The sequence below is a fragment of the Wyeomyia smithii genome, chromosome 1 (genome assembly GCF_029784165.1).
Source record: "Wyeomyia smithii strain HCP4-BCI-WySm-NY-G18 chromosome 1, ASM2978416v1, whole genome shotgun sequence".
Classification (NCBI taxonomy): Eukaryota; Metazoa; Arthropoda; class Insecta; order Diptera; family Culicidae; genus Wyeomyia; species Wyeomyia smithii.
In genome coordinates this window covers 181,562,801-181,851,158 of record NC_073694.1, presented here as the reverse complement: position 1 = coordinate 181,851,158, position 288,358 = coordinate 181,562,801, and the positions used below count along the sequence as shown (strand labels likewise).

Here is a 288,358-nt window from a genome sequence, read left to right as displayed (position 1 = left end):
TCACTTATTCGAGACAAAATCAAATAAACAAAAATACATCAAACAAAATACATCGAGCAGCCGGCAGTCAACAGCAATTCAGCAATTCTTGGCCCCTTCAGAAAGGTTTCAAATACAAAAAGCTGTTACGATCACAAATCTTTTCGTGTAAGGTATATTGACCAGTGGTGGACCCTTCTAATGTTATGGACACTAACATACTAATTTGTCGGAAATTCCCTCAAACAGCGTATTTCTGATGATCTTTAACTAATATGCTAATATATTTATCTAATATATTTAACTTATATATTTAACTAAAATGCAGTTAAACATTACACAACTTTCTTGAACAAAAAGTCGTTCAAACTTGTATTAAAACTTGTTTAAGCATGAGTGTCCTTAATACGATCATCAATTATAAAACTGGCACCTGTAATAAACCCTCTCCGTATAAAGTACAGAACGTACGTACAAAAATCCAATAAAATTCCAGATAAAAATAATCAATTATAAATCCTTTTCTGCGAGATATAGATAATATTGTGGTTTAGCATACGGAATAATAGTTTAGCCACCTAAAACACATTTTACCCACGATAGTCCAATCCTTTGGATAATAAGTATTCTCAATCAAGAATAATTGGTCAAGGAGTCGTAAAAAACGAAGTGTCCACTACCAGGTAATATACCTTATTTATGCTTATACGAGTAGTGTGTGTGTGTGTGGTTCTTGATCATACGGTATCATACAATCTAAACATATAAAAATGCAACTCTGTCAGTCTGTCTGTCTATTTGTCTGTATGATCCATATAGGCTTGGAAACTACTGAACCAATCGGCGTGAAATTTTGTATATAGAGATTTCAGGGGCCGAGAAAGGCGACTAAGATACATCGAGACCCCTCCCTCTTCTGGTGGGGAGGAGTCCTTTATAAATGGAATAAAAATTTCTTAACATCTCGAGAACTAACCAAGTTTATGCAACCAAATTTGGCAGGTGAATGTTTTTAGGGGTAACAAATATGTTCACAATATTTTGACACCCCTCCCTCTTCTTGAAAGCAGGGGGCCCATACAAATGAAACACAGATTTCGCACAACTCGAGAACTGATCAAGTAAATACAACCAAATTTGGCATGTGAATGTTTTTAGGGGTAACAAATATGTCCATAATAGTTCGACACTCCTCCCACTTCTGGATAGGAAGGCTCTTATACAAATCAAACACAAATTTAAACAGTGGTTTGACACTCCTCCGTACTCTGGAAGGGGGGCTGGTCTCCCATACAAATTGAAGAGATATTTCAATCAGTTTTCCGGAAAACAGCTAAAAATGATCGGATCGATGCACAGGAGTCAAAAATCGACTCGAGACGCCATTTTTAAATTTGAAATTAAAACTTCCGGTTGCCAATATGAGTGTAAGATGGCGACTTCCTAAGATGGCGACTTCCGGTTTTTGGAAAATAGCGGGAAGTGACCAAATACAATCCAATATGGGTATTTCCGGAATCTTAATGTTGCACTGAGACCGGAATCGACCTTAGACACCATTTGAATTGTAGAATGGCAACTTGACCGAATTCTACGCAATGTGGATATTTCCGTAATCGAGATGATGCTTAGAAGCCAAGCATTGACCCTGGACACCATTTTACATTTAAAGATGACCACTTTAAGTTTTTGGAAAACAGCCAAAATAACTGAATAACCACCCAATATGGGTATTTTCGGAATCAGATTGATGCCAGAGAAACAGCTGAAAATGACCGAATACCACCCAATATTTTCTGAATCAAGGTGATGTACAGAAGCCAGAAGGCGAGGATGTTATCATTTCGATAAAACCAATCATTTGAAACATTTTGTTTTTTGACTTTGATCATATCCTATGGTCGCTCCGTCGTATATTTGCAGACTATAAACAAATCGCAAGGGATCAATCATTTTGAAATGTTTGAAATTATTTAATTAAATACAAAAATGGGCGGGACGAAGTTTGCCGGGTCAGCTAGTTATAATGTATTTATTGGCTGTGTAATTTAGTGTTTACTGAAGTTTCAAAGATGTGAAACAGTTTTTGGATAGCGTGTTATATTTTTTCCTATTCTAAAGGTTTGTGAAAATATATCTGTAGAGTAGCTGGAACAATTTGTGAAAGTTCAGTGTTTTAAACATTACATTAATAAGACAGTTCTCGATATTTTTTTCAAATAGATGTGAGTGCGAACATGTTCAAACCTAGTGATTTGCTTACTTTGTCCAGCTTTGAACAGCTAATTTTCCCTTTTTTTACGATTGCTATTATATCCATTCATTAAAAAAAATTAGCAATATGTTAAAACAGAGACAAAAAGAACTATTTTTTACGAGCGTTTGACATAATATTACTGTTTCGATTTTCAAATTCGCAAATTAAAATTGTAGAATCTTGGTGAAAACACTTAGGTAATTATAATTCTTTTTACTCTTTTAATTCTTACAGCTCAAAAAATTGATGATATTTCCTTGGTGCTTCTGAAAGACAACGATTTGAGAGATATCGGTATAAACGAGAAAGGACCTCGGGTGGTCATTTTGCAGATTATAGAAAATCTGAACAGTTCTCATGATAACGTTAATGATAAGGAGAATACGACGATTGTGATAATACCTCCATCAAAACAAGTAAGTTGAACTGGAAGCAAAAAGAAGTTGATTAGATTCAGCTCATAAGTGACATTGATCAGTGGCTTACAGGAGGCTTCAACTACATGGTTTTATTCAAGATTAACCCGTTATATGGCAGTGCAAACAATATTGCCACCAACAAAATACATTTTTTTCGCTGCACAAAGAATATTGTTTTGAAATTTCGCTTAACCAAAAACTTCTAAAGGTGTCTTAAAACACCTTAGTTTTTTCTAGAACTGCTAGAAGTGTGCAATATTTATTTTGGCTTCATTTTTATGTTAACAAAGCATGATTTTAGAACGTCGTTCGGAAATTTCTTCTTAATTTGGTAAAAATCCAGCAAACCGGTAAGTTCTTCACTAGAAACTTTCTGTTTAGCACCTACTGTGTTAGATTATGCAGTTGTTTTGTTAAAATACATGGTGTATATGACGACAAATTTCAAATTTCTTCCCAAAATTTTGTTCAGAATACCACTTGAATAATTCTTCACTTTGATCTTTACCATGCAAGATAAATGAAGTGCTACTGTTATAATCTAATTACCATGATGTTTCATGTTTTATCATTACAAAAAAAGGAATCTTACAATGCAGCTGCAAAAAAAATGTTTCCACCGTTTTGGGGGTTAACGGGCAGTGGCAAGTATATTGCCACCAACGTTTGTACGGTTAACGGCCAGTGGCAACTATATTGCCTCCAATTTTTTCAATTGATTCAATAGTGAATTGTTGAACAAAGGTACAGATTTGTTGTTCCTCCTGTAAGGAATACGTTTTACTTAAGTTTATGTCAATTCCTTGCGTAGTTTCCACGGCCTTATAAAGGGTTAAGCATGCCAACCGTGCGATTTTTTTTGGACGGTCCGGTTTTCTGGGGGCGGTGTCCGGTTTAAGGCCCGAATACACACAAGGCGTAATGACGCCTTCTCCCTGCTAATTAGAAGCAGTAATCGCGCCTTCCGATGGGACGCCTTCCAGCCAGAACCTTTCAGCTTTGCCTTCTAGCGAAGAAGGTAGTCGTTCGCCGCCTTCGGCTGCGTACTTGGCTGCCTTCCGTGTAGACACATCGCGCCTTCCACACGGTCTTGTGTCCCCTTCTTTTGGCGAAGGCGCTGGCAGCGCCGTGTTGTATGATTTTCCACCTGCTGGTGATTTTAGAAGTGTGTTGTTTTATTTTTTCTTACAACAAACATAAATAAACATAACTTGGGTGGCATAACGACATAAAGGTTAGCACACGGCGGAGCTCGAGACGGCGTGATTGCGCCTTCCGTGTAGACAAGTGGAAGGTGGTAGATGCTAGAAGGCACATTAGAAGGTTTCAAGAAGGTATTGACAATTTTCGTCAGAAAGGCGTTATCACGCCGTCTGTGTATTCGGGCCCTTAGATTTTTATCATTATTTGCAAACTGTTCTGAAAACACTCATGTTTGTGAAAAGTAATTTCACCTATACTTGCACAGGGCTTCTTTATCTAGGTAATAAGTTCCAACCGGTCTTACCAAAGAAAATTGCACCTCAAGAAAAGTATACAGTCAGGTTTTTTTTTCACGCTCTTTTCACGCGGATTGTTTTACGACGTCTTTCCAAATAACGCGGTTTTTTATGTCGTTTTCAGAATAACGCGGTATCCATCGTGCAAGAAAAATACTTTGCTGTACTGGTTTTCAAATTTGGATGTGCGAAGAAATGGTGCATAGATAATTTCAGGCGCGAAGTTATTTCTGACGAATATAAATAACTTTGCTGCTTGTTAAATAAACAAATACATATTCTTCAATCGAAAGGTGGCTAAATTTTATAATATAACAACAAGACAACAAATGTAATAACAATCGCGTGGTACGATGGACATCAAATTCAATTTTCCAATTACAATGTCAATCGATGAAACATTTATTTAAATACAATGGTGAACACTTACATTTTCAATGCGACTTGAACACACATACATACACAGATGGACTTATATGCACATACACATATATACACTCACATGCACACACGCATATACACACAAACATTTACTCAACTACCAAAACTAAGTCGATAGGTATATACAAAACCGTTTTTTCCGAAAAATTCAACGCGCGTATCATATATTTTACATTCAGCTTTTAATTTTTAATCTGATGATATATAATGAATGTCTAATATCACTTTGATCAAGACAGACCTAGAAATAATATGTACCTAACATAATAAGAAAATAAAAAAAACTGATAAGTAAAACATCTTTCTGTATATAATCTAGATTTCGTTATGTTCATGCTTGTTTTTGTACCTTATTAAATACTTATTAACCACATGTTGTAAAATATTATTGTTCCAATCTTTTCAGATACTCCGAGAAACGCTCGTTTCAGATAATAGTTTCCGACTAAAAGTATTGCAGCCGGTACTGGATCGAGGTAACATACCAGATAAAAATGGTATCAGTTTCCTTACTAGAGTAGCTTGTCAACCATTCGAAAAACGGATTGAAAATGGTCACGTGTAAGTAAAGATTCTGTTTTCTTTCAGACTATATATTATAGGTATTTATATCGAGCTCGTTTACAAATACCCAGCCATAAAAATACTCACCTCCATTGACGAGTAATGGCAGATACACTGTTTATGACTGGTATTTGTATACGAGCTCGACCTGAAGACCGTTATGTGTTTGGTAAAGTAGTAAAATTTTCGACTCGAAGATGTTTCAGGGTTGTCGTCCGGCATTCTTACGACGTGACCGGCCTACCGCAACTCATTGACTTTCGCCAGGTATGCAATGGGGTTCTCTCCAAGCAGCGCGTGCAGCTCATGGTTCATGCACTGTCGACATTATCCGTCGTCCATCTGTACTCCACCGTAGATAGTCCACAGCATTTTCCGTTCGAAAATTCCAAGAATGTTAAGGCCTTCTTTCATAAGCGTCGTTGTATCGGTTTCGTAGAGGACTACCGGCCGTATCAGGTACATCGTCAACTTTTTGCACTAGACTCGATCGAAAAGGTCATGTGCGAACCAATATCCGCACCGCAATTGGTGCGTACGTTCGTATGTCTGAGAAGAACGGGCTGTCAATGAGACCATGGTCGATTTGATTTATTGTACGTTGGTCAGGTGATCTCTAAATAGTTTTGTGGATGTCCTTTTGGGGGAAGAAGTTACTTCGGAATACCAATCTGTGGGAAGTTGCGAAGTTGCCGTACGCTGGCCGTTGTGGTTCGCCACGGTGTGCAGGCTGTGCGGGCCGACCACCGCCTTATATCCCTTCCCTACCGATCTGAGTGTTCATCTCCCATGATTGTGCATCTAGTAGCCTCTTTTCAGCGAGAATTACTCACTTAATGATGAACATTATGTTAATACTTTTTTTTTACAGATATCCCTCTACAGAAGAACAGCAGAAATTAGCGAATGATATCGTTGAATTGTTTCCGCAGCTTCAGTGTAATAATGACAGACCTGAAGGGGCTCCAGATTCGGTAATGTGACCAAAATTATTTGTATTTGACACAAATTTTCATATTTTTTTTCCAGTGGCTTTTTTTTGGCGAAACAGTGGAATGGAACAGGGTAAACACAGTGGTATGATTTACCATCGAATTCGAAATATCATTAAGAAGCTTCCACCGGAAATGCGTAAATACCAGCGATCAAAAAGCGTGAACAAAACTACATCCATACCAACAGAACTTTTGAGTAAAGCCGAAGTTCTACGCACGTTGGACGCAACGAAAAATGATAAAAAAAGGATTTGTCAGGAAATGGAGGCATGTTTCCCTTTGTTAAAATTTTTGCTCAATGCAAAGAAAAGTGCAACCGAAATTCACCAAATGTTTCCACATCTAAGTGCATACAACGGATATATGGTAACGTACATACACACAATCAAAATTAAATAAAAACAAAATCATAAAATGAATCCTAAGTTACCAACGCTTCTTCAGAATTCAAAAATAAACTCTAAATAGTATGCTGTAGAGTTTATTTTTGAATTCTGAAGAAGCGGTTTATAAAACTCACAGTAACAACGATACGCATTAGTGACGATTGCTATTCTAATCAGCAGCAACAGTCTTGATATTGATTTATTTTCATAATAATTTATAGTTGTTGAACATTACGCAAATTCAGTTACAAAAAAGGATAAAAAAACTTCGTCGACCACACTGATGATTCACTTTTGAAAACATTAATAAATATAAAACTTCATCCTAACACTAGAATAGGCGGTCTTACTTACCTCGCTTTTGCTATAAGTTTTTTACTTTCTCTCCCTTGAAAATGCCTATTAGTTATATTTACCAATAAATTAGTCCCAATAATTAAAAGAAATGACAGTTGAAAAATAGGTAGTGTTTTCTTGATTGACAAAACTAATAACTGGAACTTCAACCATGAAAAATTATTAGTAATGTTTTTAGTATTTTTTTTTCATTGGCATTCTTGTTGACAAAAAAATCGAACATTTTATTGAATCTGTTGTATGACTTCTAATTAAAGTATTATATGGAGACTTAGTCTTTGTTAATCACAACTTGTATTATTTAATGTTTGTTTTGAAAACTAAAAAGTATTATTTTTTTCAGATCCGTAAATCGTTTACTCAACTCTTTCCGTGTTGTGAACCTGAGCCGGATTTCAAGGGAGTTCTATCGAAGTGTCTTCTATACTCATCCAGTAAATTCATGCAAGTTGAGGATGGTAAATAATCATATGTATTTGTTTATTTTAATTAAATAATCTATCGCAAATTCGTTTTCTCTAGAATACATTAAAGGATTCCTGCGCATGTTTTCGAGTATGCCAATGCGTGGACTCCGCCGGAGAATTGACGGTACATTATCAATTTCCGAAGAACAATTGGCGTCGCCTTTTATTCGTTGGTTAGCAGTAAGTATCTAATTTGTCATCAAATCAATAATTTCTTAATCAATACAATTATATTCCGTAATAATTCCAGCCCAACATCAGTATTGCAGAGGATTTAAAAACATATAAAGAATCTCTTCAAAATGAACAACCGCATGTTGTATGCTCTGCGATGCCGTTTAAAGCCGGGCCTTTATTCGTGATAATAAACAGAAATATTTGTATTGATGTACAGTGCTCAATACATGCAATCGATACACTATTTAAATCCTTCGCAGTGTTTGGCATAGAAATTCCCGTACACATGCGTATGATGATGGATTTTCTGGCGTGCGTATTGTACAAAAATATGAGCCACAGTTCACGGGCAACTGTGAACCGCTTGGTTGCCGCATTCTACGAAGCCACTAAGGCAGAAGACACGGAAATGATTTAAAACATTTATAATATTTCGATGGAAAATAAATCTGTTTTTGATTGTTCTGAATTTATTCCATTTATTGAATCGTATTTATAAAAAACCAGAAACCATCAAATTTCAAAATTTACGCATACTGGGTAACTTGTACTCATTTTCGTTAATTTCTGGTTTTCATAAACAGAGTAGATTCTACTCAGTTTTTGACGTATGACGCCCTTACTCAGAAGTGAGTAACCGTAAAAGTACTCTAATTAGGGTACCTCCACTTTTATCAAAAATGAGTGATATCTTACTCACTTTAGAGTAACAAAAACTGAGCGTGTATGCGTTTTGACATACCGTTACACCATGTATCCTAAGACAAGACGCGACAGCTGGTCACCGTTACATGCAACCAATTTGAACCGGCTGCTGATTGGCTGAATCCGATACCGCAATCGTCACGTAGAAAATACAACGAGGTTACTTTTCACTGTAAAGCAGTGATGCTGGAGAGTCATAATTTAGCTATTATAATTGTTCATAAATAATGATGCAAAAGTATGCAAGGTACATGATATTACCGAGTAATGTATTTCACTGTTATAACTTTAAAAATGCATTGATTAATCGTTTTTTACTATTTCGGTTGAAGTCCAAGAAACTTAGGAAGAAAAAATTTGGGTACCAAGAAACTTTGGAAGAAAAAATATGATGGTAGAAGCACAGACTAACAAAAAAAATTTCGACGGGGATGACGGCCGTTACTAAAAAAATAATAAGAAGCCAGCTGTCGCGTCTTGTCTTAGCATGTATCTAGGTATACATCATGATCGTAACTGTCTCGTGGATTACCTAATTGTATTTACGCTCAACTGTGTAAACATAAATACCCCATTTTGATGTCGACCAATTTTTGCGCATTCCACACACTTAATATATCTCGGCAAACATCCCAACAGCCGATGGAGCTCGGCGAAATTTTTAACAATTGTCAGCAATATATTTCGACGAACAATCAGCAAATATATCGATCAACTGTAAACCAGCAGGTAATAAATTTCGTTTGCCGAAGTTCTTGAAAATTCTGCCGAAAACTTGTAGGACATTTCGCTGAATTTATCAGCTGTTGACTGCCGTGATATGACATTGTGACGTAGATCCAGGTGATCAGTTTTTCAGTACGGCCCAAAAACGAATGAATTTCTCGCCACTTTTGTATTTAAATGGGTGCCTACGTCACTTTTTTTAATTTTATACAACGTACGAATAAGTAACAACGAGACGGAAGATACCAAAAGATAGGTCTTCGAATAATGAATAAATTGGAATGAAAAACCCATATTCGAGAAAATGGTCTTCAAGTCACTTTGTCATCTCACGGCAGTTGAGTTCTCGGCAACAAAATCTAAGTGTGCAGACTTTAGGCGAAAGGGAATTGGACTAGATTGGGGGCATGGATGAGTTTCAGATAAACGTATATAAAAAATATGTAGAGAAGGTCAATGCTCGCTAAGACATCACGAAAGCTAGGGTAAAGAAGGTATTTTGGCCAGCTTAAGGAATTCGTTGCAAAATTTATTAAATACAAACACAATTTTTCAACATAAATATTTACCTTATACATAATACCATTGTTAAGAGCTAAGTGTCTATTTCAACTTACATCGTTCAACATTGCAATATATTAAAAAATATCATATTAAAAAATATCAAAATTTCTACGAAGTACTAAAACATATTTTGGTCCAGAACCGTGTATGGAAATATTTTGTACTAATTATATAAAACATCATCATCGGTTTTTTTTTTGAGCAGAAATAGTGGATTTAAGTAGGACATCCTTCTGCTGCGAACTTCTGGAAATTTTAGACATCTAAAAATGAAAAGATTGTGCTTATAGCGGTTCGACAGGCTTCTCAGTCGATTTCATATCGTTATACAGTCAAACCAGTTTTTGTGCGAGGGAAAGGGACCGCACAAAATAAATCGCACAAATAGTAGGAGGGTGGTATTCAAGACACGACCGCATGACGTTGACTACCGTATTCTTATATTCCATTGAAGCAAATAGTAGAGGAAATTGCAACGCTTCTTTACAAAACTTCTGTAACAAAATTTCGAGGCACCAAAAGATACCAGTTACCGATTATTCTCGTTTACTGGTTAGTCCGTCCAGAATTCCAGCCATTTTAGTATTTTGCAGTAGCCATTTATTAGTAACAGCCACCAGCATAACGGGTGAAACCGGCACGAGATGACCGGTACTATTTTGTCTTTCCTCCTTTCAGCTGCTTACACCTAGCGCTGTCGTGAAATTAACATCAACACAAACATGCATTTTTGCAAGGTTTTTTCCGCTAGCAGCAGCATTTTGTAAAACAGAAAATTCAACTAACCGCTTCTATTATAAAACTGCGAAACACCAAAAGGTACCAGTTGTCGATTATTCTCGTTTACTGGTAGTCCGTCCAGAATTCCAGCCATTTTAGTATTTTGCAGTAGCTATTTATTACTAACAGCCACCAGCATAACAGGTGAAACCGGCAAGAGATGACCGGTACTATTTTGTTTTTCCTCCGTTAAGCTGCTAACACCTAGCGTCCGTATGTAACCGGTACGACTTAGTAATGAAACTGATGGGGTGAAATGTTCGAACGATACGTTTTATACCACACAAAACAAACACAAACATGCATTTTTGCAAGGTTTTTTTCCGCTAGCACCACCATTTGGTAAAACAGAAAATTCAATTAGCCGCTTCTGTACCAAAATTTCGAGGCACCAAAAGGTGCCAGTTGCCGATTATATTGTTGTTTTTTGGTTAGTCCGTCAAGAATTCCAGCCATTTAAGTGTTTTGCAGTAGCCATTTACTACCAAAAGTCACCAGCATAACGGGTGAAACCGGCACGAGATGACCGGTACTATTTTGTCTTTCCTCCTTTCAGCTGCTAACACCTAGCGCTGTCGTGAAATTAACATCAACACAAACATGCATTTTTGCAAGGTTTTTTTCCGCTAGCAGCAGCAATTGTAAAACATAAAATTCAACTAACCGCTTCTATTATAAAACTGCGAGGCACCAAAAGGTGCCAGTTGCCGATTTCTTGTTTACTGGTTTCCGTCCAGAATTCCAGCCATTTTAGTATTTTGCAGTAGCCACCAGCATTACGGGTGAAACCGGCACGAGATGACCGGTACTATTTTGTTGTTCCTCCTTTTAGCTGCTAACACCAAAAGGTGCCAGTTGCCGATTATAGTTTCCTGGTTAGTCCGTCCAGAATTCCAGCCATTGAAGTGTTTTGCAGTAGCCATTTACTACTAAAGCCACCAGCATTACGGGTGAAACCGGCACGAGATGAGCGGTACTCTTTTGTATTTCCTCCTTTCAGCTGCTATCACCTAGCGTCCGCATGTCACTGGTGCGGTTTTGGATTCAGAATGATGGGGCGCCGGCAGCTGTCGTAAAATTAACACCAACAAAAAGATGCATATTTGCAAGGTTTTTTCCGCTAACAGCAGCATAAACATCGGAAACAGAAAGTGACAACAACAATAACAACAAAGTCAGATCGATTGTATCCGTTAGTGTCGACTGTGCTTGGGAAGAGAGGTAGTGATTGGCTGCGCGGTATGATTTAGACAATCGATATTAATTACCAATTTTCCAATAGTGAATCTTAAACAATAGTTTGTTTTTGTTACATAAATTTAACCGTAAAAGAATTTCTGATCGATTGATGCCAAAACCTCGAAAACCTGATTATAGATGACTGCAAAATAAGCGCTCAAAACCTGACCACTTTTCTCTGGTTTTCCCTGGTTGAATTACTAGATTTTCAAATTCAGGGGCCTAACTTCGATATAGACGTTAGTCAACGTCAAAAAAATCATTTAAAACTTCACGTGCAGCTTCAAAACAATATTACCACAACACTATTGAAAAAAAAACTTTTTTATGTGGTGGATAGGGACCGCCCTAAAAAAAAATTTTCAGTTAAAAATAACTCCAAAGTTGTTGATTCTGATTTAGAATACCTATGAGAACAATTTTAAAACATCGGATTGATAAACGTAACTTTTTTAAACATACTAATCCTCTCAACCGCTTTTCTTCGTAGGCTAGCAATTCGTGACATTTCCTACGTAAAACTACGTAAATTACGTAAATTTTTTGACGCAACACGTATGTAATGCGTTGGAATTCATTCCAAGAATCGGAAAAACTAAATAGCTGAAAATGTTGTCGGAAGTGGTCCTTTTTCATATACCGCACAAAAACACTCCCAAAAAAAAAAATCGCACAAAAAATGTCGCACAAAATAAATTTCGCACCAAAACAGGTATGACTGTATGTGATAAATTAAGAAGTAATTCCTACCTGTAAATTGTCCCAAGCTGCTTCTTTGTTCAACGAGGAACGGCCGAATGGTAAACAAAAAACTGGCAAAACTTGACATGGCCAAAATATATTCGTTTTAGGAAGAGACATTTTTCAGCCATGCCTTAAACTACTATTTTAACTTCTTCCAACTTGTTAGAGTACTGTTTCTATATTATTTTATTGATGCTACTACAACAACGAATTGTTTCTTAAAGGTACAAATTTCTTACAATAGATTCCGAACGTTGACTTGTATATTACCTCTTCCTTTTGACTTTGGGTTGACTCAGCCATTACTTTGAATATCTATAAACTAATTCCAAAATAATGCTTCCTAGAGTCAGTTTTTTACAGCAAATCATACCTCGTTACAGTTTTATCCCTGGCGTTATGGCGTTACGTACATGACCAAATAACATACTCTATGTCGTGATAACCTTCGCCACAGGCACAGATACCACTTTTCCCGAGCCCAATACGACGGAGACGCGTGTCAAATCTATAATGGTTGGACATAAACCGAAACATGACGCAAAATGAATTTCGACCTACATCCAAATCCCTGAACCACGGGTTCGTCAACACCATGGGTATAATGGAATGTAGCCACCTTCCAGTTTCCCTTTGGTCCAAAAATTTTGTCAACTGGTGATCGTACTTCGACGTACAAATGCGAAAAATTTATTAAAGGCAATTGATCACTGTTTATTGGGTGTGCGATTTAGTTCTCGCTGTTTTTTTTTTAAATAAAAACTGCAACTTTTTTTTAAAAAATATTTGGTTTAGATATTCCTCAATTCCAGCCCATGGCTAGCTACAACTTTGCCCCACCTTTCTGGCAGAGCTCGAATACCGTAACGATAGAAGTGTTTGTCGTTTGAGGTTATCGCCATTGAACGGAACAAGTGATAATCGAACGGCGTAATATCTGGGAAATATGGCGGGTGAGGTAGGATTTACCATTCAATGACTTTGACAGTGTGAGGCCGAGCGTTGTCTTGCAGTAAAATCATTTTCTCTCCTCGTATTGTGGCCGTTTTGAGCGCATAATCACATGATTTTAAGTCGACTCCGTTCCCCACTGATGATTTCGTCCGGTTTCAATAGCTCATAATAAATAACACCGACCTGGTCTCACCAAATACACAGCATATCGGTTAGTCAGTCAGAGCAGTCCTGATGATTTTCTTTTCTTTGGATTGCAGTAATGAATTCATTTCCAACACCTGTCATAATACGATGAACGAAATCCTTCAATTTTGCCGCTGGAGCAGTTGCTTACAGGCGAAAAAACGACGCTCAACGTGCTGTAGCAGAAAAGAGAGAAAATAATCATTAGATGTCATAGAACAAAATGTAAATATTAAATATAATTGTTATACTGCCGTGAGATGACAATGTGACGTAGATCCAAGTGATCAGTTTTCAGTACGGCCCAAAAACGAATGAATTTCTGGTCACTTTTGTATTAAAATGGGTACCTACGTCACTTTTTTTTGATTTTATGCAACGTACGAATAAGTAACAACGAAAAGGAAGATACCAAAAAATAGGTCTCCGACTAATGAACAAATTGGCATGAAAACATGAAGGGTTTTGGCCTTTCTCCACGGAGGGACAGTCACCAACATCGAAATTACTGTCTTTAAAGCGACGGACGTTGTTTCCAAGTACGTTTTGTCACTTAGAGTAGTATTTCCGTAATCTTTTTTTAACTCTAGATGCGATTCAGCCGCTGTTTTCTTTGAATGGAATGAAAAAAGCTGGACTTTCCATAAACAACGATTATTTGTCACAAATTCGGACATTTTCCACATAAACGTAAATGACAATAAAATCCCTAGCGTGTCAAAGCGGTTTGTCCACTATTTTAAATTTCCGTCGTGTTTGTGATTTATGTCATTTGTGTCTTTTTCATACCTTACTCATTGTTATTGTTGAACATTTTTTTATCAATTTTTAATTTTTGTACCATTTTCTGTCGTTTTGCTATTATTATATTTTTTATTTCCACCATTTTTGTTGTTTTATTGTATAAAGGCAGTTCGAATTCAAATCTCAAAAGCCATTTTGAAAGCCAAGATGGCGATTTCTAGGGACGTTGCGATACCATTAAACATCGATACTTAGGATCGATACCTGTATCGAGAGCAGGTACTGATATTCCGATAGTATCGAGGCTAACGTATCGATACCTAAATGTATCGTTGTGCGATACCAGTTCATTCAAAATATAAGTCATAATTTTTTTATTATTTATTCCTCAAGATAAAACGTTTCATTCAATTAAACCATTTATATAGACCATTTTACGAGACGTTTCTGAACTCAATCTATGAATGAAATTTTGACAGAAAGCTCGGAACCGCTTACATAACGCACGTAAAAGCAACATCATCAACAGCAGAATACGTGACACCTGTCAGTTCGTAAAATGATCTATAAATTTACTGAATCTAGAAACACCAGCTTCTGCAGAAACTTAGTCAAAAGTCGATTACGCTTTTCCTTAATAATTGATCCTGTTTTCGAAAAGAGCCGCTTGCATGGCTCTGTAGATTTTACCTTCGGATCTACATGACCGTAGAACAGGATCGTTCCCGTAGGTTAATCTACAGAAATTTCTGTTAAATTGGCATTGCCGATGAGATGGCATGCATGCATACGATGTATCAAAATGGCACAGGAAACAGCAAGTTTTCTGCTTCGTTCGTTCTTCTTTACAGGGTTGTTTTGAGTCTTTTCGATACTGAGAGGTGTGTATCGATTTTGATGAAGTATCGCTGGTAAAACATCGATACCAAATATCCGAGTATCGGAAGCAGAAGGATCGATTCTGTATTAGTATCGGTGGTATCGCAACGTCCCTAGCGATTTCCGGTATCTGGAACACAGCCAAAAATAGCCAACTAACACCTTATAGGACTTTTTTCGGAGCCTGATGATATTTATAGCCCGTGAATCGTCCTCAGGTGCCATTTTGAATATTTTTAGAGCCACCCCATGATTTCTAGAGACCTGTTTTGTAAGCGACAGTCTATCGTAGTTTTAGCATCTATTATTCAAACAATTAGTGAAAAGAAGAACTTTGCCTCGAACCTAATTTCCACATATAAGAACGACATCTCTGAACAGAGTGCATGCCGATTAAAATAACATTTCATTTCTATTCTAGCGCAAAACGAAAAAATAATAAATCTTCGATCGTCTATTTTTGTCCTTAAAACGACAATTGTTGTTCAATTTAAAATCGAATATAATACTGACCGAATCTCTGTGCTACTCCGACACAAAGAATTGAAGCACCCTGACAATATAGTGGAAAGCTGTTTTCACTCAACTAGACACAGCCGTCAGATTTTAATATATAAAATCTTGTCCTGTTTTTATGGTTTGGACCATCTTGCAGTTCACGTTTTACCACCTCTGCTGATATGAAATTTAAGTAGTTAAGCTGTGATGCCTTCCCAATCATTTTCGTACATCAACTGGGACAGTATGGCCCAATACGACTCGTTTGGGAGATTTTGTTCCTCACGTATTTTATCACTTATATGCTTGTTTACGTACGGTGCAGTAATCGGCATTTTCCCGGGATTGCCTGCAGCTGCTTCTCCGTGTTCGATTGTAACGTTTCACGTCTTCCACCTTCAGGATTTTGACTACCGTGCCCAGCGACATGTTGAATTTTTTGGCCAGCTTCCTGATGCTAACGCCAATTTGGTTCTTAGCTGCAGCTTTCAATTTCGTCCGCTAGGCGGTGCTTATTTGTCTCCGTTGCCTCGGTTTTTAATTGTTGGCCCTCCATCGTAGAACCAAGCGATCATATTGTTAACTGTGGATTTATTTTAGCCCTCCGTTAAAAAGTGCTTCACCACTTCCGATTTCGGATGTTGTCCAAGCATTCGGCCGTTGCGACCGCCCTTCTCACCATCAACTAGTAAAATGATTGGCTCGAGTGGAAGCGGGCCCTCATATAGCAGGAATAGTCTTTTTCTGGTTAACTAGGTTTAATGTTCTGTCAACCGTCTTATTAAAATTTTCCGCGTTTGGGGGAATGCATTGATTTTCTAATTGAGAACGAGGGAAATTCGATTTAGGGGTTTCATTTTACAACTTTCAAATAGTTTAAATAATTGATTTCAACAAAGATAAATTGCTGCGATCAAGGAAGAATTCTATGGTAAAGCAACGCATGCCGGTAATAATTGGACATAATTGACCTGAAAAACTATTCTTTTCAAACTCTTCTTGAAACTCTCCACATCAATCTTGTTGCTGCCGTCATCGCTTAATTCTGATATGAATCAATAAAAAGGCGTACGCCAGAAATGTACACAAATCGGCGGAGAGTTTGTGTTTTCTTATGCTTCTACGGAGTGTGAAAGCAGAAAAAAAGTCGCCTACTTGATTGTCTTGCATCCGCGAGATAATGCCCCTTTGAAGATTCCCACCAGAAATGACTTGTTCGGCTTAACTCTGCGCGTCTGTTTATAAATAACACCGTTCATAGCGGTGTCACCAATTCGCGTTGACGGTGTGGCTGATATTTGTTTGGTTTCTGCGTGCGAAAAAGAAAGAAGGAAATATTTTTGCTTTTGTCTTCACGAACATTTTGACTATTACATACGAGAGTTCACGTAGGTGCGAACAGCCTTCGAAATCTCTTTCAACGCGAATAAACCGAATACTGTTGGCGTTCATCTTGGACGATACGTACAGTGAACTCTTGTTTTAGACATTTTTATTTTCTATAGCGTTTTTCATCATAGTACGCTTTTCGTTCGGACCCACGCGTACCGTGTAAACAGAAACTTGACTGTACGTAATCTAAGCAATATAATAGTCTAACCCCGGTTTCTCTCACAATCACAAGACAGTTGATAACGTTCTCCCTCCGATAGCAGACGCAAACGTGTTTTTTTCGCAGAAAGAACGTCCATTGGTGAATTCGCTAGCTTCCGAAATGTACTCGACGAATCACACGGCAGGCAGTGAAACAAGCAACGTGCGCGTTGTGGACTTCCGGTCGGATACTGTAAGTCTTCCGACTGCCAACATGCGTAAAGCGATCTTCGAGGCGTCCGTCGGGGACGATGTGTACGGTGAGGATCCTACCGTTAAAGAGCTCGAACGTCGCTCGGCTGAGCTGTTTGGCAAGGAGGCCGCTTTGTTCGTTCCGACAGGCACGATGGCGAATTTGCTGGCCAGTAAGTGGTGCTTTGTGTTGTAGATGGAGGATGAAAAGGATCTAAAATTGTTACTGTAATTTTGCAGTTATGGTTCATTGCAGTAAACGAGGTGCGGAGGCGATCGCTGGTGATCTCGCGCACGCATTTCTCTACGAACAGGGCGGTGCGGCTCAGATAGCGGGCGTTCAACTGAGTACCATAAAAAATGCGCCGGACGGAACGTTCTGTTTGGATGAACTGCGAACCAGATTTCGGGGATTTGACGTCCACGAACCGAAAACCTCGCTGGTTATGGTTGAGAATACCCACAACATCTGTGGCGGTAAAGTTGTTCCTCTGCAGTGGCTGGAAGATTTGGCGAAAATATGCAAGCAGCATTCGAGCAAATTGCACATGGATGGAGCGCGTATTTTCAATGCCGCCGAATATTTGGGGGTTTCTGTAGCGCGGATTGTGCGCGATGTGGATTCCGTGTGCTACTGTCTCAGCAAAGGGCTGGCATGTCCGGCGGGATCGGTTTTGATTGGTTCTGCAGATTTTATCCAAGAGTAGGTTATTGCGTCTAATTTTATTTTCAAAGCTTATAGATATATTTTTGTCATTGTTGCAGAGCTCATCGTTTGCGCAAGGCTCTCGGAGGTGGAATGCGTCAGGTTGGGTTTCTGGCGGCCGCTGGCCTATGCGCGCTTGACGAGATTGTGCCGAAGCTGGGGGATGACCACAAACGTACGAGGAAAATAGCACAAGCAATTAACGATATGAACAGCTCAATAATTTCGGTTGATTTGGAAAACCTCCACACAAATATTCTTTTATTAAAGATATTATCGAAAAAAATAACTTCAAGTGACATATCGACCCGGTTCGCTCAAGTCTTTTCGAAGGAAATTGAGAGTGAAATAACCGACACACAAGGGAGAGGAATTTGTGTGAAAGTTAGTGCACGTGATTGGGCTTTCACCCGGATAGTCATGTACACGAATATTACAGACGAAGAGGTTGATTTGGCCATTAAGAAAATAAAATACGTAATCAAGGAATATGAACAGAACATAGTTTAACAAATGACTACAGTAAAACCTTTTATGTTCTCAGTCAAATCTGTTTGAATTCGAAACAGTGAATAAAAATATGGTGCTGCCAAGTTTGATTGCTCTTCATATTTCAGATAATCTATGATCTATTCGAACTAAGGATGTTGGGGTTATTGTAACGTCACTTTTCCTACACGAAAAGTTGGAGTGTGCGTAACCAGATCATTTATGAGCGAAATTAGCGCATTTACTGATTAAAATTGGAACCAGTACCAGTGCGTTGGGCATAACACATTTAGTGCTCTAGCGTATTTTGAATGTATTGCGCAGCTCCAAATCACTACACTTATAAAGCATCAGCCGATATTCAGAAGGTTGGAATCGTTAAAACAGTGCAACCAGCAATCAATACTGATAAGTTGGGTACTGACTCCATTGAAGAAATTATTGTCTGATAGATTCACTTTCATGAATCAGGTCATTTGAAAACATCATTCAATCATTAACAATAATCAAAAACATGAGATTAGTCCAAAACATTTTGCATTTAATTATTACTCTGGTTTCATTCACATGCATTCGGTTCTGCGTTACTGGCACCAGCGTCAATAACTTTCGCGGCAACAAGGCTCGCCATTGGCTGTTTCGGTTGCTGGCGATTTTTAGGGATGCACGAGCCGTTGATACGCACCGGCTCGCGAAAGTAAAGAACGGTTTTTTGAGCGCCTTGAAACTGATCGTTCGCCCGAAGCCAAAGTTTACCGAGACATTACGATTTTTGTGTTTATGACACATATTCTGATTTTGATCTCTGTCAATGTATTCCTTGTACAACTTTTGCGTTATGCGTATCACGCATTGGTTGTGCGAAGTCAGAGCAAATTCTGTGCGAATTGAAAGGACACATTGGATGATTAAAGCTTGAACTTTTGCGTGTACCCTGTTCCTGATTCCACGTAAAGTGAAATGAGAAAAATTACTGAGATTTCTGGTGAAGTGTGTTTCGTAATATCCTTTCGGAAGTCAAAGCCTAATTTCAGGCGCATCATTACTCACAGAAGAGCTGTCAGTTTCGATTGCAGTTGATTCTCTAATTCGGTTTATTCCAGGGGTCTGACGTTTAATGAGTATCCCGTATCCAAAATCTTAATGCAATATGGCGTCATTTATTCAGTAAATAACTTTAAAACCATGATTTTTCTCAACCACAGTGCAGTTCTAACATTAAGATATATTACCGTGTAAATGGTGTTATCAGAATTATCACAATAATTATTGTCATTACTAGCGAATTTTGTCGTGTCTTGCGGTGTCAGTGGTACCGCAACGTCAGTGGTACCACAATGTCAGTGGTACCGCTATAAAATTTGGTAACGCGACTTTTATATCGGATTTGACGTTTATAGCATAGCCCTGGTTTATTCCGTTTATTCGCGTTGAAAGAGATTTTGAAGGCTGTTCGCACCTACGGAACTCTCATATGTAATTGTCGAAATATGCGTGATGACAAAAGCAAAAATGTTTCCTTCCTTCTTTTTTGCACGCAAAAACCAAACAAATATCAGCAAAAAAAAAAAATTGGAATAAAAACTACCGTAAAAATAATGGCTCACTTCACTTCAATCTTTACCGTGAAGTGACTCACGTTACAAGTACCTACCATTGATAAGAAACTAATTGTTCTGACAAGCAAAGCAAACAGCTGCTGATGGTTTCTCTGGGATGTGATTTGTTGATTTCTGATCAACAGCACACAGCACTTATCTTTGCCCATTCCACCGCCCAAAGAACAATTTTGTTGATTTATGGCTTGTGAAACTGCTATTCGGTGGATTTCTGCTGTTCCATTTGTTTGTTGGGCGTACTTCTAATTGACCGGAGACAATCACTTCACTTGCTTGAGCATTACAATTTTACTGAATCAGAAGTTCTGTAGCCCTTCTTAGTTCTAGTGCTTTTGAAAAAGAGTAAAGAAGAGACAGACAGACAGACAGACAGACAGACAGACAGACAGACAGACAGACAGACAGACAGACAGACAGACAGACAGACAGACAGACAGACAGACAGACAGACAGACAGACAGACAGACAGACAGACAGACAGACAGACAGACAGACAGACAGACAGACAGACAGACAGACAGACAGACAGACAGACAGACAGACAGACAGACAGACAGACAGACAGACAGACAGACAGACAGACAGACAGACAGACAGACAGACAGACAGACAGACAGACAGACAGACAGACAGACAGACAGACAGACAGACAGACAGACAGACAGACAGACAGACAGACAGACAGACAGACAGACAGACAGACAGACAGACAGACAGACAGACAGACAGACAGACAGACAGACAGACAGACAGACAGACAGACAGACAGACAGACAGACAGACAGACAGACAGACAGACAGACAGACAGACAGACAGACAGACAGACAGACAGACAGACAGACAGACAGACAGACAGACAGACAGACAGACAGACAGACAGACAGACAGACAGACAGACAGACAGACAGACAGACAGACAGACAGACAGACAGACAGACAGACAGACAGACAGACAGACAGACAGACAGACAGACAGACAGACAGACAGACAGACAGACAGACAGACAGACAGACAGACAGACAGACAGACAGACAGACAGACAGACAGACAGACAGACAGACAGACAGACAGACAGACAGACAGACAGACAGACAGACAGACAGACAGACAGACAGACAGACAGACAGACAGACAGACAGACAGACAGACAGACAGACAGACAGACAGACAGACAGACAGACAGACAGACAGACAGACAGACAGACAGACAGACAGACAGACAGACAGACAGACAGACAGACAGACAGACAGACAGACAGACAGACAGACAGACAGACAGACAGACAGACAGACAGACAGACAGACAGACAGACAGACAGACAGACAGACAGACAGACAGACAGACAGACGGGCTTTCGTCGATTACTTCCTGCAGAATTTCAAGGAACTTCACCATTGTCTGCTAATTGGAGCAAACGAAACTCTTCCCGAAGTGCGGAGCAGCGTTGTCATGTCGATTTCGTCGATATCTGGAAAGAGTAATAAAAATATGGCAGTCATTTCGTGGAACAGAAGGTTATGTTTTCCGATAAAATTCTTGAGGTACGCAACATTTGAAATGATAACTTCAAATATGCATGTTCGGAAACCTGGAAAATCCAGATAAAACTGGATACCTGGCTACAGTGGCACGGAGTGACAATCCCGAATCGCGTCCATGGAATCGTTCAAGCCAATCGTTTTTTTGTGAAATCATTCGGGAAAACATTTTTTCACTGCTAGCTAAAAGGTATAGCGTCTAACGAACAAGCAATTCAAATTTCTATAAAATCATCGTTCGTATAATAACAGTACTTTACGTTAGTAAAGGCTGTAGTACACTCTTTGACCAATCGTCAAATAGTTGTTACTTTTTGACAGATAAAAAACGGGTAGAGAGCGAAAACTACTCTGTTCGAATCGTGGAAGTCACGTAATCCGGATATTTCGAAACTTCGACTGTTCGGGTGCCGAGTGTTCACTCACATCCCAACAAAAACTGCGAAAGAAATTGGATCCGAAGTCGTGGTAAGGCATTTTCGTGGACTATTCTCCGAATGGCTATCGCGTATGGGATCCGAAAAAGAAAGTAATTGCTGTGGCTTGTGACGTGGTATTTGTAGAAACCGAAGCGCCAGAGAAGCTGGTCGGTAGGAAGAATCCTGAGAACCAGTTCTTGCTCGGTACCCCGAGCTACCGATAATCTGGAAGATAGAAGCACTGAACCAGATGAGGATGAATCGGTTGACAAATTTGGAAGCATTTTGAAAGATTCGACTGGAACATACAGCAGAGCCAGTGGAGGAATCGGAACTTTCTGGCGAAGTTCGGTTGTCACGAAATCGAAAACCACCAGAATGACTGAAGGCCGAACGGGGATTTCCCGCAAATGGGTTTTTACCTGTTTAGCATGGTAGCGGCGTAGCTGGTGACTGGTTCAAAGCGAGACTTGTGGCAACGGTTTAGAGCCAGAAGAGAGGATTCGACTATTCCGTTCCGATACCCTTCGCACTGTTTTGGCTTTGGCGAATAAGAAGTGCATGCATCTACACCAAATGGATGTAAAGACCGCGTTCTTAAACGGAGAACTCAATGAAGAGATATATCTGGCTCAACCAGATGGGTTTGAGCAGGGGAACCGCCTCGTGTGCCGTCTAAATCGTTTCTTGTATGGCTTGAAACAGGCGTCTCACGCGTGTAATGAACGATTCCAAAACACAATCGTGAAATTCGGTTTCGTGCGCAGCGAGAACGACCAATGCTTGTATGTGCGAGGCGAAGGAAAGAACAAAGTCATCGTTGTGCTCTATGTTGATGACATCTTGTTGGCTAGCTCGTCTTCGAATGCTAAGGGAACTGTGGAGCGGAGTTTTTCAAAGGAATTTGAGTAACTGTGGAACGAGATGTACCGAACGGAATCATGCGGATGCACTAACAAAGTTGATTGATTGCAAGCCAATCGGGGAATCGAGGAGCAGAGGATGTCGAAGCCATATCACAAGCTTGTTGGATGCTTCATGTACACATGGTTGACTATGAGACCGATAACTGTTCCAGTCCTGTCCGAACGAGAACCATTGGACTCATCTCAAGCTAAGGTGTGTCAAGGAGATTTTGGAAGTTGCACTGAACCTCCGGAACTTTCGGAACTGGTGTTGGAATCATATTCAGACGCAGAACGGGTTAACGATTTGAGGGATCATCGTTCTGTAACTGGATGCATTTTTAAGCTTTTCGGCTGCACGTTGAGCTGGAAAACACGAATGCAGCAGACATTGTTTTTATCATCGACCGAGACTGAATTATCGGCTTTATGTGCAGCTTGCCATACGTTGAGGACGATACGCTTGCTCCGATAGTGGCGAATGAGGACAATCAGTCTACTAATCGGATTGCACACGAGGATTACAGATTGCGTTGACACCAAGTATCATTTTTTGAAAGCGCTACTACAGAATGGTGTGCTGAAGATTGAGTTTGTTGGAACATCGGAGCAGCAGGCTGACATCACGACGAAAGGTTTCCCACTATCACCATTCAAGCATCTACGATCGTTGCTGGTACTTGGACGATGATACTGTGTTTGAGCAGAGATGTTGAGGAACTCATCGTGATCGATAACTCCCTAAAGTTGAGCAAGGCATCGGGATCGGATGGAATCCCAAACCTGGCAATCAAGATGGCTTTTAAAGTGGCCCTGGAGAGGTGGAAGCAGCAGTCATGCAGAGGTGCCTGCATGACTATCCTATTTCCGGAGAGGTGGAAGCGGCAGTAAATGGTCTTACTGGTGAAGGCTGCTGTCTGCTGGACACTGCGGGAAAGGTGCTTGAGAGGATTATCCTCAACAGACTGGTGAAGTACACGGAGGATGTAAACGGTTTGACAAGTAACCAGTTCGGCTTTCGGAAGGACAGATCCACGCACGATGCTATTCTCTCCGTTACCAAAACAGCGGTTGTAGCACTCCAGCGCAAGAGAATGCGTATTCGGTTTTGCGTAATCATCATCGTAATCATCCAAGTACTGGTGTCGTTGTGCAAGATTCTGGAAAATTACTTCCAGAATCGAGTACTAGTTCACAACATGGAAGAGAGTCAGTAGTGCGTTTCAATCACCGCAGGAACTCCGCAAGTTTCTATCCTGGACTCGGTGTTGTGGAATGTCATGCATGACGGTGTGTTGAAACTCAAGTTTTTTGTAGAAGTTGTGAACGTTGGCTTTGTGAACGGCATAACGCTAGAGGTCTTCGCCCATACTTAGGCTATAGCGGGCCAGTGTGGTTCAAAGCGCTGGACATTATCAGTTACCGTGGTGAACTGGAAAGTACCTGCAGGCTCATGTGCTTGAGGGTTGCGAATGACACAAGGGTCATATGAGAAACCAGAAGGTCAATATCTACACAGGATCGGACACGCGGGGTCCCCTATGTATCCCAAATGGGTGGATACAGAAGAGTCTTATTCGTATGCCCTCGTTCTGTACGTGCTAGGAGCGACATTATCATGTCGTGTAGTGAGCGGGCACTACTCCATACAATTTAGTCCAAAAGATGTGCGAAGAATTGGTCAACTGGAGCGTGGTCAGTGCGGCATCCTAGAAGATTGTTCTGGAGCTACAACGTGTGTGGCGGGTCAACCATAAACACGCCAGTGGCCAACTAACTGCCTGGGAGATTACAAGAGTAACGAAGGTGCATCAAGCACACCTCGACTTAATACTATTTCATCCCCACACCCAGAGTGTCTGTTTGTAGATTTCCCCGCCACCCTTAATAAAAAATAAATGAAAGACCGGAGTGATGCCCGCAATACGAGGGGCGAGTGAATGATGACGGCGTGTGGTGTTTTTGTAACACATTCTCGACTGTTCAGTTTTCAATAAATACCCGGTCAACATTGAATGTAACACAATGTTGCTGTTCTGTAACACAGCAGTAACATTGTTACGTTACAAAGTTATCTAATTGCAACATAACTGTTACTAAAAAAAAGGTAACATTGTTATGTAACAGTATTTAACGGAACTGCAATGTAACAAAAATGATTTACTTGTAATGTAACGAAATATCCTTTTGGTAATGTAATTGTTACGTTGCGATTGTTACTAATTATGAACATTTCAAGGTTATCAAAATGTAACGTAACATTTATCTAAATCAAAAGTAACATTGTAATGTTGGTGTTCCATTTCAAGCGCATCAAAATTGTATTTGAAATTTAAAGTATAGTAAGCACAGTCAGGTTTCTTTACGCGGGGATACGTTCCAAATCTGTATAGAACCGCGTAAAAAAAAAGAGAAAAGAGTTAAAAAAAACGTAGCAAACCGTCCCAAAACGTGCGAACTTTGATTGAATATGTTGGAGGTCAGTCAGGGATTGTGATTTTATTATTGAAATCTTTGTCCTAAAACGGAAAACGTGATTAGAACGAAGTCGATATCTTATACCATTTTTGAGTTTTTGAAGAAAGCAACCGCGTAAAAAACCTGACTGTATAATAAAAACATTCGAAGCTGCCGAATACCGCTGGTTACCTAACCATACACACATTTTATTTGGCGGTTATACCGTGCTGGATCGAAACCCGTACAGTATCGAAATCCGTACACCTTGATGTTTTTCTTCAGTTTTAAGCATTACAAAAATGAAAACTCATATAAAAGTAACATGTACATGTCCGTTGAACTATTGGCTTTCTGTTAAATTGAACTATGCGCCAGTAGGCCATGAAATCAAAATATTAAAAATAAAAAATCAATCGTGTATCGGTTTCAGTTGTCATTTCGTCGCATCGTTAGAGATTTCACTAAGGAAACGTTCTTCAGATAAAAACGTTTTTCAAGTGGGATATAAGTGTTTTACTCTGAGAATCTTTTTGAAATCGATTGAAAAGGTAAGTCTTTGTCATTTTCGAGCTGTGTATTGTCTGGTAAATAGTGCAAATTGTATTTATTCATCAAAAACTGTGCCGTACGGATTTTGATCCTTGTTAATCGCTTGAATCTAAATCCGTACAGCGTGTGTATCATGCATATTTTGTTGAACTTTCATCCTTGTTTACAGCATTTTATGGAAGAATACAAGCATAAATATACGGCAAACAATCCCGAAAGAGCTGTGACAGAAGTGCGCGAGGGAAAGTCGTACCGGGAAGCTTCGAGAGGTTCCGGCGTTCTAGTGACTACGATAAAAGAGCCGTAACTTATGGCTACGAATCTCAATCAAAAGGAGTTCCAGCAACCTTCACTGCTGGAGAGGAAGATTTGGATCATGAAGTGGGGTAGAGCAATCGGGGGGCCCGGGGCATTTGCCCCCTCCTTAAATCTGGGCCTGGAAGAAGGCGTCTTGCAGCTGGTAGTTGGGAAAAAATTTATGTTTTTTATGTCGAATCATTCAATTGGGACCTAAAGCTATTCCAGTTCTTAAATATCATTAAAAGAAAGCCGTATTTTCTGAGCAAAACTTGATTTTCAAAAAAAGTTTATCGTTTTCCTTCGATTTTAAGACGAAAAATAAAAAATTGCTCGAAATTTAGGGCATTTCGAGCAGTTTTTTATTCTTCATTCAAAATTTGAAGGACAACGATAAACATTTTTTAAAAACATGTTTTGCACAGAAAGCTGCACTATTTCAGCTGATATAAAAATTAGAAAATCGTGTAAAACTTTAGGAACCAATTGACCGCCACATTTTTTTTGCTTAGTGTAGAATTTTATAAGAAGTAATTCTTACTCTACATCCTCAAATAAACAAATAATAAATCAATATAATATATTTATTCGTAAATTTAAAGATAAATTGAAAAATAAAATTCGTTGACGTACTTCTAAATCTATACGGATTTTGATTCACTGCTGTACGGTCTTTAATCCAGTCTATATCGCGTGCGTGCGGATTTCGATTCAAAAGTGTACGGACTTCGATTCAGACGAAAAACTGCGTACGGATTTCGATTCAAAACATGTTCTATTCAAACATGATTTTTTCGAGTTTCAGAGTAGTTTAAATCATTTCGCTTGAAAATAGTGATAAAATATAAGTAGACCTATAAGTTAACATGTCAGTTTAAAGCAATATGTAATTTCTTGATTTTATATTGACCGTTGAAGATTATCATGTGCTCAAGTGTACGGATTTCGATCCAGCACGGTAGACGTAATATAATTTAATTTTTCAAAGAGACACAACAATGAGTTGACTGATACGAAAAAAAATGTAACATTCGTTAGTTTTATTTTGTTGAAACTGCGGGAAATTTCAAAAGCGTGCGGGATACTTTTGATGAACGTAGAACATTTCGCGGGACGTATTTCTAGGCGGCATAATTTGTACAAACGCGGAACTGTTCCGCGAAACGAGGGACTTCTGGTCACTTTAAATTATGAGCAATTTTCCTCATGGTCTGAGATTTCGAAATGTGAACGTGTAAACGACAAACCGGAAGATGTTTGACTTCCGCTGAAACGCTATAGAATAGTGTTATATATATATATATATATATATATATATATATATATATATATATATATATATATATATATATATATATATATATATATATATATATATATATATATATATATATATATATATATATATATATATATATATAAATATATATATATATATATATATATATATATATATATATATATATATATATATATATATATACTTTTCTTTTTTCGACTCTAAGCAAAGTCATGCTATTTTTTAATTTTAATTTAAGGAGTAAATGTAGTAATGAAGATAGAAAATTAAACTAACTGAAAATATGATCGTAGAAACTACGAAAAATATAGTTCAGCAGGTGGGAGTAAAAATGTTTGTGACGCAAGTCGATGTTGCTGCTGGTAGAGATGGCAACTTACTGGCACGTTTCTATCTCTCACACTGAGAAGTCATTCCAACTTCCACTGAGGGTGTTGAAACAATAGCCAGCTATAAATAATAGTCTCTACTGAGTAAATGTATGAAGTGCGAGAATTGGATAAGCGATACAAAACTCGATTCTAGAACTACGTCTTTAACGTTCTGCGGTGGTGTAACGGGAACACATCTGACCGGAGATTGGAAGTTGTGGGTCCCACCTGCTGAACTATATTTTTCGTAGTTTCTACGATCATATTTTCAGTTAGTTTAATTTTCTATCTTCATTACTACATTTACTCCTTAAATTAAAATATATATATATATATATATATATATATATATATATATATATATATATATATATATATATATATATATATATATATATATATATACATATATATATATATATATATATGTATATATATATATATATATATATATATATATATATATATATATATATATATATATATATATATATATATATATATATATATATATATATATATATATATATATATATATATATATATATATATATATATATATATATATATATATATATATTGCTTGTATAATTTTTTTCTTTTAAATACATAATTCATTAGAAAAAATAAAAAAAAATGCTAAGCTCCTTTCCGCACCTTGGGAAGAAGTTTAAAATGGATATACCGCTTTGATTCAATCTTCGAACACTTCAGAATAAAAATCGAACTGTTATAGTTTGTGTAATCAAAAATATGATTATTATATACCATTTTGTTCCTTTAATGTTTTTTACCCAATGATGTGTAACCATAGGCGCCTACTTTGGGGGAGCAAGGCACTTTTTGCCCCTCAAAGTCGGCGCTCATGTGTATAGCTCTTTACAGTAGGACCACTTCCAGGGAATCAACAGGCTTTGAAAAAAGTGACAGTCAGTGTTGAGACGGTTTAACTTTCTGTTTCTTAGTGATTAGTGTTCGGAATTTGAATACAAACCGCTTTCTGATTCTCGTTATTTTCATATACAAAACATGTTTAAATCTATATAAATAGCACTTAATTGCAACAAAAATAAAATAACCAACATGATAAACATTAAAAGGCCCAAATACACACACGGCGTAATGACGCCTTTTCCATACAAAATGGAAGGCGGGATAGCGATCACGCCTCCTATTTTGTATGGACAAAGTGTCATTGCGCCGTGTGTGTATTTGGGCCTTAAGATCGATGAGAAAATTCATTTGTCGTTGATTTTTTAGTGCAAGAAGTTACATTATAGCTTATTTGCTTAAAACTTGATGCAATACGGTATATTGAATACCGTATAACCATTCTATGGAAAATTCTTGAGGGCTAAAAAATTCATTGTGTGAAATGGGAGCGCTTTTTGCGACATTTGAAAGCTCTTGTATCTGAAAGCGAAATAAAACAATTTATGGCGATGATTTAATGTTATTAAAATATGCAATACAGCAATGGACTAAAAACACTTTGTTTTGCTTTGCTGAAAGAGGTTTGCGTTGAGGGAAGATTTTCAACACATTAGTTCGGAGCAGGTATGCCACATATAGATTTTTCTGTGTTTTACAGATTTTTGAACAGATAAAGCAATACAGAATCTGTATTACAGAATATTGCCTAAAATACAGATTTTTTTTTGTTATACCGACGAACTGAAATCAATTTCAAAGGTAGAATTCGATTCAAAGTTTTGTAAAAAAACACATCAGGATTATGTAGGTATCGATAAAGAAGAAATGGAATGTGACTTGAACCACAGAACGGAAGGTCAACTTCAGGTATATGATCGAACAGAAAGTGCACACAAAAAGGACTGAAAAATGACAATTGAATTTTCTGTGCTCTCGGGCAATATTTATTTGTCGTGTACGTTTATGCCGCTTTGCCAGTGGTATAATGTGGCATAATTTATTCGATGTTTTGAATTGACGGTTATTTCAACAGTTTAACCCGTTTAATACAATCTATTACGTTCGATGCAAAAACGTTTTGGGTAAAATTCGCAATTATTCACATTTGTGGAGTTTGTCATATTACAATAGTGTAACGAAGGTATCGTAATCGACAAATGTTGATTTGAAACACGAACAACAATCAATGTTATTGAAAAATCGTGCATTTTAAAACGTTAATGTTGCAATTCTTCCATTTACAATTGTACCATGTGTCATAGACGGCTATTTTTGAAAATTGTTAAAATTTAAAATGCAGCTCGTGAGTTTTTTTTTTTTTTTTCAATTAAAGAAAGTACTTTGAGTTTTTAAAAATCATGGCACAGATGGATTTTTAACGCAAATTTTCCGAATATTTATAATAAATGAATCACATTTTTATTCGAAAATGAAATTTATAAACTATTTTCATCCTCTTATAAGATTATATTAAATGTTTTGCCGATTGACTCTAGTCCATTCTGGAGAATATAGATTTTCTACTCATTGATGTGACATGCGACATGCCATTTAAATAAAAATAAGCTGAATAAGGTTAATTAAAATCAGGTTAGCTTCTAGAGCAACGAATAATGCGATTGTAAGAGGTACCGGTTTCATTGTGCAGTCTTTTTTGTTAAATCTGATAAAAATCTAATCGTGATTCGAAAAAATGCGCTCGAGCAGGCAGAAATCAGTAAAAATCTGCACACATTTTGAGAAAGTCATAGGGAACAAAATGAAGTTAACCTTCCCGCATAATCAATAACCATAAAACGTGCCTAACAACTAGTTCGGGATATAGTTTCGACTGTATGGGGTATCGTTAAACCATATGGATTATCATCCGTTTATGGTTATTGATTATGCGGGATGGAGATTGAAAAATACCGCACATACCTGCTATTCAAAACAAATCATCGTATTGCTGACAAAGCTGGTATCTTTGCTGACAACCAAAAGTGACAACCTTACAGAACACTAAAAAAGGATCGAAATGCGTCGTAACCTGAGAATACTCCGAAGTAATCAATGTCATTTTTTTCGAGTAATCAAAGGTAACCATCAACAATCAATGACAAATAAACTCAAGTACGAGTAGTAAAAATTTATTTTATCATTTATCCACTTTTCGGGTTTCTTGCATGCATTTGAATGTCGTTCCATTTTGACATAAGAGCGCTTTTTAGATGGATGAGGGCCCAACTAACAAACCCCCGACTAAGGAGCAACTGGTAAGCGAATCACCATTGTATATCAATAGTGCCTTACCTCTAGCGTTCGTTCATATATGGAAACATTCGTATAATACATAACGCGCTCAGGGGAGAGGTGGAGGAAAGGTATCCAGCGAAGTGTTACACTGCATAAGACCACCTTGCAAATTTGCGTTACTTAGTTGATGGGTGTTTTGAAAATTGCCAAATTTCACGTTACGTAATATACGAATATTCTTTAAGAGGACTCTAAACGAGATGGTAATTAGAGACTTGAAACAAAAGATGCGACTCTCACTTTATGTAACTCGTGTTAATAATCTGATTATTTTCACAGTTAAAAGGAGTAGATTACTGAAAAACAATAAAGGAACAGTTCTACAATCATCTATGCCAGTATCTGAGTCAGCTGTTTTGAAGAATGCTACACGGAAACAAATCGACACGTCATGTTAAAGTGTTTTACACTTAAATTTGCACTACTGGATGAAGCACGTAAGATTCATGTGCAAAACACTGCAGATTCATCTGTCGCCTATCGCCGCATTTGAAACAGAAAAACACTTTCGATTCATTTGCTATCACATTGCAATACAATGATTGTATCTTGAATCTGAAATAAACTTCTGTTTCATTTGAAAAGGATTTTCTTTCGGTTTTTGAATGATAATAATGTGAAATGCGAATAATTTTATGGAATGTTTGTTTATTGATTAGATAGAAAATCAAATTTATTATAACCAAACTTTTCAGAAACGCATAATTACAAGATGTTAACAGTCAAAAAAACAGAAAGAGTGAGTTATTTAACAGTAGTACAAGATAAGAACTTTACTTTCACTCGTTATATTTGCATCTTGCAGTTAGGCCTCTTGAAAAGTGCGTGGTACAAGTATAGGTTTTATAATTGTTAAATATAATTCTATAACCTAAAATGGATCTATGAACCTTATGCATATAAATTTCACGACAAATCAAACTAGATTGTAACAATTGATGATAGACTAGTTTAGCGTAGGTTACATGTATAAATATATTGCACTGAAAACACGAAGTTGCACAAGTTAATTCATTATTACTGTGGTTGTTCACAATTTGCAGTGGCACGATTGAGTGGATTAGGCATGATAGACAATCGGCTAGAAACGTACACCTACATTAATGAATGCGAAGTAGTTTCGGCTTTCGATCGAACGCAACGGTATCCTTGAGTACGTCATCAAAATCAAACTCCATCGAATCTGACTCGATTGAAAGTTTGATTTGAAGTAAATGTTCCACATATAGAACATATAAAAAAATATTACTCACGTAGATCACAGATATATTTCCGGTAGAATTGCTTCGATTTTGCCTTGACACAACGTTATCTCTAACAGGCTGAGCATCAGGTACCAACAACTCCTAAAATATCACAAAATATTAATTAAATCAATGTTTGAATTTCTGAAATTAAATTTTACCTCTTGCGTAAATTCCCAATCCTGCAGAATTGAGCTCGCACAGGCTGGTGAATCCAAAGTGGAATTGTCCCTGTCCAAATTTTCTCGCGAAGCCAGAGGTAAATCCTCATCGGGCTGTAAACAAAACATATTATTAGCAATATTTTTGTTTTTAAACTTTAGGTATACCTTTATCGAAATTATCGTTTCGTTGCCCTCTTGCTGAACAAGCGTCACCAAGTTAGATTTGATTAGAAGTTGTAAAATTGCCGTTGGATCGCTTTCATTTACTTCCGAATCTAAAAAAACGATTTGATTCAATTATAATAAAAAAAAAAAACATTTAGGTATGTACTTACTTTGTAAAAACTTTCGTATATAATCCGGGAATCCAGCAACATCTACAATAGAACGCGACCCGCTGCTGTGTTTACTCGCCATTTTTTTTTCGTTCAATACAGCTGCCACTTGACTTACAAAAACCAAACAGATGACTCGAATGTGTTTGGCACATGAAAATCACTACAATGAAACCTTAGGGCATATTCAAGTGTATTCCACTTGAAAGAGATGTGCAAATATTACGTAATTCATGAGTGCTTCAAAAATTTTAGAGCATGTGCAGCATCACTTTAATTGATAGTGATTTTCTATTTATTTTCATAAAATAACTTTATCCAATCCGTGCGCAGCGCTATTTTGAAATCTATGTGTCGAATCTCTTGGATAAATCGTGCCGATTCATATCAGTGTAGGGGCAAGACACTGCGTAACCCAATAGGTGATTAGTATTGTGAGTTTCACTGAAACTTGTTCGCCGCGCTATAAACCGCAACTCTGAAACCAAATGCCCTTCTTGGTTGCAGAGTCGATTTTATTTTCTTTGGACACTAAACAACAGCCAAAATTAAATCTACCTGCTTTGGCAACCCTTTCCAAAATCAAAACAAACTTCGATTCTGGCAGCACACTGAAGGCGGCAGCAGGGGTGCCAGGTTTACAGATTAATCTAACATAAATTGATATCATAATGCTTGAAACAGAAACCACAAAGTGAGTATATGATTCGATAGATTTTCCTCTGGTGATTAGTAATCCTTTTTAGTCTCCACTGTCTCCAGCAGTGATTTCTTCAAAGATTTTCCCGATACTTTAACAATGAAGGTTGATGCAAATTAAAACAGCATACATCTGGCAACTCAGCGCGGCCTTTGATTCAAACGCGGTGTTTGGATTAGACCGCGTTCAGTTTTGGGCAAATCTCTTAATAATCCTAACAAAAAGAAACAACCGGTGTCATCTTGCAACCTGGATAGCTCAACCCAACGCGTGAAAGTCCTTCACTAGTTGGACTACGAATTTAGTGCAACGAGCAAAATTCGATTGTATTCATTGTTACTAAGTGTTTATCGTTGCATTTTCAGACACTCCTCTAGTTACATCAAAACTCTTTGAAGTCATATTATCGTTGTTGTGATGTTGGTGTATAGAAACATAGTAAAACGGTATGTCAAAAGTACAACCGGCTATATTGCAAAAAAAAAATGCCAAAGACTAAAGTTGTTCATTAAAACAACCGATGACCAAAATTCATCGCATCTTATAATATACTATTTCGATGCATTCAAATTATAAATCCGGTAAAGCTACATACCTTGCTACTGATATTCATTCATTTTAGAAGCAATTCACAACTTGAAACACATGAATTTGCGATTTTCATTTGCTTAGTTAGTAAGAATCTATTAACAAGTAGAAAAAGTTATTTGCTGTCGCTTGGTGATGCCTCGTCTTCAACCGTACAAAATAAAAAAACGCTTCCCCGCTCGTGCCTACTTGTTGATCAAACCGTTTCACCATGTCCTATACGCTATGGTTGGGAAGTTAATGTGATTAATAAATGATAGATATTAATATCTATATCAACCATTACCGAAATATTTTTCATGAAATAAAGTTGTCAAGCCCCTAGAAATAATGTGTTTTCCTTCTTACAGATGCTTAGCAGGGTTAACCTGTAGTGTTTTCGCCGAAAGATTTATACCAGTGTGTTTGATTGATTTCGATAAAAGTAGTATAAATTTTGTTTATTTTCCGTGTAAAAAGCGTTCTTTCCACCCCTAGGGAGCGCTGCAAAATTCACTGAGCACTTAGCAGTTTTCGTATCACAGATGACCTTCCGTTCTGTGCTTGAACGAAGCGTGAAAATGAACGTGTCAGGATTTCTATTCGAAATTCGTGAAACAAATTGCAAAGAGGTGCGATTTCACCGATACTGTTGTAAAAATGGCAACGAATTTCGCACGCTTGAAAAAAAAAACTTTTTGACCGGAAGATTCTTTGAAACAAATGACTTAACTTGGTCTGAGCTGTTGAACACAATTAGGCGGGATGGTAATTTCAAGTTTCCATTACAGATCAATTGTGAGAATTTTTAAAAAAAATCCACACTCTTCTGCTTGTTTAGAACGCATACTTTCAATATATAGTTAAAACGAGAAAAAGCTAATGATCTCAATTTTAAAAGCTGAAAGCTACGTTGCAGACCAAGGAGGAGATACTAATATTAAATTAACGAAAACTTTAAAAAATGAATTTAACAAAAACCTGTATGAACGTAGAGAATCACGTGTGCATCACGTAGAGAAGAATGAATTTGTTTAAATATGTTCTGCAAGTAAATTTTTTTCCATCCAACATTCTGAGTTTGCTCGATAGATTTTTAATATGTACAGATTATTTGGCCCGAGATACAGATATACAGATATTTTCAAAGAAAAATACAGATATAAATGTGGCAACCCTGCTCGCCACCTCAACGTTTGACCCAATCCAATAGAATCGGTAAATTAATACAATATGCAATACAGCAAAAACAGCAACGAATACTACAAAAATTAAACCTTAAAGAACAAAGCCTGAAAAACTAGATGTTAAATCACTTAAAAATTTTAAAAATGTAAGAAAACGCAAATCAATTGTATAAAGATATTATTTAACGAAAAAAAAAACGCCATCTCAACGCCGTTTCTTGCCACTGCACGTCAATGACGCCAGGTAGCTAGACGAGAGCTCGATCGGATTGGCCTCCTCTTGCAGTCTAATACGGTCCAGTGCTTCCCTGCGATTTGAGTAGTTGAACAGCTTCATCCAGATACGCAAGCCCCACTCCATAATAAGCGTTGATGTGAAAAATTCAGTGTACTATAAAATTACAGTTAAAAAAATCTTCTATCAGATGTACACCTTGGGTGCGGTTTTTTAACGTAATTTTACCATGCCAGACTTCTCCGGCGGCACGAACTCTGTCTCAAGTCGTTTCAACATGGCGTACTTCTGATCTTCTTCCAGGACGCTCGTCACTTCGGTGAAGTAACACAATTCCTCTGCCAGCTGCCATTGGCGTTCCGATTGGTCCTTGTAGCGCTTGAAGATTTTCCGTAGCTCATGCTCGTATTCTCGGAATGTGTCTTGAATATCTGCAACTGATAGCTTGAAGCAGTTTCTGAAAATATTGATTTAGGTTAGACAAAAGCAAATGTAGATTAGAGCACATTACAGTATTGGAACATCCAGCTGGCTTTTATCCTCCGGGAGCATTTTATCCAGCTTGTCAAGATTGGCCAATGTCTTGCGCATATTTTCCTCTTCGACACGCAGTTTTTCTCTGTCCACTGGCTGTCTTAAGACGGGAGCTACAAATTCCTTTTTGGGTTTTTTAATGTCAGCATTCTTTTTGTTTTTAGACGATTGTTTGGACGTGGTTTTTTCGATTTCAAGTTTGCAGGAAGACGGACTGGCCGGTTGTTTCACGAGCCAACCTTCCAGTTTCGTGCACTTCTGTTCGGACTCCCTTCGACGGCGTTTCAAATTTGGCGGAGTTTTAGTGGATGCTTTGCTGATATGATTATTTCCCTCGGATTGATTTTGTAATTTTGTCTTCCTCGGCAGTTGCATTCGTTTTCCGTCGTCCAACTTTGGAATTTCATCGCTGCTGCTTCCAAATAGATCGACAGCTTTCGACGGAGATTCCTGGCCGAAAATGTCGTCCACACTTTTGTTCGCCTCTTCATTCACTTTTCCCTCGCTTCTACCTGGAGTGCCGTAGATCGATGGAATATATGTTGCATGGCGGGTGTTCGGTTCCTGGCTGGAACTGGGGGTGTACGGATCTGGTTCTATCTTACAGGCATCGGCAATCTTGGTTGGTTTGTAATGGGATTTGTGCGGTGAAGGGGAGCTTCCATTGAGCGCTATCGGAACGTACTCCGGGTGACTATCATGTAATGATCCTGTGGATAGATTTTGCTTGACAGAAATGGGAGACGGCGTATACTCCTGACTAGACTCTGGTAAAGTCTTGAGCTTTACGTTTTCCTTCCGAAGCCGGTCGATTGTTGCTTTTTGCTCATCTAACTGACGGTATATTTCTCTTGTATCGTCCAAGATCAGGATACTGAAACAGTCTTTGTGTAGCTTTCGTTCGCTTTCATGAAATATAAAGTTCAAATTGTCTCGTTCATTTTGGCCTTTAACCTCATATCGAATCAAAATATTCGGCCTTTCCTTTAACCGAAGCTCGTATTCTTTATCGATGACACACTGATCTGTTGGCTTTTTGCCGCTATCTCCAAAATGATTTTTGAAAATCGTTTCCAAGTGGCAGTATATGAGCTTCCATTCATCCCTCTGAAGGAACTTGTTTTCTGGACCGGACGATTGCCAAAGTTCTTCGCAGTCAGGCTTGACCACCAAATCGAGCAGTACAAAGCGTTTCCCGACCTTAAATTGCAAAGATAAGAGTGATGATAGCAACAGGCTGTTTCGTACATGCAGTGCAAACATACCTTGAATTTTTCTATCAAATGTGAATAGGTCATTTTTTGCTATCAGATTTGTGGCTACGAAAACTATATACGAACAAAAAACGAAAATATAACAAGAATGCGTATGCATCTGAGAACTTAGATTTTTTTAAAAGAAAAATGCTAGCAGCTATGGTTTATGTTTTGATTTTGCATCGCGAATGATGTTCGTTGTCGTCGTTCTCAGTTTTAATGCGCGTTGACGGTGTTGCTGATATTTGTTTGGTTTTTGCATGCGAAAAAGAAGGAAGGAAATATTTTTGCTTTTGTCATCACGCACATTTTGACAATTGCATATGAGAGTTCACGTAGGTGCGAACAGCCTTCAAAATCTCTTTCAACGCGAATAACCCGAAATTCGGATAGGATAGACGAATCGACGAAAATTAAGAAATCGTTCAAATCCTTTTGAAAAATTAAAGCTCTGTTTGACACATAGCTGGCGCTGACATAAGAATCGATGAGTTATAATAATACAGTAGTCGTTCGATAACTGCAACATGTTTACATTGCAGTCACACACATAAGACATACGTAACACTGGCGTTTTTTTCTGGTACATGTTGCCCCATAGTACTCCGTACCTCGCCCTGTCAAACTGCTCGATAAATAATGAACAAAATGAATTTTCTTTTTCTTGGCCTTATCGAGCCCCAAAGAAAATCCCATAAGGAACTGTCAAAAAGTTTTTTTAAAAAAACAATGCAGCATTTTTCGAGTAGGAACGAGACAAATGCAGGGCTGCGCAGGTACACTGCCTTCAAAAACAACTCAAACAGAGGTTTTTTTTACAGAGGTTGGTACTTTCGAGTAGTTAATTTTATACCAACTTTTTTGGAAGATTTCTTCCTGAGTGTTACGTGTGTCTTATGTATGTGTTGCAGTCATCGAATGCCATTCGATAGCTGCAATGCTTGACACTTGCCTAAATTTTAAGAGGGGTCCATCAGTAACATATTAATTTTAAACAAATTTAAAATTATTGTCGATTGCGGGAGAATTTATCTCGCAAGTTGCATGAAAAACGCCGTAGAAGTGCGCGGGTATAACCAATCATGTTGGTGTCTCTACAAAAAGTGCGCCAATCCAATTTCCGCACTTTTTGTAGAAGATATTACCGCGATTGGACGTACCCGCACACTTCTACAAGAATTTTTCGCGAGAAAATTTGTCGCAATCAACAATACATACTTTCGCATCATAACCTATTGCACAACGTTTAAGCACAGATAACAGACATCCGAGCTAGTTTCGCTTCATGTGTAAAGAGATGCAATGGTTTTTCAGTAGATAAAAGTACTGAATAATCTTCAACATTTCTGAATATCCGGTATAATTCAGAAAAATCAGGACAAATGCTAAAATGTGAAAAATAAATCAGGACGCTCAAAACGGGTCTCAATGTCAGGACATGTCCTGCTAAATCAGGACGGATGGTATCCCTAAGCTGAGGGGATTAACTGCTGGCAAATTTCACATATCTTGGCTACATCCCTGTCACGAACGTCATCCTCATACATTTTGCTTGAAGCCATTTTTCTCTTAGCGAATTTCTTTATTCCAATGTGTGCGGGCAAAACTGCCGAGGAATAATAAAACGTCATCGCCATTTAAGATGCAAGTAAGAAAGAGATGCCAGATAATTGTTTACGAACTTAGCACGTGCGGTGGTGGGTTGAAGCTGACAAACTTTACAGTGCGCTTCGGGCAGCACGGCAGGTCAAAATCGAGCGAATAAAGAAGGGTTTTGACAGCAGTTAGTGCGCTTCCAGGTCAAAACGAGGTGAGCTGGTGGAATAAAGAAATTCGCTATCTGGCTCGATTATACGTCAAAAGGCTGTCAATGCTTGCGAAACAGCCGAATAAGCTCCGTCCATGCGAGATCAACTGTTGCTGTAAGTGGTGTGTAGAAATGTAAAAAGCGAAGAACGACTGTTTCGTTTTGAACGTGTTATGGATTTTATGCAGGACATAAATGGTCACGTTGAAACATGCTTCAACCAGGCCTAGACATCTTCCAATGAAGCACCAAAAGAAGAACACGCAACCCCTTCGTCTCACTCACTGCTACTGAAACTTCGTAAATTCAGTTCGGCTGGTACTTGCCGAAGAGAAGATGGACACCCTCCATATTCCACATGCATGTGTAATCTTTTGCGTTCTCCTTTGACTTCCGCCTTTCGGTTGAAGTTAACAACAGCTTCAACTGACGGAAATATTGCTTAGAATAAATTTCTACAATCGTCGTCGTCATCGTCGTCTTCATTATCGAACTGAAGCGATTATAATCAGCTTCAATGAAATCGTCACTTGGATCTTGGATGGATGAGGGTGAATTTCTTCGGACAAACGAAGCGTTGATGCTGCTGTTGCGTCCTATAGGCCGTGGACAAACTTGCGCGGCTTGCGTTGCAAAGACGATTCGCCTTGCCGTGGGTAATGTACAGCCCTAAGTAGAGTTGTATACGTTTGCGTTAACCAGCGACAGGGCGAGTCACCTTCACAGCGCAGACCGCGCCAGTATGTCCATGGCCTTAGACATATAGGAGCAGGAATAAGGGCCAGGAAAATTAAACTTTAAAGCTGATTTATGCGTTTTGTAACATATTACATATGATATAAAAGTAAAATAACAGGAGGGTTGTGTGCAAAGCCACGACCGCAAAGTTGAAGTAGAATACTTTTACAAGTATGATAACCCGGCTGCTTGCGTGTCAGTCATTTTTTCTAGTAAATAAACGTTGACTAAGCAGATTAATCGAATTTTGCGCTTCAACAAGAATTGACCATTTTCAATAACATAGTAAGTTGCTTGTCATGGTTGGGGCTTGACAATTTATAAATTTTGAAATGAATTTTTTTTGGATGTCGTGCTCATGACTAAAGGAAAAGATAATTCAGTACGTTTTGAGACACGGAGATGAAGTAAAATTTCTAACTTTTACAAATTTAAAAATGTGAATTAACTCATTAGAAAATATTAACTCTTCAATCAAGTTTTTATTTCACCTGAAAAGGACAATTTGTTGTTCATTTCAGTATCGGATAAGATGCCGATCACATCTTTGCGTAATCACTGACAGGGCGAATAAAGTATTCCTTGTGATAAAATAAACAGTGAAGAGCTGATTTAACACTCAAAACTAGACGGCTGACGGGTTGTCAAAATGAGTCAACATTTCATTGAATGCATTTACTAGTGCTCACTATCGCACAGAGACTATCGATACTGAGATCCGCTGCAACTAGTTCGCTATCCATAGCCATGCCACAGTTGTAGCCGCTATACGCTGCCATTAGTATCCACTGTCCCTGCATCAGCTGGCCTAGCTGCTATCGTTGCTGGAATCCGCAGCAACTAGTGCGCTATCTATTGCTACGCCACAGCTCTGGCCGCTTTCCGCCATCGCTGGTATCCACTGCACTGCTAGTGCTGCTGCTAAGGGAGGACGACTGCTGTTGTCGCTGTCTAGAAATATTATGAGCGGCTTCGGATGAAACAGGCTCTCATATAGGCCAAATAGCATGTTTTCAATTGCAAGGTATATGATTCTGTCGACCGTGTTTGGGAAGCAATCATATAACGACCAATCAGAGGTCGAGTTTTTCGTTTCGACAAGGCTTGACTATTTTCAATAGTACAATAGTGTGAATAATAAAATTACAATTATCTTCTTTTGGGAAGAATCTTAGAAGATTTTCCAACCTATTGCTGCAAGAACAAAAGAAATCCATCGAATACTAACCGATTTATTAGCATTTCAAAGTGGACATATTTTTCACTTTTTTCGGTTTAGATTTCCTTTCACATCCCTATGTAGCCGTACTTCCTGAGGGAAGTACTCTACTTCAAAATAACACGTGCAATGTGACATGTAATACGTAACGTGTAACATATAATGTATAACATGTAATGAGTAACATGTAATGTGAAACATGTAATGTGTAACATGTAGCGTGTAACATGTTCCACGCAACGATTTTCCTGCCTGCAACCAGATAGATTAATCACAGCACCCAACATGCTTGTCCAGTTCTAGCAGTTCAATTTGAACCGACGATACGAATACAATGAAAATGAAACGACGAAACAAAAGGTACCGAGTGAAAGACGATTTTTTTGTGTTCATTGAGAGGGAGAGCGAAACAAAACGAAGTTGATATCAAGTCGGGTTAAAGACGAAGTTGAGTTGCGTCATCGTCGCCTGACAATGTACTCATGAAGGTGAAGATTAAAAGTCCTGGTTTCAACACGTTCTGGAGAGCCCTACATTCAAAATAGTTAGAAGAACGCAAAAAAATCGTACAGTAACACATGCGGCACAATGAACGGAGCTTATGATCATATTTTCAACACTAGCGCCATCATCATCGGCGGCGGCTTCAGGAAACAGTTGTCATGACATCGGTCTGCAGCTCACATCGCAGCGGATCCACAATCTGTGGGCCCCACTGACAGACAGCATAACATATACACGCTCGGAAATAATAACTCTCAAATGAGTAACTTTTGACGCATTTTTGTAAAAATTGGAACAACTCTTAAAATGAGTAACTCCACAAGTACTCGAAACTAGGGATGGGCGATACTTGTAGCTATACCAACGGTATCGATACATGGAGCCGAAGTATCGAGTATTTCGACATCGATACTCGTTGCTAGCGATGAGTAGCGGTATCGATACTTTGCCAACGATACTTCGAAACGATACCGATACCACCGATGCCTTCTATTGGGGATAGGCGATACAAGTATAAATACCAACGGTATCGATACTTTGGCCAAAAGCATCGAGTATTTTGGCATCGATACTTTCTATACCGATATCACGATACTTGATATCGTTTTGTGCAAAAGTATTTGAGTACTCAGGTATCGATACTTCAGACAGTATCGCCCATCCCTACGCGAAACTGAGTTACACTAGGCGTCTTTGAAAATGAGTGATTATTACTCAAAATTTGAGTACGATATTACTTATTTTTTGGGTAAAGTTCAGTTTCAGTACTGGATATAATCCGCCTTGGCCAATGAACGACACAAAATAATCATCAATAATTATACCTGGTGATAAAAGTTACCAATTATAATGCCTTCTGTGGTGTACACAATCAAAAAAAGAAATGTTATAAACTGAAGCACATCAGAATCACATCCAAAATGGGCGTCGTTATATGCGATGTTAAGCCCTATTTAGAGTTCCAAGCGAAGTGAAAATCTCATACAAAATGTTCATTTTTTTCACGCTCGTGAAAAATGCAACCTGCAAAAATTTCACTTCGCTTGGAACTGTAAACAAATTCGATCCAGCGAAATCGAAGGTTGTGGATCTCATCTTTTTCACTTGGGTTTACTTTTTTCACGCATGCAAACAATAGTGGAAAAACAGCAGCAAGCGAAAAGTTGCGTGCGTTTATATTCTGTCAGTTGCAGCCAATTTTCACTTCGCTCGGAGTGTAAACTCGTGAATTCCGCCTCACTCAAACTGTATACTGAAGGCTGGTGAAATACCTGCCGGTTCCACAAACGGGTTTTCACGACAGATTTCGCAAGCGAAAATTTACGCTTTTTCACTTGTCAAGTTTTTCACTTCGCTTGAAATTGTTAACTTTGCTTTACTCAGAAAGAAATTATATGAAGGGAACCCAAAAAGAGAGTCAAAGTTACTCAAAATCTAAAAGGACTTCTACTCATTTTTTGACGTCTACAAACATCGTTCTAAACTGAGTCAGAGTTGCTCAAGTCATGAGTTGTTATTTATGAGCGTGTAGCGTATGAAAAGTGGCGGTGATATTCACACAAAGAAAATATTACCAAGTGAACACGTAAAAACAACGTAAATTTACGTAAACCTGAATGTTTTCACTGGTTTTGGTAAATAATACGCATAAAAATTGGTGAAAACAACGCAATAGCTTGATAAAATGCAATTACTTAATTTTGGGTAAAAATTTGTATAGAGTTTTTGATATTGATATTGATGATACAAGGTATTCAATTTTACCTAAATGATGACTTCCGTGCAGGTATTAAAAAGTAGGTAAATCACATTTACCTAAAAGTACCTTCCCGCACAGAAGGGCTGATTTGCGTCAAAAATACGCATATTTGGGTATTTTTATTTTTCTGTGTGCTATCTCGTTGACACACTGAGAACTAGGGATCGATACTTTGGTATCGCGATACTTCAATAGACCTTTTTACGTACGGGTGTATTAGTGCAACTAGTTGAGGAAAATATTTACCAATAGCTGTTTTGTTTGCAATGCTATGTTTTTAGCAGCTGGACAAATATTCAGTTGAACACTCATTATATGTTTTAAACTTGTTTCTGAGTAACTTCTTTTCATTCGGGATCAGAAATCGGAAGAAGCTACTGGACATAATCGACCAAAATTGGTAAAAAGTGATAAAAGTCGAAGCAACGAGATGCGATGATTTTCAGTTTGGAGGAAACAAAAGCAACTTTACACGGGTCTACACGTTTACTAGTGTGCGTAAATGAAAAGTCACTTATATCTATGAACTTCGATGCCAGGTATCGAAGTATCGGCTGTAGGAGTATCGATTATCAATGTTTCGATAGTATCGGTATCAGATAGTATAGTAGTATTTAGTATTTTAAGTCATCATTTAGAAAGTATCTACTCATCTCTCGCGGTAAGTTCCGTATTCCTAAATTCGTTGTTTGTGGTTGAAGAAAGGTTTCGGTATGCTACCTTACCAGGGTCGCGATACCTACATCTCGCTGATGGGGCTGCCATCTTAGGTGTAGCTGGCGAGGATACAGCATTCCATAATTCAGCCCCCCGCTCCTCGTCAGACGCTGTTGTACGCCGCCCCTATGGGGATACAGCCGCGTGTGAGTATCAATCTCGCGGTGAGTATCGATGCCAAAATACTCGATGCCAAAATACTCGATGCCGCGACTCCTAGTATCGATACCGTTGGTATCGATGCCAGTATCGCCCATCCCTGCTGAGAACCCTTAAAACATCCCGACCAACCACTCTTTAAGTTTCTTCATGAAACGAGAACGATCGCTATCGATTAGTTTTGAACCTATATCGATTGATTTCAGTTGTTGTCGTTTCATAAAGGTGCATAAAGAGTGGTTGATCGGAATGGCGCGATGTCAGCTAGCTGCCAGCTAGCCAGCTAGTAGCTGGTGCGTTATCGCAGACAAACTCTGGTCCATAGTGTTTGTAACTATGAACAATAGGAAATAGAATGAAGAATGAGCCCTTTTTGCTGTTTACGTTAGTGAAAAGCGAAACTTGACTTCATCTTGATGAATGGACGAAATCAAAGTTGTCAACAAAATAAACATCAAAGGCAAAGGGCGTACTCCGATACAATAACTTAAACGCGGCGTATAGTAAAGAGCGATACTGTCGAGCAAATAAAAACAAGGCGTATAGTAAAGGGCGATATTGTTGAGCAAATTAAAATAAGGCGCTTAGTAAAGGGCGATACTGTCGGGCAGATCAAAATGCGGCGCAAAGTATAGAGCGAGATCGAAAAAGGAGCATAGTAAAGGGCGAAACAATCAATTCTTGAATATTCCATGTAAAGCGACTGAAATTCAAGTTTTTGGTTTACCATGTACAAAGCTAGAGCAATTTTGCTTTTTCATACAGTATATGAAGTAGAGAGAACGAAAATTAAGCGAACTGGAAATATGATACAGATTTGGAAAAATATACGGCATCCCGACGGGACCAAATCTGTATCATATTTCCAGTTCGCTTAATTTTCGTTTTCTCTACTTCATATACTGTCTGCTTTTATTAGAATATTTGGATGACAAACATAATGTTCAATAGTTATTTAGGATTTGAATTAGTGATTGAAAACTTTGTTTGCCTTTTTTGAGTTTTGTTGTCATTGTAAGAAGAAGTCCCGAAGTCACGAAGTAGTCCGGAATATTTCACGTCGATCAATTTCATGACCAAAAAGAACAAAAACCAAATTTATCATTGTTTTCGCTAGATTTCGTCAGGTGGCGTGTGGAAACATGCCTGAAAAATATTCATGCCACATTTGATGATTTGTTTATTTAGGTTTTGTTTTCTTCATCAGCTGTTGCGCGTTACAAATTCAAGACTAATCTGCGACGGTTTCGGTTAAAACTTTGGTGAAACAACAAACTTTTAAGTGAATGCAAAATCAAATACACATGAGACTCCGTGATGACAGCGGTGATACAGGATTTACCAGAGGAGGTAGGAATTAATTTCGGGTAATTGTATTTCAAACAACACACAAATCTTACATTGACAGATGCTGGTTCATATTTTCTCCTATTTGGATTTCGATGACCGAAAAGTGGCAGCCACGGTTTGCCGACATTGGTCCGGGTTGGCTCTCCGTTGGGGCGATATTCAACTGGAGGTAGACTTTCGCCGGTCAGGTGTGGAGAGTACATACCATCAGGTGCTGATGGCAAGTCAACGACCCTATCGGCATGTGACACTCTTCTTCGGCCACGATTATGCTAAGTGCGCTTTACTGCTGGACATTTTATCCCAATTTGCCAGTACGTTGGACACGCTGACAATACTGCCGAACAGTTTCATCCCCGTCGAGTTGGTCTTTCTAGCTCAGGTTGCAGGTCTTTGCCCTACGTTGAAGCGGCTACATGTCGATGTTTGCACTTTTCAAAATAAACCGTATACGGAAATACGTTTTCCACCATTGAACAATTTGTTCGATTTATATGTGGAGAACAATTTATTGGATCTACGAGAGATCGATATACGGGAAACGATGCCAAACGTGACTGGACTGCATGTGCAGATCAGTTATTACTCGAAAAGACCGCAAGCTGTCCTACAGCACTTCGGAAATCGTTTGCAGGAACTGGAGGTTTGGTTTCTCACTGAAGACCATTTTCCAAGTGTTTGTGAAATGAACTTTCCCCTGCTAAAGAAAGTGAATTTCTATTGCGTTGACTGCAATTTCGATGATTTTCGTATGATCGGTCAATTCGCAACATTTTTCCAGCATTGCCCTGAACTGGTGGAAGCCACCCTGCGTTGCAACATCAACGCTCCTGTATTAAACACTATCACTCAAATTTGCACAAATCTTCAAAGTCTATGTCTGAGTATCGAAGATCATTCAGCGGAGTGCTTCCGGTCTCTAAGTGAATTGCACAACCTGAAGGTAGATTCATTATTTGCTTTCAATTATATAAATCGATCACTTACAATTTCTAATCGTAGCGACTGCGTATTGAGGACGCTAGCATAAGTGTTCCGGAGATGGAATATTATGTGGTATTCAAAAATCTGCACACCCTTACACTGTATTCGGTACAGATTGTACACTCGAGTAAATTCAACAGTTTTATGTGTAGTTGCTTCCCGAAATTAGCTACCCTGGAGCTGCTGAACATCTGCTGCGGAATGAATCAGGCGGAAATGTTCAAACTTCATAGTTCCATTTGTAGTAATCTGAATACTCTCGAACGTCTAGTCCTTTGCGAATCGGTACTAAGTTTTCGCTTGTATATCTGTATTTTTCAGTTTTCTAATTTTAATTCATTTCAGGAGAGGCTGTTGGATTTGGATTTGTTCTTTTATTTCGCTTCACTGGTGCGACTACGTGAGCTGAGGCTTGAATTCCGCAGCTTAACCGATTACATCTGTCCCTACGATACCAATCTACTTTACGTTCGGACGTTGATTCTCCACGTGCCACAAATGCACGACGAAAGTCTGCGCAAATTGATCCAACTGCTGCCTAAGATAAGACTGATAATGTTGTCCAAAAACAACGGCTTCTCGGTGGACGGCATCCGGGCTATCAGTGACCAACTGCCGGAGTGTGATATTAGAGTTAAGCGCAGGGTGCGTATAGCGGATTACTGGTCTTGAAGATAAGCGATTGGTTTTTTGTTTTTAGCTTTGCTGTTAGTGTTTTTTTTTTATCGTGAGATTTACTGTATCGTTCGTACATAAAATTGTTCCGTTTTTCTAGCTGACTTTTCAGCTTTTTGAATTTTCCCGTGTTTTTGATTGCTCTTTTAATCCTTCGATCCATCTGACACGGAAATAAGTACAAGTTTACAATTATTACAAATTAAAACTGATTTACCGTTGAAGAGTTGTTTCAAACAAGTTCGGAAGCACACCTAGGTTTTACAATTTGTTTTTTATTGTAAAAGTTATTAGAATGAAAATGTTAGAAATAATACAATAATTGAATTGCTTCAAAATTGGTCAGGGTCTGGTAAACCCTATATAAGTGGCAAAATTGTGGCATATATTTTTGTTTCGACTGTCTCTGATTTGCTACCACCGTGATTTTTTTGTAATGATTTACAAAAGAGCTTATTGTTGATAGGAAAAATTAAAACTTGAGCTCTGCAAATTTGATCAACATGACGTCAAAGGTCGATGTTGTAGATACTTGTTATCATAGAAGATCTTAACTAAAACTAAAACAGAAAAATTTAGCAGCTTTCAATTTAAAATTGGTTTTTCAGAAAAAAAAGGAATTTTCTGTAAGGCATATCATGAATGTTTCAATAGAACTATTTAGAAAATCGACATTTTTATGCATAATCGAATAGCAAATATTTAAAACAAACTGTTATCAAATAGGGTACCTATCATCGTCAGGGGGGTAAATGATGTCCAAGATTGTCTGGAAAATATTAGTTCTCTATGACTTCATTAATTCCCCGCACGATAATAGGTAAAACCTAACGATAATAGAGCCGACACCCTACATGATTGGTCCATAATCTTCAGCAGCCATATTCAATTATCGTGAACATTATAACTGAACTTCATTTAAAAACATTAAAAAGGCATTGTGTAAATGGCCGAGCTCGATTATCATAATCATATCCAAGCTAAACTAGATCAACGTCATGTTTCGGGCTACGCACACCATCAGCGAAACTCACAAGGAAGGTAACTGTTACGTATCTTGTGCTGACCTTTGAATGTTCTAGGTTCAGGTCTCATGGACGAATTTGGGCTCTGCAGCGATCCGTTTTCGTCGCTCTGTAAGCTGGTAGTGAATAGTTCAGGATCAGCAAGTAATCGACCTGAAAGCCAAATTTTCCCGATGTATTCACCAATCGCATAAGGCTCCCTCTACTCGAAAACTCATATACATCTCACCCTCAAGCCGGACGCGCAGTCAGCGTTCAGACTCCCCTTCTCCACTCCCGGAGGACATATTAAACCAGATGGCAAGCTGCATGATTGCACGGTCTTTGTCGGTGGTTGAATCGCCGAGGAGCACGATGCAGCGTCTCCAAGAGTACGTGTTACGTTCTTACTTAGGTGAGATGAATTACTATGGGAAATACATTCGGGAAAAGCGCACCTTCCGCCAACCATCGGCGAGCTGTTAAAAGAGAGCCGTTTGACCGCTTCAAGGAAATTCTCTTATCGCCGCTTATACTGACGTACAATAATCCTAGCTTTCAAATAGTTGTGAACGCAGACGCGTTGAACGTGGGTATTGGTACTCACATCACACATCGGCTCCCTGATGGACCAAAGAAAGCTATCTTACTGTTAGATACGTAGGGTTTCAAACCATGGAAAGATGCTGTTACCGGGGCTGTATCCTGGGTAGAATCAATACCACCGGAACTGGAAGGCTTTGATGTTGTCAAACTATATTATTCGGCACCGGAAGGCTCAAAATGTAAAAGTATGATAGCTTTCCTCTCGAGTCTGTGACCTGGCGAAAGGCGAAAAAGAAAATTGCATTCGTTTGTATACTCATTCTCATGGTACGTTTCGATGAAACTAGACGCAGAAGAGTACGTTCCCTTTGTTACAGCGTTTCACGCGAAACTTGAACAGTCCTCGATTAATTTGGTGCTTTTTGTCCTGGTAACCTTCTAACCTGTCCGGGAGCGATGACCTACGTTCTACAGGTTATGGGCCCAGAACAAAATTGTTGGCTAGAGTGCGCATAGAGTGAGGCCATTTTGTTCTTAAGGCGTGACTGATTAGTGGCAGCAGCAAAGTTGGGAACGCTGTCGGTGTATTGGCGCGGCACCAGTTTCCGGTTGCACATATAACCGTTCTTGTCTCGGGCATCAATTCGGTAAACAGCAACCAGAAATCCGGAAAACGACCTGAAAGTCGCGAGCGTCTTTACTCAAGAAAATGTGCAACCTGAATCTGACTGAAGGTGACGATTTGTAAAAACATCTGTTCGATTTAGATGCATTTAGAGCATTTTTTTCATTTCAGGTAGAGGGAAAATGGAGATTTCGGATCGCCAGGTACACGTTTCGAATGGTTAAGAAAAAGAAAAAAATCAGAGAGGTGACGTTTGTACTCTACGCAGTGTCGTACATCAGAAGGGGCAAACCGAGCAGTGGTTGCCATCTCAACACCCCCGCTCAACCACAGGTCCAATTCCTAGCGCTGATCGTTGCTTCTTGAACGCAGCCGATGATAGACCCTTCGTCATTATGTCCGCCTGCTGGTTGGACGAGCAAACGAACTCCAACGCAATAACTTTTTGCTGGATCAGCTCTCTCAAAAAGCAATATTTAGTATCGACATGTTTTAGACGTCCATGATATCTTGTATCCTCAGCTATTCTGATTGTAGACTGATTATCTTCTGAGATTGTGATGTTCAAGATCTAAAAGAACCCGTTTCATCCACAACGTGTGACACGCAGCTGTCACCAACGCCGTAAGCTCCGCTTCAGTGGATGACAAGGACACCGTATGCTGTTTTTTTGTTGTCCAGCTGACTGTGCACCCATAAACTTTAAAAACACCACCCGTAACTGATCGCCGGTCGACGACATCATTTGCCCAGTCAGAATCCGAGTACACGTGCAACAACTGAACTTTCGGCTCCATTTTGTATACTATTCCGAAATCTAGCGTTCCCTTTACATACCGAAGAACTCGTTTCAGATGTACCCAATGTTCTTCATTCGGGCATGCCTGAAACTGACTATAGTAGTTCATTGCAGCAGACAAATCAGGCCTAACAGTGAGCGATGCGTAAATTAAACAGCCCACCAGCTCTTAATCGACTCTCCATAGGGGTGGAAATGGCCTTGCGTTTCATCATCTCGAACCGTCTGAGTAAGCTCTCAAGATATCCTCTTTGATTGATCATCATTACGCCAGCTTCGATATCCCGCTTGATGCTCATCCCAAGGAACTGTTTTACTTCCCCGGCATCTGTCATGTCAAACTCTTCACTAAATTTTCGTTTATACAAATTAACAACCTGTAATGACGCTCCAACAATCAAGATGTCGTCTACATAGACTATCACGATGGTTCGGTGCTCTCCTTCACCGCTAATATACAGACACTGATCATTGACGCTTTGTTTCAATCTCAGCTTCTCAGTAAACTCATGGAACCTCTAATTCCATGCACGGGACGCTTGCTTTAGCCCGTAAATCGAACGATTCAAACGGCAGACTAAGTTTTTCCCGTGCTCGAAACCATCCGGCTGAGTCATGTAGATTTCTTCACTGAGCATTCCGTTTAAAAATGCAGTACGAACTAGCAATGGGCGATCTTTGAATAAAAATCGATTCTCCTGCATCGATTAATTAAAATAAATAAAATCGTTTCATAAGAAAATCGAGGCTGGAAAATCGATTCAACAAAAAAACGATTTTTGTTCGGTAAAAGCTTTTTACGACCTTTTTTGGTTATATTTATGGAGATTTTGTTTTGTTTGCGTTTTCTGGTGTATCAATCATGTTCAACGAGTTTTCGTTCACAACATCTACTAACGATACGGCTTTTTTAGTTTATTGCCATCTTCTTTTACCGCGTGTACTCTTTTGGCGTTTTTTTTCTTCTAAGAATTTTCGTTGTCGCTCATCCCATAGACCATTTCACGAGACGTTTGTGAACTTGATTCATGAACGAAATTTTGACAGAAAGTTTGGAACCGCTGACATAATGCACGTGAAAGCATCATCAACGTCAGCAGGATCCGTGACACCTGTGAGTTCGTGAAATGGTCTTTTGTTTCGGATGCACTAAGAGCAATCCAAACCTGTATAATTGGGTTGTTTAGCTATTCACGGATTTCCGATTTTTTTATATCATCCAAAAGAGTGTAACTTTCTAAGTAAAACGTGATTTTTCAAAACTTTAATCATTTTCCTTCGGTTTTTAAGAAAAAAACAAAAGCTCTAAATCGCTACAATGACAGTTGGTAGTTGGGCGATCTGTCATTGTAGCGGTTTCGAGCAAATTTCAAGCAGTTTCAAATCGTGATTTAAAAAGCGAAGGACAATTATATATTTTTTTTAAATCACGTTTTACTTAGAAAATTCAGATCTTCCAGATGAGAGAAAAAACTGATATAGCTGAACAACCCAATTCATAAAAAAATCGGAACATCCGCAGCACAAACTCAAATAAACAAAAATGGCGAGCGTGACACCATGCAGAACGAACATTTAATTCAACTTTTGCAATATTTGAGTTAACGAGTACCCCGCTACTCATAGTTGAAAAATAAGCGCATATGCCTTTTCTACCGAAATCAAAAAATTGGTGGTTGATAGTAAACACCCACAACGATAGTAAACAACATCACTACGGAAGCCAATTTTCAAAAAGTGCACTTGCAGAGGTAGCAAATATGAAATAATGTTGGCTAATGTCCAAAATGGTAAATTCAATATCCAATGCAATGCAAAATTTCAGCTCAATCGGAATTTAGGAGTATTTGGTCTAAATTTCACTTTCTCGACTTCTGAATAAAAGCACAGTTTGTAATAGTTTTTTTTTGTGCCAAATGTCTTATGCCTTGTTCACACTATTGCAGATATCACGTGATATCGCGTATCTTGAAACATACATACATCTAGTTTTACGGAAAATTTGGAGTATGGGATCTGAAATCAAGATGAGCAATATTACATCATGTGAACGGGTTATTAGAAATACATAAAACGTCAAGGTCGGGTGTTATCCAAAAAATCGAAATTTTGCTAACTGTGAACATTGAACACTACTTCTAAATAAAACTGTCAAAGTCCATTGCCACCCCAATCTACACCAATCAGTTAGTAATGATTGTATACAATATATGTCAAACTTTCGAGGCGGTCTTGTGGTCGGTAATTTATATTCAGTTCGAGGTGCAAACTTATCACGAGCCGTTCATATGAACCGGTTCTTAGAAAAGAACGAAAGAACGAACAGCTCACGAAAAAGAACCACGGTTCTTTAAGCGCAGCAGAACTGTTTGGTTCGCGTGAACCCGAAGTTTACCGAGACAACACGAACTGTCAACGCTCGTAAATCATTGTGAACCATGAGTCAGTTCAGAGCCGCTCTTGCAAAAGAGCCGTTTCACCCACCCCTAATCCTTGATATATTTCACAACGCATGCGTATTAGCCAAATTTCATACGGGTTTGTCTATTGATGTCGCGTTTACAAAGGCAAAAAAATGGTTACTGCGTTAAAAATACTGGAGGGACTTAATTTGGCTGCGGATTGTTCTTTTTCAGCTCGACGACAAGGTTATCCAGCTTCCCTGACCTACAGAAAACGTCAAAATGGGCAGCGTGCCCTATCCGCCATTACCGTTCGTGGAAAGCTGGATATTCTGGAACCTTGTGGGGGTGGTGACATACTCATGAAAAAAGTTGTCATGGACGTAGACAATTTTTTTAACCAGCAAAAACATTTGAAATACGTTTTCCTCGGTTTCATGTCTATTGAACTTTAGCCCATTCTTCAACTATGGTCATCCCGGTAAAATATTGACACATTTTTCAGATCAGTGTCCGAGTTCCGAGCACACACTTCTTCCGAGAAGAAAAAAATTTTGTATACTATCAATGAAGAAACTTTCTTCTCTTCAAAAAAAAGTGTTCTCGGAATTCGGCCGCAGATTACGTTAGCAACTATAAATGCAATCACTATTGTCTTCAATCCGTTTTGCACACATTTATTTTTCAGGCGAAAAAAAAAAACGATCTTGCCATCCAAAGGATCGATTCAGTAGAAGATCGCGCGCAGAGAAATCGATTCAAAAAATCGATGGATCGGCCCGAAAAGATCGGTTTTGCAAAAATCGGATCGATTTTGCCCATTGCTAGTACGAACATCCATTTGATGAACGTGTAAATGATCACGATTAGCCAATGCCAAAACTATGCGAAGGGTATCTAACCTCGCCACCGGAGAATAAGTATCAGTATAATCAAAATCTTGTCTCTGGCTAAAGCCTCTTGCTACTAGCCTCGCCATCACCGTGTTTAATGCGAAATACCCATTTGCAGGACACAGCCTTCCTACCTGGAGGAAGCTTCGTTAAAGTCCATGTATTATTTCGCCGTAATGAATCCATTTCATCCTCAATGGCAATTTTCCATTTGTCCCAATCATCACGCCGTTTCAACGTATCAATGGAACCCGGAATGTTGTCGACATAACTCATATTCAATCTTAAAATCTCTATGCCAGGCCGGTGGAACACGATCTCGCCGCGGTCTCACTCTTATTCCTTCCTCCTCGGGCACATTGGTCTCCCCGGGAGATTCTGAGTGCTTTCGTAATCGTCGTCTGCAGACGATGACGTATCATTCACATAATCAGGAGGTTCTTCCTCACATACCGGAACAGGAATGGATAAAATTTTGATATAATCATCCACATTAACGAGTTTTGATTGCTCTTCTTCTTGCATTTCTGTTTCTAAGAAAAACACATCTCGAGCGATTACGATACGACGTATTGTTGGATTCCAGATTCTATAGCCGTTTGGAGAATAACCAATGAAAATTCCTCGCCACGATTTAGAGTCCATCTTCTTTCTCAGTTGCGACGGTACGTGCACAAATGCGGGACATCCAAACACTCTTAATTTTGCAATATCTGGTTTCTTAGATTTCCACAATTCATAAGGTGTCTTTGCCAAAGGCACAGCATTGGTCGGGCTCCTGTTCAACAAAAAGGCAGCCGTCTGTACGGCCTGACCCCAAAACACCTTATCAACACCTGAATCCAATAGCATCGCCCTTGCTTTTTCAACAAGTGTGCGGTTCATCCGCTCGCTAACGCCATTTTGCTCTGGCGTATATGGCACTGTCAGCTCCAGTCGTATGACTTTATTCGCGCAGACTCTCTTGAAATGTTTTCCGGTGTACTCGCCTCCGTTGTCACATCTCAACCGAGAAATTTTTAGGTTGAACTTAGCCGTTACGATCGCTTCATACTGCTCAAAACATCTCAAAGCTTCACTCTTCGATGCTATCAGGAATACCATTGTAAAATGCGTCCAATCATCGATGAAGGTTACGAAAAACTTTGAGCCGAACAATCCTGTGGGCGTAACGGGACCACACACATCTGAGTGTATCAACTCGAGCACTCGCGACGAACGTCTCTTTTCACTCGGCGTAAACGGCTTACACACTTAATTTATCTCGGTAAACTTCCCAACAGCTGATCGAGCTCGGCGAAATTTTTAACAAATGTCAGCAATATATTTCGACGACCGTTCAGCAAATATATCGATCTACCGTAAAGCAGCATGTATTGTGTTTGCCGATGTTCTTGAATATTCTGCCGAAAAATTGCAGAACATTTCGCTGAATTTGTCAGCTGTTGAGTTCTCGGCAATAAAATCCAAGTGTGTACGTGTTAACTTTCCGGCAATACACGGTTCACATGTAGTCGTCACATTCTAGGGGTCTTCACATCGAGCTCGTATACGAATACCCAGCCGTAAACTGTGTATCTTCCATTACTCGTCAATGGAGGTGAGTATTTTTACGGCTGGGTATTTGTTTACGAGCTCGACATGAATACCCATTCTGTGTCTTGTCAGCGGTAATTTTCAATCCTGAATCCTGATACCATGTCTTTTCGCACAAGCAATTCTAAACTCTTCCCGGATATGTGGCCGAAACGACGATGTTGCAATTCAACATTCTTTTGGACACTACCGCACGACAGTAACGACTTCTTTTTTACACTTCTACCGATTGGTTGAAAATTCAATTCATATAGCGAATCTCGACGTGTTCCACTGGCTACAATCTTGGAATTACTATAAATCAACGCCTTTCCATGATCAAATACGACGCGCATGCCAGCTTTTTCAACTCGAAACACCGAAAATAAATTGTAGCGTAATTCCGGTATGAACAGCACATTTACTACAGTACACTCGATGCTCCTGCCATCAACAATTGAAAACACCTTCACCGTGCCACTGTGCTTAGCAATAATTGATTCTCCGTTCTTGGCAACGGCAATCTCGATCGGCTTTTCTAGTCGATGAAGTTCCACGAAAAGTTCTTCATCACGAACAGAGTTGCCAATGAAATTTTCGATTTAACTGGAAAAAGGCTGAAGAAAAAACTGAAAAAAACTAGATTCCAAATAAATTGAAAAAAGCAAAAAAATGTTTGTGAGAGTGCTTTTCTGTTATGGGGACTGAATCCAGTGACAGTTTTTTATACAGCAACTAAAAAGATAACTCTTCGCAAAAAATTTCTCATTTTAATCAGAACTGTTTTGTTTCGGGCTTACATTTTGGTTAAATTATGGATTGAACAAAATTTCTCTAATAGTAGCAAAATTTAAAAATTACGCAATCAATCTATCTCAAAATTAAGGAAACAGAGCAACATTTTCTTCCGTTACATCAGTGAAGTTTAAACAGACCGATGTCATGACAACTATTTCCTGAATTCCTGATATTTGCGTGCTTCTAAGTATATTGAATGTAGGGCTCTCCAGAACGTGTTAAAACATGTTTGAACGTGACCATTTATGTCCTACACAAAATCCATAAAACGTTCAAAACGAAACAGTCGTTCTTCGCTTTTTGCATTTCTACACACCACTTGCAACAACAGTTGATCTCACATGGACAGAGCTTATTCGGCTGTTTCGCAAGTATTGACAGCCTTTTGACGTATAATCGAGCCAGAGAGCCAGAGAAAAACGGCTTCTAGCAAAATGTATGGGGATGACGTTCGTGACAGGGATGTGAGTTAAAATTTCAATTATTTCTGACTTCGCTATCTTTTGGTTCTTCTAACAATTTTTCAACTGCTACTTAAATAGAAATTTTTTTCATGGCCTGGTAAATTCTATTTGTTTGGTTTTTTCTCAACCATGTCATGCAGTCTTTAATTTGACCGTGTTTCGTGCGAAAAGATAGAATACTGAAAATGGTGTTAAGAATTGTCAAAATAACTCATCAATCTGCAAAAATTACGTTTTAAAAATATTTCCGAAAATCAATCGCAGCTTCAGTGAATAAAAAACTGGATAAAACTGGCAAATATCTGAAAAAACTGGAAGATTTTGGGAATAAACTGTTTGACTGGATCACTTGAAAAAAACTGGAGAAATCCAGTTTAAACTGGAACATTGGTAACCCTGATCACGAACCAGGTGATCAGATGCTCCAGAATCGATGAACCATTTCGTACAACGTGCCTGCTGCGACGCACAGCTACCGTAAACTGGGGTGACTTTGATCACCGGGGTGACTTTGATCACTGTACCTCTTTTTTGAAAATGTGGTAAAAAGCGCTCGTAGTGCTTGGGATTTGTCGTAATCTTCACTGATTGTGTGGATATAATCCAGATTACTACTATTCATGCATTTCCTGCTATTTAAAGAGTGTTTTTCATGCTAAAATATCAATTGAAAATAAAGTGTATTTTTGGCGATTTTTGTTGCATACAAACAATCGGTTCAAGCAGATTCAAAACAACAAGTTGCAATACGTAAAGTTTTTTTTATTCTGTTCCCAGAAAAGTTCTTAAGATGAACAAATATTATAACAATACATTTTATTGTTATTTTTGCAAGTTTTTCCTCGAAGGCAATGTTGAGTCCCAATATTCTCCACAGCGTATTACATATTTCTTCTTAACAAAAACCCAAGATGTGAAGTAACATGCAAATTTGGACAATTTCATTAGTCATATTCCTCGTGGACTAGTTTTTGATGATTTTGGACCACCTTCCCTCTCAGCAGAGCTTGATTGTAGCTCTACCTTCATAACCCACACGCATTCAGGCTAGGTGCTTTGGTTTTCAGCTTGGCGCGCAACAAATTAAGAAGAGCATCACACAACAAATGTGGTCCCCGTGGCTCTGTGGTTAGCGATGTCGGTCGGCTAGCTCTCCCACACGGTTGCGATATCGGGTTCAATTCCCGAACGAGTCGAGGATCTTTTCGAGCTGGAAATTTTCTCGACTCAGCACTGGGGCACGGTGTATCGTTGTACTTATCCTACACATACAAAATGTGCCAAAAACAATATCGGTAACGAATTCTCTCAACTAATCTAGTTGATCGAGACCGCTATTAGCCTCAAGGCTAAGCGTGCGATATTGTTTTTTTTTGTTTGTCACACAGCAAATATCTCCTCACGGATCAAAACAAAACGAAAAAGAAAAAAACGCTCAACGTGCCTCTCGGTGACAAACACAAGGTTACCGCACTGCATTCGTAGCTTCTTTAGCTCTTGCGCCGAGCTGGTGCTTGCTACGAATGTCGCATAAGAAGATAATACGCTCGTGGTGCTGGGTGTTTGTAATTTGGCGATGTCACCGAGCGGCTCGGAGCGGTGCTTTTACCAAATCTGGAAAACGTTGTCTATTTGTGTTGCTGTGTGGCTAACTTGAAAACATGAAACAGAGTGAGGGAAATAATCTGCGTTCGCGCGTGACTATATGTACCTGAAAACAGTTGGCTCTAGGTTGAAGTTGCTCAAGTTTCTCTAAATTAAAGTTGATCAAGAACTATTTCAGGTCGACGATGAGTAACTTGAGATTAACAAACTTTGCTATTTTATCAATCGAACGGAAATCACTGATTCCATTGATTTTAAATCTGTAATTTTTGATTTTCTAACCAGAATGCACGGAATATGAGTATCTAAATTTACCTAATTTTTGATTTTGCGGAAAACGGAATAAATAAATAGAAAAATATAATTTTTTTGTTTGTCTCAATTCCTTTAATGAAAGAAAAAACTTCCGTCATTTTTATTGGGGGCCCACATTTTTGTACTGCACCAGGCCCACCAAGCCATAGCTACGCCACTGGATCAAAGTCACCCCAGTTTACGGTACTAACACTCACGAAACATACACCACTCCGTCCAATCGAGTCAGCAACATTTGCTCTCGAACTACGATATCCCTTTTGATCGTATTGTTTCTTTTTCTCTGGGCAGCTGGCCAATTTATAACCTTCTTTCTTGCACCAAAAACACCGGATTTTCTTCGGTTGCTTTACTCCGGAAAATGCGGTAGTCTCACTGTTTGATAAAATCTTCTCTGGATCAACACACTTTTGTTTCGTTTCTTCATCGAGCAATCGACATTTGACAAATTCCATTGTCAAATTTTCCTCTGGCATCGTCTCAATAGCGGTGACAACTGTAGAATACGACGGACCAAGAGTCAGCAACAAATGATATACTGCACTCAGCTCTTCCATTTGTGCACCGGTTCTACGATATTCACGGAGCAATTTATCGAAACGTAACGTTCGTGCAGTTGTCCGCTTTCGAAACGCATGCTCAACATTTTTCGCAACAAATGCATCCGGCTGGCGATGCTTTTCCTTTCGAAAATGCGTTTTAATGCATCCCATACTTGCTTCGGTGTAGCTTTATCTTGGACATATTACAGCTGAGAGTCGTGAATTCGCGCAATCAGAAATGACTTGCAGTTTCGCTCCTTTTTAATCCATTGTTCGCACTTCTGTTTCCTCACCTGACGCTGTGGAACAGTTTCGCCTTCATGCTCTAAAAGCTCGACTAAATCACCAATTTTCGACTGGACACATTCCCACAGCTCGTGCTCTTCCAAAAGCACCTGTATACGGAATTTCCACGCGGCGTAATTTGTTCCATCGAATAAAGCAACAAGAAAACGATCACTTTTCACTTCTTCCATTTCCGCGACAACTGTACTATTTTACGCATCAAAACGTCCCGGGCCGATAACCTAATGAGATTTAGGATCGCCAGGAGAAGAAAAACGAACTTTCTTTAATTTAGGTTAATAGTTAAAGAAAACACGTTGCATTCCAGTTTAGGTACACGTTTCGAATGAAAAGAAAAAGAAAAAAAAATCAGAGAGGTGACGTTTGTACTCTACGCAGTGTCGTACATCAGAAGGGGCAAACCGAGCAGTGGTTGCAATCTCAACAAAATTTGCTACCACACACCTTAGAGAGCAACCTGTGGGGGTTTACCCACTAAATACCTTCCAGTCTTCAGCCCATAATACTCCCCTAGACAACCGCAAAGTATTGCTTCATGGAGCGGCATTTATACAAGTCTTTTAGCTAATTAGCTAACTAACCTGGAGACTGGCAGTTAGCTAACACTGGCGTGTCGGTGGTCAACCTGTCGCCTGCTTGACTATTTAAGGGGCGGCTGCACAAACTGCCCTCCAGATGTTCGGGTCATCACACATCCTCTGAACTAGGTTGTCCGGAGTAATGTCTGACCCGCTCACTACCATCATGTCTCGCCGCGCACGTGCCAAACGAGGACATCGGGGAATCCACATGCCCGAATCTGTGTAGGTACTGCCTGAAGCAACCATGACCTGACACGATCTGTGTCAAGTGGAAGTTAACTTCTTCATGGCGCCTCCCGACCTAACCGGATACCACCGGAATAAGTCGGTGCTTCCATCTACCTTTCGTGGAATTGGACCATTCCTGCTGCCATCTAATTATCGAAGATGATATTCTGGTACCTTGTATGCCCCTTGTGTCACGTTGGTCGCATTCTACGTCGTGACACTGTACGAAACGCATTCGCAACCCTCGGACACATGAGCCTGTAGGTACTTTCCAGTTTACCACGATAACTGGTAGTACCTAACGCCTTGGAGCACACTGGGCCCTCATACCTAAGTATGGACGAAACCACGCTGGAAAGAAGTTTACGCTTGTTGCTATTCACCGCTTGGCTATTCGACATCATTCAAGATAGGGCTGCAATAGCCGTTGAAGTACTCTTGTCCTGGTGCAGTCTCCGACTCTGATCACCGCCTGTTGCTCTGATTTGCGGTTATTCACAACCGTGACCTCCGTCTTATGGTGCGCTACCTCCAGTTTCCTGGAGTGCATCCAGTCTTCGACCTTGCGTATGGAGTGCGCGGCCGTCAACTCGACTCGCCGTAGACCTCTAGCGTTATGTCGTCTGCAAAGCCAACGATCACAACTTCTACAGGAAACTTAAGTTTCAACACTTCGTCGTACATGACATTCCATAACACCGGTCTCAGGATAGAACCTTGCGCAACTCATGCGGGAATGTGGACGCACTTCTGACCCTCCTCTGTGTTGTTAACAAGCACTCGATTCTGGAAGTAGTTTGCCAGAATCTTGTACATGCTCCTGAGCGCGAGCGCTATGGTGTCCCAACTGGTGCTATTGAACGCATTCTTCACGTCAAGCGAGACGATTGCGTAATAGCGTATGCCCCTTCTCTTACGCTGGAGTGCTATCTCCGCCGTCTTGGTAACGGATAGGATAGCATCCAGCGAGGACTTGCCCTTCCGGAAACCGAACTGATTACTTGCCAGACCGTTTACACCCTCCGTGTACCTCACCAGTTTGTTGAGGATAATCCTCTTAAGCACCTCGCCCGCAGTGTCCAAGAGGCAGATAGGTCTATATGCCGATGGGTCCCCAGGTGGTTTCCCGCCCTTCGGCAGTAAGACCAATCTCTGCCGCTTCCACCTCTCCGGGATGAGGCAGACATCCAGGCACCTCTGCATGACTGCTCGAAACAGCCACCGCTAGCCTGATTGTCAGTTTGGGGATTCCAATCGGTCCGGTGCCTTGCTCACCTTTAGGGAGTTGGCGATGACGATGGGTTCCTCATTCGTAACGCTAAACTCTCCCTCGATCTCGACACGGCTGTCGTTGCTCACGAGTTGGATGGTCGGCAGGTTGGCCAACCACCTCTGGTCAGTGTCTGAAATACTGGAACGTCGGACGTGAGACTCGACTGCCGGAGGCCAAGGACTGAGCTCGTGACGTAGAAAGAGTTCCCCAATGATACCCTCCAGCATTGCTGGGCCGCGAATAAAGGTTTAGTTGCGCTGCCCTTTACGTCCGTGCAGCTGGAACCTCCCATAAAGTAGTTGGCGTCCCGTTTTCCGAAACATACCACACACTTGTGAGACTCCCCGCAGTTTTTTTTTTATTCTCACTTATTTTCCGTCGGTCTAGTTCCGCCACTGTTGTGGCCAATCACCGACGCCCAGGGAGGCGACTCCACACCCAGGACCCTAACTCACGACCCGTTTATTAACGGACCGGCGCCAACGGCTTTACTTCCTCATACGATGGAAGGCGTGATCTCAGAGATTTTTCGCCTCAGAAAATCACCCGGTGTCGGCTAGGATTGAATCTAGACCAGTTGGGTTGGTTGTGAGTGGATCACGCCACCTCACAACCATCGACACCTATGTCGGCGGTGGGATTCGAACCCAGGCGTCGAGCGGGGTTGGCGGAGACGTTACCAACCACACTAGGCCCCCGCTCAACTCCCCGCAGTCGTTCGTTCGGGCCCCTTGCAGGTCCAGGACTTATGTCCTCCCTCGAAGCACCGAAAGCAAATGTCCGATTGCTGTAGTATGTTCAAGAGGCATACAGACCAGCCGACCTTCAGTTCACCTTTCTTCAGTGCCGCTGACGCTAGCAACCTGCGTCTCCGCAGGACCTTTTTGGAGGTGGATTGACTCGGTAGACATCTCCATCCACCCAGCTCTTCGCTTTGGAGGCTTGTGCAATGTCGCACCCCTCGGTGATTTTGTCCAGGTTTTCAAGCTGGAGTCATTTCTGAAGTGAGTGTACGAACTTACACATCCATCCCAAGGACCTTCTCGGCTATCGTCTTGTAGGTAGCTTCCTTATTCTTGGCGTCCTTACGGAGCTCAAGTATCATCTCGCTAGTGCGAAATTGGCGGATACTCCGCATGTCCACCTCAAGTCCTTGAGCGATGTTTCGCTACTGATCTTTTTCAAGACTTCTGAGTACTTAGACCCATCTGTCCCCCCTTCTCCGCGCCTTCTTGACCTTTTTTTTTGGTCTTCAGCAGCAGCTCTGCCATCTTGGCGCGTCGCACCTTCCTGACGCTTCCTACCCTGTAGGGAGTAATCCAAGGGTCGCCCGCAGCCTCCACCTCGGCCGATTTCCCGGCAGACCTTTTTTTCTGTGTGGACTCATCATTGCGACCAGAGCTTAGATCTATTGTGATATTGCCCTGGTGTTTTCTATACTCCGCACTTCATACATAAGACATGCGTAACACTGGCGTTTTTTTGGTACACGTTGCTCCATAGTACTCCGTACCACGTCCTGTCCAACTGCTCGACAATTAATGAACAAAATGAATTTTCTTTTTCTCGGCTTTATGGAGCCCCAAAGAATTCGAGTAGTTTATTTTGTACCAACTTTTTTGGAAGATTTCTTCCTGGGTGTTTCGTATGTCTTATGTATGTGGTAACACTATTGAAGTAAGTGATACGCTTATCATTCATATCAGTGCTTGTGTGTTTTTTTCCTTTCCAAGCTTACTGCTCTGCTATACCGAGCCTCTGTCCATCATAACAATATCGCCTAATTAAAATTCCGCGGAGAGAACTTTCATATGTCACTCACCCCAGTTTTAATCTAATAGGGACTTATTTTTGTTAGGAGGAGAGTCAACAGGGGTACAGTAGAATCCAGATTGCAGGGAGGGAACGTGGTGGGAAGCCTGAGAATAAACTCATGCTAAAAGTCCTTTGACAACAAAATGGCCTGATTCTACTAAGATTCGAACCCATGACCACCGGCTTACCAAAGCGGACTCTGTAACTTTGCGGCTACGGAGCTCCCTCGGTGGACCTTAAATCGGTTGCACAATGGGGCGACTCCATACAAAGGCTGGCCAAGCAAAAAAAGTGTCGATAAATGCGACAAAAACTTGGTGTTTACATAATTTTGGGACGCTGAACACGAATTTGACATCCATTTTTTGTTTGGGGCCGTCCATAAAGCACGAAACTCAATTTAAAATTTCATTAATTGAGTGACACACCCGTGAGGCGGGAATTAAACTACAGAAGAATCGATTTTGAAGCTTTTAATGCTTTTATTTCAAACATTGACTGGCCAGCACTGTTGAACAGTAACGATGTGGACTTGATGGCAGCAAACTTCTGCTCAGTTGTTGGTTCGTGGCTTAGAGAAAATTTACCATTTGTGAAACAGCCTTCCACTCCAGCTTGGAGTAATCACAGATTAAGAGTTTTAAAGCATAAACGAAACGCATGCCTGCGCAGGCTTCGCCGTTTGCGGTCTTACAAATCTAAACAAAATTTTAAACGCTCAAGTGAAGAATATTGGCGGTTAAACTCTAGTCTTTACAAATCATATGTTCTGGGAGTTCAAACAGACTTGCGCAGAAATCCGAAAAAATTTTGGAATTTCGTTAATTCAAAACGGAAAAGTCGCTCAACTCCTTCGGACGTCTATTTGGAGGAAATGGTATCCTGCTCGGACTCTGATTCTTGTGAGCTTTTTGCGAAGTTTTTCTCTTCAGTATTTGCCACGGATTGTGCTTCAAATGACGATGCTCGGCGTGCTGCGGCTAATGTGCCAGCCGACCTTGTTGATCTTGACATTTTTGAAATCACACATGACATGATTACTACCGCCGCTAAGAAACTTAAATGTTCGTACACTGTTGGTCCCGACGGAATACCGGCCGTTCTTTTGTGCCGTTGTATTGATATTCTGGCTGCTCCACTTTACACAATTTTCACCCAATCTTTGGCTCAAGGGAAGTTTCCTGAGGTATGGAAGCACTCCTATATGTTTCCGGTTTTTAAAAGTGGTGATCGACGAAATGTCAAAAACTACCGTGGAATAACTAATCTGTCAGCTGCGTCTAAATTGTTCGAGATCATTGTAAGCTCTATTGTATTGAATTGCAAACGCAACTACATTTCTTCGGACCAGCATGGTTTTGTTCCTGGGCGATCTGTAACAACAAATCTGATGGATTTCACGTCGAATTGTATTTCTGAACTCGAACGAAACGTACAGGTTGACGTTATTTACACTGACCTCAAAGCTGCCTTCGACCGAATTGATCATCGAATACTGCTGAACAAAATTTCCCGTCTTGGTGCTTCATCACGGTTCGTTAAATGGCTTGAATCATTCCTGTGTAATAGAATTTTGCAAGTTAAGCTTGGATCAGGTGTATCGTCTGCGTTCACGAACAAGTCTGGCGTACCACAGGGTAGTAACCTAGGACCGCTTCTTTTCATTATATTCTTCAATGACGTTGCTGATTCACTTGGGATTGGTTGCAGATTAGTTTACGCCGATGATCTAAAAATTTACTTGACGATTCGCACCATCGAGGATTGTTATCATCTACAATCACTTTTAAATACCTTTGTGACGTGATGTAAACTAAACTCGCTAATTCTAAGTACTGCTAAATGTGCAGTGATAACCTTTCACCGCATTGAACGGCCAATACTTTTTGATTATGCTGTCGACGGAGAAGTGCTGCGCAGAGTAGATTACGTCAACGACCTTGGAGTTATACTTGACAGAAAGCTGACCTTCGATAGTCACCGTACTGCAATTGTTTCGAAAGCAAGTCGGCAGTTAGGATTCATCGCAAAAATTGGACGTGACTTCAAGGATCCCCATTGTCTAAAAGCTTTATACTGCTCACTTGTACGACCCCTAGTAGAAAACGTAAGTGTGGTTTGGAGTCCGCACCAGCTTTCATGGAACCTGCGCCTCGAGCGTATACAGAGACGTTTCGTCCGATTGGCCCTGAAAGAACTACCTTGGCGTGATCCTACGAATCTGCCTTTTTACCAAAATTTTTTATGTAGTCACAACCGTGGCAAACTGCGGCAACTTATTTTTTAAGCTACTTTTCTAAAAAAAATCACGTTTTTTAACTTTTTTTAGTGTCAGGCATACTATAACCAAATTTTACAATATCTAATGAAATGGGTTTGTTTTGCACAATATTTACAACAACTTTTCCTTTGACGTCAAAAAAATCCAAGCTATCATTGAAGCTACAGAGCGTTTCAAAGTAATGTACTTTTTTTCAAAAAAAAAAAGACAAAAAACGTCAGTTCGCCAAGCTTTGAAAAGTCATATTGCGCCCAAATTTTGGATTTAGACACTTGAATGTTATAGCAAAAAAGGAAAAATATTATGAAACAGCTAACGAAAAAAATTTTTTTTTGGCTGATGGCCAGCGATTCCCCACTGTGGGTTGGTGTGCTATCCCGCGGGAATAGCACAACCAACCGTTTATTAGTGTTCCTGGGGACTTCCTCATTCGCAAAGCGACCTGCCCCATGGAGCAGACCACCGTAAACGAGGGGGTGTCTGTCTGCACCTATTTGGACTCAGTCACCCTCCTGGTCCTGGTCACTTTCTCAGCAGCCTCCACTCGAACAACGGGTTCATTGTGCTCTTTCCTGGCTTCATCGATGGTACTCCGAAGCAGGAGGAGACTCTGCTTTAAGTCATAAGCGATATTTCACCTATTCGCCAAGAACTCAATTATGGCGTCGAGTTGCTCGGACAGCGCCGCCACTCCTGGCCTTTTCGACGGCCTTTACTAGCAAGTCCGCCGATATGTCCGCTGTAGACACGGACGTGTTCATCGTTTTTCCACCTCCAGACTTCGCCGCATCCGTCTCCGCCTTCTTCCGCAGAGACCGCTGAAGGCCGCCTCGCGCGAAGGGATTTGGTAGTCCCTCCGCACGCGTCACTAGTTTTTTAGTAGGATTCATCTTTTGTTAATTTGGTCCCCCTTCCAACCACTTTCCTTGTTCATGGTGAAGATGATCCAAGTCCAACACCGGAAATTTATTCCAGTATTTCTATCCATATATAATGCCGAATACATTGCCCTGTCGGAGGTGTGTAAAAAAATCTTGTAGCTGCAGAAGCGACCCTGGTGACTCTGTCACTGCGACTATCATCCGAACGGATACTATCGCGGTTTGGTACCATCACATATTGAGACGAGAAAAATTCCATTGGTTATGTAGCAGCCGGTTAAAGGTACGTTTAAACTATTATACATGTCGGTCTGATTTTGACCACTGCGGTATTCACATTGCTTGCACAAGTCGAAAAGAAGAACTGTCAAATGAATGCCAAATGAATTCCATTTCAATATTTGCCAGCACAGAAAAAATGAAAATGATGTTTGTTATGAAAAGCAAAAACAAAAAACTGAAAAAATCAAAGGTTGCTATGTCCTTGGAGTCGAACGAAAAATAGAAACGTTCCTATTCCATTCGACATATCGAATCACAATATCGAATAGGAGTAAACGTAAACCAACATTGCATTCAATATATTTTCAACCAATCAGCTCGAATCAGATGAAAAAGATATATTTAATAATTATTATTCTACAAAATTATTTGTTATAACCTGTTCACACTACTGTGACCCTCTAAGGGGTGACACCCGTGAAGAAAATTTTCATACGAGTCACCTTCAAAAGGGTGATATCCGTGAGATTAACTATCAATTAGGTGGAAGTCACGGTGAAACTGTCGAAAATTATATAAATTTGCTCCTAAGAGTATAATCTCAACCAATTTTTCAAAAATGGGTAGATTAAGTGCAATTGAAAACGAACGAGCTAACTTTCACAACTTTTGATAACAAAATGATTTCACTGCAACCTGGCACCACGAAAATTCCCGTTCTTCTACTCCCTTACTATTGAAAAGTTCGAATTGCTCGTCAGTTGCACATTCAAGAGTATCGACAAAGGTATCGACACATTCACACTTGCGATAGAAAAATTCGAAATTTTATTTTCCTGCCCAAGATTATGACGTGTGTGAATGTGTGTGTGTGGAACGCCGTGGGACGTCTAGTCTAATGCCTTGCACGACGATTGTAGCAACATTGACACGAAGCGTTTTGTTTTAGTTACAGTATATTTGTCATACTATTTTGTATTCCTTACAAAAAATAAAGAAATCACATTAGAGTTTTTTCCTTTGTTTTTTTTTTTCTCTCTTTTGTTCACTTAATCCTAGCTTGCACTGTCTCTCCAGCTAGCGCCATTTTTTTTGTTTGTTTATGTGTATATTCTGAACTATTGTTTACATTCTCCTGCTCCTGATTAGTATATATATATGTATATATGTATGTGTGTGTTTGTTCTCACTGCGTTGAGAGATGATGGTGGGAAAGACAGTAAAACCACAGCGCGCTCCTGAAAATCAAAGTTGAAACGCGCAAAACAATAGATAGACTACCAACAACAATAAAAAAAACTTGTCCGAGTAATGTTTTTGAATATCAACCAGCCTTTGAATGCAAAAAGTACGTACACTAGATAGCGTTTACAAAATAGCAATAGATCACGATGCAGCTAGTGTTGCTGTTTTCGTTTCTATCTTTGTATTTTTTTCTTCTTTCTTTTCCTTAGTAGAGTCTTCCCCATTATCCTCAGTGTTTACTTTGAATCTTGAATCTTACGGTCTAGGATCTTTAGGTTAGCTAAACTATGTACAAGAATATCTACCAATCGCTCACTCTCAGCCATATTTCTCACTCATACTACACTCAATGAACATAAAAAAACACTATTTAAGCTGCTGCTGCTGTCTGTCTGTTTATCTAGATTCCACACACGTTACTAACTTTATTTAAAATATAAATAAAGGTAACATTTTCCTTCCACTGCTAGAAAAATCAATGTTTTTGTTTAGGCTTGCGCTCGATTTGGTTTTCCATTGCCGCTACACGATTGTGTGATTTTTCTTTGATTGTTTTAAGCTTATATTCTCTTTTGTTTTAACGTCCAAAACAGTACAAGTTTAACAACGTGTAACATACTTTTTGTTGGTATGATTATTGCCGAATTTTGTGTTCTTGATGATTCTTACTTGCCTTTTACTCTCTCTCAAAATCACTCACTAATTCACATTCACCCTTAGCTCTAGCGCCTAAGAAGAATAATTTCTCATCTTTCTCCTATTAAATATATTTCTATGGAAAAAGGAGAACAGTTTTTGCCTCAGTGCCACCAATCGTTGTGTTAATGTGTGTGTGTGTATGTGTGCTTGATTGATGATTGTGTAAAACGGTTTGTTCGTTGATCGGAGGGAGAAAACTTTGTTTTGATTGGTCATTAGTAGTTGTTGTTGTTGATTTCGAGTGAACTTTCGAGAAAAAAGCATCGATGAGTAGAATGTGGAAAAGCGTCGAGAACACAAAACAGAATAATGCTCCTGGGTGATATTATAGAAGTTGTATAATAAATTAAATAATAATAACAATAGCAACTGCTAAACAGGTGCGTGGAAGGGTAGTAGCGGCGTGTGTTGGTGGCTGGGGAGGGGGAAGTCGAAAAATAAACAGATTTTTTTTCACTGTGGAAGAATGTAGATGTGTTTGTGTTTGTGTGTGTTGGTTGGAAGTTATATTCGCTATTATTGGGCCGGATTGCGGCTGCTGGGTTGTCGCTGCGTGATTTCAATTTCTGCCGGTAGATCGCCCCGCATGTAGTAATCGGTAGCGGGTTTGGTTTGGGCACCGTTCGATAGCAACGATCCGTTGGTGGTGCCGTTGCTGTGATGATGAACAACGGTGCCATTCTTCCCGTGGTGATGCCCGTTGGCCATCGGTACGGCACTGCCGTTCGACGAGAGACTTCCATTGGCAGCACCGTTGCCGTTCGCCAGCAGGGCTGCTGCCTCCTTGTCCTTCAGTGCTTTAGCAGCTGTGGCTGCTGCGGCCGCACGCTCTCTTCGCTCCTGTGGGGAACAAGAATTTGAGGTTAATATGGTGCTGAAATAGTATTTTAATGAAATTTGTAAAGACGACCAGAGAGCTCGGCTATACCTAGAAAGCAATCACAAATCTTAAAGATATTTCTTAAACTCTTTGCAACTTACAATAAACAGTTTTGTTTATTGTAATCCGCGCATGCGCACGAAGAATTTTATGTAACATAGCGCTCATTGTTTGTTGAAGTTGCTATGCTACGTTACGACGTTGTTATATTTTCTACACTGTTACTGCGATTGAAAATTACCTGACCTACGGAAGACGTCAAAATGGGCTGCGTGCACATTCACGATCTCGAGACAGCACAAAAGTAGTAAGGGGCCATCCACATACCACGTGGACAGATTTTTAACGATTTTGACCCCCCCCCCCCCCCCCCTGGACAAATGGCCATATAATTTCTTTTTTTTTGTAAGGAACGTGGACATTACACAACCCCCCCTCCCCAAGTTGTCCACGTGGTATGTGGATGGCCCCTAAAGAAAAAGTTTGCTTCAAACTTTTTTTTTCTCGAATGCAACAACACAAGTAATGAAACAAACAGCTTTAATTCTACATGAACCTTACTGTCCTGGCTTTGCACACATTTTTCTTCTAATTTTCTTTCTTTTCCTGTCGAATGGGAGCAGATATCACAGTGGTTCCCAACCGGAAAGGCAAGGCCTAGATACCTCTGTGAAAGCAGATTTTCAACCAAAGTTGAATTAGTAAGCGGAAATGGTAGCCAACATAGTTCTGTACGGGTTTTAGAGTAACTTCTTCAGGAAGCGTCTCCGGCTCTTCTGCTTTCTTTGGCTTTGGAATTTGTTAGAGGACCACTTCCACCTTCGGTGTTTTTTTTCCAACGGGCGTTGTTTACCTTTAGGCCATTCCTTTGTATCTTTTTCGGGTGCTGGCGGTTCCTGTTTTATTGCCACGACGCCATGGTGTTGGTTTAGGTTTTTCTTCCGACGATTCTAAGGGGCCAATTTCGAATGGTTTCCACTCTACTGGCTCAGATTGTTTTAATTCTTCATTTTTTTCTTTCATTCCTTTCGCAAACAATGTTTGTAGAGGGGTCCATCAATATGAAATAACAAATGTGGTTTTCTCACTTTTCCACTACTTTCAATTTATAAGACATAAAAATATCCTTCATTGAAGACCTCGTGTCACTAGTGAGATGATTGTAGACTGTTGTTTTTGCAGCTTCAGGCTGTTTTCAACACTGGCAACACCTCATATGCAGGGTTGATATTTGTTGACACTCTTGAGTGAAAGTGAAAAAAAGCATCCATAAACGTTATTTTTTTTCAATCCTTTCAGAGTTCTCCTTTCCCGCTTTTTGCATGAAAGTGAAATGTCAAAACACCTCCTTATATTTCATGCGATGAAAGCAAGACAACAAAATCAGTTTATCAGTTAACGAAGATTGTCGAGGCATCGGTCAGTGTCACTGAAAAAGTGTTTCGGCGAGGTTTATTTTGGTTGAGTGGACTGTTTGTTTTTCTTTTTCGCTTTGAAGTGAAGATCATTTGGTTGGATTTGTCGTCAAATTGCGCGCGATCTATTTCATCTGAGTATAACAGCACGTTACTAGGACGAAAATCTAGTGTATCTGAAAGAGTGCTGCGATCATTGGAAGTGAAAATTGAAAATGATTGGCTGTAATTTTCGAAGAATTTTGCTGGTGAAAATGACTTTTATCAGCACTGCTCATATGTCATATTTTGCGTACTTCGCATGGTTTATCGAGAAGTTCTTCGAACTCCTCTTCTGCGTCATCGGATTTGATGCTTGTCGGTGCCCATACATATTGATCAGGCTGTAATTGAAGAATCTGCCCTCTATTCTCAACACCGGTAGGCGGTCACTGTTGGTTTCCCTTGCATGTCGAAACCGTCGTCTCGTTCACCTTTGTTGACGTCACTGTAGTAAATGTGGTATTTGAAAGTCGTCCCCGGAACGGTTGGACAACGCAATAGTAGTGGATTTAGTGACTAAGTTATCAGAAACCGTGATTGGTTCCAGTAATACGCAATCTTTAAATTCTCACTATCCCGCATTTTGCATTGCTAGTTCATTTAACACATGTTTACAGGCTGGCGCAGTTTGAGATGCTCAAAACATTACAGAAAAGCATTCCCATTGAAGCAAGTCGAAGTCTTACACAAAAAGTCACGTTTCCAGAGCGACAATACATTTCTAAACAATCTTTTTTTATCCAGCATGTAAAAATTTTGTGCACACAAGAAATGCCTTAATCCTACCGCCACTGATCCAATTCAGCAAATCAATATAAACAGGTGTCAAAAAGTAATTGACAACATTCTTGCAGCCCCGCCGCGCATTCTGGCTAGGTGCCACTTAACTCAGAATGAATTGTCAAAATATCAACTGAAAATCATTACATAAACAAACAAACATCCACGTCGCTGTGGCAACCAGGGGGGATCGATCTGTCAAACATCGTGTAACCAACATATTCGGCAACATGGTGTTTGTTTTGGTTTTTGTTCTTTTTGGTTATGAAATTGATCGATGTGAAATATTATAGAATTGGAACGTTTTTTTTTATCAAAACTCGAGAAACCGCGGAAAACTTTTATGAATGTGTTGTGTAGTGATTTTTTCCTCATTATCGTTCATAGTTACAAACGTCTAGGATTGGTCGATCTTGGAACGATCTAAAGAGAATCGATCTTTTCAGCTCCGATCTTCGATTTTTTTGATCGATTTTTCAGCCCTGCAAAAATCGATAAGATCGTTTACTTTTCGATTTGATCTTTTCGATCTTTTAAAAATTTAATTCATGTTTCAGCATGCAGCAATTTTTTTAGATCCAATTTTGAGTCATTGTCAGTGATCGTGTTTCGTTGTTTTATCGGGTTTTGAATGGTTGCGTGCGATTATGACATTATTATGCCTCCTTATAGTCCATTCCATTCCTGCAAAAAATGCAACTGGTGACGAACTAGCAAATATGATATGATCGGCGTGCATTCAAATCGAACCAAGCTCCAAAAACATTTTTTCGAGTAATCGGCGCTCAAAGTTCTAGGAAATTTTTGTTATACAGTCGAATTTCGCTAGTTGCACTGAACCCGCAGCTCATCTAGTGAAAAACTTTCAGTCGTCGGGCTGAGCTGTCAAAGTTGCAAATCGATCAAAGAGCACACCGATTGTTTCTTGTTGTTAGGACTACAACTGGGAACGCAGAAAAGTTCTATAAAACCGTTGAGTTGGTTGACAAACCGCAAAAGTTCAAAACCCTTCGTTGAGAATGATGTTGCTTGTACTAATTTCTCTCCTACTTTTTTGGATTTTCTTCAATGTTTTCCATATTAATAGAGCTTCGTTTGATGCCATGCACAAGGTCAAATTTGCAAAGAAATACGAAAAGTGCATTATAGGGCCAAATTCGAAATTGGCTCATTTAAGCCACACATCACACATTTGAAGCCAAAAATGAGTGCTCAATAATAACGTGTTCTCAAATACTTTCAAAAATACGCATAGCTCTACGTTGCATTATTACGCCAGAAAACTTATATTGTTTTTCTAACAATTGATTAAAATATTGTTTGTTTACATTTATACTCAGCTTCATTTGTTTTTATTTGAATAAATTCTACTTTCTGCGTTAAAATGCATCCACAAACCCCTCAAACGAAAATCAACGTTATCAGAAATGATGTTTGGCTTCGATTCAGTTGGGCTATAGCCCAACGAGCGGGAGCCCAACGAGCGGGAGCCCAACTAAAACGTAGCTCAACTAAACATAACCCAACGAGCGAAATTCGACTTTTTTCTGGCGTATCACAGAAAACGAGGCGAGCGGCGAGTTACTCGCCTGACCAATTTTGGTATTACAGATGGCGAGTCGGCTGGGTTTTGGACAAATAGCTCGCCTGCGAAACTGTTCGACTCAGTTGTCAGCAGCCAAGTTTCACTTGCGATCCCTAATACAACATTTTACCCGCCTCGTCAGTGACTTAATTTTCGAAAAAAATGGGGCTTGGTTCGGACTGGTCACACACCGACCATCTCATAATCATTGCTATCCTGTATCACATTCCACACACAATAGAAAAAAAGTGTGATATTTTGACGTATAATTCTGCAATGTATTTTGAATGATGTTCCGACACGCTAACAAACATAAAACATGATAAAACAATCTATTCTATCTCCTGTGCATTATAACCACGGACGGTGCTATAACATTATAAACTTTAGTTCCAATCAGTTAGTATGAATTGCACAGCGCCGCAAAAAAGTGCTATAAAAGATCGATCCAGTTGAGATCGATTCCGCAGCTCCGATCTTTTGGGTGTATCGATCCAAGGACCGTTTGAATGAATCGATTCTCAAGATCGATCTTTCCCCGAAGATCGCCCAATCCTACAAACGTCACGAACCAACAAACGTCATGGACCAGAGCTGATCTGCGATAACGCACACATATATGAAATTTGACAGCAGTGAATCCCCTCTGGTGGCAACCACAGCGTTTGACAGCGGTTAGTTGCCGAGCTCGCTAATAGTTTCTCTGGTCGCTAGAAAATTGTTTGGTGGGTATTAAACATACCTTGTTCGCTTTGTACGTGCTCTGGTAGAACTCGTTGAACAGGAAGAAGAACATGACGGCGTGCATTCCGATCCACCAAACGAAGGCTCTCGGGTAGTTGCAGTCGATGAAAAGCAGCTGGAAGGCGTGCACCATAATCGCAACGAATTGGACCTGAAAGACGATATTCAAAATTGAGAAAAACTCGTCGCTTTCGATGAGAACCGGAAGGTAGAACTTACCATTTGCAGGCTAGTTAGATACTTCTTCCACCAGAGGTACTTCTGGAAGTGGGGTCCTAGGGCAGAGAACAGGTAGTACGTGTACATAACGATATGTACGAAGGTGTTGAGCAGTCCGAAGAAAGTGCTGTGGCCACCTGACGGAATTGTAAAAAAAAAACATACAATCAGATGACATTGGAATACGGACGGAATACCACGGTACTTACCCGGAGTGAATTTAACGCCGAACCACACGGACATGGGCATGCATCCGTGGTGGATCACGTGCAGCGTTGACACTTGACTAGTTTTTTTGCGCATCACAAAGAAGAACTGGCGGGCGTTGGTCCAATCAGGCAGGCAGGTATGCAAATAACAGAACGAACGGAAATCGATTAGCGGTTTAGATTGATGGAAGTGCTCGTTAGGAATGTAAATTTTCTTTCAGCCGAAGCCTTGGTCTGCCGGTGATTAGATGCGTGAAACGCAATAGATCGAACAAAGCGCTGCGGGTGTGGCAATTCCGGGGGGTGACGTATGAATTTTTTTTTTGTTGGAAAATGAATCTGATTTTACCGTTGAAATGATAGAAATCAATAGAAAGACGCTTCCGGTAAAATATCAACCACAAAATATGCTAACAGTGTTTGTTTGTCGCACAATTTACCTTAGTCGTTTAATACTAAAACGTGTTTACTTTGTAAAGTTGACAAACGTTTGTTGCAGCTAACGTGTCGACACAAAAAATTATCAGTTTTATTTTATCGTGTAGCCATTGCTTTTTGCAACACGTCACATAAATGGCAGAAAAGTATTGGTATTCATCAACAAATTTCACTGACATAAAAATTGAAGTTTGTTTCTAATTTCTAGAATGACGTCAAACAATTGTAGGTCAAATTTAAAAATCCGGAAGCGTTTTTTGTCATTTTGGGAATTATTCTGTATTCTTATAAGCTATGGGTTAAATATGTGATTTTTCTATCATCGTAAAAGGAAAATGATTCCAAGTTTTACCGAAAATAACTGTTTCTGAAACGATAAGCGGCGAATGATTAAAATGGTCCAAAATTTGCTCCAATCATCGCCAAAAGTAAACACGCTAATGACCCCAGATTAACCCCAAAATCGCCATATAAAGTTATTTCAACGATCGGAGAGGCGGAAAGGAGCATTTTAGTTATTCATTTATAATTATAATTATTCCAAACCTTCGGAGCCTTTTCAGTGGTTTGGGGTGAAAATAGAATTATGTTCGTTTTCCGATTTCTGGTCCTCAAAACGTTTTCTAATTTTGGATTTATTCTGGGGTCATTTAAGAATGTTTTGTCTAACGATTGAGGATTAAATTTGGGTTAATTTTTATGTTACGCCTTTTCTGACCACTCGAAGTGATTATGGTGTTTTCAGGCTTTATTGAGAAATATTTAAAGTTGATTTTTTCTAGTATTTTTTGACGTAAAACTACTAAAACTACTTTAATTAGGTAACATGCTGTGAAAAGTGTAACGATAACATGCCCACTTCTAATGCATATTATGTTACTACCACTGGAAGGATTTTGACCACCAATGTCTTGATCGAAAGGTGAAGGTTGCCTCCAACTTGTGATATAGTAACATTGGTCGATAAAAGCAAAAAGAAATAGCCCAAGAGCTCAAACCAAAGCCAAACATTATAGATTTTTAACCATTCCTGTGAAGTTTGGTGACCCTAGCAAGTCTTTAGAGACTTAAATGAAGTTTCCCGTATACAAACGTGAAAGCGGCGAACCCGGCGAGCAATTATTGTGTGGCCTTTTGATGCACGTCCAAGGCGGCTTGGAGCACCAAAAATTCACAGGAATTGTTAGAAAGTTATAATCTTTCATATTTCTCCAGTTTGAGTCCAAATGCAAAACCTGTGTTGACCAGTGTAATCAGCATATTTTTACAATGGCAAATTAGTGAAAAGACTGAAAATCACTATTCCCAGTTTAGTTTCGTGTAGCTTTCAACCAGTCACGAGCTTGATTTCTCTTCGCTCGCTTTCGTCTGCTTGTTGGCTTACTGTAAGTAGAGAATGTGCGAAAATCAATCGCTCGTTTCGTACTGGTTGCCGTGACGCACAGACAGAGAGTTGCGATTTTTAATTCATTTGCCACTTCTAGCCTTTGGAAGCCAATTCAGTGATTTTTAATATAGTTTGGGATAATTTTAGTTTTTTACTTTATTAGGATTTCAGATCAAATATGGGAAATATCGAATCGTTTTAGGTCAACTTTAGTCAATTTTTGGAGGCATTGAAAGCATTTTCAGGGGTTCTAAGCCGTTTGCTGATATCTATAAATGCTTTTCAACGATTTTCAGTGAAATTTGGACCATATTTGCTTTCCTACCAAGAGAAGCATTTTTTAGTAATTTTCTTTTTTCGACTTTTTGGAAATTCAATACCAAATTTAATTAAATACGTTTGTTACCTGCTTACGGTCTTTATAATTGGTATATTGCAAGATACAAATAAAGTCAGAACGATGGCTCTTTAGTGTTTTCTAACATTTTGAAAGTGTTTTCAACGATACTACTTTGTAATGTTGTGACGTCATGTAACGTTTGTATTAAAACAATGGACTTTTTTTTCGTATGGTAATAAAAAAACCATGATAAATTTCCCATCGAATGACATATGGATATTAGCTCACTTGCTAATAAATTCCCCGTGGTTCTGTGGTTAGCGATGTCGGACGGCTAGCTCTCCCACACGGTTGTGATATCGGGTTCGATTCCCGATTGAGTCGAGTCGAGTTTTCGAGCTGGAAATTTTCTCGACTCAGCACTGGGGCACGGTGTATCGTTGTACTTATCCTACACATGCAAAACGTGCCAAAAACAATATCGATAACGAATTCTCTCAACTAATCTAGTTGATCGCGACCGCCATTGGCCCCAAGGCTAAGCGTGCGATATTGTTGTAAATAAATTCTACGTCGTCGCGAGCGGCCTTCCGGCAGTTAACTGGAACATTCGCCATTGCGGACAAGAACGAGTTCTATATTTGTTTTGCTCCAGGTTTGCTCAGAAATTTTCGATGGTACGCAGCTGGTGAACGTTGGGCGGGTTTGCCGATTTGGGTTTTGATGAACGACGACTTCGTACTATGAATTTTCCCGTTTACGGCCAGTTCTGAGCGAATTAAGAGTAGCTTTGACATCCCCTTCTAGCTGATTGGAACTTGGTGTGTGAAATAAACTTCACCTCGGAGCTCAATTCTTTTGCTGGGGGGAGGGGGGGAGGTAATAAAATAAGAAGTGCCCTATCAGTCGTTGCCATCCAAAGTGTGATAGGTTACGTCGTCCATCATCACCACCACGTCGCAATTCACCGGGAAAATCAATTTGACCATCTTATCAGCCGATTTTTGTGATCATTTTCGGTTTTGGTTTTATTAGATCAAGAGAGTCAATGGCCGGTTTGTCTGGAAGTGAACGATGCGACAATGGCTCAGGTCTACTCGGTAGTTCTGATAGTCTGCAACTTTCGCATGATGTAACTCAGCTGGAGACCTGACAATCCATTCCTGGTTCTAGTGGTGCATAGGTTTCATGATAATCGAGACCAGGTTTCTGAAGAAACCTATAAGCACGGTTGGCGGAGACGTTACCAACTACGCTGAAAAACCACCTTCATTGGGTGATGATGGATCTGTAAAAGCAAAAGTTACAGCAGCAGAGGTTTCTCTAAGTCTGGTTTGGAAATTTAGCAACTTATCTGGGGGCTGCGCTCCCGTACGATGTGCATTGCGTTAACATCGGACAATCTCAACTTGTTTATTGCGAAGGTAGCGCTCCAGGGTTTGTTTCTTACGAGGCTCCTTCCTCCGATACTTCGTGGGAAATTCCACCATCGGATTCTTTAGTCGTGACTTCAGGTGGCATATTATTATCGGAGTTGTTCGATACCTCCCCCTCTCTGGATTATGAAAGATGTGGATCACCAAAGGAAGTAAGCATGCCTTTTGAATTCGCTCAATGTAAAGGACTTAAGCTTAATGGTATAGATTAGAACAAAGTGATCCATCGCTTGCCGAAGATTTGAGTGAATACTCTACGACGGACGTATGATACGGTCTCTAACACCATCAAACGGCTCCCTAGTCTGTGCAAAACTTTCGGTTTCAGACTTTTTCTGGTCCCTATTTACTCGAGAACCGTCACCAGGGGGATCATAGCTATCGCGTAAGCACAAGAGTAGTTTAGCTACCAAGTCACCTCCTTTCATTTTCACTCCTGCCATCTTGAATTGCCGTACAAGATCATCAAATGCAACGAAATGAGCTCGCACGGAGATTCCTTCTTCCGTAATCGAGCCAACTGCTTCCTTAGCAACGTTTGGATTGAAACGAATGATTCTCGCGAAGCTTTCCATTAGAGCCTCCCACATCTCAGCTACCATTTGCTTCTGCCAAACAGACTCAAGAATTTCAACCGTTGTCCTTTGAATCGCCCATTACGGCCAACGACGAGCTCAGACAAACGTTAACGACTAAGGAACAGTTGATTGAAAAACGTCTTTGCATCTCCTCCATGAGCGCTTATCAACTTCTCAAGGACTACTTGACAGTGCCTACTTCAACTTAAAAATGATGAACGGGAGGCGCCAAATCAGTTTTCGCCTGCTACTCAATTCACCAGTAAACCAATTATAAAGCGTACATATAACAAACATTTTTTTTTTCGTCAAAGAAAACCTTGTTTCGTTACCTCTTCGAAATATGTTCTAGTTTACCTCAGTCGCCTATGTGATACTTTCCGATGATGACGCACATTCTTCATCACCGTTTTTTTCACACTCAGTGCCAGGAACGTATTCAGGCACCACTAATAGCTATACTTAGCTTATGACAGTTTGGGATCATTTTTTAGCTTTCCTGACCATAAAAACCATTTTTTCAGTGATTCTTAGTATGGTTTGAAGTAGTTTTTGGCTTTTATACCTTTTACCGGCTACAAAAATCAGTTATTTTGTTCTACGTCTTTTTTTCTACTCTTTTCTTTTTTTTCTCGCGAAAAAGTAACAATTCCACACAAATGTCTACCTCGTGTGAAGATTTAAATCGTAGTCGTCACTTCCAAAGGAAAACTTTTTGTATAATTTATTTTATATAATCAATACGTGCTAGGTGGCTTGAAAAGTAAGCTGGGTGCACGGACAGCGCCGGCTGACAGGAAGAGGTAAGAACAAGGGAGAATAATAAAGACTGAATCAGAGTACCGTGCTGGATCGAAATCCGTACACCTAAGCACATGATAATCTTCGACGGTCAATATAAAATCAAGAAATCACATATTGCTTTAAACTGACATGTTTAGTTATAGGTCCACTAATATTTTATCACTATTTTCCAGCAAAATGATTAAAATCACTCCGAAACTCGAAAAAATCATCTTTAAATAGAACATGTTTTGAATCGAAATCCGTACACAGTTTTTAGTCTGAATCAAAACCCGTACACTTTTGAATCGAAATTCGCACACACGCGATATAGACTGGATCAAAGTCCATTCAACAATACATCAAACTCCGTATAGATATAGAAGTACAAAAATGAACATCTTCTATTTATAATTTATCTTTAAATTACCGAATAAGTATATTTTGAGGATCAACTGGCTCCTAATGTTTCACACGGTTTTCTAATTTTTGATATCAGCTGAAAAAGTGCAATTTTCGTAGCGTTTCGTAGTAACCGGAACGCCGGAGCCTCTCGAAGCTTCCCGGTACGACTTTCCCTTGCGCACCTTAGTCACAGCTCGTTTAAAATTGTTTGCCGTATATTTATACTTGTTTTCTTCCATTATATGCTGAAAACAAGAAGAAAGTTCAACAATATATGCATGATACACACGCTGTACGGATTTCGATTCAAGCAAATAACAAGAATCAAAATCCGTACGGCACAGTTTTTGTTGAATAAATACAACTTACACTATTTATTAGACAATATACAGCTCGAAAATGACAAAGAATTACCTTTTCCATCAATTTTAAAAAGATTCACAGAGTAAAACACTTATATCCCACTTGAAAATCGTTTTTATCTGAAGAACGTTTCCTTATTAAATTCTCTAAAGATACAACGGAATGACAACTGAAACCGATACACGATTGATTTTCAATTTTTAATATTTTTATTTCATGGCCTACTGGCGCATAGTTTAATTTAACAGAAGGCCAACAACTCAACGGATATGTACATGTAACTATCACATGAATTTTCACTTTTGTAATGCTTAAAACTGAAGAACAACATCAAGGTGTACGGGTTTCGATCCAGCACGGTAGTCACATGTTGATTCAATTCTATTCCGAAAATCCATTGGATGTAACATTTGACGACGAAGGATGGTGTAAACATCATTATTAGTGGATTTTGAAGTCTTTCAATACGGTGTTTAAAGTGAGAAACGAAGGAGAATCCACCTAGGAAATAGTGCGCTGGGCGGAAAAAGTAAACAAACTCACTCGTGCGAAACGAGGAAAACCTGAACGGAAGAGATTATGGATAACCCAGGTGTTAATTTGCCCAGTTTCAATTCAACCGACACATCTGCAGCATCATACTGTTGGACGTCAACAATATTACGGTTCCTTCAAGAGAACGATCCTTCCTGTTGTAAAGGGTGCACACGAAATTATTGCAACACCTTCAATTGGTTGTAACTTTTTTCCCATATGAAGGAAATTACCAAAATTTCGAACTTTTTGTCTTCAGAATGTATTGTTTACATGCTGTGAACTTGACAGTTGTTTGTTCCGTTGCGGCCTACATGAAAGCTATTCAAGTGAAAGGGCGAGAAAGCATTTCGTACGCACAAATGGCGAGTCCGGAGCTTTCCTATCAAGCGTTGGGAAAAATGCTTCACATCTGTAGTTCGCTGCCAAGTACCTGATTTGGAAGGCTATCTGCAACTGTGGAAAGCGAAGCCAAGTTTCCGTCACAAAAGAAACCATCAACAGTGAAATTTACAAGTCTGAATGCCTCAAAAACGTCTTCTGTCACTTCTGAGACAGCATAAAGAAAGCACACCGTTTTGGTAAGAGTAGTCTTTCATTACTATTTGAAAACTGTGTAAGAATGGCATGAGGCGAAGTCGCTCAAGTTTGTTCCTAAAGACGTGAATCTGCAAACTGCCCGAAGATGGCCTATCGAAACGTATTGGGCTATGATTAAACAGGAACTCAGAAAGACCAAGGAGAATGTGGACAATGCAAGTGACATGCTCAAAAAATAGAAGAAAAATGATAAGAAGGAACCGGATACAACTGTACAGACTCTTATGGATGGCGTGAAGCGAAAAGGTCGAGCGTTCCATCAAGAAACCTCAAAAAATTGATCCAATATATACAAATTAAGGTTTATAAACGCATAAAACTACTCTTCAAATTTGAATTACACTTGTCAACACAGATGCACTCGAAAAGCTCAAACTAGAAAAAAAAATGAAAGATTATAGCTATTCAACTATTCCTGTGAATTTTGGTGTGTGGACATTCGTGATTCTACAACACTATTCTCTTCTAACCTTCGACGACATTATTCCGCATCTGCAAGATGTTCTTGAAAATTGACTGGATTAAAGCGAGTTGTCAGAGGAATCTCGCGCAATAACGATGTGTGGGACCGGCGATGGATAATATCGGTACAAGCGTCTCATCTTCAAGTAAACTGTGCCTCAGAGGTGTTTCAAAGTATCATCGGGAGTGTGCTGTCTGGTATCAAGGGAATCATGTTATTTATTGATGATATTTTGGCGCTGGAAGCTCTTATGGATCGTTTGAAGGAATGGGGAATCACCATTTATGCTGCGAAGTGTGAATTCCGGAAGACTGAAGTTGACGTTCATGGACCATCTATAAAGCAGCGAAGGGATCAGTCTTAAGCAGGTATTAGACGACGCAAATATTTGCTATTTTTGGTACGATTTTTATTTGCACAAAATAAAATCTGTATTAAAAAATCGCAAATATTTGCTTCGTCTAATACCTGCTTTATGGACGGCAATTCGACAGCCGGGCACAGTAGAATCCTGGAGCTTTTTCGGGTTAGTAAACTTCCTGGATAAGTTTATTCCGAACCTTTTAACTATGACTTCAACCTTGCAAGACATTTTGAAGAAAGATACTCAACTCAAATGGGAGAAAAGACGGAGTCGAGCGCTAACCTTTGTGTGAGCAACGGAAAGATTGGAATCATATTTGAGGTGATTGCAGTTCAACCTACAAGTAAACGCCCTGCAGAAAAGAAAACATATGATCAGAACGTGAATCAAGCAAACGAATATCAACGGAATTGAGTGATCAGAACCTCCTGATCAGACGATGATGAGAGTGCGCTATCAGAATCTGACCGGAGGGCCTTCAGACTCCACTGAAAATTTGGAACTCAGTGAAAATATAGCACCTGAGTTAAACGAAGAGCTGGAAGTTGAGGCTGAGCCAGTGAAGCGGTAGAAGAGAATACCAATGACTCAGGTGAAAAGCCCGTAGAGACTTAGAGCCGATAGCAAGCCTAATGAAAATATATCGACTTTAAATAAGCCAGATTTCGACCCACTTCTGCAGCAACAGAGTGAACAATTGGGTTCGGGTGAAGAAGCTATATGAGCCGGTATTGGACGAGGTATCCAATGAGTGAGCAATCCGAGGAAAGCTCCAAGGAGTCCGCGAAAGAATCGGAGCTCCCAAAAGGTGAACTGTCGGTCAATAGTGCAGACCAGTTGGAGCAAGAGGAAGAGCAATCGTTAGAGAAGGATTCTAATGCGGCAGTCGTGGATGAGTATGTGTAACACTCTGCATCTGTTGAGAAAGATGTTGCTGGTAATGAGAGTAGTAGTGTGAAATCCGATATAGTTGAGGAAGCTCCTGTCGAGGCACAAGAGGATAAAGTTAACAGTTCGGCTGAAAAGCTGGAGGACGCTGTAGAGTCCCAAGAGGAAGTGATAGAGGAGCCGTGCATACAACGCGAAGTTTCATCGTCTGAATCTAGGCCCGGAAGTAAGACTCACATTTGCTGAGCTCGAAGTGATCAAGAAGGTAGATTTGGCCGCTTTTGACAAGAACTCTGCCGAGGCTTTTTACTATTCTCTGAAGAAAACAGCACTGGAAAACAGAAAGTCCGCAAATAAGCTCCATCCAACAATTGGAAAGTGTAGAAAAGGACGACGATGTAACGATGGATTTTTAGAATCCGGTTCTAGTGGTGGGGTAAGCAAAACAAAGCTTTTTGTGCTACATTCCGATTCGGAACTCGACCTTCTGTTTCTGACGTAGAACTACGTCTTTGTTTTCTACGCTAGATTACATTTTGTAAAATTGCAAATGAAACTGACAAATGTTGCCTCAGATTTCGAACGATTATAGCAAGCGAACGACTTATTGCATCTTAAGCAGGTATTAGACGAAGCAAATATTTGCTATTGTTGGTACGATTTTTATTTGCACAAAATTAAATCTGTATTGAAAAACAGCAAATATTTGCTTCGTCTAATACCTGCTTTAGTAAATTATGTGTCGGTGGATAGATAAAATGTGTGACAATTGTTTGATAAAATGTTTAACACTGTTGCTTTACTGCTTAATGATGAAAATAGGTGAAAAATTCCACGGTCAAGCCTTCCCATACAAATCCCTCGCTATTGCCTTGCTTCCCGCGCACGGATAACAATAACATGGACGGAATAAATTACACTGCCTACATATTCTGACTTAACAAAGTGTTTTGATTCGTTTCTCTTCCTCGTGACTGCGTGGTCACGCCTTCAACGCAGAAATCTACGTTCAACTCGATACAAACGACTGCGTGTAGAAAATTCAGCTTCATTCTTGTTTGTCACACGGTAGTGAGTGGAGTATAGCTGTTATATGTACGCGACATCATGAAACGAGAGCTACATATGAGTCAACTTTTAGGCACTGCGGAACACCTTACCTTCATTTTGCATACGACAGCAACTGGCAGCATCGTATGATGCAAGATATTTTGCTGGCACAGCTACCGGAGGACAGAACGGAAAGCAAATTTATTATGCGCGGCTAAGCAAAATATTCGATATTACCGGTGGTGCGATCATCAGCGTTCTGTAGCACACATTTCTAGTTGGAAAATATGGAATTAGTTCTTTTCAGAGCTATGAATGCTTGAAGATAAGAGTTATGAACGAACGTGTTGCCAATGAACGCAGCAAGTATAACCCTCATTTTAAGAAATTTTACTGCTGAATTGGGTGATTTTCCGGTTCAATTGTTCATTTAGACCCAGTCGAACACCGTTATCGGTCCAATATCGATGACACAAATTAGTTATTCTAAAACCAGGGTAAATTTCGCATCAGAAAAGCACAAATTTTCTTTTGGTGCTCATGACAATAACTCAGTAGTATCGAAGGTGTTTTGTTTCGTTTGTCTTTCTCGAATCTGCGTCGCTCTGCCTTTATTGCAAAAATCTACGCTCAACTCGATGCAAAAGACTGCGTGTAGAAAACTCAATTTCATTCTTGTTCTTAACCCGATAGTAAGTGGAGCCCTTATACCTGTGTGAGATACACGGTGTTCAACAGGCGTAGTGAAATATGTTAAACATCAGTAAAAATCAATATGTCCTACGTCACCATTTCATACAATCCCTAGGGCTGTATACCTTGTAGTATTTATTCACAGACTACGCAGCCAAATGTTTAGTGTACAGGGAATTGTGAGGCTAGCGCTACGATTCTACTGACACTAACATTCTCTCCCGAGCCGAGACTCTAACCTACGACAACTGGCTTGTTAGGCCAGCATCGTACTTGAGGTACCAGCTGAGAGATTCTAGCGGTGGGGTAAACGACGCAAATGTTGACATATTTAATCCGAGTTAATACGAGTCGTAGCCAGCAACTATTAGATCAGATCAGTGCGTCTTGAGCTGCCCGACAGATTAGACGTATTTTCGGTTGTTTGTGGACTGGTCTTTGACTGCCTATAGCTTCAAAGCTTGTGTTTTGTCAGTGTGTCTTTTAAAGATTACCTGGAAGTTAACTTACATCAGCCTTTCTCAAGACTACCTATTTCTTTCTTTCTCAATACTTGCAATTTGATATTATTTTTGAACTTTTTTCGTATAACCTGAAATGGCAGGATGAAATAAGAAACCACGCATCGCTACGGGGAGGAAAAGAGAGGCATCTCTTTCTGAAACTAGCTTATGCAGTGAAAATTTATATGATATTCTGCCTGAGCAAGAAGCCAGCAAAATTGAAATGTTCGAAAGTAAAACTATTCAAAGTGAAATTTCCGTAAAAAAGGAGAAAGTTCCACCTATTGTGGTAACTATTGCTGCTGAATTTAATATTTTTAAAAGAGAACTTTCTACGTTTCTCTCCGACGTCAAAGTTACTTATCAAATTGGCCGAAGAGGCGAATGCCGTTTACTGGCCCAAACATTGAAAGATTGGAATCGTCTTATTCAGTATTTAACTGAAAAGATGTATAAATTTTTTACATATGATACGAAGAGCGCCAAGCCGTTCAAGGTCGTATTGAAAGGTCTCACCAACGATCAAACCGTTGATGAGATCAAAATTACTTTGACAGAATTACTTGGTATAGCCCCTACCCAAGTAATTCTGATGAAACAAAAATCACGAGGCGAAAACAGTCAGCGAACTGGAATTTCCCTTGTAAATTATTGAATTCATTTTAACCGCAGTGAGGTTAATAACTTAAAATTTTTTGAAAAAGCACATGCTTTATAAAACGTGCGTGTAAAATGGGAATTATATCGAAAGTTTGGCGGAGGTGAAAAGCATATCACCCAATGCCGTGTTTGCCAACGTTATGGCCATGGTTCAAAGTTTTGTAACATGGACCAAAAATGCCTCATTTGTGGAGACTCTTCTCACAAAAAGGACACATGTCCTGTGAAAGAGAGTAAAAATTCTCGCTGTGCGAATTGTAACGGCAACCATATGTCGAATTTTTATCAATGCTCAACCCGTTTAGCAATTGTTAAGGCAAGGCAAGGTAAACAAAATTTAAAACAAACTTCAAAACAAAATTCTCCAAGCGTACCAGAGACGCATAGTTTACCTACTCCTTTGCATACCCGTTTAACTTATGCACAGGTTACAGGTAGTTCGAACATTATACCGCCTAGTGTTGGTAGTTCGAAAATGACCGTTAATATGGGTAGGCAAAACACGTTAGAAAATAATTGTACACCTATTACTCCAGCTAATATTGCTGCCGAAAATATTTTTTCTAATGTCAACTGCCTGGGGCCTATTACGGCAGGTAAACTTTCTTTTTTGCAACAGGCAATGTTCGATCTTATGAACGCCATGTTGCAGGCAAAATCAATGTTTGAAGCCATTCAAATAGGCACAAATTTTACTATTAAAATTGTTTCTAATTTTAAATTTAGCAATGATTTTAAATAAAACAATTAAAATATTAAATTGGAATGCTCGCTCATTGAAGGCCAATGAGAATGAGCTTTTTAATTTTTTAACAGTAAATAATGTGCATATTGCAATTATTATTGAAACATTTTTGAAACCTAACATAAAATTAAAATATGATCCCAATTACGTGGTTCATAGATATGATAGGATTCAGGGTTCCGGCGGTGGAGTTGCAATTGTTATTCATCTCCGAATCAAACATCGTGTTCTTCCCCATCTTGAGACGAAAGTTATTAAAACTTTGGGAATTGAAGTTCAAACTGAACTTGGGATTTTATTTATTGCCGCAGCATATTTACCATTTCAATGCACACGCGAGCACAAAAATTATTTTAAAGGTGATTTACAAAAACTCACCAGAAATCGTTAGAAATTTTTCATAATCGGCGATTTTGACGCTAAACATCGTTCATGGAATAATTCTCAAAGTAATTCCAATGGCAAAATTTTATTCAATGATTGTTCTTCAGGATACTAATCTATTTTGTCTCCGAATAGTCCTACATGCTTTTCTTCTGTAAGAAACCCTTCAACAATTGATTTGGTGCTGACAGATCAAAGTCATGTATGTAGTGATTTGATCACACATGCTGACTTTGATTCTGACCATCTTCCAATAACTTTTTCTTTATCCCATGAATCAGTTTTAAACCCTATGAGCTCTGTTTTTAATTATAACAAGGCTAATTGGGAAAGATACAAAACTCATATTGAGAGAAATTTCAAAAATGAGCTTGATTTGCAAAACGAAGTGAATATTGATTCCGCTTTGGAAGCATTAAAATGTGCAATTGTTGATGCCAGGAATTATTCTGTTCCAAAGGCTCAAGTGAAATTTGATTCACCAATAAAATCTTCAACTTCTAATTCGTTTGAAAAATGTCCGCAGACGTCAATATCAACGTTCTCGTGACCCTGTTTTTAAAACTATTTATAAAGATTTACAGAAAGAGATTGAACATAGATTTACTCTTCTGAGAAATCAAAATTTTGAGACTAAAGTTGAAAAATTGAAACCATATTCAAAACCTTTTTGGAAGCTGTCGAAGATTCTTAAGAAACCTTCAAAGCCTATTCCAGTTTTAAAAGATGGTGAACGTTTTCTTGTATCCAATGAACAAAAGGCTCAAAGACTTGCTCAGCAGTTTGAGAGTGTTCATAACTCAAATTTGAATTTTGTGAGTCCAATTGAAAATGAAGTCACTCGTCAATTTGATTTAATTTCTTCCCAGAATTTTTTACCTGCAGAAATAATTGAAACTAACTTGAATGAGATTAAATCAATTATTAAAAATTTCAAAAATATGAAAGCACCTGGTGACGATGGAATCTTTAACATATTAATCAAACATCTCCCTGAGAGCACAATGGAATTTTTAGTGAAAATTTTCAATTGCTGCTTCAAAATTGCATATTTTCCCAAATTATGGAAAAATGCAAAAACTACTCTAATTTAAAAACCGGATAAGAACTCAGCTGAAGTTTCAAGTTATCGACCAATCAGTTTGCTTTCTTCAATAAGTAAACTGTTTGAGAGAATTATTCTTAACAGAATGATGTCACACATCAACGAAAATTCAATTTTTGCAAATGAACAGTTTTGATTTCGCCATGGGCATTCCACAACTCATCAATTGCTCAGAGTTACTAATATGATACGGACTAACAAATCTGAAGGTTATTCCACTGGAGCTGCTCTTTTAGACATAGAAAAAGCATTCGACAGTGTTTGGCATAAAGGTTTGATTGCGAAATTGCAAACTTTTAATTTTCCAATTTTCCTAATCAAAATTTTAAAAAATTATCTTACTGATCGAACTCTGCAGGTTGTCTATCAGAATTCAAAATCTGATAGATTTCCTGTCAAAGCAGGTGTACCTCAAGGTTCAGTCTTGGGTCCAGTCCTGTACAACATATTCACTTCAGATCTTCCTGATTTGCCTCCAGGATGCACAAAGTCATTGATCTGCGATGACACAAGCATTTCCGCAAAAGGAAAAAGTCGTCGTGTCATATGCAGTCGATTGCAGAAAAGTTTAGATATTTTTTCTTTCTACTTGCAAAAGTGGAAAATCTCTCCCAATGCTTCTAAAACTCAAATGATAATTTTTCCGCATAAGCCTAGGGCTTCTTTCCTCAAGCCAAACAATAATCACGTTGTCAAGATTTTTTTTTTTATTCTCGCTTATTTTCCGTCGGTCTATTTCCGCCACTCTTGTGGCCAACATCCGACGCCCAGGGAGGCGACTCCACACCCAGTCCCTAACTCACGACCCGTTTATTAACGGACCGGCACCAACGGCTTTACTTCATCATGCGATGGAAGGCGTGATCCCAGAGATTTTTCGCCTCAGAAAATCTGCCGGGTGTCGGCTAGGATTGAATCTAGACCAGTTGGGTTGGTTGTGAGTGGATCACGCCACCTCACGACTACGACACCTATGTCGGCGGGGGGATTCGAACTCAGGCGTCGAGCGTGGTTGGCGGAGACGTTACCAACCACACTAGGCCCCCGCTCCACGTTGTCAAGATGAATGGGGTTATTTTAAGTTGGTCCGACAAGGTTAAGTACTTGGGACTAATTTATGATAAAAAACTTATTTTCAAAGAGCACATTGAGAGTATACAAGCCAAGTGCATCAAATATACGAGATGTTTATATCCTCTCATTAACAGGAATTCTAAACTTTGTTTTAAGAACAAACTTTTGATTTACAAACAAATTTTTAGACCAGCAATGCTTTATGCTGTACCGATCTGGTCAAGTTGCTGTTCAACAAGGAAGAAAACGCTCCAAAGGATTCAGAATAAAATTCTGAAAATGATTTTGAAACGTCCTCCTTGGTTTGGTACACTCGAATTACATAGACTTACTGGTGTTGAACCATTAGAAGTTATGTCAAATAAAATTATTAACAATTTTCGACAAAAATCGTTGCAATCCTCAATTGCTACGATAAGTTCTCTTTATAGCCAATAAGTTAGCAATTAAGTTAGTTGAAAGTTTACTTCCCCTTTTCTGACAAGTAGGTTTAAATCCCTACGAATGATAAGTCCTAATTGCGAAAGCAAACAAATCCTAACAATTAAAATTACAAATTTCTAACAGTGTTGAGAAGTCACCATTTGTGATTGGACACACATACTCATTATTTACTAATATTTATCATAAATACTTAAGCTACTAACAAATCCCCCCTTTAAAAAAAAAAATAAAAAAAATATTAGATCAGATGCATCCCATTAGAGATGATTCAAGTCTACCGGCGAATCACCGACAAAAGATTACAATACGGCGGAGTGTGACCGAAAATGTGGATCTATCCAGGCAGGATTCCAACTATGTGGACCTGCGAAAGTACGACCCAGATTATGTGGAAGGCGGAGATCAGTTTGATGGTTATTTTATTGGGAATATGAGGCAGCATCCACAATACAAAGATCTTATCGACAGTTCAGATCGAACAAACGAAAGTTGCTACGAGACTACCACAGTACAATGCGTACCTTCACCGAGGATCACTCGACGGAAAGTTTGGAAGATTATTCGGGTGTAATTTAGGTGAAAATAGATTAGAAAAATCCCGAGAGTCTTTTGAACATAGACGAAACCGATACGGTATCCACGGAGAAAGGAGCTTTCAGTGAGCTGACATCAAGCACAAAGAAAAGTCAACTATCGTCCAGCGATCTGTCAGCGGACAAAAAACCAAACGATCAGTGTCGCTAAGTTTGCAATCATACCGGTACAGGATCGTCATGGATCTGAAAATGTGAACACTGCAGATCGACTATCTAGGCTACCGAATTTCTAGAAATGTTCAACAACTAAAAAAATGAAATGTGACAACTGTCATTTCCCATGAAGATACATACGGCCTTCACGTCGGCTTTTCGAATGCATTGATTCTACCAATCATTGGGTTGCAGTTCGTTGATCTCCAGTTATTTTTGTACCGTAAAACGGGGTAACATTGATCATTTTTTTCGCTTTTTCGTGAGTATTTATATATTTTACAACTGAAATTACAGGCTTCATATTTTGAAAACCAGTACTGGCATCCTTAGAACTTGAGAAGTTAGTTTTCAAAGCCCTTCGAAAATCCTGAACATTGAAAACATTTATTTTTCGTTGTTGTTTCAATTTTCCTTGTTTGGGGTAACTTTGATCAGTTTCAATTTTGAATAGTTTTGAAACCTTTTTGAACTAAAAATGTTAGATAATGCTTTGATAACATGTTTAGAGACGCTTCACGTTCTCCTTGACTGCTTTTACTGCGGAGGATAGTCCTGTTCTTGCATTTAGCCGCGGTATGTACTGCGAGGCATTTTTATGCCATATGTAATTTTACCTTTCGATGATGAAGAACGTAAACGTTGGTCGCGAAAGTTGCTGGAAGTATTTTGTAAGTCAACAATCGTTGTAAAATTTTTGTGTTCAGAAAACGTATGTTGATCTTATATACAAGGCCTTTTCAACAAAGGAAGTATCAATAGGCCAGCTCTAGCCTCTTACATTCTATGTTCTAGCCAAGACAACACCCTGGCGTAGGGCAGGACAGAAACTCCTTTTCTGTACACCACTCTGGCCAGTCTTTCACTACATTCCTGGCGGATTATTGTCGAGGTTTGAAACAAATATAATTTCCACAGTCGAAACCGGAAGATTTTCACTCTCAAAATGATTCATCGTGAACTTTCATTCGAAGTAAGGTATGGTGGCCACACATCGATAGAGATGCTGAACGACTGGTGAAATCTTGTTCGGATTGTCAACTGGTGAGCAAAACTGTTCGGAAAGAACCAACGTCAATGAGGGAGTAACCAAGTCAACCATGGCATACTTGGATATGCTACGTTTTTTGCCTCGAATAAATCTATTGGTGGTAATCGATTTGTACAATCAATATCGTGTAACTGAGGTAATGCAGAGTACAATTTTCTAGGAGTTGGAATCCTTGAGGTTCTTGTTTACGACAATGCTAAGAACTTCTCTGGCTCTGAGATGCAAGATTTTTGTAAACGGCTTTGCATTGAACTGAAGCACACAACTCCCTACTGGTCGCAGGCCAATGGCGATGTAGAACGTCAAAACAGCGCAATTTTGAAGATCCTGTGGTTTGCAGAGATCATCAAGTCGGACTGCAAATTGGTTATAGAAAATATCAGCGAACGGAACTGGGGTCAAGACAACATTTTTAAAACAAAAAACGATGTCGCTTGATATATTTCGATATTTATCGTTTATCTGTCATCATCACACCGGCGACATCAATGTCAATGTGCCAAATAATCCAGCGATAAACATTTAGTAATACTAATTATAACTGTGTCTCATCTCTAGGATTGTAATCGCTTGGTCAGTTGGTCTGAGGTCTCAGCTGATCTCTTGCCCGAGGGGCGGCGCACTTTTTACCGAGAAGTTTGATCATCCGCTCCCGCCATGACGATGATGACGGTAATCATGACGGAGTGACAATAAACTCACATGCAAATGCTAATTGCGGCAAGTGTTCACAGTTGTTATGTGCACACAGAGGAGAGAAAAAAAAATAGATACAGTGATCGTGTAGAGACAGATGATAAATAAACGCCTGCGCTAGAGATTGGACGGCGGATGGGCGTCTACGCGCAATATTATTAGAGCAGAGGTTAGGCAGATGCCTACCACCGTATTGGTGAAAATGTTGCATGCTTCCTATATATACATGCCCAGCATAATTTTCGATCAAAGCGCTCGGGGATTTTACGTCACAAAGTTTGTTTTGAAAATTGAAGTGCGTTCATTTCTTTTAAGTTGCAAATTGTAATTCGTTTATTTCTGTGAAGTTGAGTGCATAAGTTTTGAAATGCCGTTTCGTTCAGTTAAATCGTGTGATATTTCATCATACAAGATACGGAAAGAAAAACTGACAGTGAGTATGCATAGTTTTCCGCGGCATGAGCCAATCCGAAAGAAGTGGGCTCAGTTTTGTGGGTTGCCGTTGTCAACTGATGCGAAGTTTGTGTGTTCCCAGCACTTCAAACCAGAAGACTTCGAATGCCGGTATCTTGTCGGTCAACGACCGTGTCTAGTTAAAAACGGTAAAGTAATAATCACTTAAATACGTACTCTGGTCTAACAGTCAACATAAAATTTTCAGCCGTTCCAACTATCCGTACGCTAGCTGATGGAGATCCGTCTGATAGAAGTCTGCGAGGTAAACGTAAGGCATAGGCGGAACTGATAGCCGAGTTATTATATTCAGAATCTTATATTCAGAAACACTGACTTCACATTCACCAGTATTGGACAACCGCAGCGATAAAAAACCAACAAATTGGTAGTTAACATTGTAGAAGTTCTGTAGTACCAATGGATAAAATCGTTCACTGCGCCCAGCGTGTGAGTCAAGTTTTGGACATCGCTTCACAACAACCTACAGTACTTCAGGAAACCGAAGATGCAATAAACTGTGTTCAGTGGATTCAAAATAACAGTTTCGTCGAAGAAACTAATGATGTATTAAAACTTGATTGCCAGTTTTATGGGAAATGTGGCCTGGATGTTTTAGCGGACGCAATTGAATTGTCAGAAAGATCCGTCATACCCAGCACTATAATTGAAAACAGCGCGAATCCGCTTGGTGAGAAGAAGCCTATTTACGAAGCACCCCAAACAATTAAACAGCTAAAATCCACCATTTTTGATCTGAGAAATACCATCCGAAATTTACAATTGAAGGTTTGAAATATTTTTGAATTTCTACCGGAATTATTTTCGCCTATAACAGTTCCTCTTCATCGTATGTTTATAAATTGATTTTTGAAATAACAGAAAAAAACCTCAAAAGTTGTTTTAATTGCTTAAAATTCTGTTTTATCAATATCTACCAGTGCGTTGTGATGAAACCTTCGACGTTGTGACGTAGAAGCTTCAGCATCAGGTTTGTTTACTATGTTTTCGTTACCAAGACAATCAAACTCGTTGTTTCTCCTAACCTGTCAATTTATTATCGTTGGTCTACGCGGTGGTGTAAATTACGTAGATTTCACACCCATTGCGATAATACCCCAATCCGCACGAGAGTCACAAATGAAATAAGGCTTTGGTCTCAATATTGTCCCCTAAACGTTTTAGAAAAAATGGGGCAACAGTTTTTGTAATTGAGTAACTATTACTTTTTATAGAAAAACTCGGGTGAATGTTCTCACAAAAGTCACTAAAGTTTTCATTAAAAACAATTTTTTTTTAAATTTTTGTCTCTGTGACAATTGAATTAGAATTTACAAGTTTTTCTCTAAAGAATCACAGACCAAATTACTTTACTTTGGAAGCAAGGGTATTTTTTTCATTTAGTAGTCACGGTGATAATTTGAAAAACAAAAGACATGTTGTCCAGAGAAATAGTTTTTCCTGTTAGTCACTGTGACTTTCGAGAGGAAATATACAACAACAGTTTTGTTTGAAAGAAGGTGTGACCTTTTGAAAAACTTATAAGTTATTAGCATTGTCACAGTGATTTTGGTAATCATCTCTTTTGGTTTGAGCTGAATATCAGGAAAAGTAAACATCAAGCTTTGACCGACAAAAATATCACTGTTTGATCACCGTGACTTTTGTCAGGAAATATATGTCAAACGTTGTTTTAGAATATGTGGTCTCTAAAAAAAATATATCTTATCAACATTGTAACATGAATTTATGTAATTATCTATTTTCAATCAAATAACAATGAAAACATTACTTCAATACTACATATTTCCTCCATCCAACGTTCGATTAGTATTGGTTCACAAGAGTCTCCGTATTAATTGATCTTTGTTAAATAAGCTATGATCATTATCGAAAAGAATCAATCTTTTTTTTTCAACGGCCACCAAAAATAATTGGTGACGAATTCCTATAGTTTTTTAATTCATCAAGATGGAGGTGTTAATTACTAAAAGCGGTAAAAATATATATAATAAAAATATAGCATAATATAATTTATACATTTTCCTCGTAAACTTCATATATTTTGTAACAATATTATAACAAGGGTTGCATTAGAACAGACATATGATTATAAGAGGAATGAATATAACTTTTTTGTGTTTCTGAAATATTTAAAATTTTCCGAATATTATTCAAAATTAATTAATTTTTCTGAGGGCGCATGAAAATTTTAAGGGGTAGGCGATATACTTTCACCATAAAAATGGAATTGTATTTGGAAAACACTTTTGGCATTTATCGCAATTCCAACTTCTTGTGTGTTATCACTTTATATGTACACATTCAGTCATTTCTAATTTCCATCAGCGAAATGAAAAGAACCTTAAATAGTAATGGGAGTTGGTCACGAATGAAATAGTTTATTCTGGAACTTTGTCACGAAAAATCTTCATGAATGTATTGATGAACATACGACTCGCGGTGACAATTTCCAACAAAGGAAACGTTTCTGGTTTCTCCTATAAACATCACCAAGTTGTTAATACGAAAAAGCAGAACATTCTAACAAACCACTTCGTGACAATTACCAAAAGTTTGTATAAGGCTGTAACACCGCCTTTTCGACGCTTTTTCAGCATTCCTGACCATTTACAGAAAATATTCTTCGCACGAATATGAATTTTCTTTTAAAGGTCACCAACATGCCATTTGTGCGGACTGGGCCCCCTCTCCCGCGCACCGAGGCGCAGTGATAGCGGCCTCCGTTTGGGGTTTTCTTGTTTATCATTCTTGTTTATCACAAATTAAATCTTGTTCTAAGCCCCAGCTGGACGGCGGTTTTATAACCTATCAAATCAAAGCAACAAGCTCCAAGATCAAACATGATTATTCGGTCAATAAATCGACGAACTCGACCGTAAAAGGTCATTTCGGTAAGGTGAAGTGCGCCACCAAGCGTGTGATGGGGCAAAATGCTACCTCTGCTTCAAGGATGCTTCCTCGCCAAAAGGTAAGTGCACTTAAAACTAGCAACATTCTGTTTTGTGCGATTCGCGAAACAATAACACAGCTAATATCGGTGATAATTACCAACCGAAGTCCAGCACTCTACCTCCGAATGAACATTTTCAAAGTCAAGAGCAGTTCGGTACATTAAACACAAACGGGGGGTACTTCATGCTTCGTCGGTCAGTCAAATGATAGAGACAGTTGTAAGCCAGCTGGCTACTGCTAGGGGGATGGAATTCACAGTAAGCAACCCCTCGAATGCGATCTTGCGAAGCCCGTTGATATGGCTCTTCACGAGATCGTTAAATTATTAACAAGAATGTGAATATTCATAGAGCCCCACTTCGTGTATCGCCATTAAATCGCGGCCGGGCGGATCTTTGAAACTTCTATCAAAGTGTGCGCGCTCATATGTGTGCGTGTGTGATTGTGGAAGTTTATCAAATCGAGGTAAATAATTGCCTATTCGCTGCGTCATGGGGGCCCAGCAAAGGGGACTTGCGCACAGGTAGTTAAATTAGCGTAATAAATATTTGGGTTTTATTGATGAGCTGTGTTTGCTATTCTCACATGCGGCTGTTAAAAGGACTCGGTGTCTTCTTCGCTGCGGTTAACACGACTTAGAATGGATTCCATTTTTTTCTCGTTACCCCGCCCTGATTGGCTGATTAAACTGCGCAGCAGTGGTAGTATCAGAGATGAATCTAGGAGTCATCGAACAATCTCATTCGGTAGGCAGTTCGTCTATTGAACTTGAACTTGGCGGACAGTTTTAAATAGCTTACTGCGACCGTGCTAACCGATGCCGGTAAATAAATCAATTCAATTAATGAGTAATTTATTCTTCGGCGGTGATCGTAAAGCAAGAGTCCCCATGTGCTGATGACAACGGCTGTGAATGTCTTGGTACTGTGTAAATATTTTACCTTTTGCTCTTGGGGAACGGACGTAAACAATCGAGTTAACACAAGCCCGGAATTGACCATCCGGCAGACCAAACAAATTAAATCACAATTTAATTGCACACACTTACCGTATCGAAGAACTCGGTGAACTTCGAAAAATAGTACCACCAGCAGGCGTGCACCATCTGCGAGGGGTTGCGGGCCGAGGCAGGATCCAGGAATGGGGTTGTGATATTATTATTTTTGTTTTAGGTTACGGTTTAATGCACCGTTGTTTGATTTACAGCAAACGAGGAAGAGAAAAGGCAGAAAATTTTTATTAGTAGTGTAATTGGGGCAAAAGGGGCACAGGGCTACTAGGATGGAGCCTACTATTGTCACGCACACGCACGAAACTAAATGGGGACCTAAACTAAGCTAAGGAAGGGTTGTCTTTATTTTATATTTTTTTCTGATTGATAATGACATCTGTAACTTTGAGGAGAAAGATTTAACAGGTAGACAACTGACAGAATATAATTACATGACTAGCTATTATTGTGTTTGTTTTTAAAATTGAGGGAAAAATCCGTAGCTAATAGCAGAAAAATGAGTAACAGGATGGGTAGGAAAATGATTAAAGTACATTAAACATATATAGATAGCGGTACATCAAGAACTAAATTTCAGGGCTGTGTTCTCTCATTTGTTTCTATGGTATAGAAGTAGGGTTAGTCTACAAACCTTGTGTTAGTCGTAGTTTGTATTTACAATGTTAGTATTGACACGCTACTGGAAATATTTATTTATTTATTGTACACACATATATATACGGGTAAACCTTAAAACTGAAATTAATGAAAGATGATGTGAGTGAAGCTGGGCCGAAACAATGTGCGATAAAAAGTTTTGTTGTTTTTATTAAAAACAACCCCACTTTTGAATAAAACAACATAATGAACAAAAAAGTTAAATCAACTGGAAATAGATTTGATTAGCCATGCTAAAACTGTTTTTCTCGGGTAATAAGCAAGTAGGTTGTAAGCAGATTTTTTCCCACACATATACACACAGAACGAGCATTTTTACTAGTCTGGAACACGAACACAGTCAGACACAATTTAGTGGCGTTCATACAAAACAAGGGACACGTGCAGTTTTTGGAATACTTAACCTACCCTTAACGTTTTAGGGTGGTTACTATAGTCGACCGGCTGACATCGGAAGTTATAATGTCCCGTTAGCCAACCCGAAACACCAATCTGTGGAAGGCAATAGAAAAAGAATACAGTTCCTAGTTAGTGGCCGTCCGGAAGATTTTGCTCGTGGTTGTTTCGTGTGGAGTTCGGCCGCTTGAAATGGTTCGGTTTCTGCCTTAACTATTTACCCGCAATAGGTTACGGGAAACGGAACCTCTTCAAGCTAGCAACAAACAAAAGAAAAAAAAACAAGATAGAAATCATAATAGAGATACGACAGAAAGTGTACTGAAAACGTCGACCGAAAAGTTGTCACTGTTGTGTTTTTTCGAGCAAGTCGAACCGCAAAAACGTTTGAAAATTTGAGTCTTGGCTAGATGTGCAGGAGCTGAATGTCAAACAGAAAGCAAGGGTGCTTTGATTACCGAGTGCAGTCACGCTTCAAACCAAAAAAACAATTCGCACTGTACTGATTTCGGTCAGTTTTCAATTTCACACTGAAATTTTTGGCGAGAAAAAAAGCACCTAAATTACACATATTTTTACAATTAAACTATACAAGCGAGATCTACTGATGTTGTGAGTAACTCCCGAATGCTTCACGAAGTTTTTGTTAAGTGTTTGGTAGTGTATCGTGTCTCTCACTTTTACGTAAATTCTACAATCGCTTTTGGCGCAAATAAACTACGAAAACTTTTATAATTGAATCGAAAAGTAACACAACAAAAATTATAACCTTTTAATAACAACAAAAATAGTTTAGAAGCAAGTTTTTTAAATCACAAAATATATCATCAAGACACCTGAAATAAACCTTACTCAGCAAGGCTTCAGTACAAAATCGAAACTTTCGCAAATAGTGATCAAAAGCATGTTAAAATCGCCAAAATATTGAACATAGAATTGTTCAAAAATGTCATAAACGCTAGGGGCAAGACACTATTGATATATTGATAAATATTTCCAATATAACAAAGTATTTATCGTTGCCTTTTAGGGCACCTTTCTATCTATAGCTCATTGACGTTACGTTATCGTTGGACGAATGTCATTTGACAGATAAGCGACAAATATCAAAATAACTCAACTAATAGCAAAGCAAAGCCTTGGTGTTACATTCCGATTCGGAACTTGACCTTCTATTTATTTATACACAGACTTCGCAGCCGACTATTTAGTGTACAGGACAATTGCGGGGCTAGCGCTACGATCCTACTGACACTAACAGTCTCTCCCGAGACGAGACTCGAACCTACGACGACTGGCTTGTTAGGTCAGCATCGTACCTCGAGACCATCTGGGAGAATCAACTAATATCGTGTAATATTATCGAAATATTTTTCAGGAAAATAAAAGTGTCTAGCCCTAGCACAAATGTCAAAAATATTAGAAAAGTCAACAGCAAAAAAAAATCCAAGTGTCAAAATAAATTTCATTAGAAATGCTACTCTCAAAACCGTCAAATTTCCAAAATAAAGAAAGTTAAAAATTCCAAAAATGAAACAATCTCGCGTAACTTTTCAAAAGAACCTAAGCATTAATGAGAAATTTTCTCCTCACTCACTCTGTTTCGTTGTTTACTGCGTCGTTATAGAAGTTTTCAACGATTTCCAACTATGTAAGATTTTTCAATGCTTCTACAAAATTGTGTGATTTTCAAACACTCATATTTTTGCTGAATATTGTCAAACGCTATCTTCAAAAATAACAAAGTTAGTTGAAAAAGTACGAATTTTCATACGATCTTTCTCCTCTATTAGACCAATAATTTTATGATATTTTGGAAGTAGAATAGATGTCCTTTCAGAATATTAATGAGTTATCTACGTGTTTTTGTATACTAATGAGTAATTTGAAGTTCAATTAGGCCTTGAAAACTCGATAATGGTTGAATACCTTTTTTTTTTTGTTTTCAACTATAGCGAGGTGAAATATTCGACAAAAGTATATATTGCTGTACATCTAATATGTAACTTTTCAAAAGATATAGAATATGTATAAAATCTTAGGAAAAAGACATGTTGAAAAGTATGTTTTAAGTGAACTTTCCATTCAAAAATTTTAATATCTTTTTAGATATGAGAGCCTGTAATTTTCCATTTTCGGCAATGTTGCTAAAAAAGCATCTGCTACAACTTTCTCGAAGACTCTGGCTGTCTATCACATTGCCCTAGTAACAAAAATTGAGGATTAACCACTGAATCGTCCTTTCTATAAGAAGCACAATAAAATATACAGAAGTTTTTCCTAATAAAGTATATCACTCAAATCAAATGTAAGGACGCTATTAATTTGAAGCACAAAATCAGCAACATAAAACACTGTGGATGGTATAGTTTGAGAGTGGACGGAAACATTTACACCAACTTCACGGAGCTTTCAACCAATCACGAGCTCGCTGCTCGGCAGCTCGTCATAGCTGCTAGAACGAAACGAGCGATTGATTTTCGCACATTCTCTACATATAGTGAGCCATCTAGCAGCCGAAAGTGAGTTTGTGATTGGTTGAAAACTGCGAAATTGAACAGAAAATAAAGCTTTTCAACTCAACTTTTCACTAGTTTACTGTCGCAACCGATCAAGACATTGGTGGTCAAAATCCGTTCAGTTGTAGTAACATTATGATTTTGAGGGAGGCACAATTCCGTTACACTTTTCACAGCATTCAATTGTCGAACTTGAAATCAAAATATACCTATTGGCCGAAAAATACAATTAAATTTTCCAACTGTAACAATAACATATCTGACAACACTGCCGGTCAAAATGATTTTTTTTATTTCTTGAATAATTTCCTTTTAAATTGCATTATTCAGAATGTCCATAATCAAGTCAGTTTCAGAGATACAATATTAGCAGAATAATAATAAGAAATGCTGAAACTCGAGTTTTGCTCATAATACATCGGGGTGATATGTTGTTTTTGTGTAAAATTTTCTCAGGAACACGATGGAATTTTTGAATTTGCAATCAAAATATACTCATTTGCCGAAAAATGCAATCTCATTTTTCAAATGCAAAAAAAAATCTGGCAACACTGTCGCTCGAAGTTGATTTTTTTTTTGAATCCTCAACCAATTTTGTCCAATTTCTTTCTTGACATCATGCTTTTGAAGCTATAATTGAAAAAAGCAAGACTTTTGACGCAAAATTGCTCTTTTTACAAAAAAGGGGAAGGTCTCACGGGGCGAGAAGTGGACCGATCATCACCAAAACTGGGATTTTTGCATAATGTTCTTGAATCAATCATTCCACGAAATTTGAGCCAAATCTGAGGAGATCGGTGACTCGTTTGTTTCTTTTTTTGCACACTTGAGATGAAATGACCCTTCATCTTATCTAAAAAGTGTTAGAAAGAGGTTAAATAACCTTCTGAAAGCTGTCTAATGCTTCTGACAATATAAAAATTAACGAATAAGAAGTTGGAAGAAGAGGTAAAAAAGCAAAAACTAGATATCATAACACCACTAAACGATCGTCGGAATGCACTAAAAAAGTGTCAGAAATTTAAAAAATGGCAATAAGATGAAATAGTTAAACTTAAGAAATGTTAAACGTACAAAAATTGCAACGTAACAAAAAAGAGAATAGTACATTTTACTAATTTTTGGAGAGGTTTCAGCGTTCATATGAGTTTTTTTTTGCAGAATATAATTTCCCAATCCAGATGCAGCACTCAAAAGAACTGAGTTTTTTAGAACAACATTTATGAAAATGATCGTTCACGGATAGGGAATAACTGTGAGCAGTTTTTTTTTCTGAGAAATTCTCATCAAAAATTCGTACTCTGTAACTTCAGCATTGAGTGGAAAAAACGCTTCGGCCACAATTTTCAAAACTCATATACAATCAAACTATTGTATATTACATACGTCCGACCAATTCTGGAATATTGTAGCATTGTATGGAATCCATATATTGTCACACACAAAGAACGCATTGAATCTGTCCAAAAACAATTTCTTTTGTACGCGCTTCGTAAGCTAAATTGGACAGCATTTCCCTTACCATCATATGAAGCACGCTGCATGCTTATAGACATACAAGCACTTAAAGAACGCCGCGAACTTTCAATGCTTTATTTTATCAATGACATTATTTCTCAACGCGTGCAATCTACTAAATTATTATCACAACAGAATTTTTAATGCACCCAGTTGTCAATTAAGAAATCGTAAAATATTTTCGGAAAACTCTCACAGAGCTAACTACTCAAAAAATGGCCCAGTAAATCGCATGATGCGTAACTATAATCAGCACTGCGAAAATATCGACATCACCATGGGCAGAAATCAAATAAAAAAACGACTAACTACTGGAAATAAAGTATAGAATATAAGAAAACATTGTATTATTATAGCTGTAGTCTACATTTGCTTGACGAAATAAATAAATAAATAAATAAATTATCCTGATTTCGGGTACTGCTGTAAGACCGTGTACCCAACATGACAACTGCTGACTTGAAAGTTAAGTTATTCCAACGCGGGTTGTGTGATTTGTTTACGGATAGTATCTTACAAAATGAATATTTTTGATTTGCAGTACCGAGCAACTGAAAAAAGACTATCTTTTTCGATTTGCTTAACCCCGGTAGAGGCAAACAACCCGCGTACGTGACTGAGCTGTCAGAAAGCTTTATACCGTTCACATAAATGAATTTAAATTCGTTCGTTTTTTCTTTTGTAAACGACATTGTCGCGTTAGTTAGGTTCGATAATATTTTTGTCATATTTGTTGGATAAACTTTCAGTGCTAGATAGGTCGCGATTTTTTTTCTAGATGTTAAAAAATTGTGCTGGTTTCAACACCTCGGCGATTTGTTTTGCTCGACAGCGAAAGAGCGTTCCATAAATGGAAGATAGTAATAAAACTATTCATATTTTATACCTTTTTGGAATGGCAAAAAGTTTTTTATCAGCTCTTTTTACTATAGAAAGTTTTTGATCGAAGCATGCCATTACCTGGAATCGGACGTAAACTTTTTATACAAGTTGGACAAAAAGTTCGGTTTTCTTGTGCAAAAAGTTTGGAGTAGTATTTTGTTTGCTTTGAAATATTCAAAAATTCTTTATCAATTATCGATTAATCGAGCATCTTTCCGGAAGCAAAATTGCCTGCGGGGACACCGAACCGAAGAACGAACTCTACTTCCAGATGGTCGCTGTTGGTGTGCGTTAGAGTGGCACGGGACGGATTTTGGCCTTCCGGAAGTACTTTGGAGAGCGCTCATCAGGGCTCTACATTTTCGAAACAAAACAATGAAACTGATATACTCGCGCTGTCATTTCGATTCATACAGTTTCATTTTCACTTGATTCCTTTCGGCTACTGTCAACGAATCACTTCTTTCTCTCTTTCGCTCTTTCTTCTTTCGGATCATTTCAAATGAAACTAATGACTATTGAAATTAGTACCGCATCGCGTCGTTTGATGGTATTAGTATGAGTTTTCTAATACCGCAAGCCGTAGTTAAAACGGCAATTGCATCCAATAAATACGTTACGCAAGTTCCGATCGATATTTTCTCCCTCTTTCCTATAGAAGTGCAGTATGGAAGCCTTCTGTCTCCGTCAGTGCTCATTGTCATTTTCAATTGAGAATCGTCATTTGAGAGTGAAAGTGATAATCTCCGCTTTCAATTGAAAAGCGTTTGTATCAATTTCAAGCCCTTCAGTTGTCAGAATCACAGCAAGAGCTTTCGACTGGGTGACATGTGACTCTCGAAGTGCTCGAAAATGATACAAAAGCTTTTCAATTGAAAGCGCCGGGTCAAAGCGTCACTATAACCTGATAATTGTCAATTGAAAATGACTTTGTCAGGCTCTGGCGCTCATAGCGTAGAAGATCTCACCGAGAAAACCGGAATCGATTGTGTGATAAGCAACTTTCGGTGGTTGAAGGGAAAATAAACAATGTTATTTTGGTATTTTGATTTTTACTCATGAAAAAACCGAAATTTTTGCTGCAGAAACTTTTAATGTTTGATTTTGGTAGTTTGAGCTTGATTTTGGGTAGTTTTTGCTCGAAGCTGTGAATTTGTCGTTGAGTACTTTTTACCTAATTTGTAGTTCATACCGAGGGGCAAGACAGCTTTCATCTAAGTTACTTTTTTGCTTGGAAGTAACACTAATTTACTTAATATTATTCCGAAGTTCTCAGATGATTCACATCTTTGATTACTTTGGGAACAAGCAAAATATATGAACGGTGGGACCGCGCAATGATGTTAATAAATATTTTTATTGAATTTGGCATTTGTTTTCAAGTGTTCCGAGAAGGGAATCAGCCAAGTATAAATGACAGTTCTACAAGGTATGCTATTCACGTCGATGCATTAGTATTAGGTAGCGTTATGAACTTTTTCCAATTTTGTATGAAATAAATATATAAATAAATATATATATATATATATATATATATATATATATATATATATATATATATATATATATATATATATATATATATATATATATATATATATATATATATATATATATATATATATATATATATATATATATATATATATATATATATATATATATATATATATATATATATATATATATATATATATATATATATATATATATATATATTGTATTAAATAAATAATAAATAAACTTATAAAACATTCTTTCCTGAAAAGTTATAGAATTGATGTTGAAACATACATAAACATGCTAGGATATAGGTAAAATATGCTATTTTTCATCATTTTGTAACCTTTTTGCACTTTTCGTTTTTTTCTTGTACTCTAATAGAGCTTCTTAATAGAGTCGCTTATGTTTCATACAGTAACAAAAGTCATGAGCTATGACAATGACTAAGATTATGCTCCAACTATTAGAAATATAGCATTTTTATATATTTTATTTCGACATATTGTCGCAATCTTTCACACTGAATCTAAATTAATATCAATTTCTAGTGTGTTTCAACTGGAGATACACTTTCCAACCAAAAAAATCAAATATAAAACAACATAAAACGAGAAATTTCGATATTAATAACGATATTTGTTTGTGTGCGTGGATAGACAAAAATGTAGCATACTTCGTAGAACTGTCATCTATACTTGGGGGAATCAGGACAACAGCTACGTTTGCATCGAAACACGGGTTGGCCCTTTGAACTTTTTTTCATTTCAAGTGTAAATAGCAAAAAAATATCAGTTTTTATTATGGACCTATTAAAAAATCTGTACCCGTCTGTACCTTTTGACAAAAATCTGTAATCTGTACAAGCCAAAAACGAAATTATCTGTACCTTTTCAGATAAACCTGTACCTGTGGCAACATCGCTCATGTGTTCGACGTAGGCCTATGAAAAGACGCCACCTTTTTATGACCGAAAAATAACAAGCAACATTATGGAACCACGGTGGGTTCGCAATGGAAATGGAGCCAAAAAAACGTCACATACAACCCAGTGCAGAAGCATAGGCACGTCTAAGGTCTGGTTTGACGTTTCACGTTTTGAATAAGGCAATCCACGGGTGACGTTTCACTGCTTGTACGTTTGTTATTCTTGCTGTTTTACAAGCTGCAAAACCAAAACACGACCAAAACCGAAATCTTTCAATGTCGGCAATAATATCAAAAACGATTTTTTATTGTTGCATTTAGGATTGGCACTCGCGATACTAGAGCTACCGATCGATAACATTTGTGTTTCACGCTTCTGGATCCAGATTGCATCCAAGTTGCGACCGATCGAACATACATAAAGCTGTCATAAGTTGAAAACAGAACGAAATCAGCTGATCGCAACTGTCATAAGGTGGGCTAACTTGGTGGGAACAAGCCAACATATTTTATAAAAGATATATGTACATTAGAGATACTCAGAGAGAGATAAGCGATGAAAAAACCGCTGATTTGGCAACTAGGTTTCACATACCAGAGGTGCCAGATCTCTTCTCAAAGCGCAATGTTGACTAACTTTTTTTTTCGATTCGTAACGCTGATGGTGTCGGTGGAAGTCCTGGGGAATAATAAAGTGCATCACAAAAACCGTGAAGGTGTTAAGTTTTATGTTTATGTTTAATTTTATTTTGTAGTCCATACAAATAGTTTGTGAAACACCAGTTGAAATCACTATGATGAAGCAACTTTGGAGCATTCTCAATTCATCGTTCAGTAATAGAACATGAAAAACGTGTAAAAATGTATTCTTTATTGAACCTTATTGCAATACCTCTCAATGTGTCATCTTTCTTGTTCGTTTGGCTCGGATTTTGACATGTTCGTTTGGCTCACAACACTCTCTTCGCATATCTCTCCCTCTGAGTATCTCTAACGTACATCTGTATCAATGAAATACATAAAGGTACGGAGATGATTTGTATTTCGGGCTTAAAGGGATTATTTTATGTTAACAGTGATGACGTAGAACGTAGAACAATATACGGTAGATTTTTTCACAGGTTTTAAAAGTTTTAGGCTAAAAATGCCTTCCTGTACCATTGATCGATGCGGAATCTTTTTGCCCAGAGTCTATGTTTATAATATAGAGTCGCGCGAAGATGAAACCAAAGGAACCAAATCAGTGTTAAACGAGGGTACCAATCGAGCAATGTAAATAAACAAGGTGATAATGTTAGGAGTGGATGAAAAGTGTTGTAATTGTACCTTGTGAAGAATTTCAAAAAATTATATTCGCTTATGCATTGGGAAAAACAGAACTTTATAGTTCTTAACAACAAACGGCACAAAAACTGTGTTGCCGAAACGATAGATTTTCTCTTTGCGCGACTCTATATACACATAGACTCTGTTTTTGCCTATTTTTTTGCCGTAATACAGACATATGTATTCTTTTTCCGCACCTGTATATACCTCATTGCATTTGTATGCTACAATCGAAAAATTATTCACGTTATATCTTTCTTATTTTTAATGACTATAATGCAAGTCAAGCTGTTTTCATTTCTATTACAAGCTGTAAATGTGGAGCTGACGATTGAAAAATGTACTAACTGGGGAAATAGCTAATTAGAAATTTGCGAAAAATATAGTCCAGCAGGTGGGACTCGAACTCGATCTCTTACTGATGCAGTAAACCCCACTGTGACGTGAGAGATACGAAACAAAAGCCAGCCACCAAACAATACTCTCTACTGAGTAAATGATGACGTGCGATAAAGTGTGCAAGCGATACAAAATAGCTATTTAGCGAGGTCGTCTTATACGTCTTGCGGTGGTGTAATCGGAAACGCATCTGACCGGAGATTAGAAGTTATGGGTTCGAGTCCCATCTGCTGGACTATATTTTTCGTAAATTTCTAATTACCTATTTCCCCAGTTAGTACATTTTTCAATCGTCAGCTCCACATTTACTGCTTGAAATAGAAATAATTCACGTTATAATTACCGGAAAAGTTATGTGAACATTTTCCACTGTCATTTTCACATAGATTTCACGTGATTGTCATTTGAGTTCATCCAGATCATGATGAGATGATTTATCCTGTGAATCTTATTATATTTTAGAATTCAACTACCGGTAAAGTGGAAAGCATTTGACTGACTGATAGCTACTGCGTTTTACACAACGTATAATTTTCAGTTGTGGTTTCTGAAATTCTTAAGATACAGGAAATAGTTTTCAGAGTAAACAAATATTCTATAAATAAAATATTTGATAAATTGCACGGGCATACAAAATCGCCAATTCGAAAATGGATTAGACGACATTTAAACTGACAAATATTAAGACAATCATCAGCGATAATTACTGTTAGCTGCAACTGTTTATGTTCAGGTAGCTCCTGAACCTTTGAACTGAATCTGTGTAAAACCTGTAAGCTTAAGACTCAATGTCGAATTCTTATGGTTTTTCTAAATCTCACCTATTGACAAGCCATCCAGAAAAATTTTATGTTCAGAAACTGAATTAGACAACAGCTTCACCATTTTGATTTCTGTATATTTTCGCACAGAGATTTCACGCGATACTTCATTCTGTTTGACGTTGCCAAGTTCACGTAGATACTACGTGACAAAATTAAGTATGCATGTAATTTTCACGTAGATGTTATGTTTGTCACATAAATCACATCAATAATGTGAAAAATATTTTTAGTGTAGTTGGTGAAAATATTTCATTGCTCGAAGGCGTTTCACGATCCCAGTTCCGGTTTATTTTAAATGATAAATTCATTGAGGAATTTATGTAGGTTTGGAAGGAATCACGAATTTCTTTGGATTTTGTTTTTTAAATCCGATGCCATGTGAATTTATCTTTTAGTAAAGTATCATGTGGATGATAAGCCAAGATGTATATTGCGGTGGGAAACAAGTTAAGGAATAGATATTCAGAGACACGACCGTTAATCAGATTGGCTCTTTATTTTGCAGGTTTTCTCAGAAAAACTCGGAAAAATTGATACCAGATTACCTAGTTTTGGATACTCAATACTATCGAGTTGAGTGAAAAGAACTTCATTTTGGGTTAAAATTACTTATTTTTATAGAAATACGTCAGTAGAAGCTGCTTAGTTTCGGGTGAAATTTACTCATATATTAAAACTACCTAATTTGTATTAACATTGATCTGTATAACAAACTAGTTGTGGGTTAAATTGACGAACTTAATCGTTAAAACAACCAAATTTTCTTGATAATCATGAACTGAAACATTCTAATAAGCGTTGAAACTAGTCATTTATGCATCATGCATCTCTTTTACCTCATAAACTAACAACAATTTTTTTTTTATATTTTGTTATACGATTTATAGGTATGATCATATAACTTAAAAGTAGCCACTGCCTTTCTACTCCGATTTCTTGAGTACTTTGTGATAAGGTCATATGCCACAAATGCTACGTCATTTATGAATGTTCCCAAACGTAAACAAAACTATTGAGAGTTATATTCCTAGTACTTCACAAGCACAAATCATCTCTCACTCGTTTTGTTTACGTTCAGGCATACGACCTTGTCACAAAGTACTCCAGATCTTGCGTATGTGCGCTTTAAGGAAATTTTGGGTAGTTTCTACCTATGCATAGGTTGATCCCGGTAAGCGTGTGTAGTGCTTAGTGTGAAATCAAGTGTTGTTCGATGGTCGATATAAATTTAACAGGAGGACAATAACTGTGGTTCTGTTTAAGTAGAAAACAGGTCACGTCGCTACAGTTGAACCCCTTCATGTTGTATAATGATCGGTTATTTGGAAAGTGCATAGTTGTAACATTTTGTACAAAAATTCTAAGTTATTTCAACTAACAAAAATCTCCTTTCTGTGACCTCTGTGGAGATGCAGAGAATAACACGGTCCCTTCGCTTTTTCAATCTAATTACACGGAAGTGGCCCTTATTGATCCTCCACAACGTTGCTGAGTCACTCAATTTTGTAAGAAAGTCGGTCACATCCGTCCCCATTTAGTTGATTCATTGTGCAATTTTACTGATTCTGATTAATCACGGAGTAGCTAAGCTAAGCTAAGCTTTGTTTATTTTAGAAACATAACTTTTTTAACCGAAAATTAAAAGTGCTCATTGCAATGTTAAAATGAATTTGTTTTTGTGGTAACGAACACTTCACTGAAAAATTGGAGCTGTTATCATACATTTAACTAACTACGATTGATCGAATGTGAAAAACCGTTGGTCTACTACACGTGAAGCCGATCCGTTCCTGCGGTACTAACCAGAGGGTCTGCCTTGGTCTTAACGCTAAGTTTGCGTACGAGGAGGGAGGGGGGGCTTAATGGATTAGTAAAACTGTACCGGTGTGTTGGTGGTGGTTGTATCAGTAGTCGATATAGTGCGAGTGGTAGTAGTAGTAGTAGTAGTAATAATTATAATAATTATAGCAGCATCGCCAACCTACGGTCCCGTTTCTACTGCGGGGGTTCTTCGTAGCCGTATGCACACATACAAAAACACGCACACACAGCAGACGTATCTGTGATTCTGCGTTTCCAGGATTGTCCTCTTGGCCTGGACGCCGTACGCTTCGCTACAACAATAGTGAATACAAAACCCAGTGTTATTATTGTGAAACCGGTGTATGCTGCCGGGCCCCGTAGGTCATAGTTCTGGGGGTGCCTGGGGGTGTTGCTAAATCCGGTCTGGCCAGGCCGTTGTTAAACTACCGTCTGCCAAAATGGTACTCTAGAGCATTCTAGAGTCTGCAACCGCTATCGGAGGGGGGAGAGTGAGAGAACAACATTCCTTGAATCCTGCTTCTGAGTAATTTTCTTCTTCTGCTAGATGCCGGAGAACGTTTCGAAGGACGATAGGAATGGATGAAGCTAGCACTTACTCTCATCGGTCGGCCGGTAGTGCCGTGGTCCACTGGTTGACATCGGAAGCTGTACTCGCCCCACCAACCGCCCATCAAACACTGGGGGCACACAAACGGTCACAAAAGTGAAGGGAAAAATCGCGAGTGCACCGATACAAACCATTATAAAAAGAAAAGAGAAAAATAAATGCAAAAAAGGGTTTTAATATTGACAGGTTCAAAGTTCCAGGTTGGCGGCAGCGCACTGCTCTCTGTGCAGGACGGACATCTTCGAGTTCAACGGTCAGAACCAGGAACAAATACCGAGAGAGAAAATAAAATAAAAAACAAATGGAAGGCCGTCTGTTGATCCTCAAGAACTAAGAACGTCACCGACTGCAGTCATCAGCAACAGTCGCACAGCAAACGAATCTGGCCGAAAAGTGAAAGGAAGGTCGCGGTCCGCAACCCGTGCTCTTGGAGGCCAAAGGAAGGGTGTATTGATCTCTCGCGCTCTCGGTCGGGACACGTTGCGGATTTGCCCGGAAGCAGTGAAAGGATGCGATTGTGCGGGGCTCTGAACGGGTTCAAGATCGGAATCAAACTATACTACAGCAGTAATGAGCAGCCAATTAGCTTACACCAAGAGTAACTATAATAAACTGGAGTTGCAACAAAACAGCAAATCAGCAGCATGCAGCAAAATTCATTCGGATGCACAAACGCGCGGGCGGGGCGGGTTTTTAGTATTTGGTTTGTTTTTGTTTGGGTGCACGTGAACAAAAATAAAAAAAAAACAACGAGATTCTGGTTTCGTAACTGCTTGCTGCGGGTGTTTTTGTTTTCTTTTCGGTTTTCGTACCAGTTTTGGGTGAAAAGTCACCGTCTTCGGTCAAACGAACAAGTTGAGGTCTTTGTCAGTTATCATAAGTGGAAATACGAGAGGAAAATTAAGTTTACAATTAATTAGAAATTAGGGTTCTATCCTGTATGGAACGTAGCCAACTTACCTCGTAAAACAACCAGGCACTGAACACGACTTGTATGAAGTTGTATGCTATGAGGGTGTGTCTGAGCTGGAATGGTTTGCGGTTTTCCATGAGCCTTGGGCCTAGGACCTGGAGGAGAGAATGAGAAAGTTAAGTATAATTAAAATTTTTCGATAAAAAACTAACTAGTTTATTCGTCACAGATGATTAATTTTTCAGAAGTATCAGATTGCTGAAACGTCAAAGCTATAAAGATTAGAGATGCAAGCCGATATTTGATAGTAAATCAACTCAAGAACAGAAATGAAACAAATGTTTTAATATTTCCTGCTTGTATTCAGAAACTTATAGACTGTTCAGAATGTGTAGATGCAGTCAGCAGAAAGTTCCAGGGCTTAGTCTGTAGTCTCACTAGAAGGCCGGTCAGAAGTATGTTTTCTACATGTTTTCTACAGCGACAACACCATAAATAGAGAAATTGCGAATCAGGTTTTCCAATAGAATCAAGTCCAGAGTTTAGTCCCAGTTTTAGTGTTGATTCTAATCCAGAGTCTACCCCATTTCGAAGCATAGAACCTAGTCCGAGTCTAACCCAGAGTTCAACGCGAAATTCAGATTAAAGTTTAATATAGAATCAAGCCTGAAAGGCTTTCCCGTATTCAGTCTAGAGTACTGTGATATTTTTTTTATCTATAAATAGTTACCGCAAACTGGGTTGACTTCGATCGGTTCACCCCTTTTTTGGACTTGTGAGCTTTTCATGCTAAGAATTGAGTCTTTTTACGCTAAAATATTCCTCAAAAGTAAATTTAAGTCTCATAAAGCTAAATAGCATATTTCTTACTTTCTTTTCAACGACAACCCACGACGTCTATGCAGCGTTAGACTACAAAGCAACCCGTGAATTATCTTCCCACCTGTCAGTCAACGGTTTTCTTTGTTTGTGTTTTGTGTAGTTTATCGGGAGCGAATCAGGAATCATTTTATACACTCTTATTGTGCTGCAAATGCGTCGAAATTTTGAGAAAAAGGTAGTTGCACGGACGTATACACAGTACACACTTGAAACTGTGGCGAAAGCTATCGCTGATGTGAGAAGAAAACAGATTCCGCTTCACGAGGCAACTTGGTTTTACAGTATAACATACAGAACCTTACAGAGAATGGGGTTATCCTCTAGTTTCAGCATCAATCTTGTAGCTTGTCAACGGCTCTCTGAATTTCAATAATATCAAGTCCAAATTCATCGGCAACATTCCAGGAAAAGACTGGCTGCATTTCTTTTTGAAACGTCCCTCAGATCTCGAAATATCAAACGTTCCAGAGTCACAAAACCGTCACTATATATTTTGACAACCTAGCCTGCCCAGCTGGTCTCGAGGTACGATGCTGGCCTAACAAGCCATTCGTCGTAGGTTCGAGTCTTGACTCGGGAGAGGCTGTTAGTGTTAGTAGGATCGTAGCGCTAGCCCCGCAATTGTCCTGTACACTTAACGGTTGGCTGCGAAGTCTTTGATACTAGAAACGATTTTCGACTCCTAGATATTGAAAACATTTTTGTTCAGGATGGTTTGACGGTGTCGTCTTCGACGATAGGTTCTTCTCTGTTGTTGTCCAACGCTACCCATCTCTGTCAGCCTTTAAATGTCGCTTACTTTCGACTCTCAAAAGTGTTTGAAAGTCACACTGGAGGAGGAAAGATTTGAAGGAACCAGTGAGCGAAATATTCCAAAATGACGCCGGTTGATAGATGTTGAACCCGGTGCAAGTGTTAGCGAGAAACAAGTACAAAACCATGGCAAACCGAATCGTGGCAACTTAAAAGGAAACACCCCGGAATCGATAAACCATCAGCCAGTAAGAAGATTACAAGAAAGGACATCGGTGGATAACCAAAGTCCATCGAAGTCCGCATTCGACTTTTGCATATCAGCGATATAAATATAGAAATTTATGAATTACTTTGTAGAGAATTGTCTAACGTATGATTTTCCACGGAGGAGGACAATCTTTTTAACCGTGTACCTTTGACCCCCCTTAACCTGGTGAACGATAGTTTAAGAGCTTATTAGAACCGTAGACATTGGCCAACCACTTTCCTCCTAAACTGTCCACGTGGACTATGTAGGACCAATAAGGGGCCATTCACATTCCACGTGGACAAGGTCTAGGCCAGCGGTTCTCAACCTGGGGTACGCGTACCCCTGGGGGTACTCTAAAGCCTTCAGGGGGTACGCGAAAGAAAATTCAGTAATGGCGGACTAAGCCATTTTTCTTTATAATACTTCATGTGTTTTTCAAGCTTGCTCTTGAAACATGACTGTAGTAGCAATCAAACAAACCATAGTTCAATTTGAAACCTGACTAGACTGCCATAACATAATCTATCTCTACTCTCTCTCACTCTACGAAAACATTCCAAGCCAGGGGGTACAATCGGTATAGAAAATATCGCTGAGGGGTACGCGGACAAAAAAAGGTTGAGAACCGCTGGTCTAGGCGATTGTGAATATCATTATCCATCCATGGACAACCGTCCATATATGTTCTGAAAATTTGAAATAATGATGGCTCTTAGATTGCTTCTCATATTTATCAACTTATTTAAGACAGGACTATTTGATGAAAACTTCAAATTTCACTTTAAATTCATCAACTAATTATATGATCAAAGTCCACCTTCGAACAATAATTAATGTTAAAACATTTGAATAATGTAAAGTTGATTTTTGCTCGTTGGGCTCTGCTATAGCCCAACTAAATCGAAGCCAAACAACATTTCTGACAACGTTGATCATCGTTTGAGGGGTTTTTGGATTAATTTTCAACACAGAAAGTAGAATTTGTTTAAATTAAAAAAAATAAAACTGAGTATACATGTATACAAACATTATTTTAATCAACTGTTTGAGAAAGACAATGAAGAAAATTTAGAAAAAGTAGGAGAGAAATTAGTACAAGCGTATCATTCTTGAAGAAAGATTTTAAGCTTTTCCGGTTTGTCAATCAACTAAACCGATTTTATAAAACTTTCCTGCGTTCCTAGTGGTAGCTCTAACAACAAGAAACAATCGGTGTGATCTTTGATCGATTTGCAATTTTGACAGCTCAGCCCAACGACTGAAAGGTTTTCACTAGATGGGCTATGGTTTAGTGCAACGAGCGAAATTCGACTGTACCATGATTCTAGTAACAAACATGATAAATATTCGATAACCATTGAAACCAAGTTTGCCATGAGGTAGTGCTCAAGACACGACCGCATGTTTGTCATTCAAATTTCAGTTCAATAAATTTGTAGGTAAAACAATATAACTTTTAGACAAAAAAGAACCCCTGAATAGTTTCTCAAAAGATTACAATTTTCAGAAGCACATTCTTCTCCCAGACACCAGTTTCCTGCAAATCCTAAAAGCAAATCATCACTGTAATTATGAGTAAAATATCCGCTCTTCATTTTTAAGTAAATTTTGATTTACATTTTGAGTCCTTTTGAGTTATATTGTTTTGCGTGTACTTCAGTAGAGCGTCGGCGAATAAAAAGACTATGTGTTATTATTTGGCATCGGATGCAATATCCATTTTTTTTCAATTTTCGCGATCTATGACCGATATATCGAGTAAGAAAATTCGTCGTGAAAATGCGGTGGTGCGAAAATTCTCTAACCACACAGCGCTGGAGGAAGATTGTCGGCATTAGCACCGTTTGGGTAGTGAAAATTGAGATTATTTAGACTCGAATTACATAGACTTAGTGGTGTTGAAACAGAAGCTATGTCAAATAAAATTATCAACAATTTTCGACAAAAATCGTTGCAATCCTCAATTGTTACGATAAGCTCTCTTTATAGCCAATAAGTTAGCAATTAAGTTAGTTGTAAGTTTACTTCCCCTTTTTTGACAAGTAGGTTTAAAACCCTACGAATGATAGGTCCTAATTGCGAAAGCAAACAAATCCCAACAAATAAAACTACAAATTTCCAACAGTGTTGAGAAGTCACCATTTGTGATTGGACACACATACTCATTATTTACTAACTAGTTGGCCCGTAGTGGCTAGGCACTTTCAAATTCATTTTGAACTATCAAAAGTTGGTATTTGATATAAAATGAAATTTTTTTCTGAAATATCGAGTTAAAGTTCAAGATGTAACTATGACACTATCGAAAAATTCGATGCAGATGGCCGGCGCTGGTTTAAAACTTAATTAATTATCTAAACTGCGATAAATTCTTCGTTCAGTAGATCGTGGATCTGCATCTCGCTTCTTTTACGGATCCACTGCACAGCTGTTTTCTCCAATATTTAAAGACTTTTTTCTCCATTATTTGATTATTTTCGAAAAATTGTTTTCTAACGATTTAATTTCTTTTTAAATTTCATAGCTTGAATAATAGTTCATTTTCTCAATTGTTTGATGTTACATATGTTATATTCAAACTAAACTTACAAAATAACTAAAAATGAATGTGATTGAAAAAAAAAAACCAATTTACAAAAACCATTGCTCATGGAAAAATACTGGATTGCTCAAAAAAATATTCACACATGCAAAAGTTTGTCTCTGTAATTTGTTATAAACAATAGCAAAGCTTGGAATAACGAAGTACTGTCCTCTTTTAATCATTGATGGGTAGTTCAAATTCCTCTCTAATACTCCGATATAACTTCACACATGATAAATGACGCGCATGAAACATCTGTCATCTGCGTTCCATCACAGAAACCTTTTATAGTGTTGCGTAACAACATAACAATCCTCATCCCATCACCACCACCTTTGTCTACTTCTTTGTTTTCGTCTTCTTCTACATAAGCAAACAAATATTATTTGATGAAAAATTAAAAAAAGGTGGCTTACTGTAGCGCATTTGCAGGATAGTAGATGAACCTATGTTTAATTTTTAAAAGTTTGAAAATCATATGTCGTTATATCAAAATATCTTAAATCAAAACTGTTGATCAGATTTTACATAATGTTCAAAAATAATGGCCAATAGCTTAACCCGATCCCGGCGGAGAGGAATCAGTTTTTTCCTCAAAAAATGAACTTCTTAGTACTCATCAACTAGAAACATAATTAACACAAACTGTATTGCAAATTAAAGATCAATAATAATTCCATCGTGAAAATTTTCAAGTATAATTGTTGAACTTGAATCAAAGTTTGAATGTCACCTGTCGGGAATGGGTTTATCTTATGCTCTAAGTTTTTTTGAAACAGCTAAAATTTTCACGTATCAGCAAAATAATTATCCCTTTCTCCGTACATCTTGAACGTCGTAGTATACTTAAAGAATTAATTTGGGGTACAATATGTGCAGCATGTCTTGTGTAGGTTAAATGTCGTTTCTATTTCTAAAAATATCGAAAAAAATTATATTGCTTTATCTTTGAGTACAACTTCTTGAGAACATTTTTGTAAATTTTGTTAGAGCTTTGGGTAATAGGGAGAAAGTTGGATAGATTTCAAGTGCGGCTTTTCACGCGCCATAAGCTAAACTTGAAACTCGATATGATGTTTTGCATAAAATGGCTTTGGCGAGTTGCAGCCGGTTTTCTTCAATTTTTTATTAATGTTCGTTATTAACGTCTTCGGTTGTAATTGATACAACTTTTTGCTATCGAATAACTGTACTATTGAAAAATTACAAATTCAATGCATATGAAAATTGCTACACACTTTAAATAAACCAAACTGCTTATTTTCTCGAGCAAAAAGGTTTATAATCGCCATTATTCTCTTGACTTTTTCATAGCCTATCCTCAATGAACTACAACAGGTACTGCCTTATTCCATCACTTGACAACCTAATTGTTATGGTAATGCCATGACATTACAAAACGTATTGGATATGTAACTATAAAATAACGTTCATAATCAACCGACAGTGGTTTGGCTAACTTTAGATTTCATTTACATGCTTGATATCTTTGGTACTTACTTTCTTACATCTTAAAATTGCCTTCCGCCCTTTATTACGTTTTTGGCGGTTTTTGTCGATGCACCTGCATCAAAACCTATAGCCATGTGCTAATTTAACACGTGTGCCAAATATTAGTTAAGACGCAGTTAGCTTTGATTTCCTTACGACTGGCTTCATACCAGGCGAGAGGAGGTGAGTGGAGGACTAAAAGCAAAGGTAACCTGTAGTCAGAACAGGAGTGTTTGCGTTGCTACCCACAAAAAAATATCAAACTTTAGTGTACCTCAGCTTCAGAGTTTGCTTGGGAAAAGGCAATTCGAGTAACTTTCGTTTGTCGTGCGCGTGACTGCAAGACAAGCAAACTATATATATTCCGATATTAATCATAAATACTTAAAGTACTAATAAGCCCCTTTATTTAAAAAAAGGTTATTTAGACGATGAATATTTCTGGTGGGTCAGTTCCAGTGGATCCCGGACTTGGTGTAATGAGACAAAGACCAGTGCGAAGTGAACTGTCCAGTAAGATTCCGCCATGAATGGGAATACAAGAAAAGGGCAGACAGTCGAAGAAAAGTGTGACGATAGCGATGAGACGGATTATATCACCAGCGTTGAAGAAGTAAGCGTAGTCGAGAAGAATATTACGGCGGAGGATTGGTTTCACCGTGCAGAGAGGTGAAACGCCGAAGAAGTTTCGTTGCCAAGTCGACATGGGAGCTTCCTATAATGTCGTCGATCGGAAGAATCTGGAAGAACTGATGTAAGAAATAAAGATCGATGGTTCGAAGATGTTTCAGGTGATCGATCTGGAGCAGGGCGTGCTCATGATGCCACTGCTGGGGTATAAACCCGGTTTGGCGTTGAAGATTGTAAAGTGATGAAGACGTTAAAAGCGGAGAAGATAGTGAAGAGATATGAAGAAGTGTATCATGGAGATGGCAAAAATGGCCGGGAAAGTGAACATTGAGTTAGAGCAAGGCGTACCAAAACAACAAGGAGTATTTCGATGACAGTGCGAGATCAGCTGAACAGCGAGCTGGACGATTTAGAATCGAGAGGCACGAATCCAAATGATATGACTCGTAAGTATTTCCGACTCTGGACATTCGGAATGGGTTCTGGCATGCCAAACTTACGGACTAAACTGCGGAACTAGAAACAACGATTCTATGCGAAGCCAGTAGTTACGCGGTCGGCGCGGTACTAGTGCAGAAAGGACAGCCCATTATGTTCGTTTAGAGGACGTTAATAACGACGGAACATTAAACGTGCTGATCGAGAAAGAAACACTTGTGAAACTCTTCTCTTGCAAGCGTTTCGATCAATACATCTTTGGACAGAAACATGTGACGGTGCAGTTCTACCATCAGCCACTGCAAACCATATTTAAGAAGCCTATCGGAAGTCCCGGAGCGGATGATCCAGATCTGCAAGGACAGTATGTAAAAAAAACTGACTAGATTGTGGCAGATACTCTATCACGGAATATCGACGACAGTAAGCCAGCAACGACCGAAGATTACGACCAGTTGTGGAGGTCTATCGAGGAAGTAAACGAACTGGAAGGCATCAACATGGTGGATCTGGTGGAAGAAGTCAACGTGATAGAGTGCGTGAAGTCTTTTTATGCGCTCAGAGCGAAATTGGTGATACAAGATGGTGTGATTCTAAGAGGAAATTGAGAACCGCCAGGATGTTCTTTTGCACTACAGTTATCAAGAAGCGAACAGAGAAAGTTTGAAGATACCAGAACTTCTGGAGTTCACTTCATTTTGCCTTCGTGGCATGGAGCCACTTTTGATCGTGTGGATCATAGGCTACTATGTACCAAATGCTACAAACTTAGAGTTGCTGCTGGGTTGGTTGAATGGTTTACACCTTATCGAAGCACTAGAGGATTGTAACAGGCTTCAAGCGCTTATCGATTTGTTCAATGACTGGTGGTATCGCAACTCCATGTTGATAAGCGTTCCAAAGTGTACCGTGATCAGCTTCCAGCGCAAAAAACAGCCCTTGTTATGTAATTATTCCATTGATGGAACAACTCTACGTCGAATCGAAGTTGTCACAGACCTAGGAATCTTATTAGACACTCAAATGACTAGGTATAAAAACTCAAACACTCAAAAAACTCTATTTTGTCGTGTCCAACGTACAGATAGGACATCACAACATTCAGCAATTGTTTTGAAGTAGAATACTTCTCTCAGGAAGTTCGGCTACATAGGGATGTAAAATGAAAATCTAAAACCGAAAAAAGTTAAAAATATGTCCAATTTCAAATGCTAATCAATCGGTTAGTATTCGATGGATTTCCTTCGTTCTTGCAGCAGTAGATTGGAAAATCTTCTAAGATTCATCCCAAATGAAGATGATTGTAATTTTATTATTCAAACTATTGTACTATTGAAAATAGTCAAGCCTTGTCAAAACGCAAAATTCGACCTCTGATTGGTCGTTACATGATTGCTTCTCAAGCACGGTCGACAGAATCATATACCTTGCAATTGAAAATATGCTGTTTGGCCTAAATAAGAGCCTGTTTCAGCCGAAGCCGCTTATAATAGTTCTAGACAGCGACAACAGCAGTCATTCCGTAGCAGTAGCAGTGCAGTGGATACCAGCGATAGCGGATAGCGGCGGAGCAATGGATGGCGCACTAGTTGATGCAGGGACAGCGGATACCAAAGGCAGCGTATAACGGCCACAACTGTGGCATGGCTACGATTAGCGTAGCAGTTGCAGCGGGTATATCTGACCATGAAGCATTTATGCAATAATTGAATGAAAATTGCAATTGCAGCAATCGACCTTTTTCAAGGCTACTAAATGTTTTTGGAAAAGCATAATGAATGGTTATTAATAAACCGCAACTGAGGTTTTATGCTGCTGCAAATACACAGCAGTGTGATGTTTATTACGATTTGTTGATACTGTGCTTAACAAGCGGTATATACGAAATCAATCCGATTTCAAAATGACTGACACGCAAACAGCCGGGTTATCTTCCTTGTAAAAGTATTCTACTTCAACCTTGCGGTCGTCGCTTTGCACACAACCCTCATGTGATTTTTTCTTTTAAATCTTTCCAAAACTTTTTTTTTATTTGTAGTGGAACTAGACTACTGCGTCAAATAATTAGAACTATTGTAGTAGTTCCACAACTTTACTGAAGGAAGCAATCTGGTATAATGAAAATGAGAAAATTTTTTTACCCAACTGTTAGGTGGATTAATCGAAAACCGAAAACGTCAAAAGTAAGGCCTTGTTCTATGAAATAATTTTGCTGAAGACATTGAGTACATAAAATCAATTTTTCACAGTCAAATCTAATGCGATCACGATTTTTTGAATTTTTTACCACTTTGCACTGTGGGATTTTCAAATAAATCTTTTCCCCAATTGTTAATGTCTTGAAATGTGTAGAAACATTGTGGAAATTATTTTATAAAATGGTGGTTGAGAAACGAGCTTTACAACATTTTTTTTTCGTCGTTTTTATATCACTTTTTGTACTTTACGACCTTCAAAAGGGCATTACTCAAAAATGTACCGTACGATGATTTTAAAATTTCACCAGAGATTCTGGACGTCATAACGATTCGGTTGGTGTACTTAGATTTTTTAATGCTGTTTTTTTATAATAACGGTCTGTGGGAGCACCCTGGACTCTTATCGAAAAGTCGCTGAAGCATAGGTTTTTGATATTGAAGAAGCTTTCGACAATACATCCTATGTTTCAATCAGTTCGCCCGTCCTGAATAGAAACGCTCATACAAATTTTGTTCCAAAAATAGGACACTGGCTCTGGATTAAGGAAAGTACTCCAATGAGCGAACCATCTTTCAAGCAGAAGTGTATGCTATACTACCCGGACGAACACATAAGATTCGCATAGATTCCCTAGGATTTCTCACATTGGAATCGTGAATCGTCCTTGATAAGGAATCCTGAAAAGGAATCCTCAAGACTGGGGTTAGAATTCTTGAATGAGAATCGTGTAATGAGAATCCGTCGGATTCCCTAGGATTCCTCACATAGAAATCGTTAAGCATCCTTGATGAGGAATTCTGAAAATGGAATCCTCAGGAATGCCCTGTCTATGGTGCTAGGATTCTTGAAGGGGAATCGTGTTAGGAGAATTCTTAGGATACGAAACCTTTCACTTCAACCGTTATGTGCTCGACGGGGTTCTTGGGTACCCCAAATTGAAGTACTTGTAACTTTTGCAATTTTCACTCGATACTTGATACTTGATTAGCTACTTGTAGCACCAAGGTTTAGTAACTTATCTACTTTCAAATCAGAAATCAGAACATAATCTTGCAATTGATGGTTTAAAGTTCTTGAAATTACAGTAAAGTCTTTTTTTACACGGTTTTTTTCTACACGGTTTTATTTTACACGGTTCTTTTTCACAACGATTTTCCAAATAACGTGATTTTTTACGTGGTTTTCTCAAATAACGCGGTTTTTACACGGTTTTTTTGCACGATTTTTCGTTACTGTTACAGTAAGTAACAGTAACGGTAACAGACTATAGTATGCTGTTTTTACACAGTTTTATTTTTACACGGTTTTATTTTACACGGTTCATTTTTACGACTTTTTTCCAAATAACGCGTTTTTTTACACGGTTTGGTTTTGTACGGTACGTAGAATCGTGTAAAAAAGAACTTCACTGTACTTCCACAGGCCATTTGCTAGCTTTTGAGTGTTAAGGTAATATGGCTTTCACATGGTCCTTTCGGAATAGATTCCAGAGGGGCTTTTATTGCCGATAGAAACCACTAAATAAAATAAGGTTGAATACCATCCAAGATGAGTATTTTCAGGACCGGGATGATGCGCCGAAAACGACCTCAGACGCCATTTTGATTTCCTTAATGGTGACTTCCGGTGTCTGAAAAATAACAAAATCTGGCCGAATACCTCCCAAAATGAGTATTTCCGGATGCGTAATAATGCCCAGAGACCGGAAGTCAACTCAAGACGCCATTTTGAATTCAATATAGTGACTTCCGGTTTCTGGAAAAAGGCCTAAAATGGCCGATTATCACCCGATATGGGTATATCCGGAATCGGGATGATACCCAGAGACCGGAAAACGACCCACACGCCATTTTGAATTCCAAAATGTCGTCTGGAATCTATTTTCTTCTCTGGGCATTATTTCGATTCCGGAAATAATCATATTGGGATGCATTCGGCCAGATATTTATATTTCCCAGAGTCTGAAAGTCACCTTTTCAGAATTCAAAATGGCGTCTGAGGGCGTTTTCCGATCTAGGGGCATCATCCCGGTTCCGAACATACCAATATTGGATGGTATTTGACCTTGTTCTATTTAATTGTTATTATGGTCACTAGAAGCGTCAGTGGAATCTATTCCGGAAGAACCAAAATATCCAAAACCATACAAATGGTCTGTTGAAGTAATTTTATGTATCTTGAACCAATAATTGTTAGATTTTGTCCAATTATTCATGAAATTCCTCAGTTTTCGGAACATCGGATTCCCGGGAATGAGAGAGTTATTGGGCACCACTGACGCTAATTTGAAAGTACAGGGTGACAAAAAAGTCCAATCACACAGGAAAATCTCAATATTTCAAAGAATAAGAAGAAAATCTGAATCTGGCTTTCATAGCTTTATTCAGTAACTCATAAAGATACTTCACATACGATATCTCGGAATTACACCACCTTTCTCTGATCGAACCAGCTTCAGACGTCTCGGAAAGTCGTCGCAAGTGGCGCGCACGTGCTCCATCGGCATCTCGTCCCAGATTTTCGTGATAACTCGCTTGAAATGCTCCAAATTTGTTATTTTATAGTCATTCAGCTTCGACATCATGTATCCCCACACGAAATAATCCAGTGGATTCAGATCCGGAGACGACGGAGGCCATTCATTCTTCGAAATGAAATCGGTCAAGTTTTCCTCACACCACGCCTGAACAACCTTTGCGGTGTGGGATGGGGCGCCATCTTGCTGGAAGCAGTAGTAATCGTCTTCAAACAATAGTTCAGCTTGAGGCAGAACATTTTTATTCAAAACCGTGTCCAGGTAGTACGCTGCGTTGATTTTGACCCCTTTATCGATAAAAATAAGAGGCAGTTTACCTCTCTTGCAAATGGCTCCCCAAACCATCACTGACGTCTTAGTTTGGAACCGGGAAACGTTCAGCTTGTCCGCAGGAGCTTGCAAACTCGATCATTTTGGCGATTGACTGTTTGCTCCAAAACGAACAGCTTCTCGTCCGAAAAAATAATCTCGTCATCTGCGCGCCAACCAAGCAACTCCCGCGACCGTTGGTACCTCTTGTCCTTTGTAGCTTTGGTAACCCCATGAATCACCTGTTTTTTGTACGGTGTAAGTTTTAAATCTTTGCGCAGAAGCAGGCGGATTGATTCTCGGTTCATTTTAAGGTTCCTGGCCAGCTTCCGTGCAGATTGGGCGGGATTCCGGCGAATCCGGTCTCGTATAACCTTTTCAGCCTTGGAGTTCTCACAGACCTTGGTCGTCCAGACCGTGCCTTGTCCTCGGTGCCTCCGGTCTCTAGGTACCGATTTATGGTCTGGAACACGAACTTCCGGTTGATTCCGAGCGGTTTTAGGTGTTTGAATATGTGTCCGGGTTTGTACACTTTCACATATTCAGCCAAAAAAACTGCTCTTAACTCTGCCAAAGAAGTTTGTTCGCATTCTAATAGGTTGAAACAATTTCGGCTTGATGCTAGAACGACGCAAGGTCCAGGTACAATCGCAGTGTTCAGTTTACTTTGGTGATACTTATACATATTTGATTTCTGGTCTTTATGAATCATATCATTTGAGGTTCAAATCAGAGGAAGCCAAAAAAAGGGGAATCTGTTTGGCTGAAATACAATAAATTTTACATTGAGCGTCTTAGTAGAATAGAATTAGATATTGAGAATATGCAATGTTTCCATTCAATTCTACTAGTACTACAAAAAATCGGATACCGCTGGTACATATTGTCCGCAGTTACATATTGTCGTTATTACTTATAACCATCATTAGTGCCTATGTGGACTGCTGAAAAAGAATCTTTTTGAGAGAGCAATTTTCATTTGTTAACCATCAGTTACACGATTGTTTAGTCGATTGTTCAGGTATTGTATACTTCTAAAGTAGAATTACCAAGTTACAGGATTTAGGAAGTAGAACACTCTGAGAAAGAAATAACTTACTTTCTCAGAAACGCAATTTGATCAAAAAACGGGAGCAAATTTACCGTCTCTCGTGATGAGTATAATATTCTTTATGATGTCGGTTAGATTTTTCTATTTCATCTGGAAAAGAGATAGACACATTACGACACGTTTTCCTCAGTCTTATGCTGTACACTCAGTTTTTTTACGCTGGGAATACGTACCTCGTAAAAAACCACGTTAAATACGCGGAAATCAAAGGAACAGATTCTGTCCGTATCGCAGAAACGATTCCTCTCACGATTCGTTTGGATTTTTGAGGATTTTTGAAAAGGTTTCCCGTATGCGATTCGAACAGATTCTGTACGTATCGCAGAAACGATTCCTCTCACGATTCCGTCACCGAGTTATACGAATCCTGGGAATTCTTATTCAGGATTCTCAGCGTGTTAGTTAGGGTAGTTAGGGTAGTTAGGGTAGTTAGGGGCATTGCGCACTATAATTACACAACAGAGCTCACTGCAGCGTTTTTACTGTGTGTCTTTGAAATATATCAAACGAAGAGAGCATCTAGGTAGGAAATAAACTCCGTCACAAGCGGTTCTCTTCAGAGTGATTCATCACTCTTGTTTCGCTCAGCTGTGGTGTAAGCAGTGAGCGTATTAATTCTATGCGAGCGGCAGAAACACAGTACAGAAGCAGAATGAAGAAGTTTGGTGCAAAAAATTGCTTTGTGTTGGGTTAGCGTAAGAAGCAGCACAAGTAGCTGTTTCCACATATTGAGGAGAATAACAAGCCTGTTGCTGCGTATTACTTCGGACGATATCTTTTATCAGGTATGGAATTCCAATCCCCAGAAGGTCGTTTGTCTCTGTTATTATGTGACACCAATTTGGGACACAGCAGAGCAGTTCCACCAAAAATGTCCCAGTTTTAATATTTTTTTTTAAATTGTCTGAAACTTTGCATAGACATTTCTACAGGCAAAAGATGCCATTTTGTGCTATTTATTTAATTTTTTGGAACAAGACTCATTTCTGCGAGGCTTTTGAAAATGCTATTTTGGGAAGATATTGATGATTACAAATATTTTTAGGGCCAAAACTGTTTGTTTGATCGGTATGACGTCTTCGGTAAAGTTGTAGATAATAATTAATAATGTCATTCCGAAAAAATATACACTCCAAAAAAATTAAGTTTCTTGTGAAAAAAAATTGAAAGTTTTGGCTGTAAAAATGTTTATAATCATCAATATAGTATTAAAATAGTATTTTTCAATAGCTTCTCAAAAATGAGTCGTGTTTCTAAAAATTAAACAAATAGCACAAAATGGCATCTCTTGCCAATAGAAACATCAATGCAAAGTTTCAGCCAAATCAAAAATGATCGATTAAATTGGTTGCCCGTGTTTTTATGGAATTGCTCGGCAGTACTACAAACCAATCCTGCTCCGAGGTTAGCATGTTTATGCATATTTAGGGAGCTTCGTTGCCGCAAGGTTACTGAGTCGTGGGTTCGAATCTTAGTAGAATTAAGCCATTCGGTGTAAACAAACTTAAGCATAGGTTTATTCTCAGACTCCTGACTAACCCTTCCTTTACGTTGAAATCTACACAATCTCGACAAATACTTTTTGAAAACTACAAAACCTCCGCAAATGTTTCTTGACAAAAAAATTCCCTTCTTGCAATGAAGCTGGTAAGAGGGTCATTCAGTTGAAACCTCTCCAGGGAAATTGTAATTGACGATTATATTGGCCGAAGGAAGCGAAGCCCGGGGTAGTATATAAACGTTTAATGGAAGGGCATACACACAAGCACGAATTATAGAAATCATGTCACTTCTTGACGTTCATTGAAGATAAATCAAAAAAACTAACGGATCAATCTTTCGATGGCGAATCTGTCGGCAATATTGTCGACTATTGGGTGATATTGTACATCATTGGATCGATTGGACGATGAAATCAGCGTAGAACGGTCACATATGGTGAAGCACAAAACACTTTTTCACCAAGACATCACTCCCTCTCATCCTGCTCGCGATACAAACATGGATTGAGAGAATTAGGCTATGAAACTGGTTTCTCAACCGCCGTATTCGCCAGATTTAGCCCAGAGCGTCTGCTTCCTGTTTCGTCGGTCGTAATTCAACTCGAATGAAGGAGTTAAGTTGAAAACAAACTGTTATTTTGAAGAATGCAACGTGCAGCACTACAAAATAAGAATCGAAACGTTAGAAGACCACTACAATAAGAGCATTACTCCTTTGAAAATGTGCTGTTTTTGAAATAGTAGACCAAAGATTTTTCAGCTTATGTAGTAGGTATTTTCAAGATTCATGAATTATATGAGGATTTTGTAAATTGAGCTCACAAGTCAACATGGCGCGTTCAAAATAGTCTTCGCTATTGCAATTGTATGATTAAATACTTGTGGATGATGCAGAGGATTCTTCGGTCTCTAGTAACAGCGTGTGCGAAACTAACATGTTGCAAAAATTCGTGCATCGATCGATCTGCATTGGACTCGATCAACTACGTTATTGATCATTAAAAGTGATATCACCGGGACATGTGCTCTGCGAATGCTAATCCTAGGCCGCATCTCAATTGCGCGTGATATTGCGTTGCAACGCAACTGTTGTTGAGGTCATTTTCGTTGCGTTTTGTGTGCTGCGGTTTGCAGCAACACTTGTGGGGTGAACTTTAGCTTGCAAACCGAAGGACTGCCTGCCAAGCGGCGGCTAGTTTGATTTTCGAAAGATTGCGCGGTTGATCTAACGAGAGATTTGGCTTTGGCGCGTGCGGTGGTTGAAGTGAAACTTCAGTTCACTCAAGACTGGGGTTAGAATTCTTGAATGAGAATCGTGTAATGAGAATCCGTCGGATTCCCTAGGATTCCTCACATAGAAATCGTTAAGCATCCTTGATGAGGAATTCTGAAAATGGAATCCTCAGGAATGCCCTGTCTATGGTGCTAGGATTCTTGAAGGGGAATCGTGTTAGGAGAATTCTTAGGATACGAAACCTTTCACTTCAACCGTTATGTGCTCGACGGGGTTCTTGGGTACCCCAAATTGAAGTACTTGTAACTTTTGCAATTTTCACTCGATACTTGATACTTGATTAGCTACTTGTAGCACCAAGGTTTAGTAACTTATCTACTTTCAAATCAGAAATCAGAACATAATCTTGCAATTGATGGTTTAAAGTTCTTGAAATTACAGTAAAGTCTTTTTTTACACGGTTTTTTTCTACACGGTTTTATTTTACACGGTTCTTTTTCACAACGATTTTCCAAATAACGTGATTTTTTACGTGGTTTTCTCAAATAACGCGGTTTTTACACGGTTTTTTTGCACGATTTTTCGTTACTGTTACAGTAAGTAACAGTAACGGTAACAGACTATAGTATGCTGTTTTTACACAGTTTTATTTTTACACGGTTTTATTTTACACGGTTCATTTTTACGACTTTTTTCCAAATAACGCGTTTTTTTACACGGTTTGGTTTTGTACGGTACGTAGAATCGTGTAAAAAAGAACTTCACTGTACTTCCACAGGCCATTTGCTAGCTTTTGAGTGTTAAGGTAATATGGCTTTCACATGGTCCTTTCGGAATAGATTCCAGAGGGGCTTTTATTGCCGATAGAAACCACTAAATAAAATAAGGTTGAATACCATCCAAGATGAGTATTTTCAGGACCGGGATGATGCGCCGAAAACGACCTCAGACGCCATTTTGATTTCCTTAATGGTGACTTCCGGTGTCTGAAAAATAACAAAATCTGGCCGAATACCTCCCAAAATGAGTATTTCCGGATGCGTAATAATGCCCAGAGACCGGAAGTCAACTCAAGACGCCATTTTGAATTCAATATAGTGACTTCCGGTTTCTGGAAAAAGGCCTAAAATGGCCGATTATCACCCGATATGGGTATATCCGGAATCGGGATGATACCCAGAGACCGGAAAACGACCCACACGCCATTTTGAATTCCAAAATGTCGTCTGGAATCTATTTTCTTCTCTGGGCATTATTTCGATTCCGGAAATAATCATATTGGGATGCATTCGGCCAGATATTTATATTTCCCAGAGTCTGAAAGTCACCTTTTCAGAATTCAAAATGGCGTCTGAGGGCGTTTTCCGATCTAGGGGCATCATCCCGGTTCCGAACATACCAATATTGGATGGTATTTGACCTTGTTCTATTTAATTGTTATTATGGTCACTAGAAGCGTCAGTGGAATCTATTCCGGAAGAACCAAAATATCCAAAACCATACAAATGGTCTGTTGAAGTAATTTTATGTATCTTGAACCAATAATTGTTAGATTTTGTCCAATTATTCATGAAATTCCTCAGTTTTCGGAACATCGGATTCCCGGGAATGAGAGAGTTATTGGGCACCACTGACGCTAATTTGAAAGTACAGGGTGACAAAAAAGTCCAATCACACAGGAAAATCTCAATATTTCAAAGAATAAGAAGAAAATCTGAATCTGGCTTTCATAGCTTTATTCAGTAACTCATAAAGATACTTCACATACGATATCTCGGAATTACACCACCTTTCTCTGATCGAACCAGCTTCAGACGTCTCGGAAAGTCGTCGCAAGTGGCGCGCACGTGCTCCATCGGCATCTCGTCCCAGATTTTCGTGATAACTCGCTTGAAATGCTCCAAATTTGTTATTTTATAGTCATTCAGCTTCGACATCATGTATCCCCACACGAAATAATCCAGTGGATTCAGATCCGGAGACGACGGAGGCCATTCATTCTTCGAAATGAAATCGGTCAAGTTTTCCTCACACCACGCCTGAACAACCTTTGCGGTGTGGGATGGGGCGCCATCTTGCTGGAAGCAGTAGTAATCGTCTTCAAACAATAGTTCAGCTTGAGGCAGAACATTTTTATTCAAAACCGTGTCCAGGTAGTACGCTGCGTTGATTTTGACCCCTTTATCGATAAAAATAAGAGGCAGTTTACCTCTCTTGCAAATGGCTCCCCAAACCATCACTGACGTCTTAGTTTGGAACCGGGAAACGTTCAGCTTGTCCGCAGGAGCTTGCAAACTCGATCATTTTGGCGATTGACTGTTTGCTCCAAAACGAACAGCTTCTCGTCCGAAAAAATAATCTCGTCATCTGCGCGCCAACCAAGCAACTCCCGCGACCGTTGGTACCTCTTGTCCTTTGTAGCTTTGGTAACCCCATGAATCACCTGTTTTTTGTACGGTGTAAGTTTTAAATCTTTGCGCAGAAGCAGGCGGATTGATTCTCGGTTCATTTTAAGGTTCCTGGCCAGCTTCCGTGCAGATTGGGCGGGATTCCGGCGAATCCGGTCTCGTATAACCTTTTCAGCCTTGGAGTTCTCACAGACCTTGGTCGTCCAGACCGTGCCTTGTCCTCGGTGCCTCCGGTCTCTAGGTACCGATTTATGGTCTGGAACACGAACTTCCGGTTGATTCCGAGCGGTTTTAGGTGTTTGAATATGTGTCCGGGTTTGTACACTTTCACATATTCAGCCAAAAAAACTGCTCTTAACTCTGCCAAAGAAGTTTGTTCGCATTCTAATAGGTTGAAACAATTTCGGCTTGATGCTAGAACGACGCAAGGTCCAGGTACAATCGCAGTGTTCAGTTTACTTTGGTGATACTTATACATATTTGATTTCTGGTCTTTATGAATCATATCATTTGAGGTTCAAATCAGAGGAAGCCAAAAAAAGGGGAATCTGTTTGGCTGAAATACAATAAATTTTACATTGAGCGTCTTAGTAGAATAGAATTAGATATTGAGAATATGCAATGTTTCCATTCAATTCTACTAGTACTACAAAAAATCGGATACCGCTGGTACATATTGTCCGCAGTTACATATTGTCGTTATTACTTATAACCATCATTAGTGCCTATGTGGACTGCTGAAAAAGAATCTTTTTGAGAGAGCAATTTTCATTTGTTAACCATCAGTTACACGATTGTTTAGTCGATTGTTCAGGTATTGTATACTTCTAAAGTAGAATTACCAAGTTACAGGATTTAGGAAGTAGAACACTCTGAGAAAGAAATAACTTACTTTCTCAGAAACGCAATTTGATCAAAAAACGGGAGCAAATTTACCGTCTCTCGTGATGAGTATAATATTCTTTATGATGTCGGTTAGATTTTTCTATTTCATCTGGAAAAGAGATAGACACATTACGACACGTTTTCCTCAGTCTTATGCTGTACACTCAGTTTTTTTACGCTGGGAATACGTACCTCGTAAAAAACCACGTTAAATACGCGGAAATCAAAGGAACAGATTCTGTCCGTATCGCAGAAACGATTCCTCTCACGATTCGTTTGGATTTTTGAGGATTTTTGAAAAGGTTTCCCGTATGCGATTCGAACAGATTCTGTACGTATCGCAGAAACGATTCCTCTCACGATTCCGTCACCGAGTTATACGAATCCTGGGAATTCTTATTCAGGATTCTCAGCGTGTTAGTTAGGGTAGTTAGGGTAGTTAGGGTAGTTAGGGGCATTGCGCACTATAATTACACAACAGAGCTCACTGCAGCGTTTTTACTGTGTGTCTTTGAAATATATCAAACGAAGAGAGCATCTAGGTAGGAAATAAACTCCGTCACAAGCGGTTCTCTTCAGAGTGATTCATCACTCTTGTTTCGCTCAGCTGTGGTGTAAGCAGTGAGCGTATTAATTCTATGCGAGCGGCAGAAACACAGTACAGAAGCAGAATGAAGAAGTTTGGTGCAAAAAATTGCTTTGTGTTGGGTTAGCGTAAGAAGCAGCACAAGTAGCTGTTTCCACATATTGAGGAGAATAACAAGCCTGTTGCTGCGTATTACTTCGGACGATATCTTTTATCAGGTATGGAATTCCAATCCCCAGAAGGTCGTTTGTCTCTGTTATTATGTGACACCAATTTGGGACACAGCAGAGCAGTTCCACCAAAAATGTCCCAGTTTTAATATTTTTTTTTAAATTGTCTGAAACTTTGCATAGACATTTCTACAGGCAAAAGATGCCATTTTGTGCTATTTATTTAATTTTTTGGAACAAGACTCATTTCTGCGAGGCTTTTGAAAATGCTATTTTGGGAAGATATTGATGATTACAAATATTTTTAGGGCCAAAACTGTTTGTTTGATCGGTATGACGTCTTCGGTAAAGTTGTAGATAATAATTAATAATGTCATTCCGAAAAAATATACACTCCAAAAAAATTAAGTTTCTTGTGAAAAAAAATTGAAAGTTTTGGCTGTAAAAATGTTTATAATCATCAATATAGTATTAAAATAGTATTTTTCAATAGCTTCTCAAAAATGAGTCGTGTTTCTAAAAATTAAACAAATAGCACAAAATGGCATCTCTTGCCAATAGAAACATCAATGCAAAGTTTCAGCCAAATCAAAAATGATCGATTAAATTGGTTGCCCGTGTTTTTATGGAATTGCTCGGCAGTACTACAAACCAATCCTGCTCCGAGGTTAGCATGTTTATGCATATTTAGGGAGCTTCGTTGCCGCAAGGTTACTGAGTCGTGGGTTCGAATCTTAGTAGAATTAAGCCATTCGGTGTAAACAAACTTAAGCATAGGTTTATTCTCAGACTCCTGACTAACCCTTCCTTTACGTTGAAATCTACACAATCTCGACAAATACTTTTTGAAAACTACAAAACCTCCGCAAATGTTTCTTGACAAAAAAATTCCCTTCTTGCAATGAAGCTGGTAAGAGGGTCATTCAGTTGAAACCTCTCCAGGGAAATTGTAATTGACGATTATATTGGCCGAAGGAAGCGAAGCCCGGGGTAGTATATAAACGTTTAATGGAAGGGCATACACACAAGCACGAATTATAGAAATCATGTCACTTCTTGACGTTCATTGAAGATAAATCAAAAAAACTAACGGATCAATCTTTCGATGGCGAATCTGTCGGCAATATTGTCGACTATTGGGTGATATTGTACATCATTGGATCGATTGGACGATGAAATCAGCGTAGAACGGTCACATATGGTGAAGCACAAAACACTTTTTCACCAAGACATCACTCCCTCTCATCCTGCTCGCGATACAAACATGGATTGAGAGAATTAGGCTATGAAACTGGTTTCTCAACCGCCGTATTCGCCAGATTTAGCCCAGAGCGTCTGCTTCCTGTTTCGTCGGTCGTAATTCAACTCGAATGAAGGAGTTAAGTTGAAAACAAACTGTTATTTTGAAGAATGCAACGTGCAGCACTACAAAATAAGAATCGAAACGTTAGAAGACCACTACAATAAGAGCATTACTCCTTTGAAAATGTGCTGTTTTTGAAATAGTAGACCAAAGATTTTTCAGCTTATGTAGTAGGTATTTTCAAGATTCATGAATTATATGAGGATTTTGTAAATTGAGCTCACAAGTCAACATGGCGCGTTCAAAATAGTCTTCGCTATTGCAATTGTATGATTAAATACTTGTGGATGATGCAGAGGATTCTTCGGTCTCTAGTAACAGCGTGTGCGAAACTAACATGTTGCAAAAATTCGTGCATCGATCGATCTGCATTGGACTCGATCAACTACGTTATTGATCATTAAAAGTGATATCACCGGGACATGTGCTCTGCGAATGCTAATCCTAGGCCGCATCTCAATTGCGCGTGATATTGCGTTGCAACGCAACTGTTGTTGAGGTCATTTTCGTTGCGTTTTGTGTGCTGCGGTTTGCAGCAACACTTGTGGGGTGAACTTTAGCTTGCAAACCGAAGGACTGCCTGCCAAGCGGCGGCTAGTTTGATTTTCGAAAGATTGCGCGGTTGATCTAACGAGAGATTTGGCTTTGGCGCGTGCGGTGGTTGAAGTGAAACTTCAGTTCACTGCCACTGTCTCGCCTCGGGTGCTTGGCAGCTAGAGGGACAACGTTTCGCAATTCTTTGTTTTGTTTTGCGCAGATTGGTTTGATGGAAAAGCTTCGTTAGTTCGTACCGGCTAAGTGTCGTTTACTCAGAAGCGAGAACCTTCCTGAATTCCGATCATTCAGCCGCGCTAATTGCTGCTGCTCATATCTGCCGTGACGGAAACGACATCGTTTAAATGTCGAGAGAGAGAGACCAGTAATTACAACCGTTCATAGGCAAATTTTCTTATGCCTCTCCGTGTGTGTGTATGAGGTGATACTTATCTGTCGGAATACCTCGAAGGAAAACCGAACAATTAATTTAACGACCAGCAGCCCACATCGCGTTTGTCACCCGAATCTGGGGGGGTGAGGTAAGAATCGTTGGCACCCCCCGCATTCGAGTGCAGCTCAACTGGTGTTTAACTGATTGAGCCCCTATCTGTATGTTTAGCCGGTAGGTAATAATAACTTCGCGCTGCTGTTGAGGAGATTGTGTCACAAGATTAATTGAAACGAGAATATGCAGCATCCTGCGATGCTGCGTACGATTGTTCCGTTTATTGTTGCGATTGTTGAATAATTTTCCGTTTGCTGGAGCTGTAATTATTGTTCTGATAGTAATTACTTTACAGTTCAACTTTCAACGCTGAAAGCAGACTACAAAACCATTCCTAGAATTCGAATGAAACCATTGGCGCCGTTGGCGAAAACGACCGCCACCGGGGAGGGTGAAAAAAAAGCGCGCAAACCAGTTGAGTGACCACCGAACCGCCTTGGACCTCCTCTGTGCGCGCATTAACCGGGCGGCGGGTATGAGACAACAGCTGATTGCCGCGGCTCTCTGGGTCAACCGGGGACCTTCCCCGGTGCCGATGCAAGGGGGGCAATGCAAGTAAAAAACTAAACCGGTGGAGTACCCGGCTGCGGGGAGCGCTTGTATCCATGAAATTGTTTACCGTGTGAAGCAGAGAAGAAAAAAAAAACTGCGCCGGTAGCTCTGCCAATCGCAGTAACCAGGGTAGCGCTGCCGGTAGCGTACGTTTGAAACAATTTGAAGAGGTTGGCACGAGGTTTCAATCGCAAATTACTACTAGCGCTGCTGAGGGTCCAACGGGAAAGGGGTAATAGGGGCGCTATGAGCATCAGTTCAAGGTTAAATATGTCACTTTTCACGTGCTTGATAATTTATAGGTTAGGTCTGTATAAACAGTACTTACTTTGACTAAGTAAACGTATCCTAAACATAGCGCTAGTGTGGGGAAGGGAGACGACATTAGGGGCCAGTCCTTTGTCCGAGGGTCTGAAAAAGAAAATAAAAAATAAAAACTTTAGAGTGTTAAAAGACCGAGTCCCGATTGTCACAGTGTGACGTAACCGCGTAATTGTCTCTCTCTCTCGGTCGAAACAGGTTCGACAGCTTATAATCTTGAAAAGGTGCGTGCGGTACCCCATCGCTAAATAAGTAACCCAACTTGTGCGGATTGTGACACAGTCGTTGAAAGCTCATTATTCACACCTCTTAATGAAAAGCTTCTCGGGTATTCAAACTCCGCACTCCCCCCCCCTTCGCTTACCTATGCGCACATGTGGATATTTACACACAATCATAATTGTCGATCATCAGCTTCACCGCCGCCACCGACGACTGACGACGCGACCCATCTGGTCGTCGTGTGTAATACTAACTAGTAGCAGTCGCTAGAGTCTGCTAACACGCACGCGACCAAACACCGCGTTCTAATTGGGTGAATAATAAATGACGAAACGATTTTTCTTTTTTTTTGATTGAATATCCTGGAACTTGGTTCGGTAGTCAGTGGGTGGCAATCGGCTATCATTCGATATTCAGAAGCGTGAAGAGCTGATTCGTTCGTATATCTGACCATCAATTATTGGGCTAATGATTTTTTGAGCTAGGACAGCGTTACAAAAAATGCAGTTTTCAAATGCTTATAACCACTGAAAGGATTTTAAACAGGATTGTTTTGATTGACAGTTAAAATGTTCCCTAAATTTGCAGCGTGATGATTGGTATGTCTTTTTAATAATAAACTAGTGAAAAGTTGAGTCGAAATTCCAATATCCTTGTACATTTTTTATACGAAATGCTTATTTTCCAACGAAGATATTTGAAAGGTAGACGAAACGATTTCAAGTAAGTTGTGTTCAGCAGCGCATGAAAGCAGCGGTGAAATAAATAATAATTTAAAAAAAAACATTTTGAAATTATCGTTTTAATTCAAATTTTCTTCATAGTGTATTATGAAGAGTATTCCGATAAGTGTAAGGTGTTTGTATCAAGATCCAATTTCATCATATTTTATGGTTAAAATGACATGTAAACACCTCGTAATAATTGTTGAGGTCTCATTTATCAAGTTATTTTTGAGTTTCATTCAGTTTGAGCGGAAAACAAAGAGAACAAAACAATCATTTTGACTCACAAAAAACATTGACAAAATAAAGTGCCCGCTTTGAAAATCGATATATTTTCGATAAGTTTCCATTGGGTGACCCCTCGATTGTTTATGTTTCGAATATGTATTTTGATGTTCAAAAACTTCTGCGTTAGCTCGGCAGTATTAATTCACTTGTTTGTGATCGGTAAATTCAAAAAACATGGAGAACGCCGAAAATTAGTGGTTCGAGACATTGGCAAGGGTGCACAATATCAGCAAAGGGTCGGTAAGAAAAATATACTAAAAATATACTATCCGGATATCCGGATTTTTTTTTCTGCTGCCTAAGACCCGTTCAAACGAAATGTAACGCGAAAAATGGCTTTTTCCACAATCCCCCATCCCCTCGTTAGTAATTATTTACATAATTAACATTAAACTATGTTCGGATACAATATCCGGATATCCGACTATCCGAAAATCCGGATATCCTGTCGGTTAATATCCGGATATCGGGTTGACCCGGATTTTGGATATTTAACGGATATCCAAGGTCGGATATCCGGATATTCCAACCCGGATAGTCCCGGATATGGTGTGGGGAGCCTGGTTTTATTGACGGGATAATGACGGCAGAATTGCAACATTCTCAGAGAAAATTTGCTAGATTCTCTGCTCAAAACCGGACTGGAAGATCGCTTCGTTTTTCAGCAGGACAATGATCCAAAGCACACAGCTAAGCTGACCGAGACATTCTGCCGGCCGTGCCGCATCAAACCGATGGAATAGTCCCCACAAAGTTCTCGACGCCAAGCTGGATAAAACTGGTATTATCAACAAATATCAGTATTTCAATACCCCGGAACACGTCTGGAAAGATTTCGAGTCGCAGCACCTCCAGAATCTCATGGAGAGCATGCCAGAAGGCCAAAAGAGATCATATTATTTATTGATTTTTTGTTTGTTTGCGTTTAAATATTTTTTGGATGCCTTTATGAAGTGTCATTGCTTTTTATGGAATAACAACTGATTTTTTTCTGTTGGAAAAATTCTCGTTTTCGAACATAATAAATACGATTTAACAAACAAAATATTACAAGGTGTTTACTTGTAATTTTTAACTAAAAAGAAAGAGAAAAAAGAAGTAGGTGCCCACTTCATTTTGCCTATCACTGTATATTTTGCAGCTCATTGTTTACTTGTTTACTTTACTGACCCACCGACGAAATGGTAAAATATGCAGGAAACTGCTTGAAGATAAACAAGCTTCATATCCGCCAATGTTTTTTTTTCTGTAACGATTTGTCGTTACGGGTCTTTTTAACCCATTTTTTTTATTCGAAGTGGTTTCCATTTTATTTAGTTTATTATTGCAGACTCTAGACATTGCGACTTTTAAGCCAAATTGGACTACCCCGAAATACACGATTATCACAGTCGAATCTCGTACACGATTTCGCAGTTTGGATGATGGGTATCGATACTAGCGTTATCGAAACGCTTGACAGAAATATTTTATTATATAGACAAAAAAAATCTCCATCATGACTGCTACCTTGGTAGGTTAATGAAAAATCACTCCAGCAATGGTCAGTGCTTGATACCTATATATATATATATATATATATATATATATATATATATATATATATATATATATATATATATATATATATATATATATATATATATATATATATATATATATATATATATATATATATATATATATATATATATATATATATATATATATATATATATATATATATATATTTTTTTTTTTTTTTTTTTTTTTTTTTTTTCTTCACATAACATTTATTTGACACGGCACAAATACAATTTAATGTTTAACGGCGCCAATTATATCTGATGACTTAAAAACTAAAGCAAATTTTTATCCTCGCTGCCGACTACGAGCTGAAATTAAGTCTTACTTAAAACTAGCATGGGATTTCCAATCAGTGTTTTGTTGTTCAATGGTCGTCTGATAATCGTCGAATGGCATGTATGGATTCGTTCTGCTGAGCCATATATATATATATATATATATATATATATATATATATATATATATATATATATATATATATATATATATATATATATATATATATATATATATATATATATATATATATATATATATACCTATATATATACTGTATTTCATCTTGTTCTTTCTGTTGTTTTTTCTACATCTTCTAAGTACCAGATTCTGGCAGCTCGATAATTTGTTTGTTTCTTGCCAATCCATGAAGTATACTAACACTTTGGCTCTTCCTGTTTTTTACATTCGCTTTAGCAAACCCATTTTGATTCAATTTTGGCACAACCAACATTTTGAGGATTCCGTTCCAATTTTCATTTTCTAGTATTATTTTGATTACACTTCATCATTTTGCCAGTATGAATAGTTTTCGAATATTCTTCTCTGTGACTTTTCTTCATTTGTAACACCATTTTGCCATGTAATTGCTCCTTTATTTCTAGAATCTTCGATATGCTGCATAGAAGCTCCGCCATTTTTATTATTTTTCTTCATTGCGCAATTTGTGGTCCCCGTGGTTTAGTGGTTAGCGATGTCGGTCGGCTAGCTGTCCCACACGGTTGTGATATCGGGTTCGATTCCCGATCAGGTCGAGAAACTTTTCGAGCTGGAAATTTTCTCGACTCAGCACTGAAGCACGGTGTATCGTTGACTTATCCTACAACATGCAAAATGTGCCGAAAACAATATCGATAACGAATTCTCTCATTTAATCTAGTTGATCGAGACCGCATTAGCCCACAGGCCAGCGTGCGATATTGTTTTATTGCGCAATTTAGAAAATTTTTGAAATCCATCCACTACGTACACTCATTTCGTATCCACTAGACTCAAATTTCCTTTTCGTTGCCACTATTTACATTTATTTAATTATTTTCTTCCCTTTTCTATATCTTTTAGAAAAATGTTTGTAATGTATGTCGTCATCGGAACACCAAGCATACTTTGATTGACATCGTTCATCACTGCCATTATTTGAAAAGTGGGAAAGAATGCAGCCAAAAGTTTAAATTAAACCACTGTCAAATCGATTGGAAAATTAGCTTTTCGTCCATTGAAATGCGAAAAATTGACATGCCGTGATGCTAACTATTGAAAAATGTGAAGCCTTGTTGAACGCAAATTTCGACCAATCAGAGTTGAAACAAGGCCTGCTTCCTCATTCAAACGGACGCTAAATTATAGGAACGATTTGACTTCATAACCGATTTGTTGTTGTTATTGTTTTACATGCTCTAGTCCACAAAGACTGAGAGGAAGCTTAACTCTCAGTAGTCACGTATGAAAGTTAGCATGCAGAAATTAAGTCTTCATTGTATAACCGTTGACCGTTACTGGAAACTGGCTCGATCCACAGCCGGCAAAGCAGCAGCTTTCAGTGCAGTAAAGCTGAGCAGGCGACTCATTCGATAGCAGCGTTCCACAGCTGACGAATCAACCGGCGGACTCCACAGCATTACGAAATCTCAACCCCTTCAACTATTTCAGATACGAGAAATTTTACCCAGAATAAAATAATATTAACTTATCTCAAAAAATCTCAGACGCTAAATTTATTTTGGCGAAGAAGATACTGATTTTTGGGTTAATTTGCTGGTGCCGCTAAAAAATTGACTTACAAAATCCGTAAAAAGGACTTCAGTGTACTTGAATCTAAGCTGGAAAGATTTTTTGGATCTTAAAAAAAGTAAAAACACTGTAGGTTAAGTATATGGGTCGTTCGATTCGAAGTGACTGCAAAAAAGCCACGACCATCACACATTTTGCTCAAAATTGGGGGAATTATTCATCCAATGTCATTTTGGAAAAATCCTTATTTTGGTGTCGACTCTGTGCGACTTCCTTTTTTGATGCAAGAAAACGCATTTTTTTTTGAAAATCATTTTTCAGGGTGGCGAAAAAATTTCACAAATAAATTCCCTGATTTTCCCTGAAATATAACATTATTTTCCCTAATATTTTTCAACATACAGCTTAATAAGTGCAACAAGGATGAACGCAACTTTAAAATCCCAGTGACAAAAGTGTTCGATCGGATTTCCTACAATTTGTAGACGTAAAACGTCCGAAAAATATTATTAAGTAATTTTTGATGAGAATAAACCAAGAAATCAAAAAAAAAAATATTATTTTTGACTGCAAGTGTTGCTAGATAGATTATTTTTTGTATTTAAAAACTAAATTCGCACTTCTCGGCAAATGTAGCCATTTTTATTTTAAATTTAATAATTTCATCCTAAATCTCGGAAAATTTGACGTAAATAACACTTATCTCCCAGAAGTAATATGAGCCAATCTCGAGATATAACATTTTGACGAAAAAAAAAAATTGTAATTAATTTTTATTACAGTTTATAGACGTAAGACCCCCGAAAACTACTGATAGGTGATTTTTGGAAAAAATACAGTAAGGTTTTTTTTACACGAAGGATGCGTCCCAAATTTGTATGGGTTCGCGTAAAAAAGACTTTTTTGAGTTGCAAATATAACGAAAAACAACCGTTCTAAAATGTTTGAACTTCGCTTGAATATGATGGTGGTCAACCTAGAGACCAAAATTCAACATTTGAAATTTTCAGCATTTACACCCAAAATTGTGATTTTTTTTTGGAAACGAATATTTGGCCTAAACGGAGTTTGATTATTGAGAAAAGCAACCCGCGTAAAAAAACATGTAAAAAAGAACCAAGGAATCTAGAGAAAAATTGTTTCAACCAGAAGTGTTGTGAAAATAGGAAACAAAAATTGGAGTAGTATATAGGTGTTTTCTTAGGCTCAATCGGTTATTTCCATAGAAAATTTAGGTATTTGATAATGTTTGAATAAGCTCCTCATCATATATAGATCTCAATTTCCTCCTAAATTCGGTTTCTAGACAAGACTTTTGATCCAACGGCTTGTAAACTTTTTGTGAACCAATAACGTGTTGTTTAAATTTTAATGTGGCTTTCGGAAAGGCTATATATACTGCTGTTACAGAACTTATCGGTGACTTGATTTGTGGAACAAATCGCAAAGATGGAAATAAATATAAATAAAAAAATAAAAAAGATTGTTAGAGCCTTATTCATAGATCCTAAATTAATAACGAAATCTTGCTGAAAAACTCGATAGACATGTGCTAAGAGGAATAACAATTACTTCGATAGAAAGTTATTTACCAAATCATAAAGAATTAGTACTATTGGTGTTCCCCAAGGGAGTATCATTGGCTCTTTATTATTGTTGTATGTAGTTCATCAATGATCTTGGGAACCTGAAACTTCTTGGTATACCAAGACTTTTGTGCAGATGACACGGCTTTGTTCTACCCTCGTACCAGTACTCACTCCTCCTTAACGATATTGAGGCAAACCTGGCGACCCATAAAGAATACTTCGATGGAAATCTTTTTTCGTTAAATTTAGCCAAAACAAAATATATTATTTCTCAGTCATCACGAAAAAAAATGCACAACTGCTTGATCCTTCCGTACACAATTAAGCAAAGCAAAGCCTTGGTGCTACATTCCGATCCGGAACTCGACCTTCTGTTTATTTATATACAGACTTCGCAACCAACTGTTTAATGTATAGGACAATTGCGGTGCTAGCGCCGAGACTTGAACCTACTCTTGCTTGTTAGGCCAGCATCGTACCTCGAGACCATCTGGGACACAATTTACCTATGGAAAAAGTCTTTCACGTAACAATAATGTGTAAAATATTTTGAGTGTACAATCACAGAAAATAGGGTTGTTCCGAAATAGTTTCAAATGTTTGACGGGTTTCATTCGGTCATGAGAATAAAGTAAATTTTGATAGAATACAGCTATTACACTATGGCCTGTCCAGGACTTGAATACGCATCTAAATTCCCCATATCAGTAAAACATAATAAACCCCGTAAAACCCTAATATCATTGTACTCGCACACAAGAGTAGAAAGAAATCCGAATTGAAATCTTATAAATTACATTAATTATAACAAAACCGTTCACTGGTCGGCAAGTCTAACCGGGGATTTTTCATAAGTCCCATTACCAATTCGGTGATAAACCGAAACCGGACTGGCGTGTGCAAAACAACCGGTTTAAGGTGAAACCTCTCGCAATCCATTGTGTCTAGTGCACCAATACTATCGTGTTTTCGGTGTTTATGTATACGTGAAGTCTAGGTATGCGATGTTGTATGTATGGATGAGGCCTGTAATAAATATCCTGCACGTAAATTTGTCTACCTGTCAAACATTGTTTACAAATTTTGCAGAAAATCAATTCACCTTAGAGGGCAATTAAACCCATTATGTGTGATGATGTGCATTGGCATTCAAAGACGCTCAGGAATCTTAACTGTTTAAATATTATTCCAAAATATGCGATAGCCTCCCGTGTGGACGCATCGTGCCTTCCACACGGCGCATTTTTTTTGTGTCGCCTTCTATCTGCTTTCTATTGGCGAAAATGCTGGCAACGCCGTGTTGTATCATTTTTCGCATACCGGTTATTCGAGTTTTGATCGAGCTTCCGAGAATGAGTGTTTCGCTGTATGCTCTTCTGATGCAAGAATGTCGTTCAGGGTTGCATTTTGTTCTTCACACTCACCTCTTGAAGTAATCCTCCACGGATCTGTCACAGCCCAAATCAAGGGATCAGGAACATCGCGTTTCGCTTTCTTTTTGATTTTCCGCTGCAAGGCAGCTCTACGACGTTCAGTGCATCGGCCCATTTTCTCTAGCGGCAATACTTTTCTAGTTATGTTTTTGTTTACACTGTTTGGTTGTCGTCAAGACAACCATCGCGAATAACATTGTGGCCAGTTTTGCGGTTGAATAGATTATCTTAAAAATTAACTGAACGAAACTTTAACTGCAAAGTAGCAAATGGAACAACTTTTGAATGTTTTCAAAATATTTCAGTTATTCCTTTGATTACCTCAATTGTAAAAGTAATTAGAACAGGGTTTTTATGCAATTACTCAACAATGAACAAAATATCATAAAATCGAAACTTCCAACACTGCACTCACGCTGATGCAATAAAGATGTGTTGGAAGACGGTTTCGTTTTTGCGTTGTAATTAGGGTTAATTGACAAACAGTGGACCTCCTGGTACATCCGATGGCTGATTTGATGCGATTTTATTATCTTGTCCATACGAAGTTTTAAGTGAGGGGTGTTTTCAGTTTTAAGTGAGGGGTGTTTTCAGACAAGAAGTAGGTATGTAATATAGATATACAATTGGTTGCACAAATAAAGATTCGGAATGAAAAATCGCTAAAAACCTCGAAGGGTTCCACTCAAGGCTGATTTACCCTACACACCGGAACCATTTTGTAAACAAAAATTTACAGTTACCGGTAAATTGAAACAGTTTTCGTGCTAAAATCTTCAATCGGTAGGTGAATAAACAATCTCCGAGTGTAAATTAAAAATATAGGTAATGCAGCTACAGTGAAAGTGGTTAAAAAAACTGATTTAAACCAGCCTTGCCGAGCGGTAGGATTTTTACCTAGTGTGATGGTGGACCAACTGCACCCCAACAAATTTGCAGAAATCTTTTGAAAACATGTGAAAATCATGGAGGTAGCTATCAAATAGTGAAGATACCATTATAATGATCTTAAAAAGCAAGATTATGAAAATTGGCGCAGGTATGTTAGTGAATTTAGTTAAAAATTATGATTCGCTGGTTGAGAGTGAACATTGTAGGTGTGTGCGACGTGTACGTATAGCGTAAAATTGATGAGAGAGTGTGAGAGAGGATCCGGCCATTTTGGTAGCCATTATTGGATTGCGAACCGTTCAACCTTAAGCTCGAAATAAAACTTTAACGTTTGACTTTTCTTGCCTTTTGTGATATCGCGCGCACCCGCTGATAACCCGCATATCAATCAACCGGAACCATTAGTCATTTGCTTCGGCCGATAATTTGGTATTATCGACAGACTGACGAATGAATCCGTAAACAAACGTTATGTCAACTTTTCGGCTGTAGTTGAATTCATTTTTTTCAGCGCCTACGCTGATTTATTGATTCACTGTGTTAAACAAAACTGTGATTTTCGGAGCACTTCCCACGCATACGATAGTGTTTCCCTCTCGATGGGAAATTTCACGTAGCGACTAATCCCAGTCTATTCCCTGGCATACGTAAGTCGGGGTTTTATCGAAATCAAAGCAAGAGCGCGAGCGGCAGGTTCCGATTTCCCATACAGTGTAATAAACTCATGGCCACTGAGTGCGCAACACTTGCTTATCGGTCGAAAAAAAAACTGAGTAAAAGCTGCCTGAGACAGCAGTTAAGCCGGCGGAAATTTATGATGAATGTGAGGAGCTTCATGTGACAGATTAAGGGGCTTCTGATAATGGACCTTTGCGTTTTCGTGTCAGTCGCGAGACAAGATAAGCCGTCGTCGTGAGGACCGTTGAAAATGGTAGTCAGGTTTCAAAATGATATTGCAATAATATTATATGCAAGAAGCATGCTGCTAGAATTTAGTATCGAGCACAGCTTTAATAGTGACATTCTCGGAATAATCACAAGGCATGTCAAAGTGTCAATTTCCAGGCCACTGACCTCTGCGTGGTCAGTACGTGTGCACAGCGGTATCCACACTTGCTTTACACGCCTACTGCTCGGTTCCATTACCACTCGAGGGAGAAAAAAAAAGATGACAATCTTCTTGACTCGGGTTTCTGCTCTGTGTGCTGTACGAACTACAAACCAGGCCAGGTCAGGATTGCAGCAGAGTGGGATTCCCTGGAAAATCCCAGGCAGTGAAATGCCTTCGCTACGAGACACGCATGACATAGCAGGATGGATCGTAAATAAACGCCTGTAGCATTTTCTTCCCTACAAGTTAATCGAATCGTCCACTTTGAGTTCGTCGTTATGAATAATGCATCTGGAAACAACGTGTAAAATATCAATTGCAAGAAAAAAAAACAATGTTTAGCGTGATATACGAGCTAACTAATCGACACCGTTTAGAATCCAATCATTCAGACGAGCATTTTCTCTGTAGCTTTCCAGCTTTCCATCAGCGGAATAAATCCACGATAGACGGGAGTGCAGCGGGCAGGCGGGCGGACGTAATTCCATTGTCGGTTCCTAATAGTATCAATTACGCGAAGTGTTACACGAGATGAGAGAAGCGCACTTTTTTGTCGCTGTCAGCCGCCACACACCCGATGGGAAATTGATGATGCACATGCACAGTGCAATAGTAGGCGATTTTTTTTCTTGCACTCAGGGGTGTTATCACTCAGGTTAACCCCAACACGCATCCCATAAAGTCACGATTGGCAAGGGGTAAGAAATCCATCGATTGTCATACAATAACAACGCGTTTTTTCCGGTATCGAAATTAGTTGCTTAGTGGCCGAATTTGTATGACATTCTTCAAACAATGCTTTGCACTTTGGACATCTCAGTGTGGGATTAGTTACTCGAATCATTCATTTGTTATAGCGTCAGTCCAGGTTATTTCTAGAACCAGCTAAATTATTAGAATTTTATTCAACTTTACCGATCAAAATTTAATTTCGTTTTTAAGCTCAGTTCTTGTTTGTGATGTTCTATTCGAGCAAACGTTAATCCTATATACGAATAAATTAGACATTCACCAGAAGAAGCGCAAAAGGAAACCAGTTTGCCACGCTACGCGGAAGGCGACATTTTTCGCTTATCGATAATCCTAAGCCATATGCTGCATATTTTTAGCGGGCGGAAATGTTTCGTTTTTAAAAGGCATCGAAGTTTTGTCCAAGATTCCTAGTTAAATTGACCTTCATACCGCCACCAGGAGTGAAACGGAACCATTTGACAGAACAACATTCTGCCTTATTGGCCGAATAATAAAATCAAAATGTAATTGAAATTTTTCGCTGACTTGAACTCTATTAGCTTTTGAGAATGGGCCTCAGTCATTCAAACTTTGCTCTGGAATCGTTGTTTTTTTTTGCATTTTATGTTCTGACCGGTTATTTCTACAGCTTCCTAATTAGCTTTACTTATGTCTGTTCCTAACCATTCGAATTTCATTTTTAAACGCATTTTAAAAGTTTTGCTTTTCAACCCTTGAAAACGAAATAGTTTTCTTCGGAAGCGTGTAAACTTTGGAAACATTTGAAGCTATTTACAATCCTTTCATTTCTGAATTTCCAAAGGTTTTCCAACATTTGTTTTTCCGTTTCTGTGTTTTAAACTACTTTTGACATAATCTAGCATAATATTTTTTTCTTGTCAAACTCAATTCACAACAATTTTTTGGATGCATCCAATTCGAAATCGAAAGGTAGAAAAAAGTTGCTACTAAGAAGCTAATATTATTTTTTCAAACCTGAAGCTGATAATAATACATCCTAAATCTAATCGCAAAACGGTAAGTCGTGGGAGTTTTGGGCGGATATTATTATGAAATTTGTACCCAATTTGCAGTGCAGGTTTTGTTACTCACCTCCAAACTTATCCATGTAATGGTGCATACTGTCAATGTATTTCATGATTAAGGCCATTGTGTGTTTTTGTTTTCTATACTAAACTGCAAAGAGAAGAAAAAGAGAAACATTATTGTAGCGGACGAACTTCACATGGGGCTGTACTTTTGTAATATTTTTGTTAGTTTTCATTTGAATAAATTAGCTTGCAATTAGTCTATAATTAACACAGCATGTTTTCGATTTTATCATTTGAATGATATTTTGTGTCCCTAATGAAGCTATGATTTTCATCCGGTTTGTAAGGAAACCATTTTGTCGTGTGGAACATGCAGTTTCACTAAATATAAATCTGATATGATTATGAAAATGTTTTTAGTTCCATTGAAGTTCATTGAGCAGACAGCATGTGAAGTAAGGATAGCGAAAAATAGAATAAAGTATGAAAAAAAATATATAAAATTGTGTATTGCTTACAAGTGAGATGATGTTCTCTCACTCTCGTGAAGGAGAGCTCTTTCACCATTCTCCCAATATGGGGAATTCTTTAAGAAACAACTCACATTTAAAAGAAGCAGAGATTTTCATTCTATTTCCTTTTTTGGCACAATATAATTTGGCGTCGTTTTTTTGCTTTTTTTATAATTCGGCGTCGTATACAAATTACGTAACGCCAAAAATCAAAAATCTAGATTAGATTTAGAGCTCGATAGCAATATTCTAGAAAAAAAAATATTTTCTACTGCAACGTTGTTACCTACAATGAAGTGCCTACTCAAAAATTATCAGAAATAAGGGTGACCCAAATTTTCGATGAAATCAAGTACTTAGCTTTTTTATCTTTGTAGAGAGAAGAAAAAGTTGTTCTATAAATGTTATAGCTCTGTTAATTTTAAGCAGCTTTGCAGAAAACTAGTTTTTCTCTATCTTTAAAAATAACCGATTTAAAAGAAAAAAAAAACACATTCATCGCTCTAACTTTTTTTTTATCTTTGAAAGACTTTTAGGGCTTATTAATAGAAACAATTTGTAATGCTGACATCGAGAATATCTCATTTCTACTCAAAGTTATTAATGTTTCTCATCGAAAAATATGCCTTTTTCATATTTTATTTTTTTAAAAATATGTTATTTTTATATTTGTGTAAATTTAAGTTGGAGACATGGCAAAAATTGTAATATTTTATATATTTTGCATTTAATAGTGCACAGATTTATATTTTTAGTGTTTTCTCTCAAAACTTGGGAAAAATTCCCTTAAATTAGATCTAAAAAGATCAAAACTCGATCGACTAATTCAAAAGTTATGAATTTCTGAAAATAAAATACATCGAATAAAACTGTTTTTTTTTATGGTCACCCTATTTCGGAGCCCGAAGTGATTCAATCGTGCTCAAAATTGTAGGAATGAATCTTCGCCGAGAATAATCTAACCCGTATTCGCTCGTTGGTTCATACCCTAAACGGCGTTCAAAGACTATTTCAATGTGAAAATTTAAGTAAAAAAGTAAGGGTGAAAAATGTGATTTTTCGAACTGAATCGGTCATTCTTAAAGATGAAAAAAAACTTTTTTTAAGTTGCCTAAAATTAACGGATCTTTAGCATTGTAGAACATTGAAATCAAAAATGTCATCAATTGAAAATCATGGTACCACTGTGGAAAATGATAAACATATTAATAGTTTCACATATGTCAAAATGCGAAAATTTTCTGAAACGTCAAGTATGTCAAAAATATGATGAACATATTAACAGTTTCACATATGTCAAAATGTGAAAATTTTCAGAAAAATGTCGGAAAAATGCCAACAACATCAGAAATATCGAAATGTTATGTACAGTAAGGTTATTTTTAGACGGTTTTTCTTCGACGTTTCCCAAATAACGCGTTTTTACGAAGTTTTTTTGTTTAATCATCAATTTATGCACCACCCCACGCTGTTTCCAAAGCCAAGCTTAGGAAAAAGACTGGAGAACGACACTATACTGACGACTTTTCTCTTCTTTCATTCCAACAGCCTCTTGAATATGTTATTCATGAGAGCTCACATACAGCTACAGCTTACACAAGGCAACGAAACTGTATTGTGTTGCGCAGGACAGTTCATTTTGGCGTATGTATTTTGATCGTTCGGACATGACAGCCTAGTTTGCTCATTTTGAGGATGTCCTGTTGCTGTTGACAGCCTGATGATCGGCTGCGGCTGTCATCGACTCGCACTTTTTCGTTTCTCCTTTTTCACAGCCCGGTGGCATATTGAATACAAAGCAAACCGTTTCCATTCCCCATGTCAGAAAAAACGTGCTTCGCACCATCTCACTTTCATCCTTTCATCGGCCTTACTGTCGTGAATCATAATCACCTGACATTCCGCTCGGATTCGTGCTGAAGGATGTCGGAAGATTACAGGCTGTCATTTGCGACAGCTTGGAAGAACCAACATTCATAAGGAGATGAAAAATAACAGCCCGTTTGGAGTTGCATGTGTGCTGTCGTTAGTTGCTGTCGGACCGTTTACCGAACGTGTGGGGAGCAGAGAGAGCTGTGCAATACAATGAGAGCCGGATTAGTTGAAAATTTGCTGTCATTGTCCTTCAGTTATTTTCGTAACCCTGTCCAAAGCTGCAAAACGTGAGCGAAATTATTATGATCCAGTAAACTTGATTTTAGAGGGCGCAGCGCATTCAGCAAAGTTGATCAATTAATTATTCTCCATTTTATAGAAGTTGCAGATTAATCCACCTAATATTGAAAAACGAATTTTACCTTTTTCATTTTTGCATCTAAGAATTTACTTTGTCCGGCATAGTTGTAGCACATTCTAAAAGAAACAACTTTGTTGAAGACACCATACTTCTATTTGCCTATTGAAATGAAAAAATCACTTTTTCATCCTAATATTTAATAGTGATTTTCTACAATATTTCTATTTTCTACAATGTTGTTTGCTATAAAAAAAACAAACAAAGAAATTGTTTGTTTCGTTATAGCAAATAATATTGTAGAACGCTGTAAAAATGGTAGAAAATCACAAAATTGAAATTGAAAATAGTTTAAACTTCTATAACATGCAGAATAATTCATGAAACAACTTTACTGAAGACACTGATGCGCTAAATTCAATCAGCTTTGGAAACAGTGCGCAGCCTAATAATGATGAACCGCCCTAATAAAGCTGAAGGATTCAAAAATGGAATGACAATTTGAATAGCCGAGATGCGCACTGTATAGGACTGTACAAAGATGCGTTAAAAACAGTTGAAACAATGACATTGTGTTTGACTTTATCAATCGCTAACAGAACATGTATGATATATGGGTATAGTACACTAGGTTTTACAAAATAAAGATATTGTTTGGAATCAGATAGAACTGAAGGTGTTATTAGTTTGGTACGACGATACACCGACCAAAAGGTTATGGGCCCAAGAACATAGTTTTCCTAGAGTTTGCGGCACATAGTCTTTTTTGATTGTCAGGAGATAATATGTATCGCTGAGTTCAAGACTAGGTAGTCGGTATTTGTACTACTAGAACTTCGTTTTGTTTTTGCTGTACATAGGTCTCCACCGAATCTCATAAGGAGTTCGCAGGGTTGTCTGGCAATTGTTTGTCGAAGAGATGCCAAACCACTGCCGTAATCTCGCAGACTGACGTAAACGCCAAAGTGGCCGATTTGTGTTTTCTGCGATTAAACGATAGAACACACCAAATCGGACCTACAGGCACCAAAATTTTATCAAAAGTGTAAAAAATACCGTCAATAATTCACGAAAACGACGTAAATCCAACCCAACCATTCAACGACTCGAGAACTAATCAAGCAAATTAAACCAAATTTGGCATGTAGAAGTTTTTGGGAGCGGAAAATATTTCTATAGTGGTACGACACCTCTCTCTTCTCTGCAAAAGAAAGGTTCCGTACAAGTAAAACACATATATGAAACAATTTTTTTAAACAGCTTAAAATGATCGATAAGATGCTCAGAAGCCAAGAGTTGCCCCCAGAGACTATTTTGAATTTTAAGATGGCAACTTCTGGTTTTTTAATAATGGACCAAAACGTTCAGATACCCAGATATCCAATATGTGAATTTCCGGAGCTAGAATAATACCCAGAGGCCAGAAATTAGGGCTTGTTGAAATCCAAGATGACGACTTCTGTTCTCTGGAAAACATCCCAAAATTATCGAGTACAACTCAATATGGATTTTTCCATAATCGGGATGATGTACAAACGCGTTCAATCGACCCCAGGGATGACCGTGGTAATCTCCGTCCACGGATTCAGCTTAGCGGGGATGAAATCGAGGTAGTTGACAAGTGCGTTCACCTAGGCTAATTGGTCATTATTAAGGACGATATTAGCAGAGAAATTCGTCGAGGTCCTATGGCGAGAAATATTACCCTTTTTGGACTCCGGAGGACGCACTCTAAGGCCATGAAGCTTGTTCCATGATCGTGGACAACTAAAGCGCACTTGTTTTTTGTACGGAAGAAGTTCAGATAAAAGATGGCAGAGGCCACGAATGCTATTGTATTTCAAACTAAATTCATTACCGAAAAAGTATTCTCGAATCGCGACTATTTGCCTGATTATGAAAAAAAAAATTTTTTTTTTGAGCGACTTGTCGCATAGATGGATGTACGTCAGTCGGTAGTAGAAACAGTGAAATTAAAATCGCTGTTTCTACAACAGCATGACGTTGGTAACATAACTTAAGTTAATAAACATTTTTCTTCAAATCATACGTTCGGCAATGTTTCGTGATCATATTAATGGGTTATGTACCGATCAGTTTGTTGAAATTCGCCCTAACACTCATTCTACAAACGTTTTTGGAAAAAGCTTCGTACTAAAATTTTACTCGCTGTCGCATACGTCAGTCTGCGAGATAACGGCAGACCAGTGGGGGCAGCTTTAAATGTGACCAAATACCAGCAGCGTCTAAAGGAGGACGGCGATGTGGTCATTATCTTTTGGCTACCTTTTGGAAATGACGCCATGGTTCGTACTGGAGTGCGCGTACGTTAAAACCATTCTGGACCGATTGAATTCTGTCTATCTTAGTCACTCTCCTCTATCCGACGGAAGTTGCACAACCTGCGGACAGTGGGCCACCGTTTCATCCAGATCAATTCGGTAAGCGAGAAGTTGAACACTCTGTTGGATCGGCACAACAGCCATCGCGGTGATGCCTCAGGGCGATATGGCCACAATGTCACTGGTCGACATTCGGAGCTTGCTCTTAGATGCCGAGGACAACAGGGAGGAGACCAACAAGTAGTTACAACTGTCCAATGTAGCAATGGCCGCTCATCGAGTTGCCATCCACTAGCGCAGGAGAAAGAAGAAAAGGAAAATCCGAGCGTGTTATAAATGTGGCAAAGGCGAAAAGAGGTGCTGGAGAGAGGTTGAACAACACCACCACAGAGGAACGTTAATACTGCGTTTCTTAATGAGAATTTAGAAGAAGAAGTTTGCATAACATTGCCACGTCCAATTTGTAGGAGCTTTATGAGTCCAAACAGGCTGAAGTTTACTTCAATAATTAATTTTGAGTGTTGATAGAAGATACTAGGTTTTACAGAAAAAAGTTGTCTTTTGGAATCAGAGATCTACTCAATACTTGGTCGCAGCTTTCTATTTACTGTGGCGCCTCTAGTGACGGTTACGAAAAACCAATGACAGCGCCGTAATGACGAAGATTTGTTTACATAGTGGTGAAAGTTTTATCAAATTCGAATCGGCAAATCAAAAGTTTCCGACGATGAAACGTGAAAGACGTGGGAAAATTTTGCACACTCACGTTGAGAATCCGACGTGGTCTGATGCAAAAATTGCGACGTGTCTCAAATTCCCCAAATCAACCTTAAACAACGTGCTGAAACGATCTAATAAACTCTAACGCTGGATTGCGCTGATCACAGCAACCGCAGAAGTGGAACGATCGACAAGCAGCAACGATTGAAAGTCTACGGAGCAGTTCGGACACATCCCGGGATCATCCTGCGTGATTTGGCACCATACAGCATTGTTCGACGAATCTGTCGGCGTGAAGACCTGCGGTCGTTCCACGCCAGTAAGCATCCCAACAGGACCCTGAGGCAGAGTCTCGTTGCAAATCACCGCGCTAGAATGCTGCATGAGAACGTCTTGACCAAATTCGACGGCTGCAAGGGACGATGAGACATAGGAATGTAAGAATGGATTTCGCGTAGCTCTCAGGACAGAAATTCTATACGTCCAAGCGCAAGGGTGATGTCGCCAAGCGGTTTATATTCGCGTTTGCTGTAAAGTTCGTTTGGAAGCTAAAGGTGTGACAGGGGATCTGCGGCTGTGGCAAAAAAAGGTTTGCATCACCGGATCAACCGTGAATGACCAGGTGTACAAGCAACAGTGCCTCCATGAGCGGATTTTGACGTTCATCCAATCACATGACGGTCCGGCGAAGTTCTGGCCTCGCTTGGCCAGCTTTTTTCGTAGGTAATCTAGTTAATTTGGTTTGATTTTAGACGGTACCGGCAGGCTCATTTGAAAACCACTTTTTCTGCCACCGGTATTTTCACAAGCTGTTCGGTAATTTTCGGAAACACCGAAGATTTCACCGAACGTTCAGCTGTTGAGATTCCGGTAAATTTTAACGAACTCGGTGTTTTATTTCAAGTGTGTATAATTAGTGGAATTCGACAATTTTCGAGTTGCCGTAAGACGTAACTCTACGCCAAAATCGTAAACTAGGGAATGACAAAGGAAGTAATCGGTTATACAATGAAGACTAAATTCCTGCATGCTAGCTTTTATACGCGATTACTTAGCGTAAAACTTTCGGTTGGCGTGTCGAACAATCAAAAGTGTATGGCATGAAAAGCAAAACATTTTCAATAGCTGCACCGACCGCGTCAAAAAATGATCTCAAAGAAAAGCATGAGCTCGACTATACACTTGTTTGGCGAGTGACAGAACAGCGGCTTTTTTTACGCGGATTCCGGAATTTACGCAGTTTTTTACGCGGGTTCCGGAATTAACGCGGTTATTTCATTACGCGGATTCCGGAATTAACGCGGTATTTTTTTGCGCGGATTTCGGTTTCTCTTCAATCGGATTGCAAAATTTACGAGTTTTTTACGCGGATTCCGGAATTTACGCGGTTTTTTTACGCGGATTTCAGAATTTACGCGGTTTCTTTAACGCGGCTTCTCCAATTATGATTTAGGGCATTCTAAAAAGATTTAGTATCTTCCACAATAGTTACAAGTTTGTTTGATTTAGCAGCGTTTTGGACTGTCATTTACCGATGACACGTTCTCGATTCTAGTTTTCTTGGGAAATCCCGCTCCGCACACACCGCAAGCAAGCAAACAAGACGTAACGATATACACTCACGCTACCGGCACAGGCTAATGTTAGGCTGATGTTATACTGAAAGCAAAGCGAAGACGCGTATCATTTCCAATATAACATCAGCCACACTCACAGCTATTAGTAGTAAACGCGACGCGATAGTTCCTGTCAAAATTACCAACATGCCCATGTCCATGTTCAGTAATGCTGTGCAGTGCAGCGATCCGCCGGCTGGTCCGTCTACTGTGGGACGCTACTATCGAATGAGTTGCTTACTCAGCCTTACTTTGTCGGTTGCGGGTCGAGCCAGTTTCCAATAGACCAACAGTCCTCTTGCTGCAGTAATCCGTTATCCAATGAAGACTAAATTTCTGCATGCTAGCTTTTATACGTGATCTCTGAGACAAGAGCGAGTAAAACAACAACTGTACTGTGCTGGGGAAGTAGGTTCTGTTTCAGCACAGGTTGGTCAAAACATGCATTCAACAAGGCTCTACTCTTTTCAAATTATTTCGCATCTTTGTGAAGGCATACCTAATTTTCCAATCGATTGCTGTAAGAATGAAGGAAATCCTAGGGATACTGACTGAGTTTTACGCATTTCGGTTCAGTGATTTCGGTTTTGTATATGTATCCCTATATATGATGCCATGAAACATAACTCCACGTGAAAAAGGACACAGTACTATGCCTGTGGATTCAAATTTTCCGTTCGATTGTTGATCTGATAGGGCGATTATGACGACCATAAATTGGACGTAGCACTTTTAAAATTAAGATCACTGACTCCCAATTTCGGTAGTAAATTTTAATAATCTCGACTCGCGTTCGAAGGTGTATCTCTCCATTGTGAAATGGCAAACCTTATTAAAGAGAAATTCCAAGAAAGCGGGAAAAAATATATCGTCGTTTGCTGTCGATATTGGTTTATTTATGTAGTGCTCTTATTGAAAACACAATCTTGAACAGACCACCAATAAACATATCATAAAAAGTTCCATGCTTGCTATGATACCCGCCGCTTGGTTAGTAGGTTTTCAATGTTAGGTAGAACAAGCCTACCACAAAAACTTTGCTTCTGTTGAGCATCAATCTGGTGTACAGTAAGCTGATAACAACCCTAATCTTTCCGCTACAATGTAGTGAAACTAAGCTGCACTTTTGTCCGTTATCTTCTAAAAGGGACGATCCTGTAACCTAACACTGTCCAAAGTGGCCGATTCAATTAATCCAATAAACTGCCGCTTGGTAGGTTGTGGAAGAATCCGAAGGACCGAGGGAGAGAGAACCGAAAACTGGGGAAAAAAACTAGAAGTAGGACGGTGAATGTGGGTGACACATAAAAAGGACACGCGGTCTGCAATCGACTTGCTGGACTTGCTGGCGGCACCATCCACCGGCACGGTGGAGAACACCTGCGCGAAAGCCATTCAGTTAGTTAGGCAGTAATACACCTAAATCATGGTTCTGGTTATTTTGGGAAATTTTGGTTCGTTTGTTTGATTTCTCCTTGGCTTTGTTTTCCGCTGGACTCTGGCTTGACTATAAAAAGAGTAATCACCGTGGAGATGGGCCAGTCACGTGCCGTTCGCCAGATTTCGTTGCGAAGTTGGTGCAGTCCTATCGGACACTTTATTGGCTTCTGTTGGCGACCTTAGTTAACCCACGAGCAACTTTGTCCCTTTGAAAGAGCGTGCAATTGTAAAAGTTTCACATTTCGAAACTTTTTTTACAATTTCCGAAATCGCCCCAAACCAATTAGTGAATGTACTGGAGAGCAGTCCATAATCTGTACTGTGGCGAACCGCACGGGACAGGGAAAACCGTCTGGCAGAACCAGTAGAGAGAGTGTGTGGCGCTCTTACGTAATACCTGTGCTCTCCTTTGCTGCGCCCGCGATACACACGCACAGTACTTTTAGTCTCGTTCGGTCACCATGCGGCCGCAGCATTTGCCTTGGGGGCGCACAATCGCATGCCTTTCTCGATTCGTGTTTTGGCTCTATGTTTTCCTTGCGGTTTCGGGGGGGCTGCGCTCGTGCATTGAGGCCAGCAAGCCGGAGGAATCACGGTAGGCGTGATGTGTGCATGTACATACATACCAGCGGTCGAAGGAGGCTGTGACCTTACTACTTGCGGCCGCGGCTCTTCAACAGGTTGACAGTTGCTTCGCTGCTCTGGTCGGTCGTTCGATCGATAAACTTGGAAAATGGGTGTAATTAATTCCGGCAGAAAGCCAAGGTCGAGTAACGTAGCTGAGTTGACCTTTGCGTGTTTTTTTCGCAACCTTTAATCGATCGAAGGTATGAATTATAGTTCCAATATGATCTTGCCCAAATTATGTCTAGTTATACGTGTATCCTATTTTTGTTCCGCCAGTACGAAATCGACCGTGAAAGCATTAGAACTCATTCTTCTCTCTCTCCCGCTCTTTTTCGATTTGTTATATCTTGGCACTCACGATAGCTCTTCGATCGCTCCCGTTATACGTGATTACACGCGGAGCGATGAGACACGATGACATCATCGACCGTTCTTGAATCCTCCTTGTCTTCGCACGTCGTTGTGCTTTACCCTTTTCATCCCTTTCGCGATCTTTGACAAATTTGTGTAGTAATAAACGACGAAAAGGGGCAAACGGCCTACTGCCATCGACCTCCGAGCGTGTGTGAGTGTTTGTGTGCCTCGTCGCCGCCGTGATTGATGTGTAGCGTAAGCAGCGAAAAGTCAAACGTCATCGAAAATGTTGTTGACGCTTGTTCGGAAAAGTGGTGCGCGAAACAATCGGAGCTCAAGCAGTGAAATTCGACTCCAACCCAAAGCTACTTCTTCAAAGCGAGCCTAACTTTTGACATTCAAAAAGCCGGCTGCCCGGCAATCCAAGGTTGACCAATAGTGTGTTGCTTTGCAATTTCTTCAGCTACAGTTGACCCACCGAAGAAGCCTCTCACTTTGCTGTGTCTTTTTTTTTATATTTTGCAATCGTTTTCAATACACGTATCATAGTTTCAGTCAAAACAAAACACGCTACGGACCGATCGACTGTACCGTACTGCGGTGCTGGTTTAAATTGTACTGTAGCCAACTTCATTAGTCGCTGCAGCACACGTTCATACGTCACACCGTTGGAATCTATTTTTGGTTTTGGTTTTTGCGTTTCAAGCCATCCCTAGTCGTCATTTGCATTCCCGTTGTCATAACCGTAGACAAAAATTCTAAAAGGTTAAACGTAAGACGATGACAATTTACGCAAGCAACCGACATTCGATGGAACTTCTCGAACCGGTCCGCCGAAGGCTTTTCTTTGTCCACGAGCAGCACGGGGTGGGTGTGGCATTGCTGCAGTTAGGCGGTGATTTTTTTTTTGGCACTACTAATCATACCGCTGCGAAGTAGCGAAACCCCAACGGTGGTTCTGATTTGGGATTCCGGCGGTGTGACTGAAAATTGGTAGCAAATAAAAGAAGACTATTAGCGTTTTACGACCTTATCACGATCGCTCATGAAGTCAAATTACGAAAATTGCCTAGCGCGGTGTCCGGGGGTCAACCCGCTAGGGGATACCGCGCATACCGTACACATATATGTATTGAACACTCGTTCGCAAGACAGTCGCTCGCTGTCACGCGTAATGCAAATGAATGACATAACGACTGACGACGCGACGGTGGCAGCCAGCGGCGCGACGACGCATAATGGAAGAGCGAGGTTTCGGTATGTTCGAACCTGCCTGCTGGCTGTCGAGACCAGGGGGCTCTTGTGGCTGTCAAACTCCATACATTTTCCATCTACCACTCATTGATTCTGGTACCAGCGTTTCTGGTACCCACTTTTCGGTTGGTTTGCCCTAAAACAAGTGAAAAAGAGTAAACGTCCCATTTTTTCGGTAGACTTATTCACGAGTAAATGTCGTTTTAGATGAAAAAAAAAACAAGCGCTCAACATTTGTTTTCAGTACAATGTGAACTTTCAATGAATAAGATAAGTTTTGTATTAGTTGAAATGAAAATTACCGCCGTGATGAATTTATGATTGGTAGGCAAAATGTTGACGTTTATAGACCCCTGGTTGAGACACAATTCAATGGCGAAGTGGTTTGTGGATTTTTAGTTTATCCAATTGGCGCGATTCGAGTTCGATCTCTAGGGCAAATTTTTCCGTTTCAAGAACCTACTACTACATACTATCAAAATCCTGCGTCGGTGCTTCTCTACAAACAAAGGAGGCGATGTTCCGGTGCTTACATTAGGCTGTCATCTCAATGTTTTTTCAATAGTGCGGGCTTCAAGCAGAACAACATCGAATCTTGTTGGTGTACAAGTAAGTGAGAAACCGCGCGAAAAACAATCGGTAATTTCAATGAGGATAAACTGAAAATTGACACGTTTTTGCTAAAAGTGTAATAAAAGCGGTCGAGCAAAAGATGAATTCAACTGCACCTGCGAATCCGCAAGCAGTAAAAGCAACCAAAACGAAACCCGAAATAAGAGGGATCGATCGAACGGAGTGCCAAAGTCGTAATTCGAAGTGCATAACAAGAACGGCCAAATATGCGTTAAATTTGGCTGTAAATCCTTACGGGGGCCACCACCGTATTACACAGTGTGAGAGCAAGTGTCAAGTGTTAAAGCAATGGCCTGCCAAACTATTTATGGCTGCGGTAAGTTTTGCTACCGTTTATTACAGCTCATATTCAAATTCAATTTAATGATAAAAACTTATGTGTGGTAAAATAACAATGACAACCAATATGAAATATATACACAAAAATAGTTTAGAGAAAGTCCTTGAGAGAATAAAAGGTTGATTCGATCGGAGTATTTCAACTATTTAAATAGCATGTACAGTGCCTCCACAGTTATGGATCAGCTACAATTATGGGTCACTTTTACGCAAATACGCCTGTTCTCACGAAACTGAACAAATTTCATTATCAGTGATATTTTTTATAACTCGTAACCTCATTTATACGATTGAAATGATTTAAAGTTGAAAATATCCCTTAAAATTATAACTCTGCTCGGTGCAATAAGTGAAGTGACCCATAATTGTAGTAATGTTACATTCGGCAGTGCACAATTGTGGGTCAGTCCACATTTTGGCTATTTTTATTACTTTTATATGCTGATGCATCAGGACTGAAAAAAATAACTTATTATCAAGCTTATACAACAATAAAATAACTTGTGTTATGTATTTTGACGATATTATAGACAAAATGATTTTGAATGCCAAAATTGACCCATAATTGTGTCTTTTGCTATGTAAGGGATATTTACCGTTCCAACCGATTTACACGCATCAACTGCAGTGAAACTAATTGCTGATCGAAAATATACATCAGAACACAGAGATAGATAGTAAAAAATTCGTAGTTGATAATTTTTCCGATTTCATATCCATTGTTGAACTGACTGACCCATAATTGTAGAGGGACTGTATATTTTAATTATTTTCTTTTCATTAACTATTCTAAGGTTTACTGGAAATACAATACAGCACAATACAATATCATCTAAAAAGACGGATTCTTTAATGAGCTCTCAGATTTCATAAACAAAATATGTTTGAATCTAAATAAATAGCACATGATTGCAACAACAACAAAATAACCAACATGTTAAACCTTTAAGATTGACGAAAAAATTAATTTTTTGTTGATTTTTCAGTGCAAGAAGTTACATCATAGCTTAAATGTTCGAAATTTGATGAAGTACGGTATGTATGACAATAAATTTCGGAGGTATTTTTGAAATGCCTTACTCTTCCAGTTTAAAACATGAAAGGTGTTTTGACGTAGGCCTACGTCTTTTCGTAAGGGTTCATTTTGAGGTTTTTCTCGCATCTCGTGAAACGTTTTATATTTAACATTCCAATCATGTACAGTATTAAAAAAATAGACACATATGTTTATGGTTTATACCTTTTTCGATTCCTGTACTTTACAAGATTTGTTATTACCATCAACAGTACGGCATCGTATGTTATAATAGTTATTATTTAAAGCATGCCACATGCCCGCTTCCCATCCACAGATATCGCAAAAATGTACCAAATATTGCCTTTACATCTCGCATCTTCATCGCTACCACGTGATTGGTCGTTTTATCAATCATCCAACTGTTCCCGTGGAAGAGATGGTGTCATTTTCATGCATAAAAGCAGCACAGACCTGCGACTCGCGTTCATTTCCAGTCTGGCTTCTGAAACAGAATCATCAGCAGCGGTTTTTAAATATCTTCCGAGAGATTATGTATATGAAGTGCATACAACTATTAAACCTTTTGCAAACTCCGTCATTCTCGCTTCTACGCTTATGAAGCTGATTGTTTTCATTGCCTCAGAGAGTAACTGAAAGCGACAGTGACGGAGCTAGAAAAAGTTGTATAGCTGTTGCCTTTCATATGCATCATCAAGTGCAAAAAGAAAAAAGTGTGTGTCAGAATTCAATTGCAATGTTGTTGGGGGAACATAGTCTCAAGATTCTGTACATGCATAAAATTAGTACACACGCCGCGTGCGTTTATTTCCAATCTGGCTTCTGAAGCAGAAGCAGCAGCAGAGGATGAAAAGGAGCAAGAAGAAGGCAGCAGCAGATGCGGACATTGGAAGCAGGCGGCGGGGGAGCGGGCGGTTGAAGCGAAAGGCAATCGGATCGAATTGTGCCTGATTTCTTTTTGGCTTCGCTTCTTGTGTGGCATTTCTGACAGTTTCCGACTGCGGAATAGGCAAACTGAATGATAGACGGAATTCGATTTTTGTTCAATGATTGAGGGGAAATTACTCCACTGCAAACACTTATCAGGACAAACAAATCTACAATTGATTAGTTAATGTTTTTTTTTTCTTTATAAATACATATAAAAATGCGAAGAGTGTTGAAAAATTATCGTTACAAATTTCCTCTTTCATTTTCATTTTTACGAAACCTTCAAATCAAACTTTTGTTCTCAGTAAGATATACCAATTTTAGACTAAAATCGAATAACGTTTCTCGATAAATAAAGTGAGCATGCAGCGGGTTTGCAGCTCATTCATTAGGTGTAAAGCGAATGAATTGGATAATTTATTTTTATTCGGAAAACTGGTGAATATATAATTTTATTTTGAAATGTCGAAGTACAAGCGTGCCGAAAGCGTCGTCAGGAGCAAGGAACTATTCCTGGATCTGTTGAAAAAAAGACTTGCGTTGCCTATTAAAGCGGCGAGGAAATTGAAACCGATGACTTGACCAAGTATTAAGGACGTGGTAATTTTAGTTTTCTACTCTCCTGCTCACTGTGTTGTGTGTTAATGAATAATAGCTGCTCGTTGTCCTACGTCAATCATGCGGTTGTGTGTCAGATATAACCTTCTCTGTCGTTTTGAATTTCGTCACTGCACTGTACGATGATGGCCTAACGTCGCGATACGCAGGCGGACTATTAATTACCAAGCCGGGTTTTATGTCTCCCCTGCTACAGTCAATACTAACCGACAATTTTGAGCACATTAACTTGAGCAAAAATCCGCAAACGCAAGAAAACGCAATCTCCTTCGAAGAGGATGGCTAGATAGTGATGGCTAAGCCCGTATGAAATAAAGTTTTAAATTGTCCGGAAAACAATCGAATATTCAATAAATAACACCTGTTTCTGCTTGAAATATTAAAATATAAAAATCAAGTCGACACCGACTCCACAACAACGGCACCGGCGTTAACCGCTTACTTAGCTTAGCTTATTTCTGTTTATAAAGCCGAGAGTCAACCGCCGGCTTAAAGTCAGCTGCACCTGTGGTGCTGCATTTCGCCCCACCTAATGAAACGAAAGTATCTTGAAGAGATGTCTGAAATTTATCAAATTATTTCATAAAACGTATTTTACGTATTTTTAACCAGGTAATATTTAAAGGGGATACCAGAAATGAATCTATTTTTTTCTAAATTGTCACAGCGAGTCGTATTTTCATCAATACATTCATGAATATTTTTGGTGTCAAAGTTCAAAAATTCAATATTTTATTTGTGGCCAATACCACTCCCAACTGGTCTCGAGGTATGATGCTGGTCAGTGGTCGCACGTTCGAATCCCGGCTCAGGAGAGATTGTTAAAGTCAGTAGGATCTTAGCGCTTTTTTTTTGTGTGGACTCATCACTGCGACCAGAGATTGCCCAGGTGTTTTCTGTACTCCGCACTTCATATTATTGGCAGTATCACTATTGAAGTAAGTGATATGCTTATCATTCATATCCGTGCTTGTTTGTAAGTTTTACCTTTCCGATTCAAGCTTTCTACTCTACAATACCGAGCGTCTCTGTCCATTCTAACAATATCGCCTAATTACAATTCCCTGGAGAGAACTATCATACGTTACTCGCACCAGTTTTATCATAACAGGGACTTATTTTTGAAAGAAGCAGAGTCAACAGAGGTACTGTAGAATTCAGATTGGAGAAAGGGTACTTGGTGGGGAGCCTGAAAATAAACCCATGCTAAAGTCCTATGGCAACCAAATGGCCTGATTCTACTAAGATTCGAACCCACGACTACCCGCTTATCAAGGCGGACTCTGTAACCTTGCGGCTACGGAGCTCCCCTCCCCAGTTGGCTACGAAGTCTGTTTATAGTAAACAGAAGGTCAAGTTCCGATACGAAATGTAGCACCAAGGCTTCCCCTTTTATTCGCGGCCAACTCCCGAATACAAGTCCGACTCGATTTTATATAGTCTCCAATAGTTTTCCGCTATATATAATCGAATTCAATATTGAAGGTCAATTTTGCGTACGTAATTGCGTACGTCAAATATAACTATAAGATGTATTTTTAAATAATTATTTGAATTTTTAATTTTTTTCATTTATTTCTAAAAGCTTAATTTTTATAATTTTTCTTTGAATTTATGAACCAATTAGGAAACGTTATTTATCTATGAAGCACAAAAATTTCTAGCTATTTTCGACCTCCTATCCTTCTGTGTAGATCTTCAAAATTTTTCGTATGGTTTGCAACACTCTGTCACATAGCCCTCCTTCCTTTCCATCAACGTGACGTATTTTGTAGATGTTCCCTTACGACATATCACCTTTAGATAAGCCATATTTGAAATGGAAAAAAAATTCCGCTACTATATATAATCGAGTCTCTATATAATCGAGTCGGACCTGTATTGCTATTTGAGATTTTTTTTTATTTCGCCGATGAAATTTAGAAATGATTGAATGTGTTCTTTTGAAGTAATAACATACAACAAGTTGAAGTTGTGATAAATGCCATGAGCTATTTTCACATGCAATCCCACTTGCATGTGAAGAATATGTCACCTACCCCAAAAAATTTTAATTCGCCTTTAGAAAAACTAGTTTTTAAAAAGTATTCGTGAAAATTAAGAATGTTTTTGAAACACGAAAAATTAAATTTATTGCTCGTTTTGAGAAAATGTCTGTTTAAATGCAACTCCTGCTATAATCTTGTTACAAAATATATGAAAATTTTCGAAGAAAAGTCATATTATGGTTTAATTTTATAATATACTTTAGGCTAGTTAGCTACTCGATTACAAAAACTGTTTCCATATTATTTTTGGAACGTTCATGGGACAATTGTAAAAAGGCCGTATTTTATTTGTGACTCTCGTGCGGATTGCGGGCCAAACATTCTTAAATCCCAATTGTGTTTGAGTAGAACTGCTTGACATTACACCTTCGGATGTTGACTTCGTGTCTTGATCTGATTTTGTAGGTATGGTTTCCCCTGTGGCAGCAGCCGTATTAGCCACCTTATTAATAATACTTTTCAAGTTTCCTCCAGAGGGTTCCTACCGCAAAAAATCGTTCTAAACTTTTTTTTATACTTTTTGCCATTCTTTTTTAAAGTTCTTTGTTGACTAGGCAGTTCGGCATTTTTTTGTCCTGTACCCATTGGAACTGCTTTAATTAGCACTAAATCGCCCCACATAGGTTGCCAGTCTCTAGCCGATTTGTCATATACCTCTCTTCATTTTCCTTTCGATATTATAAGACTGTCTTTTGCCGTATCGTGAAGCCGTTTACAACAGGCTCCCATTTCGTTAATGTAGTCTTTAAAACTTGGTTTTGTATTTCTCAGCTTGTATACTGAGTTTCTGACAATGTTTGTCTTAATGAATAAAATGAACAACTAGAGACGATTAACAATAAATTATAAGCGATCTCGCAGGCGACGTAAAAAAGTGTTGATGGGTTCGTTGCAGTCGAACAGTCCTGCAACCTCGTTGAACCTCGTTGGCATAAACCTAATCGCATCATACTGATCGTACCGACTAAAACTTGCCTTCAAGTTCAGGAGTTGACGTCTCCGAAGATTCCTTTCCGGAGCGTAGAAATTCAATTTCGCGAGAATAGCCGGCGAATCAATTTCATTTTTCAGGACCTTTGCAACGAAGATAATTTGTGTGTTAGATCTTCTTCTCTACAACGTCTCAATCCCCAATTAAAAGCAGCGGTGCTCATATGAAAGCAGCCTCATAGCATCATGCCAAAGAAGATGCCTTAGTTGATTTTTTTCCTGAACAGCTTCTATCCAGACCTTGTTGAACGGACACCAAGCGACAACTGCTGATTCAAGCACCTAGCTTTCATGTACAGTGGATCGCGGAATCCATCGGCAATTTCAAAAATAAATTTCAGCTACTTGTTGGCTCTTGAAATGACGTAGTAGTGTGCCCGAAATGTAAGCTGGCTATCCAAAACTCCGTCAAGATCTTTTACTTGGGCCACACGCTGGAGGGCTCACCCAGACAAGCTATATGAAAGCTATTTGATTGACGCTTTCTGCTGAAGGTAATTACATTACATTTTGCTACACAGGGTAAGAAGATTACGGTTGCTCCAATCACTGAAAGCATCAAGCAACTTTTGTAGTTCTTGAAAGTCTCTCTAATCCAAGGCTATAAACCCAAAAAATCTTTACATCGCCCGCGAAAAGGAGCCGTGTACCTCGCGGTAAAATAGTAGCAACGTCATTAATGAAAAGTGAGAATAAAAGAGGATCCAGATTGCTTCCTTGCGGCACTCCGGAAGAAGTTGTAAATTGCCGTAGTTGTTAAGAGCCGTAGTGCCTTTAGCCTTTAAGTTCATCATCAGCTTCATTTTTTTGAATTGTATAAAAGATGATTGCCTTTAATATAGAAAAGGTTTTGCCTGTGGATATTTTCAGATTTTATACATATCTGTCAATAAATTATTAAATTAAAATTGAAAAATTGTACAAAATCACAATAAAACCCGACGATAATAGAGCCGATACCCTAAAAATATGATGTCAAAAGAATGTTTAATATTTTTGCAGTTGTCAATTTTGCAAATAAAATAAGGCCGTTACAAATTTTATTTTCATTATATGTCACCCCTCCCCCCTTCAAAAATCTTGAGTTTTGGAAGGGGAAGAAAAAAAAAGCTCAAACCGTTTTGTTCATTTTATTGGGTTTTCGACAGCATAAATGCTTAATTCAGCAACAAACAAGTCCAGTGACAGCGAGAGCGTCGTCAAAAGGCAAGCGAAATAAATAATAATAATAATAATAATAAAGTGTTATTTTTCAAAATTTATTTGAGTGCAAGTTACAAACGTCATAACTTGCACACAAACTTTGATCAAAGATATTTCTTTTTTTTTGTCTCGGTGTTATTTATTTCTTGCCACCCCCTTTGCTAACATTAATAACCTTGGACATAAAAAGAATTCGAAATTTGTATCAGCCTTATAATAAACATAAGGTGAAGAAAAAATTGAAAAAAGCCGGTGTGGTCCGACGGAAAATCCTTATTCGCTATTACAGGTATAACTATTGAAATGTGTTTATCGAAATTCATGCCTTGGTTAAATTTTTATATACAAACAACGGGAAACTATTACAAAACGATGAATAAGCTTGGTTGTGACTGTAATTCCATAGCTACATAACCGCGTAATGTAAAAAAAATCTTTAGAACACATGATTAATCTATTTCCTTTAAAGAAGAAGGTCATAACCAGATAATGACGCTGTCAACCGTCGCTTTCATTTCGAAAACATTTGTTTCATTTTCGAGCACTTTGTGAGCCACATGAAAACTGCTCGAACACTCTTGTATTGGGTTAGACAACTTTTCGTAACCTTTTTATTTATCACTTCTCTGAGGAAGACATTTTTGCCAACGCCAATACCACTTTAAAATCCCTGAGTTGAGTGGCTACGGGGCGCCAGTGATCAACAAAAAAAATCAGCCGGAATATTGTGGTGTACCTGCCGGTAACCTTTTTTTTCAGAGACTTAAGTAAGTTTCTCAAAACTCACAGGAAGGGTTGAATAGCTATAATCTTTCATTTTTTTTTCGTTTTGTGCTTTTGAAGTGCCTTTTTTTATTTTGTCAACTAGTGTTATATTTGTTCGAACGTTATAATATAAGTTAAACGAGAATCAGTTGCAAAATATCCAAACCTAAGCTGACCACTTGTTCTTTCTTATTTCCCAATGCCACCGAAATCACAACCAGTCTCTTAACAGCTCACTCTAGAAACTAAGGCATACCCGTAGGCAACGCTTGCTCCGATCACGATAAACTGATAACCACCACCCGGTCCTGTTACACAACTTCCCACATCGTCCGATACGCAGGGCTTCTAAATTTCCTGACATATGTTCCATTTGTTTATCTTTTATCACTAATCTCATTTCGCAACACTATCAGTCCAGGGAAAAAAGAAACGACCATGCCACATCAGCGCTTTATCAGTTTAGTGTCCACCCGAATCCGTAACGCGGCGGCAGTCCTGCTGTAGCTGCTGTTACCGCCAAATGTGTGACCCAATTTGTCTATGACTAAACACACCATCATCAGCAGTTCACATACCGCGTGCGCGCACTTCACCGTCGTCGTCGTCTTCGCCGTTGATCGCGTCACAGTCGTTCTTCCTCGCTTCCAACTTGCTCAACCTCTCTCATCATGCGTTTGCCTTTGCAGCTGATCTCATTGGCTGACGACGGTGGCGGCTGCTGTGAAATTCACGTTTGTTTTATCTTTGGATTTTGGAAATTTACACATCGAAGCGAGCAGTAAAAAAAATATATATAAAAAAGAAACCAAGCCCCACTAAAGGTTACATAACCGACCCGCTGCTGTCGCTTTCCCCTACCCCTAGCATTGGGACTGAGGAAGGCATTGGTGATCGTCAATGCCCCAAACTATCGCAACCAAATGAATAAGCAGAAAAAAAGACGATCACATTTCGACAGTGCCGGAGATATTCACCTTTGGTCGAAGTAAGCGATGAGCAAATCTTGATGGAAGACACACTTCTTCGTAGCCAAGCAAGATTTTTTTTTTTGTCGAGTAGAACTTTATACTAGAATCTATATTGCACTCAGTTTCACTACACTAACGAATCACAATCAGCTGTTTACGATATACACGTTAAGAAAAAAAAAATAGCACTCTGCGATAACGGGGAGAAAAGCGTTAACTGTTGGCAGTAAAACGATCAGACACAGTCACGATAAGTTTGGCTTCGCCGCGTGATCTTCCTACGATCTAGAATAATGCATGGTACTCTCTACCAAATCACAGAGAGACAGACACTGAACACACACACTTTTTGTTCCCCTTTTGAACACACGTCGCCACTTGATATGAACAATAGAACTCGACTCCTGGTTTGGTCCAACTCCAGGTTCTATTTATCCCCGCGCATACAACCGAAACCAACACATAACAAGCACCCCGGCCAATTCGAGATGTTCTACTTCTTCGAGAGACACACACATGAAAAAAATATATAGCTAGGTTGACAAAAGGCCGCGTCGCGAAACCTGTGCTTTGTATAACTATTAGTTGGCTTGTGCGATCCGAACGCGCTGACAATCGAAAGTTTACTAAACTAAATTTGAGCTAAACGGCCAATGTTTCAGGCAGGCAGGCAGACAGACACGCAAGGCGGGCTGGTTTGGGTGGGTTCCGAAGGTAGTTGACACTCACTCGGTGGGACTCACTCACGTGTCTACTAACGAAGCTAGATACAACCAACAGCCACTAATCGCCGTTTGACAAAAACCGATATGATGAGAATGGCAGCGAAAATGGGTGAGAGAGAAAAAGAGTATCGATGATAGAGAGTGAGAGTCATCGGAGCTCATCGCTTAATGGGTGATGTGAGGTCGGAGGGTGGATAACGGCTAGAGGGCGGCGCAGGTGGATATGGAGAATGGGTCGTCAGGTGGATCGCCGCCGTGCACTGTGTGTGATCAACACACCACTTGTTGTTGCAACGCTTGCTATGTTGCACCAGAAACCAGTACGTATCTATAAGTGAAATGAATGGGGACGGCACTAGCAGAGGGTTGGTGGCTACGCAAGACTCGGTTGGTGACGGAACCGGGCTCCAACTCCGACAAGGTGACGAGATTACCGGACGGACAGTTAGCAAGAATGTTCTAGTTGGCAGCATACACTTAAATTGCCAGTCTCTCCCATACACAGTGATAGCCGGTGCTATCAAGCGTTTGTTAATTGCAGTCCGGATGCAATTTGTTGCGTATTACGATGGACGGCTTGGAATATTCCGGGACAACTGGAATGTGGATTGATCTGCAAATCAAGTAGGCTTGCTAGATCGTTTTCGTTTGAGTGAGGTTAGATGATTGTTTGTAAACAAACAACTGTTGTTTCAGTAGAAATTTACTCTTGTTTTACGGATAGTGTGTTCGAAAGAACAATACTGATTCATGTTTGACGTTCGGAATCCTTCGCGGGAAAAAGAAAAGTAGGGAAGAAACTGGATATAATGTATTCTCCCTTAAACCTTGGAGTTTATTATTTCCATCTAAAAATCCATTCCAACTTTATTTACATTTTTAACATTCTAGATTCTAGATTGTAAATTTCTTGTCAAACACACGATGTCGACAAGATAGTGCTGAAAATGATAATAACATTCTCAGCAGGTATAAAAATTTTAACATAACCTTCAAATAAAACTAGTTTTGTTACCCTAACCTAGTAAATACTTTAGGCATTTTCAGCCGTAACGATCAACAACAGCTAGGAAAAAATACAAGAGTAAAATTCAGCAACAACTTTTAGGCTTTTTTGGGCTTAGCATATTGATAGCATCCTTATTGCCAGAACCAAAGGGATTTTTTATTGTGATTAAATTCGCGTTGATCTCTCTCTTTTCGAGTTTATGCCAATCCAATCTATTGTTTGGTGTTAATTAAATTGAAATAGTGGAAGGGGTTGCTTATAAAACACGACCGCTAGGTTCACGAAGAATTGCGACAGCCTTTTTCGAAACTGCAAAACGGAAATAACAACAGCATTTCATTCTCTCGAGTGAAAAAAACTGATATTGAGTGTCAACCGTGTTAATTTTCAATAACAATTATAGCAGTAAAATAAATGAGATGTCTCAATTAATGTCAACATTATTTAATCTAAGTTACCCCTCTAGTATCCAGTGCCGCCTTTAGACGGTCTCCAGTTGAACCTCTAAAAAGCTTCAAACAATACTTCGAAAATGTTTATAAGAATTCATAGTAATTTTTTCGAAGTCCATCTGAAAATTAAATAGGGCACTATAGGATTAATCTATTGCATTAAATCGATAAACTAGATATGAATCTACATTCTCAACCGCATAAACATCGCTAAAGTAACACAGCGTGTGCAAAATCATAGTGGTGCAGCCAGTAAATAATATCACTCTCAACTGATTGGGGTTGAAAGTAGCTGATATTCTTAGTTTTCAGTTCCAACTGAAAATATATCGTTTTAATTGAAGGCAAAAACACATTTTCACTGCCTTCGCCACTAAAAGTTTTTACAATGTTGGGAAATTATCGAAGTATGCTTTCTTTCCCGTTTTCTTCGAAAATAGGACATCTTGGATATTCGGCAGAACCTCTCCCTGGGCAATAATGATGCCGGATAAAAGCTTGTCCAATTCCTCATCATTGCTGACTGCCAACTGCGGATGACTCGGATAAATTTTCAATTTATTGTCATATTTAACAGCAGGGTACATTACAGCTGCCAGCACGACAGGTACTCCAGCACCAACGGACATAACTACCATTACGCAGCCTCTTTAAGCCGAATTAAAGCCCAGAACGAGATGAACGGGGCTTTGTCTTTCCCTTGACTTTGTCTTCTTCGCCACGACCAAACAATGTAACTTGCAAATTCGATTGAACGGAGTAACAAATTGGTATTGAACAAAACTGCTATCTATACGATGAAAAAACCCGTGTGATTGTCTTAAATATCTACAGAGAGCAGGGCTGCCAACTTTCAAACGAAAATGATAAAAAAACGGCATTTCCATTGTTTAAAGTTCAAGTCAGTGTCACCAGTGTCAAAATTTTCAATGAAAGTCCGGTCTTTGAGAGAAATGAGCTGTCTGATTTAATATGTAAATTATTTGGTTTGAACCAATTCATTGTATAATATTTTGTAAACCATCGGAGAATCTAAACGGAAGTGGACATTCGACTAGTTGGTGCAGTGTTTGGATTTTACTCCAGAGTGCACTTAGCAGGAACTTCGGTTAGAGGTATCCCGAGGGAGCTCAGCGGAATCAGAAAGGGTCTGAATGCACTTCAAGACTGATTAATTCGGGATAATCGGAGCTCTTTATGTATGTTCATAAATGCAACGTTTGCATTTCAGCGGATTATTATTAATTGTACGTAAGTGAATTATTAAAGGAGACGCCTGGGACGGCTGTGACAGTTTCTGCGTTTTGGCAATTGCTAACTCGGTACTGGGAATTATTGAACGTTATTGTTTTGGTTAATCCCGAGTCGAGAATGAACGAACGCAGTGGATTAAAAAGTAAACATCATCATAATACAAGGCGGTACGATCGCTTCGATGCAGTCATATTCGCGTGGTGATCCATATCGGCTTACGGGTGATATAGAACATTGCATTTTATTCATGCTTCTTAAAGTGAGTGTCGGGTATAGCACACCTCCCCCCTTTTATTGAATGATGTAGTGGAATTCAAATGTAACGAAATTATTCATTTGGATGCCTATCCTAGTCTCACCAATTTTTGAATTTCGAATTACAAAAATAATATTTTTTTCTTCTATTGTAAATATCTTTGTAACAGTTCTTGAAATTTTATTTACAGCTAGATTCAATCTAATAATGTACTCCTAAGCATAAAGCATAAAGCTGGAAACTTTCACCTTCTTCATTTTGACATTTTTTTTGCTTATCATTATTTAGGCCCGGTGCATCTTTACCACTACTTTACTACGCTAACACTTCTTTTACTTCCTCTTCGTTTTTACGCTCTTAATATTTTATTTAATGAACCACTGCAGTTTTTTCTGAAATTCGCAAATTGGTTCTGATATTGGCATAACTTGATAGAGAGCCTTATGTAATACGAATCTATTTTTTTCTGTTCTCAATTTACAAAACAGTTAATTTTGATTAAAATTGGATTAAAATCTTGATTAAATTGCTGTATTCTTTGATTTTAATGTTCTAGAAGTTTTTTTTTCGCTATTTCATGTGGTTTTTGTAATTTGTACTGTAAATCAGTTCTATAATCTTCGAAATTGTATACTAAATTGTAGGTGGTTTTAAGTACATCTTGAGGACGGTTTGTTTTATTTTGTTTAAAATTTATTGAAATGGTGTATTGTTTCTTTAAATTTGTTTCTTTAAATTCATTAAATTTAGAGATAAAATTTCTATCTTTGCAACGTAATAATATTTTAATACTTTATCTAATGTCATTATTATATGTTGGAGAAAGATTTTTGTTTTTATTATGTATGCTACATGCTTTGTTCTAGTGTACTAAATTTGAACCTGACTGATGTCAACTATGTATATTTCCAAAATTTTTCTTAGTTTTGAATACTCTGTTGTTTGAATGGATTGGAAACACATGTTAGAATGTATGAGTGGTATGTGTAGTCTAGTGTAATGTTGTATTGTTGAGATAATTCGTTTTATCGTCTCAACCCGTTTGGTGTCTACTAGAGACAGCTCATTATACATAACAATTTCCCTATCTTGCAAATCAAGGAATGTGTGGCCGCAGTTTTAAATTTATTCCAAAGAATAAAAAAGTGGCGCTCAAAGTCCTCGAAGTCCTCGAAGTGTCGGTTCGAGCACTCGACCGCGGTGCGGTTCGCTTTTTAAATTGTTTCGGGCCGATTTATTAGGCGTTATTGCTGTACGGCGAAGCGCTAGTAAAGTCGTGTACGGTTTAGAAAAGAGCAATATGTTGATCCCATTTTATTTATTTAGTTTATTAGTCGCGTTATCGTAATTTTATTAAGTGCAAGAAAATGTGATAAGTGGTGGAAGAAAAGGTGATACGAAATTAGGCGGTTTCGCACTACCGGTGAAAGTGACGCCATTGTTAAAATCTGTGGAAGCTACGAGCAAGTTTGATTGCCAGTAAAATCGTTGCTCTCCTGGTGACGCTTCTCGCACTAACACAATGGTTAAGATAAGGACGAGAACCAAAAGATGAGTATCAGTGTTGCTGACATTTTGCTTGTAATTTTTTCGTTTTTCAATTGATTTGAATGAGGGAAGGGATAAGCCGAAGCAGCTTTATTCTCTCTGCTTTTGACGACAAGTTATTTTTCAGTTTTAGTTTTACAATAGAGTTTGAAAGTTATCATTCGTGCGAAAGATTAGTGAATATCTGATCTTTTGCAAGTCCTTACGAACATTCTACTTTATTTTACGGTCTTATTTCATGATTTTCTCGGCTTTTAAACAAATCAACCCATCAACAATTTTATTTAAATAATTTTTAAAAACTTGTTGATCGTGGTGACAGTTGTAAGCAGCGAAACAAAAGCCGTGATTTGGCAAAAAAAGATACTTATCGTTCGTTTTTGTAATAAGAGAACTTCGCACGCAACATTATTCGATTCCTTCAATTACTACGGTGACATAAAACACAAACCTTCCGGACAAACACCGGAGTCGCAGCGATAAACTCGGTGTGGTCGTTCGGCCGAAGATCGCCTCCGTTTGTTCTAGAATAGCGCGTATTCCCCTAAAAATTCACGCCTGCCGAATTGCTTTCTCGAGGGTATTCGGGAATAGTAGTAAACAAATATTTGAACACTTGGGTGCTTCCGATGGTGAAGTGTATTCGCGTGCGATCCTCGTTTAGGCCCGCGGGATCTGATAAGAAAGATACCCATTGTTGTGCAATAAGTTTACTCAGTCACTTACCATAGTGACACAACCCGTCCGTCCCGTCGCAGTTGTGGAGATGCAGAGGTAAACTCGGTCTCCGACAACCACGACTGATACATTTTCTTCCTTACAACATCCTTCCTTACTCTAATTTTTGGGAAATCCGAAATTTTCGATGTTTTTTCGACACCATTTTGCTTTTAAGCCCAATATCGAAATTCCAAAAGTTTGTCCACATATTACCTTCTTACCCAACTTTTAAAAACAGATCCTGTTTCGGACAAAAACTAAGTTCAAAACGGTGATTCTACGAAAACGGTTTCGGCATGGTTTTAGTAGGGTAAAGGAACCATATTTCGCCCTCCTATGGATCCTCTCGATATTAATGCTTTTGAATGTTCAAAAGCAAATAAACTACACAGTAAAAAAAAAATTACATTACTTTAAATGCACATAAATGGAGCATTGGAAACCATGTAATATTCCGTGTGGCATTATATTCACATGCAAAGTAAATGAATATATTGTGAATTTGCATGCATATTTATGTTCGAAGTTTTAAGTTTATATCAATTAACGTACAAATTTACATGGCTTAAAACGATTCTGTATTGTGCATTATTGACGGTGTGAAATTGTATATGTTTTTCACTTTATGTGCTAGAAATTGTTATGTGCTTTCATTTGTATTAGTTGTAAATTTCATTTTTTGGTACTGTGTATATTAGCTACTCTCAAGTTTAAAATCTCGTGATATCCATGAGGCCGGTACGTGATTCTTGTTTATAATATTCAACTATTTTACGAGCACCCAATATAGCGTCTTCTAGTTAGTCTGATTTTTTTTTTGGTTTTTAGGAACGAGTGCTAAATATTTCTAACCGGAAATGTAACACAAACAATGCACATATTGTATAGTTTAAAGACATTTAAAATTTCCTGAATGTTAATTTTTTTGATTTTATGTTAGTTATAACAAAAATAATTGATTTTCCTCAAAAATTTTCTATAATTATTATGGGACGAAATATGGGTCACATACTTTGCCTTGGTTTCATTTTTCGCTCTGGGCGAATCTCTATAAACCGTTTTGGGAATATGATGTGTGCCATATTTTCGCCCTATGTGTCAAAAAAGGAAAAGTGGAAATTAACGGCAACGTTTTCGATATAAACTTAATATGATCTTTTTACACAAAAGGCAAGATTTTTAGTGCATCTATATTTTAACACAACCTTTAAAAACTTGGTGAGCGTGTTCTTTGTGCAAATGTGAAGGTCATAGAATCGTTGTACAAAGGAAGGGATAACCAGCGAAGAAGCAGTGAGGCCTGATTGATAAGAAAGGCAAGATTTTTCAAGATTCCGGTTTTCGGAAAGCTCCCTAATATTTCAGAAATCAACTCCAAACGCGATTATAAATTCAAGATGGTGACTTTTGGTTTTCGGAAATTATCCAAAATTGACCGAATACTACCTCATATGAGTACTTTTGGAATCAGAATGATGCAAAGAGATCTGAAAACGACTATTGAAACCGAAAATGGCACCTGAAGTCGATTTCCGGTCTCAGGGCATCATTTTGATTCCAGAAATACACATATTGAAGGGTACTCAACCATTTTAGGTTCTTTCCGAGAAACCGGAAGTCGCCATATTGAAATCAAAAATGTCGTCTGGAATATATGCGTACTTTTACCCCACAATGAGGTTTTCAACTGGCTTGATTTTTATGACAAACACCAAAACACCAAAACAACGTGGTTCCCAAAACTAAGAAAATTAGATCAAAACAGCTTAAAACACAACTTTCTCCATAACTTCACACCATTTGAACGGAATCTTATAAGTTGACATGTGTGAATCACTGACGTTATAATGAAGCTAATTCATGCAATGTTGCCAGTTTATATGGCTCGTAAGTTCCGAAAAGGTCAACGCGTACTTTACCTTGTGCGTACTTTTGCCCCTCACTACTCTATAGGTTAAACCAAAGATTGACCCATGATTGACTACATCATTTTCTTACAATTTAGTTTAAAATTATAGGTTCAATAGTAACATAGAATATCAACCAACCAGACCTCGATAACTTTAAAACCACCATAACAACAAGAGCAACCATAGAATCTCGAGTAAGACTGGGTACTCAGCTGGTGATTTATGAAATCAATGCTTTGGCGTCGTACACAAACTATGTAACGCTAAAAATCTAGATTTCAGACCCCCTCCCCCCCTATGTACCGATAGGTAACGTTCGATATTACTCCCCCCCCGTCAAATTACGTAACGCTGAACAACCTGACCCCCCTCAAAATTTTCAATTTCGAGCCAATATCGTAGTTACGTAACTGTCCCTACTACTCCCCCCTATGTAACAATAAGTAACGCAGGCTCAACCCCCCTCCCCCCTCTTCATGCGTTACGTAATTTGTGTACGACGCCTTCTCACGGGTGATTAACCAATTGCATTACATAATTAAGTTCCGTCATATTTCAGTGGTGGGCGAAAAAATCCTAAGATGGGTAAAATTAGGATTTTCGGAGTCGAATTTAGGGGCTAGGACACCCAGCTGGAAAGTTCTATTTAACACGACTAGAAAGATTTTTTTGGCTGTAATACAATCCTAATGTGCAACACAATGTTTATTGTGCATTATACAGTAAATATTGCACATCATCCAAGTAACACATAAAAATGTATAATAAACATTAAACTTCAATTAAAAAAAAAGAGTTGAGTTTTTTTTTATTTTTTTTTAAAGAAACTTGACGTTAATACGCAACTATTAAAAAAAGTCCAGGATGGAGAAATGAAAAATATTTTTTTATGGTAGATTAATTTTTTTACAAAAATTCTAATTCAGATATTTTCCAAAATATTTGTATTCTGATGATTTTAAAAGATGCAGAGAGTCAGGCATCGGTTTTCGAGTTATTTTGAATTTAAGCTCGAAAAATTATTAATATTTATGAAAATATACGTTTTTTTTTAATTTATCCGTTCCCAATTTAAAAAATCAATTCTGAAATTTCAAATTCAATCTGTGAGTGGACGCCACTCGCAAACGCGCAATCGGAACAGGTTAATCCGTCAATCTCCGTCCATCGCAACCGTCGATGGAGGTCACGCAGCGCGTCACAAGCGCTTAGTCCAATCTACCCCTTAAAAAAAGACTTAGCTTATATCACCACTAGCCCTAATCGGTCGTCCTAAATGGGGCCAACAAAACGACACAAGCGCACGCAAAACAAAATGGCTCAACGAGAAAATCTACAGCTTTCCAAGCGCTCCGGCAGCGAACGAGTTTCGATAATCGTGAATGAAAAATTCCAAAGTTTTACATAATCTCGACCCCATGTGGCAAAGACATGGGAGCGGGGAAGCACGACTAGCAGCAACCCAGCGGCTATGACATGACGGTTTACAATGCACTTCCCGGGGGCTGTGCTGTGTGGTGTGCTGACCACAGTTAGGTACCCTAAAAAAGGCGCGCAAGTTATAAAAGCCGAAATCGGAGGTGCAAACTTCTCTCAGATTGTCAGCTGCTGTATCGAAAGGCGTAGTAAAAGTGATCGATTTCGGGTCCTGTTCACTCCCCTCCCTTCACCTGCCGTGATCTTCTTTGATCCGAGTGAGGTTCCCCGGGAGACCTACTAACCGAGATAATGAAAGTAAAAGTATTTTCTCACTCTCATGGTTCGATTGGAACCCCTTCGGAGCGGCCGGCCGTCGCGTCGATGTGTTGGTGATTGTTTTGATGCAATTATTATGGCTGGCTACCACCAAGTTTGGTTTCTTGGTCGGCTGCCGGAGGTGCGTTGTGTGGGAACCTTACCGTGATCACCGAAGCCTGGACCGAAAAGTCCTACACTCGTGATAGTGTTAGGGTTGTTAGCATAAACAAACGATATTTCAAGTGACTAGTTTTTTTTTGGCGGGTTGTTCGTTTCTGCTGCCTTTGTGTGCAAAGTTATGTGGCCGTCGATTTACTGACTGACTGACGACGGTGGTGTGTGAAATATTTTTAGTTTTTCGGAAAACCTGAAACCCAAACCACGAACCACTCGGCTGTGGCTGACCTTGGCGCTGTAAGTTTTGTTATGTAATTTCTCAACGCCAAGTGCGTCGCCGTCGGTCACCATGTGCCACGGGGCCTTCGACTTTTGAGAGTGCCCTGTGGACGATCGATGGCTTAGTGCGTAAGTGTGTGTGTGCTGGAATAGTTTGGGTAGGATTTTGAATGCCCTCGAGGGTTCGCGTTGATGCGCGATCGACCCATCAAAAGCTGATCGAAGTTTGTCTCTGGTGTTGAAAACTTGTTAATGTCTTATGTACAGGTTGTGAATGGAGCTGTTTGTCGAAGCTTTTTTTTTCGTGGAATAGAAGCTGTTTAAGCACGCATGACAACCTGTAGCCCTAGCGAACAAAAGAGATTGCAAACTCCGAATTTCTTCAACTGCTGACGGTTGAAATAGAAATGAAGTTTATTCGTCGGTTGCGCATGACCTCGCACCTTTCCGATGACCCCCCGGTACTGGCTCGGAATTGGCTAATAAATTCCGAATTGTTTAGACTGGTGAAGAATTGCCACTGTCCGGTAGAGATTAGAGACGCGCTTTCGCAAGCGTTGTGTGTTGCAGCTGTAACCGTGAGGCTTTCCTATCTGAACGCTACTGAGCTTGATTTGCTACCAACTCGATAATATTTGTTGTGGTTTTGGCTTGAACTCTCGAAACTAACTTTCTGTTGATAATAAAAAACTCCAAATATGTTTTATTTTTGTTATTGTTTTTTACTCTGCTGATTACTTCGAAGACTCTTCACTAGCATTGAGTATCTTATTTTTTCAAAATGTTTTATCAGACCGAATTATTGACACCGCCTTTTTCGGCACACTTTTGACGCTTGTAATTATTTCTGGAACTCTTTTCGAATAATTGTAAGCGTTCGGAATACATAAATGTTATAGAGTTTTTTTGGAATTGAGCTGCCCTAGAAAGATTATAGCTTTTGAACCATTTCTGTGAATTTTGGTGCCCCTAGCCATTACCAAAATGCGTCAACGTACGTGAGAGTTCGCACAGTAATTGCTCGCCGAGTTCGTCGCTTCAAAGTTATGTTTACAATAAACCAATTTAGGTTCATTAAGCAGACAATGTGTGCAGCAGGGGAAGCGAAAAATAAGCGAACTGTAAATATGATAAAGATTTGGAAAAATTTACAACATCCCAACGGGACAGTTAAGTTTCTAAAAAAAATGTTGGTGACTGGAGGAACCAACATTCACAAGAATGGCTTTAAACCTATAATCTTTATTTTTGTCTTAGTGTGAGCATTAGCGCCACACTTGTGATGGCCAATGTTATTGGATTTACATAACTACAGAAATTCATAGAATTCAGAAAATAGATTAAAAGAGTTTGTAGAATTCACGAGAGAGTCAGAGTTCATAGAGTTCATGAAACGATAAATTTCATAGAATTTGTTCATTGAATTCTACGATATCAAGGAAACCTAGGTACCGGTGAACTTGAAGAAATCTCTAAATTTGAAGAAAATAAAGCATAAAATTCATAGAAATTCTGGATTTAATAGTAATTTGACATTTATAAATCACACAATTCCTAGAAATAATAAAAATCTATATTTGGCTCTGTAAAACATTAATTTGTATTGTGTCGTGTCAAATAAATGTTGTGAACAAAAAAATAGAAATAATGAAATTCACAGAACTCGTAGAATTTACAGAGTTCATAGAAAATATCGAATTCATAGAATTTGAAGAATTCATGGAATTAATAGAATTCATAGAAACCAAACAATTTATAATAATAATAATATAATAATAATGAAATTCACAAAATTTATAGACTTCAAGAAATTTGAAAATTCTTAAAATTCATGGACCTTATAGAATTCATGGAGTTCATAGAATTCATGAAATTCATATAATTCATGAAATTCACAGAATTCATGGAATTCATAGAATTCATGGAATTCATGGAATTCATGAAATTTATAGAATTCATGGAATTCATAGAATTCATGGAATTCATAGAATTCATGAAATTCGTAGAAATCATGGAATTCATAGAATTTATAGCATTTACGGAATAATAGCATCTATAGAATTCATAGCATTTATAGAATTGGAATATATGAAAATCATAGAATTCAAACAATTAATAAAGTTTATAGAATTCTGTTAGAATTCATAGAATTAGTTCATGGAATTCATAGAATTTACAGTATTCAGAGAAATCTTCGAAGCATTTATAAAATTTATGAAATCCATAATATTCACAGAATTCATAAAATTCATAGAATTCAAGAATACATAGAATTCTACTTTTTTATGTTCATAAAAATCAAATAATGTAAAGAATTATTAGAATTCATTGTATTTCATTTAGTGGTCATAAACCTTTGAATATTCATGGAATTCATAGAATTCATAGAATTCATGGAAGTCATAGAATTCATGGAATTGCTGGAATTTATAGAATTCATGGAATTCATAGAATTCATGGAATTGATAAGATTCATGGAACCCATAGAATTCATGAAATTCACAGATTTCACAGAATTCATGGAATTCATAGAATTCATAGAATTCATGGAATTCATAGAATTCATAGAATTCATGGAAGTCATAGAATTCATAGAATTCATGGAATTCATGGAATTCATAGAGTTCATTAAATTTATAGAAATAATAGATTGATTACAAAATTCATAGTTAGTAGAATTATTTTATATACTATATAACAATTATAGAATTCATTCTGTGCCGAACACGCATCAGTACTGGACGTGTTTGGTGATCGGTCCGATAGAGTATAAAACAAAAGACGTGTGAACAAGTGTTGGCATTGTTTGCCTGGTCGAGTGAAATAAATCCGGGTTCAAGGTCGTTCCTTTGTGCAACTGTTTCGCATCGTGACTGCCAGCTGGTGCGTAAGCCGATTTGGCTGCTGGCTGGATTGTGCTACAGCAGTGGACGAGACACAAACGAGGAAAAAGAAGAAGCCATCAGTGTCAGCGAGTCGTATCGCTGTATGGAGTGATCTCACACCTGGCTCGCTGCTGGTGGCTGTTTGGTGCTGCTGTATTGGTGCTGCTGGCTGTAACGGCTGCTACTTCGAACGATCGGACAACCAACCTTACTGGAAGGGAGAAATAAAAAGGTACGTGTTCTTGTCAGCGCTAGTGCGCTAAACATAGCGCGATGGATGTAGATCCCTCGCCTCCCGCGCCACCATCCCCGAACCCCTCTGACCCTGACCCTTCTGTTACCCCCGCCCCTGTTCATTCTTCAGTCCCCCCTCGCCCCAGGCTTTACCCAGACGGAGCCCAGGGCAGCTATACTGTTTATTTTCGGCCAAAGGCAGGACCGAAATCGAAAAAGTTGAACCTCTTGCAGATTTCTAAAGACCTGACGAAGGAGTACAAGGGCGTGACCGAAATTTCCAAGGTCCGGCCTAACAAGCTCCGTGTCGTGGTCGGTAACCTGAAAGAGGCCAACGATATAGCTTGCTCTGAGCTCTTCACACGCGAGTATCGCGTTTACATACCCGCACGAGACGTGGAGATCGACGGTGTCATAACCGATTCGAGTCTGTCCGTCGAGTGTATACTGCAAAGTGCCAAAGGGTGCTTTAAGAACAAAACGTGTCCCGAAGTAAAGGTGCTCGACTGCAAGCAATTGCGGTCAGCATCGATCATCGGTGGCAAAACAGTATACACTCCGTCAGACTCGTTTCGAGTTACGTTCGCCGGGTCTGCACTACCAAGCCACGTCTCGATCCACCGGGTTCGTCTCCCTGTGAGGCTCTACGTGCCCCGCGTCATGAACTGCCTGAATTGCAAGCAGTTAGGCCATACAGCCGCCTACTGCTGCAATAAGGCACGTTGTGGCAAGTGTGGGGAGTCTCATGCGGAAGATTCTTGCAGTGTTAACGCTGAAAAGTGTATTCACTGCGGAGAAAATCTGCATGAGCTCTCGACATGTGCGGTGTACATGCAGCGCAGGGATAAAATAAAACGGTCTCTCAAAGAGCGTTCAAAGCGTTCCTACGCTGACATGCTGAAGAAGACCGTTACCACTTCTCCCGTTACTTCGAACCCCTTCGATCTGTTGCCCTCTGAGGAAACCGATTCTGACGATTCACCAGCGGGAGCATCTTACGCCAATCCTGGGGAGTCTAGAAAGAGGAAAAGTGTTTCCTCTCCTAAACTTCCCAGAAAAGGTCCTAAGATTTCTCAAAGTGAAATGAAGGTTACAAACAAACCAAACAGTGCTGCGGAAAAACCGAAGCAAACTCCTCCTGGGCTGGCAAATTTAAAGTCCCAGAAGGAGTTCCCAGCACTGCCAGGAACATCTAAAACCCCAGTTGCTCCTTTTACACTCCCAGTTGATGAAACAAACTCTGGATTAGTGAAATTTTCTGACATTGTGGACTGGATTTTTGAAACTTTCAATGTACCCGATCCAATTAAAATTTTTCTTACAGCATTCCTCCCAACAGTTAGATCATTTTTGAAGCAGTTGACTGCCCAATGGCCTCTCCTTGCAGCGATTGTATCCTTCGATGCCTAATTCAACTGCGTATATGAAGGATTCTATCTCTGTCTTACAGTGGAATTGTAGAAGTATTTTACCAAAAATTGATTCGTTTAAAGTTTTGATAAATAAAAACAAATGCGATGCATTTTCCCTTTGTGAAACTTGGCTTACTTCAAATATTGATCTCAACTTCCATGATTTTAATATTATTCGCCTTGATCGAGACACCCCATATGGAGGAGTACTTTTAGGGATTAAAAAGTGCTATTCTTTCTATCGTATTAACCTCCCCTCGATTCCAGGCATCGAAGTTGTCGCATGTCAAATGACAATACAAGGTAAAGAGCTTTGTATTGCCTCAATATATATTCCCCCCAGAGCACAGGTTGGGCAACGGCTGCTCTTTGATTTAATAGAACTTCTTCCCTCGCCACGTTTGATTTTGGGAGACTTCAACTCTCATGGCGTGGCTTGGGGTTCCCCATACAATGATAACCGCTCCTCTTTAATCTATAACCTTTGCGATGACTTCGACATGACTATTTTAAACAACGGTGAAATGACACGTATCCCGAAACCTCCAGCGCGCCCAAGCGCTTTGGATCTATCCTTATGTTCGACGTCGCTACGGTTGGATTGCACATGGAAGGTAATCCTCGATCCTCACGGTAGCGACCATCTGCCTATTCTTATTTCAATTACTAACGAGTCAACTCGCATGCGACCAATTGACATTCCGTATGACCTCACACGAAATGTCGATTGGAAGTTATACGAGGAAATGATTTCAAAAGCGGTCGAGTCGATTCAACATCATTCACCACTTGAAGAATACAACCTCCTCGCGGGCTTGATTCTCGACGCCGCGTTGCAAGCCCAAACGAAGAAATATCCCGGCGTAACGATCAAAGAACGGCCTCCCACTCCGTGGTGGGACCAAGAGTGCTCCGATGTCTACACGCAAAGATCCGACGCGTTTAAGGCCTACCAGACGGGAGGTATACCTGGCGACTATTTACGGTATTCGGAGCTTGATACCAAGCTTAAAAGCTTGGCTAAAGCAAAGAAACGTGGATATTGGCGTCGGTTCGTGAACGAGACGTCGAGGGAGACATCGATGAGCACTCTTTGGAACACAGCCCGAAGAATGCGGAATCGCGTAACGGTCAACGAAAGCGAGGAGTCTTCAAGTAGGTGGATATTTGATTTTGCCAGGAAAGTATGTCCGGACTCTGTTCCTGAGCAAAATATTGTTCGCGATGCGTCTCCGAGCCACGACGCGATAGAATCACCTTTTACGATGGCAGAACTTTCAGTTGCCCTCCTGTCCTGTAACAATAACGCGCCTGGATTAGATAGAATCAAATTCAACTTGTTGAAGAATCTACCCGGCAATGCCAAGAGGCGCTTGTTGAACTTGTTCAATAAGTTCCTGGAGCAAAACATTGTACCGCAGGATTGGAGGCAAGTGAAGGTGATCGCCATCCAAAAACCAGGGAAACCAGCTTCTAATCACAACTCTTATAGGCCGATTGCAATGCTATCCTGTATCCGGAAATTGATGGAAAAAATGATACTCCGTCGTTTAGACCACTGGGTCGAATCAAATGGTCTACTATCAGAAACTCAATTTGGCTTCCGCCGTGCCAAAGGGACGAATGATTGTCTTGCGTTGCTTTCAACAGATATTCAGCTGGCGTATGCTCGTAAAGAACAAATGGCGTCTGCGTTCTTGGACATTAAGGGGGCTTTTGATTCCGTTTCTATTGACATTCTTTCGGGTAAACTTCACCGACAAGGATTTTCTCCAATTTTGAACAATTTTTTGCACAACTTGTTGTCCGAAAAGCACATGCATTTTACGCATGGCGATTTGGCAACTTTTCGCATTAGCTACATGGGTCTTCCCCAGGGCTCATGTTTAAGCCCCCTTCTTTACAACTTTTATGTAAATGACATCGACGAATGTCTGGCAAATTCATGCACGATAAGACAACTTGCAGACGACAGTGTAATCTCTGTTACAGGAGCCAAAGCTGCCGATTTGCAAGGACCATTGCAAGATACCTTGGACAATTTGTCTGCTTGGGCTTTACAGCTAGGTATCGAATTCTCTCCGGAGAAGACTGAGATAGTAGTTTTTTCTAGGAAGCATGAACCTGCTCAGCTTCAAACACAATTAATGGGTAAAACGATTTCTCAGGTTTTGGTACACAAATATCTTGGTGTCTGGTTCGACTCTAAAGGCACCTGGGGTTGTCACGTGAGGTATCTGATGAAAAAATGTCAACAAAGAGTGAATTTTCTTCGTACAATAACCGGACAATGGTGGGGAGCCCATCCAGGAGACCTTATAAGGCTTTACCAAACAACGATATTGTCTGTTATTGAATACGGGTGTTTCTGCTTCCGCTCCGCAGCAAACACACATTTGATCAAACTGGAGCGAATACAATATCGTTGTTTGCGTATCGCCTTAGGTTGCATGCAGTCGACCCATACGATGAGTTTGGAGGTTTTAGCTGGAGTACTACCATTGAAAAACCGCTTCTGGAGCCTGTCTTCTCGTATTCTAATCAAATGTGAGGTCTTGAACCGTCCCGTGATTGAAAATTTTGGAAGGTTAATCGACCTTAATTCTCAAACCCGCTTTATGACATTGTATTTCGATCACATGTCCCAAAATATTAACCCTTCTTCGAATATTCCAAATCGTGTCGACTTATCAAATACTTCTGATTCTACTGTGTTTTTCGATACATCCATGATAGAAGAAACTCGTGGAATCCCGGATCATTTACGCGTGCAGCAGATCCCTAAAATTTTTTCCAATAAATATCGAAACATCAACTGCGACAATATGTACTACACTGACGGATCACTTCTTGATGGGTCCACTGGCTTCGGTATCTTCAATAACAATTTAACCGTCTCCCATAAGCTCGATAATCCTGCTTCTGTTTACGTCGCAGAATTAGCTGCAATTCAGTACACCCTAGGGATTATCGAAAAAATGCCCACGGACCATTATTTCATCTTTACGGACAGTCTCAGTTCCATTGAGGCTCTCCGATCGATGAAAGATGTTAAGCACTCTCCGTATTTCCTGGGGAAAATACGGGAACATCTGAGTGCTTTATCCGAAAAATCTACTCAGATTACCTTAGCGTGGGTCCCTTCTCACTGCTCGATACCGGGTAATGAGAAAGCGGACTCTTTGGCTAAGGTGGGCGCAACAAACGGTGATATTTATGAAAGACCAATTGCCTTTAATGAATTTTTCGCACTTGTACGTCAGAATACGATCATCAGTTGGCAAAATGCTTGGACCAGAGGGGAATTGGGAAGGTGGTTACATTCCATAATCCCCAAAGTATCGACGAACCCGTGGTTCAAGGGGTTGGATGTAGGTCGGGATTTCATTTGCGTGATGTCCCGGCTTATGTCCAATCACTATAGATTTGACGCGCTCCTCCGTCGTGTTGGGCTCGGGGAAAGTGGTATCTGTGCCTGTGGTGAAGGTTATCACGACATAGAGCATGTGGTTTGGTCATGCCCTGTACACCGTGACGCCAGGTCTAAATTAATAGCTTCCCTGCAGGCCGAGGGTAGACAGCCGGCTGTTCCTGTTCGTGATGTCTTGGCGAGCCGTGACCTATCCTACATGTCCCTTATATACGTTTTCCTGAAATCCATCCACGCCCCAGTCTAGTCCCGTTCCCCTCCGTCTACACCCAACAAAACGACAAGAACACGTTTGAACCTTAAGCACAAAACCAGCAACCAGACCCCGCACAACAGAACCAGGACCCAAGGACTACGAGCCTCTGTCCCAACTCACGACATCGTGGCTCAGCAGAACGAACCCATACATGCCATTCGACGATTATCAGACGACCATTGAACAACAAAACACTGATTGGAAATCCCATGCTAGTTTTAAGTTAGACTTAATTTCAGCTCGTAGTCGGCAGCGAGGATAAAAAATTTGCTTTAGTTTTTAAGTCATCAGATATAATTGGCGCCGTTAAACATTAAATTGTATTTGTGCCGTGTCAAATAAATGTTATGTGAAGAAAAAAAAAAATTATAGAATTCATAGAATTAAAAGAATTCATAGAATTCATAGAATTCATATAATTCATGTAATTCATAGAATTCATATAATTCATAGAACTCTTATAATTCATAGAATTCATATAATTCATAGAATTCATGGAATTTAATTCATTGAATTTCATTAGAGTTAATGGAATTTAAAATATCAATGATGTTCATAGAATTTACAGCATTCAAATGAATCATACAATTCAAAAAAATCATAGAATTGACAGAACTTCAAAAGTATTTATAGAATTTATAGAATCCATGGAATTCACGGAATTCATGAAATTCATAAAATTCAAGAATATTTAGATTTCGTAGCATTTCCGAAAAAATCTTAGCCTTCTTCATATTCAAAGAAATCAAAGAATGTATAGAAATCATGGATTCCATAGGATTTATAGCATTCATAGAATTCATAGAGTTGATAAAATTCATAGTACAGGTCGGACTCGATTATCCGAAATATCGAAAAAAAAATATTCCGGATAATCGAATCACAGAAAATATATTTAAATTTGCAATAAACAAAAATAAAATAAATATTTCCTTTTATTTTATTTTATTTTACTTGTATAAATCAGTGGCGTAATCAAAAAATTATTTTTGAGGCGAAGAGATGAAATCCTGAGAAGCAAAAAAATTAATAAATTGAACATTTATTATTTTCACTTAGTTCAAACCTGTCTCAAACATGCCGGAAGTGATATAAATGGTAACAAAATTGCCAGATTGGATGTTCCCATTGAAAATTTCGGAATAAAAATTGAAAACGAACACCAACAATATAAAATCTCGGGATGATAGAGTCTTAAATTCCGGATAATCGAATCCGATCTTTATTCATAGAGTTTAAAGAATTTTATAAACTTTAGTGTTCATAGAACTCTTAGAATTCATGGAATTCTTAGAATTCATGGATTTCGTAGAATTCGAGCAATTCATAGAATTTATGTAATTCATGGAATTTATTGAATTCATGCAATTCATGGAATTCATAGAGTGCATGGATCTCATAAAATTCATGAAATTCGAAGAATTAATGGAATTCATAGAATTCATGAAATTAATAGTATTGATTAGAGTTTATGGAATTCGTAGAATTTATGGAAATCATAGAATTCATGGATTTCATAGAAATAATAGAATTTATGCAAATCATAGAATTCATGGAATTCATAGAATTCATAGAATTTGAGGAATTCATAGAAATCATATAATTCATGGAATTTATAGAATTCATGTTTTTCATGGAATTCTTAGAGTGCATGGATCTCATAAAATTCATGAAATTCGCAGAATTAATGGAATTCATCGAATCAATGGAATTCATAGAATTCACCAAATTGATGAAGTTCATAGAAATCATGAAATTCGTAGAATTCATGGAATTCATAGAATTTATGGAATTCATCGAATCAATGGAATTCATAGAATTCATGAAATTCATACAATTTATGGAAATCATAGAATCCATGGAATTCATAGAATGCATGGAATTCATAGAATTCATGGAATTCATAGAATTCATGGAATTCATAGAATTCATGGAATTCATAGAATTCATGGAATTAATAGAATCTAGGAAAATCATAAAATTCATGGGACTCATAGAATTCATGGAATTCATAGAATTCATGGAATTCATAGAATTCATGGAATTTATAGAATTTATGAAAATCATAGAATTCATGGAATACATAGAATTCATTGAATTCATAGAATTCGAGGAATTCATAGAAATCAAGTAATATAGAGATATAGAAATATAGAATAATATAGAATAATATAGAATTCATGCAATTCATGGAATTCATAGAGTGCATGGATCTCATAGAATTCATGAAATTCGCAGAAATAATCGAATTAATGGAATTCATAGAATTCATGAAATTCATAGAATTCATTGAATTTATAGAATTCGGAGAATTCATGGAATTCATGAAATTTATAGAATTCATAGAAATACTAGACTTATTAGACTTATAAGAATTCAAAGAACCGTTTGACCACAAAATTCATAGAATTGATAGAATTTATGTAATTTATAGAGCTCGTAGAGTTTTCGTAATTTATAGAGCTTCGTAGAGTTTATACCATAGAGCTCATAGAATGCACGGCATTCATAAAATTAATATAATTAAAATTCAGAAAATTTTTAGAATTCATGGAATTCATAGAGTTTATAGCTTTCATAAAATTTATGAAATTCATAGAATTTATAAAGTCCATGAAAATCAGAGTGTTCATGTAGCTCAAAAAATTCATATAGGCCACAGAATTAATTGAATTAATAGATTTTATGGAATGCATGCCATTTACAGAATTCATTAAGCTCATCAAATTCATGGAATTCATAGAAATCATAGAATTCGTGAAAATCATAGGACTCATTTAAATCATAGAATTCATGGAAATCATATAATTCATGGAAATCATAAAATTCATGGAAAACATAGAATTCAAGGAATTCAAAAATTCATGGCATTCATAGAATTCCTAACATTCATAGCATTTATAGAATTCATAAAAATCCTTGAATTCTTAATACACCAAGGTCACTTTTTACGCGGATTCCGGAATAAACGCGGTATTTTTTGTGCGGATTTCGGTTTCTCTTCACTCTGATTGCAGAATTACACGGGTTTTTTATCCTCCGCGTAAAAAGCGACTTTAGTGTATTTACATAATTTATAGAATTAAAAAAAATCATAGACTTTATAAAGTTCATTGATTTTATGGAATTCATAGAGCTCGTTGAATGTAAAGAGTTCATAAGAAATATAGCAATCATAGCATCCATGGGATTCATAGAATTAATAAAATTCATTGAATCAATGAAATTCATTGAGTCATAAAATTCATAGAATTTGTAAATTCCATAGAATTCATAGAATTTAAAGAATTCGTTTAAATCACATAATTCATGGAATTCATGGGATTTATAGAATTCATAGAATTCATAACATTCATAGAATTCATAGGCTTATAGCACAAAGCATTAATAAAATACATAGAATTCATGGAATTTATAGAAATAATACAAATTATAAGGTAAACCCAATTCAAAGAAGTAATAGAAAAAATACAATTCATAGAATTCATAGAGCTCATGGAATTCATGGTATTCGTATAAAGTTAAAAGAATCCTTAGAATTTATAAAACTCATGGGACTCACAAAATTTATAGAATTCACACATATAATAGAATTAATAGAATCAATAGAATCCATAGATCCAAATACAAGATTTAGTTTTAATACAATTCATGAAATTCTAAAATTTCTTAAAGTTCATAGAATTGATTCTATGATATATGGAAATCATAGAATTTAAAAAAATTCGTAGAATTCACGAAATTAATAGAATTTATACTGTTTATAGAACTCATAAAAATCATAGAATTCATGAGATCCATTGATATCAGAAATTCATGAAATGATTAGAAAACATAGAATTTTTAGATCTTGTGTTATAATAACAAAACCTGAAATGAAGTAGTTCTGAAACAAGTTCAACTAATTTTTCGTTGTTATCAAAACCTGTTGTTTCTAATAATGTTTGTTATTATATTTTTCTATAAACTATCTTATTTTGTTAGAAAGCTGATACATTAGTAACACATTTTGATATGTGTTTGATACTAGTAGAATCATTTCTGTTTAAATTTCTGTTACAGTCCCCCCACGATTATGGATCACTTAAGAAAATGTATGAATTCAAAAAATTATTTCTGACCAATTTTATTGTTTATAAGTAATCTATAAATGTTTTTAGTCACAGAAATATGTAATCTTTCACTTCTTTGAGTATTTCTTTTCATGTTTAGTAAATATTTCTCAGAAAGTATGTTTATTTCATAACTCACCAAATACACAATTATTGATCACTTTTGAGAGCGGTTCTAATTATGAGACATTTCGCATCATATTATGGATCAGCATTAAAAAACAGCTTTTGGCAACGAATTCATTCAATAAACCTTATTCAAATTATGTAATTTGAAGAAATAATATACTTCAAATCGTATTAAAGATCCCGCATGGGCTGGTCACATTTTATGTGGCTTTTGAGGTTGCAGTTAGATCGAGAGTCCACGTCTGTCACTCCCGAAGGTAGCAATGAGCCATTGTATACGGTACATCATAACAGTTTCCCGCTTTACGTAGCTTTTCTGTCCCTCGCGCCTTGGAAATAGTATTTTTCAAAGGCTCAGCACTGTTTAGCTTCCGTTTAGAGCTCAATAGAAGTTGAGAGGGTGTTTTAATTGGTGAAAATCACATTTGAATCGGAGTGATCCATATTTATAGAGAACTATCTTGTCTCGGTCCCAATTGTGGAACACTAAGAAAATAACTAGTTTTTACAGAAAAATCGTTATTAACCATCAACATTTTGTTGAATCGTGAAGAACTTACCTTGATCTTTGTGTATGAGTTATTTTTTGCACGAGAATTTGCGATTATATGACATATGAACCTTTTGAATGATGAGCGTGCTACTTACGCTGATTGAGAAAAACGACAAATATTTTGATAGATTCTGGAAGACAATATTTCACGCCTATAAAAAACACATCAATCTAGGAATAAGAACGATGTTTTCTGTGTTTGAAGCTAGCAAAGATGGCATATTTTACTGCAAAAATGTTACATGCCTTCGAACCGCTAGTTTAACTGAGTTAAATAACATGAGACACAAAAGTGATCCGTAATTGTGGGAGTTCCATAATTGTGGGGGGAATGTATTTTAACACCTAACGGGATCAAATTGAAAACACAACAAACTAACAAACTAACAGCTTCTGTTACATTTTTGTTTTTTCTTTCTGATCGAGTATATATAACCGTTATAATGTCTGTTTAGGGACCCGTCATATTCACTATATTTGCACCCACGACATGCAAAATACACCTTCAAATATACCTTAATCAATAGCCAACATATTCGAACACTTAACCTTACCCAAAGCAGCCGAAAAATGAATCGCGAAAAATTATTATATTTTAACTTACCAGAGTAGGGTTCCCCCTTAACTTTCTAACCCAAAGAACAATCTCAGAAATTTCTGGTTATAAACAAACCCATGTTTTCCTCTTTTTGCAGCAGTTTTGCCAGTTCTTACCATCATCCCCTTCTTCGCATTAGATCTTTCTCTCAAAGCTATCGATCAGTGGTGACTAATCGAGATGCTTCTTGAAGCGAAAGAAACAAAAAATTATGCCATCCGTGTTCAAATTTTCTCTACAGTTCACCGAGAAATAGAATAGTACTGTGTGATTTTTTTTGTACTTGCAATCAAACTTGACAAATAAACGCGTGCCCCCTTTTGAGTGAAAGGCCTTGTGCGTGCTCAAGAAAACATCATACTATGTGGGATAAGAGGAGCAGAAAAAGAGATGACTAACCATTTGTCATGTTGTGAGCGAGAAGATGCTGAAAAACATTCCTGATGTTGCTACGAAGTGCAGCGAGGAAAAAAATAGCGAAAGGCCGTTTCGTCCAAGTTTTGATTACTTTGTCTATAAATAGTGAGAAAAATAAAGACGAGGTTTTGAACAAAAATGCATTATTTTGAGCAAAAGGGGTCACAGAGCAGAAGATTTTTGATCGACAATCGAGATTCTTCGAAAGTGAAACTGGATGAATGATTCTCTCAACTTTGGGCTCAAATTTGTGATGGTCGATGCCAATTTGACCATACTTGATCATCATGTTAACGAAAATATTTTTTATTTCTCACAAAACTCATATGAGTTACATATATCTCAAACTATGCTCAGAAAAACCAAATGAATGTTGGGTATAGGCTCTATTATTGTCAGGTTTTAACTATTATCGTCCGGGGGTAAATGATGTTCTAGAGCATTAATTTCTTGCATGATGGTTCTTCACAATGCAGAGCATCTTCCTACAAAAGATTAGTTCTCTATGACTTCTTTAACCCCCCGGACGACAATTGGACAAACCTGACGATAATAGGTACCCTCTATGTAATAAATAATATAAAAAGTAACAGATTATTTGCGCATAAACGACCGGCTGCCTGTGCAGCTTACTTTCACACGCAGTTACGAACGTAACTTGGACAGGAAGCAGAAATTACCTTCGTACGAACGGCGACTCACTCGGTCTGGGCCTGCGCAGATTGATTGATCAATCGATTCGGGGCGGGCTAGAGGCTACGAGGTTTCTGGAAGATTCCTCGCCATTACCGTAAATAGTGGTGATTTAATTTCTGCAACCAATTAACTTCTAGGGCAGCAGTTGCATTCATGCAATGCGGTCACAGTCGCGGGTCAAAAGTACAGCGAATATTTGCATTGGCGAAATCAGCTCGCACATTTGCAAGTCGAAAAGCAAAAGAGTGCGGACACCAAATTTTCAAATGTCAATGAACTGCCACGTGCCTCAGCAAAAGTGGGAAAAATCGTTCTTGTACCTACCTGCATTCTGTGAAGGCTTGACGCGAAGCGTCGGGAGAAGAAGGAAATCATGATTTGTCGACTTCACGAACGAGCTACATAGGCTCACTAATGTAGAAACATTAGAAAATATGTCAAGCCAAATTATCAACAAATTCCGACAAAAATCGTTGCAATCCTCAATTGCAACGATTAGCTCACTTTATAGTCAGTAAGAAAGTTTTAAGTTTATTTCAAGTTTTGTTTTATTCCTTTTATTCCTTTTTTTTCTTGACAAGTAGGTTTAATAATTTTCCTACAATTACATTATCTTAACTGCGAAAGCTAATAACATTCAATAATACTAAAAAGCGTACAAATATATATAATAGTATTGAAATGTCACCATTTGTGGCAGAACACACAATACTAATTCTGAATAGATATTTTAGTACATAAATGAATCATTACAAACTCCCCCCCTATAAAAAAAATCACTAGAAGGTTGTATGCAAAGCCACGACCGCAAGGTTGAAGTAGAATACTTTTACAAGAATAATAACACGGCTGCTTGCGTGTCAGTCATTTTTTCTAGTTAATAAACGTTGACCGTTCATTGGCAGTATTGTAATTTCTTTTTGTTTGATATTTTGAATGAAGTTCATTTAATATTTTTAAATTTTGTGCAAATGAGAAGTTGAAGTGCTGCCGAATTGTAATATGCACATTTAATACGAAATCATTAAACGGGAATGGAACAAAAGCTACGGTTATGCAGAACGCGAATGCCGGCGCGATGCGATTCGCCTTACCGTGGTGAAATGTACAGCTCTTTTTAAGGCGAAGTAGAGCTATACATTTCAACAGATTTCGTCTTGCCGAATCGCATCGCGCCGTTATTTGCGTTCTGCATGACCGTAGCAAAACACTAAGCGACGCAAACACGTAATAATAGTCAGAGTATGCATGAAGATGAAGATAATCAACTTTGGATTATAGCGCAAAACGAGAAAATATTAACTCTTCAAATATTCATTTGTGTTCTTCAAATTTCTGTTGTTCAATTTAATATCCGATGAAATGTCTGTTTATTATCTGATGAAGCTCTTATATAGGCCAAATGATGCATTCCCAATTTACTAGGTCCATAACTCTGCCGACCGTGCTTGGGAAAGCGCGGTATAACGACCAATCAGAGGTCGAATTTTGTGTTTTGACAAGGCTCAAGAATTTTCAATAGTACAATAGTTCGAATGATAAAATTGCAATTTCATGCATTTGGTTGGAATCTTAGAAGATTTTCTAATCGATTACTGCGAAAACGAAAGAAATCCATCGAAAACTAACCGATTTATTAGCATTTGAAATTTTTCTCACTTTTTTCAGTTTTAGATTTTCATTTCACATCCCTATGTAGCCGAACTTCCTGAGAGAAGTATTCTACTTCAAAAGACAATTTCCACGTGTTGTAACGTGCTGGAGCACGAAATCTATGTCTGTGATAGGAAACCTTCACGTTCACGAGGCATGACTGGAGAAACGCGTCTGATAATGCGGTAAAATTTATAATGTCTTTTTGTGCAAATTATTGTACTCAGACAAAAACCTGTTTTAAATTGGATGAATTTTTAGTGAATAAACGTTAACCGTTTGTTATTCAAAGTTGGTCATGCTGATCGCAGCCTTTGCGCTGCCCCTACAGTGGGGGGTTTGCTAAATAAAGTAAAAGTAAAAATTAGACAACTACAACAGAATTTGATTGCATCTCGCACATAATGTCTGCTTGTGTTGATGCCAGAAAATTATTAACCTTCAATTATTTGTTTATTTGCCTTGAAAAAAGAATACCGCAAAATTCTAAATCGGTTACTGATTACAACTTTTGAGCTGCCTTAACATTGGGGGAACCAAGATACACGGACAACATGCACTGTGGAAGCTATTTCACATTCAGTAAATTCGACGGGTGCGACAGATTTAAATTGCTAGGATGCAACACAGAATGCTTGCTTGCGTTGACAAAAATTATTAATTTTCAATGACTTGTTTATTTGCCTTGAAAAAGGCATTTTGATTTCCAAAATTGGATTTCCTGATGGCAATCTTCATGCTGCCCCAACACGGAGGGAATAATGGCTGTCTGGCGACACACGCTGAGAAAAACCGCGCTGCTCCTAAGACGTGGTGACCAACCACAGGGCTAGTGCTGCTGCTAAGGAAGGACGACTGCTGTTGTCGCTGTCTAGAACTATTATGAGCGGCTCCGGCTGAAACAGGCTTTATATAGGCCAAATAGCATGTTTTCAATTGCAAGGTATATGATCCTGTCGACCGTGCTTGGGAAGCAAGCATATAACGACCAATCAGAGGTCGAATTTTTCGATTTGACAAGGCTTGACTATTTTCAATAGTACAATAGTGTGAATAATAAAATTACAATTATCTTATTTTGGGAAGAATCTTAGAAGATTTTCCAATCTATTGCTGCAAGAACGAAGGAAATCCATCGAATACTAACCGATTTATTAGCGTTTGAAATTGGACATATTTTTCACTTTTTTCGGTTTTAGATTTTCATTTCACACCCCTATGTAGCCGAACTTCCTGAGAGAAGTATTCTACTTCAAAAAAAAAAAAGATTTGCCGATAAATGCAACTGATAGCAACCGGCTTGACTGTCTGGTCACCAAGAACCGGATTTCTTGCTTTCGTGAATTTTCGACGGCGGACGGCGGTGGGCTGTAGCAATCAGCAACTTCTAACGACTGTTTACTTTCAGATCGAATACGTTCGTGCAACTGCAATGTACGACGATCCGAATGTGGAATGTGCGAACAGAACTGGTTTGAAGATTCTAGAAAGTGCTTTAAGGTCAACAATTGCGTATAGCTACGTGCAGCAGTTAGGTGAAAGTCCGTATGTCAGCGTCCGTTAGACGTTTAGAGTGGCGAAACGGCAGCGAACCGTTTTAAACCGAATCAAGGTCAATTCGGTACAGTAAAGATCGAGGATACGATCAGGAAGTTGCGCAAAAACCTTTGGCCAGTGTGGCGCCCCTGCTGGCTGAATTTGTAATCGGTTTCAGCTGACCGCCGGTGTCTTGATAGTCATCAACCGTTTCAAGACAAGCAAGCAAGCAATATTGACTCACTAATTATTGTATGACGTCGGTTTGGTTGCTTATTGACGTTAGATCCGAACAGGATGTTCACGGAGCGACAAGCATCTATCGGAGAAAGAGAACGAATTTGTCAACATTTGTCTCAACAGTTCTTCGCAACATGGCAACAATGTTGGTCTTGGTCACGATCGCGGTTCGCGTGAAGATGATTGGATTGTTTTATTTGATTCTTGCTCATGTAACCTTCAATGCGGAACATCCTAAACATCGACAAGCGCTCCGCTGCATTGCACCAAATGTGAAGTGAAGCAAAAAAATATTGTAACAAATAGCAGCAAGGTTGAAGCAGCCGAAAGGGAAAACCACGAAAGCAGACGCAGAAAGAAGGGTAAAAAATTGACGATGGCGATGGCAACTCTACACCTCACTTCAAGGTCGCCATTGCAGACGAGTAGGTACGCCGAAAATTGGATCAAGGTTAATGCGACCGGTCTTGCCATACACTAGCACTAGCATAGAGCTTAACGATAGTTATTGTTTTTCTCTCTCACTCGTTCCCCTCTTTACACTAACCTTTCGGTCGTTCGATTATCGGTTGTACGTTTTGTTGTGATCAGGTTTATAAGACAACTGAATTATATACGCACTTCCTTCGATTGCCCAACGGACGACGATTGTAGTTTATCGATCCAAAAACTATTTATAAACAAAAGCTCAACTTAATTTGACAAACAAATGATTTATGTTCGCCCCTGGCGACGAACCTCAGATTGATAAAAATACAAAAACAAAAACAAAACAGGTCAGACCGGAACAACAGTTTATCGAGTGAACGAATCTCGTACTTGAGCAAAAATCGGAGGAAGCATGTTCGAACACTATTCAAATGGTAAAACATGAGCGTTTCCTCGTAAAAAGACCGGTACACGCGTTCTCGCACTGATGATGTTTTTCGATTCAGACCAGCTTCTCGCGGGGCCTGTGGTGGAAAAAGCGAACTGACCAAGACCTGTATTAGAGTACAAGTCTTGGGCCGGCTCGCCGAACAATCGTAAACAACTTTGCTCATTGGGTTGAATTGGTGATAGTCATGCCGTCTGGAGCTTGAAAATATTCTTCTGTTTACACATGTTTTTATTGTTTCTTGGCGCCTTGATATTATTGTTTAGTTTTCATTCGTTAAGGCATAAATTTCCAAGCTAACACAATGCTCTTAATTTTTAATGTTAAATTGGTTTTATAATTTCTATGAGCATTCTTTCAATGGATCATTGCACGGACCGACCTAACCTCACTTCTTTTGATAGCTTAGGTAGGTTGTTTACAAGGTGTTAGAGTTCGAAGTAAACAATCAAGATTTCTTCGTTCGCGTTTCGAATCAAAAACCCGATATATAAAATCGTTTTTATTGCAGTAGTATTTGAGTAAAAAGTATTGGAAAACAAAATGCAAATGTGTTGGAAAAAAAAGTGTTTTAATAATTGATTGATCAATAAGATAGCAAGATTTTTCGTTCATAATGGGACTTATCCAAAATAGCGACTTTGGATTTCGATTTCGATTTGATTGGAAGAGGTTGGGAAAACTTAGTCCCCGAGAAGCACCAGAAGCATCCGCGCAGAAAAAACTTTTTTCTCTACTTTTATATCCGCTATATACTTTCGCAAAAGACTCAGTGTTACCTATTTGCATCAGCGAATCACGATTAAAGTCAGAAGAAAAAGGAAAAAGAATCAGTAATTTTCCGTGAGTGGATTAGAGAAACTCAACCGACCATAAAACCAAAACCGACCACCTTACCACAAAAGATCAAAATAATGGTCGCAGTGGTCCAAATCTTACAAAAAAAAAGAAACTCAACCGAAACTCTGGTGAAACGATCTAAAAATGAAAAATCAATAAACACAGATGGCGTAAGAGTTTTATTCAAAATCCATGGGGTCCATGAGGTGGGTTTAATAAAGAGTGAATTCTGAGAATATTGAAGAGAAAGGCAGGCTGAGTGACAATACCATAAAGCAACGACTATCATGTAGCCAAACGCGCTCTCAGCACTCACTCTCAATAAAGGTAGCGTTGTAATAGAAAAATATTGAAGACAGAGATTAGAAGAGAACAACGGTAAAGATTCAAGTGTTTTTCTGCTATCTTTTACGATACCACTTACTGTGCAACCCACCTACCGCTTAAGTAAACCGTTACGTAGTTTAGTCAATGGTCTATTCGAGAACAACATTCAGTTCCAACAGTTAATTTCGTTTAGTCATAGGTTACAAATGTTTCGTCTTCTCAAAAAAAAGTTCCCATGCAAAATTTTAACTTAATTGTGCAGTAGTTTATTTTTCAGAACCAGATATTGTCACAAAATTTCATTCTCACAGACAGACTGACATTCGATGAAAGCTTCTGTTGCATAGTCTGAAATAGTATACGTTTCAGACCTTCCTCCACCAGACTAAAGTACTGATACTAGTCTCTTTCCCGTAGGAAAAACGACCGCATGGCAGTGAACAAAGAGTAGCGATGAAATAATTCTTTCTAGGTAACGTAAGGTGACAAGGGGCAAAGCCAAGAATCGAAAAGCTACACGCGAAATTTTTACTTGACACCTATCTGTAACAAGTTTGCTATCTGAAATGCATTCATCCCCACTCAACACATACTAACATATATTTTGCACATGTTAAGAGATCGCGACTTCCTTATAACGGACGTTATGATTACACGTAAAATTTTTACTTGCCGTCTCAAAAAAACAGCGAAAAATTCCCCTTCTTGTAACAAATTTGTTACTTGAAAAGCAGTAAGATTCATCTCTACTCATTTAACAACAAACACTGTCGTATATTTTGCATGCGTTACTAGTTTCTTCCAACTTCAATTCATCCGTTATACGTGTATTACTTTGTTTGTCGTACGTATACGAAGCAGAGACAATATATGACATGAGCTGCCAGGTAAATTTTTTCTTTGTCATGTATGACGGATGCTAATGTTGATGGTTTCAAAAACATCATATGCCGCCTAAAATCATATCACAATCGGTTTACTGCATAGAAGCAAAATAAACAAACCTTTATTTTCTTACACGCGGATACATGCCGTGTTGAAACGGATTTGTAGTTCCGTATGAACTCATTTTGACGTAGAGTTACGTCTTACGGCAGCATTCTGGAATAGAAGTGCAAATTGAAATAGTGAAAATATTGAGAGCGTCATAAAATTTGTCCAATTATCATTGCTTATAACTGCTTTTCCTTCAATCTTGCAGTAATCGATTGAAAAATTACCGAAATGCGGAAAATCGTAATTTTATAATGCCAACTATTATTCTATCAAAATATTTAGAGCCTTGGTTAGAACGTAGATTTCGTTAAACATAGTTTTGGTTGATTTTGGTAAAAATACGAATGAAAAAAAAACTTTATCTGACTAACGAAACGAAACGGACACGTAAACGGGACCAGACAACAAAACTTATTGCTCTTATTTAACACTAAGGTACTATTTGATTTCACATTTGTTCCTTTCTAAGTGCTTCTTATTCTCTCTAATTCGACCTTTTCAAGACACTTTTGATTGAATTTTGGATAATTTTCTATTTTGGCTTTTCTGGCCTTCAGAAGGGCTTTTCGGCCAATCTGAGTTTAATTTGGAATTATTTTCTATTTTGGCCTTTAGAAGGGTTTTTCGGCCATTTTGAGTTGAATTTGGGGTCATTTCCTATTTCGGCCTTTTCTGGCGCCTTCAAAAGGGGTTTTCGGGCTACTCTGAGCTTAATTTGGCATCATTTTCTATTTTGGTCTTTTCTGGCCTTTAGAGGGACTTTTCAGCCATTTTGAGCTCAATTTGGGATCAATTTCCATTTCGGATTTTTCTGGCCATGGACTTTAGAAGGGCTTTCCGGTCATTTTGAGTTCATTTTGAGCTCATTTTGGGATCATTTTGTATTTTGGCTTTCTATGACCTTTAGAAGGGATTTTCGGCCATTCTGAGCTTAATTTGAGATCATTTTGTATTTCGACCTATTCTGGCCTTAAGAAGGGTTTTTCGGCCATTCTCAGCTTAATCTGGGATCATTTTCTGTTTAGGCCTTTTCTGGCCTTTAGAAAGGCTTTTCGGCCAATCTCAGCTTAATCTGGGATCATTTTCTATTTCGGCCTTTTCTGGCCTTAAGAAGGGCTTTTCGGGCATTCTCAGCTTAATTTGGGATCATTTTCTATTTTGGCCATTCTTAGAATAGTTTGGGATCATTTCCTATTTTAGCCTTTGAAAGGGCTTTTGGCCTTTTTGAGCTTAATTTGGAATCATTTTCTGTTTAGGCCTTTTCTGGCCTTTAAAAAGGCTTTTCGGCCAATCTCAGCTTAATTTGGGATCATTTTTTATTTCGGCATTTTCTGGCCTTTAGAAGGGCTTTTCGGCTATTCTGAGCTTAATTAGGGATCATTTCGTATTTTGGCGCTTTCTGGCCTTTAGTTGGACTTTTCGGTCATCTTAAGCCTAGTTTGGAATCATACTCTAATTCGTTAATATCTGGCCTTTCCGGCGATTCTGAGCCCAATTTAGGATCACTTTGAATTTCGGATTTTTATGGCCATTCAAGGGCTTTTCTGGACTTCAGAAGGACTTTTCGGTCATTTTGAGCTCATTTTGGGATTATTTTATATTTTGGCTTTCTCTGATCTTTAGAAGGGATTTTCGGCCATTTTGAGCTTAATTTGGGATTATTCCCTATTTCGGCATTTTCTGGACTTCAGAAGGGCTTTTCGGTTATTTTTTGAACATTTTCTACGTCGGCTTTTTCTGGCCTTAAGAAGGGCTTTCCGGCCATTCTCAGCATAATTTGGGATTATTTTTCATTTCGGCCTTTTTTGGCCTACGAAAGGGCTTTTCGGACATTCTGAGTTAAATTTGGAATTATTTTTTATTTCTCCCTTTTCGGGCCTTTAGAAGGACTTTTCGACCATTTTGAGCTTAATTTAAGATCATTTTATGTTTCGACCTTTTATGGTTTTTGAATGGCTTTTCAGCCATTTTGAGCTTAATTTGGAAACATTTTCTATTTAAGCCTTATATGGTCTTCAGAAGTGTTTTCGGTCATTCTGAGCATAATTTTGAATCATTTTTAATTTTGGTCTTTCCTGGCCTTTTGAAGGCTTTTTCGGCGATTCTGAGCTTAAATGCTGCTGTTTCGGCTTGTTCTGGCCTTAAAAAGGGCTTTTGTGCATTCTTAGCTGAAATTAAAACAATATCCTTCTTCGGCCTTTTTGGCCTTCGAAAGGGCTTTTCGGCCATTTTGAGCCTAATTTGCAATTATTTTTTGTCCAGGCCTTTTCTTGCCTTCAGAAGGGCTTTTTGGCCATTCTGAGTTAAATTTGGAATCATTTTCTATTTCGGCCTTTTCTGGCCTTTAGAAGGACTTTCGGCCATTTAGAGCATAATATGGTATTCCGGCTTTTTCAAGCATTTATAGGGCTTTTCGGCCATTTTGAGCTTAAGTTGGAATCATTTTCGGTTTAGGCCTTTTCTGGCCTTTAGAAGGACTTTTCGGCCATTCTGAACTTAATTTGGGATCATTTTTTGTATCGGCCTTTTCTGGTCTTCAAAAGGGCTTTCAGGCCGTTCAGAGCTTAACTTGGAATCATTTTTTATTTCAGCCTTTCCTGGTTTTTAAATGGGCTTTTCGGCCGTTCAGAGCTTAATTTGGTATAATTTCCTATTTCGCTATTATCTGGCCTTTGGAAGGGCTTTTGGGCCATTCTGAGCTTAATTTGGGAGCTTTTTCCATTCCGGCTTCTTCTGGCTTTTAGAAGGGGTTTTCGGTCGTTTTGAGATAAATCTTTTTCTATATCGGCCTTTTCTGGCCTTTTGAAGGCTTTTTTTGGCGATACTGAGCTCAATTTGGGATCATTTTCTATTTTGAAGGGCTTTTTGGCGATTCTGAGCTCAATTTGGGATCATCTTCTATTTCAGCTTTTTTCTCAGCTTTCCAACGAAACCCTTTTTTTCATCAAACCGTGTCCTCTATCATCCCTTAGAGGATTTTAAGTGAGCCCTCTAACACCCAGTTTATGATTCGATTATATATAATTGTGTATAGTCCAGAAATGCGTAGCGCAACTGAAGAAGGGAAGGGGACTATCCTATAAAGCGTTGTAACCCATGCGGAAAATTTTGAGGATCTATACAAAAGGAGAGGGTTTCGAAAATAGTTATTTTTGCGCTGTGTAATTAGCAGACGTTTCCTAATTATCAAAAAATATGAGAAAAAATTTTGAAAAAAAAACGAAATGAATAAATGAAAATTAAAAATAAATAAAAGAGAAAAAAATAATATCATTTTGAAAAACAAAATAAAATAAATAAAAAATATTACAAATTAGCAAAAAAAATCAAGAACAGATAAAAAAATGTTAAAAAAGATATGAATAAATTAAAAAAAAATAAATAAATAAAAAAAATGAAATAAACTCTAAAAACAATAACAAATAACAAATGACACTGATCGAAATTTGTCTTTCCGTTTGACTGAATTTACATGGAAAATCACCTCAAGATATTATTGTTTTTGGTAAGAAATTCTGACTGACGTTTTCTGACTGTTTTTTTCTTATTCATTTTTTTTTCTTATTCAATTATATAAAGTGAAAAAAAAATAGGAGACTATATAAAATTCTGTTAAAGTTAGAACTAAAAAATTCCAAAACTAATAAATGAACTGTTTTTTTTATGGATATTAAAGCGGGGTGTTGCCACCCCGGCCAAAATTTGTAATATTTTCTGAAAGCCTTGGTTAGTTTCTTTCAAATGACATCAATCAGAATGTTCATAATCGTAGCAGCTACAGCGATATTAGCAGAACAGGCTTAGAAATTATGAACAAATCAGAGTACATTTTACATTTTTTCTTAAAAATGCGGTAACTCGAGTTTAGGTCATAATATCGGTGTTTTCCGCATAAAATTTTCTCTTGAACGCGATGACATTATCATCATTTGCCTCATTGGCTGAAAAATGTAATTAAATTTTTCAAATGCAAAATGCATGTCTGGCAACACAGCTGCTTGAAATTGATTTTTTTTTTTTGATTTCTGAGCTAATTCTCTTTGAAAATAATGTGTCTTTGTAACCATAAATAAAAGAAATTAAGGATTTTTGACGAAAAATGGTCCTTTTATCAAAACCAGTTGGCACCAAAGTTGGGTTTTTTGATGTTATATGAGGAATTCCTATAAGTTTTCTGAACCGATTTCCTCCTTCTTGACTTTCGAGTTTCTTAAACAAAGCAGTCCCTATAGACGGAGAAGGTTCTTATAAATAGGATAGTTTAAATTTTTCGTTCACGACATTCGGGTTTCCCAAATATTGGTATTCCCGGAACCAGAACCACACCTAGAAACCACAAATCGGTGTCCTACTTTCAAAAAGAAGAATAATTGATTGAACAATTTTACTGACGACACTACGGCTTTAAAATCTTTTTTTTTCTTGGGTTAAAAAAATTCGATCACGTTTCAATAGCTTTGGAATTTTTTAACTAGATTTCTGAATAGATTTTAGAGTTGCCTTTTTGAGTTGTATTTTCAAACGAATTACACTAAGGTCGCTTTTTACGTGGGTTTTTTTTCACGCGGTTTTTTTTACGCGGATTCCGGAATTTACGCGGTTTTTTTAAGCGGATTCCGGAATTTACGCGGTTTTTTTTACGCAGCATGTATCCCTCGCGTAAAAAGCGACTTTAGTGTATACCCGTGAAGTAGATGTGAGGATCAGCTTTTGGTATGAAACTGTTTTTTTAAATTTGCATTGAATCTCTGGTATATTCTGTAACATTTCTGGATTGTTTTTGAGAAGCGAACTTGGACGAATTTTACAACGTCAAACTTTTGGGTTGGATCTAGAGACTGATTTTTTGGATTATAATGTTGTTGAATTTCATGATTGCACTGGGGTCGAAATTGGATTGGATTTATGAACTCTTAAGGTAGAACTTTTCTTCTGAAATTACTGCATTTCGAGTTTTTTGGACTTGATGATTAAATTTCTAGAGGATTTTCAAATTAGCTCCAATAAAATTTATTTGTTTTAGTTTCCCGAGGTAGATTTGTTCAATAGTTCGATGGATTGGAGTTTTGGATTGTATCTTCAAAATAAATTTCTGGATTTGATTTTGTAATTGGGTATGGATAAACAAACAAATTTGGAACGGGTTTTTGGATTACATTAACGGAATCAGTTTGGGAATAGATCAAAGATTTTGAAATCGGTTTTTTGATGATTCGCTCTGACAGTCCAACTTGTGGATTGTATTTAGATGGGATTTGGAATCATGAAACATTCCACGTTTTATTCATTCTGCGAGTCCCGTGGTATGAAAAATTCGATTAAGAGGGGATCTGAAACTGCAGCCTACCTTAAAATAGAGCTATTCTAAATGAATATCTTCCGGTATCACTACAGCTACTGGCTGCTACGGTGCGGTTGGTACTCCTGAAAAAAAAAACAGAAAGAGAGAAAGATGTCACATGAGGCTCGAAAAGTCAATCGATAAGCGATGATATTTTTAATAGGAAATATTCATAGAAGCTTCCGTGTGAAATCATTTCCTGCCTATTTGGTTACCTGATGCAACAAGCTAGAGTCTCATTCCACAAAATAAAACAAATCTCGAATCTTAAATTGAGGATGATCTATTTATAATTGACTGTATGAATATTAAGCAGATTTTTGTTTAATGTGGAACAAACATCGATAGAATTTTTATGTAACCTTTCGCACCGCTTCTCGATTTAATCGAAAACCTAGAAAAATACAAATGACGCAATTTCCGTTCAAGTGAGCAGCCGTGAGAGTTCCTGATCGAAAACAATGAAACCATGTTTAATTGATCAAAACTTTCCATTACTGTTTTTGTAAGTGTTCACAAATGAGATTTTGATGTGATTCTGTGATATGGCGGATTACGTTACCTCAACGATAACGATTTGGTGCTACACTGCAAACGTCCAGCAGAACAGCCTACTGTGCAGTTAGGTTCACAAACAACAAACAACAAAAAAGTGTACCACTTTTCATTCATTTATCAGGGAACATATCTCTTCATTCGACAGAATTCAAAGCTTGATTGAATGAGAAACGAGGTCGCTTTTCAGCCCACCCCGTAAAATGCAGGCTCGTAAATGGTAATTAGTCCGACTGGCCAAGTCTCTTTTAGACCGTGAGCGAATTTCTGCTTTTCATGATTACTCAACAAGATTAACATAAAAAAAGCAAGTTCGCAGTGGAAATTTCGATTGCAATATTCCACCGCAAACGTCATGCATTATGCATCTAAGTTGGGTTCAAGTGCAATTTTTTTTCGCTCCGTATACATCGATAGTGCACAACTTTGCCTCCCTTTCGCGCAACCTTGACAGTTTGCTGGAGAGTTGAGCGGCCAACAACAACAAAAAGAGGGTTTCTATTGCGGCGTTGGCGCGTCAACTTTTATTAATGTAGTGTTTTGTTTTTTTATCGACATCAATTAATCTAAACAAAGGGTAACAACACAGCCCAGTGAACCGTGCCGGCAATCGGCAGTAACCCTAACCTCAGACCCGGTAAACCAAGTAACTTTCACAGCTACTGCGGCGAACGCTCAATGCCAAGGAATACCTGAAAACCGGAGCAAACATCCAGATCAGGGAAACGAAGGCGCTGGTTTTCACTGACAGATGATTAATTGATTTTGTATCACTGACTTTCTAGTACAAAGTGTTGCTGTTCGATCCAATGCTCTGTGATCATCGGCTACTCCAGTGAAGGCCACAGCGAACTGTCTAAGAGCACTCTCGCGATCATCTCTACGATGTGACTGAGTGCCGTACTTCTGCTGCAATGCCCCATGAGAACCGATGGCAGGCAAGTTCATTACTAGAAGTACAATGCCGGGCAAACATGATAAGTACACGTATTGTACAAATCTAAGCAGCCCGGGAGGCTTGACGGGTGTGAATGATTGCTCGCTGCGATTTGAGCGTCTTCAAACTCAACCACGCATTGAGGTGTTTGACCATTCGCAGCAATTAAGAACCGTCTCTACACACGTGCGTCCTTCCGGGGTACATTCCCCCAGTGCGGACCCATGCGGACGACATTGATTTAGGCCAATTTATAACCCCATCAGTCGCGAAGACTCGCTCGATTTACATAAATTCGACATTTCTTTGCGAATAGAAAAAAAAAATAGAAACAAGAATAACATTGACACGGGCGAAGTGGCCAAAGGCGATTGGAAAGAAACTTGGATCGATCACGTTTCTCGTGATCTGGACTTCTAAACAAGTATTGAAACGGAAAAGAATGGAAAAGAAAGTTAAACCCTGTACCCTAACCTAGAAACGAGATGCCGCATGGCAACAGGCGTGCAAAACCGAATTCAGGACACCCAGTCACCTGATCCAATCTTGCCTACAGGGCCAGAAGATTTCAGCCCAAAATGCGAAACCGAATCGCATCCGTTTAGCATATAAATTAGCCAAAAAACGAGATAAAACTTGCGGACAGGTTCCTTACGAATGAAACCAGAATATGGTGGCTGTGTCGGCCTAAAACCGTACGTGCTGATCGCCAGGTGGCTGAGGATCGAATAACTGGTTTCATTTTTACGACCGCCTTGTTTCACAAACCGTGGCCCTACTCCGGACCGGTGTGATCAATGGATCACAGACTAGATTCACGGTATTACTTGCAGAATAGTCTTAAGCCATTTTTGAACCATAAAAATCGGAATACGTAATTTACATCAAAGCAACCGCGAAGCATTTCTCAACATGTGTAAGAAAATTAACGTTCCATTCTGTTGGAACTCGATCGAATGAGTTTTCGAACGGAAAACTATTGATCTACTGAAATTGGGTTGGATGACAAGCAATCAGCAACACCACAGTATAACATGGAGGCAACATTTTTTTTGGTATTCTGAACCCAAGGTCCCTTTTTCTAGCGTTTTTTAACATAGAAATACCTCTTACTTGAGCAGGGTGGCGTGCCAAAAAATCGAGAATAGAGTGAAACGGCATAACAAAAAGTTTTAAATGCTTATAAATTATCACTAGAGGGATATTGGTCATTGACAGTTCACGGAATCCTCTCTTTTAAACATTTTGTCATAGTAAAAGGGTTAAAATTCATAATCAATTTGATTATAGTACAACCAATCGCGCCCTCTCAATGATTCAGTCCAAGCACAAACGACGGGAATTCTCAGCGGGGAAGGCACCTCGTAGATGACAGATTGGAAGACGACCCGAAACATTTCTTCGTCGTTTACAACCCACAACATTTTGACAAGTGGTAACATTAACTACTTTGAAAAAAATAATTTCGGGACGCTGAGAAGTGTCATTGGTGTTGTCACAATGGTGACACCCGGCAAATCTGTTGATTTTCTGGTCATTGCGAATAGTTTAGTAGCATATGACGCGAGGTGATTCTTGTTTGCTTGTTATGCATAGCAGTATTTTTCGTTTAACTTATTTATCAAACAATTTTCTCGAGTTGTGTAGCTGCATCAGTGGTTCGGTCTGTGTTACACATTGCTAAATAGCTCAATAACAAACAAATTGCCGCTTTTTAACGACTTAACATAAATGTAAAACAGCACATGTCATAATTTGCAAGGTAAGGAGGAGCAATATTGCTTCAAGAACGTGTTCGTTGCTCTGAGAAGGGCCGATTGTAACTTGTACTTGGTAGGAGGAATGAAACAATTTATTTGGAGCTAGTGTATTTCGTAACAGCTTTAGCTTCTTCGGATACAGCGTGCTTGGCTAGCTGTCAAGGCAACAGCAAAGGTAGGTAAATCTTAACTTCACTGGCATAGTTTTTCTTACCATGGAGAAGAAAAAGTCTTCTTGTCACTGTTGGTAATATTTTTCTGTGCTTTCAATGATATGCTTGTTGACGTAAAACTAATGTATTTTCGCGCACGATGTTCGTCTGTATACCTACAAATAATGTGCAGTGCAGTCTGTCCTCTTTTTCAAATTCCCTTATTCTATCACCTACGCCGCACCGTCTGCGTTGTTGCGTTAGTCCTCTTCGTATGTATTTAACACAATCACATGGGTTTTTCCTCATTCAGGTAGCAGTTTTGTTCATTGCCACATTTCATTCATTCCCAGTAGGTCGAATTTATCACCTGCTGCGTAATGGAAATTATGCGTGTTGGTGCTAGAGTACCTATATATCTGTACTAGAGTATCTTGCTCCAGAAGCGTTGAAATTGACGGGGAATGCTGCTTTAGATACTCTCCCAGCTGGTCTCGAGGTACGATGCTGGCCTAACAAGTCAGTCGTCGTAGGTTCGAGTCTCAGCTCGGGAGAGACTGTTAGTGCCAGTAGAATCATAGCGTTAGCCCCGTAATTGTCCTGTACACTGAACAGTTGGCTGCGAAGTCTGTGTATAATAAACAGAAGGTCGAGCTCCGATACGGAATGTAGCACCAAGGCTTTGCTATTTTGCTGCTTTAGATGATAATAAAACAAGAATTATCCCGCGTCATCTGCAGTTGGCATTCCGCAATGACGAAGTTTACCCAAGGACATCCATGCGGTTCTGCTGCCAATAAAATGAGAGAAAAGGCATAACTCGATTAATTGCCAGCTTTGTCTTGTGGTTGCGTCTCATAAACAAAATCTTTAATTCTAGCATGAAAAGATGTTTTTGGTTTGTTCTGCTACTCAGATTCTCTCAAATAGATTGGTACAATTCTTTTGAGCTTGAGCTTGACGACCGCACATTTCGTAGTTACTCCTCCGTGATGGATCTGAGCTAGTGAAGTTGCACAAAGAACCACGTAGATGGTAACTTGAGATCAGTTTACCATCTTCAGTTGTACAAACAATTCAGTAGCTTTCGCTTTGTATAGATCCATAACGGTGCCGGTTCCGTTCTTACGATCGTTAGGGTGAGAAAGAATGTTGTAGGCAAGGGGGTGTAGCAGTCGTTGTTATTGGAGACCGAAGTTAGTCTGTGAGCGGCGTGCCCGAAGACCACTCATCTATAGAGGCATCCAATTGTTTAATAGATAGACTTGTACAATTCTTTTGAACGAATAAACTTATCCCCCAAACAGGGTTGATATTTGTTGACACTCTTGAGTGAAAGTGAAAAAAAGCAACCATAAACGTTATTTTTTACAATCCTTTTAGAGTTCTCCCTTCCCGCTTTTTGCATGGAAGTGAACTGTCAAAACACCTCATTATATTTCATGCGATGGAAGCAAGACAACATAATCAGTTTATCAGTTAACGAAAATTGCCAAGGCATCGGTCAGTGTCAGTGAAAAAGTGTTTCGGTGAGGTTCATTTTGGTTGAGTGGACTGTTTGTTTTTCGTTTTCGATTTGAAGTGAAGATCATTTGGTAGGATTTGTCGTCAAATTTTATTCCGTAACCGTGAACGATGCGCGCGATCTATTTCATTTGAGTATAACAACACGTTACTAGTACGAAAATTTAATGTATCTGAAAGAGTGCAGCGATCATTGAAAGTGAAAATTGAAAATGATTGGCTGTAATTTTCGAAGAATTTTGCTGGGGAAAATGACTTTTATCAGCACTGCCCCCAAATAACATTCCAAGCAGACTTGTTTAAGAATAGCGATATGTGATGTCTTGGAATTAAAGACATTGGTTTTTTGAGCTTAATTTGAGACTATTTTCCGTTTTATCCTCGTCTGTCTTTTAGAAGTGTTTTGTCGGCATTTTGAGCAATTTTTCCTGTATGCATTCATGACAGTGATCTTGAACATTCATCTTTTGTGATATCGATGATTTTTCACCCTCCCTTTTATACGCTTACTACTCCAAGCCTCGCTGCCCTCTGGCCAATTACAATTCCCTGGAAAGGTGTCAACTGAATGTCGCTTTGGTCAGTTTTCTTGTAAAAGGGACTTATTTTTTGTGAAGAGGTATTTGTCGAGGTTTTGTAGAATTCAACGTGAAGAAGGGTTTTAGACCATTATTGTTTTGACCATGCCTGGTCCAAAGTGATCTCTCGACAGTTGGATTTGTAGCTGGCTTTTATGTCGTTTAATACTATTATTCGCCACTACAAGTCAAATTCGGAGTTGTTTTCTACCCTGTAACAGCGCTTTTTATTTTCCGGGCTCACTGTTGAAAATTTATTTTTTTCTGCTGTTCCCAAACTTTCATTTTGGACTTTTTTAGTTTTAGGAAGTGGGTTTCACCATTTTGTTCTGTCATTTTCTTTCTTGATCTTTTTTTTTGTTTTTCAGAGGAGTTTTCCGCCATTTTGAGCCCAGTTTAGGATTACAATATTTTTTGGTCTTTTTTGGAATCATTTTCTTTTTAAAAGAGTTACAGAGCCTAATTAGAAATTATATTATTTTTAACCCTGGAGGTCAACCGGCGTGCACTTGGAGTGTTCGAACCTAAAATCCTGCGTTCGATTCTTCGTGGAAAACTGGAGTAGGGAGTGTGGCGCAGGCGCATGAGCCACGATGGGTATCAAGAGGTATAAAATGTGGCAGGCTACAGTGAGCTGGCCACGCGGTACGAATGTCGATAGAGCGACCAGCGAAGATTACATTCAGCGGAGAGTCCGACAGTGCACAGTGGGACGAAATCAAAAATAGTAGGACATTGGTGTTTGTGACGAAACGCGTGGTTTTAGTGCTTCGATGTCTTCTAGAAAGTTTCTCAGTTTTATGAGTACTTTATTTGGATGGTAAATTTTTTTGCTTAAAGGGGGTGTACGCCAAAATAAAAAAACTAACTTTATTTCTTGATAAACTAGGTAACTTTCTTCCGACACATTGTAGAACTAGCTATTTCGAGCAAGTTTGTAGAGCATTGGAGAATTCTATCTCTTAACCTAACAAATTTTTAAGGTATAGAAGTAAAGCACCCCCTTGAAATGTGTTTTTGCGTGATAACGCTCTTATCTTAATTTTGCCGTTGTTCAAGTGTTCTACAAACTTCAAACGAAAATTAATTGTCACATTTTTTTAAAAGAAAGTGTATCGCTATCTCTTAATTTGGAGGAGTTATGTCTGTTTTTGCAATTTTTTTACACAATTTTAAAGAGAACATATCTTGGGGAAAGGCTTTCAGTTTCATTTTATTCGAATACTTATTCCCCCAATTGGTATATATATCGTTCTGGAATCAAAGGGGATTGATAGTAATTTTTCGGAAACTAAGTTGCTACTTTTTGGAACTTGATTATTTTAAATCAACTTCTCTTTAAATCGGACAATCGGTGCCCACAAATCAGTAAGCCATGGACGTTTGGTGATTTGACAGGTGCTTGGAGATTCAAAGCGAAAGCAGGTTCTCGTGAAGTTATGTTACAATCTACAGCAAAAATGGCTGTTTTCGCGGACTAATGCTGTGTTCGTAGATCGCAATGAAGCTTGGCTTGCTTTCGCTTTGAATATAATTTTTCTCCACCTATTTTGCTCTGAACATATTTCATAACATTTTCACTTCGCACTCGCGAATCTGACTAAAACCAGACGTCAAACAACTCTTCAGCAAAGTTGTTTCATTAATTATTCTTCAAGTTATAGAGGTTGCTATTCCATGATTGATCCACTTAACAGTGAGAAACGAATTTCACTTTTTCATTTTGGAATATAGAAATCCACTTCGTTCAGCAAAGTTGTAGCAAATTTTAAAAGTAACAACTTTGTTGGAGACATCATACTTCTATCGATCTATTTAAATTAACTATTGTGGAGTTTTCCATAGATTACTACTGAAAATCTTTTTTTTTTTAATTTAACTTTTTATAGGGATTTTCTAAATTTTTTGAATGTTCTACAAAATTATTTGCTACAACGAAACAAACAATATTTTTGAAGTAAGCGAATTTTTATCTCACATACATTTTTGGTTGTTGACGGTTTTTACTAGAATAATGTGCTAATTTAGCATAGCGTAAGCACGGTATATTTCGTAGTTTGCAGACTGATGACTAACGTTTCCATAACGATGATGTAATACTCACTTAATGAGAGGCCACCGACTCTGTGACACTCTCGTAAGTACTACGGAGTTGGATTGAAGGGTTAGGCATTGGGTTAGGGTTGTTGGTGTAAAAACTATCTTTAAAAATGAAAAACTGGCAAAATTCCATGCATCTAAAGCCTCAAGAATGAATAAAAATGCAAACACGCATCTGAGCCAAAACTCATTCCTAAATTCGATTTCAAACCACCAAACTTATCATAGTACAGTTCTAGTGAATTCATGACACGCTGCCACAAAGTTTAACCATATTTACTAAAACTATGTAGCTGCAACATTTATACAAAAGCTTGAAAAATCGAAAATCAAAAGCTCAGAGAAATTCTATTGTTTAATGGGTTTTATTAATATTTTCTGTGAGTAAATATAGTATTTATATATTTTCAATATATAAAATAACAATTATATATATAAAAATTAGCAAGTCACAACTAGCAACTGAGCAGCTCTACCGCCTTACTGTTCAATCCGAAGGTAGATGGCGTCCCAAGCACCCTTTAGTCAGCCCAAGACACAATCCGAAAAACGATCTGTTTCCGATCTTTCATCAATCTTTCTCAAGTGCGGCTTTAACACAAACAAAAAACAAAGCACTTCGAACAAAAATGTTAGTTATCTGCTTCAAGAGGATCCGCTGGCTCCTTTCTGCTTATCCCGGGTAGCAGCAGAACCTGAACATATTTTGACCAAACACACTAATATTTCTGCCAAGAAAACAACCTTTTAACTAAATTCAAACTTAGAGCAAAACCACGCACATCATCCAGCTAGCCTCGTTATTAGTTCAACCCTTTTCGTTTTTTCGTTTTTTTTCAGCAAAAAGTTGATAATTACTAAAACCAAAATACCCGTCTTTCCTCTCTACGGTTCATTACAGAATTAAATTTGTAACCCGCAGCTGGGCTCTTACTATCTGGTCATTTTAGTCATAAGTTTTACTTATCTGTTCAAGAGTTGAATGAAGATTCTTCACTGCCATCACCAGTCGATAGCTAGAACAAACGTATACGCACATCACACGGTAAAGAGAACCGAAACAAAACCGAACAAACGACGGCGGCGTAGTACCACTCTACATATATGCTATTCCAGCCATTTTGTCGATTGATATTCAGCGCATTACTACACGCACTTGGTGACTTTTTCGCACACAACGCAACCGTCCAGAAACACTCGTAAATTTCGAAAATAAACTCACTTCGCGATAACATTTGTAACGTATACGCACTACCAACTATATAATATGGGTATTCATGTCGAGCTCGTAATCAAATACCCAGCCGTAAAAATACTCACCTCCATTGACGAGTAATGGAAGATACACAGTTTACGGCTGAGTATTTGTATACGAGCTCGATGTGAAGACCCCTAATATATTTTTTCCAGAATAACACACGAGCGAAAATTTTTACGCCCGATTTCGTTCCTGGTTTGCTTCGATCCCAATCTACTAGAATAATGTGCTAATGTATACTAATTACTCTTAACTTTCCAGTAAAGTTGTTCTATTAATTATTCTCCATTTTGTATAAGTTAGCATTTGTGATTTGTCTTCGTTAGTGGTTTTCTTCGGCAGTTTTTCTGCAGCAATCTTATGCAAAAAGGGGCCGAAGAAAACCACTGACGAAGACGTTCGATACCCTATATAAATCCACTTTGCTAAGTAAAGTTTTTGCACATTTCATAAGAAACAAGTTCATCGAAGACACTATAATTCTATCTGCTAATTTAAATAAACTATTGTGAAGTTTTCTCTAGAATGCCCCTTAAAATCATTTTATTAATATAACTTTTTATAGTGATTTTCTAGAATTTTTCAATCTTTTTTTCAATGTTGTTAACTACATTAAAACACAAGTTCATTGAAGAAAGTTTATTAAGTTAATAAAGATTTTTAATAAAATGACGCACCTATTTATTTACGAATATTTATACAGGAGACAGCGAAAGACAAATGCTTATATCTGGATTAAATGATGTTTTACTTATACTTAAATATAGAACTGGTTTAGTCTGCAGATATTTGCCGATTTTAAAGGTATCTAAATTGTACCTTCTATAAAATGTAGAATAATTATTGGATCAACTTTGCTGAAGGCACTATGGCTCTAAAATCTATTCTTTTGGGTCAAAATAATTTCAGTCACGTTTTTGCAGCTTTGGAAACAGCGTGGGTGTTAGGGGCGATTGGAGAAGACCGAGTGATGTGAAGCCGTTTTCTGGATTCGGCAGTGGGTCGTTAACGACCTGTCGTCATATAAGTAAAAGTAAGGTAAGTATACTTTATTGGCCTTAACTTTAAGAAACGTGTTTCCGCCATTTTGGCTCCGGACAGCGGACTGGCTTAAACCTTGGGAAACAGTTGAACTGATGGTGGTGGATGAAAAAAACATCCCAAAACCAGATATAATCTCCGTATTCTTCCCTGAGAGTGCAGCCAATGATACCAAAATAATTCTGGGCCTGATAGAGAGATATAATTCCCAGACGATTCTGGGCCTGATCCTTAAGCGAAATACAATAAAAGATTACGCTCAACTAGTACTGTCAGTGGACAACGGTTCTATGCGCAAAATTATTGAAAACTGAACTTTAAGTTTGGACAAATCTTCGCCAAGAAGGTTGGGATCAACCAGTGGTTTAGAAAAGAAGCTCCCGAACGCGAAACAAGAATAGTATCTGACAGGCAAAGTCGAGGAGAGAACTAACTCGAATCGGAACGCGAGGAAAGGTTAGACAGGAGCCTCGCAATCTTATTGAACTGGATTTAGACAAAGTTTCCCAGCTGGTCTCGAGGTACGATGCTGGCCTAACAAGCCAGTCGTCGTAGGTTCGAGTCTCGACTCGGGATTGACTGTTAGTGTCAGTAGGATCGTAGCGCTAGCCCCGCAATTGTCCTGTACTCTAAACAGTTGGATGCGAAGCCTGTGTATAACAAACAGAAGGTTAAGTTCCGAATCGGAATGTAGCATTAAGGCTTTGCTTTTATAGATAAACCCAGATTTGAGCACGTAACAAAGAGGGTGAGGAATCAATAAAAACAAATGTTTAATTTATTCAGGTGAAACTTCACCATGCAAGAGGAGCTACAGGAATCCTTTGCCAAAGATTTAGAAAAAAAAACAGGAGGGTTGTGTGCAAAGCCACGACCGCAAGATTGAAGTAGAATACTTTTACAAGAAAGATAACCCGGCTGCTTGCATTTCAGTCATTTTTTCTAGTAAATAAACGTTGACTAATCAGATCAATCGAATTTCGCGCTTCAACAAGGATTGATAATTTTTAACAATATAGTAAGTTGCTTGTCATGGTTGGGGCTTGACAATTTTTAAATTTTGAGCTAACGAAAATTTTTCGGATGTCGTGCTCATGACTGATGGAAAAGATAATTCAGTACGTTCTGAGACACGGAGATAAAGTAAAATTTATAACTTAACTAATTTAAAAATGTAAATTTACTCATTAGAAAATATTGATCAAGTTTTTATTTCATCCTGAAAAAGACAATTTGTTGTTCAATTTAGTATCGGATAAAATGCCGATCACATCTTTGCGTTATCACTGACAGTGCGAAAAGTATTCCTTGTGATGAAGTAAACAGTGAAAAGCTGATATAACACTCAAAACTAGACGTCTCACGTGTTGCCAAAATGAGTCAACTTTTCATTGCATGCATTTACTAGTGTCCACTATCGCACAGAGACTGCATTTCACTAAAGTGCCTCACTGCATCAACCGCTATCGATGCTGAGATCCGCTGCAACTAGTGCGCACTTCATTGCTATGCCACAGCTCTGGCCGCTTTCCGCTATCGCTGGTATCCACTGCACTGCTACTGCTGCTGCTAAGGGAGGACGACTGCTGTTGTCGCTGTCTAGAACTATTATGAGCAGCTTCGACTGAAATAGGCTCTTATATAGGCCGAATAGCATATTTTAAATTGCAAGGTATATGATTCTGTCGACCGTGCTTGGGAAGCAATCATATAACGACCAATCAGAGGTCGAACTTTTCGTTTTGACAAGGCTTGACTATTTTCAATAGTACAGTAGTGTGAATAATAAAATTACAATTATCTTATTTTGGGAAGACTCTTAGAAGATTTTCCAATCTATTGCTGAAAGAACGAAGGAAATCCATCGAATACTAACCGATTTATTAGCATTTGAAATTGGACATATTTTTCACTTTTTTCGGTTTTAGATTTTCATTTCACATCCCTATGTAGCCGAACTTCCTGAGAGAAGTATTCTACTTCAAAAACCCGAAAAGTAAAACAATTTACCGAAAAAGTCAGTTATTGATTACTCCGTTTTTAAATCCATCAAGAATCCTTTATATGTCTATTTCATAGAACTAGAACATATCCACAGTTAAAAATAAAACACAATCCATATGAGATACTCTTTTAGCATATTTAAATACTAAAATAATGCGTCAAAAAATGAATTGACAAGAGACCAGTTCAACACTCATGCCGAAAAGCAGTTTCGGCATTTTTTGTCAAGTGCTGACAAAGATCGCATACCAGGCTCCTTGGATCCTTTCCCATAGTTCCTGTTTGGTTTTGGATTTTTTTCGTGTAAATCGACTTCTCTGCGATCTGATTCTCGATGAGATTCAAGTTTGGTGACTGGCCCCAATGGAATATAGAAAGACACGAAAATGGTTTGAGTCTCAGGTTTGAATGGACCTTATTTTGTCAACATTGATGACGTAGAAGTCCAAAAACAATGTCCAAAAATGTTTTTTCTTTCTCACCTATGCACAATGGTTGGAAAATTACAGCTGTGGCCGCTTTTCGCCATCGCTGGTATCCACTGCACTGTTAGTGCTGTTGCTAAGGGAGGACGACTGCTGTTGTCGCTGTCTAGAACTATAATGAGCGGCTTCGGCTGAAATAGGCTCTTATATAGGCCAAATAGCATGTTTTGAAATGCAAGGTATATGATTCTGTCGACCGTGCTTGGGAAGCAATCATATAACGACCAATCAGAGGTCGAATTTTTCGTTTTGACAAGGCTTAACTATTTTCAATAGTACAATAGTGTGAATAATAAAATTACAATTATCTTCTTTTTGGGAAGAATCTTAGAAGATTTTCCAATCTATTGCTGCAAGCACGAAGGAAATCCATCGAATACTAACCGATTTATTAGCATTTGAAATTGGACATATTTTTCACTTTCTTCGGTTTTAGATTTTCATTTCACATCCCTATGTAGCCGAACTTCCTGAGAGAAGTATTCTACTTCAAAAAATACGCGTGGCTTTCATACAAGAGTCATGGCACAGAACGGAAGGTCAACTTCAGGTACATGATCGAACAGAAAGTGCACACAAAAAGGACTGAAAAATGACAATTGAATTTTCTGTGCTCTCGGGCAATATTTATTTGTCGTGTACGTTTATGCCGCTTTGCCAGTGGTATAATGTGGCATAATTTATTCGATGTTTTGAATTGATGGTTATTTCAACAGTTTAACCCGTTTAATACAATCTATTACGTTCGATGCAAAAACGTTTTGGGTAAAATTCGCAATTATTCACATTTGTGGAGTTTTTCATATTACAATAGTGTAACGAAGGTATTGTAATCCACAAATGTTGATTTGAAACACGAACAACAATCAATGTTATTGAAAAATTGTGCGTTTTAAAACGTTAATGTTGCAATTCTTCCATTTTCAATTGTACCATGTGTCATAGACGGCTATTTTTGAAAATTGTTAAAATTTAAAATGCAGCTCGTGAGTTTTTTTTTCAACTAAAGAAAGTTCTTTGAGTTTTTAAAAATCATGGCACAGATGGATTTTTTAACGCAAATTTTCCGAATATTTATAATAAATGAATCACATTTTTATTCGAAAATGAAATTTATAAACAATTTTTACTATTTTATTTTTAACTATTTTATTTTTTAAAAATTTATTTTATTATTTATTCACTTTTCGGGTTTCTTGCATGCATTTGAATGTCGTTCCATTTTGACATAAGAGCGCTTTTTAGATGGATGAGGGCCCAACTAACAAACCCCCGACTAAGGAGCAACCGGTAAGCGAATCACCATTGTATATCAATAGTGCCTTACCTCTAGCGTTCGTTCATATATGGAAACATTTGTATAATACATAACGCACTCAGGGGAGAGGTGAAGGAAAGGTATCCAGCGAAGTGTTACACTGCATAAGACCACCATGCAAATTTGCGTTACTTAGTTGATGGGGGTTTTGAAAATTGCCAAATTTCACGTTACGTAATATACGAATATTCTTTAAGAGGACCCTAAACGAGATGGTAATTAGAGACTTAAAACAAAAGATGCGACTCTCACTTTATGTAACTCGTGTTAATAATCTGATTATTTTCACAGTTAAAAGGAGTAGATTACTGAAAAACAATAAAGGAACAGTTCTACAATCATCTATGCCGGTATCTGAGTCAGCTGTTTTGAAGAATGCTAGGGGCAAGACACTGCGTAACCCAATAGGTGATTAGTAATCCTAACAAAAAGAAACAACCGGTGTCATCTTGCAACCTGGATAGCTCAACCCAATGCGTAAAAGTCCTTCACTAGTTGGGCTACGAATTTAGTGCAACGAGCAAAATTCGATTGTATTCATTGTTACTAAGTGTTTATCGTTGCATTTTCAGACACTCCGCTAGTTACATCAAAACTCTTTGAAGTCATATTATCGTTGTTGTGAATTTGATGTATAGAAACATAGTAAAACGGTATGTCAAAAGTACAACCGGCTATATTGCAAAAAAAAAATGCCAAAGACTAAAGTTGTTTATGAAAACAACCGATGACCAAATTTCATCGCATCTTATAATATACTATTTCGATGCATTCAAATTATAAATCCGGTAAAGCTACATACCTTGCTACTGATATTCATTCATTTTAGAAGCAATTCACAACTTGAAACACATGAATTTGCGATCTTCATTTGCTTAGTTAGTAAGAATCTACTAACAAGTAGAAAAAGTTATTTGCTGTCGCTTGGTGATGCCTCGTCTTCAACCGTACAAAATAAAAAAACGCTTCCCCGCTCGTGCCTACTTGTTGATCAAACCGTTTCACCATGTCCTATACGCTATGGTTGGGAAGTTAATGTGATAAATAAATGAAAGATATTAATATATATATCAACCATCACAGAAATATTTTTCATGAAATAAAGTTGTCAAGCCCCTAGAAATAATGTGTTTTCCTTCTTACAGATGCTTAGCAGGGTTAACCTGTAGTGTTTTCGCCGACAGATTTATACCAGTGTGTTTGATTGATTTCGATAAAAGTAGTATAAATTTTGTTTATTTTCCGTGTAAAAAGCGTTCTTTCCACCCCTAGGGAGCGCTGCGAAATTCACTGAGCACATAGCAGTTTTCGTATCACAGATGACCTTCCGTTCTCTGGTCATGGGCAAAAAAGAACAAAATATTTGAGATGCCCTGTAGTATAGGTAAGCTGATCTTTGATGATGCGCAGCCTATTCCCAGGGCAGCCATTCTGGTAAGTGCTTTGGGAAGTACTTTGATTCACTCCAATAACAGAATTTATTAACAGAGACTCAGCTACTAGAGGAAAAGCCGAGCTCATCATCGTCTCAAGAGTAAGCCCCTCCTAGGGAAGTAAGGGAACTTATCAACTACGGCAATTAGAACAACAAACAGTTCTTAATATGATGTGAAGTGGAATAACACCCTAAAAGAACTTAGAAAGTCCTTTAGATAACTGTAATACAGCAAAACCAACAGTTAAATGAAAACTGTACAGAAAACCACTTAGGGACGAATGACCACCACGTTTAAAATCCCTTAAAAAAAAAAAAAAAAAAAAAAAACAGAAAACTGCTAACAAGTTGCAACAAGAAAATAAGAAAATCTAGAAGAAATAGCTGAAAGCTAATGTGTGAACCTATCGAAAATACTTCCACTGCAGCCAGATTGCAAAAAGTCCTCTCTAAAGAATGTTCCACTGGTTTAAAAAGATTGATGGCGCTGACACTACATATTCTCTGGAAACGCTGAATATTATAATGAAACTTCACTTCCCAGGATCATATTCGAATACTGATGAGACGAATACTGATGAGACCCCAGGATCAAACAGAAGAACACCTAAGCTCAAATCCGACTTGGACTGAATCCCAAAAATTTGCCTGTTTCATATTCAGGCTATAGACTCCGGGAGTGGATGGAATACAGCCAGTTATGCTCCAGAACAAGCAACTCTTTATTCCAGCAATTACAGAGATGTGTAAGGTGAGGCCGATACCAAACTACATACCTTCTAGTTGGAGACAAACTAGAGTTAGGTTCATATTTAAAGCCGGTAGACGGAATAAGACACTTCCAAAAGCCTTCAGGCCAATTAGTTTACCAACCATCTTCTTGAAAAATATGGAAAAACTAATCTATTAGCATGTAAAAGCAGTCCATATGATAGCCAATCAATTGAGTAATTTGCTTATAGAAACAATATTTCAACCATTGCACAATGTTCCAATAAGGCAAAAAGAGGAACTTGATCCCATAGCGTCTTTCACCTTCATCCTAGCTTAATAGTGTCTTCAAAACCATTGTTTGTATGAATGACCCGCATAATCGCAATTTGTCGAAAAATATGAAAAGTCTACTATACTAAGAATAGAAAAAATCACTTTTTGTTTATTCAGCAAAGTTGAAAAAAATTCGAAAATATGAAACTTTGTTGAACAAATGAAAATCCTATCTTTTTTCGGTACAAAGTTATAAAGTATATTACATGGAACTTACTTAAAAGTTAGTTTTTTATACTTAACTTTTGTTAGTTGCATTTTACACGAGAGTGTTGTTCGAAAGAATTTCGAATTGAATTTTTGCCAGAGACCATACCATCTTCAGGACTTTTCCTTATAAAGTTATATCATATTTTAGCTTTTTTTCGATAGCTTCAAGAACGTATAGGTTTAAAAGGGGCAGGTGGGATCATGATGTCAATACTTTTCCTTCAAGTTAAGCTGAAGTACTTTAAACCCCTCTAGGTTCTATTTATCCCAATCCACCACCATATTAGGGTTCGGCAAGCATATGTTACAGTAGGTTTTCATATATCAGAAATACTAACTTTTTGTGTTGAGAGATAGAGGCATGGTTTATCCGGCAAAGTTGTAGAACGTGCAAAAATATGAAACTTTACTGAACAAACAAAATCCCTATCTTCATTGAGTACAGAGTTACAGAGTATATTCTATAAAAGTTACTTAAAAGTTAGTTTTTTGCACTTAACTTTTGTTAGTTACATTTTACAAGAAAACGTTGTTCTACAAAAGTATTTGGGCATACTGAACACACGTTTTTGTTGAAGGCTACACATCTCCAGGACTTTTCCTCACAAAGTTATAGCATGTTTTAGCTTATTTTTTCGAATGCCGAAAGAAACAAATTTAAAATTTCCAGTCGAACCATAAGTATTATTTAGGTTCTTGGCAGTACTGCTTGTTCATTTAAACATTTTGCTGAAATTGAGGAAAAAATGATCGATGTGATCAGCTCTGTTGAGTCATTAATTTTTTTAACCCCTTCGGGCTAGATCAGGTGATAGATAGATAGATAGATAGATAGAGATAGATAGATCACGCACCAAGCTCAAATTCTTGTAATCCTTTTCTATTACTTTTTATGCTTCTACAACATAGAAGGAAAAAAAAATCCACGAAAATGATGAACAACGCACTTGTGGTCGTCGATGCTGGAGGGCTGTGTTCGAAAGGCATGCTCTGCTTTCGGTGTTGTTTTGATAAATAAAAAAGATAAAAAGATTTTCACATTTTTTCCATGCCACACCCTGTATACTCATCTTTAGCAGCAGCTGTTAAATGTTCACTTCTACTGTTACGCTTGGTTCCGTAGTCCTTCTTACACCGCTTGAATTAGTTTTATACACGAGCTGAAGAAGGATTGGTTATGTACTACGAAAAGCACTTTTTTGGCATTTTTATGTCAATTTGGGATTTTTTGACATTTTGGGTAGGCTTTGAGATTCTTTTGGTTTCGGACATTTATAGCTTAAAGAACATTTTTTCGCCATTCTGAACTCAATTCGAGACCATTCATTTTTACCCTTCTGTTTTCACTATGGACTCATTTACTTTTATTATTTCAAGCCTTTCATTCGGAGCTCAATTTGGAATCAATGATTTGCTATCGTTTTCTTTTCGGTTTGATTTTGAGCTCAATTTTAGAACTTTCTTTCTTTTTTTGTTTTTGTTTGCCTTTTGTCATTCTGAATGCAGTTTTGGATTAATTGTTTTCATCTTTTATGGCTTTTATAAACGTCTTTATTCTCTTTAAGATACGACATTTTATGCTATTTTCGGCCATTAGTTGCGTTTTTTCACAAAGTTGAGCTCAATTTTAGATCAGTTTTTTTGCAAGTCTCTAGAAGTGATTTTGGCAAACCGAGTAAACTTTAGGATCATTAATTTTCAGCCTTTCCAATAGTTAAAAATCGTTTGTTCGCATTTTGAAGCTCAATTCCGCGTTATTTATTTCTCGTTTGACCATTTCGTTTCCGTCAATCTTAGTACTCGTGCTCTGAGGTTTGAATGTGAACAGGCGGGGTGCATCAACACCAGGGCTGCCAAGTGTACAGATATTCCTGTATTATACAGATTTTTTGACCACGATACAGAAATGATACAGAATACAAAATTCATACAGAATTTTGATTTTTAATACAGATTTGTAGAGAATTTCAGCATTCAAATTTTTTAAAGTTTCGATTTGAAATTGTGATGTTTCATAAAGTGTTCGGACTAAAGAACTGGCAGGTCGGCCTCACAAACATTTCATCCGAACAGATCTGAGCATCAGTTTTCAGTTTTTCAAATGCGTTTCCCAAATAGCCGCCAAACTTGTCGATTCGCATTAGGTAATCCACGGGTGGCGTTCCACTGCTTGTACGTTTGTTATTGTTGTTGTTTTTCAAGTTGCAAAACCCCACCGACCGAACACGAAATCTTTTAATGTCTGAAAAAAAATCACAGGAGGGTTGTGTGCATAGCCGCGACCGCAAGGTTGAAGTAGAATACTTTTACAAGAAAGATAACCCGGCTGCTTGCGTGTCAGTCATTTTAAAATCGGATTTGTTTCATATATACCGCATTTTAAGCACAGTATCAACAAATCGTTATAAACATCACATTGCTGTGCATTTGCAGCAGCATCAAACCTCAGTTGCAGTTTATTAATAACCATTCATTATGCTCTTCCAAATACATTTAGTAGCCTTAAAAAAGGCCGATCGATATCGATGCTGAGATCCGCTGCAACTAGTGCGCTATCCATTGCTACGCCACAGCTGTGGCCGCTATCCGCTATCGCTGGTATCCACTGCACTGCTACTGCTGCTGCTAAGGGATGACTGCTGTTGTCGCTGTCTAGAACTATTATGAGCGGCTTCGGCTGAAACAGGCTCTTATATAGGCCAAATAGCATATTTTCATTTGCAAGGTATATGGTTCTGTCGACCGTGCTTGGGAAGCAATCATATAACGGCCAATCAGAGGTCGAATTTTTCGTTTTGACAAGGCTTGACTATTTTCAATAGTACAATAGTTTGAATAATAAAATTATAATTATCTTCATTTGGGAAGAATCTTAGAAGATTTTCCAATCTATTGCTGCAAGAACAAGGGAAATCCATCGAACGCTAACCGATTAATTAGCATGCGAAATTGGACATATTTTTCACTTTTTTCTGTTTTAGATTTTCATTTCACATCCTTATGTAGCCGAACTTCCCGAGAGAAGTATTCTACTTCAAAAAATCGGAAGTAATATTTTATTTGAGCTCATTAAGCAGACAGTATGTGCAGTAGGGAAAGCGAAAATTAAGCGAACTGGAAATATGATACAGATTTGGAAAAATATACCGCATCCTGACGGGTTAACGGATAAAAGCCGTTGTTAAAAATAGAAATTTAGTTCGAAAGAATATTTTATTGTTGTTCAAAGGTTTACCACTGCAATACTAGAGCAACGGATCGGACAACGTTCTACTGGGCGTACGGCATTTAACTAAGCGAGAAATTGTCTTTTTTATTTCTTCTGGACGTTTGGCAAAGCGGGAAAACTTTGGAACAAAAATACTTGGCGTTGTACACAAATCACGTAACGCTAAAAATCTACATTTCAGACCCCCTCCCCCCTATGTAACGATAGGTAACGTTCGACATGACTCCCTCCCCTAAAATTACGTAACGCTGATCAGCCTGACCCCCCTCCGAGGTTTATGGTCGAATTTCAAGCCCAATAACCCCAATACCAAGCACATGTAGGCACACGAACAAAATACAGAAAAATACAGTTTTTTACGGGTGCATACAGATTTTTCTAAATAAAATCTGACAGCTCTGATCAACACGACAAACAATAGTTATTCAAATGTGAGTAAATTTGAAATTGATTATATCTATGTGAGACGGTCTATACAAGAAAAAACTAAGAATAGTATTTCTATTGAAACTAATATCAGTCACAAAAACTATGAAAGGTTTTGGTTGTTGACTCAATGTATTGAAGTGCATTGCATGTTATGTTGTGGTTCACCTCTGTTTCAGTTATAAAGAGGCTCTAATTTAGGTTATTAACCTCATATTCTTCACGAGAATAGATCTGGTCCGAGATACAACATAGCACACAGTATTGCACAGCAGATGCAGTCGAATTAATGTCTTGTTGCAGCACCAAAACCACGTTAATTTGTTCTCAACCTACAGCAGTCCGATTTACGTGAATTGACTTTTAAGTGCCTTTTCCCACTCTCTTGAAAGCTCTCCGCGCCGTTCACCACAGGCATTCGGCACTAAAGGTTTGATTTGTACGTTCGTTAGTAGGTACGTATAGTGTTGTTCCAGTGGACTGAATGAAAGCATAGCAGACGGCAGCAGCAGGACAGCAACATCAACAACAACAGCCGTAAAAAAGGCAAGCGATAAAACAGTAAATGTAACTGTATAATCAAATAATTGCATAATGACAAGGTCGTACACCGGTCGGCTGGCGGCCGATGATGATCGCAGGTTTCGGTGCGCAGTCGGATGCCAGCTAAACCACCTCCTTCCCATCACTCCGGCTGCAGTGCGCGCCTGCAGAGCGAGAGAAAAGTGACAAAACTTGACAGAGCGCGCCGCCACTGGAATGCAAACCCCACCGCGTTTGCGATCGATGGATCGATCGATAATCGCTTTGGGAAGAGTGTCACAATCACAATACTTCCCCGCCCGTGAACTATGTGCGGTGCGTGAGTGACATTCGCATAAGTGAGTGAATTTGTCAAGTGCATGTGCGCTAGCAAAAATCTCACCGATCACGCAACGAAACCATACAGCAACGATCGAACTCGTCAAGGTCGGAAACAAGTCGGTATTTATCAAATTGACACGCAGTAAGTTGTCACTTTGGTAACCGAAGCTAACACTTACTCTAGCAGAGTTCCAGCAGCCGAGAGGCAACCTTCACCTTAATTCATGTAAAACGAGTGACAACCAAAATAACTGTTTAGTAAAACCAGAAACAAAACTTGCAAGGTCATGCTATTGATGAATAATCTGGGAGCTATGCCTGGAACAGGTTTTCCGCTCATTGCATGTGACGATGGGCACTGCGAAATCCGCGTGGTTCTGCTGTCATGCTGATGCAACGAAAATATATAAGCGGGAATCCCCAGCCAGGATAAATAGCATGGCATGGCTTGCTTGGACGTTCACAACAACCATAGTTTATCGCTCTCGGATAGGCCAAACTGTCATTTCACACAGTCGCCTAATCGGAACCGGTTGCGTGTGGCCTTCGAAGCAAAAAAAAAAATAAAGTATCGGAAGTCAATTAATAACATAACAAAAATTTTCGATTTGCAAGTTTTTAATCTAACTGAAATGTCCAAACAAACACATTCCAGCAATTTGTCGGAGCGAAATCCGATTCTTTCGAGAGTGGGTGAGCGGTAGGGCTGCTGGTCTCTAGTATTATGAAATTGGTGCTCTTTGTTTATAACTGTGCATTGGCAGGTTCCCTTCAACAAACTATAGCACCCGTTTTGGGGACACGGCAGTTGTGTCTGTATATGCGCTGTTGTGGAGGGTTGATTGTGAGGGTGGGTGGCGAGCGTGGTAGTAGCGGTTTTATGGGTTGTCAGCATTCAGATCGCGTCCGAGCGATAATTGCATTTTATTAATGGGGCAAGTGTCATTGCATCGGTTATAGACGTTTGCTGGTGGTGTCGTATTTGTATTCAAGTTTACAATTTTTTTTTCCTCTCTCATTTTGGTGGTTTCGGTTTTAGCATAAAAATGTCACTGACAGCTACGGGGTATCGACGTTGGTCAATTCGGCGTGCCTCGTCGAGTCGAAATCGATATGCGTGCGGTGCGAAGTGCGCGGTACGTGCTGTATATAAAAATGCAAGCGTTGTATGCACGTTGGCAATGATTTCCGTCACGTTTCAGCGAACCGAAAGTGGGTCAAACGGATAGTTTTGGCGCGGATGACTTTGAACGACTTGCACAGCTGATCGCCAAAAGTGTCAAAAGCAGCCATCAGCCGCCATGTCGATATGCCATCAGCTGCCGCGAAATAAACGCTGCGATGCGGTTGAAAAACATTGCACTCATCGTTCACACCTCAGATTGCAGGTGAAAACGAGCTAGAAGAGTACCGGAACGCGGAAAATTTCCACCCCCGGGTTGTAGTCGTACCTACAGATCGAGACCAATCAAAACATGATCTAATTGGCTCGTGCTAGCGAGAAAGCGTTAGTTTTTCTACACAGAATATCAACAAACGATCGTTGGAAGCGGCGCGGTGTGACTGTTAATATGGAAACTCGTTTTGCCATAAGGGCGCCCCAACCAGTTAACAGGTTTGCGACTTGTAATCCGCTGACTCATAGCCAGATCAGATTGTAGAGTGCATCAGCAGCAGACATGCGACCTTACGGAAAATTCCGATCTAGGACAGCCGTGCAGGTGCGCGAAGTCCGTCATTAGATAACAGCCGCCATAGCAACCATCATCTCGTTTACATACGTCTCGGTTCAAGTCTATTGTTCGAGCCGCGCAGTAGGCTTTTCTTATGTACGAAGAAGCGCAGTGCAGGCCGACCTTTGACCGCACGTACGCCGTAATTATGCCCTAGCGAGAAGAGGCTCCCCACAAGTAGAACGCCGTAAGAGCTGCTTTCCGCCGCGTCACTCATCGCTTCCAACCTTTTGAACGCAACCGCGCGATACGCGGTACGATCCGATCCGATCGGAATAGCAACTGCAATTGCCGCGCGAGGAACCTTGAATATCAACCAGTTAACCCGGCCGCTCTAATGCGTATCATTTAATCACACTCCGTTAGCGAATTTATCATTAAGGGGGAAAATTGGTAGCAAAACCAGATAGAACAAGTGCTTACATAACCTAGTGGCCTGTTTTTGTAATGAAATTGTTTTTTCTTTGCTTCGCTGTTGGACAAAAACTAGTCGTTAGTTGTGGATAAATTATCTAGAGTTTGAACAGAAAAATAACGACTTTGAGAAAGGCTGGTCCTTTTGATAGAATTTCAGAAGCCCTCAGTTTGGAACGAAACAATTTACTTCTCAGGATAATGCTTGCATGTACAGGGTCAGGCAATCGAAGTGCCACATTAAAACAAATAGATAAATTGTTCAAAACAACAAAAAATCATTTATCAGTTTTACAGAGCTTACTGATCAAGTTCATCTTGTTCATCCTTGAGATTAATTACTCGCCACAAAAAATTTAGAAAAGCATCGCAAGAGACCCGCAGGTTCTCTTGTGCTATGTTATGCTATGATTGTCGATTCAGGACTTTCACATCTCCATGTTTTTTTTTAGAGCAGACGTCGGCCGCTAACATACCACAGACGGTGAAGTTCATAGGGTTCAGGTCCGATTAACTCCCCACTCTATCCGAGCTCGAAATGAACCTTGGAAAAAGTTTCGCAATCCAGAGACTTCGCCTAAGGCGCTTTTTGACGTTCTTCACCATGGCAGGTGTCGCCACAGTAGCTTAACACCCCTCTTCATTCCCCGGAACAAGGCAACTACAGTACTAAGTTTTTGTTCGACGTCCATTTTTGTCGGATAACACTCGATTTGAACAAAAAACACATATCCAATGACCAGTGATGCCACATTTCCATCTGCATTTTTAGGCTCAGGAAATCTTGCCACCTTGGTAAAATTCGAAAATATTTGTAAAAAAATCTGCATAAGTACTGAACGTATCCTTCTTGCGAAAAACGCGAAATAGCTTGTTCAACATAATTCCGGTGAGTAATTCATACACACTAGGGTGTCCCAAAAAATCGATGTTGAAAAAGTCAAGGTCTTCAGCCCTAATTTGAAAGAAAATGTTATTTAAGCATTTTTGTAGAACATTTCGACTTTCTAAAAAATCGTTTTCAGGTTGCCCAAAAGTGATTTATGAAAAAATGACTTTTTCAAGCTACAGAACCACCCTTTTGCACTTTTTTCAAATCTGTTCGATTCCTACATTTTTCAAATTATTTTTTATTTTTTGTGGGGTTGTTTTTGAATATTTTGCATGGTTTGGTTCAGCATCGCATTCAATTATTTAACTCACAGAGCCCATCGAACATCTCAAAAAAGTGAATTTTGCTCATAATTTTCAGATAAAACCCTTCAAAACACATATCTAAAACATTTTGATCAAGAACTGAAATTTTTACTGCTAAGTGGGATTCAAAACGAAAATGTACATGAAAAAAGATCCTTGATATATTTTCGGGGGGCTCAGACGGACACGCCCGTCTCGGCATCTTGGTACTAGTGGACAAGAATTGAAGACGACCCTGAGCGATAAAAAGCTTCAAAGGATGCTAAAGAGGAAGACCGAGGGAAAAGTGCTACATCACTGCGCTTGGTCGGAAGGTTGGCACAACAGGCCAAACTGTGAAAATTACCTGGCGAACACGGATAGCAACGACTGGCGGGCCACTTCGTATTTCACTTCTTCCACGAAGGAAGTGAGATCCGAGGTGAAGTTTATTTGACACTCCAAGTTCCCCAAGAAGGTGCTGCTGAAGCTAACAATTAGTGAGAAGGGGATATCGAAGCCGCTTTTCTTTCGCTCCGGACTGGCCGTGAACGGGTAAATTTATAGTAAGAAGTGCCTGCTGGAAGTTGCGTCGTTCATTAAGAAATACTAAAAGGGCGAAAACGCGGTGTACTGACTGAACCTGCCGTTGGTCCACTACTCGAAGCAATCGTTGGAGGAAATGGAGTCCTCTAGCTGGTCTCATCAAGAGTTTCAGGGCAAAACTGAAGCTTAAGATCTACTCCAAAAATTTTGTTGCGAATTATAATTGATAGTTGATAAATAAAACGAAGAAAGAGCTCAAAAACATGCCTACATACATGTTTTCGTCCGCCATGGCAATTGTTTCGGTTAACTATCGGAAAGTCACCCATGAACCTTCCCTATTCCTTACAACCCACTCGTGAAAATAGTGTAACGCCAGCCCTGATTCATACACACGCATAAACGTAACAAATACATATAATAAAACCTCCAACACGCTAAACAGCATTTATGCTCATCATTGTTTTTCAACAGTATCAAGAAGTTTGATAGGCGACCTCATGAAAACCTCAATGAAAACCAATTCTGTATAAATCTGTATAATTTCCATAAAATCTGTAATCTGTATACGCAAATATCTGTATGAAAAACACGTACATAATCTGTATAAATGAAAATAAATCTGCATATGTGGCATCACTGCCACTGACAGCTAAGACACAATGTGAATAAAGCGACGAGGGATCATTCAATGCAGTTTGCGCAACGTAATAATGAGTGTTGAAGTGATAAAGCAGTTCAATGACCGGACTCTGTGTACATATTATAACCTTCAACTTAAACAGTGGAATTAAAAGCATTTAATACTTCATACTGAATGTTCACGTAGAAAGGAAAAGAAGATATTTTGAAGATTATGACATTGAAAAATACTACAAGGTATACCCCTAGGCCCTAGTTGTATGAAATGATGACGTGGGACTAAACACTGTAATTAGAGGATTTTTTGTTACAAAATATACAGAGTCTGCAGACAGAATCAATGTGTTTGCTCAGCGACTGTACGTATTTTTATTTTCAGCCTTCCCTGGAAATCAATTTTTGAAATATATTCAACAACACTCGAAAGAATATCGTTTATGTTTGGCGATATTATGCCTGTAGTATTTTTTGTGCAAACAACATGTATTTGACAAGGCACAAGCATATCGTGCTTGTTGAAGAAGCACCAAGAATTTCTCGTAAAGCGTCAAAGTCAGAACTAACTCTATATCCTCAAAAACCAAATCCAATAATACTTACGTTATCATAATGAATGGTTTTGTCTTATTTAACTCTGATTAAATCAAATCTATAATATGGATCTTACTTTCAAAATAATATGGAAGCCCTTACAAAGGTTCATTAATTGGCAAACATAAGAAGATATTTTAAACAAAATTATTAACATGTTCCAGCAGAAAATCGTAGCAATCCACAATTACATTTTTGTTTTTATGCTTGACGTTTTTTTTCATTTGCCTACAACTACATTCGCTGTATTACGAAGACAGCTAATATACGTTTATTCTGGTAAAGCTTAGAATAGTAATATATCATCTAACAATTTTGAAATGTTAAAAGCTGTTCTGAATAAATCTTAGTAAATAAACAAAAAAATTCACAAGCATTCGCAGTCACTTACCCTTTCATAAATGTATATATTTAGGAATTTACTCTTTCGATACTATCCGGTCACGATTATTTAGTGAATATTGAATTGATTAAATAAATATCCGTTGCAAAAATTAACAATTCTTGTTGAGTAATTTATAGTAATCATATTTATAAAAAAAACTTTCAATCACCATCAACAGCAGCATTACAGTTTTTCCTCGATTGCACACGTATAGAATAGAAGTACCGCAGAAATGTACGAATAGAAGACATAGACGACGAGAGACCTGCGGCCAGGGGAATGGCAACATGCTATCTCTTTCTATGTTGAATGAGTGAAGAGTCTTCCTGACTAAAGTGAAAAGTATATGGAAGTTTTGCTGGGCGCCTGCCTCGGGGCTTTATTTTTAAATAAAGCCCCGATATGTTGGCTACTGTCAAACGTGAAGAGTTTAGATACGGCTGCCATCCCCTCGCCTGCGGCTCTTTTCTCCACTGGTACTGTTGCTTTCACAGGCATATTTTCTTTCAAGACATCAGTTTTTATTAGGTTCTGAAAGCAGGTTTAGAAATTGTTCAAGAATGGGGATTGTTTTAAACTTTTTGAAAACTTTTACCTTCGAGACATCATATTAGTTTAGGCTCATGGAAGCAAAAATAAATTGACCTATTGGGACGGGGAAACTGTCAATTTTTATTTCGATATCGATACGGAGAATATCACAGGAAACGGATGGTGTCCACTCACGTCGTCTGTGTTAGGAATGCTTGCATGTAATTGGTTCATTATTCGCGTAAATTTGTCATTGAAACTTTTTATCAATTTTACCGCTTAGCAATGAAATTAGAGTGACAACTAGCATATTACAAAATTGTTCTACATTTTATCTATCCAACAACATATTGGTTATTGTTATCCATCATGTGGTTATGCTATTATTAGCGTTTGAAATCTGACGCAACATTTGCCAGTTTTATTTGCAATTTTACAGAATGCATCCCAGTATAGTAAACAAAGACGTAATCCCACGTCAAAATGGCTTGACGTTCCAAACTGCAAGAGGATACAGGTTATATTGTTGCATGAATAAGAGCCTTTTACAACATCTCTCAAAAATAGCACTCTTTGGGCTATATAAGGCGGCATCAATAAATTACGTAACGTGGGGGGAGGGGGAGTATGCTTGAGCGTTAAGATTTGTTACACAGGGGGAGGGGGGAGGTGGGTTCAGCGTTACGTAACGAAAAATTTCTGGAGAGACTCTCAAAAAACGAGCATTTTTATCAAGGAAATCCTGCAGCGTTACGTAATTTTTATGGGGGGTAGGTGTTGGCGTTACGTTACGTTACACATGAGGAGGTGGGGGTCCAAAAATTGTTTTTTTTGCGTTACGTAATTTATGGATGTCGCCCAAGAGTCTGCTTCTGCTCAAATAAATCATTTTAAAAAGTAAAAAGTAATGAGTAAAGAGTAAAGAGTAAAGAGTAAAGAGTAAAGAGTAAAGAGTAAAGAGTAAAGAGTAAAGAGTAAAGAGTAAAGAGTAAAGAGTAAAGAGTAAAGAGTAAAGAGTAAAGAGTAAAGAGTAAAGAGTAAAGAGTAAAGAGTAAAGAGTAAAGAGTAAAGAGTAAATAGTAAAGAGTAAAGAGTAAAGAGTTCGCTTGTGGGTTTGCAAACAACTTTTGTAATTTTTTCTTGTGGTTTAGAGCCATGCTCTCTATACGGGAGTTGCTTCTTACATGTAGGTCTACATTTGTACTGAAGTAAAAATTAGAGTGATCCTATACTCAACGGAAAGAAACAACTAAGTTGGTTTAGTTGAATTAGAGCAATTTTGCTTAGTGTAGCTTTGAAAAACCAGTTATTTGGCACTATTTTTTTAAATTCAAATTTCTTTAATGACTTTTAAATTTTCAAAAGACGCAACTTCTGGTAACTGAACATTTAAGATATCTTTTACGGATGAGGAGCTATTAACGTTTAAATTTTCGAAATACGCTCTTTTAAAATGTTGATATTGCTGAATGGGGTAAATGAAAATAATATCTGCTGGTATCATTCGGAGAAGCAACCAGTTCATTCCATCATATAAAAAATTGAGATAAGATATTTCTTAAAATTGAATGAAATAAGTTTGAATCTGTTAATTTTTTAGTCAGTACGACTTGATTTTTTATTTGGTTAAACTAGAGCAATTCCACAAAAAACGGGCATCCAATTTAATCGACCATTTGGACGTTTCTTAGGCAAAAGACATGCCATTTTGTACCATTTGTTTAATTTTTTGAACTCGACTCCTTTAAGAAGCTATTGAAAAATGTTATATTGGGAAGGTATTGATGATTACAAATACTTTTTGGGGCCAAAACGGTTTTTTTTATCGGTGTGATGTCTTCGGCATAGTTGTAGATAATAATTTTGTCTTTCCGAAAAAAATGTACTCTTAAAAATTTTTTTTTTGTAAAAAAAGTTAAAAGAATGATTGAAAATTATTTATTTAAAAAAGCTCGTTATACAAAAATCTATTTTTTTTTTTAAACTACAAAAGATTACCTAAACAATGCAATTGGTCCGATCATGGAGAAATCGGGGAAAAAAAGGTATGATATTTTGAAAAACAAAAATTTTTTTTTAAATTTTTTACGGGGGACATTTTTTTTGGAAAGACAAAATTGATACCGACAACTTTGCCGAAGACACAATCAAACAAACCGTTTTGGCTGTAGGAATATTTTTAATTTCTAATACAGCACTCTATGGGAAATTAAAAATATTTTCACAGTCAAAACCGCTTTTTCGAATGGCATAGTCTTTTTGGTAAAGTTGTAGATAATAATTTCGTCCTTCCATATAGAATTGTACCCTGTGAAAAATAATTTTTTTTTCCAAAAATTATAACTTTTTTTCTTGATTTCTCCATGATCGAAACGGTTGCATTGTTTAGGTAATCTTTTGTAGTTTTTATATAGAAATAGATGTTTGAAAAATGAACTTTTTTAGATATTTAATTTTTAATTTTTATTTTACCTTTTTTGTCCACTTTTAAAAGCTCTAAACTCAGTCGGCTTTTAATGGATTTTCTTCATTCGTATTATTATACTACGGAAAATATTGAGCCGTATACAAACGATTGAACTTTGTAAACGATTTGTTTCATAGCAGACGGATCAACAGAGGAAACCGACGAACCGCACTGCACAGCATTGCTCAACATGTCCGGATCTGGCGCATTCATTTTTGGCCGTTGCTAATCGTTGTGTATGTACTGGTAGCGTGTAATATGTGAACTAGAATCATACCGTGTCATCGGCAAATGGTAAAACAAAATGACGAACAAACTTGCCGGTGTCACTATTGTGAAACATCAACGGCACTTTTATGTTGATTTTTTTTTTATTTTATATGCCTTATCATTCTCTAATCGTAGGATTTGTTGTTTTGCCTAATCGACACGCCTCTCAGAAGTAACGCATAAAAGCTAGTATGAAGAAATTTAGTCACCTTTGCTCATCCGAGCACTGTTTCAGAAGGATGATTTACTGGAAACTGGAGCAAACATCGGTCTGTCGCCGTGAAAGTAAAGTAAAAGTAAGTAAGGAGCAAACAGCAGTAAGCAGAGCTGCGGTAAGTCGCGCGCAGCAGGTGGCGAATTCAAATATTTCGCAGCCTCTCATAGCGGTGATTGTAGATCACCTTCCACAGCGCTAGATTCTATGTCTACCGCTTGTGTGGGAAGCACCGTCATGCAACAACAGTTTTTAACATATTAGTACTACAAAAAATGTACAACTCCTAAAAAATCTAAAATTTTCCATTCTTTCAAGACTTTTGAATATACATATAAGGTAAACTATGAATCATGCAATATGTAAATTAAAATAAAATTTCAATACATGCGACAAAATGATATCGTTTTGATGTGCTGGGGATAAAATTTAGTTTTACTACTAATTTCAAAATTTTATTTACTTAACAATCAAATAATTTTGGGGCGCAAAATGCGCCATTGATGTGTCGCAATAGTACCACCCTGCATTTTTTTATAATTCCAAGTCATTATAGATTGTCATTTGCATACAACGTTGTGTTGTTATCTCGGCAGTATTCAGCTACCTAGTATTTCATAACTGTTAGCAGATAGACGAGCGTTTGAAATTAGGCTTGCCACGTCATGCTCGATAAATTATCGATGAATTAAAAAAATAGCTATAACAAATTTGGCGATTAATTCTGTGAAAATATATTTTTACTCTAGCGCAAGAATTATGCTAGCTTTTTTTGGATTATTACTATTTGTTATCGGAGTTAAAATTTTACCACATATTTTTTTTTACTAAGCTACTGCAGCTGTGTACTGAACGCAGGATCGCAGGATTTCAATAACGGCATAGTCTAGCCTCCAGAGAAGAGATCCGTCCTTCCGCAGGACGTTTATTATCAAAATGTTGGTGGTACGAATACTTGTGGTTGGCCCAGAAATCCAATGGTGCAATTGTTTTGTTTTAGATTGGATTTTTTTCTCAGTTATAAATTTTTGAATGCTACGCTAGTTTATGCTGCAATCACAACAAAACCGATATATTTATACATTAATGCGACAACCGCAACTAGCCCAGTGAATTTTTATCTAATTCTTGATAGGGATGGGCGATACTGTCTGAAGTATCGATACCTGAGTACTCGAATATATAAAAGTATACTTTTGCACAAAACGATACCAAGTATCGTGGTATCGGTATAGAAAGTATCGATGCCAAAATACTCGATGCTTTTGGCCGAAGTATCGATACCGTTGGTATCGATACTGGTATCGCCTATTCCCGATAGAAGGCATCGGTGGTATCGGTATCGTTTCAAAGTATCGTTGGCAAAGTATCGATACCGCTACTCATCGCTAGCAACGAGTATCCATGCCGAAATACTCGATACTTCGGCTCCATGTATCGATACCGTTGGTATCGATACGAGTATCGCCCATCCCTAGTTCTTGACCTTCAACAGTGGTGTAGTTTAAGGAAGCAACTTGCGCGACGACTTGAGCAGCATCGAGGAAATTAATTTCCGCCTGACTGGTTAGCATATCATCGCAATGCGCCGCGGTAGCATATGGCGATCGTGACTGGCGACAATCACTAACCGCGCATTAATGCTAACGACTCAAACAGACTGAACTGAGACTACGGTTTCGAATGCATCCTGGTGCAAATAAAAGTGCCGCTCAGCTTGCTGCATTGTGGCGCCTCAAGGTGATCCTGTCTGTTTTGTCCCAAGGCAAAATGCCAACGGAAATCGAGTTGAAAAAGATTCACCGTTATTCGGGGGCATGTCTTTATTTTAGAAAATTGAGTAGCAATTCTATGCTAAATTCTGCATGGTTATGAACAGATTCTCGAACAGAAAAGAACTGTGTCTAATCAACCGCGAGAAACTTGCGTTCACACAGTTAGCAGAAGTAGACCTTATTCCACTTCTATTTTTCGCGCCACTCGAAACTGCCGAATCGCAAGCAATTACCGTTACAATCGTTCACTACAACCCACCTTCGATCGGCTCTGGTAGTGTCTACAAAAGCCGGCCGTCGTTTATGGCGCTTACTACAAAGCCATCCGCACCGTCCTGTGTTGTTTTTTTTTTTTTTTTTTTTTGCACATTATGGGCGTAAAATGCAAAGCATCTCAACAAGCCCATTATTCGTAGATGCAATTAAAGTTACCACTCGGAGGATTAATAGAGTCATTAGCGGTTTTTTTTCGTTAGCGGTAATTATGCCACCCAGGAAGGGCAATTCTGCAGACATGGCTGGGAACCGTTTTGCAAGTCAAAACAAACAAAATTTTTGCTCGTAAACCCACGTAGAAGTCCCTAATCGTTCGTTCATGGCATTTTACATGTTTACCGTACCGATTAGCAGCTCGGGTTTGGTCAATAATAGCAAACCTGTGAACCGGATACGAACGATGCAGAATAGAACGCTGATTGCGTATTCCGTACCGGTACACGTTGTCCAAGGAAAAAAATACGGGATCTTGGAAATACCTAGAATCTCGTGGTGACGAGAAGAGAACTCCCCTCTAGAATCGCAACCTTTTTTCAATTGTGCGTGCAGGTCACGTACCCCTGCGCAATGGGAATCTTGATGACGGTGATGTATCACTGTGTTCCCCGATACGCAGGGCCAAGTCTCCCGCGAGTCGGAGGTCTGCGTCATTGTCCACAGCGCGCGTAACATCAATCATGCTGATCTGTCATGAATCAGCGCAATATTTTTTTGCGCTAAGCTGAGGCAAAATTTTAGTGGACCGGAGCGCACCGCAGTAGTAGTAAATCTGCGCGACAGGAATATGACGTAACTGGTGCAGAAAGTGGACACGTTTTCCAGCCCACAATTGGGAGCAGTGCCAGAGTTATGAGTCGGACGAATGATTTGTCGTAACATGGAATAGAGATTTTCGATACACGATACTCACGTCAACCAACAGTGGTTTGAATTGAGACCTATTTGGGTAGATGGGTACCTGGAAAATAAATGAAAAATAAAAATTTATTATGAATGTGTAGGAAAGGTTTCAAATGACAGTAATGGTTGGAGAGTTCTGATATTTTAAACCATTCAGTACCAAATATTCCCACAAGTTCAGTTGTTAAAAGAAACACACAAGATATATAAGAAATCAGCTTATCACCTCAACAATTTTTTTTATTAAATCATTATACGAGTTTGGACCTATTTCACTTTAAGGGGCAACAATGGCGCGAAAAATCCCGTGAATCAAAAAAATATAGGGGTTACAAGTGATAAGGAAAATATCGCGAAGGAGTACACGGACGAAAAAAGGTTGAGAACCATTGTATTAGGTTATGGGCCCTGCCACGCGATGTAGCCGAAATAAATAAAGCGAATTTTTTTTTCACACGCTGTGAGAAGTTAAGTTCAAGAAATTTCACAAAAAAAGTCGTACAATGGAGTTGACAGTGATGCTGGTGATGTTGGTAATAACAGGAATACTAACCCAGGACATGACGTTACCAGCGACGAAACGACTTCGTGAATGGGAAAAATACACAACGTGGGTGTTTGCAATCAAGATGCTTCTGATTCGAGAAGGCATTTGGTACGTTATAACACGGGGCGGAGTTGATCGAGGATGTATGACCCAACCGGAGAAGTGGTGGATCCTCCGTCCACTAAGCCATCTAGTAACAACCAAGAAATCGATGACGAGCCGTTTACAGATATACCGATTAGGAGGATGATTTGCTGTATTCGACGAGCCCCAGTCAATTAAAAAGGTAATGGGTTGCTGGACATAATCTTTAATAAATTTTGGCTGTGTTGGGTTTCTTGTTTTCGGCCGAAACAAGTAAAAACAGTTTCGCACAGCAGTTTCACTTTAAACAGCTTCAACAAAACAAACAAATTTTGCTAACAAATCTAGTTTTTCCTTGCATGCGAATTTCCCAACCATAAACTGACTAAATTATCACCACCGACTATAATTAAAAATACAATTAATTATCGGTATCACTTCTCTCATCTATAATCGCTTACTGCAACACTATCCTACTCTTTCACTTCCAACTGATCTATCTTTCCGAACTTTACTTCAACTATCAAATTTGCTACTGATTTCCCGTAAATTCTATCTTAAACAACGCCAGAATATTTGTTTACAATTTTCTATGCTTCTATGCTCTAAAACTTTTCCTTCTGTCATTTCTACTCCTTCACCTTCTGTTATTTCTGGTTTATTCCACTAAACATGCAGCGACGCGGCAGAAACATAACTAGTGGCTGTCCGGCTCAGAGTTACCTTCTTGAATCTCCATCGCAGCCAGTTTTGCTGTCGCTCGCTTGAACCTTCCGCTTTTCGTTCGCACTCATGCCTGGCGAATTCGTCAGTCACCGGACACGATGGGTTCCTCCACCACTCCTCGAATCCAGCACTTTCGTCTGTTACCTTCCACTACGTACACCAAATCTCCAGATTTCAACGGTTTGGTCTCGCTGAACCATTTTGCCCTCTGATTTAGCGAGGGGACATACTCCTTTATCCAGCGCTCCCACATCACGTTGGCTAACTGCTGCGAACGCTGAAACGCGTCGCGAAGTGCTTTTGCTGTGTGTACGACTGCAGAAGCTGCACAAGGCTGGTTCGGTGACGTACCCCTCAAAAAGTGGTTCGGGGTGAGTGCTTCAGCTTCCTCTGTCTGCTGTGAAACGTAGGTGAGCGGACGAGAATTTATTGTGTCCTCCGCCTCGGCAATAGTTGTTTGCAGAATCTCGTCCGTTACACCCCGTCAGCATCTCCTTCACTGGACGTACATGACGCTCCCATACGCCTCCCATATGGGGTGTTGCGGGCGGATTAAACGTCCACCTTGTACGCGCGTTTGTAGTTTGATCGGCGCAGTCGTCGCCTATTCTCCGAACAACTTCTAGCACTTCTTTGCTAGCTCCTCGCAGATTGGTTCCGTTATCGGAGAAGAATTCGCACGGCCAACTGCGACGACCCACGAACCGATACACTGCCATTAGGCACGACTGAGTAGTCAACCCGTGTGCCACTTCCAAATGCACCGCGCGTGTTACCAGACAGGTAAACAGCGCGATCCACCGTTTCTCCGTTCTGCGCCCAACAGTCACATCAAACGGTCCCAATAATCGACTCCAACGAAGCTGAACGGACGAAGGTTTGGCGTGAGTCTCTGCACCGGCAGCGGAGCCATACGCGGAACTTGAGGCCGACTACGATGTACCTTGCACCAAACGCATGAAGACGATACCTTCCGCACAACGCGGTATCCGTGCCCACTCTTTTCGTGATAATTCTATGATCGTTCGGCAGAATAGCTGGAAAACGTAGATCAAACGGAAGAAAGTCTGCTCGCTCAACTCGTCCCTCCATGCGGATCAAGCCACTCTCATCGAGCAACGGAGTCAGTTTGTACAACGGGCTAGACTTTTCGATGGTTATCCACTGATTTGTCGTACGATCCCTGTTTCGTTCCAGTACCGTCAGTTCATCGATGAAGATTTCCACCTACGCCATTTTCAACAAAAATGGCGTCGGCTTGTTGGTACTCGCTTTTCTGAAGTGGCCGCCTGATCGACGCACCTTTTTTTAACTTCAGTACCTTCGCCTGCTTGTTCGTTGTACGCAGTACCTCAATCGGCAACCCGGCAACATTTCTTTTACAGTTCGACACGAAACGAAGTACGCACGCCATAGTTCGTACTAATTCCGTCCATTTAGAGAAGCGGCCAGGATCCACGAGAACATCCGATCTTTTCACCTCATGCAGCAATAGATGGATCCTCAGTTCCTCTGTTGTGTTTGCCGGCGGCAGTTCTCTTTACGGCCACCTTTGTTCACTTTTGTACAAATTCGCTGGTCCGCGAACCCACGAACAGTTAGGATGCATATCCGGATCCTTGCCCCACTTCGTAAGCTGGTCTGCAACGTTAACTCTGGCCGGTACCCAGCGCCAATCGGTCAACCTCTGTATTGTCTGTCCACTCGCTGATCGGACCGAATTCACGATAGCACTACGCTCGCGTCGATCCAGTAAACAATTTTTCCAATAATAATATTGTGGTTCTCGAGCACAGCTCGCGACAACCGCGCACCCAAAACAGCAGCCAGAAGCTCTAGTCGTGGGATCGAGATCTAATTCAGTGGTGCCACCTTAGATCGACTCATGACCAACGCACACCTTACTTCTCCTTGCACGATCGCTCTAAAATACGCTACACACCCGTACACTGTCTCGCTAGCATCAGCGATCATCTGTATCCAGCGCAGCCTTTTTTGGAACGATACTTCATCGATCCTAGCATCCCATTCACAGCAATTCCTCCAAAAATCCTGAACCAACATTTTTCCACATACCGTGATCGGTGTGAGGAATCCCATGGGATCAAATTGCGCCATCACAAAGCTGAGAACCGCCCGATTCGTCGGATGTTCTTCGCCATCGAGGATTCTGAGGAAATCCGTCTTTGAAGCGGTAGCGAAACGAAAACTATCATCCACCGGTTCCCAAACGATCTCTAGAACACGCTCGTACTCCGTGCCTTTGTCTCGACTGAAATGCACTTTTGTGGTTGCGCTACGTTCGCCAATTCTCTGCAAAACTCCTCCGAATTCGACACCCAGTTTCGTAAGTGAAATCCTCCCTTCGAGTGAATATATTGCACTTGCCTGGCCCGTTCGACCGACTCCTAGACGGTATCTACACTGTTGTAGTAGTCATCCACGTAGTGTTTCTCTATAATGGCTACCGCCGCTTCCGGGAACTCTTTTTCGAACTGTTTCGCGTTTTGATTTTAAACGAACTGCGCTGAACATGGCGAACACGTTGCACCGAAGGTTGCCACGTCCTTCACATATACTTCCGGTTCTCCAGTTGAGTCTGGTTGACTGGTGATACATCTCCTGGATGTCCCCTCCGAAAGCCACCGGACCTTGTCGGAACCCGCAAACAACTTTGGGAAGTGGTACCAGCATATCCGGTCCCTTCAGTAACGCTGTGTTCAGCGAAACACCTCCAGCTGCATCCCAAACCAGGCGTAGTTTATCAGGTTTCCTCGGATTCATTACCACGTTCATCGGTAGGTACCACACCGTCGAGCTAGAAGTTTCTACGATCTCTTCCGCAGTTATTTTATGAGCGAAGCCCTTCTTTTGGTAGTCCACAATCTGCTGGCAGACGTTCTGTCTCAACGCTGGATCCTTCTCCAGTTTTCGTTCGAGCGCCCTCATCCTCTGCACAGCCATCGGAAACCATCGCTCATATTTTCGCCGCAGTAACCCAGTTTCGAAACGATCGCTTACCCTCTTCATTGTCGTTTCGAGAATTTCTCGAGCACGTTTCTCGTCGACCGGTTGCGGCGCGGTGAACGGTGTAACCGCTGTCTCATCCATCTCATATTGTTTCCGAATAAGGTCGTGCAGCTCTTGGTTGCTCACTCGTGCCACTGAATGCAGATTCAGATATGTGTAGACACTGGTCTTACGTTTTTCCGACCCATAAATCGTCCAGCTCCAATGGCGCGAATAGATATAGGTTGTCTAAACCTATAAGAATCTTGGGAAGTTTCGACGGATAATCCTTAGTCGGTACTCCAGCCAAATACTGATACCGTTTCGCCACTTCCGCAAGCCGTACGTTTTGCTTCGGCAACTGCAACTCCGAAACCGTATGTAGTATTGAACAACGGGAACTTCTCCTTCGAGCCTTTCGCGGATATCATTAATTCCACCCTCCTGGACCTGCTCTTGTAACGGTTGATATTGCCCGTCCAAGTGACGATCAGGGGCTCTAACGTACCCTCCGCTTTCAATTGCTTGGCTACCGAATCATCCACCAACGTATTTGACGAGCCTTCGTCAAGAAACGCCAACGTATCAAACTACCGACTTCCGTAGTAAAGAGTTATCTGCATTATCCGAGAGATCACCGCAATATTCGCATTCTTCATCGCATTACATTTCGCCTTCTGCAACTGAATCGATTCTTCTACTCGATGCAACAGTGGATGATGGTTGCGCTGACAACTCCGAATCTTGCACCGAGTCTTCGACACACATCGCCCATTAGTGTGTTTATTAAGGCATAGCCCACATAGCTTCTGCCTCTCAATTTCCCTCAGCCGCTCCCCCACATTCATTCGCCTGAACCTTTCACAAGACTTGATCAGATGATCTGGCCGTTTACAGATCCAACATACCTTTCCGACTATGTCATTCTTAGAACCGTCATTACGCTCCACTGAGTCGTGCATGTGCACAAACTTCTTCATCTTGGGATTACCTCTGCTAGACCGCGCATGATCGTTCACCAACAGCATAGCAAACTCCGTAACCTCAGACACGTTAGACACTGTCTACCTTGTTCCGCTTATACCGGACCAAATCCAGCTTGTAACTAGGGGGCAACTTATCGACTTGTTAAGGTGTTCAATTAAGCGAGCAGCCTCGAGATGATCGCACAGCTGCTTTACAGTCTATCCCGAAGTTGATGAACGTTTCCAAGCGATCCGCTCTCGGTGCCGGTGTATTCCTTACCTTCGCCGACAGGGTCTTGAGCAGCTTCTCTGGTTTTCCGAAAAGGTTCCTAAGATCTTGAATCACATCCGGTACAGAATCCGGTATCACTAGCCGACTCCGAACAGCTTCAAGTGCGTCTCCCATGAAACAATCCTGCAATCGCTTCAAATTTTCCAAATTCGAGAATCCGCAAGCTGTCGTCGTGTACTCGAAACTGCTTATAAACAGCGGCCACACTTCCGGTTCTCCCCTGAACTATGGCAGGTTATGAGATACGGCTGTTCGAGCAGCCAACTGGTCTCTCGAAATCCTGTTAACATAGCGCCCCGGCCGCGATATTTTCGACTCCCTTACTGCGCACACTGTCGTAAACGCTGCTTTTCGGCTTCTCGAAAACGTCACTGTCAACGCTCTCTCCATCGCCGCTGTCCTCAAGTTCGCTACCTTCGATTGTGGATGTATTGGACCGCTGCATCTCCGTTTCACTTCGTCGTGATCCGCTTTTTGGTATAGCACCACGATAGTCGTTTGCTACTGACTCCGCACCAAATTTTTTTGCAACCGTTCACCCTTGATTCCGGAGCACCATCGCTTCTTCTTCCTACCGCGTCTTTTTTCTCTTTCAACGTGTTGACTCGCTGAATACTACATTCTAACTGCTTCCGAATCGTATCCCGCCTTTTAACAAAATTTCGTTCCGGAGCCAGTTGGCATTCCAACATTTTTTGCTCGTGCTCCAACTGCTGCTCTTCCATTTATCGTTGGAACTGTAGCTCCTGTTTACGCATTTCCCGTTCTTGCTGCATTTGTTCTTCGTACAAAGCCTTCTTTCTAGCGAGCTGTATCTTCCGCGCCTCAATCTGCTTCGCAAAATCCTGCCTCATTCGCTGTTCCTCTTCCGACTGCTGCTCAGTTGAACCTATGACGAAACCAGCACCTTGTACGATGCAGGATCGCTCTTCGAGCCAAATTTCTTCGCACGCTTCTTACCAGCCTCCGGTACCTTCAACGGTTGATCAGCAGATCTATCGCATCGCGGACAGTGCCAATCCGTATTGGCTACTTCTTGATCCACACCTGCACAAGAAAAATGTGCCCATTTTCTGCACTCTGGACGTTGGACCCAGTCGATATCGACAGATTCATCCTCCGTTCTCCTGCAAAACAGACACCTCTCGTCTTTGGAAAGTGATGAGCGCATCCTCACAGGTTATGTTCTCCCAAATAGATTTTTGAAGTTTGTTGGGTTTCACGTTTTCGGCCAAAACAAGTAAAAACAGTTTCGCACAGCAGTTCAATTTAAACAGTTAAAACAAACCAATTTAGCTTACAAATCTAGTTTTTTCTTGCAAGCGAATTTACCAACCATAAACTGCCTGAATTATCACCACCGACTCTAATTAAAAATACAATTAGTTATCGGTATCACTTCTCCCATCTATAATCGCTTACTAAATCAACGAAACAAACGCATTTTTCTTTAAAAAATTGTCAATTTTCAGGATCATCCTACTCTTCTCAACATCGCTAGAAAAAATGAAAAAAATTAAAATTTTGCAAAACTTCCTGCCTTGACTTGACAAACAAACGCTGAAAATTTCAGCCCAATCGGAGAACATCAAAACAATATGCGGTTGCGCCTCTCGTGAACTGGTTTTTAAGTACGAACCGAAAGTGAGTTCATGATTGGTGGACAGCTGCCTCTCTAGTTGACTTTTAGCTGATTTTTCACTAGTTTACAGCTGAAAAGATATTCCAATTGGATCCTTAAGTTTTACACGGTTTTCTGATTTTCTGAGCAAAACGGGAATTAAAAAAAAAGTTTATCGTTGTTCTTCGATATTTGAATGAAGAGTAAAAAATTGCTCGAAATGCCTTGAATGACAGTTCTTCCATACACACGCTCGTAAATAGTAACTCATAAACTGAGCAACTCTGACTCGGTTTAGAACAATATTCGAAGACGTCAAATAATGAGTAGAAGTTCGTTTTGAATTTGAGTAACTTGCACTCTCTTTTGGGTTCATTTCATACTAGTTGAACATTCCCGGCGATGCTCGGGATCAAAGGTTTCAAAGATAGATTTTTTTTTATATTTCATTGCTGCATTAGTTCAACTCACTTCAAGAATATAATTTACATCTTATACTTCCATCATCACTTTAAGTAGGGTGTCGAACGTCTTCGTCAGTGGTTTTCTTCGGACCTCTTTTGCATAAGATTGCGCCAGTAAAACTACCGAAGAAAACCACTGACGAAGACGTTCGTTACCCTGCTTCATGTTTTGAGAACGCGCAGAACGGAAATACCCATATTGGATTGTTTTTTGTGATTTTGGGCTGATTTACAGAAACTGGAAGTCACCATTTTGGATTTCAAAGTGACGTATGGAGTTCTACTGTCGAAAGTATTGAAATTGTTGGCCAAATATCACTTTAGAAGTCATAAATTTGCATGTTTCATGAAGTTTTGTGAATAATATATCAAATTTAGTAATCAAATACTTGTTATTTTTCTTCAAATGTCTTTTCTGAACGTTAACAAACATTTTAATGAAAAAAAAATTGTGTCATCGCTATAAAATGACGTATGGAGGTCCACTTTCGAAAGTATTGAAATTGTTGGCCATATATCACTTTAGGTTATTTTCCTGAAACCGGAAGTCGCCATTTTTTAATCCACAAAACTTTGTAGAAAAGAAGAAAATAAAAGATTTTTAATGCTTAAGCTGCCTCTTAATCGATATTCAAACAAATGAATCGTAACCTTTCCTGCAGCTAAATGTGAGCTCTAGTTTGGATTAACGCAAAAAAAGTAAAACAGTAAGATTTAGAGCTGAATGACCTTCTGGTTAAAAGCTCTCTAATAAAAATCAAATACAAATTCAAAAGTACAAAAGTAAATCGAATGGTGTAAAATGTAACTATTCACAAAACTACGAAAACATCATAAATGTAAAATATTCATGCTCGAGACATGGGTTATTCTGCAAAAAAAATTGTAGATGAAAGAACAACGAACATTTTATTGCAAAAAAAAACAAATCATTGAATTTCGATTCAGAGGCGAATTGTGCGTAAAAAGTCAAAGTTTCGCATGTAATCGTATAAAAACGTATAAATTAAAAAAAAAATTTCGGTGATTTTCTGTATTCTGTATGCTGTATGTGGTCCTCGTGGCTCTGTGGTTAGCGATGTGGATTGGCTCCCACACGGTTGTGCTATCGGGTTCGATCCCCGATCAGGTCGAGAATCTTTTCGAACTGCAATTTTTCTCGACTCAGCTCTGGGGCACGGTGTATCGTTGTTCTTATCCTACAACATGCAAAATGTGCTAAAACAATATCGATAACGAACTTTCTCAACTAATCTGGTTGATCGAGAGCGCAATTAGAAGGCTGCAATATTGTTGTGCTGTAGACAGAAAATCATCTTCAAACATACATTTTATATTTTAACACAAACAAACATTTTAATGAAAAAAGAATCACATGTCATCGCTTTGAATTTTGATTTAGAGGCAAATCCAGCATAAAAAGTCATAATTTTGCATGTTTCACGCAGTTTTGTGAATAATATCTCAAGTTTTAGTAATCATATACATTTAATTTTTCCTCAAATGTCTTTCCTGAACGTTAACAAACATTTTAGTGAAAAAAAAAATCATATGTCAACGCTTTGAATTTTGATTTAGAGGCAAATTTAGCACAGAAAGCCATAATTTTGCATGTTTTCGGTAGTTTCGTGAATAATATCTTAAGTTTTAAAATGTGAATAAAAGTGAATAAAATCTCAAGTTTTAGTAAACAGATACTTGTTACTTTTCTTCAAATGTCTTTCCTGAACGTTAACAAACATTTTAATGTAAAAAAAATCACATGTCATCGCTTCAAATTTTGATTTAGAGGCAAATTCAGCATAAAAAGTCATAATTTTGCATGTTTCACGTAGTTTTGTGAATAATATCTCAAGTTTTAGTAATCATATACTATTTATTTTTCCTCAAATGTCTTTCCTGAACATTAAAAAACGTTTTAATGAAAAAAGAATCACATGTCATGGCTTTAAATTTTGTTTAAGAGGCAAATTCAGCATAAAAAGTCATAATTTTGCAAGTTTTACGTAGTTTTGTGAATAATATCTCAAGTTTTAGTAATTAGATAACTATTTTTTTATAACTAATGTCTCTCCTGAACATCAGCGAACATTTTCATGTTAAAAAACCTACATGTCACCGCTTATTATTTTTGATTTAGAACGATTCAAAATGACGATGATTACTGTACACCACAGAGACTGAGGGAATAATATCAATAAGATCAAGCGTTACGGAATTCCATTTTTATATTTCATATAACTTCTTTCTGAGAAACGTCACATATAACGACGCCCAATTAAGATTGTAATATTTTTGTTCAATTGTGTACGCGACAGAAGGTACCTATTATAATTGTTAATTTTTATTACCAGGCATAATTATGAATGATTATTTCGTCTCCTCCATTGGTTATGGCGGAGTATTCTCCTGGATATTTTTATTACTGAAACTGAGCTGTTTCTAGAAAATTAGTAATATCGTACGGAAATTTTGAGTAATAATCACTCAGTTTTTGGGACGCCTGGTGTTACTCAATTTTGAGTATTTGTGGAGTTACTCAGCTTTAGAGTTGTTTTACTTTTTATAAAAGTGCGTCAAAAGTTACTCATTTTAGAGTTTTTTTTTCACGAGCGTGTATACATGGAATGAACAAACTGTAACTAAATTGGTTATATCAAAGTTTTATAGCGCTTTTTTGGCTGTATTAAGCACTATGAAACTGTGATAAAACCAACATTGTTACTTGGGGAAAGGTTTTTATTCTTAATTGAAAAATCGAAGGAAAACGATGAGCATGAGCATGAGCATGATTGACCGCCTGCGGTTGCTACTCCGTTATTGCCAGATCAGCTGTAATTACACAGAGAACCAACAGATGATGCTTGGGACCAACATGCATCCTCAATGTGTAAAAACTGGTGACCTTAATCTTTATATTAGGCAATACAAGCGCCGGCCGCAACCGAATGCAGTCCAAAAAAGGAATTTGTATAGGCAAATGTTGACGTGACACTCGCTTATTGGAAGCCGAGAACACCTCTGCACTTCCACGAGAAATCATTGGGATGTTGGAGAAAGGAAAAGGTACACAGCAGGGTTCGTTTTGGTAAACGATGCGCTGATTTCGAGGGTCGGGTTCTTTAGAACAAGTATCGCGCGAACAGGTTCATTATATCCGCCACGATGTTCATAATGCGATTCGAACTTATTCAGTTTAACAATGTAACACCGCAACAATAAATCGTACGCAAGGATACTGGACCTTTGATCGAATTGGGACAACTTCAAATGATATGCTATCTCCTCGCAAGGTGATCCTCTTTACACCGGAATCAATTGCACGATGTTGATCTATCTGTAGATAATACGACCTCATGAAGGCATCGACGCAGAGTCTCTAGGGGTTCGGTCAACCGGACATTTTCTACCTAACAGATCGACCAACGACGTTTCTCGTACACACTTTGTCTGTTCTAAAAAAAAGCGATACGATCCCGCGAAAAACACATCTGAAAAACAGAATATAACAATGTTGCGCGCTTATCACGAAAACTAACCATGAGTATATTTCTTGCCAAACGTCGTGATCCTCTGCGTACGACGCACACGATGTAGCCTATGTTACTCGTAGCAATCAGCTAATTGTCAATCCCGAGTACTTTCGAAGAAACGAACGCACGTCGGCCGACGCGATTCTTTGGAAGGTATACGCGTTTTCGTTAATCGCGATATTTATCGACCGGACGAAATCTTCGGTTAAACAATCACAGTGAGACATAAACAAGTATCTGGGTATACCCCTCGAAATCATTATATTCCGAAAACGTTCATATAAGTAAAATTCTCCGGAGCCGGAAACGCGGTTTACACTGAAGCACTATGCATGACCGCTCTATTTCCTCCTACCGACGCAGGTACTCGGGGACACGACATTTCACGCCGATTCTCTCTTAGTTGTCGATGCGAATGTTGCCTATTAAATAGAAAAATTGGCAAAGTTTCATGCATACAAAGCCTTATTAATTTAAAAATGTAAATTTCCATACTGTCCAATATATAGACTTAAGTTTGTTAACAAAATGCCGACCTAGTCATTATTGGGACATAGTATACAAAACATGAACAGCCCAAAAGCTAGGAAAATCGAAAAAGTGAAGCATAAGTTTTAGGTGCAAACATCAGGTGTAGATGTACACACTAATCAAAACTCTTAAAATTATTGACAAAACCAAACCAATCATGATTATTTCAGGCTGACTAAATAATCTTCGAAAGTCAAACTCAACTCCATTGAACATTCTATTACCTGTCATGCGAGAGTCAGTGCGTTCAAGAATTCATGGCACTCGACACATCAGTAAATACAACTCAATGAATCTATTCCACCATAACTTCTAATAAACAACACTGATTGCTATACCTTTCTAGAAGAAAGGCAAAACTATATAAGTGTACAACATAATAACGGTACTTCGTTATTTCATAACGATTGTGTCCAAACGTCATGGTAACATTTTTCTAATAAGAATGCAGTATAAGTTTAGCGAATATGTGTTGCTTGGGAGAAATAAATATGAATGGGCAAACGGCATACGAACCGTACATATGAACCGGTTCAATAAAAGAGAAGCAAGCGAGTAAACGGCTCACGTAAACAAACAGTTCTTGCTGCAAACCAAAATTAATCGCAACTGAAACCGAAGTCTATCGAAACATCACGAACAGGCGACTTCACTAGCAAATCATTGTTCGTAGTTATGGATGACCGGTTCAGAGCCATCCCCAGGGACAATTACTTGGCACAACAATAACTGACCCAAGATTTCATCACCAATATTCAAAAACTGTTTAAATCTCAAAAGCCAGAAAAATCATAAAATATACTAACTATTTACTGCGATTGAAAGTATCGAACATTTTGTGTAATGGTGCATACGAACATTAGCGTGTTTATAAGTCTCACCACAGGCAACGACATCACTGATACAACCAGGGATAATGAGCATCATTGCCACGGGAAAAACAGTAAATTAAAGAGAATATTTCCATAGGAACCAAATTTCAGACCCATCAACTAAATATGGAGTACTTATCTGATTTGAATGTAGGAATTTTTGTATATATTACACACGGTAGGTAGTCATCCTTCTCAAGAACACCAGCGCTTTACCTACAGCGCAGCATTTTTCGTACGGACATTAACACATATTACGGTACCCTCAAAGCAGCGACAATACGTGCGCACACACTCTCTGTAGCCATTTTTCTTATTGAATTGTATTTTCACATCAATATTTTCTGAACAAATGATCGTTATGAAACGATTTTTTCTTTAAATTTTTCTTCTCACTCACACGCGGCTGGATTTAAATTGAATAACTCACTGTTGAATAGGAATTAAACTCCAAACCACACTGAAATATTGAAATAAACACGACTGATTGGAAAACGCGTTGATACTTCAGACCGTGCTCCCAGTCCTCCTGAAAAATCGAAGGAAAACGATGAACATTTTCTAAAAATCATGTTTTGCACATAAAACGCAACCTTTTCAAAAGACATATAAAAACTGGTATGGCTTCAGGACCCAATTGGTATACCAACAGTTTGGGGAAAACTTCACCTCTCGATCAAGATATTGGTAATTCATTCTAAACCAGTAATTCATTCTACACTATACCATTCTGTTCTCAGCTATAGAAGTGAGCTCGTGATTGGTTGAATTTTAAGCAGTTCAGTCCAAATTATTCGTCTTTAAACTTCACTTTTCGCTTGTTTATTATTGAATGAAAAAGTGTTTTGGTGTAGCATTACGTTACGCCACGCAACTAGTAGTATTATAGAGTTGAAAAAACTCTTAGGACGTTGAAAAAATGAGTGATTGATTTTCGCACATTCAATTTATATAACTAGCCAGGACGCAGCCAAAGATGCGCGAAAGGGAAGCGAGTTTGTGATTGGTTGAATGTGCCACCCTATTAAAGCAAGACGTAGTTCTACCTCAACAAAGCAGTTCTTTCTTATCAATATTAAGTTTCTCTAAATACTCAAAATACAAAAAGAATTCGTGTTGACTCTGAAACCAAGAGCACTATCAATTCGCCGAAACGGAGAAAACCTTAAAATTGTTTGAAGCTAAATTTTATTCTAGTATCGCCTGAATAATTTGCTACCATAAATGCAACAAAACTAGCGTTATTCTGAGGTACAGTTCCTTCCATTTGAACTGGTTTGCTTTCAGTGAGGCCTAAACACAAGGTTTGCCCATGACGCTGTCAGACGACCGAGAACAAATTTTGTGAAGTTCTGTTTTTACGATCATTCGATGGCCGGCGGCATTTTAAGCGCCTGTTTCCCCGCACGATACCTCCTGCTGGTTAGAGTGAATTGCCAGAAAATTACTTTTAATTATAGGAGTTAGTAGTGGTTATTTATTTATTTATTTATTTATTGATTTAAATTTCATCTGACATCGTGGTCTTAATGAATGGTTTTAAAAGTGGTTATCATGACCTAGCAAACAAATAAAAAACTTTGATTATCAGCCAGCAACTGTCGGTTAATATTAAAATGGGTAACTAAAAACGCATAAATTGAGAAAAAAGCTCCATTGAAAAAACAGTTCGTCTTGGTTCTGAAAACCAGGAAGACACCATCAATATGTTGAATTGAAGAGAACTTAGAAATTGTTTGAATTTTTTTTAAGTAAAATTAAAATCAACCATTTACCCCGGATACTTTATCCATAAACTTTGCATGAATAATCATTTTGTTTCATCATCTAATCTCTGCTACCCACTCTTTCTCTTTCGAACTGCGTGCGGACTCCGGTTCATGCTGCTTTGTTTACCTTTTGGTCCGATGATGACACTTCTAGGGATGGGAAACCTATCGATAATTATCGATAGTATCGATAGTTGCCGGCTATCGATAGAATCGTTAAGCTCTCCGCGTTATCGATAGTTATTGATATTTTCCTCGCATTGGCATTTATACTCCACAATGATGCCAGAACTGAAAAAATATATTGGCCTAGACTTTGTTCAAAGAGAATTCGATGATTGTTTGCTTTCACATGAAATTCTCTTTAAATCTGTTAGAAAATTGAGGGATACTCATTTTCGCTCACTCTACCTTATACGGACAACGACAAGATTTCGCCTAAGTGCGAATTATGTGTGCGAATAAACTTTTAAATATTGTTCCTGTCCACAACGGGAGCAACATTTTGTTGTTTTTCTTCATCTGGTTCTAGTTGTCAAACTATCGATAATTATCGATAGTTATCGATGGTATTAGGGAATTTATCGATAATTATCGATAGCCATTTTAGTCGATATTTCCCATCCCTAGACACTTCTTGCTCACGCGCTGCAGGGGTGTGCGTGCCCGCGTTGAATCAGTCAGTGTTGCCATAACATCAGTATTCAAATTTATACGTAAATTAGCTCGTCAATTCTTATCGTTCATGATACCTACTTAAATCGATATTAGGAAGACCAACCCAAAGTGGGAAATAAATGCTTCCTCACTGTTTTGTAGCGTTTTGCTTTAAACTTGACACCGCCAATTAGAACCGCTGACTAGTCTAGCCACTGCTACTGCCCGGCTGCGGCGGCATCGACAACGCAATTAGGCTCATTCCGCTTCCTTTTTCAGCATGCACATCAAATTAGTTCGTCGAGAACGGCGATTGCAACTTTAAGGAGCTGCACTTATTCGGAGCAACTTAGCGGGATGCTGGTTCGCCTTCGAGATCGGGTTTGCTTGTGCGGGTGAATTTCCGTTATTGCGGAAGCTCAAGGCTTCCCTTCCGGGTGCGGCTTGCAATTGTTTTGTTGACTGACCGTACGGTAATTGAATTTACATATGCGCAACGCAGGTGTGTCCGCCGTCTGGCCCTGACCCGACCCGTCGCTGACGTGAGGCGTGAGATTTGAACCGGTTCTTCGTTGGTCTCTAATGGGTGCGTATACAGGTTTGACCCAAAAGCGAAAAATTTTTTTCTCTCTATTTGAAGACGATTATGTCATTCCCTAGGTGGGGGAGTGGACGAACCTTTCGAAACCCCTCGGTTTGCGACGCTACGTCCACAGAGAGAAGAAGGCAATCGATTATCTAGTACTGGCGGATTTTGCTACGGACATGCGCTGCTGGCTACCGTAGTCGAGCAGTCTGAACGGATAGGCTGTGCAGAACCGGTTTATTAGTTTAGACTGAATTTCGCGTTCGAATGTGCTAAGTCAATTATCACCCAGGGGGAATGACAAATTTGATTTTTTTTTCTGTTCTGCATAAACTGTGGAAGAGTCTGTCTGGAATTTGTTGGAATGGAATAATTTTTTCAGGAGTCTTCTTTTTACTCTCACCTGAAACATTTCGGCCGTGATTTCGATTGGATCCTTCCACTCTAACCGGTTTGTTTTCTGGCAGGCTTAAACACAAGGTTTTTCCTACGGCAGACAATAAGTTTGGTAAAGTTCTGTTTTTACGACCGTTTGATGGTCGATTGCAATTAAGGCGCCCTTTCAGACATGATATCTCCTGCTGGTTTAAGTGAATTGCCAGAAATTTGCTTTAAACTATAGGAGTTAGTAGTTGTAATTATGGCTTAACAATCAACCATAAAATTTTGATTGTTCGCCAGCAGATCAGTTGGAAGTTAGAATGGACAACTAAAAACAATGAAATTGAAGGTTTTTTTTTTGACTTTAACTCGATGACTACACCAGAGGAACACCAGGATTAGATGATGAAAAAAATAAATTGAAGACCCTTCGGACCCTCAGTTGTCTGCTATCATGCTTTTGTGAAAAATATTTCTCCTCATTTGACATCTTCCAATGATGAATGTCTTGCAGTTCTGGGGAATCATCCTCGGTCTGTGGGGATTGTAGCTCTGATTGGCATGACCAGCCGAAGAAATAATTTGATTTGATGTGTTCCTGTGCATTCCCTGGTAATTTTCGTTTACAGCGATCAAGTGGCTTCGTATTAAAGTGCTTATAGCCTTTGAAGGATATTCAATTTCAAACCACATGACAAATGCAGTCCCAAAACCAGTTTCAGTTCAAATCTTCCAAATCTTTGCTGCACGAATTAAAAGAACAAAGATTTTGAAGTAATGGACATCTGGTTTTGGGATGACGTTGGGAATATGATTCGGGAATAAATTTTGGTTTTCAGGATTAAATTTAAGACATTTTCAAATATAAAATTTGAAACTAGGACAAAAAAATTAATTTTAGATATTCAAAATTTACTCATAATCGTTTCCCCTAGTTGCATATCAGAAAAACAAGTTCTATATTTCATCTACCGAAAGCTATGAAGATGATCACAATCCATCCATGTGGTTAACAAGTTATTACCGTTTCAAAACTGATGAAACAGCTTTCACAGAATGTCAAAATATATCTCCTTGATTCAGCCAATTAACACCATTTTCATAACAACTGGGGAGCGCGTTATCGAATATACAGATAAAAAAAAACTCCAAATAAAGAACAGTTCGCATAAATAAGGATCATCAATAAACGTCCACTTCAACTATTCTCTCAGCCACCGGCTCCATCACTGTAACAATAAACGCTTATGCGAATTTGTGGAAAAAAGTCCTAAAACAGACAAACTAAAAATATAACATTGTTGCATTTGGTTGGTTCGCACATAAGCGACTGTCACCCCGGGAACCGGTTATTGGTCTGATCGTATCCCACCGAGACGCGCGGCGGCCTGTGTGTGCATGGCATAAGGTGGTGAGGTGTGATGAAGCAATCCACCACCTCTTCCTGCACACCCAGTCCACTGCTGCGGCCGCCGCCACCGTAGTCGATAATAATGCTTAGCACATACGGGTGGTGGTTAGTCAATGGTTTTTGAAACAGTTTCGCACGAAATCTAGATAAAAGTTCGGCACATCGTCGTTGTTTCTCTCGATTGGGCTCTCACGCGCTCCTGCTGAGTGACGATGGGCGACCACCCGAGCGAAAGAGAAAGAACGTGCGCTGGAGAGTTGCGAATTGAGAATGAGCAGTTTGGCAGCGAGTCGTTATCATAAATTTGCATATTCGGGACTGGAAACTCACACATTCACGGGACACCCTAGCGAAAATGTGAAGGCAAGCTTTCGATGTTCCATTGAATGAATGAAACGCATTCAGTGGAAACTACGACATTCATTCCCAGCGCGTGACAGATGATTTGCTGTAATGAAAAAATCATTTATTCAATAAAAGCTCCCATTCGATCACACGTGTGAATTTGAGCGAGACACCACAACGTCTCCTTCTCTCACTCCTGTTGCTATGGTAAACTATTCCAGCGGCATGTAATGGAATTAAATGTGCCTGAAGAAAGTAGAACAGAAGTGCGATTTTAATTGAAACGAATGGCACACAGGAAATGTTGCTTAGTCGTGTGATATAGATGTCACACCCCTCGTAACTAGCAGCAACCCCGCTGGTGGCGAAATTCGAGTTGATAAGCAAAATGATCAAAGCAAGCAGGGCAAGTGAATTTTAAAACAAAAACAAGTAATCAAGTGCATATCTCCAGATTGCATGTGTAACTTTATTGAGAGTTTTCGTGAATTTATAAACTTTTCAGGTGGTGCGGGTGTGGTGACAGTGAAAAGTGTAGACTCTGCAAAAAGTCAACGTAATTTTATAGGAAAGTGACAACAGTTGAATACCCGCATAGTGAGGTAGCATGAAAGGGCAAGAAACAGCATAAGGTATAGTAACACTAGTAACACACTTAGTCTGGAGTTATTCCATGCAGAATAATGAATTTTCTATTTTCAATTTGCCATGTTCAACTTTGAGTGAACATCGAGTAATGTATATTTTCTGTTGGAACTACGGGTTCACTGTTTAAAAGGTTATCGAAGACATCACATATTTGTTATTTATTAGTGCCATTTTTTTTAATAAAACCTTGGAATTGATTCGTGATATAAAGAACTACTATTATAACATAACTCATTTATCAAAATCAAACTATTGGGCAAAGTGGTAGCCTAATCGAAATCTTCTCTCGTCAACAGTAATTCAAAAATTTGGAGAAAATTTATTTCTTCATAGAAAAATTGCTCTCAAGAGCGCTTTTATGCCAAACTAGCTGAATGTACCCGGCCTTGCTCGTGTAAAAATTTCTGCTGTTTCTATAATTTTCTATATTTCCATATATTTTTTCCAACCCATCATTTCAAATAATATTTCTATTTTAGTTTTAAACTTACTTTTATACCACCTTTTTCGTTGATTAACAATCGATGCGGAGGCATACCAGCTGGGTCGAGTAAGTTCAAAAATTCCGTTGGAAAATAGATTGCCTCATCAGCATCTTCAACGGTATCGATTAACTTACAATAAACTCAAATTAGACTGAAATTGCATAATCACCTCTACTTTTTGTGTAAACAATATCAATATCATTCTTATAGTTGAACATCAGTCTTCATAAATTAATTAACAATTTGGAGATACGGGAACTATCTCCACATTTTCCTCAAGTTTTGAATAACTTCCAATACAGAAACACAGCCCTCACTATACCAAACGTTCGAACACAAATTTTCGGTTTTGGGGAGTCAGCTCTGACCTATGAACCTAATATCAGGGAGTATTTGAATATTTTTCTGCTTGAATTTGAAAATAGCTTTGGACACCCGTTGTCATTTTCTGAACATAGTTCTCTTTCTAGAAATATTGACATTATTTAACCATTTTACTCAGTTTAACACAGTTCGACTGAAAGCAGAAATCGCGGAGTTGATTCCAAAATAACGTTTCAATATTACGTCCAAGCCTTCTTCTGTATTCTAGTAGCCTTTCCAGAATATGTAATCCGCCATGTACGATTTAAAAAATTGCGCCGGACATGAATATTTGGATTCTGGACGTCATCTTGATATCGAAAATATACATATTCCAGAGCATATATTCGTTTTTCACAAAATTCTGAAACCGGAAGACGCCATATTGAATTTAAAAAATGTCGTTGGACTTTTATTTCTGGTTTCTAGAGGGCATCCTGGTTCCGGAAATACCAATGTTTGGAGGTTTGTAAACATGTTCTACAATTGTATACAGCTTCCCAGAAACCAAAAGTCGCCATCTCTGTTTTAGAAAAACATCGGACATCATATTCCGGTCCCTAGACATCATCTTCTGGCCATGACCGACCGAGGTCATGAAAGATATCGTACCTTTTCAAAAAGTTCCCATAGGGCACTAAAAGACCTGACTTTCTTATAAATAAAGACCCCCTCCCTCTTTGATAGCTGCCCCTTTCTCTTTTCGACATCATGTTCCGATCTCTAGAAATCAATTTTCGATCTCAAGACATGACCAAAGGCCTGAAAACTATCGTATTCATTCAAAAAGTTCCCATAATGCATGAAAATACTTGTTTTACTGACTAATTAAGATTTCCTCCTCCCTCGGGGGTTGCTCCTTCCTCTTCCCAATATTCCTATGACCACTTTCTCTGTACAAAGAACACGTATGCCAACTTTTTCAAACATATTTTCTATCCAAAACGCTGGATTTGACTCTCCGTTATCAAATTATGCAAGAAATATGTCAAGTAATCGTTCCAAAAACGGATCAAAGCAGGTTGGTTGTTTTGAAACACTTCTCTAGAAACAGACGTCACTACGTTTCAAAAAAGGCCAATATTTGGAAATATATGATCGATTTTCGCATGACGACGTCATGCCGATTCCGAAAATACCAAGTATCGCCAAGTATATAATTCCATTATTAATTTTCGCAAATTTCCAGAAACCGGAAGTCGGCAACCCAAGTTTCAAAGTATCGTCAGACACCGATAACCGGCTCTTAAGATTCATTTTTGCTCCGAAAATACCAACATTGGGGGGTTTTTGAGCGTTTTCCACAGTTTTAAATGGCTTCCCAGAAACCGGAAGTCGCCATCTCGAATTGAAAATGGCATCGAACATCATGTTTCGGTCCCTAGGCGTCAACTTCCGGCCTTCAAATATGACAAGAACCCGAAAATCATCAAATTTCAATGAAAGCTTTCCATTATGTATGCATATTTTTTACTTATGACCCCTCCCCCTATCCAATATCTCTATGACCACTTCCTTTGTACAAAGAACACGTATGCCAAGTTTGGTTGAAATCGGTTCAGGCCTTCGAGAGTTATGATGGAACATACATACATACATACATACATACAAAACTTCTCTTTTATATAAATAGAAGAGACAGATGATCTGGAAATTCGCGAATATTTTAGGTGAAACGGTGTTGAAGCCACAAACGGCCGACTTCGAGCCACCACTTCGAATTTTCAAATGCACAAGAGTCGGTAATAGTTAATGCGTTTCGTGTAAGCGCTATTTTATATTTGCTTCACCACAGCAAATATAAAATAGCGTTTTCACAGGTGACGCATTAACTATTACCGAGTCTTGTGCCTTTTTAAATTCAAAGTGGTGGCTCAAAGCCGGCCATTTGTGGCTTCAACACCGTTCCGACCATTTTTGATTCGAATGAAACTTTGCAGGCGTTTTTAGTTAAGCAAATTTTTCAAACAGTATTTTGCATAGATGGAGATTAATTTATAAATTAATTTACGAAAAGAATGCATTTTAGCATAAGTTTTTTTAAAAACACTATAAATCACAAACCATTGGTTGTGCACAAAAACTGCCATAGGTAATTTGGCCCGAAAACGCTCCAAAGAAACACCGATTCTGCTCATGCTTAAAGCTCTGTCCAGTTAGAATCCGGAATCACTTTCTACGCTGGCTGCAAGAAATTCACGGTGTTTCGTGCAGTTAGTCAAAAGTCATTCCAGATGGAAGCCGAGAAGGGAGAAAAAATTCTGCACACCAACGTTGATAATCCATCGTGGTCCGCAATAAAAATTGCAGAAACGTTGAAATTCACTAAATCAATCGTGTATGATGTGCTCGAACGTTTCGGGGAACGAAAGAGCGTGGATAGAGTGCCTTAAAGGTAAGTGTCGTAGTGTAACATATGACCGCAAGTTGAACTAGAAGGTGTTGAGAACTGTCAGTGCAAACCCTGGACTATCGAACAATGAGATCGCACAAAAATACGCTGCTGCTCGCGTACCATTCGAAGAATTCGTTTACAAGAAGAATATCGTTCTTATCGAGCCAGCAAGTACAAGCAGGTTTTGACGAAGTACTAAGGATGTCTGCTCTTCGACGAAGTGGATTTCGGACAGCCTGCTGGCCAAAAATTCCACATGACGACGGCACGAGGAGATAGTACTGCGAAGTTTAAGCTTGCGTTTATGGACAAATTTTCCAAAAGCTGATGATTTGGCAAGGGACATGCAGCTGCGGAGCAAAGACCAAAGTGTTCGTGACGAATAAGACGATGGACTCGAAGCTGTACAAGGAAAAATGTCTCAAAAATCGCGTACTTCCTTTCATTAAAGCGATTTGCCACTACAGCCGGGAAGTCATCCAGTGGTACCGCGATAATAATGTAGGTTCCATTGAGGAAAACATAAATCCACACAACTGCCCGCAATTCCGGCCCATCGAAGGATTTTAGGCAATAATGAAGTAGAAGCTTAAGAAAAGTGGAAAAAACGGCTCGGGACGCGACCCATATGACCAGAATGTGGAACAAATGTAACAAGGAAGTTGACTCCGGAGGCAACGTTTGATGATCATCATCAGAAGCGCAGAGAAAATGATTTGTATTGTATTGTATTTTTCTTTTAACTGTTATGTTCTCGGCAGGGTACCCGGGAGCAGAGCAGATTCTCGATCTGGAACATGGTCTCGAAGACCCGGTTTCACGGGAACCGTACGTAGACTAATGGCCATTTAGGTCCTGTATACTAAAAATAGACAAATTTTCCAAACTTTTGGCGGGTCAAGATCGAATATCGGTCAAGAAATGAAGAAGTAAGAAGCATTACATTTTGGTGGGTACCCGAGTACCCTGCCGTGTACTTACGTGTGTTAAAATTGCCGAGTACATAACGGTTAAAGTACAGTGAATTACCTTTGTTTTGATGTTTTATCTTTATTCGTACATCAAATTGCATCACGGCAAAAACGTTGTAGAAAATTATGTGTTGGGTATTTTCTTCTGGAAATTTGGGTAGAAATAGTTTAAAATCTATTGTTTACGCAGTATTTTTATAGCTGACAGTTTTTAAAAAATTGTAAAAAATGGCATAACCCGAAAGGCGAATTGACTTTAATATTCGGACCTGTAAAATCCTCAACTCTCTCATCGGGGCATTGGAAAACATTGTGATTAAACGTCACTACGAAACTCTAAACATCGAACGACAGGAGGAAGGTTAGAATTGACAAAATATAACCTAATGTGCATTCAAAGAGCAAAAGAGCGAAACCAAGCACGAACGACGAACGACAAAATATGGTTGGAAAGTCACGGGCCCGGAAACTGTACACCCAGATGTTGACGAAGCCTCACTGTCTCATCATGGATGACGAGACTTGCGAACTTCCGGCGGCTTCCGAGGCTACTGTTCTTCACCGCCTAGCACAGGTTGGATGTTCTGGAGGCAGTAAAGAAGGAGAAACTTCCTAAGTTTGCCAACAAATACATGATTTGACAAGTGATCCATTCTTGTTACAAACGGAGTGCGCTGTTCATGACTACCGGGACTATAAACGGGAAGATATACTTCAAGGAGTATCTACAAGAGCGTCTGCTTCCTTTGTTGAAGTAAATTATGTTTAGCTAAGGCTCATTAAAATATACTGGCTATTACGAAGTAGGCACTTCGGAAGCATCCCAAAGAGGTAGAATCTGAGGAAGACACAGAGACAGAGACAGAGAAACTGCTAATATCCGAAACACTTATAGAAGATGATCCCATAAAACGCTTCTGAAGATCGTAGAACATAATAATAATCGCCAACAAACGCTAATAAAAACCAGAAAACACCTACCTAAAAAAATTTCAAAATCAAATCAAAAAACCGTTTTTCAAAGCACAATAGAAAATAATCAAAAGTTAGGCAAAATATTATCCCAGCTCAAAAACGCTTCTCATAACCATTGAACTGGAAAATAGAAAATCATCTTAATTGTACCTAAAGTCTGAGTAAAATTTTAAAAAAATGAGTGCTTCCGGTGGTTCGAATAGAAAACAATCTCGAAAACCGCTTCTGGAGCCGGGGAAGTCAAACCAAAATAAAAATAAAAAGCTGTGGAGAAAATAAGTCATTTTCGAGGTCATAAAAGATCGAAATCTAGGATGATTTCTATCCAAACACAGAACCGTTGGGGACAAAAACGCACAAACAAAATAGTAGTCAGAATTGGAAAAGGCTTAGGCTTAGGTTGATTGAATAAAAGCTTCTAGGAGCCAAAAAGGTAAACAAAATAATCCTAAAATAAATTTTGAAAGCACTAAATAACGATCAAACACTTGATTTACTTGATTATTGCAACCCAGTGTTTGAAGTGATTGGGTTCCTGGTCATTGTGGAATCGATGGGAACGAAAAAGCCGATAAACTTGCAAGACTTGGATCGCCTCATCAGTACATAGGACCAGAACCTTTCTGTGGCTTATCCGCTTCTCACTTAAAATGGAGCTGAAAGCATGGGAAATTTCGAAGGTGGAGTCCAACTGGACAAATACTTCCATTGGTAGGCAGTCAAAGAGGTTTATAACACCGAACGGTCATATGACTCGCAAAATACTGGAGCTTTCAAAGAAAGATCTAAGCACATATACTGGTCTAATAACAGGGCATTGTCCGAGCCGTTATCACTTGAAGCTTATGAAAAAACTTCAAGATGATACGTGTCGCTTATGTGGCATGGAAAAAGAAGACTCGGAACACCTGTTATGCCGATGTCCGGCAAATATTAATAAAAGACATAAGTTCTTCAATAGGGGGCTGTTAGAACCCTCTGAAATCTGAAGAACAACTTCCAGCACGGTTATTCGCTTCATGCGAAGTGCAGTGCTGATAAAAGTCATTTTCCCCAGCAAAATTCTTCGAAAATTACAGCCAATCATTTTCAATGTTCACTTCCAATGATACACTAGATTTTCGTCCAAGTAACGTGCTGTTATACTCAGATGAAATAGATCGCGCGCATCGTTCACGGTTACGGAATAAAATTTGACGACAAATCCAACCAACTGATCTTCACTTCAAAGCGAAAAAGAAAAACAAACAGTCCACTCAACCAAAATGAACCTCACCGAAACACTTTTTCACTGACACTGACCGATGCCATGACAATCATCGTTAACTGATAAACTGATTTTGTTGTCTTTCTTCCATCGCATGAAATATAATGAGGTGTTTCAACATTTCACTTCCATGCAAAAAGCGGGAAGGGAGAACTCTGAAAGGAATGTAAAAAAATAACGTTTGTGGATGCTTTATTTCACTTTCACTCAAGAGTGTCAACAAATATCAACCCTGGCGAAGTGTAATACCAGACTGGACTAATGCTATTGGTCATATCATGACGGCCACTTCCAATAGTGGTACGTTATCCTGACTTAGCAAAATTAAAAAGGGCATATGTCACAAAAGATCAAAAAATTGGTCGCAGTGATAAAATACCCAAAACGAAAAAAAAAAACAGAAACAAAGAAAAAACACCAAGCTAAGTAGGGTTACCGTAAATCGCTTTCGAGACGAATAAGGTTTACTGAAGTTTCCAAAAAAAAAGAAATGATAAACTATTTGCAAAATTGGTCTAAAAATCAGACACATGATGATAAAAAGATCACGAAAAAGATGGAAAAAAATCTTCAAAGGCACGTTAAAGATAATGTCAAGTTCTAGAAGTAGGGGAGGATTATACAAAACGCACCAGTTAAGCATTCGTGCGATTTACAGCGCTTCCAATCATTTTCAAGCAACATTGAACGTGCAGGATGATTGTAGGATCTATATAATGCATGTTAACGACGAAATCAATTCTAATATACAGGTCTGACTCGATTATCCGGAACATCAAAAAAATTTTCATTCCGGACAATCGTGTTTTCCGGATAATCGAATCACTCAAACAATACTGAAATTTTGCGATTAACGAACATAAAATAAATATTTCTTTTTATTTTGCTTGTATGATGCAGTGGCGTAACCAGAAGTTATTTCTGAGGGCGAAAAGGGGTAAAATCTTGAGAAGCAAAAAAAAAATAAATTGGACATTGCCACCAAACAAGCCCGTGACCAAGACGCACCACAACAAATGCCGATATACTCCAAAGCAGAAGATAGCAGAAATCAGCACGCGAAGTGAGAAGTGTTTGAAGTCTCAGAAGTAAAAGCAAAAGCAATGGTACGTGCTCTAAGTTGTCAAGCAATCTCGTGCCAGCGCTTCTTGGTGCATTCTGCCTCAATTGTAATTTTGATCGTTAAGAGGTAAAAGTTGACAAAAAATCAATGAAATAAATTGAAATGTTCATAGCATTATAAATTTTAAAAGAGTGAAGGTTAGAAGAACCACAGTTTTTTGTGTATCGTTTACAAGTCAGTGAACATACCAAAGGAAAGTTTCATTGAAATGCTGAAACTAATTCTATCGTCTGCTTTTTTCGTGTTTCAGAATCGAGTTTTCGAACTACAATTCGGATTACCGATGGGATCGCCACTCTCCCCCGTTATAGCAAATATTGCATTGGAGAGATTAGAAAATACTACCTTAGGTCAACTAAAACAGGAAAACATCATACCGGCTTTTTTCAAGAGGTATGCAGACGATTGCTTGGTAGCTGTACGAAGTGACGAAGTAGATAGGATGTTAGCTGTATTTAACAGCACCTACTCAGACCACAAAGCTTAGAAAAAGTTAGATACATCCTTAGTAATAACAACTTCCCAAAGTTTTTAATCAATAGGTTAATACAAGAGCGAACAACAAAACTTCATGATACGACAACAACCACGACGACACTGTGCTCTAAGTTTATCTCAACACCATAAATACCAGGCTTAGTAGAGAAATTAAGTAAATATTCGACACATTTCAAACCAACTGACAAAATTACTGACATTATTTTCACAAAATTAAAAGACAAAATTGAAAAACAACGTAAAACTAATGTGGTTTATGAACTACCATGTGGCGTACGCACTGGTAAATCGTATATTGGACAGACTAGTCAATTTTTATAGAAAAGATTAGACCAATACAAAAATGACATTAAATCCAAAAGTGTAGGAAACACGGGACTAGCGCAACATACAATAAATGAAGTACATATTTTCGATTTTGAAAATACAAGAATTTTGGATGAAATAACCAAAAGTTACACAAGGCTCATTTCGGAAACATTTTATATAAAAAATAAAGGAGAAGAAAAAACCTTCAACCTTCAACGTGACTCAATAAAATTCCGATCGGCCTACAACGAAACCTCAAAAACAATGAAATGTGACAGAGCAACAGCCAATTGTATTTTTTTTTTCAGGTATTTTAGTCATTATGGTACACTTTTTTATGTGAGAACTGTTGGAAAGCTGGGTTTTTATGAGAAAAGCGAAGAAATTCGTCATAAAAAGCCACATGTGCGAATATTTTGGGGAACTAGAAGCATGGGTCATCTTACCCAACTAGTGCGTTTTGTACGGTTCTCCCCTACTCAGAGAACCCGGCAAAAAAAAAAAAACAAAATTGAAAATGACTCGAAATCGAACTAGAAAACTACGAAAAAAGTTTAGATAAGGTTTGTTTCATTTAGAATTTGGCCGCATATAATTTTCGATTTCTCCATAAGGAAATAACGAACAAAATTTGTAAAAACATGTTTTTGCAGGGTTTCTATTAAACTTGAAGGAAAAAATACTAGGAAAATTATTTGTCTGCTGTTATGATGAATTCTCTAACTTTTCGTCGAATACCTCTTATCAATTTCTGCACAGTGGAAACGTCAACCGTATCGGCCATTTCGTTCCACCACTCCGCCATATCAGATGATGTTTTGATTGATTTATCACACTTCTTCAATTTATGCCTGGCTATTGCCCAATGTCTTTCTATGGGACGACACTGTGGGCAGTTTGGTGTATAAATCCTTTTTTCGATAACATCCATATTATTCTGCTTGTACCATTCCAATACATTCCAGGCGTAGTGGCAGCTAGCTAGATCGGGCCAGAACTTCACGGGGTCTCGTGTGATTGGAGGAACAGCAAAACTATCTCCTGAAGACACTTCTCTTCGTAAACTTGTCCATTCATGGTTGCTCCAGTGATGTAAACTTTTGTCTTCTTTCCACAGCTACAGATGGCTTGCCAAATCTTGCGGGCGAATGTATCCGCGAAAACAAATTTGAACCTACCTGGAGCATTCCCCTTACGGTTAGCAAAGTAAAATTTTCGATCTGGGATATGTCCAAAGTCCACTTTGACGTATGTTTCATCGTCCATCAAAATATAGCCGTTGAACACTGTCAGAACTTGCTCGGCTTTTGGCAACCAGGTTCTGTTTCAGCGTCCTGTTGGGTTGTTTGCTGGCAGGATACGATGCTAATTCTTCACGCATACAGATTCGACGAACTGTACTATGTGCTGCATTGAAACTTTTTGCCAGATCATGGAGGGAGACCCCAGGATTGATTTGGACTGCGCTGATAAATATTCCACTTCAACGTTTGGTTTGTTCAGCACGATCCACCGTCAAAGTGTCCCGGTAATGTTTGAGCACGGTATCCACAGTCGATTTCGGTAGTTTGAGAACCTTGGCGATCATTCCTTCTGATCATGTTGGGTTTTCAACGTTTCAATAATTTATTCTCGTCTATCGCGTTCCAACTTGGATAACTTTTCAATGCGTGTACCAATCCTGATGAAATTTTCACCAAACAACCTTAAACAAACCTTCCAAATCAGAACGCTGTCATTAGTTTCTCGATACGACAGCTAAAGGTGCTGCAGTAAATAAAAGGAAACGGTCAAATACTAAGTGGAACAAACCTCAGACTTGATAAATTTTGCTGAAAATTTTTATAATCACTTTACTCTACCAACATTTTAAAACGCACGGTTACAAAGTTGCAAGCGAGTTTACATTACAAAAAAATTTAATTTCAGATCAATTTTTGAGTCTACAGGTTTTCTGACAGACCTAAATCCAAATCCCGAATACAAGTTCCTGGCTTTCGTTTGTACATTTGATAGAAAGGGTACGCTATGCGCCGTAAAACAGCGCATATTCTTTTTCGAAGTCTGTGAAAAGGATTTAAATTTAGAATTTTTTGTTAACGTTCCACATTTTTGCTGATATTTGACCCTTTTCTCTCTGATTTTTTGGAGACACGAAACACAAACAAAATACACGTCGCGGTATGTCGATAAATCCAAGCCGACATTATTATTCTTTCGTTTTCTGTCACTGGCGTACGTTTGAAATGTAACAACACTGACTCCAGTGGACTATTGGATCAATGGACTTTCAGATTATTAGGACGCACTAGATTGAAATAGCTAAAATATGCCAATTTTAGAGCTACGTATTTTGTAAACACGCTCCCGTATTGGTGTAAGTGAGATAATTTCCCTCGTCAGCTCGAATTTTTTTTTGTTAGATGTAAGAATCTCAAACATCGTCATGTAGATTTATTTGTACTTCTTGTCGCCTTGCCTATAAAATTCCTATTTAGTTAGAAATTTTCAGCAAACTTTTCAAGTCTCACCAGAGATTTGGCAGTCTTCGTTATTTTGATGGCATTTTAAAAAAAAAGTCCGACATTCGGGATTTGCATGTAGCTCTGTTAAGAGGCATATGAGAATTCTGAAAAATTGAACGTTTTTGTTACAGAAAAATGAAATTTTCTTCTAATGTAACCTCTTTTGTGACCTTTGTAGTCATGCGATTTATGGTTCCGGTAAGGTAGAGTAATTATCCAGGTTTTCAGCAAAATCTGACAAGCCAAGCTTATTGCGATTTAAGGGTAGCGACGGTTCTGGGAAAAAAAAATCTAGGCTCGTTTTACCCCTCTTGGCGCATTTGGCTACTATTTCATGTAAAAGCTCCTGTGTTGCTCTAGAGAACGTTTTGCAGGGAGTTCTTTTGAGAAGACCAAGAAGATTCTGCAATTGGTCAGAACTACCGCTCTATTGCTCTATTGTTCTGTCTCAGGTCTCTTAGCCTTTTATTTTTCAGTTTCACTTAAAGCTGTGACTAATCCAAGCAACATGCTGAATATGCAGAAAAAAAATTATCGCATCGAGATTCTATCAATGGCATGTAAATATCGCAGTAAACATGGATATATGACACGTGAGTCAATGTTTTTGTTTTGGTTACTTGCAGAGTTCACTCTGAAATATTTCCGCAGGGCAACTTTTAGTGATATTTAAAATATCTAAAATCATCCTGATACAGTGATTTTTCCAGTGCTTGCTTGAAGCGTATAAATTGTAAATGCTTGTAAGCTATTGATGGCAATATTGGCATGAAAAAGTCAAGAAAAACACTGATTATGTGGTTGAGGACCGACCCCTAATAGATGCTCAGGCAGCATAGAACATTTCTGCTGAGTTTTTATCTTCCATTGCGTTCGGTAGCATCGTAAATCCGGCAATCACGGCAGCAGTATCATTATCCATCGAACACACTATGACAGCTGAGCTGCTCATGAATCTAATTACCGCCAGGCCAAAGCGAAGCGAAGCCTTCCCTGAATGCTAAGGTGGTGCTACTGCGGCCCGATACTCCACACTCGCAAACAGCGAACACAAACCAAATTGTTATTATCTTGCAATGCGCTGAGTAAACAACACCCGGTCCAATGCCACCATTTCAATGGAAAGCCAAAAATGAATTCGAAAGGGGCGAGGGGGTGGTGTGTATAAGGTGCTATGTATGCATTAACAATTCCCTCCGCGGTTGTCAAGAGCACGCGCGCGGCAAGCCACCCTCCACCACCCTGTCACCGAACACCGAACCACAACCGAAACCGAATGGACGTGGGAAAGAAACGTAAATTGCAGCAACACCACCACCAGCGAGGCGAAAAGTGAATCAAAGAAAATTCAAGTGCAAGTTAAGCAAGACCGAGGGACTCATCTAACCGCGAGATGCACATAATTGCCTGGTAGCACTGGAAGTGATTTAATTAGCGAATTGCATAAACATAACAACAACAACAGAAGAAGAAGAAAAAAAAACAAGTGCTCGCGTTTTGTCAATGGCGCGGAGCTTTGCGCCGGTGTTGACCGTGGGTCTGAAAGAGGGGCCTACCTGTTAGAGTGTCTCCGGTCCGGTTTTGTATTCCGATTCTGACAGTGGATGCTGGGGCTGTTCCTCCAGGAATGTTATGTAATTGTTATCCTTCGAAGTCACAAACACACATACGCACATACACACGCGTGCTCGCTACTCGAAGAGCACACCCTGATTTGGCTGTACTCACTTTGTACCTTCCACTTCCGTAATCGGAATTGAAACTTTTTCGAGAGGAAATTCGATTCCAAGTGGACTTCTTTTGTGTTTCAAAGAATTCACTGCGAATTTCGTACCGACACCGTTGATAGCGTGAGCAAAATTGTTGATTCTTCGGCTAAAAACTTCCTTTTTCTGTGCAGCCGTAGAATGGCTGGAGGGGGGAACGACCGAAAAAGGGTAAAAGATCACACCATCAACAAATATGCTGCTCAGCCTTGCTCTGAATAAATCCCAAAGAAAGGCGCGTTCACACACACAAGCACTTAATAGTCCACTTCCAGTGACAGTAAGCTGCCAGATAATGTTCTGTCCGCTACTGGACACGGGGCTGATTGAACAAACTTCCGCTTTCACTAGCAAAGTCCTTTTTAGTTTTCTTTACTTTCTCACAAAACACTGTTCACGCTGAGTAAACGCGATTTCGATATCCTTTCCTTAGCAGACAAGGACTAAAAAACATGCCAACTAGTAACACTACTAGAACCCGTCCGTCCGTCTTCGTTTCTATATCTAGAGGAAGAGGGTTTCAGGAACCGAACCGATCTTAAGTAAACCTATGGATGTAACTGAAGCTTCCACTAGATTTTTGCACGGTTTTACACAATTCCCCCACTCTTGGGTGATTCTTTCTCGTTCGCACGCAACAGCCACACCGCAGCTTCGCTCCCTCTCGCTCGCTGCTCAGTTGATTCTCTCTCGTTCTCCTGAGCGCGTCTAGCATCCGCCAACCATCCGCCGCGCCACCGCACCACACAGCAAGAAGTGAAGCCGATAAAAACGAGTTGTTGAATTTTCCGCTACTCTACTACCCTCCCCCACTTTCCTTTTCGAATCCACACCCGAGCAGGCCCACTGATATGGTTCGAGTGTGAACTTCGAACCACCCAGCTGAACGCTCTTCTCTTTCTCACAGTGCCGGGGAGCGATCCATCAAACTTTTCTCAGAACTTCGAAATCCTTGCGAGAACAGTGTGCACTACCGGAAAATATCAGTAGGTACTGTATCATCAAACCCAGTACCTGTATCTATGCTTTCATTTTTATAGCGGAAGCAAGCGCAAGGGGAAGACAGAGCAAAGCAACATATTCTCCGTTCCTCTCGGTGGTCTAAATCATCTCGCGATGTTCTCCCAACGCGTTGCCATGTGCGAGAACTCGCCGTAAGAACCATTGCATGGTTTGTGATATCAGCCAGCCAAACACGACCACAGCTGCGGCAGATCGACGCAAGAGAATATCAACACAACATACATACACGCGTATCCCACGGAAGAATCTGTCGGACGCGAACTCTCGCGCGCGCGGAAATAACACAGACATTAGGGGAAACAGACCGATAGCATGAAGTGCAAGCAAGCAGCAGCACTAGCAGTCCTTGAGCCGCTTGATTCTAACATAATTGCTTCGTTTCGTACTGGGTAGGTAGCGCGCGCGAACGGAAATAGTTTATCCATTAGCTCTGCAATTATCAGACAGGCAGGCAGGTCAGTGTCAGTGCCGTGGTTAATGAAAATTATAACCGAAATTGGTGAAATTAGCTGCCGTCCGTCGTTACTTGAAACAGCGAACGAATAAACCTGCGCCAACTCACAGTGGCCGGAAGCCGGACAAAACTCAAGTTCTAATTATTGATATTTTATATTTTTTTTAAAGTTCTACTATATTGAAAAACGTGTTTTCCAAATATCAAGACAATTGGATAAAATTTGAATTTTTGAGAGCACTTTGAACGTTGTTAATTCCTGTTAGTTCAATGATTTTTTCGCTCAGAAAGCACATATTGGGGTTTACTTTAACTAGTAAATACTCACCTAATTCTTATTCGAATTCAATGCGATAGGTTGCATTTTGAAGATAAATAATCAGAATTGTATTTCGTGTTGAATGTTTTTATATAATTCATCTTAAATTTTGTAAAATGTTTGAAATACTTATTGAGTGGTCTGAAAAAAAATTTTTTTTCGTGCAAATGTATGCTATGCGATCTGACCCATCGGTTGACACAGGTCGCATAGTATGCATTTCATAGGAAATTTTCTCTACTTTTCGAATATTAAGGTCCCATTTTGCCCCTTTCTGCCCCGCTGAACAAAAATTTTATTGAAAATTGAAATAGTTTGAATGAAGGCGCATGGTGATTTGTGAAAGTTACATTGTTTTACAGAAGTCGTTAGTAGTTTCATTCAATTGTTTCAGAAGAATATCATCGGCTTACGTTCAAATGTGAAAAGAAGGTTTTAAGATTTTACTCGTCATCGTCAGTATCATCATGACTGAAAATTAATAAATCTTCCACCTCTTATGTGAAAGTGCTTTCCTTTTTATTGTTGTGTCTAAAACTCGGAACTACCGGATCTGACGAAATTAGCGGCTCAGGCATTTATTTTCTCGTGTTTTCCGAATTGCTTCATTCATGCTTTCTTGGGCTCCTTCCGAAAGTTTGCCAACGGGACTCGAATATTAAACAATTATTTCACATCCTTGAATTAGTAATCTGTATAGTGTTGTTGAACATCCATACAATTTTACGTAATAATGAACGGTAGCGTTGGACTTAAATTTTGATGCATCAATTCTTTCGCCACTCGAAATCGTTGCTAGCAGCGTTTGAGATCGCTGGATTAAATTTAACTCGACTCCTGTTTTCTCCAAAGAAACTTCTGCATTGGAAAAAACGTCTTACTGTAACACCGTTATTGCTATTGCCGAAGCGAGCGTGCGGTTTGTCGACATGTAGACCAAGTTTGACAATAAATTCTATTTGAATTCGCTGTTTGATGTTGTTGAGCTGATCGTTGTTACCTGTTCTAAAATATTGAGAATAGGTAATATTTCCATTTAATTCTACTCCGTAAATTTATTATGAAATTTAAGTTCAATATTCAATATTAAATTTAAATTCAATATGAAATCTGCTCTCTGATAAAACTGCAAATATCTACAAATCAATAAAAGTCTGCACACGGACTCAAAAAATCTTCATTTTCAAATAAATTTGCATATCTGGTATCCCTGATTACTTTAATACGATGGTGACACGTCACAAATTATGCACTAACGTATATAGACACTGTATTTTTACTAGTATGAAAACTCATAAAACTGGCATATCCCGTTTTGACCTTGTTAAACGACAAATTTTTGCTTGGACTCAAGTTTTTTGAATCTATTTAAATTACCACTTTGCGTATTTCAACATATAATATACTGTATAGTTCGTTTCGAATGCACATTTCTCTTAAAATATTATAGCGTGAAAAAAAGACAGAACAGTTAATGACAGTGGATTTTTTCTTTTAACGGCAGCTGATTACACACAACATTGATCGTATATGAATGAATATTTCTTTATATTCTACTCACGGATTTTAGTTTAACGTATTTAACATTTTGTTTCCTAGATTAATGCGATGTATTAATTGAGCTAAAAATGATATCTATTCCAATACTACATGATCGCAGTTTTCCAACTGCGAAATTTGGCACACAATTGGCTGGATCACATTTTGACAGTTTATACTGGTTTCCTCTATTCATTTTGCCAGAAACTGACTATACTGACACCGTACTAATTTAAATTATATTTAAAATTCAAATTTCAAATTATTATTGTGAAATAATTCATTATAATAAATATTTTATATTATATATACTATTCTCAGTTTCGCTGATGACTACTGGATCCTCAAACATAACAGAAGATGGGAATATAAATGAATAATATGTAAAAAATCCCCCGATATAAATGAATAATGATATACATAAAAACACTACGACTTAATTTTAGCCATAAGAAAATTTTAATTGCACTTTAGGGAGATATTTTTCCAACTTTTTGAATTTTTGATACCAAAATTGAATTTTTCATAAAAAAATCAACCTTATATGGATTTTTCTGCTTTTTAAATGAACATTTTGGGTTTTGTCCGACTTTTGTTCGGAGACCCGCCACTGTGCAACTGTTCGAACGATTGAGTGGAACTTTGCGCACGTAGTTGGCTTAGAAAATTGAGTATTTTTCACGAGTGGAGATTTTTTTTTCAAACAGAGTATCCATTTTAATATACAATATATTGGATGAATTGTAGCATTGTAGCTCGAAATCCTTAAAAAAAAAACAACTAAAATATTTGTAGAGAGAAAAAAGGCAGTTTGATGAAAAAGATTGTCTGCGATGTTTGTCTAATATAGAAAATTTATTCAAATAAAATAAATCAATCGTGTCACCTCTCTTTAAGCATTGAGTAAACTAACATAAAGCGAAAAATACTGCGCCAAGCTTGGCATTTTTGGATAGAATCAACAAAAAGACAAACCCAAAATTGAAGAAAACAAGAACCATTTTTTGCGTATAATCGAGTCCGACCTGTATTTTTTAATATAATCATAGCAATACAAAATGATTGAAAAGAGGCTAAGACAACTATAAAACGTTGGTAAAGCTTACGATGAAAATTACTTAAATTAGAAAAATGTTGAAATAATATTGGAAGAAAAGAATCAAAACTAAAGCTTACTTTGAGTAAATGGAAAATTACATTATTTAACTTTGATGCCTGTGCACCTTCCTATTTTTTAAGAAAAAAGGCCTAGAAAAGAAACTAAACACGAATTAATTCACCAAGCGGTACATTATTTTTGAAAAAAATGAAATTTTTATTTAGCGGCAAATGAGTAGATTTTGATTGTGTTTCTGAGAAAATTTTACGCGAAAAACACTTATCACCTCGAGCTATTGTGAGCAAAACTCAAGCCATAATTATTAGTCGATGTGCCAATGTGCTGGCAAATCCACTTCGCTGTATCCTCAACAAATCATTCGAACAACGGAAATTTCCCGAGGTTTGGAAACAGTCGTTTATGTTTCCAGTGCTGAAATCTGGTGATCGCTAAAATGTAAGGAATTATCGTGGTTTCACTAGTCTTTCGGTTGGATCTAAACTGTTCGAAATTCTAGTTAGCGACGTTATGCTTCACTGTACAAAGAATTACATTTTCACCTCGCAGCATGGATTTATGCCGAACCGCTCAGTTTGTACAAACCTACTAGAGTTCACATCAATGTGTATCCCACAATTGACGTCATATACACCGATCTGAAGGCAGCTTTCGATCGTATTGATCATTGCATTTTATTGCGTAAAATTTTACGACTTGGAGCATCACGTCCGTTCGTCGAATGGCTGAGTTCATATTTATGTGGAAGGATTCTACGTGTGAAATTTGGTTCTTGTGTTTCGTCGCAATTCACTAACAAATCGGGTGTACCGCAAGGCAGCAACTTGGGGCCTTTACTTTTTGCGCTTTTCTTTAATGATGCTATGCTACTGTTGGAGACTGGTTGTAAATTAGTATACGCGGATGACTTAAAGTTGTACTTGGTAGTCCGCACAATTGACGATTGTCGCCGTTTACAAGCTCTACTAAATGTTTTTGTTGACTGGTGTCATAGGAACTGGCTAGTGATTAGCATAGGAAAATGCGAGGTTATGACTTTTCACCGAACATCAAACCCTATTATGTTCGAATATCACATTGATGGACTTGAGCTAAAAAGAGTTGACCGTGTTTGTGACCTTGGTATCATACTTGACGCTAAGCTCACTTTCCATTTGCATCATGCCAGCCTAATATCGAAAGCAAACCGACAATTGGGATTTATTACGAAAATTGGCCGAGACTTCAGAGATTCTCACTGTCTAAAAGCGCTGTACTGTTCACTGGTACGACCACTACTCGAAAACTGCAGCATGATTTGGTTTCCCCATCAGCTTGGCCTTGACACACTTGAACGCCGTAGGAAAATTCAGCAAGCTGTATTTTTCGCCAAAATTTTGAATGGCGAGATCGATTCACCGTCGCTTCTGTTCCAGTTAAACTTCCGTGCTTCGCAACGTACTCTCAGATCGACTGGCCTGCTTCAAACTGCAATTCATCGTACATCCTTTGGTTTTCACGAGCCAATCGCTGCCGCAATCAGAACCTTTTCGAGTGTTGAAGATTTGTTTGAGTTTGGTGAGTCATCACGAAAGTTTGTGCATAGGTTAAATCTGTCAAATATGTTTTAGACTTGACTCTGATTTTTGCTATTTATTAAGACTATTGTCAGATAAATTATAGTAAAATATACAAATACACAAATATACAAATAGCTTTTTAAGAAAAAAATCAAAAGTCTCTGCTTTTAGGCAGGTATTTTTTTAAATCTTGGGGTTGAATTGATACATGAATTTTAAAGTAAATGCATAACAAACGGCTGGGCAAATGCGTACCAACAGTACACCCGTACTAGTTAGCATAAGATAGACCCCAGTATGGTTCAAAGCATAATGCCCAGCAACTCCAATCCCTACCTCCTCGTGGTACCGACAGGGATATGAGCAATCAAGGGAAGATCGGTGAACCGGTGGAAACTTGGTCGTATGCTGACAGAGAAGGGGGCCTGAGTGTCTGTTTCCCAGGTTAGGGGCGGCTCAAACAGCGACTGATCCGGAGCGGACGGCTGTACTATGAAATGCGGTGTCTCGCCAGCTGCACCCAAGACGGCAGCTCCGTCGCGAGACTAGGTATCGCAGCCCTAGTAAGGTCGTATGCTGGAATAAACATTATTTGCTGGAACAGAGCCAGAGAGCTACGGAAGCAAAAGTGAAGTTAGCAGCCATAAAAGAGGAGCGTTGGCCTTAAACCGGAGAACGTGAATTCCGGGCGGTTGATCCGACCGCGGGCACTTCTTTCAAGTACCACATCTACTACAGTGGCGGCGACAAAGCGGAACGGGGCGTAGGTTTCGTGCTACTCGAAAACCAAATGAAGCGTGTCATTAGGTGGAGGCCTATTATTGACAGTTTATGCGTATTGAGGATCAAGGGCAGATTCTTCAATTACAGCCTTGTCAACGTGTAGGCGCCGATAAACGATAAAACCGATAACGTAAAGGAAGAGTTCTAGGAGCTTCTTGAGAAAAGGTATGGCGAGTGCCCACAACATGATATAAAGATCGTCATCGGAGATACGAACGCACAAGTCGGACAAGACGAGTTCTTTCGTCCCGTTATTGGTAGAAAAGGCCTTCACTCTACACCAACGACAACGGCATGAAGTTAGTGAAATTTGCCGCGGCCAGGGTAATGGCCATCTGTAGTACCCATTTTGCACATCTGAACATTCGAAAGTACACCTGGAGACACCCCAATGGAGAGGCCTGCTCCCAGATCGACCACACGCTGATCGACGGCCGGCACTTTTCAGACGTCATATCGGCTCAGATCATTATCTCCAGGTAGGCAATATTCGCGCTCGGTTGTCCGACCTATTTAAATCGAGATCGGCGAGGAAGATACGTCTGGACACCCAGAGGTTATCAGCGGAAGGAGTTGCTGCAGGGTATACATACTCGGAAAGTTGATATACGGATCGGTGAACCAGCTGGAGTGGACCTGAACAAGCAGTGGAAGCACATCCATGATGCCGTCAGCGAAACAGCGCGAGAAGTAATAGGCATGACAACGGGAACCACGTGTAGTGGCCGGTGGTTCGATGCTGAGTGTCTAGAGGTGACGGAAGAGAAGAATCGAGCCTACATCAACACGTTAGTAGCAGCTAATCGTGTGACGCGTCACATGCGGGAGAAATACCGGGAGGCAAGAGCTGCAGAAAAAAGGGCTCCACCGACGTAAGAGACGTGAACACTACGATCGCGTCCTCGTGAAGGCGGACAAATGTTCCGCCAGGCACGACACGAGGAGCTTCTATAGAACGATCAACGGAATCAGGAACCAAACCGTGCCAGTACCTGCCATGTGTAATGACAGAGAGAGGAACCTGATTACCCGATTGTGGACCCACCAACATTGGACGAGGTGAAGAATACTTGCAAAGAGCTGAAGTACCACAAAGCCGCTGAGAAGGACGGCTTACCGGTCGAACTTTTCAAAGTTGGGAGCGACCGGCTGTGTAGTACAATTCACCAGATTATCCTCGTCTGAGGAACAACTACCTACGGACTGGTTGGAAGGACTCATATGCCCTATCTACTAAAAGGGACATAGACTCGACTGTAGTAACTATCGGGGCACAACCCTCCACAATTCTGCTTACAAAATTCTCTCCCGTATCCTGTTACAGCGATTGAGGCCGTTGCAGGAAGCCTTTGTTGGGTTGGTGAATACCAATGCGGTTTCCGAGTGAGGCGATCAACTACGAACCAGATGTTTACCTTGAGACAGATCCTCGACAAGTTTCGAGAACACAAATTGCAGACACATCATCTATTTATTGACTTCAAGGCGTCGTACGATACAGTGAAACGCGATGAGCTGTGGCAAATTATGCTAGAACATGGTTTTTCAACAAAACTAATTAAACTGTTACGTACGACGCTTGATGGTTTCACATCATGCGTCAGGACAGCGGGCGAATTTTCGGACGCGTTTGTGACGTTAGATAATCTGAAGCAAGGTGACGGGCTCTCGAACTTGCTGTTCAACATAGCTTTAGAAGTACAATACGAAGAGCAGGTGTGCAGAGGTGCGGCACCATCATCACAAAGTCTCACATGCTTCTGGGCTTCTGGGACGACATTGATATAATCAGTGTTAACCGTAGAGCAGTTGAGGAGGGCTTTACGGCTCTCCAGAGGGAAGCTGCGAGAATTGGACTCCCCATTAACACTGCCAAAACGAAGTACATAGTGGCTGGCAGAGAGCGTAGTAGTTCTGCGGGTGTTGGTGCTGCGGTGGAGATTTTTTTTCCTGTGTGCCTGAAGGGCACTGGGTACTGAAAAGCCACTGCGACATTCTTGCTAACTGTCTTTTGTGGCGGGCCCCCATTGCTGTGCACAGGTTACGGATTGCTCGTACTCATTGATGGAGTAGAACTGTTTTGTTGTGAACCTGTACCCCAATTAGGTACAACATAGTTGATGAAACTAATGACCTGCTTGGGATTAGAGCTCCATACTTGGCATGGAGTTAAAAGGTAGCTTCCTAAGAAGTTGTACCTAGAGGAAGAGCAAAGCAAATGCTCTGAACTCTCCGGTCCAAATTTTCAGAATCGGCAGGTGTCGTTCAACACTACAGCGATTTTCTTCAAATGATGAAAAGCGGGATAGTGTCCGGTAAGGCGTCCAATGATTATCCGTAGTTCACTACGATTGAAACTCAGTAACTTTCTGGCGGTTCCAAGGTTCGGATAGATAAACTGTTTGGCGGTGGAGATGGATGGGGATACTTTCGAAGTGTTCGACGAATTTCTTTATCTTGGTACTCTCGTGACATGTGGCAACGAGGTTAGCCACGAGGTGAAGAGACGGATTGCGTAGCTAGCTTAGGTCCCGTAGCCTACAGATTCGTACGAAATTCGCGACTCTGATCCTCCCGGTGGCGCTCTACGGATATGAATCGTGGACGTGGAAGGAGGCCGATCGACGAGCGCTTGGGGTCTTCTAGCGTAGAATCCTGCGATCAATACTCGGAGGCAAACTAGAGAACGGGGTGTGGCACAGGCGCATGAATCACGAGCTGTACGAAGTATACAAACACGCTGATATTGTCAAGCTGATGAAACACAGCAGGTTACAGGGGGCTGGCCACGTAGCACGGATTGTGGATGTGCGACCGGCAAAGATAATATTTAGCAGAGAACCGGATAGATGCCGACAACTCCGAGGAGGCCTCGCACGCGCTGGATGTGTGCTGTCGACGAGGATGCCAGAGCAGCGGGTGTAAGGGGAGACTGGAGAGGAGCAGCCCAAGACCGAGTTTTGTGGAGACGTACACACCCTTTTTTCGTCGAGTTTAAAGTCGCATACGACACAATAAGCCAACGAGAGATATCGAAAATCCTTGACGAACACGGTTTCCCGGGGAAGATGACAAGACGATGGAGAATGTGAAGTGTTGTGTGAGGACTTCCGGTCGAACGTCGGACTTATTCGAGTCCCACACTGTCGTGATATGACAAAGTGACGAGGGCGCCTTTTTTTTCGAAAATGGGGCTTCCATTCCAATTTGTTCATTGCTCGAAGACCTATCTTTTGGTTTCGTCCTTTACGTTTTTACTTATTCGTACGTTGCGTAAAATCAAAAAAAAAGTAGGAGAGTGGTGTCCAAGACACGACCGTTTTACGTTGGACTACGGTATTTTTATATTTCATTAAAACAAATAGTAGACGGAATTGTAACTCTAGTATTTTCTGCAATTTTATCTAACAGAGAATTTCTAAATGCTGAGACGTTAAAGCGTTATAAATAATAATATATACTCACTTCAGAGAAACCCCAGCATATAATTTCATTATTGGCGAGTGACAGGCAAATATATTACTTTTTCTATTATTATTTAGAGCATTTCTTAATGTTCTGTTTTTTTTTTCACGATAGAGACAAGTTTGTTTTTTTTTCTCTGTGTGCGAGAAACAGAAACAAAATCGCGCAACGAGAAACGAAACCGAAAATTAAAGCTATGCTCATTGAGAACTTTACCGATAGTTTATGGTACTCCTTTTACCGATAATTTATGGTACTTAAAAGAACCTGTTTTGATCTAAAAGAAATTTCTAGCAATACTGCCAATGTTGATCATTCATCGGCAGTATTTTTTCTTTGATGAATAAAGATTGGCTGAAGAAGTTTGAATCGCTGCTGTACATACAGTCGAATTATTCAACCGTGTTCGTTTAGGCGTTTTAATTTTTTTTAATGAAGTGCTAATGGATAAACGAGAAAATACTAAATCTTCGATTAACACCCACTATAGCTACCCACACACGTGCTATAGCAATTCATACATACTAACGAATAAGAAATTCAATTCGATGGCATGCGTATTTAAAAGCGACCAAAATTCGCCACCACCAGTTTTCTGCTGCTTCTGAAAGAACCATCCACTTTGCCGGCCAACGCACGAATTATAGATACAATGCGATGCCGTGCGTATGATACCGGTACAGTTTTGGAATGAAAATAATAGGGTAAAATGTTCGACTGGTACCTTTTATATCAAGGTTTCGTCAGTTATTCGGAAAGATGGAGGAGTTTAGAAGAATAGGGAATGGCGAGAAAAGTGAAACAACAACAACAACAACAACAAATCGTTTACAAAGTAAGATCGGTTGTATCCGTTAGTGTCGGCTGTGCTTGGAAAGAGAGGTACCGTGAACTGTGGTGACTTTGATCACTTTTTTGATTGTATCTCAAATATTTTCAGAATATACTGAAAACAATATTGTTCGATATTTTTAAAATAAGTACTGGCATGCATTGAAAAAGATTCAGTCACTACTTCAAAAGTTTAACAACATTTTTGCTGTTTCTAAATATGCTCTAAAAATTTCACACCAATCATCATTCCGGGGTGACTTTGATCACTTCATTATTTTGATGAATTTGGTGTAACACTTTGCTACTTTCACTAAATCGAACAGCCTTAAACGGCTTAAACGAGTTTATAGATATGGAAAGCAATTTGGGGGCCATTCACATTCTACGTGAACAGTTTATAATGGCGAATGTACAAGATTCATACAAAATTTTTAGAATATATATGAAATGTTACCCACTGAGAGAGAAGGTGGTCTAAAATCATCGAAAACTAGTCCACGAGGAATATGACTTATGAAATTGGCAAAATTTGCATGTTACTTCACGTCTTGGGGTTTTGTTAAGAAGAAATATGTAAAACGCTGTGGAGAATATTGAGAGTCAACATTGCCTTTAGGAAAAACTTGCAAAAATAACAATAAAATGTATTGTTATAATATTTGTTCATCTCAAGAACTAATCTGGGAACAAATAAAAAAAACTTTACGTATTGCAACTTGTTGTTTTGAATCTGCTTGAACCGATTGTTTGTATGCAACAAAAATCGCCAAAAATACACTTTATTTTCAATCAATATTTTAGCATGAAAAACACTCTTTAAATAGCAGGAAATGCATGAGTAGTAGCAATGCGAACATATATCCACGCATTCAGTGAAGATTACGACAAGTCCCAAGTAGAGATGGTCGGGTATGGGAAATTTGTTACCCGTACCCGACCCGTACCCGACTCATCGAGAGTTTTCAAAACCCGTACCCGACCCGAACCCGAAGTCTGGTTTTTCAAAATACCCGTACCCGACCCGAACCCGAAAAAATATTTTTTCAACTACCCGTACCCGACCCGAACCCGTAAGAAAAAAAGGCCCAGTCGTCGATACCCGACCCGTACCGGATTTTTTTTTTCAGAATACCTAACTCGCACATTTCATGCACTAATTGTCGAATTTTGATACCCGTACTTAGTGTAATAAAGACACGAATCTATGTTTAAAATAGAAAGTTTAATGTGATTCATCGAGATGATGACCGGAGTTAGGCCAGAACCGAGTGTTCATGTGAACGAAAGTTAACGATCCCAGAGTTCCAGCCGATAAATTGGTTCTCCTAGCGTCCAGCGTAGCACCTGTCACTGAGAATGTCCGCTCGTCTGATGTTGATGAGGCTGGTATTGCAAGTAACCACGATGCCAACTTAGAAATCCGCGGAAATGCAAAGCTTTGCTTGCGCCAAAAAGTAGCAATGTCAAATTTTTCGGCATCGAAATCATTCAGCTGCTGTACCCCCAGTTCAGCCCCTAAAAAGTGGTAAAAAGGATTTTTATTTAGTTTATCTGTCAAGCAAGTTTGGAAAAAAAAAACAATTACATGTGAAATGGTGCTTCAAATATCGATCTAGCTCGTGCACTGGAAGAATTTTTTCTGTCTCATCTTCACTATCGGAATCGATATCTTCGTCAGCAGTTTTTTTATCTTCAATGGTGGCTGTGTTTGATGAAAAGAAGCATCTGTTGTATTCTCCAGATCCAAGTCAATTCGATCGATCATTCTCCGGAGCTCGTCGTAGACGCTTGATCTGGTAGATTCATCAGTAATCTTCAGCTTTCGGTAACTAAAAGCAATTTTTTGATCTATCTAACACCATATATATGATTCATTAGTTTGAAAAGCTACATAAACCCCATTTACTAAAACATTTGTTGTGATTAGTATAATTTATTTGGTAAAGTTTAAACAAAAATTCGATTTTTCAAAATTGGGTTTTTAATATGAAACTTATGATCATATTTTTGTTCATTTTTATTATTTTGTTTTTCATTTTCTCTTACGGTGTATATTTTTTTCTAAAAAGGACGAAATAACTGTTTACAACTTCACTGAAGACATTATACTAATCAAACAAACTGTTCTGGTCTTTTAATATTTTTGTTCCTTATTTCTTCATAATCGTTATATAGTTTTTATAAAACAAATAAGAGAAAAGGCTCTTTTTTACACCATCGTCTTTCACAAATTAGTTTGTATTCAACGAAAAATACTAAAAGCACAGTTTGACATCTTCAACCAATGGGAAAATCTGTGCAAAGTTTCAGCCATATACAAAATTTCAATTAGAACAATAACGCTCACATAGACATTGCAAAAATTTTCATACTAACACTGGAATAAGCAACGTTGCACAGTAGTGAATGATCCTAGTGTTTAGGTATCGGTTGCATAAAACCTCACATTTATTTATAAAAATATCTGGCAACGTAGAGTTGGTTTCCTCTTTAATTTTTGCGATATGTTTGAATATTTTTCTGTGTACCATCGATATTAAATGGAATGTAGGTGATTGCGCTCGACTCAAAAGCTTCGTGTGTTCTTCAAAAGGAAGAAGAAGTTCGGTTAGCGAATTTATTATAGTTTCTTCTATGCCATATAGCCGAGTCTGTTGTTTAATTGACACCAGAAGGTCATGAATTTCACGAGAAACGTTTTGATATGACACCAACATATTCAATGTGGAGTTCCATCTGGTTGGAACGGACTGCTTCAAAGACTTACTCAGCTTGTTGTTCAGGCCAGATCTTTTCATGTATTGCACAAGTTTTTTTAGTGTTTCTAATGTTTCGAGAACATTGGAGCATTGATCCTTAACATCTTTGTCTTCTAAAAGATGGGAAACTATCAAGTTGAAGGTGTGGCACTGACATTCGTAACGCTCTGGAAAAACAGTTTTAACGTTGCTGCCACCATCAGTGACACTAGTTGAATTGAGAAAAACTGTCTGAGCTATTTCTGCGGAACCGAAAACTGTTTCTAGCACTCCATCGATTTTTGCCCGAATATTCTCAATACTTTTCTTCTTATTTGTCTCGAACTCCGGTACTGCAAGGCACGGCGATTGTAGTATACCCTTGACATCGAAATAATGGGCGGTTATTGACATGAAGTTCTGCTGCTTGTATTTATCTGCCCATAAGTCGAAGGTAAAGCAAATTCTTGGAAATGATGCAGCTTGCGCGATGTTATGCTTCAAATTAGCCAAAATTTCATCGCTGACCTCCGGGTTCTTTTTATGGTATGGCGGCTTTGAATAACATCCGACACCTGAGAATGAGTATTGAGTAGTCTATACAATAGCACTTCTAATAAAAAAAGTCAATCGAAAATCTTTTTAGGATAATTTAGAAAAACATTTAATTGCAAAAAAAAATTTTTTCAGGGTGTATATTTTTTCGGAGAGACAAAATTATCATCTACAACTTTGTCGAAGACGTCACACCGATCAACAAACCGTTCTGGCTCTTAAAAAATTTGTTATCATCAATACCTTGTAATATAGCATTTTTAATAGCTTCTTAAAATTAAGTCGTGTTTTGAAATAGCACAAAATAACATTTTTCGCCCATAGAAACGTCTATGCAAAATTTCAGTCAAATCAAACATGTCAATTAAAAAAAAATAATTAAAAACGTAACTAAAATATAATTTACACCTAAAAATTTGCGTGGGAAGGATTTTCTGTCAATGTTATTGAATTGAATGTCAATAATTAATTTAGAAAGTAAAGTAGATTAAAGAATTGTAACCTCGCAGAAAACTTTCTACAAAACTATCATCACACCCCAATTTAGTAAAATTTAAGTGGTGTTTTTTAGGGTTTTAATCAATAAATTAAAAACAAAAAATGCTGCTATGAAAACAATACCATGGAAACTTACTTGCAGTGGTCCAAATTTCGCTCCGAGGTTTAACATTTCTTGGCAAATACTTTGGAAACCGATTCCTTCTACAGAACGAAACGGTAGTAAATCACCCGCTAGCCCTCGAGCAATAACCTGGTTAACTCGTACGACTTCTTTTTTCGGGATGTTGGCCGGCTTGTTGAAAGCTGTTATTTTAGGTTGTAAACATGAACCTGATGCACTTTCACCACGCTTCCGCGAATGAGAGTCGGCATGACTTTTAAGGGATTTTGTACCTGTTTTTTGGCTATGCCAGGCAAGAACAGCACCACAAATTTCGCACCAGACAAAGTCAACTTGCTTCGAGTCCACTTCCAGCACTTTAAACACTTTCCACACATCTGACTTCTGATCAGTTTTATCTATATATTTCACGCGCGCACTTTTCAATTTGATTAACGTTTCAATTGATGATTTGGTATTTATTTTAGACGGACCTTCCATTCTGACAAACAATTAATCGTAACCAATGAAACAATGAGGGTGACGAGCTATGACAAGAGTTGCCATAAATAATTTGATTTATTTAACAGAAAAAAAACCATCTGTATTGTGCTTAAGAATATATATTAAAAAATGTATGTTTCAGATGCATTTATGAAAATTTTTATTTGTTTTTAAATGAATAATGAAAATTCAATTGTATTTTTTTAAAGATTCATAGTAACTTGCAAGTATGATATAGTTTGAAACAAGCGACGATATTTATATGAACATCGCAGCTACCCGAAATCTGAGTAATATATAAGATCAAAGTTGATATATCTTAGAACTTAAAAATATTAATTTAAATTAATGTATTTGCCAAAAATCTGTAATTTGTGTGTATAAATTCCGTGTCATCGATTCACTTTAAAATCGGTTAAACACAGATATTTTTCTACATACGGCATCCCTGGCCACGATGCAAACGCTGCAGACAACTGTCAGAATAGCAATTGGGCGATTCCTCTTCATGTGAGAATGGGCGATTTCTTCTTCGAACCTTCCGATTAGCCACACTGAGAAAAAAACTAGGCTTGCAATGTTAAAAATTAAATTTTAATAATGCACGAAAATAAAGTTACCCGTACCCGACCCGTACCCGACCCGTACCCGCCCTAATCAGATTTTTCCGAACCCGTACCCGACCCGAACCCGAAGCCTGGGTTTTTAAAATACCCGTACCCGACCCGAACCCGAAAATTTTTTTTTTGCTTCACCCGTACCCGACCCGAACCCGACCCGAACCCGTCGGGTACGGGTCGGGTACGGGTTTCGGGTAAAAATACCCGTACCCGACCATCTCTAGTTCCAAGCACTACGAGCGCTTTTTTACCACACTTTCAAAAAAGAGATACAGTGATCAAAGTCACCCCGGTGATCAAAGTCACCCCAGTTTACGGTAGTCAATTATGATTTTAATTGTAAATACATCAATCTCACATTAAATGTCATTGTCCAAAACAATAAAAAACATTGTTTTTGCCATTTTGAGCATGAAAAAGGGGGATTTTTATGTATCTTAACAGCATTTTTCTCATACAATCAGAAGTCTGTATCGTGAATATTTTTTCATCGTGAATATTTTTTCGGGTATATTTTTGAAAAAAAAAAAAAAATGACTTAACGAAATTTTCAGTTTTCCACTGCCTGACATTTTTTCGGGTTTTTTGGATTATCATGGCTTCCAGAATTCATGAGTCAAATTATGCGAGTCGTACTGCAGCCGCTTTCGTTCTGTACGAGCTCTGTTATTCGTTATTCGCTATGATTGTAGGGGAGAGCCGACAAACTTTTGCCCGCAGATAGTGCAAAAATTATTTCGTCCCCGGTGTAAACCGGCGTTCGAAGGGGTTCTGTGTTCGCCATTTGAGACGATAATAAATGGCATCCAAAACTTATCCAGTACTGTTACTAAACGCCAACACTACACCGACTTATCGGTGGAAAAATAGTGAAGGCGATTATGATCGTAAAACGTTGCACATAAAATCCGTTCCCTGGTGCACAACTGAACCCACATGTAAGTTGTGCTGTGTTTGGTAGCTTAACAGAAACAGACAGGCGATTGTTGTGCGATAAAGTAAAGCAGAAATAAAAGTTTTGCGAGAGCCACAAGAATAATGGCGTGATGGTTTTCGCCAGGTTGCGACAACGACGGATGCGGTGTGGGGAGGATGGATTAAAGTGGACAAACAGCGATAGGATGGTCAAGACAAGGGGATTCATATTCATCAGGTTTTCTGATACGGTGGTCGAAGCGCTGCTAGCGTTTTTGTAAGTTTTTTGGTGCTCAGAGAATCGTACCTTCTTATCTTATACTGTGTGAAGAGATATCAAAGAGCTAGAAGGGAGAGAGAAGAAATTTTCCAGATTTTGCTACAGTAGAAGGGATAGCGTTAGATTGTGATTCGATTCGATTTGTTGTTTATCATATGCAGGAAGTTTTGCCTTCATCCTATTGACACCTATAGTTTCTTTCGGCCAAGATTTGAAAGTCTGATAATGTGTAATTAATTTATTCTGAACTATTAAAACATAAATAAAAGCTCTAACGAACCAGTTTCTCAACAGTTCGACAACAGTAAGTGCCTGCAACTGCAGTAATACCACCAGAAACTCGTTTCCCTTAATCAAATATTAATAGGTAAATCCCGACATATTTAAAGCGCTACCGAAATGATCATGATCTTGAGATCATTAGACATAGCCAGACTGAATTGAAAGCACGGTAGCCTTCTGTGAGTTCAACTCCATTTTCAAAGTCGCCCGGCGGTAATGTTCTAGCCAAGCCGAGGATGACGGGCGCCTGATGGTGGCACAAAAGTGTCTTCTAATGCTAACCACCCTCGAGTGCACACGTACACACGAACACATACGGTCGTCAGCCTTTTCCTTCTCCTTTTCCGTCCCCTTCACCCGAAACGTATCGGCAGTACATCGATGCGCAATTAGCTACCGCATCAAGGACATCTGGATAGCTCTGCGCTCGTTCAAAACCACGGAAAAAAAATATCGGTCAGACAAGTGGCCAAAACAGAACAGCTTCGTCATGGCTCTATATGCCAAAGTACCAAACACGTGGCGGCAGGTACGCGTGTTTTTAAAAGCCTCGTTCACTTCTTATATTAATTAGCAAGTATCATCTTCCAGTGGGTGGGTTCGACGCTAAAATTACTGAACCCATAAATTTCAAAGGCAGTAATGTTACACTTTATAACCACGTTGTAAGATCATCGTTAACCACTTGAAATGTCATAAAAGTTGCGACAAAATGCTCCCCCCAAATGCAGCACCAATTAATCACACCTCGGCTAAACAGTGTGGGCTTAGAAGCTTCACAATCGCGTCTTTTTTTAGTTGTTTCCGCTTGCGTTTAATGGGGGTACAGACATGGGGTAAGAGTGCTTCTGCTTGTATGATTTTGTTGTGATCATAGTACGTCTACCCCATGTACTCGCACGGAGCGTGTGTGTAGGCACGAGCTCAGCTACAGGAGAGCGACGATCATATCTCGATTAACCTTTGTACTCTGCCATGAAAGCTTTTAAATAACGTTAACGATTACGGCCGACGTTTACAACCGAATCTAATGTTCTCATCTTCCTTCGGGGCGCAGTCCGGTTCGATCTCTGAAACTGCTGGAAAACGAGCAGTCACCAGCTGTTTTTCACATTTCATAATTGTTGCTTGAGGGGAGCAGAATAAGAACAGAGGAATTACAAGCACTAGTAGTATACAAAGCGAAACAAGGCTAAATTGTGATTTTTGAGCCCTTTTGGGAAAGATTTTCTACCAGATTTATACGGCTAGTTAAAAGGAAGAGACAAACGGGTTGTTTAAATGAAAAAAATACACACAGAATCCTCCGTAAAAATTACCTTAAAGTAACGATCACTGGAAAGTTTTTATATGGTTCGTCTTAAGCTCGTGACTAAACGTCTAAACGTCTAAAGGTGGTTAAACAGAATTTAAGGAAACGCCGAAAATGCTCAAAGTGTCATGGATGTAAAAAAGTCAGAAACGACAACTCAACATATGATTTGCCTATCAAGGAATTCGAATATATTTTTCTTTTTTGCAGCAGTGTTGCCATTTCTCTCTCTTAATTATTTCCTAACAATTTATTTTTTCTATTAGAAGTTGTGGGTTTATCTCTCTTCCCTTTTATTCTTTTTCTTTTTCGTTCTTCATTGCACTTTCGTCGATACTTTGTTTTGTGTTGTTTTATTCTACGGTAAAAATAGATTATTTAAATTTTTTCGTCATAATAGAATGAACAAATATGAAGGAGAAACAAATAAACCATACGTAACAACAATTTGTTTACCTTTTTATTTATTTCAGCACAAAAAAAAGAGAATATTTTCGTGACTTTTAAAAATCATACATTTTCCAATAAATATGATTAAATATGATATGGAGTAAATAGAAACTGGTTTCGTAAAAATGGTATATCTCGAGATGGACTCATATTACTTCGGGGTGATAGTTGTTTCTTAAGTGAAATTTTCCAAGCAACACAATCAAATTATTGGCTGCATTTGCTGAAAAAATGTGAATTTTGTTTTTGAAAGCCAAAATACTATATCTGGCAACACTTCGGTCAAAATGAAATTATTTTAACCCAAAAAACTTGATTTTAGAGCCGTAGTGCCCTCAGTAATGTTGATCCATTAATTTTTCTTCATTTTGTAGTAGTTAAAATTTTTTAATTAATACACTAAACAGTGAGAAGCGAAGTGAGTTTTTATATGCAAAAAATGAAAAAAATATTTTTATTTTTGCACATAAACATTTAAATTTATATAAAAAGAAAAGTGGTATAAATGCCATTTTCATTGGTGGATTATTTAGTTTATTCCTGCCCGGAGTTGTGGTTAATCAAGATCTTGAAATAGAGAAACAAAGTTTGGTGCGGTCATTTTTGTTTCTCTGGTCAGTGATACGCAAAGTATATCGTGGGAGTACGTGCAACGCGTTGCTAATCGCTGTTTTCTTAATTATTGCGTGTGAAAACAGTGAAAAAAACATGAAAAGTTGGTGTTAAATACGTTAATTGGCCTTGATTATTCTCGAATGTGCGTTTTGTGGAGAAAAAAAAACGACTTCGTTGGATTTTTACCGGCGTAAAAAGAAACGGGAAAATAACTATCAGAAGAGAACAGTGCTCACTGGACACAGATAAAGCAGGATAAATCTTTTGCCGGATTATTGAGATCATGGAATTTCCTTAATGCATATTTCTGTTAATAAGCTAAGTATATTTTTTCCTTAGTACTGAAAATCTGTTCAAAGTTTCATTCGCGATGGACGTTTGCCACGCGGGGGCTAGAAACATAGCAACAAAAATCTTTTTTTTTTGTTTTTATTTGGTGTAGACCAGTGACCAGGGGTTGCCAGCTATAATAAAAAGACTACGAACTTAAATTCAATCTGATGACTCTTGTTGGGCTCGTTTTATAATTAGTTTGGCTTTTGAAAAATGAGCTGTGAATGCATGACACTCTTACAAAACAAAATAGGCAGTTTTACAATATAGTTTAAAAATAGTTTGAAAATTCAATATCGCGCTCGACAAGTATTTGATCCCATCGTCTACCATGCCCTAACTGGTCGGTTACAGACATTTCACTTAGTTCTATGCTTTTATTTTATGACTTTTCTAGCTTTTGGACAATTGTAATACACATAAACAATTTTTATTTAATTATACTGTAACCGTTTTGGTCGGGCTGACGATAGTCCACGACAACTAAATTTTGATTGCGATTGTTTTGGCATTTTGTTAATAAACTTAGCACTTTGTTTGGTTTGATATGCATATTTGCATTTTTCCTAGTTTTTAGGCTTTGGAGGCATGAAACTTTGCCAGTAGGTATCTTAGTTTATTTATTATAAGAGAGAACCGGTGCGAAACACCGTGTCCCTGCGCGTCTGCGTCGGTAGAAGGGAATAGTGCTGCCGTGCATAACGCTCCGGTGTAAACGCGTCTTCGGCTCGGGTTAGTTAAGCACATCTAAGGGTTTACAGAGTGTAGTGAATCGCTTTTTAAGAACAGACGAATGTCGTTAGTCGACCTGTTAAGCAGAAAGCCATATCTCCGGGTGACCGAATATCTACCGTTATAATTTTCGGTATAAAGAGGGTCCTTCACGAAGAAACGATAGAAGTGGCGAGACGTTAACGTGGACTCAACTCCAGTAGTTTTCGTAAAATCGTGTAGTCAGCTGAGATAAATCAATGGGAGATACGTTTCGGTAGTTGTATAAGGACTTCATAAACAGATGTCCGAATGTCACGTCGATACCTTCCATGAGTTCGTGTTTTCTACAGATAGATTATCAACGCGATGTAGTTTTCGGTATAACCTCTTGGAGGAAACAATAGAAGTGTCGAGACGTTAACGTGGATAGAGCTTTCGTAGCTCTCGTAACATTGTGTAGTCGGCTGAGATACACCAATGGGAGACTCTCTTCGGTAGTTGCATGATGATTTGTTGAGGGAATGTTCGAATATTTTAGTCTGTATTAA

General features: G+C 38.7%; 6 protein-coding genes across 12 annotated transcripts in view; 3 read left to right on the top strand and 3 right to left on the bottom strand.

The window, feature by feature from the left end:
* Positions 1 to 8,010, top strand: part of LOC129718326 (uncharacterized) — an 11,498-nt gene extending 3,488 nt beyond the window's left edge. The window contains exons 1-8 of one of the 4 annotated variants that reach the window (XM_055669001.1): positions 2,007 to 2,100; positions 2,471 to 2,652; positions 5,002 to 5,156; positions 6,031 to 6,133; positions 6,189 to 6,520; positions 7,241 to 7,355; positions 7,420 to 7,544; positions 7,615 to 8,010. In XM_055669001.1, coding sequence (XP_055524976.1) covers positions 6,215 to 6,520; positions 7,241 to 7,355; positions 7,420 to 7,544; positions 7,615 to 7,959 — 891 coding nt within the window. In that variant the 5' untranslated portion in view covers positions 2,007 to 2,100; positions 2,471 to 2,652; positions 5,002 to 5,156; positions 6,031 to 6,133; positions 6,189 to 6,214 and the 3' untranslated portion in view covers positions 7,960 to 8,010. Of the gene's footprint in view, positions 1 to 2,006; positions 2,205 to 2,285; positions 2,434 to 2,470; positions 2,653 to 5,001; positions 5,157 to 6,030; positions 6,134 to 6,188; positions 6,521 to 7,240; positions 7,356 to 7,419; positions 7,545 to 7,614 lie in introns of those variants that run through there. The other 3 variants (XM_055669002.1, XM_055669004.1, XM_055669003.1) reach the window with 3 other exon arrangements.
* A 9,055-nt stretch (positions 8,011 to 17,065) lies between these two features.
* Positions 17,066 to 18,644, top strand: LOC129728776 (uncharacterized). Its single transcript, XM_055687233.1, has 3 exons — positions 17,066 to 17,518; positions 17,586 to 18,048; positions 18,111 to 18,644. The coding sequence occupies exons 1-3, from the start codon at positions 17,275 to 17,277 to the stop codon at positions 18,559 to 18,561; spliced, it is 1,158 nt and encodes a 385-aa protein (XP_055543208.1). The 5' UTR covers positions 17,066 to 17,274; the 3' UTR covers positions 18,562 to 18,644.
* A 13,419-nt stretch (positions 18,645 to 32,063) lies between these two features.
* Positions 32,064 to 33,652, bottom strand: LOC129718022 (uncharacterized). Its single transcript, XM_055668398.1, has 4 exons — positions 32,973 to 33,652; positions 32,803 to 32,912; positions 32,635 to 32,748; positions 32,064 to 32,575 (listed from the first exon to the last, which is right to left on the bottom strand). The coding sequence occupies exons 1-4, from the start codon at positions 33,052 to 33,054 to the stop codon at positions 32,330 to 32,332; spliced, it is 552 nt and encodes a 183-aa protein (XP_055524373.1). The 5' UTR covers positions 33,055 to 33,652; the 3' UTR covers positions 32,064 to 32,329.
* Positions 33,653 to 34,723: 1,071 nt separating this feature from the next.
* LOC129718021 (uncharacterized) lies at positions 34,724 to 37,682 on the bottom strand. The gene is made up of 4 exons (XM_055668397.1): positions 37,461 to 37,682; positions 36,173 to 37,395; positions 35,890 to 36,118; positions 34,724 to 35,817 (listed from the first exon to the last, which is right to left on the bottom strand). Exons 1-4 carry the CDS (start codon positions 37,491 to 37,493, stop codon positions 35,632 to 35,634), a joined length of 1,671 nt encoding a protein of 556 aa, XP_055524372.1. The 5' UTR covers positions 37,494 to 37,682; the 3' UTR covers positions 34,724 to 35,631.
* Positions 37,683 to 45,533: 7,851 nt separating this feature from the next.
* Positions 45,534 to 52,012, top strand: LOC129717704 (uncharacterized). 2 transcript variants are annotated; one of them, XR_008726728.1, is made up of 6 exons: positions 45,534 to 45,704; positions 45,763 to 46,647; positions 46,707 to 46,973; positions 47,034 to 47,333; positions 48,446 to 49,647; positions 49,710 to 52,012. XR_008726728.1 is itself a non-coding variant. In XM_055667804.1 (5 exons), the coding sequence occupies exons 1-5, from the start codon at positions 45,672 to 45,674 to the stop codon at positions 48,509 to 48,511; spliced, it is 1,551 nt and encodes a 516-aa protein (XP_055523779.1). In that variant the 5' UTR covers positions 45,534 to 45,671; the 3' UTR covers positions 48,512 to 49,706. The 2 variants fall into 2 exon arrangements, 1 of the variants encoding a protein (XP_055523779.1); XM_055667804.1 differs by lacking the exon at positions 49,710 to 52,012 and having other exon boundaries at positions 48,446 to 49,706.
* A 15,915-nt stretch (positions 52,013 to 67,927) lies between these two features.
* Positions 67,928 to 267,365, bottom strand: LOC129719069 (elongation of very long chain fatty acids protein AAEL008004). Of its 3 annotated transcripts, none has more exons than XM_055670437.1 (11): positions 266,589 to 267,365; positions 202,844 to 202,920; positions 145,729 to 145,812; positions 134,059 to 134,141; positions 110,850 to 110,957; positions 109,879 to 109,959; positions 96,547 to 96,603; positions 74,337 to 74,442; positions 74,128 to 74,264; positions 73,907 to 74,059; positions 67,928 to 69,302 (listed from the first exon to the last, which is right to left on the bottom strand). In XM_055670437.1, exons 3-11 carry the CDS (start codon positions 145,784 to 145,786, stop codon positions 68,979 to 68,981), a joined length of 1,107 nt encoding a protein of 368 aa, XP_055526412.1. In that variant the 5' UTR covers positions 145,787 to 145,812; positions 202,844 to 202,920; positions 266,589 to 267,365; the 3' UTR covers positions 67,928 to 68,978. The 3 variants fall into 3 exon arrangements, with proteins under 3 accessions (XP_055526412.1, XP_055526410.1, XP_055526411.1); XM_055670435.1 differs by lacking the exon at positions 109,879 to 109,959 and adding an exon at positions 97,576 to 97,659 and having other exon boundaries at positions 266,589 to 267,364; XM_055670436.1 differs by lacking the exons at positions 109,879 to 109,959; positions 202,844 to 202,920; positions 266,589 to 267,365 and adding exons at positions 97,576 to 97,659; positions 166,305 to 166,925.
* Between the last annotated feature and the right edge of the window lie 20,993 nt (positions 267,366 to 288,358).

Bases quoted from the DNA above. Each gene is read 5' to 3' on its own strand.
- LOC129717704 (XM_055667804.1), top strand. From the start codon at position 45,672: ATGACAGCGGTGATACAGGATTTACCAGAGGAG. The intron at 46,648-46,706 runs GTAGATTCATTA...TTCTAATCGTAG, and splicing joins GTGAATTGCACAACCTGAAG to CGACTGCGTATTGAGGACGC. The intron at 46,974-47,033 runs GTACTAAGTTTT...AATTCATTTCAG, and splicing joins GTCTAGTCCTTTGCGAATCG to GAGAGGCTGTTGGATTTGGA.
- LOC129718021 (XM_055668397.1), bottom strand. From the start codon at position 37,493: ATGACCTATTCACATTTGATAGAAAAATTCAAG. The intron at 37,396-37,460 runs GTATGTTTGCAC...TTGCAATTTAAG, and splicing joins ATTTGATAGAAAAATTCAAG to GTCGGGAAACGCTTTGTACT. The intron at 35,818-35,889 runs GTAAAATTACGT...GTAATTTTATAG, and splicing joins CGCCGGAGAAGTCTGGCATG to TACACTGAATTTTTCACATC.
- LOC129718022 (XM_055668398.1), bottom strand. From the start codon at position 33,054: ATGGCGAGTAAACACAGCAGCGGGTCGCGTTCTATTGTAGATGTTGCT. The intron at 32,749-32,802 runs GTATACCTAAAG...TTTTGTTTACAG, and splicing joins AAACGATAATTTCGATAAAG to CCCGATGAGGATTTACCTCT. The intron at 32,576-32,634 runs GTAAAATTTAAT...GTGATATTTTAG, and splicing joins ATTGGGAATTTACGCAAGAG to GAGTTGTTGGTACCTGATGC.
- LOC129719069 (XM_055670435.1), bottom strand. From the start codon at position 145,786: ATGGCCTTAATCATGAAATACATTGACAGTATGCACCATTACATGGAT. The intron at 97,660-110,849 runs GTAAGTTGGCTA...TGCCTTCCACAG, and splicing joins GTGCCTGGTTGTTTTACGAG to ATTGGTGTTTCGGGTTGGCT. The intron at 74,060-74,127 runs GTAAGTTCTACC...ATCGTCTTTCAG, and splicing joins ATCTAACTAGCCTGCAAATG to GTCCAATTCGTTGCGATTAT.
- LOC129728776 (XM_055687233.1), top strand. From the start codon at position 17,275: ATGTACTCGACGAATCACACGGCAGGCAGTGAAACAAGCAACGTGCGC. The intron at 17,519-17,585 runs GTAAGTGGTGCT...GTAATTTTGCAG, and splicing joins GATGGCGAATTTGCTGGCCA to TTATGGTTCATTGCAGTAAA. The intron at 18,049-18,110 runs GTAGGTTATTGC...TCATTGTTGCAG, and splicing joins TCTGCAGATTTTATCCAAGA to AGCTCATCGTTTGCGCAAGG.